The sequence below is a fragment of the Mustela lutreola genome, chromosome 14 (genome assembly GCF_030435805.1).
Source record: "Mustela lutreola isolate mMusLut2 chromosome 14, mMusLut2.pri, whole genome shotgun sequence".
NCBI lineage: Eukaryota > Metazoa > Chordata > Mammalia > Carnivora > Mustelidae > Mustela > Mustela lutreola.
This window is the reverse complement of record NC_081303.1, coordinates 20,717,755-20,947,466: the sequence shown is the minus strand read 5'-3', so window position 1 is coordinate 20,947,466 and position 229,712 is coordinate 20,717,755. Positions and strand designations below refer to the sequence as shown.

At 41.3% G+C, this 229,712-nt stretch overlaps 2 protein-coding genes, 1 long non-coding RNA gene, 1 other non-coding gene and 1 pseudogene across 4 annotated transcripts; 3 read left to right on the top strand and 2 right to left on the bottom strand.

The window, feature by feature from the left end:
* The first annotated feature begins 10,228 nt into the window (after positions 1 to 10,228).
* Positions 10,229 to 10,725, top strand: LOC131814445 (large ribosomal subunit protein eL37-like). Its single transcript, XM_059145385.1, has one exon. It carries the CDS (start codon positions 10,229 to 10,231, stop codon positions 10,538 to 10,540), a length of 312 nt encoding a protein of 103 aa, XP_059001368.1. The 3' UTR covers positions 10,541 to 10,725.
* Positions 10,726 to 15,656: 4,931 nt separating this feature from the next.
* LOC131815395 (U6 spliceosomal RNA) lies at positions 15,657 to 15,764 on the bottom strand. Its single transcript, XR_009347709.1, has one exon. It is a non-coding gene; the product is annotated as a U6 spliceosomal RNA (small nuclear RNA).
* A 40,116-nt stretch (positions 15,765 to 55,880) lies between these two features.
* Positions 55,881 to 215,862, top strand: NIBAN1 (niban apoptosis regulator 1). Its single transcript, XM_059147127.1, has 14 exons — positions 55,881 to 56,161; positions 120,710 to 120,840; positions 123,628 to 123,759; positions 129,239 to 129,353; positions 135,783 to 135,950; positions 185,259 to 185,374; positions 191,343 to 191,447; positions 191,868 to 192,030; positions 196,839 to 197,026; positions 201,141 to 201,302; positions 202,878 to 202,988; positions 205,161 to 205,268; positions 209,397 to 209,508; positions 211,137 to 215,862. The coding sequence occupies exons 1-14, from the start codon at positions 56,107 to 56,109 to the stop codon at positions 212,276 to 212,278; spliced, it is 2,808 nt and encodes a 935-aa protein (XP_059003110.1). The 5' UTR covers positions 55,881 to 56,106; the 3' UTR covers positions 212,279 to 215,862.
* On the top strand, positions 65,586 to 68,088 carry LOC131815339 (uncharacterized). Its single transcript, XR_009347664.1, has 2 exons — positions 65,586 to 67,116; positions 67,341 to 68,088. It is a non-coding gene; the product is annotated as an uncharacterized LOC131815339 (long non-coding RNA).
* LOC131815394 (U6 spliceosomal RNA) lies at positions 134,890 to 134,963 on the bottom strand (annotated as a pseudogene).
* Positions 215,863 to 229,712: the final 13,850 nt, after the last annotated feature.

The following is a 229,712-nucleotide window of genomic DNA, read 5'->3' as shown; positions in this document are numbered from 1 at the left end:
AGCCATTCGATCAAGAGAGTAAAATCTGATACAATCACTTTGTACCCATATACAACCATTCTGTTTTTCACTTTCAGTACAATATTCAATTATATGAGCTATTCAGCACTTTATTATAAAATAACTTTGTGTGAGATGATTTTGCCCAACTGTAGCTAATCTAAGTGTTCTGAGCCCGTTTAAGGTAGGCTATGATGACAGTAGGTTTAGGTGTATTAACTGAATTTTGACCTATGATGTTTTCAACCTCCACCAGTTTAGCAGGATGTAGCCTTGTCGTAAGTCAAGGGAGAACTACAATCAAAGCATGCTTCTTCTTCTCCCTTCCTATAATGGTCCGCTTTCTAAAGATAGTGCGGTTGCAGAACCATCACTTCTTTACTCATGACAACTGCCTGTGTCTTCATAATTCGGAACCTTTTGCTCCAGTTATGCCTGTGAAGATAATGGTGTATGGTTACATTAAGAAATTCAATCGAGGGGCGCCTGGGTGGCTCAGTGGTTTGGGCTGCTGCCTTCGGCTCGGGTCATGATCTCAGGGTCCTGGGATCGAGCCCCGCATCGGGCTTTCTGCTCCGCAGGAAGCCTGTTTCCCTCTTTCTCTCTCTCTCTCTCTCTGCCTGCCTCTCTGCCTACTTGTGATCTCTGTCTGTCAAATAAATAAATAAAATCTTTAAAAAAAAAAAAAAAAAGAAATTCAATCGAGGGGCGCCTGGGTGGCTCAGTGGGTTGGGCCGCTGCCTTCGGCTCAGGTCATGATCTCAGGGTCCTGGGATCGAGTCCCGCATCGGGCTCTCTGCTCAGCGGGGAGCCTGCTTCCTCCTCTCTCTCTCTGCCTGCCTCTCTGCCTACTTGTGATCTCTGTCTGTCAAATAAATAAATAAAATCTTTAAAAAAAAAAAAAAAAGAAATTCAATCGATGTTGCGAAAAGTGATCATTTGTTGAAAGCATGGGAACTTTATGGATAAAAGTTAAATATAGTACTTTTAAAAGATTCACAGGAGAATTAGTGGGAAATGGAAAACTTAAGGGATATGTGGATTAAATGTGATTAAAAAGCTAGACCTCAGGCTAGCATCCTTAATATGAAAGACACGACTGTCAAATTAATGGAACTCATATTATCTATTTTATCTTACTCAAAAACTTGGCATTGAAAGTGCTATACGCCACCCGTGACTATATTAATCGGGAAAGAATTTGTTATGGTATCATAATAAAGTTTCCAAAATCTCCATGCGTTAACACAACAGACATTTATTGCTTGTTCATGCTTCATATGGATCAAACGCCCTCTGTTCCAGTCACTCCATGAACCAGATTGACAGAGGGTCCACTGTTCTGTAACTATCTCACCTAGATAATAGCAGCTGATTCCCTGTGGAAGAGGAAGAGATGAAAGAATCCCAATGAACTTTTCATAGCCTTATATTGGAGAAAAAAAAACACACAACACATTACTGCAAAAAAAAATTTAGACACACACACACATTACTGGTAGAATTTCACTGACCTAAACTAGTTACATAGCCTCTGCCATCTGCATAGAGACTGAGTCCTTGAACCAAGTCAGAAGTAGGGATATTGGTGAACAATACTAATGTCACCCATCCCGGCCCCACCAGTGAGCTCCTATATATTTTGAAAAAACTCCCAAGAAGTTTTATTCCATAACTGGAAGTTATGCTTCCAAAAGTAAACTCTCTGTGCTTGTTAAGAATTGACTATCATGGGGCACCTGGGTGGCTCAGTGGGTTAAAGCCTCTGCCTTCCGCTCAAGTCAGGGTTCTGGAGTCCTGGGATCGAGCCCCGCATGGGGTTCTCTGCTCAGCGGGGAGCCTGCTTCCCCCTCTCTCTGTCTCTGCCTGCCTCTCTGCCTGCTTGTGATCTCTGTCTGTCAAATAAATAAATAAAATCTTAAAAAAAAAAAAAAAGAATTGACTACCATGTAAATAGAATGGACTTGCCATTTTCTTCCCCTTTGTTTTAGTTGTATATTAAATCAATGTCAGTCTGTCTAGTGATTGACATATCCAAACTACATTCCTTTTGCTAACTTTTTTACCTGACCTAAGGGATATTACCCTAAAAACATTTCCTACTAATACTCTGCACCCATGTTACATTACTAATTGAAGGTAATAATCATATCTTCAGTAGGAAAATGCTAACACTACATAATACAAGTATCATACTATAGGTAGATGACTCCATGAACTCTAGGTTAAAAAGATTCTTTTTGAGGTGGCCGGCTGGCTCAGTCAGAAGATCATGCGACTCTTGATCTTGGGGTTGTCAGTTTCAGCCCTGTGTTGGGGGTGGAGTTTACCTTAAAAAAAAAAAGATTATTTTCCCTCAAAACTTGAGAAGTGTGCCCTATTAATCACATGGTGAACTGAGTATAGAAATCATTTCTGATCACAAAATTCATAGCTTTACTGGCTTTCTGCTATGGTAATGATACAAAATTAGATTAGTTTAGCTCAAACAACGTTTATTGAGCATCAACTATGTGCCAACACTTTGCCAAGTTCTTGGAATAAAGATGCAAATGTAAGTAGGACATAAGTTCCTTGAGAACAGAAATCCTGTCCACCAGTGTATACCTAGAGATTAGTGTGATGCTAGGCCCATATACTAGATGCTCAATAAATAGGTGTTAAAAGAATGAAAGACGAATCTTTGATCTCAGTGTGTAATGAAATAGAGCAGTGCATATGAGCTGGGTTTGCCTCAGTTTTATCACTGACAAGCAGAAATTTCTATTAAGATTGCTGTTAGTCCTTGCAGAATCTTTCTCTATTTAGGCAGTGTGTTTGAAATGGGAATATATGCCGGCCTATTCTATATATACCATATGGATTTCTTTTCAGTTGTGCTCCAAATATCTAATTGTTAACCTGCTTTTCTAAAATGAAGATTTAAGGCCACCAATAGCTTGTTACCAATAAACTATGTATGTCTCACAGTTTCTATAGCACATTTATATTAATTATTTCACGGAATCCTCAGTTCAGCCCTCCAAGGTATAATTCCTACTTTATAGACAAGGAAAATGTGACTTCTGTGGTTAACTAGCTTTTGCAGACATTGAGCTCATAAGTGGCAGAGCTGAGACTCAAACCTAGGTCATCTGAATTCAAGCCGAGGGATACCTTACCTTCGTACCACAGGTGCCTTCCCGCTCAATGCTGCATACTAAACTTCAGCATTTTCTTTCTTTCTAATGGGTAAGCAGCATATAAGAGAAACATCTCCAGAGCTTCCTCTCAACACTAGTATTATTCCAGTCCTCAGTGTGGTCTATTTTTAAGAAGCTAGGGATGATGTTAAATATAAGTGTGTAAACTTGATCCATTGACAGAAAACCAGCAGGTCTTGGTTTTGTTTTCTTAGAAAATTTGCTTTACAGGGGCACCTGGGTGGCTCAGTGGGTTAAAGCCTCTGCCTTCGGCTCAGGTCAGGATCCCAGGGTCCTGGGATCAAGCCCCACATCAGGCTCTCTGCTCAGCAGGGAGCCTGCTTCCCCCTCTCTCTCTCTCTCTGCCTGCCTCTCTGCCTACTTGTGATCTCTGTCTGTCAAATAAATAAATGAAAACCTTTAGGAAAAGTTTGCTTTATGAAAACAAAACAAAATTAAAAGTTGGGTTAGAAAACAGGAATAGCTTGGGATTTAATCACCATCTATATATTTACTATTGTCAAAATATATCTCCTAAAAAAAATTCTTTATTTGCCATCCTTTAGATGTGTTGTGCTTTCTTTGAAGGGGTCAACTTAAGTAGGGACATTGTAGAAAGGCCTAAAGAGACCTATAATTCAAGGTGACTTCAGGAAGCCAGCAACTTAAGATTTACAACCTCTTCAGCTGAAAAAATATAGCTGTAGCCACAGGCTTTAGTGAAGTTTTATTTGTATTTCAGCATAGTGCATGTCTTCTTGTGACATTTCCCTTGGTGTTTTAGTTCATTCCTCTTTATATTCCCAAGACAACCCAAATAATTGGTGCTACTCTTAACGATTCAACTTGAAGAAGTTAAATAGATTAAATGAGATGGGCAAGTTAGACTTTTGGGGAGAACTACACAATACTGCTACTTTCCTCCTTTGGAGACTTGGAATGGTATTTTATGTGTCCCAGATGTGGCCACATTCTGCCTAACATCTGGTAGTGCATTTTATTAAAATAATGAACTAGCATATGTTTGAAAAGTCAAAAGAAAGAATAAAAGTTTTCATTCTGATGCAACACAAATAGCCAACTGTTTCTTTGTAGTTAATAATGGGACATATAAATGGGAAATATTACTGTGATATCCAACTTCAAGTATAAGTTAAAGTATGATTTAAAAATTACTGGCTTAAGCTTTCTAACATGAAAAATGTTTATTCCATTCAAGTGAACTTTGAAAGTATTTTCCTTTCAAAATGTTTACTGGAAGGGAAGAGAGTTGTTTCTTGGCGTTGATATAGGAACACCAAGAATCATCCTGGAAGCTAACAAGGAATAGATAATTAAGATCAAAACTCAGAACTAAAATGGAAATTTCTCGGGAGAAGAAAGCTGGACGATCCTTATGGGAAAGTACAGCTGAAGAGTGCAAAATACTCAAGTCAAATGACAACTGCTCAAACTGCCTTTTTGGACATTTTAATTTTTTCCGCTTAAAACAAGCATGGTGCTAGAATGGTTTTTGTGCGGTGAGAGAGCGGAGGGTAAAGACATCTCTTATCTAATACATTTCTGGGAAATGTTTTTAGTAAAGAATCTAAAAGAACTGCCAACTCCCACCCATACAAAGAAAATTTTGTTTTATTTTAGACTACATTAAGATCTGGAAACCCCTGCAGTATCCATCCATCTGCTGGGTCATTTGCATTTTACACTCTACAGAAGCAAGCCATTAAAATATACATCAAATAAGACACTAAAGTAGGTTATAATTCAGGTAAATCCAAAAACCATTCTGGTCAACCTAGAATAATGAGGTTTTGTGTGTTACACCCAGGAAGAGACATTTTTTAAGGATTTTAGTCTGTACAAAATTTATATCATTTTTAAAATAAACATTTCACAGCCCATCCTTATGAGATCAGAATTAACTATTGTCCCTTAAGGATTATGAAATCTGTCACATATGAAGTATGGGATAAAGATGACTGCAAAAGAACCTTCTTGTCATAGTATCCTGTTAAGGATATAGGGTGACCTAACACACTGTTATATCCCTCTCCAACACTCACAGCTATGATCTAATTAGTTCTTGTCTTAAGGCAGTACTGATGCTCTTCGTGTATTTTCAATTCATTGACTTCTTGACATTTACACATCCTTAGTCTCCGACTTCACTCTTGGACTTTATTACATTAGCTGTCCTGGTTTGACCCTTTCCTAAAATTTAAAAAGACGACTGTGGGCCTGACTTCAACACAGCTGTCCCTTCTTCCACATGATCCAATTCTTAGCTATTTGCCAACCTATTCATTTCCTGACTTGCTCTTCAATTAGGCTTGGCCATATCCTTACCCCAGCCTTGAACATGGGGCTTGACACACAGTGAATACAAACGGCATTACAAGAACATGGCAAACATAACCTGTAGACACCATGCCATTTATGGTACGGGAAAAGAGCCATCTTTATCAACAAATACAGAAAATACAGAGCTCTGTAGTGAAAAAGAACAGAGAAACAATGAGGAGAGACATTTGGAGAGACAATGAGGAGGACATTTGGAGAGAGCCCAAATGTCCACTGATTGCTGTCTGTGGTACAGAATACTCCAGGAACAATCCTGGATCAGGAAAACCCATGTTAGGAATGTCATGTGGTATCTTGCAGCTGCCCCCCACCCCACCAAAAGAATAATGACCAACAAGAAAGTTTGTTATTGGTGGATCTTCAGTTTGAACGTTGATTTTGAAGAGTCTTGTCAAAACATACTAATATTTCATACCAAGAGTAAAAGTTTAACATGCTATATATTATTCCCAATATTCCAAGTGGACTTGAAAGTTGATTACTTCTCAAGCCAGATTTAGCATTTTCTCCCCCATTCACTTGCCTAGATTTGTTGTATGGAAATATGTCCCCCTAACCCACCCAAGAGAATGAAAGTAGCATGACGGCACAATGTTAGTATTCATCTTTCAGTGCCAGTCATTATTCATTTTAAGTGGGCCCCTATACTTGAAACATTATAATCTATGGGTATGCATAGGCTTTGCTCCTAAGATACATCTGGAATGTCTTCAGGTAATGAGAATAACTACAGTTTTTAAAAAGCAGTCACTAAATATACTTGTTTTGCGTATTTTACAAAGAGTGTTTAATAATTACAACAATACTTAGAAAGCGAAACTTTGAATAGGCATAATTTTCTACCTACTACGTTCACACAATTATAATACAAGTTGTTGGTCTGTGTTTATGAACACATATATTACATATATTAATGATGTGCATGAAAATGACACAACCCCCTAAGAGGGCAACTTGGTAGTTCTCAAAATTTTGAGGGGGTGTATCTTTCAGCCTAAGAGATCCAGTTCCAGGAATGTATCTTACAGAAGTACTCACACGAGTGTGCAAAGAAATATATACATGGGGACGCCTGGGTGGCTCAGTGGGTTAAGCCGCTGCCTTCAGCTCAGGTCATGATCTCAGGGTCCTGGGATCGAGCCCCGCATCGGGCTCTCTGCTCAGCAGGGAGCCTGCTTCCCTCTCTCTCTCTCTCTCTCTGCCTGCCTCTCCATCTACTTGTGATTTCTCTCTGTAAAATAAATAAATAAAATCTTTAAAAAAAAAAAAAAAAGAAATATATACATGGATGTTAATTTTTACATTGCTTACATTTGTAAAAATCTGACTATAATTTTGTTTTTGGTTAAATAAATTTTATTTATTTATTGGTTAAATAAAATTTAGTATTCAACACCGTATCTTATAACTGTTAAAAAGAATGAGATAAAGCTACTGCTTAACATCACTCATCAGGGAAATAAAAATCAAAACCATGATGAGATACCACCTCACACCTGTCAGAATGGCTAAAATTAACAACACTGGAAACAACAGATGTTGGCAAGATTTCAGGGAAGGGGAAGCCTCTTACATTGTTGGTGGGAATGCATATTGGTGCAGCCACTCTGGAAAACAGCATGGAGGTTCCTCAAAAAGTTAAAAATAGGGGGTGTCTGGGTGGCTCAGTGGGTTAAAGCCTCTGCTTTCGGCTCGGGTCATGATCCTAGGGTCCTAGAATCGAGTCCCGCATGGGGCTCTCTGCTTCGGCGGGGAGCCTGCTTCCTCCTCTCTCTGCCTGCCTTTCTGCCTACTTGTGATCTCTATCTGTCAAATAAATAAATAAAATATTTTTTAAAAAAATAGAACTACCCTATGATCCAGCAATTGCACTACTGGGTATTAACCCAAAGGACACAAAAATACAGATTCAAAAGGACGCATGCACCCTGATGTTTATAGGAGCATTACCAACAACAGCCAAACTATGGAGAGAGCCCAAATGTACACTGACTGATGAATGGACAAAGAAGATGTGGTATACATACACACACACACACACACGCACACACGCATATACAACGGAATATTACTCAGCCATCAAAAAAGAATGAAATCTTGACATTTGCAATGACATAGATGAAGCTAGAGTGTATTATGCTAAGTGAAATAAGTCAGAGAAAGACAAATACCATGATTTCCCTCTTACGTGGATTTTAAGAAACAAAACAGATGAACACAGGAGAAGGGAAAAGAAAGGGGAGAGAGGCCAAGTATAAGAGACTCTTGGGGCGCCTGGGTGGCTCAGTGGATTAAGCTGCTGCCTTCAGCTCAGGTCATGATCTCAGTGTCCTGGGATCGAGCCCCACATCGGGCTCTCTGCTCAGCACGGAGCCTGCTTCCCCCTCTGTCTCTGCCTGCCTCTCTGCCTACTTGTGATCTCTCTCTCTCTGTCAAATAAAATAAATAAAATCTTAAAAAAAAAAAAAAAAAGTATAAGAGACTCTTAACAATAGGGGCGCCTGGGTGGCTCAATGGGTTAAGCCTCTGCCTTCGGCCCAGGTCATGATCTCAGGGTCCTGGGATGGAGGCCCGCATTGGGCTCTCTGCTCAGGGGGGACCCTGCTTCCCTCTATCTCTGCCTGCCTCTCTGCATAATTGTGATCTCTCTCTCTGTCAAATAAATAAATAAAAATAAAATCTTAATATTATTAAAAAAGAGAGACTCTTAATAATAGAGAACAATGGGGCGCCTGGGTGGCTCAGTGGGTTAAAGCCTCTGCCTTAGGCTCAGGTCATGATCCCGGGGTCCTGGGATCGAGCCCCACATCAGCTCTCTGCTCAGCGGGGAGCCTGCTTCCTCCTCTCTTTCTCTGCCTGCCTCTCCACTTACTTGTGATCTCTCTGTCAAGTAAATAAATAAAATCTTAAAAAAAAAAATAGAGAACAAACTGAGGGTTGATGGAGGAAGGGTGGGAAATGAGCTAAATGGGTGCTGGGTATCAAGGAGGGCACTTGTGATGAGCACTGGGTGTTATATGTAAATGATGAATCACTAAATTCTATACCTGAAACAAATTTTACCATATATGATAAATAACCAGAATTTAAATAAAATCTTGGAGGAAAAAAAGCTACAAGTACTGATATAGAAAGATATCAAAAATATATTATCAAGTGAAAAGTCAAGTCTCTCAGCAATGTATGTAATGTGTACCAAATATCCTATCCTATTTTTGTAATACAAACATATTCAAATGAATATACACCAAAATATTAAGAGGAATTATATTTAAGGAAAAGAGATCTTTTGAGGACTTTCAGTTTCTGAATTATTTTTTTTTAAGATTTTATTTATTTATTTGACAGAGAGAGACCACAAGTAGGCAGAGAGGCAGGCAGAGAGAGAAAGGAGGAAGCAGGCTCCCTGCTGAGCAGAGAGCCCGATGCTGGACTCAATCCCAGGACCTTGAGATCATGACCTGAGCCAAGGCAGCGGCTTAACCCACTGAGCCACCCAGGCGCCCTGAATTATTTTTTAATTTCTGTATCATCTGCATGTTTCACACTGGAATAAAACATTAAGCTTTAAATAAATAAATAAATAAATAAATAATGTTTGAATAAAACATTAAACTTTATCATAAAAGTAAAGATACAATTACATGTAAAAAGTAAACATCTAGGAGCACCTGGGTGGCTTAGTCGTCAAGCATCTGCCTTTGGCTCAGGTCATGGTCCCAGGGTCCTGGAATCAAGCCCAGCGTCTAGCTCCCTGCTCAGTGGGAAGCCTGCCTCTCGCTCTTCCATTCCGCCTGCTTGTGTTCCCTCTCTCACTGTCTCTCTCTCTCTGTCAAATAAAATCTTAAAAAAAAAAAAAGAAAAAGTAAATCTCTAATAAAAATGAGTGAAATTTCTGCACATATCCACCTATTATTAGAGGAAGGGTGGAGGTGAAAAAAAAGCTGTTCTAGATCAGGCAATATCAGCCAAAGCAAACAGAAAAACTAGAATTTGGAAATTCTTTGGTTCTAGAGCTCCAGTTGTGTAGTGACCTTGAAAATCAGGAAATTAATGTCTTATTACTAAACTTCAATTTCCATTCCCCTAAACATTCCTGACCCTACTTAGTAAGAATTTAGGCTAAGCAGGGTCCAAGCAATGATTACACAACCCTCAAATAGTAACCCTTTAAAAGAGTTCTAGGACCTATATAATTATCTTGGAATTCTATTCTTCTACTAATTTATATCCCACAGTCTCTAGGAGAAATATCAGATGTTGTTTGCTAATTAAACTTCTAGTACTCCCTCCAGAAATTCCTGCTGATTTAGCTTGTGATTACTGGAAACAAATACAAATTGTAGGTTGAGAATCACATATTTGAATTTTCCATCTTATATGCATCTACTCCAGGGAATTCTAAGTTTCTAGACTTTTTGAGATCACCATATGGTGAAAAGCTTGGGCAGTATGTTAGGCCAGGTTCAAGAGACTTGACCTCTCTCCAGATTGGATCAGATGACCCAAGGGGTCAAAGCAAGAACACTAGTCATTGCATTTGGGGTAGAATGGGGGTGGGGTTGTGCAGAGATAAACTCAGGAACTGGCTGAAAAAAATAGGTTGTTTGTCCAAAGTGTCCAGATGCCCAGAGCAAATACACAGGCAAGAAGGAACTCCTTGTGGAAACAAGAAGACAAACGGGATGTCATCGTTTGGAAAGCATCGCCGTAAGACGCACACGTTGTGCCGCTGCTGGGGTTCGAAGGCCTACCACCTTCAGAGGTCCACCTGTGGCAAAGGTGGCTATCCTGCCAACCGCAAGGGAAAGTGTAACTGGAATGCCAAGGCTAAAAGAAGAAACACCACTGAGACTGGTCGAATGAGGAGGCACCTAAAAATTGTAGACCGCAGATTCAGGCATGGGTTCCATGAAGGAACAACACCGAAGCCCAAGAGGGCTGCTGTTGCAGAGTCCAGTTCATCTGAAGGATTTCAACTACTAGTCACACAATAAATGTTCTGGTTTTAAAAAAAACAAATAGCATACCAAATTTGTGAAAATCTCCCAACACAGATGCGAGCAACAGCCAATGTCAGTGAGAGCTGAGCATGTGATAATTGACTTTTTCTTGGTTCCAATTTCTTGGATCCTCTGACCCTCTCCAGGTCAGTCTCTGTTGTGGCTTCACATCATGACTTCAAGCTCTAAGTTTTGGAATGTCCCAGGTTTAGTCTTAGTACTTTTTTCCCCTTTTAATTTATATCCTCTGTCTGGGTGATTCTCTTCAGTACTGTGGCTGTAAGTATATGTTAACTACTCTCAATTTTCTCCAAACTTACGGATTTCTCTAAGTTTCCTGGAATTTAAGGACGTCTCTAAACTTATATCCAATTCCCTTTTCAGCCCCTCTTCTTAGATGTCTAATAAGTATCTCAAATATAAAATGTCTAAGCTAGATCTCCTTTTTGAAATGTAAACAGAGAACAACATGTGATTTCTTTTTAAAGATTTTGTTTATTTGACAGAGATCACAAGTAGGCAGAGAGAGGGGGAAGAAGGCTCCCTGCTGAGAAGAGAGCCTGATGCGGGGCTTGATCCCAAGACCCTGAGATCATGACCTGAGCTGAAGGCAGAGGCTTAACCCACTGAGCCACCCAGGGGCCCCCAACACATGATTTTTAACTGTCCTTTTATTTGTAGCTATAATATCTAAATCACTTTATAGACCCAAGGGAGTTAAAAGAAATTACTCCTTATGATTACTCAAACCACATAAATAACTCAAAATGTAATATTAATGTTTTAAGTATATTTGCATACATATTCATTTATACATTACCTTCGCAAGAGTCTATAACTCCTGACCACACTCAGTAATTCAAAGACAGAAAACATAGACCCTCTCCTTAAAGAACCTGGCATCTAGTAGGGGACACAGACACATACCAGATGTGATGAGGTAAATAAAAGAAAGGCAACAGGAATGATTCTTCCTTGAGGCCCATTTTTAATTACACACTATGGGACAGCACCTCTCAAAGGACTCCAGTCTTGGCAATATTAGCTTTATCCTGAAAACGATGAAAAAGTTGTAGGTAAATTTACAACTGTGCTAACAGTTGTAAGTTGTAAGTAAAAGAAAAAGTTGTAGGACAGTAAGTAAAAGTTGTTGCACAGTACCTTACACATACAGAGTAAAGTAAGTAAACACAACTACATTGTGCTACATTATGAGATTGTTGGCTATTGGATTATAGCCAACAGTCTCATAATCTCTGTATGTGTCAGTTACTGTGCTAAGTATTTTAGAAGCATTATCTCATTTAATCTTTACGCCAACTTTAGGAAGAAGTTACCATAATTACTACCATTTTATGGATTAGAAAACAGAGGTGAGGTTTAATGCATTTTGGTACTTAACTAAGTCACCTGAAGTCATAGGGTGGGCAAATCCATATCCTTAACCACTATTCTAAAATCCCTTCTCACAATTGATGACCCTCCTTTAACTAGTAATAATGGTGCTAGGTCTTTAAAAAACATTTGTACTAAAATAAAAAATAAATATGCAAATAATCCAAATAGTGAATAACCATTATATTTTACTAATAATAACCCCCAATTATTAAATATAATTGGATAAAAAGGTCTATAGCATAAGAAGTCATGAAATGTTGGGCTCAGTTTTTCAAAGCTCATAAAGATACAGGATTAATCATTTCAAGTTTCCTGTTGATTGCCTTTGGAGATAAATTATTAGTCCTAAAGTACATTCTGTGTTTTGGGCTTCTCTTATTACTCTAACACAGATAAGCTAAGATGGAAAAATCATCAGACTTGCAAAAGCTAAGAGAATAGAAGCCAAAGCCTATAGGAATATGGTCTTCTAAATTTATTATCTGTTATGCATTGATTTATCACATATGGTGGGAATTTAAACCAGATGTATACTTACTGGAAGAGGCCATACCGAGACAGACAGGGGAGAGGAATGTGACCTCAGCTTGAAAGTAGAGAATCAAAACTTGGTGGTGGTTCAGAAGTTTCCTTTTATGCTAGTTATATAACAGAATAAAAGCTCTTCAGTCATCTTTCCAAATTAACTGAGACGTCATTTTTTAATCTGGAAGTTGTTGAAACTTCTGGCTTTTGAAATGCAATTATTTTCATATTGAAAAAGATCATGGATTTTCTGAGTAACTGCTGCTTAATCTAAAGCAAAACATTTTTGGAAAATACAGCTCTAGTATGTAAATGTTAAAATGCACACACTCCTGTTTGCTTCGTTCTCATCTGGAATTTAGACACCAAATTTTAATAGCTAAGATTCAGTTATACATCTTTCTCTGCCATCTGCTTTTTTTTAACTGAAACTTTTAAAAAATGCATTCTTTCAAGTCACATTTAAGGGTGTACATCTAAGGGAAGAAAAACTAGCCTAACACGAATAATCTACCTATAGTTACGTAATCTTTTCATTTTTTAAAACTTTAAAATCATTATTGAGGAAAGCGTTTCTCATAATAAATGCTTTAGTTTGGGAACAGACTGAACAACAACAACAAAAAAAACACAATATGTAACAACCTGCAGTCATTCCTCTACTTTTTGAGGGGAAATGGAAAATCATTTATTGAGCAAAGATATATTTCTCAAAACCCATGTGATTTCCTTTTCATTTTATTTTTACAATATATTTATGTGATAAGACACCTTTAAAAAAATAATTAGCCAATTTTAGACAGTTCCTATCACAGGAGGACAGCCCAAGACAACTGATTATTCTATGGAGACATGCACATGGGTACACATTCGTGTGCATCGACTACCAGAGCTAATTTGCTCAAAGCTAGGGCGATCATGGACAGTCTCAAAAAAACACAGAAAAAGGTCCCTTTCTCTTTAAGGAGTTTCCAGTAGGAAACTAAACACATACCTAAAAGAAACTACCTGAATATCCTATTGTATGTCTTTAACTGCCAAAGCAATTGGTTAATTTGTTTAACTTCCCTCAAACAAGTATTGAGCAGTCATTGTGTTCTGAACACTTCCAGGCTACAGGGAAGAAAACAAAAACCATGTAAATGATATGTCTTGCTTGCCCAGCTTAAGGTAAATTACATGATAACATTTCTTTCTTATGGAGGTAAATTTACATTCAGTGAAATGCATAGATATTAAGTGTACAGTTGTATGAGTTTTAACAAAAGTATATATTCATGTAACTACCACCCCAGCTGAGACATAAGACACTTTCATCTCCCCTAGAAAGTTCTTTCATGTCTTCAGTGAGTCTCACTTCTCAGAGAGGCAATTGTGTTCTGATTTCTATTATTATGCTCTTAAAGTCACATAAATGGATTTATGTATGTATTCTTTGGTGTTTGATTCTTTTACACTGTGGATTGTTTAGAGATTCATTTGTATTGTTGTATGAGTACTTTATGACAAATATTCTTTTATATACATGCACAACTTTTTTTAAAAATCCGTAATCCTGTTGATGGATATTTATATTTGTTTCCAGTTCTTGACTACTAAAAATAAAGCTGCTGTTAGCACTCTTGGTCCAGTTTTTGCGAATGTAGTTTTTCATTCTCTTGGATAAATACCTAGGATTAGAACTGCTGGGTCATTAAGTGGATATAGAATTTTATAAGAAGCTCCCAAACAGTTGTCCAAAGAGATTATATCATTTTATACTCCATCAACAGTGTATGAGAGTTCCACTTGTATAACATGCTCACCAACAATTGATGTTGTTGGTCTTTTTGTTTTAGCCATTTTAGCGGGTGTGAAGTGGAATTTCAGTGTGGTTTTAATTCATATTCCCCTGATAACTAGTGATGTTGAGTATCTTTTCATGTGCTTATTGGCTACTTTTTGTGAAATGTCTTTTTGCTAATTTCAATTTTTTTTATCCTTTTATTTTTGATTTGTAGGTGTCTTTCATGTATTATTATATAAGTTATTTACCAAACATACGTATTAAGAATTTTTTCTCAGTGTATGGCTTATGTTTTTTAATAGATTTTATTTTTTTTTTTTTTAGAGATGTTTTAGGTTAACAGCAAAATTAAGCAGATGGTATAAAGAATTCTCATCTACCTCCTGCCGCTACGTATGTATAGCCTCTCCTACTGTCAACACCCTACCCCAGAGTGGTACATTTGCTACAGTCAACTGACACATCATTATTACCCAAAGTCCATAGTTTATATTAGGGTTCATGCTTGGTGTTGTACAATGAGTTTGGACAAGTATATAATATAATGATATGTCTCCACCATTGCAGTATCATATCATACAGAGTTCTTTCAATGCCCTAAATTCCTCAGTGTTCTACTTACTCATATATACCCATCCTCCGACAACCCATTGATCTTTCTATAGCCCTGTAGTTTTGTCTTTTCCAGAATGTCATATACCTGGAATCGTGTGTAGTCTTTTCACATTAGCTTCTTTCACTTAATAATATGCACTTAATGTTCTTCCATATCTTTTCATGGCTTGATGGTTCCATGGTCTGGACCTGCCATGGCTTATTTATCCATTAACCTACTGTAGGACTTCTTGGTTGTTTCCAGATTTTGGCAATTGTGAATAAAACTGCTTTAAACAACTGTGTGCATGTTTTTGTGTAGCCATAACTTTTCAGCTCATTTGGGTAAATACCAAAGAGTGCAATTCCCAGGCCATGTGGTCAGAGAATATTAAGTTTTGTAAGAAACTGCCAAATTGTCTTCCAAAGTATCTGTACCATTTTGCATACCCATTAGCAATGGATTGAAAATTCCTATTGCTTCATATCCTTGCCAGTATTTGGTGGTGTTAGCATTTTGGATTTTGGCCATTCTAGTAGGTGTGTAGTGGTATCTCATGGTTATTTTAATTTGCAATAATATAATGACATGTGATATCACTCAACTTTTAACATGTTTATTTGCCTTCTGTATCTTCTTGGGTGATATGTCTATTCATTTTTTGATCATTTTTTAGAGTGTCCTAATGTAAGAATTTTATATTAATATACATTGTAAATAGATTAACACTATCAAGGTAATTAACATATCTAATACCTCATACAGTTAAGATTTTTCTGTGTGGTGAAAATACTTAAGGTCAACTCTTAAATATGGGCTGCTTCACAAACTTGCACGTCATCCTTGCACAAAGGCCATGCTAATCTCTGTATCATTCCAATTCTTGTATATGTATGTACTGCAGAAGTGAGTACTTGAGGGGCACCTGTGTGGCTCACCTCAGGTCTTGGTCCTGGAGTCCTGGGATCAAGTCTCGAATCAGGCTCCGTGCTCAGAGGGGAGTCTGCTTCTCTCTCTGACCTTCTCCCTTCTCAGGTTCTCTCCCTCTCTCTCTCTCATTCTCTCTCTCTCAAATAAATAAAATCTTTAAAAAAAAAAAAGAAGTGAGTACTTGAGGGGTTTTTTTTCCCCATACATTTTTATAGTTGTTCCAATGCCATTTGTTTAAAAAAATTCCCTATCTCGGGGCGCCTGGGTGGCTCAGTGGGTTAAGCCGCTGCCTTCGGCTCGGGTCATGATCTCAGGGTCCTGGGATCGAGTCCCGCATCGGGCTCTCTGCTCGGCGGGGAGCCTGCTTCCTCCTCTCTCTCTCTGCCTGCCTCTCTGCCTACTTGTGATCTCCCTCTGTCAAATAAATAAATAAAATCTTTAAAAAAAAAAAAAAAAAAAATTCCCTATCTCATTGAATTGACTCCACACCTTGGTAATATTCAGTTGACTATATAGATAGATAGATCTATCTATCTTTGATTTCACTGTTCTGTTCTGTACACACACAGACACACACATACACATTTTATTACCATGTTGTTTATTCCAGGCTGGATTCATTATTACATTTTTATAATAATTTATATACATTATTAAATAAAATTTAAATTTTTTAAATTCCATTTTAAGAAATTAAAATTAAAACGTTTCATGGTTTCCTGAAAATATTGGGGGCCCTAGGCACTGTGCCTGAGGCTAATTGGATCTTATAGGGGTAAAGCTAGGTTCTGTGCATGTAGCTCCGTCAGAAACTGGGTGCAGAGGCCTATGAAACTTTCCTCAGGAAAACAGGTGAGGCTTGTGGGCCCTAAGCCTTATGGCAAATATCTAGGGGCCTATGATAGTTAACTTACAATGTTATGTTTTCATTGTATTATCCCTATGACTAAAGTCTTTTTAAATATTATGATAATGACTTAGTTGGTCCATGGGAAATTAAGGAAAATATCTTTTTAGTCAGAGTTCTCAGTTGTAAGCAACAAAATCTGCCTTTGGTTGACTGAGTAGAAAAAGAATTTTATTAAAGGGCATGAAGTAGTTCACACAATGGTTGGGGTTTTTGGAACATTAGGCTCAAGGTTAAGCCTCAGGAAGAATGCCCCAAATGAGGAAAATGTTGCCACCACCAGCCCCTAGAAGTTAGTTTGCCTCATGCAGTTCTGTGTGAGGAGAGCAGTTGCAATATTATCATGACAGTCCTTAGTGTCAATTATTATTTTTGCCAAGAATCAATCTTGTAGCCCCTGTTCGGCTAGTGCAGAGAGACCGAATGTTTCGTTAATAATTATATAAAAACACTTTGCCTCATTTAAGACCCAAAATATCTAAAAAACAAAGTCAAGAAAAAAAGGAATTCTCTGTTTCTTAGGAATGTCTCGAGGAAACAAAAACACTACATAGTATATATCCTCAGGGAGCTCACAGATTTCTGAAGGAGGTAAGAGTACGCATAAAACCATTTTCCTGTATAAGCGAAATGGTAGGGGAGCAGAGAGGAGGAGACAATTTTAGATAAGGAGCGTTTGAGCCTTGAAGAATAAGCAGGATTTCGGTAAGCCGGAAAAGGAACATTCCACAAGAGAGGAAACCAAGTGGGCAGATAAGGAGAGATAAATTGCAGGATGTATCTGAGGTTTTAAAATTTACAACTTTAACAAACTGAATACTGATTTTAATACAAGTAATTATATTCCTCTGCAAACCAGTTTTCCCTGGACAGTAATAATTATCAACTGACAGCTGGGTTGACTAGGTGGCTCAGTCAGTTGGGTGTCTGACTCCTGGTTTCTGCTCGGGTCTTGATCTCAGGGTTGTGGGATCTAGCTGACCCAAGCTCTGTGCTCAGCGGGGAGTCTGCTTGAGATTCCATCTTTCCCACTCCTTGGGCCCTGCCCTCTGCGGTCACTGGTGCTCTCTGAGATAAATAAATAAATCTTGTAAAAAATCATCAACTGACAGAGCTGTGAACAGGGTAAAGGTACAGTTTGGTTTTAGGAATCAAGAGATCCTTTTAAGGTATTTGAAGGGGGCAGAAGGCAGAAATCAAGGCTAAAGGGAGTATATGTGGTGAGGAAATTGAAGGGACTTTAAACGGAAGAAATAGTCTATAATTAGAAGAAATATTTAAGTGAAACGGTGTCTTTAATTTGGAAAAGACTTTTGCGTATCTGGAGAGACAATGAAAAGAGATTGTAGCTAATAGAAGAATAAATGAGGTGGGGAGGATAGGGGAAAGCAGAGACATTGGAAAGAGGAACACTTATTTATATAAGGGATGAAGAAAATGTAAAGATGTTCTAGAAGTGGAAAGGAAGAAAAGCCAGAGATTATTTACCAATAATTTTGGTTTCTATAGAGCAAGAAGTTGAAGGTTAAATAATCTTCGGATAGTGAGGAGTTTCTAGAAAGTAAGCTTTTTTTTTTTTTTTTTTTTTTTAAGACTTATTTAGTTAGGGGCACCTGGGTGGCTCAGTGGGTTGAAGCCTCTGCCTTCGGCTCAGGTCATGATCTCAGGGTTCTGGGATCGAGCCCCACATGGTGCTCTCTGCTCAGCAGGGAGCCTGCTTCCCTTCCTCTCTGCCTGCCTCTCTGCCTACATGTGATCTCTGTCTCTCTCTCTGTCAAATAAATAAATAAAATCTTAAAAAAAAAAAAAAAAAGACTTATTTAGTTAGTCCACACACAAAGCAGGGAGGGGCAGCGGGAAAGAGAGAATCTTGAGCAAACTCCCTGCCAATCGTGGAGCCTAACCACCAGAGTCAGAATCAATTGTCAGGTGCTCAACTGACTGAGCCATCCAAGAGTCCCTAGAAGGTAAGATTTTGCATGGCCTAGTCCCTGTGTCCTAAATGCTTTTCCTCATCACATGGCCTATCCCTCATCCTCTTCAAGTCACCTTCTCACTGGGCCCAACCCTCACACCATATCCAAACTCTTCACCTGCTTCTTAAAGTCCAGAACTCCCCTACCCTCTCCTTTTTCTTTTTTTCCATAGCTCTTATCACCTTCAAACATACTGTAGGATTTACTTGGTGCTTTTGTTTTCTGTTACCTACCCCCTCCCACTAGAATGTAAGGCCACAGGACAGGGATTTTTTTGTCTCTTTTATTTACTAAGAATGATGGCTGATGCTCAATAAGTATTTGTTGAATGAATACTTTAAAAAGTTGATGTTGGGAGCACCTTGGTGGCTCAGTGGGTTAAAGCCTCTACCTTCAGCTCAGGTCATGATCCCAGGGTCCTGGGATCGAGCCCCACATTGGGCTCTCTGCTCAGCAGGGAGTCTGCTTCCCCCTCTCTCTCTGCCTGCCTCTCTGCCTACTTGTGATCTCTATCTGTCAAATAAATAAATAAAATCTTTTTTTAAAAAAATTAAATAAATAAAAAGTTGATGTTGAATTGAGAGAAAAAAAATTTAGTTTTTGGAAGAGTTATAGTTGAAAACAGGATTGATAGTTGATTTAAACCACATTATTGTGCTACTTTTTCAAAATATTGACGTTTTTGTAACAAAAGTTAGTAAACATCTGCCCAGGCAACCTTGGCGTGTCTCCCAGGCCCTCAGTTGGCAATTAAAGGGTAAATACAGGGTGCAGCTAGGCGCTTCTCTCAGACCCTGCTCTACCAGTTCAAGGTCAGTGCCTCGCTATACCAGTTAAAATTTTTTGAATATGTAGACAGTGTTAAGAAATCAGCAAGAGGTGACCTAAAGGATTCCTGGGCAGGCCAGGTTGAGAGGAAAAGTGTAAATTTTTTTTTTTTTAAAGATTTAATTTATTTATTTGACAGAGAGAGATCACAAGCAGACGGAGAGGCAGGCAGAGAGGGAGATAGAGGGAAGCAGGCTCCCCGCTGAGGAGAGAGCCCAATGCGGGACTCGATCCCAGAACCCCTAGATCATGACCTGAGCTGAAGGCAGCGGCTTAATCCACTGAGCCACCCAGGCGCCCCAGGAAAAGTGTAAATTTAAAGAAAGCTATGTCAACAAAATTCCATGACTTCCTCCAGCAATTATCAGGCCAGAGACCACACAAAAAGTGACAGTAGAGATGATCCAGAAAAACCAGATGTGATCATGAGAGAACACAGGCTAGAGATTTAAGGTACTGGGAGGGTGTATCTCTAGGATGGTTGACAGTGGAATCCAGGTTAAGGGTAAAATGTCATTAGGAGACTAATGGGTTTGACAATGTGGGAGGACTCCAATGACAAGAGAACCCAGAATGGTGGGTCACCCTACTCCCCAACTCATTTGAACTTTAGGGCTGAAAGACCAGAGACAGTGTCGACTTCAATAATATTTTCCTAGTGTAATATAGATCTGAGGACCTTGTCAATCTTTAATTGAGACAGTACATCTTTATCATAGTTATCTTGACATACGTTCATAGAATCTAGTATAATCATATATGACTCCTTACCTGCCCTCAAGATGCTTGTCATCTTAGAGGGAGAGGCAAGACTAATATTCTTCAAACAACACATGCCACTTATGAGACTGGTTATAATAGATTATATGATTTGATTTTAAACTCTACAAAACCAATACAAAAGCAGTGGGTAAAAGGCAGCATCTAGTAATCATCCATTGTTCTCTAGGACTCCATCACTAGGCTATATTATGGTTCTAGCTTCCCTAGAGAATTCTGTACTCCAGTGAAGGTGTCACCTTGAGACAGTGTTGTGGAGTATTCAAATCCCTTTCCAATGTAATGCAGGGTGTCATTGCTGTGATTAGCACCTGTACAACCTCGGGACCACACCACTCCCATTCCACACACTTCCTTGTTAGAAAGAGAAGCTCGGATAATACTTATCCCCTTGCCAAGTAACTCTGTCTGTACCCTTCCTATCACTTTTTCAAGAGGTTTTGATTTGCTGTTTGTTTTAATGTTATTAGCCATCTGTAAAATGCTGCTTTGGTTTCCACTCGTAAATCACACAGTAATCTGTGTTGATTTTAATTTAATTTGGGTCTACTTTTCAGTCTAGACATACATTTGCCTTGCCTTAACAGGTGATACCATCTTTACTGAGGAATATGCTCTTTTTAAAGCGAACTGTGGGTGAGAATCTCTGCAGTCAGAGCACTGCTTGTATTCGAGAGGTGGGTGTAAGACAGGAATGATATATTTCTTCCTTAGCTTATTATAATTAGAGATATTTGTAAGAAAATAGAATCACTGTTGCCTCAGTGTTGCTCAGCTCTGGCTGATCAGTTCTCATTCACTGGCACCATCCTTTGTGATATAATAGTTAGTTGCTGTGGAGATGATTATCATGTCATGGAGAAAAGAGACAGGCATTTAAATGAAGAATGAGCAGCAGGAGGAAAAGAACATGCCAAAAGCCAAGCATTTCATCTGGCTTAATTTTCCTCTTGCCTTTTTAATGTGTATGTTTTATCATAAAGTTGGATGTATCAACCTAAATAATACGGTTTCAGGGTTAGTGAGGACTAAGAACAAAAGGAAAATTTAAAAGGAAAGGCAAGAGATAATGCTGATATGCTTTACAGAGGCAAGACTAGGTTCAAGTTAAAGAAAATACAATGATAAACATATATTTTGGGTCCATACCTCCATAGTTTAAGAAAAATAATTAAGCTGTTTGGACAGTTCTGTTGCAACCTAACTTTTTTGATGTGTTGCTGAGGTAACTTAGCCATCATTCCACAAGCAGGAAGCGGAATGCTGAGAATGAGAGTGGGCTTTGCAGCAAACAGCTGGATTGAATATCACTTACAAGGCATTAATTTTAGGCAGGTCACTTGATCTTCTTTGAACTTCAATTTCATCAAGTATTAAAAATGGAACAAGTTTTTAGTATTGTTTTCTGCGCTATTAATTGGTATGGACTCATAAAATTCATACCAGCTGTTTACAACCAATGTCTGGTCTGATTGGTCATAGCATATGTATTCTGGTAGGTCAGTGTCCATTCTATGCTAGTTATTAAATATTCTGAATGTCATCTATGTTAGGACAGAAGAGGTTATGCTGCAATAACAAATTGTGAAATCTCAGTGGTTTAACACAATGACGTATTTTTTGCTTTCATAGATTCCAGTGGGATCTGGCAGTTGTCCTCCCTGTTGGGACTAATGGCTCCAAATCCAAGATCATTAGAACAGAAGACGGGTGGAGTTAAAAACAGGGATGCCGAAACCCGAAGGTGTATGTTATTTCTATTCGATCCATTGACCAGAACTAGTCACATGACTCCAACCTCTCTGCAGGGGAGGCTAGGAGATGTAGAGGAGGTTATGGAGTCATTGGTGAGCACTAAGTGTGCTGACACATCACCCCTTGTTTGGGGAGGATTAGATGGGAATAATATATATTATTATATATATATTATATTATTATATTACAGTTTCCAACTGTACCTGATGAGCTAGGTCAGACCACAAAAGCTGGTGCCGGTTTAAGACTTGATGTGAATAACGACTTGGTCGAGATTATTTTCACTTTCACCTGAAACCAGAAAAGAAACAGATGCAGGAATGCACATGAAATTGACCAGGGATATAGGGTAGTGCATGCTGAATGCATCCCAGTGTTTCCACCTGCTTTGCTCTCCGCGGAAGCACGTTTCTGGTTCTACAGCCTCAGCAGCCCATGTAGGGAAAGAATTTGCCAGGTCAAAGGAGCCCAGACCAGAGGTTTGCCGCATTGCCACTACTTTAGGCTGGGATGGATAGTGATAGTGCAGAGCAAGAAGGAGAGAAATCAGCATACAAAGGACTACCTATTAGCATAAAAGAATGTCTTGCCCATCATAGTTATCTATTGTATGATTTATTCCTTACTGCATCTTTGAGACTGCATTAATAAGAATATCCTGAGTTCGGACTTCCCGTCTGTGGTAGAATTATACTAAGTGCTAGAGGGGATGCTAAAGAAAAAGAAAACTGGGCCTCTTTTCCTAAGGAATTTATAATGTAATTTAAGACACTAAGTCACTATGAGTAAACAAGTAATTCCTTATAGAATGACAAAATTATATTTATGAAAGAAGAACAGTTTAAAAATAAGACATCATAGAATAAGATTTTGATTATGAGCTACAAGTGACAAAAAGTGAAAGAAAAGAGAGAACAATTGCTAGGAAAGTTAGTAGAAGTCAAGTAGCATTAATTCTCCAGAGACAGTTAAAGAATATTTCAGTGTTGCACCTTTGGCTCAGGTACCAGAGCCAAAAAGGGCAAAGAATTTCAGATCACATTTAACAATAGGACTGGTTTGGGAGGCTGAAAAAATTTCAACCCAGTTGCTCTGGACAAATTGATACGAGGAGTAGCCTGGATGCTGTGGGAATGGAATGCACATGAGATTTACCCTGGGGCTTCCAAGACATGCCTGGGGAAGGCTGGGGAGACAGAGCAGAGGTCTTGCTGTTACCCAGCAAGGGACTAATTAGAAAGAAAAGCCTGGCATTAATATATTCATACCAATAGGTTGTAGAACTATTTGAATTATACTATCATTACAACCATCTGTAGATAATTTCAATCTTAATCATATATTATAAGAATTTTCCCTTATTCTGAAATAATATTTAAAACATAATTTGTAATGGACAGAAAAGAATAACTCTCAAGTGTTAGAGACTGTGTGTTTAAAAACATCCATTCTTTCATTAAATTTTCATAATATCTATGTGTAGTAGGTACTGTAGTCTCTACAGATGAAAAATCTGAGTCTAAGAGATAGTCAAGACACACAGCAAGTATCTGATTGAGTTGGGATTAAACCTTAGTTTGCCTGGTTTGAAAGCCTATCCTCTAGTATAACATACTGCCTTGCCTACTGTGTGCTGTCATGCCAATATGTCACCAATTATTAAACTGATCTGTTGTTCAATATTTATGTTGTTTCACAGGGTTTTTTTTAGTATCAAAATCTCTGGTAAACATCTTTACACATAAATTTTGCATAAGTAGGCTTTATGTACATGCTTACACATGAATCTTTTCAACAGTATATACTTCTGTAGGATGAACTCCTTAAAAAGAAAATACTGGTCATGGAAGAGTGTAAACATTTTAAAGTTTGATAACATTATTCAATTTTCCCAATGAATAATTATAGTAAACTACATGTTCACCTATCATGTATAGAAGTGACCGTTTCCTTGAGACCTTCCACCGTGGAAACCATAACGTTAACATGTTTTTTGTCGCTTTAACAGCAAACCTCAAAAGCTCAGATTCTAGATGTGTGATCTTCCCACAGCCACTGGTGTTGGTCATTTGGTATTAGTCCCTCATACAATTACTGCATTAATTAATAATTCATTGAATATTTGGCATTAGTTTGTCTCGAATCACAAAAACAAATTTATATTAAAAATTTCATGTTAAGTCCCTGAAATTTAATTCAGGTCAGCAGCACTGCTCAACTAAAGACAGTTACTTGATAGGTCAGAAGACTAGATTAATCCATATCTGAAATTCCTTCTATAAAGGAAAGGGGGGGGGGAATGCACTTTCCTTTCACTACTTTGTACACATGAAGTCTTTAGGGACTCTTATTTTTGTGATCCTGGGTCTGTGTATGGGCAGGAGTGTTATTGCATAGTATGAATGAGATTTAAGAAAATGAAGGGGTGATGAAAAGTGAAATTTTTCTTAATAATTGTTAAGAAAAGTGTTTTGTTTGTTTTTTGTTTGTTTGTTTCTTGGGTTGTTTGTTTTTGTTTTTGTTTTTTAAGATTTTATTTATTTGGGGACGCCTGGGTGGCTCAGTTGGTTGAGCAGCTGCCTTCGGCTCAGGTCATGATCCCAGCATCCTGGGATCGAGCCCCACATTGGGCTCCTTGCTCCGCAGGGAGCCTGCTTCTCCGTCTGCCTCTACCTGCCACTCTGTCTGCCTGTGCTCGCTCTCACTCTCTCTCTCTCTGACAAATAAATAAATAAAATCTTAAAAAAAAAAAGATTTTATTTATTTGAGAGAGAACAAGCAAGTACGAGCAGGGTGAAGGGCAAAGGAAGAAGCAGACTACCCCCTGAGCAAGGAGCTCAGTGCAGGACTCAATCCCAGGACCCTGGGGTCACGACCTGAGCTGAAGGCATGTGTTCAACCCACTGAGCCACCCAGGTGGCCCTAAGAAGAGTTTTTAAAAATATTTTGTGTATTTCTTTATGTTTTGGGAGAAATAAAAAAACTGCCAGGATTTAGTAAGTAATGGTCTAGAAAATATGTATAACTAGTCAATGTAAACATAAATAAGGTTATTATTTTAAAATAATTTAAATATTTCCTGGAGTATTAAAATTACTTAGAACTTAAAATTACTTAAAACTTGTGGCACCTTTTTTGGCGGTATCTGTTAATTAGATCTGTTCACCTGACTGAGCCACAGGATCAACAAGGAAGCTGCCTTAATTCCTAATTACAGATAAAAATCCCCAGACTGCAAACGTGTATATGAAAGTGAAGAGCAATAGTGTGTGACAAAAATCTCGTTGTATTAAGAGCATAAGCTTTTGCATCTGAAACATCACTTAGTTTTTAATCACATTCTGTCACTTCTTGGTTATTTAATTTGGGGACAAGGGACAGTTGCTTAACCTCCTTCAGCCTCATTTCCTGAACTATAAAATTGAGATGACTATACTCACCCACAGCCAGGTTGTGGAATTACAGGAGAATATGTATTAGAAATAACTAGACAGGGGCGCCTGGGTGGCTCAGTGGGTTAAAGCCTCTGCCTTCGGCTGGGGTCATGATCCCGGGATCCTGGGATGGAGCCCCACATCGGGCTCTCTGCTCAGCGGGGAGCCTGCTTCTCTGTCTCTCTCTGCCTGCCTCTCTGCCTACTTGTGATCTCTGTCAAATAAATAAATAAAATCTTAAAAAAGAAAAGAAAAGAAATAACTAGACATACTAGACGGCTAATATGTTTTAACTGTTTCATTATTCAGCATGTTTTTGGTAGATTGACTAGTGACCCGGATCTGTAATTATCTAGCTATTCTGGAATCATCATCATTTAAGTTTCTAGTGATTTGCTTAGTTGTAACAACGTGTCCTTCTCCCTGAGAGTATGATTTATTTTAGTGGGGGTGGGGCAAAGGGAGAGGGAGAGAGAATCTTAGCCAGGCTCCATCCCTGTGCAGTGCCACAGTGCGGTGTTTGACCCCACGGCCCTGAGATCATGAACTGAGTCAAGATTAAGAGTTGGATGCTTAGCCACCTGAGTCACCCAGGCATTGCTCTCACTGAGGGTACTATTAGGTGTGAAGTAGACGCAGCAGTTTTTTAATTTTCCGCAAAAAATAATCCAAGCCAGGCTCCAGAAGATGGGGAAGGAAGGAAGGAGGGAAGGAGAGAGAATGGAAACTAAGTGCAGTAGAATAAAAAATAACTAAGTGACTCTTGGAGAATTTTGAGAAAATGGATTGTTTCAAGGTTGATATTTATTGGAAAATGAGAAATAGTGAATTTTGTGAATTTTGAAGGTATGGTTCACGGCTAAAATCTTTAATATATTTCATTTTACAGTCTCATAATCTGTTAACTAACTAAGTGATTTTTATTTTTATATATTTATGCAGCAAATAAATGGCTATTTAAGTGCTTTTTGTGCGAAGTAATGCACTTTTTAATTGCCACTTGTAAGTGTCCTTAGTTTAGTGAAATCTCTCCCCTGTCTGTTGATGGTTTTGCTTCTCTGATAAAGCAGAGAACATTTATTTGCTTATTGGTATCCAAGGGTATTATAATGACCCTTTATAAGCATGATGATAAGAGCTTCAATAATGATATGCAAATAGATATATATGAATTATAGCAAGGTGAAAAAAATTCTCTTTGTAAATGGCACTGGAATGTATCTGTCTTACTTTAGGACATACTTTAACAGTTTGGGGTGGAAGGTGAAAATCTCAGCAGGGTCAGCGTGAGACAAGAGAACAAAAGAAGTGGCATATTCCTCAGTACAAGAAAGGAACAAAGTTCAGAAGGAGAGGAAGGAGAGAGAATAATAAACAACATAGAGAGGTAAAGAATTTTTTTTTTTAAAGGATCTCTGATACTCTGCTTTAAGGTATTTACCTTTCTGTCATGTAAAATCCCTCTGTCTCCCAGAACTTTCAGTGAAAGTGACTGTTCACACTAATTACCTATGGAAATTTTGTGCATTTTTAAATTTTTTTTTAAGGAAGTTAGAGGAAAGCAATGGGTTTTGCAACAGGATCCATATGTATGGAACAGAAATGGCCCATGTGGGACAGTGGAGTCTTCCATTACCTGAATTAATTCAGCAGAAGCAAAAATTTGAAGTAAAAGAAAAGAAAAATTTTGTACTGAACACCTGTTAAAATCAGCAAGACAGATTTTATTCAGTACTAGTGCACTTGGGCAGAGACTACAGTATATCCTGAAGTTGAACTCTGCCAAAACAAAAGGTGGAAGGCTTATTTTAAAATGCTGGTGTGTGCAAAAGGAGAAGTACCAATAGATGTTCGTGGGAGAGGTTTAGTCCATAAGAGTTAGGCTGTGCTTGATAAGTGGTGCTTAAGCTGCTATTCTCCCGCAGGGCCTAGGAGACAGGGGTCCTATTTTTCTTGGTGACTACAGTTCAAAGGGATGGCTGGCCCCCAGTCCTTGAGAAAGGGATTCTTTTTTTTTTTTTTTAAAGATTTTATTTATTTATTTGTCATAGAGAGAGAAGCAAGAGCAAGCACAGGCAGACAGAGAGTGGCAGGCAGAGGCAGAGGGAGAAGCAGGTTCCCTGCCAAGTAAGGAGCCCGATGTGGGACTCGATCCCAGGACGCTGGGATCATGACCTGAGCTGAAGGCAGCCGCTTAACCAACTGAGCCACCCAAGTGTCCCGAGAAAGGGATTCTAAGTTGCAGAAAACACATCTCAAAAAGATAGAGGAATTACGATTCCAACTGTTCTGAAGTAAATCAGGGGCCTAAGAATTAAAAAGACAGTAAACAACAAGTGTTGGAGAGGATGCAGAGAAAGGGGAACCTTCTTACACTGTTGGGAATGCAAATTGGTGCAGCCACTTTGGAAAACAGTGTGGAGACTCCTTAAGAAATTAAAAATAGAGCTTCCCTATGACCCTGCAATTGCACTACTGGGTATTTACCCCAAAGATACAGATGTAGGGAAAGAAGGGCCACCTGTACCCCAATGTTCATAGCAGCAACGGTGACAGTCGCCAAACTGTGGAAAGAACCAAGATGCCCTTCAACAGACGAATGGATAAAGAAGATATGGTTTTCTTTATCCATGGAGTACGATGGAGTACAATGCCTCCATCAGAAAGGATGAATACCCAACTTTTGTAGCAACATGGACGGGACTGGAAGAGATTATGCTGAGTGAAATCAGTCAAGTGGAAAGAGTCAATTATCATATGGTTTCACTTACTTGTGGACCATAAGGAAAAACACAGAGGACATGGGGAGATGGAAAGGAGAAGTGAGTTGGGGGAAATTGGACGACGACACGAACCATGAGAGACTGAGACTCTGAGAAACAAACTGAGGGTTTGGAGGGGAGGGGGTTGGGAGGTTGGGGGAGCCTAGTGGTGGGTATTATGGAGGGCACGTATTGCATGGAGCACTGGGTGTGATACATAAACAATGAATTCTGGAACACTGAAAAGAAATAAAAAAAAATAAATAAAATTTAAAAAAAAAAAATCAGAGGCCTAAGAAAAGGAGGGTCAGGGCCCTATAATCAGATTTCAGCTGGGAATAAACAGCCTGGCTGCTTTCTCAGGCAAGAATTTAAGGGGCGGGGTTGTTGATCCTAGAGACATAGCCTTGAGCTCTTAGAAGTTATGGCAGTGTTTCTTCAAGTCTTCTCATGTAGCAGATAGATGAAACTGTTATATGGAAAGTTGCAGTTCTTACAAGCCAAGACTGAAACCCAGTTGAAAAGGAATCTGACTGAAAGTTTGGGTAAATTTTGTCAAAGCCAGGTGACCACATGAGTATGATCTCCCCAGAAATTTTCAGGAATCTTGAGGAAGATACTGAACTTTCTACTAGGGCAATGAATATTTGAGCTGATCCCTTCTGTATTTTAATGAGTAGGATGCCAGCTGACATCTTCTTTACTGATGAAGTATTCCTAGTTTTGCCGAAGCTTCATAGGGAATATATTTCTACATATCTAAAGTTATTAGGAGAGGGACCCCTGGGTGGCTCCATCCGTTAAACATCTGACTCTTGATTTCAGCTCAGGTCATGATCTCAAGATTGTGAGGTGAAGCCCCACTTTGGGCTCCATGCCTTTCCCTCCCCCCAAAAAGAGTTATTAGAAGAAATAACCACTTAAATCAGTATGAGTATATAAATTATATTTGTCTTTATCTTCTGTAATATTTTAGGGATTTATCCACTTCTAAATTTTCAAAAAATTTTTTAAAGATTTTATTTATTTATTCGACAGAGAGAAAGACAGAGATCACAAGTAGGCAGAGAGGCAGGCAGAGAAAGAGAGGAGGAAGCAGGCTCCCCGCGGAGCAGAGAGCCTGATGCAGGTCTTGATCCCAAGACCCTGAGATCATGACCTGAGCTGAAGGCAGAGGCTTAACCCACTGAGCCACCCAGTTGCCCCTAAATTTTCAAATTGTTGATATAAAGTTCAAAATATTATCTTATTAATTTAATTTTTTATTATTTATAAATATACAGATGGCCTTTATTTCACAAACTTTATACCTCTCAAAACTGTTTTTTATACAGCTTTCACTGTATATTCCTATTTAAATGAAAACCAGTTGGCAAATTCACAAACTATATCCTTTATTTCTTCTACTTTGAGAAAATGTAAATGTAGGAAAGTGTTAGTTACAAGTCTGGGTCCGTGAATCTATATTGCCTGAACTTGGATTTTCCCATTAGGCTGGGTGGATATTACACCAAAGGGAGTTTTTTGAATCATTGGCTGCCTTGCTCTGGTAGAAGCTTAGTTTTTGCTGGTTCTTATGTGCTCTTTTCCCCAGTTCTTCACTAAATCAATAAGCCAGTTCCTGAAAGTCACAGCTTATATTAACGAAGTCTGTTATCATTAGGAAGGATGTGAAAATGTAGAATGCAAGCAAGAATTTAAGGAAACAGATTTAAAAAGAAGAAGGAGGAGGAGGAGGAGGAGAAGAAGAGGAAGAAAGACATTTCTACACAAGACCTACATAGTTCTAATAGTTTGGGGAGCTGAATACACAATTTCTTTTAGGGGAGAACCAGGTCTATTTGACAAAATACTCTTTCTTTTTCAACATCTTGTTTGAGATATCTTTAGTTCACTTTCCTGCCAGAACAAAACCAATATATATCTCTATCAGATCTCCTTTCCTTTTAAGAACACCAGTCAGATTGGGTTAGGATGTATCCTAATCACCTCAGTTTAACCTAAGGACCTGTTTAAAGGCTTTTTATCACCAGGGCCACCTGGGTGGTTCACTCAATTAAGTAACCAAGTCCTGGTTTGGGCTCAGGTCATGATCTTGCTGTTGTGGGGTTGAGCTCCACCCTCTTATCCCACTCCTCTTCACCTACCCACCCAGCCACCCCCTCACCCTCAAATCCCCACCCCCCACCCCTGAGTCCTGCCATGGGCTCTACACTCAGAGTGGAGTCTGCTTCAGATTCTTTCTCCCTCTGCCCCTCCCCCACTTATGTGTGTGCTCTCCCCCCCTCAAATAAATAAATAAATAAAATCTTTAATAACAACAGAAGGTAGTTGTGCTACCACACCACAATCTAAGTTTAGAACATTTTTATCACCCCATTCCCCCAAAGTAACTCTTGCTGAAGGATAATGTGCTCTTGCTGAGAGCACGTGCTGGAGCTTGCCAGAAGGACCCAAATCAACTGGTAGACCAGAGCTGAAACCTGAATGGAGAAACCATGATCCATTAGCCAGGAATTCTATAGAGCAGATGAAAATCCCCTTCCTCCTCTGGCACTTTGTACTATGACTTTGTTATCCCTCAATAAGCCTTGCTTTGCTGCCCGTCACCCCGTCTGGTCTACCTCTTCATTCTTTAGAGCCCGGTGACAAATTATTTAATATTTTTCCTTGTCCTTGTTTATGTTTATTTTACTGTAATTTTTCCCAACTTCTTCTTTTTTAAAGTATTTATTTATTTTAGAGAGCAGAGGAGCAGAAGGAGGAGCAGAGGGAGAAGGAGAGAGGCAGAATCTTAAGCAGAGCCTGCTTAAGAGAGCCTGAAGAAGGGAATATTGTGTTGGGTTCATCCATGAATCTGGATACACTCTACTGTCTCTTTCCCAGATGAAGATTTGCTTGGCACCATCCAACTCTCAGATATTCATCTGCTCTATAGAATTCCTGGCTAATGGATCATGGTTTCTCCATTCAGGTTTCAGCTCTGGTCTACCAGTTGATTTGGGTCCTTCTGGCAAGCTCCAGCACGTGAGCCTTAATAACAGTCCTAGAATACCCCCAAGTACTACTCTTCCTGCTCCTATTTCCTGATTATAAAAAGGCACACTATATAAAAGAGAATGAAGTGCTGATAATATGTTACAACGTGGATGAAACTTGAAGACATGTTAAATGAAATAAGCCAGATGCAGAAGAACAAGTATTGTTCAGAAAGTAGACAGAAAGTAGATTAGAAGTTACCTGGGGTTTGGTTTAGGGGCAATAGGGGAGCTATCGTTTAATGGTTGCAGGGTTTCTGTTTGGAGTAATGAAAAAGTTTTGGAACTATATAGTGGTGATGGTTGCCCACGTGGTGACGATAATGCCATCAGATTGTAACTTACTAGTGGTTCAAATGGTAAATTTCATGTCCCGTGCATAATTTATCACAACAAAACAGCACAATGATATGTCCTTGACCCTTTTCAGGGTCTTGCAGGGCTCCTCACTTTTCGTCTGCCTCTTAAACCAAAGCTCAGCAGCTTTGGTCCTTGGCTTTCTTCATTGATTGCCCTGCCTTCTTCCTCTGGGGAATCTCATCCTTTTTGCTAATGATGACTAACCCTGTAGTTTAGCCTAAATTCTCTCCAAAGCAGCAGACCCCAGTTATTAAGTGATTACTGGAATCTCATCATCACCCAAGTGAACTCGTCCTCTTTCCCCCGACAGGCAGTTTTTCCTTTTGTACATCGTTAGCCTTCTACTGTCTACCAGCCATGTGCCCACCCTGACACTCCCTTTACCCACGTGCAGCCCCTCCCAAAGCCCTGTCTCTCTCACCTCACTCCATGCAATGCTCTACCACATACTCCATAGCCAAGCCAACCTAAATTTGACTTTGTGCCTTTGGAAACCTTCTGCTTGGAGTATTTTAGGATGAATTTCCTTGCTTTGGTCTCCATTCTCTTTACTCTCAAATTCTCTGCCCCCTCCGTTGGAAATTCAGCTTCTGGGTCCCACTGTTGGTTACCTTCTGTTTGTAATCAATCCTTTCTCTCTACCAAAATCATTTCCTGGCTTTCCTTGGTGCTCTTGGAAATTGTTGCAAGTGGAATCATTTTATAAAACATGTTGCAATTCATTGTAGTTATTTACTTGTCTGATGGTGTCCCCAGCAGACTCTAATCTTGGGAGGGAGGGGCTGTGTCCAAGCCCTGTGTGCCGCCAGGTCTGAGATAGGTGCTGCTTAAAGAGCCACAATATGTAAACTGTCAGAGAACTAGACGTGTTTTCCACATTTGAGGTTCACATGCTTTCAGCAAGGTCAATTCATGTTGTGTTTTATTCTCTCTTTGTTGTAGATCTGGGTCTGTGGCTGTCACCCACTCAGGGCACTGGGATTGCACTCCCCTCTAGCTCTTTGTGCCCATGCTACATTCCATCTTGTTTGATCAAATTTCATAAGTCTTTGTGGGTTGTTGTGGATTTTTTTTTTTTTAAGATTTTTTTTTTTTAAGTAATCTCTTCACCCAACAGGGGCTTGAACTCACAATCCCAAGATCAAGACTTCCATGTTCTACCAGCTGAGCCAGCCAGGCACCCTTAAATTTCATAGGTGTTAAACTTATTGGGACACATCTGAAAGGTTTTGCAATACAATCTGCCTGTAAGTTAAAGGCTGGAAAAAAAAAATCCTAGGGGGTGCAAGAAATTAGTGCTTCAGTGCTTAAAGTTGCATCATTTTCTCTTTGTCTCATTTAATGATTATTTAGTGTATTCTCAAAACAATAAATCACATGTAGTTTTTAAAATTAAAATGACCCACTCTCCCTGCTCAGCGGGAAGCCTGCTTCTCCCTCTCCCACTCCCCCTACTTATGTTCCCTCTCTCACTGTCTTTCTCTCTGTCAATAAATAAATAAATAAATAGTCTTAAAAATTTTTTTTACAGTCTTAAAATTTTTAAATTAAAATGACCCACAATTGGGACGCCTGGGTGGCTCAGTTGGTTGGACGACTGCCTTCGGCTCAGGTCATGATCCTGGAGTCCCGGGATCGAGTCCCGCATCGGACTCCCAGCTCCATGGGGAGTCTGCTTCTCTCTCTGACCTTCTCCTCGTTCATGCTCTCTCTCACTGTTTCTCTCTCAAGTAAATAAATAAAATCTTTAAAAAAAAAAATAAAAAAAAAAATAAAATGACCCACAATTAATTTTATTTTTTAAAATGGTGGAACCATAATTAGAGATTGCAGAATTCCAAAGCAGATTTGGAATTTGTGTTTCTGAATAAATGCTATCAAAAGGGAGAGAGGCAGACTCCTAATTACTTCAGTCTTTTTTTTTAAGTAAAGAAATCTTTTTTTTTATAAAAATATTTATTTATTTTTTAAGTGATCTCTATGCCCAATGTGGAACTTGTATTCACAATCCTGAGATCAAAAGTCGCAGGTCCCACCGACTGAGCCAGCCAGGTGCCTCTACTTCAGTCTTTTCAATATTAGTTTATTTTTAATCTGTTGCAAATGATATAGCTGTTGTATCAGTCATGATTCTCCCAAGAAACAGAATTATATATATGATCATATATATATATATATAAAATATAGGAGATATATATAAAATATAGGAGATCTCTCTCTCTATATATATCTCCATATATATACATATATATGTAGGATCTTAATAAAATATACAAATATATTATTTGTTTGGCTTAAACAAGACATTTATTTTCTTACAGTTCTAGAGGCTGGAAGTTCTCCCTCCTTGACTTGTAGATGACCACCCTCTTGCTGCCTATTCACATGGTCTTTTATTCTCTGTGTGCACATCCCTCGTGTCCAGAAATGTATATTTCTATAAGGTTTGTGTGACCAGGGTGGCTTCATTTAGAAGCACTGAGACTGGAGGGACGCCTGCGTGGCTCATTTGGTTAAGTGTCTGCTTTTGGCTCAGGTCATAATACTGGGGTTCTGGGATCGAATCCTGCATCGGGCTCCTTGCTCAAATGAGGAGCCTACTTCTCCCTCTGCCTCCCACACCCCTGCTCGTATTTGCTCACATGCACTCTGTCTCTGACAAATAAATCTTTATTTATTTGACACACAGACATCACAAGTAGGCAGAGAGGCAGACAGAGAGAGGAGGAAGCAGGCTCCCTGATAAGCAGAGAGCATGCTGTGGGGCTCGATCCCAGGACCCTGAGATCATGACCTGAGTCAAAGGTAGAGGCTTAACTCACTGAGCCACCCTGGCACCCAAATAAAGAAAATCTTAAAAAACAAAAAACAGGGGCACCTGGGTGGCTCAGTGGGTTAAAGCCTCTGCTTTCGGCTCAGGACATGATCCCAGGGTCCTGGGATCGAGCCCCACATCAGGCTCTCTGCTCAGCGGGGAGCCTGCTTCCCCCTCTCCCTCTGCCTGCCTCTCTGCCTACTTGTGATCTCTGTCTGTCAAATAAATAAATAAAATCTTTAAAAAAAAACAAAAACAAAAACAAAAAACAAAAAACAAAAAACAGAATAGAAGTACTGAGACTGGTGAGACAATAGGAGTGAGCAGACAAGAAATACATGGAGCAAAGTAGTCAAGGTGTAGAGGACCAAGGTGCCCAAATATTTACGATAGATAGTTGGGACAACTGCCTATTGTTTATTGTTGTCCGAGAAGTGTGTTCTGGGACCCAGTTTCAATGTGGGGAAGGGTTTTTCCACACATCTTGGACAACAGCAGGGCATACTATAATTCATCTGAATTCTGACACAGTCTACCCAGAGACAGCATCAGATTTCCACAGGCTAAGAACTCAGTCAGTCCCACAAGACTGCCCCACCTCCAAGGCCCCTTTTCTGGAGCTGGTCGAAAATCCAGATTGGTACCTGTACTCATGATCAATTGGCTTTGAATCCGAGGTTCCCACAACCCTTTCCTTGTGTTTGATTAATCTGGAAGAGATGCATAGGGCAGGCATGGGGAAAGGGCAAGGCGCCCCCAGACCCTCAGCTAGCCCATCACTCTCCCAGCATCTCTCCAGGTCCCTTCTTTGAACTCTCTCCATTGGGCTTTTAATGGAGGCTTTGTTTCATAGGCATGTTCAGTTAAATCATTGGCGGCCGCTGGAGGTTGAACTCAATCTCCAGCTCCTCCCCCTTCCTAAAGGCTGGGGGTGAGGGTTGGGGGTGGAGCTGAAAGTTCCAACCTTCTATCACAGGGTTGGCTCCCCCAGCAACCATCCCCCATCCTTTGGTTACCTAAGGCTTTGCAAAGTCAGTCATTAACGTAACAAAAGGCACCTTTATTCTCACCACTTAGGAAATCGATGGGTTTTAGGAGCTCTCTGCTGGAAATGAAGTCCAAACATGTATTTCCCGGTATAAATCACAGTATCACAGCCCCCATGTTAATATTTTTACCCCCACAGCTTAGAATATATAGTACAACTTCTGATCAAAAAAGGTATTCTAAATGCTTTTAGATGAGCATTATGAATATCCCTTCACTCAAATGATTAAAATATATATTATATAAACCTCCTTTTTATGTACAAATAAATATGAAGAGATTTATTTTAAGGAATTGCCTCATGCTATTTTGGGGGCAGTGGGTCTGAAACTCATGGGGCAGGTCAGCAGGCTGGAAACTCAAGAATGGTTTCTGTGTTATAATCTTGAAGTAGAATTCCTGCCTCTCTGGAAGTCTTGAATTTTTTCTGTTAAGACTTTCAACTGATTGAATGAGACCCATCCACATAATAGAGAGTAGTTTCCTTTACTTAAAGTCAGCTGATTGGGGATGTTAATCACATCTACAAAATCTTCACAGCAACTTCTACACTAGTGTTTGACCAAAAAACAGGACACTATAGTTTAACCAAATTGACACATAAAATTTAACCATTACAGCTACCCTACTCGATATATTCATTAGCATAGGATGACAAAAAGCAATAGTATATTCCTTCATTATGTCTCTATCTTCTCCCACAACATAGTAAATCAAGAAAATCAAGTAAACTGGATTTAACAAGGTAAATCCTAGTGGAATTCTTGACTACTATGTTGTATGTCCTTGTTGGTGCAGCTACAGTGGGAACTATATAATGTTTTTATTTAGAAAGATATTAGAAATATAGAGAGAGGCATTGCTGTGTTAGTTATTTTTACCACACCCTACAATTTGGCTTCCAAGTGAGGCTACTTGGTTCAGGGAGATAGTTAATTGGGAACTTAGGCAGAGTTCAGGCTGTTGAGCTATAGACACAATGTTTTAGGATTTGCTAATTCCCAGAGTAGAACAGTTTGTGCGCCTCTTTTAGAAGATAACACCTTCGCATGTAATTGTTGAGAGGATTAAATCATGTTTTAAAGTGCCCAGTACACTGCCTTATCTATAGTAGGCATTCAGAAAGTGTTTTTGTCACCGGTCCTATAGGAGTTCTCAGAACTGCCCATGAGCGACAACTCCTAGAGCCCGTGAACTGGATAAGAGAACCCTCTTTCTTGGTCTCTGAACTTTCCATGAACCCCCAGTATTTTGTTCTCTCTCTTTTGGCTATGCAAGACTGCAGAAGCAGAAAGAGAATTACTTTCCTGCCATTTTCTCTCATTTGTGCGCATGTGCATTCATCACACAGAAACAGAACACAAAGAGGTAGATTTAGGGTTCTACTGATAGACTCATATTTAACTGTAGAAAGGATAATGATGTCTGCAAGTATCCAGTAAGTAGTATTTTATAACTTAGGAAAAATCAACATACTAAAATGGGAAGAGAACAATAAGTGTTGAAAAAAATGTCTTAATGACAAAAAACTGCTTTGGGCATATATTATCCACTCATCATGATATAAGGGGTTTGAAACCAACAACCAAGAAAGAATTCTTGAGAAGTCTTTGGTGCAAAAAAGTGATTTTTCTAAAGCGTGGGGACAGAAAAAAAAGAAAAAGAAAAAAAGCATGGGGACAGGACACACGGTCAGAAAGAGCTGCCATGTGGTCATGAGAAGTGGCCCATTCTACACTTCCAAGTGGGGCGGGGTTGGGGGTGGTTAGGGATAGCAAAGTCTTTAAGAGATTTTGAAAGCAAGGTATCCAGGACCTTGAGAGGGCTAGCTATTATAAGAAAAGGTCATTTATTGCTGTCTAATTAAACCTTAGTCATGAGATCCTTCAGATTGTATATGGGTGGACCATATGCTTGGGGCAGGGGGAGTGATTGCCAATATGTATCGTGGGGGGGGGGCGTTAGAGATAAAGGAAATTTCTAAAGGAATTTTTTGGTTGTTGTTAAAGTAGACTTACAGAGGGCGCTTGGATGTCTCAGTCGTTAAGCGGCTGCCTTCTACTCAGGTCCTGATACCAGGGTCCTGGGATCCAGCCCTGCTTCCAGCTCCCTGCTCAGGGGAAAGTCTGCTTCTCTCTCTTCTGTTCCCCCTGCTGTGTTCCCTTTCTCACTGTCTTTCTCTCTGTTAAATAAATAAAATAAAATCTTAAAAAAATGATAAAATGGGGGCACCTGGGTGGCTCAGTAGGTTAAAGCCTCTGCTTTCCGCTCAGGTCATGATCCCAGGGTCCTGGGATCGAGCCCCACATTGGGCTCTCTGTTCAGCAGGGAGCCAGCTTCCTCCTCTCTCTGCCTGCCTCTCTGCCTGCTCATGATCTCTGTCTGTCAAATCAATCAATCAATCAATCAATCTTTAAACAGCATCACATTTCATCATCTAGCCAGTTGTGAGATTACACCCAGCAAGTTAGAGCAGAAGCAAACCTCCAGAGATAGCAATGAGACTAAGATCAAAAACAAGAATCAACGGGGCACCTGGGTGGCTCAGTGGATTAAAGCCTCTGCCTTCAGCTCATGTCAGGATCTCAGGGTCCTGGGATCGAGCCCCGCATTGGGCTCTCTGCTCCGTGGGGAGCCTGCTTCCCTTCTTCTCTCTCTACCTGCCTCTCTGTCTACTTGTGATCTCTGTCAAATAAATAAAATCTTTAAAAAATAATAATAATAAAGTGGACTTACATGATTGGGGGGTTGGGGTGGGGTGGGATTGTCTTTTGCCCTAAAGCCAAGTAACAATATTGAGGCAGCTGAGTCCCTAGAGGGGACTGCCTGTCACTGCCTGTTTCAAGGACCTGTCAATGGACTGTAGGTAGTAAGGAAATTTAATAATTTTTCATCTGCCTTTGTTTCCTGCATCACATTATGTCCCATCTGATAGACCACTTTAGATGCCTTAAGTATAACTTAGAATAACCAAAATAAAACTTAGGAGAAGAGCTTTCACTTTAAAATTTCTGCTACTTTGAAAAAAAAAATAAATAAAATTTTTGCCTCTTTTGATAATCACACAAATTTTAGGTATAGTGCTAGCTACCATTTACTGTGGACTTACTTTTGATTTCCAGCATTGTGCTAAGTAGTGCAAGCATTATGTCCTATAGTCCTCAGAATGGCATTATGATCCCCATCTTGGGACATGGGAAAATCAAGGTACAGAGAAGTTAAGTAAGCTTGCCTAACATCACTGTGGGATGAGCCTTTGAACCCGGAAACCTGACTCCAGAACCCTTTTTAACTACCATCTGATAGGGAATTTTTTTAAACTGTCCTAAAATGCTGAGCCATGATTGTGAGTATGTATGTAGTCACATTTTATTTTGTTAAAAAACAGACAATACTCTGGGCTCCTGGGCAACTCAGTGGGTTAAGCCTCTGCCTTCAGCTCAGGACATGATCTCAGGGTCCTGGGATTGAGCCCCACATGGGGGGGGTGGTCTTTGCTCAGCAGGGAGCCTGCTTCCCCCCTACTCTACCTTCTGCTCTGCCTACCTGATCTCTCTTTGTGTCAAATAAATATATAAAATCTTAAAAAAAAAAAGGCACTATTCTCATATGGTTAAAAATTTTGAAGGTACTAAAGGGTATACAGTGAAAAAGCTCTCCAACCAATAAACTTTCATGCACTTACTATTTTTCCCTCTTTTTGTACAAATGGTAGGCTATTCTGTGACCCATTCCATATCTTCTTTTCCTTCTTAAAAATGTATCCTAGAGATCTTTCTGTGTTTTTACATGAAATGCTTCCTCCTTTTCTTTTATTTATTTATTTTTTAAGATTTTATTTTTAAGCTATCTCTACACCCAGCATGGGGCTCAAACCCACAACCTCAAGATCAAGTGTCCCATGGACTGAGCCAGCCAGGTGCTCCCTCAATCTCTTTTAATGGCTGTCTAGTATTCTATTGTATGGATGTCCCACAGTTTATTTAATCTGTCCACTACTATTGGACATTTCATTTTTTCCCAAACATTTGTTTTTACAATAATAATTTTTGTATTTCTCGAATTTTAAGTGTCTAACAACAGAGATTTAGTTTTTCTAATCTGCAATGTTCAAAATTTTAAAAAAAGTATATATAATACATGTATTTGCTTTAAAATCCCATATGTATAAAAGAGTAAGTTGTTAAAGATCCTTTTCTTTTCCTGTTTGTCCCCAACTTTACTGTCATTGACAAACTGTGTTATTAGTTTCCTGTATATTCTTACAGAAATTTTTATGCATACACAAACAAGTGTGTATATATAGTTATCTATACATTTTTATATAAATGGTGGCATACTATACATACTGAATCTTATGTTTTTTTTTTAACTTAACACTAAATCATGAAGATCCTTCCATATCAGAATTTAAAGGAATTCTCCTTTTTTTTTAAATTGATTAATTGATTGATTTTAAGTAAACTCTCTGGCAAATGTAAGGCTCACACTCTGAGATGAAGAGTCACGGGCTCTACCAACTGAACCAACCAGCCACCCAGATTTTAAAGGAAATTTTAATTCTTTTCTTTGTTTTTACAGCTACAGTAGTGTTCAATTTTATCATTGCTCCAAAATTTATTTAACTGGACCCTTGATGGACCTTTATCTGGTCTTTGAACCTTTTGTTTTTATAAATAATGCTACAAAGAATAACCTTGTACAAATGTTGTTTTACTAGTATACAAATAGTTCAATAGGATACATTCTTAAAGTAGAATTGCTACTTCAAGGTAACATTTGTAAGGTTGATAGATATTGTCAAGTTACTCTTCAGTTGAATCAGTTTGCACTCTGGCCAGCAATTTACCAAGAGGGCGTGTTTCCCAGGCGTGTTTCCCACACTTTCCCCAACAGAAGATGATCCAAGAAATAGCGCAGTTTCAATGTGAAATTCTCCTCTTATAGGTAAATTGAGCATCTTTTTATAAATTTAAGAGCCATTTGTTTATAAACATACACTATTCATATCCTGTATCATTTCTTATTTTGGTGATGGTGTTTTATTTTTTATTTTTTTTTAAAGATTTTATTTATTTATTTGACAGAGAGAGATCACAAGTAGGCAGAGAGGCAGGCATAGAGAGAGAGAGAGGAGGAAGCAGGCTCCCTGCTGAGCAGAGAGCCCGATGTGGGACTTGATCCCAGGACCCTGAGATCATGACCTGAGCCGCAGGCAGCGGCTTAACCCACTGAGCCACCCAGGCGCCCCGGTGATGGTGTTTTAAAAAGGCTTAGTGGGGTGCCTGGGTGGTTCAGTGGGTTAAAGCCCCTGCCTTCGGCTCAGGTCATGATCCCAGGACCCTGGGATCGAGCCCCACATAGGCTCTCTGCTCAGCAGGGAGCCTGCTTCCTCCTCTCTCTCTGCTTGCCTCTCTGCCTACTTGTGATCTCTGTCTGTCAAATAAATAAATAAATAAAATTAAAAAAACTTAGTGGAACTCTATGTTAGGAAAATTAGCCTTTCATCCCAGGTTCAAATTGCAAATTTCCCCAACTTTTCATTTTTCCCTTGACTTGTAATTTTTTTTAATGGAGAATTTTTAATATTTATGGATCTATCAGTCTTTTCTTTTATGGCCTCTAGGATTTTTTTTTCAATATTGCATTATATTGATAATTAAATCAACATCTTTAAAATGAATCAGAAATCCAAGAAACTTTACAGTTTAACAATAAAAAAAAAAAAAAACCAAACACCCAATGGACACAGAGCCATAATCTTATACAACTTGCATGGAATATGGGGCATCTGGGCGGCTCAGTCAGTTAAGTGTCTGCCTTCAGGTCAGGTCATGATCCCAGGGGCCTGGGAGGGAGCCCCACATGGGCCCATTATAGACCGCATCTGCCCACATGCATCCCCCCTTCCCCCATTCATGGTCTTCCTGCTACGAGGGGAGCCTGCACCTCCCTCTGCCCCTCCTTCTCCCCTGGTCCAGCACTCCTGTGATCTCTCTCTCTCTCTTCAAATAAATAAGTAAATCAATCTTAAAAATGAAAACAAAAAACACAAAGTATATGGGGCATGTACATGTTGTGAATCCTTTTTTTTTTTTTTCATATGAACATTGCAGAGGGGCCTGGGTGGCTCAGTTGTTAAGCACCTTCCTTCTGCTCAGGTCAGATCCCAGGGTCCTTGGATGCACCCCCGCATCCAGCTCCCTGCTAGGCGGGAAGCACGTTTCTCCCTCTCCCCCTGCTTGTGTTCCCTCTCTTGCTGTGTCTCTCTGTATCAAATAAATAAGTTATATCAAATATCAAATAAATAAATAAGATCTTTAACAAACAAGCAAACAAAAAACACATAACATGTCTTAAGGTATTATGATTTATTCAATAACTATCCCATCTACATGAGGTCTCTAGATTTGGTGTCATGCTTGGGAAGGAATTGCACAGTATTGCCAGTACATTTTAAATTATATTTTGATTTATCTATTTTTGTGTAAAGTTTGAGCTTCATTTTTCCATCTCAATGAAATACTATGCCCGTTAAAATGCTTTTGGCTCTAAGTGACAACAACCAGGAGAACAGCTCAAGTCATCGATACATTTATTAACTCACATAAAGGAAATCCAGGATAGGATCCTTCCAGAGTTCGTTAATTCAGGGGTTCAACAGTGATTGCAAGGACCTCAGCTGCTTCTACTTTTTCCATTTGTTAACTCTATTCTTCTATTCAAACTAAAAACTGAAGACTGTGTCCCTTTTACATTGTACTCCAAACAAGCTTAGTTCTACAAGAATTCCACTTAATTGGACAATGACATGTTTGTGCCACTAAGATGATCCGGTTTGGAGAATATTTTCACGCTGCAAATCAATTAAAGTAGGAATTAACATCTTTCTGAAGTCTAATGGAGGCTGTATGGTTATACCCAGGAGTAGGATTTGGGAAAATTGGATACATACTGATGGAAATGGCCAAAGATTACCACAGCGCCTCACCAAATTCCGCAGAACATCTGCATCTGAACCAGGTACCTGTCTTTCCCTTGCGTTCTAATGAAAGAGGCATCCCTGCTCTATCCAAGGCCCCAGACCAGTCCTTCCTCATGGCTATTCCCGTTCCTTTTAACACCACATTTTTTTCCTTCACTGTGTTGTTTCCATTAGCAGTCCCCTGACCTTCCAACGCCCTTCAACCACAATTCTCTCTCTCTTCCTCACTCCATGGAAAGACATCTGAAAGTCTTGCTTTAAGACCTGCTACTTTTTTGTCCTTACCTCTCCTTCTAACCTCAGTACTCCAGGTAGGCTTTCATTCCCCCATTCTCCCAGTCCAGTATCAATAAGAAACAGTTCTGGGTGCCTGGGTGGCTCAGTTGGTTAAGTGACTGCCTTTGGCTCAGTTCATGATGATCCCAGAGTCCTGGGATCGAGTCCCACATTGGGTTTCCAGATCCATAGGGAGTCTGCTTCTCCCTCTGACCTTCTCCCCTCTCACTCTCTCTCTCTTTCTCAAATGAATAAATAAAATGTTAAAAAAAAAAAAAGAAAGAAAGAAACAGTTCTTATTAAGGTGGTCTGCAAAGATGTCCATGGAGCCGTACGCTTTTGATTTGCCCCACTTGCCTGGTAGCTTTTTCTCAGCCCCTTTTCTAGCTCCTCCTCTCCTGCAGACCTCCCACTGTGCTCCAGGCTCTAACCTTAGTTCTCTTTTCTCTACCACCAGTCTCCCCTAGCACCATGGCTTTAATTTTCACCCATGTCCTCATGACTTCTAAATCCATACCTCCTCTCCTGACTTCTATCCTGAGGCTTAGCCTTGTTCATCCAACTCCCTTTTAGCATTTCCACTTCAGTGTTTAATAGAAATGTCAAACTGGGGTGCCTGTCTGACTCAATCAGTAGAGAATGAGACTCTTGGTCTTGGGGTGAGTTTAAGCCCCACACTGAGTGTGGAGCCAACTTTAAGAGAAAAAAAAAGTCAGATGTCTGAGTGGCTCAGTCAGTTAAGCATCTGCCTTTGGCTCAGGTCATGATCCCAGGGTCTTGGGATCGAGTCCTACATCGGGCTCCCTGCTCAGAGGGAAGCCTGCTTCTCCTTTTGCCCGCCTGCTGATTCCCCTGCTTGTTCTCTCTCTCTGACAAATAAATAAATGAAACCCTTTTTTAAAAAAAGTGTCAAACTTGGGGCACCTGGGTGGCTCAGTGGGTTAAAGCCTCTGCATTCGGCTCGGGTCGTGATCTCAGGGTCCTGGGATCGAGCCCCGCATCGGGCTCTCTGCTCAGCAGGGAGCCTGCTTTCTCCTCTCTCTCTCTGCCTGCCTCTCTGCCTACTTGTAATCTCTATCAAATAAATAAATAAAATCTTTAAAAAAAAAGCGTCAAACTTAAGTCTAAAGCAGAACTACTCATTTCCCCTATTTTCTCCATTTCCCCATCACTGTAAATGGTGTGTTCATTTCCTCACTGCCCACATGCATTTATCAGTAAGTCTTGCAGGTACATACAAAACATGCTTGAGGACAGCTATTGCTCCCCTGCCCACTGCTACACCCTAATCCAAGTGACCACCATCATGCCTGGATGACCGGGACAGCCTTCCAAGGTGCTCAAGTCTCCTCTCATTCCCACCCTGGTCCCTTCTCCACAGAACAGCTGGAATGATTTGTCTACCATGAAAATTAGGTTAGATGTCTCCTTTCCTTGAAACCTTTTATATGCTGTCTCATCACCCTCTGTAATAAAACCCAACTCCTTTTCCTCCATACCTAACCTCATCTCTGTCCATTTTGTCCAACCATTTCTTCCAGTTGAAACACTATGGCTATCCCCCCCCCCCCCATCAAGCACACCAAGCTTGTTCCCGTCTCAGGACCTTTGCACTTGCACTTGGAATACTCTTCCTTTATACATTTGCATGGATGTGTCCTCATGACTCAAGGCTCAGCTCACAGAAGAGTTCTTAGAGAGCCTCGTGCTGAGTCCTCTACTAAATCAGTTGTGTCTCTTCCCACCCTCTGTCATTTCTCCATCACAATATTCTGTATTAGCATTTTCACTAGCATTATTTATCAGACTTGAAATTATCTTATTTATTCATTCATTTGACATGTTAATCATCTCTCCCCACTGGAATATAACTTTTTTTTTTTTTTTTTTTGAGAGAGGGAGAGAGAGTGGGGGCAGGGGGAGAGGGACTAAGCGAGAGAGAGAGAGAGAAAGAGAGAGAGAGGGAAAGAGAATCCTAAGCAGGCTCCATGCCCAGCACAGAGCCCAGTGTGGGGTTCCATCTCACAATCATGAGATCATGACCTGAACCACAATCAAGAGTCAGACATTTAACAGACTGAGCCACCCAGGTGCTCCAGAATATAAGCTCTTTTGAAGTCAGACTTTGGATGACGTATGCTCTGCTATACGTCCATTATCTGAAACAATGCCAAACATTTACCTAGTACTGGGTGCTCCATAAGTGTTTGTTAACTGATTTACTACCCCTATCTCTGTTTTGGGCAGTCATTTTTACCTCTTCTGATCTCAGTTCCTTCAATATTAAAATAAGGAAACTTAAAAAGGACACCTGAAATTCTTTCTGGCTCAGTCCTCAAATGACTGTCTTAAAACTTGCAACAATTACAGGAAGAATCTTACTACACCAAAAATTTGTATCTATTGTAAAACATTTATTCATTCACTCGACAAGCCTTTATTGAGTGCTGACCATAAGCCTGGCACCACTGTTCACACTGAAGGCCAAGTCAGAGCCATCAAAATTATAGTGCATCAGTTTCAACAAACAAACAAAACAGAGAAAACCCCAAAACTTGATGCTACCCTTGTCTTCCAGCTGGTTTTTACTTGTATTTCCCTTTCCCAGTATTTCTGAGTTCATCTACACTGAGCTCCCTCAAAGTTATTATCACTCTTCCAGTAGTTAATTTCCAAGAATTTTAGGATTAAGGGATATAATTTATGTAGCTATAACTTTAATAGCACCATGTAAAACAAAGCTATTTAAGGCAACAGAATTTCTGCCAATCTGATTTAGTTCTAATCCAAACTCTGCCATGCTTCCTAATTTAATTACAGCACTCCTTGAACTAAAATTTTGCGTTTTATGAATTACTTAAAAAAAAAAGAATAGAATGAGAGTAATAAAGGACTATATTCATATATATTCAGGTCAAGTTGTGCAGAAAGACTGTTAATTCTCATGTCAAAATTTGAGCAGCTAATTTAAAATCTGAATTGGAATTAGTGTATATGTAGGACCAATAATTAATCAAATGTCTAGAATGAGAATAAATCACTTTCTTTTTTTTTTTTTTTTTTTTTTTAAAGATTTTATTTATTTATTTATTTGACAGAGAGAAATCACAATAGGCAGAGAGGCAGGCAGAGAGAGAGGAGGAGGAAGCAGGCTCCCTGCTGAGCAGAGAGCCTGATGCGGGACTCGATCCCAGGATTCTGAGATCATGACCTGAGCCGAAGGCAGCGGCCCAACCACTGAGCCACCCAGGCGCCCGAGAATAAATCACTTTCAAAACTGACTGCTGAGAATAAAAAATGACTAAGAAAAGTAAATTGTTATATATTGTGCTGCCAATTGTTGGCATACACTACAAATCACTCATAGAAAGTAATGTCTACATATATATGCTTTAATCAATTATATAAAGGGATACAGTATAGCTACAGAACATTTTAATCTGGCATATAAACACTATATTTAAGATCTTACGCTGTCAAAATGGTTTTGGTTGGGGAGGAAAACAGAAATCCAATTCAAACTTGTTTAACAAACAGAAATGGGGAGGATTTATTATTTCATGGAACTGGGCAAGTCCGGACTCAATTAATGCAATGTCATCTGAGAATTATTTTCTCTCAATCACAGGTTCTCCTTCCGTGGACAAATGTCTGCCAGCAGCTCAGGATTAATTTCCTACCAGTTTATCAACCCTAGGGGAAATAAACTGTCTTTTTCAGTCCTTACAATAGAGCAATCCTGGGCAAGGAGCCTGATTGGCCAGTTTGGAAACAGACTAACCAATGTATTTTATTTTATTTTATTTTTTTAAAGATTTTATTTATTTATTTGACAGAGAGAGATCACAAGTAGACAGAGAGGCAGGCAGGCAGAGAGAGAGAGGAGGAAGCAGGCTCCCCGCTGAGCAAAGAGCCCGATGTGGGACTCGATTCCAGGACCCTGAGATCATGACCTGAGCCGCAGGCAGCGGCTTAACCCACTGAGCCACCCAGGCGCCCCAAGACTAACCAATGTATTTTAAAGACCCTCCCACTCCTAGATGACTCTTTTCTCCTTCAAAACTGTTAGTCCGGAAGTGAGCTGATGTTAACTAACTTTTTCTTTCTTTCTTTTTAATGACAGGGTTATAGGATATGAGTCCTTTCATTTTTTTTTTTTTAAAGATTTTATTTATTTATTTGACAGAGATCACAAGTAGGCAGAGAGGCAGGTGGGGGGTGGGGGGAGCAGGCTCCCCGCTGAGCATAGATCCGGATGGGGTGCTCAGTCCCAGAACCCTGGGATCATGACCTGAGCTGAAGGCAGAGGCTTTAACCCACTGAGCCACCCATGTGTCCCAAGATGTTAACTAAATTTTAAAAGAATGTAATCTGATTAAATGAATTCACCTTAAGGTATTCAATACAGAAGTTTTATCATCTGTTACCTAAATAACTAATAATTGGTTCACTGTCAAAATAAGAAGGAATTTAAGGCAGTATGGATGAAGGCAGTTTTAATCAGATATAATAAATCATCATGTATTTTTCTCCATACATAAGTCATATATATCTAGACGTCTCTGCCCTACTACCCCATACTATTTGTGAGTGCAAATACTTGGAGATATATCAAGGGGATGCTTTGGGAGTGGTCTGCCCTTGGTTCAGATAATAAGGGGTGCATTGTCTGTAGAAAACAGAAAAGCAATAAAACTAAGTCAGATCGCATTTTTTAAATTATCACGTACAGAAATTCCAAAGAAAGTCAGTAATGTATAACATCCCTTGCCACCTTTATGGATCCGTCCCACTGTTCCTGCACCCTTGTGGGGCTCCATGCCAATTCTTCCTTCCATTTGCCCATTTGAGCATACTAGAACAGAAGTCAGAGCCCTGGAATATTACTTTTCGCAACTATGATTCCTGCCTAGAAGAATTCATGTGTTGATTTTCTTGCACTATAGAGAAAAGAGTGAACTGTGACTCTGAGAGGAAATAACCACATGACTGTGCTTTACAAAATGGATTATAACTAATGTCAAAATGTGTTATTATAAGCAGTAAGTTAAGTATACGCTTGTATGGTAAAATAATAGAATTATCCCCCCAAAATAAATTCAAGAGAAAAATTCTGTTTTGGAAGAGCAATTCTTTGTCAGGTGAGCAGAAGAACCTTGTAAGAGATAATAATTCCAAATGACTGTTAAACTAATTGAAGTGCAAGCTAAGAATTTGATTTGGACTGGAGCCTGTCATTTTCCTCATTGCCAAGTAGCCCCAACCCTACACGGAGTATCACAGCTGGTCCAGCAGGTGGCACTCTACCCTTTGTGCACTTGTACTAAACTAACACCCTGCCCAAGTACAAGGTAGTTTAGAGACTTGCCCTCAGAACCAGTAGCATCTGCTTATCTACAGCAATAATAGGTTATTGCTTTGGTCTGTTTTTTGTCAGATTTGAAGACTGATACCAACACATCTAAGTGCTCCTTTGGTTCTAGACTTTGTCATCCTTAGTTCTAAGCCTGTATTAGTTTCTGTTAAAATACTTGTACTTCTACTCTGTGCCCAAGATACTGTGCAGTGCTAGAGATCTATAAAAAAATTGTGATGATTCATATTGGAAAAGCACATTGACTCACACCTAAATGGTCAATGAATCTACAACAAAGGAAGAAAAAAATATACAATGGGGAAAACAGTCTTTTCAATAAAAGGTATTTGGAAATCTGGACAGATATATGCAAAAGAAGGACACTGGACCACTTTCTTGCACCATACCCCAAAATAAACTCCAGGTGGATTAAAGACCTAAATGTGAGACCTGAAACCATGTACACCTAAGGAAAACAAAGGCAGTAAATCTTAGATATGGGCCTTAGCAACACATTTATGGCTATGTCTCTTCAGACAAGGGAAGCAAAAGCAAAAATGAACTATTGAACTACACCAAAATAAACAAAATAAAAAGCTTTTTGGATAGCAAAGGAAGCCAATAAGGAAGGAATCAACACAAAAACCAACCTATGAATGGGAGAAGATATTTACAAATGATTTATTTGGTAAGGGATTAAGGTCTAAAATATAGTTTTAAGAAATGAATATACAACAACATTTAAAAAAAAAAATCAAGTTAGGGACGCCTGGGGGTTCAGTCACTTAAGCCGCTGCCTTTGACTCAGGTCATGATCCCAGGGTCCTGGGATGGAGCCCTACTTCTGGCTCCCCACTCAGCAGGGATGTTGCTTGTCCCTCTGCCCCTCCCCCAACTCATTCTCACTCTCTCTGTCTCTGTCTTTCTCTCTCTCTCAAAGAGATAAATCTTTTTCAAAAAAAGACAAGAAATAGTGTTTGTGAGGATGTAGAGAAAAGGGAACTCTCATGCACCATTGGTGGGAATGTAAATTGGTGCGTCCAGTGTGGGAAACAGCATGGCAGTTCCTCAAAAAATTAAAAATAGAAATACCATATAATCCAGTAATCCCTCTACTGGGTATTTACTCAAAGGAAATGAAAACCCTAACTCCAAAAGATTTATGCAGCCCAGTGTTTATTGCAACATTATTTACAATAGCAAAATTATGGAAGCAACCCAAGTACCCATTGATAGATGAATGGATAGATGATAGATAAATGGATAAAAGAGATATGGTCTGTATATTCAATGGAATATTACTCAGCCATAAAAAGAACAAGATCTTGCCATTTGTGACAGCATGAATTATTATACTAGGTGAAATAAGTCACACAGAGAAAGACAAATACCATTTTATTTCACTTATATGGGGAATCCAAAAACCAAAAGCAAGCAAACAAACAAAATCAAATTCGTAAGTAGAAGAAATTGGTGGTTGCCATAAAGGAGGTGGGTGGGGGGATAGAGAAATAGGTAAAGGAAATTAAGAGGTAGAAACTTCCAGTTCTTAAATAAATAAATGATAAGAGATGATAAGTATCGCATAGGGAATATATTCAATTGTATTGTAATAATGTGTAGTGACAATGGTGATTCCACTTACAGTGAACATTGAGTAATGAATAGAATTGTCAAATCAATATGTCATACACCTGAAGTTAATATAACATTGTATGCTAATTGTATTTCAATTTAAAAAAAGGAAGAGCATGTTGAAGAAAAGCAATGTTTCTCAATTAAAAAAAAAACCTGGGGGCACCTGGGTGGCTCAGTCATTAAGTGTCTGCCTTCGGCTCAGGTAATGATCCTAGGGTCCTGGGATCGAGCCCTGCCATCAGGCGTCCTGCTTGGCGGGAAGCCTGCTTCTCCCTCTCCCACTCTCTCTGCTTATATTCCCTCTCTTGCTGTCTCTCTTCTTTTTTCAAATAAATAAATAAAATCTTTTAAAAATAAGTATCTGTCTTTTCTATCTTTTCTTTCTTTCTTTTCTTTTTAAAAAAGATTTTATTTATTTATTTGACAGAGAAAGCAAGAGAGCACAAGCAGGCAGAGCAGCAGAGGGAGAGGGAGAAGCAGGCGCCCCACTGAGCAGGGAGCCTGATGAGGGGCTCGATCCCAGGACTCTGGGATCACGACCTGAGCCAAAGGCAGATGTTTAACAACTGAGCCACCCAGGTGCCCCATATCTGTCTTTTCTAATAAGAATTTCACACAGAAGCTCCTGAAACTTTCCCTCAAGAATCAATGACGAGCAGAAGTTGAATTTCATTTTGTATATATTCTCTCTAGAAAATATTTTATCCAGCTGAGTTTTCTGTAGTTTGTACTATGAAGCAGCTTTTTATGTCTTTCAAAATACAGTCAAAATGTAATAGATACACTTCTTCCTTTTTCAAAATTGGTCTTGGTACCCTGCCTCCTGGAAGGTGATTTCCCGATCATGTAATAAAGGTACTATAATAAGAAGAAAAATAAAATGAACTAATGTTGATAGTTAAAAAAGTTAATAAAACATCTTTTTATTTATTACTTCTTGTCATGTTAGCTTCATTTAGAGAATGCTAAATATGTGCTATGCATATTAATATGTATTAAGTGCATTGCAAAAATGATCACATTAAATTTTCACAGACACTCATTTTAAAGATAAGGAATATAAAGTACAAAATTTAAGTTGTTTTTCAAAGTCATGAAACAAGTTGATAATCAGAATGACAACTGGAGCTTCTAAAACGTATACTCCCGAGGAAAATAGGACATATCAGATTATTGTAACAATTTTGCTAGTAAGTGAAGGAGCTTATTAAAAATAATTCATAAAAATAACTTTCAATAGTTAAGCTACAACAGTCTATAAGAGATATTGGTGATAAGATTAGACATTCATCAGAAACTATACAAAGAGAAAAGAGAAGGGAGTGTTAAGGGAGGAGTAGAAGATGCCAGAGAAAAATGTAATTGATTTTACAATTTGTATATGGTTAGCAAATATTCAAAGAAAATTACTGAATAAAGAACACAAGGAAATACATTTTAATAAACAAAATGTGTTTAATTTGCAATGTGAGTTAGAGTAAATGGGTCAATTTCTTTAAAATATACAAAACTCTTCCAAATCAATAAGAATAAGAAATTGATAGGAAACCAGAAAAATATAAGAACAACTTATTCACAAGGGAGCATGTATAGCCAAAAAGCCCATGGAAAAATAATGAATCTTTCTCTTTAAGGATTTCAAAAGTAAACCACAGAAAGTGATACTTATTTTGACTTTTAAATTGCCAAATATTAAAATGAATAATGAAATTAATGATGATAGTTTTTAAAAAGATACGTCCAATGTGACTGAGAAGGAGGAAAACAGGCATACATTGCTGGTAGGTAGGTGATTTAGGTTACATTTATATAATGAACTACCATTGACCTAGATTTAGATATTTATTTAAATGGAATTATTCCAAATGAAAAATTACAATATGGGGTTATAGAATATATAAAGAGCATCACCTCATTTCTGTAACTAAGTAACAATAAGTAAGATTTTATATAATTATAAATTATAATTGCACATGTATTTATATGTAAATTTATAGGAATCTGTATCAAACTGGTGACTGGGGTTACTGAAAAGATATTTACACGGGGGCATCTGGATACCCCAGTTGGTTAAGTGTTGGACTCTTGATTTCAGCACAGATCGTGATCTCAGAGTTGGAAGATTAAGCCCCATGTGGAGCTTGGCAATGAGCCTGCAGCCTGTTAAGGATTCTCTCTCCCTCTGCCCCATCCCTTCCCCTTGCTCACATGCACTCTCTCCTTTTCTCTAACTCTAAATAATAAATAAATAAGAATACAGACATTAACATTGGGATCTGGATGATTCTCTCCCCTTTTTTTCCTTTTTGTTTGTCCATGGTTTCTGATTTTTTTAAATAGTAAAACCTGGATTATTTATGTAAATAAACAAAAGCAAGATTTAACATAAAAGTAGTAGCATCTGTGGTTAAAAGGATGAACTCTGGAGTTAGATAAACCCAGGTGACGGGTGACCTTAGTTAAATTGCTTAAGCTTTTTCACCTTGATTTTTCTTGTCTTTAAAATGGTGATAAGAACAGTACCTACTTCAGTCAGTTTTTTGTGAAGATTTCATTGGATAACTGGTAACCTATCATGTGTACTTATCACACAAGAAAGTAATTACAGGGGCGCCTGGGTGGCTCAGTGGGTTAAAGCCTCTGCCTTTGGCTCAGGTCATGATCTCAGGGTCCTGGGATCGAGCCCCACATCGGGCTCTCTGCTTGGCGGGGAGCCTGCTTCCCTCTCTCTCTCTGCCTACTTGTGATCTCTGTCTGTCAAATAAATAAATTAAAAAAAAAAAAAAGAAAGTAATTACAGACGGGCCCCTGGGTGGCTCAGTGGGTTAAGCCGCTGCCTTCAGCTCCGGTTATGATCTCAGGGTCCTGGGATCAAGGCCCACATCAGGCTCTCTGCTCAGCAGGGAGCCTGCTTTCTCCACTCTCTCTGCCTGCCTCTCTGCCTGCTTGTGATCTCTCTCTGTAAAAAAAAAAAAAAAAAAATCTTTAAAAAAGAAAGTAATTACAAAGCTCCCAATCCTGTATTACACAGCAGTACAAGGTACTGGGGGGTGTGCAAAGAAGTTTGAAACTGTTCCTACTCTGCAGGCAGTTAAATGCCTAAATACACAGATGTCACTCACTCAAATGAAAACATGCCCAAAAAGGGGTTCATAGTTCAATGACAGGTAAGAGAATCCCCAAAACACATGCACAGTTTATAGGTACTGGTACTAAATGTCTATTAATCTGGGGCGCCTGGGTGGCTCAGTGGGTTAAAGCCTCTGCCTTCGGCTCAGGTCATTATCCCAGGATCCTGGGATTGAGCCCCGAGTCGGGCTCTCTGCTCAGCAGGGAGCCTGCTTCCTCCTTCTTCTCTCTCTGCCTGCCTCTCAGCCTACTTGTGATCTCTGTCTGTCAAATAAATAAATAAAATCTTTAAAAAAAAATAAAATAAATGTCTATTAATCTAATTTGCTCCTTCAAAAAAAGTAATCTAAATGGGTGAATTTATGTAAGTGAATTATATCTCAATAAAGATATTTAATAAGATAATCATTTTAGTATGTGCTATTTACCTGAAAGAAGTGGTTTTTTTGTTTTGTTTTGTTTTAGATTTTATTTATTTATTCACAAGACAGAGAGAGAGGGGATGCAGAGGGAGTGGGGGAAGCAGGCTCCCCACAGAGCAGGGAGCCCTCTGCAGGACTTGATCCCTCCTGGGATCAGGACCTGAGCCAAAGGCAGGCACTTAATAGACTGAGCCCTCCAGGTGCCCCCTGCTTTTTTTTTTTTTTTTTTTTTTTTTTAAGAGCTAGAGTGTGAAAGGACACTGTGGGTGAAGGAGCAGAGGGAAAAGGCAAGGGAGAGAGAGAATTTATTTTTTTTAAAGATTTTACTTATTTACTTGACAGACAGAGATCACAAGTAGGCAGAGAAGCAGGTAGTGAGAGAGGAGGAAGCAGGCTCCCTGCTGAGCAGAAAGCCCGATGTGGGGTTTGATCCCAGGACCCTGGTATCATGACCTGAGCCGAAGGCAGAGGCTTTAACCCGCTGAGCCAGCAGGCACCCCGGAGAGAATCTTAAGCAAGGTCCACACTCAGCACTGAGCACCACACTAGGCTCGATCTCACAACCCTGAGATTATGACCTGAACCGAAATCATGAGCTGGACACTTAACTTACTGAGCTACCCAAGTGCCCCAAGATACACTTAATTCTAAGAACTAACTAGAATATTGAGAAAAGAGTTGAACATGGAAGACTTTAAATCATGGAGTCGTTACCTGGAAATTTTCTTTATTCATTGAGATTCACCGCTTCCATTAAGTCCATACCCCATAGTGCATCTTTCATCCGTTCACTTATTCAATGGTTATTTATTGAGCACCCATCTGCCAGATGCTGTACTAGGCATCTGAGATATGTCAGAGAATAGAATGAACAAAAATCCCTGCTCTTAAAGGAAAAAAAAAGTAAGAAAGAAAATGAATAACTAAAAAAAAAAACCAACCAAACAAGAAACAACATCAACAAAGGAAATCCCCAACCTTATGGAGTTTCCATTTTAGTGGGGACAGAAAAGAAACACACCAGATAACCCTAAGTGATATGAATAGAAATAGTGAAGGGCGGGCGCCTGGGTGTCTCAGTGGGTTAAAGCCTCTGCCTTCAGCTCAGGTCGTGATCCCAGGGTCCTGGGATCGAGCCCGACGTCGGGCTCTCTGCTCTGCGGGAGCCTGCTTCTTCCTCTCTCTCTGCCTGCCTCTCTGCCTACTTGTGATCTCTGTCTTTCAAATAAATAAATAAAATCTTAAAAAAAAAAAAGAAATAGTGAAGGGTAAGGGATAGGACAGAGATGAGGGCTGGTGATGTATAAACAGAAGGTCCAAAAAAAAAAAAAAAGTCTCTTTTGAGGTATTAGCATTTAAGAGGAGATTGGAATGAAATGAGAGACTTAGAGAGCACCATGTGAGTAAGTGAGGGAAGGGCATCCTAGGGGAAGCAAGGCACATGCAAAGGTGTGTCCTAGAGGAGCAAAAAGGCCAGTGGGAAGTGGGGGTCGATGGGGACAGAGAGGAAGTAGGGCCTAGTGTCAATGACAGACCAGGGCTTTTTCTCTGAAGAAGGAGGACCGGTTAGGAGGCTATCGCAATTACTCAGGTGAGACTCGATGAGGGTAGCCGAGGAAGGGGTGAGAGATGGGTGGATACTGGATATATTTTGAAAGCAGAATGGAGAGGATTCATGATGGACTAGAACACAGGGTGAGCGAGACTGGGTGTGAGGAGGGGGAAATCTTGGTGTTAAAAATGCTAGTCAATGAACTTTTGAGGGCAACACCTTCCAAGTGTTCTCCACGCCTGGTTTTGGTGTGTACAGGCCGTCTGACCTTGGAGGTTAAGTCAATAGGACTCGCTAAAAATCTGATTGCTAAGAATAGGAAGAAATGCATGGTGACCCTTCTGCCCCAGTCGAGTGTTACTCGGGAGAGGCTGCCAAGTTAAATACTGGTTGTGGGAAAAAGAATCGATGCCCTTTCTAATGAATTATTTCCAGTTTGTCAAGGGGAAGAAATGGACCAAAAGACAAAAGAACAGGTTTTGATGGGGGGTGGGGGGTGGGGGGTGTCTGAAGTTTCAGGACTGGGAACGTATTGCCCGTCCCAGCTTAGGTTTTCCCTGTTTTTCTATTTCTCTCTTTTTCTCCCCCTTCATTTCCCACCCCCTCCTTGGCCCTGCTTCGCAGCTGCGGGAAGGAACAGTTCCCGGTTCGATCTCACACTTCGGCAGCACCCGAATTACGCTGCCAGCTCCAGTCCTGGAGTTTCTAACTGGGGTGCCGTGTGCGCGCGCCTGTGCACACGTGCATGTGTGTAGAGGGGCGTGGACGGCTGGGGGAGCCGCAATTTTGTATTTCTAACAAAATACAAAGTTCTTCGGTGATGCTTGGGAACTGCTGTTTCTTAAAGCAACGGGGTCTTGAATTCCACCCCGAGGCTCGTCTGTGGAGAAGGTTCCAGCCCGCAGAGGTTCACAGTCACTAGGGAAATGGCCCGCTTCCTCGAAGGGGTTTCTCGGCGGCCCCTGACGGTGAGAAGCAGCAGCAAAAGCCGGCGAGGAGGAGGAAAGAGCGGGAAGTCTTCCCAGATGGACGTCCCCTCGGAGCTGCCCAGCGAAGCGAGGGCGGGAGGACAGCCCCCGGGCCAGCCCACAGACGCTCCGAGGGCGCGGACTTGGCGGAGGCGCCCCAGAAGGCGGCGCCTGTCGGAGGAAGTTTGCCCTTTAATTGCAGAGCCGGGTCCGCCGTCGCAGGCACCTCCAGGAGCGAGCGCCGAGCGCCGACGAGAGCTGTCAGCGCGGCCCGGCGTGCACCGCCCGCACCGCGGCCATGGGCGGCTCGGCCTCCAGCCTGCTGGACGAGGGCAAGTGCAGCTACATCCGAGGTACGTGCGCGGGGGGCTTCCCGGGAGCACCGCGCCGGCCGGGGGCCTGCACAGCTGCGCGCACCCGGCCCCAGAGGGCGCGTGGAGAGCGGGTGCCCGCCGCGCCCCCCACCCACCAGCTGCGGCGCGCTACCTGCGGGCGCGGGGACCTCCGGGGCCAGGGCGCGTCGCGCGGCCGGCTGCCTCCCGGCGCCGCCGGGGCCGCACACCCGAGCTCGGGCGAGGCCGCTCTTGGGACCCGGACGGGGACCGGAGCGGGGGTGGGTAGTCAGCCCGCCCGCGATGCTCTGGGAAGGGCGGCGGTGCGGATGCGGGAGGCAGGTGGAGGCCGCGGGGTGGGGGGCGCGACCTCATTTCCACCTCTCAGCCCGCCCTGGGGTCTGTTCAGGCCCGGATCCAGAAAACACCTCGCTCTCCCTTCAGTTCTGAGCTCTTCCTGAGCTTGCCTCAAAAGACGGGAGCGGGGATATCCCTCGTTTGTGGAGACTTCCCGGGGGATTCCCGGCCTTTAACGCAGAATTTCCCTCCTGGTAACGTTGGCCTGGTTTTGCAAAACGAGGTATCGGCCACAGCTTCACTTGAACTTTCAGATCACTTGTGGGATGATTTCATCAGAAGCAGAAAGGACCGTGTCATCCCGCTCCCAGGATGTAGGGTTCCTTTCCCTCTCCGGAGGGGGCTGGGGGAAGGGAAAGAGGAACACGGGCGGGTTTTGTAATATTTGCTAAAGTTACCGATGGAGGGAAACTCGTTTGGGGAGATCTTCAGAGATACAGGGACTCACTACAGAGTGTGAGGCAGAAACAAACAAACAAAAAACCCCAAACTGAATTGAAACTGCAGAAAATCATGACGCTATCTCTTGGGTGTCTTCCTCCCAGGCAACCTTGCCCACAACCACTACCTAACGTTTGGTTATCTTGTCAACTTAGTCATTTTCTGGCTTTAGAAAATACCTTCTAAACCAGGTATCGAACTCTAAGTTTTACCCTAATCCTGTAAAGAAATGGTTAAGTTCTTCCTGATTAGGTTCTTTTCTTTCTGGGCCCTGAACCTTTCCTAAAAGGAAAGCATTTCCTTAGTGTCCTTATTCCATATTTGTTTTCAGTCACCACAGTATTCACCACCATTTTAAAAGGATATCAAATCAGGGCACTTGAGAGCAATGTAATTGACTTTCCAGATTCTTCCTCCTGCTCTGGTACTTGTGGAGACAGAGGATCATCAACAACTCATTCTGTCAGGGGATACAACTTGGTCAAGTATTCCTTTGCTGTCTTTAGTTAAACTGGGTGGGAGATGGATGACTTATTTATATCAGTGAAACAGCTAAACGAAGACTGTCTCCAGTCTTACAAATTTGGCTATGTGCTTGTTTTCACCAGCATGGAAGAGCCTGAACTGTAGGGGAACCCAGTGAGAAAGAGTTTGCATTTAGTTATTTGCAAAATATGTTTATGCCATTTCCTTTATAGGACTTTATTTCACTGCAAAGCTTAAAAACACCTAAAGTTGAATCATGGCCCTCCGTAGCCATCAGTGAAGTCCAGCAATGTAAGGGATTAACGTTCTTGAAGACTCCATGGTCATGATAGTTGTTGCTGTTGATACAAGCACTGCCTTCATGTGAAAAGAAAATGTGTTACCTTTTATTTTACTGTGAACTTAAATTATTGCACATCCAAAAGTATGTAAAGGCTTGTGCACAGGAAGGACCTGGAATAAATATGTTCTGAATGAATAAAACTATAGCAGATAGGGGCATCTGGGTGGCTCAGTGGGTTAAAGCCTCTGCCTTCCACTCGGGGCATGATCCCAGGATCCTGGGATAGAGCTCTGCATCGGGCTCTCTGCTTGGCAGGGAGCCTGCTTCCTCCTCTCTCTCTCTCTCTCTGCCTGCCTCTCTGCCTTCTTGTGATCTCTGCCGGTCAAATAAAATCTAAACAAACAAACAACAGCAACAAAAAACTATAGCAGATTGTGTAACAGTCATTACATCCACAAGTCCTGCTCAATTTTATCTCATAATTCTTTGGGAGGACACTTTCAAGGCATGTACAGGCAGAGGGAAGAGAAGAGTTAACGTTAGAATACCTCCAGAGAAAATGAGACGTTGCCTCATTTGAGAATACTCGTCTTGCCAAAAGAAAAAAGAGCATTGGAAAAATGCATGGCGTTGTGAATTGTTAGTGGATGAGCACATGAAGGTCATGGGGCTGTGATTTCCTGATGGTTTTGAAGCCCCAGATCCCTGGAAAAAAAAAAAAAAAAAATGCACACACAACAATAAAAAAACCACATAACCCTATCTTTTCCACTTTGCTCATCATTTAGCCCATGCATATTCTCAAGTTTTTATCTAATTGTATGCAGAGCAGTTGAAAATATGACAGTAAAGTTTAAATACAATTTTATGACCTGTTTTTCATAAAATAGCTGCCAGTGAAATACAGAGTTGAAAGCTCCTAGAGCTGGTTCAATAGCTCTCCTTCAAGCTTGGTAAAGTTTACTAACTTATGGAGAATAACTAGCCAGTATATTTGGAGTGAGTTTTGTTAACTTAATCTTTTATGTGTTATAAGCACCTGTACTTCTGATATGCTAATGAGTCTGAATCAGCATTTACTTTTAGACAAATCATTTAACAGCTGCCATCCAGTTTGTGTGCATTGAAACTTTGTGTTGATAGTGATGTTCATCACATGGATGTTTCGAAAATACATTATTTCTTAGGATTTAGTAAATTTCTAGTTAAAGGGATATCAGAAGTATTAAGGTGTTACTTCATTTCTAAAGATATTTTGAAAATCATTACCACACTATTTTTTTTAGAAGATTTAATTTTTTATTTGACAGACATATTTCACAAGTAGGCAGAGGGGCAAGAAGAGAGAGAGGGGGAAGCAGGCTCCCCCCTGAGCAGAGAGCCAGATGTGGAGCTCGATCCCAGGACCCTGAGACCATGACCCAAGCTAAAGGCAGAGGCTTTAACCCACTGAGCCACCCAGGAGCCCCTACTACCATACATTTCTTACCACAGAACAAATTTTTAGTATTGCTTCTAGAAACTTTCAGTAACGTCATTTGATAAAGATGTTTCAATTAAGAAATAATACTAAGACCTCCTTGTAATCCTCTGGACAGTGTCATCTGTTTTAGCCTTCAGTGATTCCTTTAGCACTGACCGAAGAGGGTCTTCTTTTAATGAGAAGGAAAGCTCATATAATCCAAGCATTGGTGACCAATTTGGTGCCCTTTTCTCTCCTCTTTCCGAGTTTTCTTTTACTTTTTAAACTTTGATATGCAAAAAAGTGACCTGTAGCTTCAGAGCACCCAGTGCCTTCTTGTTTGAGCAAGAACTGTCTTTCCTTTTTAGACTTGCCATTGGATTGATCATGAATCAAAAGAAAAATGAACCTGAAAACTGCCCCCACGTAGGTGTGCGGACAGTCGGAAGAGTACAGGGAAATCAGTGCTGTCACTGAGAACTGTGGCACATGCACGTCTGGGTGGGGGCTGGTGCACGCTTCTTTTCCTAGACTTGCTACTGCAGTCAGGCACACTTTTCTGTTGAGGGTGCGGTGACTTCCAGTGAAATGCTCATCAGAGATCTGTTGCTTATAAAGTAGGAAATGAGTAACAGCTTAGAAACAACATGTATTTCTCTTAGGGAGATTTTCTCATATTTATACTAAAAGGGTTAACTTTATATGAGATTACTGCTGTATATGTATATGAGATTACTGCTGATAGCAGTATCTGGAGTGATGTCTCCACAGACAAGGTGAACAGAAGTCAGGGAGAACTGGACATGTTTGCTGTCTGCTTAACCTCAGTGTGTGCTATTCCATACATTTGTTTATCTTTAAGTCACAATTTGTTGATAGGAGTTGGGGATAAGAACTGGGCTGATTTGTAAGGATAATTATGACAATGTAATCTGAGAGTCCAATTTACCTGGCTAGAAAGGGCAGTATATCATAATGGGAAGTTAGGATATGGATTGCAGTATACACAGTTGGATGTCAACGCAACATATTTTCCCCTTTCCTCTTTCCAACAGAACCCCAATTTTGTTGGGGTATTGAACTTCCTCTATGTAAAGCCCTGTGTTTCAGGGAAGCTCACCCCACTTAGGGCTTTTGTGGGGTGGGTCTTGACTGGTCCATGCCTACCATGGTGGTATGTTCTCCTTGCCAGTGACTATACAAGCAATGAGGTTGTGATGCAGTCTGGACAGTGAGGCTTGAAGGAAAGTATGCTAGCTGCTTCTAAGAAAGTCCTCTTCCCTTTTAAGAAGGAGACAAAGGGTAGAGATATAGTCTTCTTCCCTTTCTTCTCTTGGACTTTGTCACATCTGAATGTGATGCCTGGAACTGAATAGGAAGGGAGCCAGCTCAAAGACATGGGCCACATGGGAGCACGGCCAGGCCTACAGAGTCTCAGAGAAGAGAAGCAGGAGCCCAAGCACATCTCGCTGACCACCTGCTTGTCCTGAGTATTTTTTTTTCTTTTTTTAAAAGATTTTATTTATTTATTTGACACAGAGAGAGAGAGGTCACAAGTAGGCAGAGAGGCAGGCAGAGAGAGAGGAAGGGAAGCAGGGTCCCTGCTGAGCAGAGAGCCCGATGCGGGGCTCGATCCCAGGACCCTGAGATCATGACCCGAGCCGAAGGCTGAGGCTTAACCCACTGAGCCACCGAGGTACCCCTGTCCTGAGTATTTCTCGTGTAGTATGCTAACCCCTCTTTGCATTGGGGCGGTAGAGAGTGCAGGTTACCCCCAATGTCATTTTTCCCTGATTTTGTTGAAAAAAATAATAATTTTTTTTTCTTTAGGGAGAAAGTGCACACAAGTGGGTGGGGGTTGGGGCAGAACAGAGAGGGGAGGGACAGAGAGAGAATCTTAGACGCTGGGCTCAATCTCATGACCTTGAGATCAAGACCTGAATTAAGGTCTAAGACCTAAATTAAGAGTTGGATGCTTCACCGACTGAGCCACTCTGGCGTCCCAGAGGTATCCTTTTAAGAAGAAGCTCGTGCAGAGTGAAGTAAGTGCACAGAAGGAGCCTCGGTTCCTAAGGACTTCATGTAGTAGATCCTCTGTTCCATGTCTGAGCTACTTCCTCCTGGGCCTCAATAAGAGAGGAATAAAGTCCTGTCTTATTTAAGCCAGCATTATCTGTGCTATTATTATTCACAGACAAATCTTATTCCAATACAGTTGTCTTTTTTTTTTTTTTTTAAGATTTTATTTATTTATTTGACAGACAGAGATCACAAGTAGATAGAGAGGCAGGCAGAGAGAGAGGAAGGGAAGCAGGGTCTCCGCTGAGCAGAGAGCCCGATGTGGGGCTTGATCCCAGGACTCTGGGATCATGACCCGAGCCAAAGGCAGAGGCTTTAACCCACTGAGCCACCCAGACGCCCCCTCAATACAGTTGTCTTCTGTTCTTGGGCCCCAAAGTGTCATAAGCAGCACACTAAGAGCTGCTTTATTGAGTCCCCTTTAAGAAAAATTAACCAAAAGAAAGTAGGAGGTGGGTAAAGATCATACTATTCGTATCTGTCTTATTAGTATCCATCTTAGTTCTTAATTTGTAGTAATGAGTGGATTCTCCTGGGAAGTGAGGAAATGCTGCTCCCCAGGAGGGAGTAGCAGGGATGGGAGAAAGAGGGAGACGATCTAGAGTAAATGACACACAGTCGTATACTGAGCCCTTATTCTTTTTTTTAAAGACTTTATTCATTTGAGAGGCGGAGACCCAGAGAGAGAAAGAGCAAGTGAGCAAGTGAGAGGACACGAACAGCAGAGAGAGAGGGAGAAGCAGGCTCCCAGCTGAGCAGAGAGCCGGATGCAGGGCTCCATCCCAGGACCCCGGGATCATGACCTGAGCCGAAGGCAGAGGCTTAACCCACTGAGCCACCCAGGAGCCCCTACTGATCACATTATATTTTGACTAAAAGTAATGCCATTAAGCATGCCAAGCCACTGATGAAGCTAGCAGGAGTTTCTGATTAGGAAAACTATTGCAGATTGGTAATTTGTAGTGGCAACAAGAACTTCGTAGTACCTTCCGTCTTTGCAAACGGAAGCCAAGACTTTGGGAATTCAGTGTGAATTGAGAGTTTCTTAGAATCCTCAAAAATAAACACGCATAAATTGAGACAAATTAACATTTTCCCCTACGCTTGTGGAAGAAACCGTGACTTTCCCTCTTGGGTCCCAGTTCATGCCTTGATGAACCTCATAAAGTCAGACACTGAATCGAGATCTGGTCTTGATGAAACACTTCTTTTTTCAAAGGACGTTGGCCATGAGAGGACCACATCATCAATGCTGCTTTAGTAATAGTTATTACTAATATGACAATAGTGATTCTTTTTATTGTTTTGTTTTTGCTGGACTACTGAACAGATTGTAGTTTTACCCTATTGTCATCTTTGAGAGGGTCTGAACTGGGTTCCCAGGTAGAAAGTATAACAGCAGGAACTCCATTTGTCATAATTTCTAATCCAATTAAAATAAATGTACTGCAAACATTTTACAAAATATTCAGTGTGAATTTTGGCAGTGAATTTTAATCTCCTAATCAGAAATTTTAATTTATTGGGTCAGTAAAGCTAAGTAACGTTGTTCTAAGAGAAAAGGTACATACAGCAATTTGCACTGGGAAATGGGAAATGAAGTCAGAATTAAAGACGAAAGAATAAAAAATGCAATTCAGATGCTACACTCTGTTTGAAACACTTGAGGAAAAACACAGGACATGAGGGCTAAAATTCAATGGTTTCAAACTAAAACACACACACAAACGAAACCCCAAATGCAATACAGATTTTCTCCTTTGAAACTGGAAAATTCATTTAAAAAAGAGACTAGTAAATTGCTGCCAGTAAGAAAATGCAAGCCAGCTTATAAAAGTGTTGCTGCTTCTCTTCTTATTTTTTTGTTTGGTGTACATGTTTTTTCTCACTTCAAGGAGAAAAGATTTAGAGATATGAAAGCAATTAATTCAGTTTTGCAAATTGCAGGCTCTGGGACCCAAAGAAATGATATATTTCCATGCTTGACGTTGTTTGCATATTGATACCTATAGGATTAGAATATATTAGTAGTTTTAACTAGGAGCTCCTAAGTGATTTGTGTGTGTGTGCGCGCGCGTGCGCAAAATTGTGGTATTATTTTTTTTTTTTTAATTTTTTTATTTTTTTAAGATTTTATTTATTTATGGGCGCCTGGGTGGCTCAGTGGGTTAAGCCGCTGCCTTCGGCTCAGGTCATGATCTCAGGGTCCTGGGATCGAGTCCCGCATCAGGCTCTCTGCTCAGCGGGGAGCCTGCTTCCTCCTCTCTCTCTCTGCCTGCCTCTCTGCCTACTTGTGATCTCCCTCTGTCAAATAAATAAATAAACCAACCCACTGAGCCACCCAGGCGCCCCAAAATTGTGGTATTATTAAAGCTCAGGGACAGAACCCATGGGCAGAAAGAGCTGCTGCCCCTAAGTGATTTTTTTTTTTAAAAGCCTGTAGTCTGAAGGTTTTGAAGGAAGAGTAAATGTCTCTATGCCAAACCATGTGGGTTTTCTTTCTTCTTTTAAAACTATTTTTATTTTAACATATAACACAGGTTCAGAAAACCACACAAAACAAATGGATAGCTTAGTGAATCACTGTAAGGCAAATATCCTTATGGCCATCACCCAGGTCAAGAAATGGAAAGTACTTCACTACCCATTCCAGAAACCTCCAGCTACTCCATCCCAATCCTAAACCGCTTTGTTTCTCCCACAATAACCACTATTTTCAGTTCTCTGTCCTGCCTTGAAAATTACCACCAAAAGATACTGACTCTTAAAACAATGGTGTTTGCTCACAGTTTTGCAATCTGCCCTGGGGTCAGCTGGGTGGTTCTACATCTTTTATTTCACAGGTGGTCATTCCTGTGGCTGCATTCTGCTGGTGGACTGGCTGGTGGCCAGATTCAAATGGAAAGGTTTTTTGTCTCTCCAGATGGCCTTTCTACTTGGTCTCTCCTATAAAATACTGGGCTTTTTAAACAAAAGTGCCACAGCTTCTAGAAGACTCTGAAGGCTTAGGCCTGGAAGGCCATGGGATCGCTGTGCTACCTTTTACTGGTTAAAGCAAGTCTTGAGCCCAGCCCAGATTCAGGAGGAGGGGCCAGCAGAAAGTCATGAATACCACAAGTTGTGCTTTGTTTGGAAAGCGTTACCACCATAACAGACTATACCAGCACTAATCTAGATGTTAGAGTAATGACTCCTTATATTTCCTTATGGTTTATCACCCATAAAACATTTTTAAACACTATAGTCCCGGCCACTTAAAAAATATCTCTTTTAAGTGCACCTGGATGGCTCAGTTGTTTGAGTGACTGACTGCCTTTGGCTTAGAATGTGATCCTGGGGTCCTGGGATTGAGTCCCTCATCAGGTTCCCTGCTCTGTGGGGGCCTGCTTCTCCCTCCCCCTCTGCATGCCACTCCCCTGGCTTGTGTGCTCTCTCTCTCTCAAATAAGTAAGTTAAATTTTTAAAAAACCTCTCTTTTAAGTTTCCTTTAATTTACAGGTTTCCCTTATATCTTTTTTTCCCAAATTATCTGTTGAAGGATCTGGGCTATTTGAATTTGTTCATGGTGCAGTTCGACACATTTCTTCTATATTTTGTACACATTGACAGGGTTATAGTGAAACTTGATCAGACTCGGGATTAATACTTCTGTCAAGACTATAGGCTGTGATCTTCATTTGGAGGTACATAACTTCTGATTGTCTCTTTTTATGATAGCAGCCGTTGATGCTCATTGCCGAGAGCCATGAATTCACTGGGGGTTGAAAAAGTAGTGATATCTTAATTATGTCATTTTGCTTTCATCTATTAGCTGGAATAATAGTTTATATATATATATGTAATGTCATATATATGTGTATATATAAATTTATATAATTTTAAAATATATACATATATATGACATTATATATATATATATATATATATATATATATATACACTTCTCTTGGTTCTCAAAGCACAAGGTGATAGAATTAAATATCCCCAAATTCTTATTTGCTGTATTCCCCCAATACATACAATAGACTTGGACAACAACACAAATACTACCGCCATCAATTATGATTGTAGAACACTATTGAACAAGGTGTTTTAAAAATCAGTAACACAATTTTTGTATATGTTATCCAAATTTTCCAATTTTATTTTATGATTTTACAATGTCAGAGTATACAACTATTATATTACATTCTTTTCTCTTGTTTTACAAGTAAGTATTATTTATTTATTTTTTAAAAATAAATAAGTATTATTTAATATGTCTGTCCTTATTTATATTGATATCTCTCTGGTTCTTGAGGCTCATTATCTAGTAAATGCCTTAAGAAGAGCTCATGGGAACATAAAGAAGTATGAAGATAGACTGATTTAGTGGATCAGTGGTATCACCAAAGGTCAGCTTATTTTTATCTGTGGTCCATGCATTAGCTCTTCTTATAGTTAAAAGCAGCAAAAAGTATCACATTCTTAAGTAAATCAATGTCCCAGAGGCTAGAAAGAGGACTATCTATTCTTTGAAACTCTTTATAAGAACAATCCTTTCCCAAATCCTTTCTAGGAGACTTTCCTCATATTCCACTAATCAGAAATAGGGTGACACATTCCTTCCTAAGCAATTACTGGCAAGTATATGGAATTACCATGATTTGGTTAGATTAATCCAGATTCATCCCTGAACTGGGCTAGGACCAAATTTCCCTGAAGCGCATAGCTTTAGGGAGGATCTTGGATAACTAAATAAAATCAGGTTCAGTTATCAAGGAAGAAGCCTGAATGGCTATTAGATAAATAACCAATATTATAGGTTTTGATAAATATCATGAAAGGAATTAAAATGGTACTTGGAAAACTGATGGCAGTGATAGGGCAAGGAGATGAGATATACTTAAGATATGAAGAACCAGGGGAAGGATATTTGAGTACAGAGTTCAGCATATAGAAGGGGAAGCAAGAAAAGGAAATAATGAAGGTACTGAAGAACAGGTAGTATAGATAGAGAGTAGTGAGCAAGAGGGAGAAGAGTTTGACAGAAGGGATGTCTTTGTAGCACTTATCACTAACAGAATACGATATGTTTAATTCATTAATTTTGTATTGCTTGCCTGCCATCCCCACAATGTAGGCTCCATGAAAGCAGAGTCTTTGTTTTGATTCACTGTTATTTTCAGCAAACAGATTGGCATCTAGCATGTGGTTTATTATCAATAAGTATTCGATTAGCAAATGAATGAAAGGAGGAAAAAATTAAAAACTGCAATGAATATCCTTAAAACTAAAAATTGAGTTTGTAAAACAAGTTTAGGAGGCAATGAAGAAACGATGCTAGTAGATAAGAAATAGCTCTGGGAAATTAAAAGTCTGATGATCAATATTTTTAAAAATCCAATTGTTGCTTTGGAAAATAAAGTTGAGGAAATCTTGCAGAAAATAGAACAAAAAGATCAAATGGTGGAAGATAGAAGAGACAATATTAAAAACGATTAAAGGGCCAATCCAAAAACTTTAATGTGTGACTCACAGAAGTCTCACAAAATACAGAACAAAGAAAATGAAGAAAATTACCCAGGAAATAATACATGACCATATTCTAGAACAGAAGATCATGTTTCTCTGGATTTATAGAGCCAAATGATTCCTGGACCTCATCCAGAGCTGGAAATAGTTCATGTTTCCATCATTCAAAATAAGAAAACCTTATAATATGTAGGACATTGTATTGAGTCTTCAGTACTAGTGAGCAGAAATTAGCCCTGCAATATGGCTTTGGACTTGCTCTAATAATAGATATAAAAACAAACCTTAAAAGAATTTAAAACAAAACAAAATAAAATAAAATGAAAACTTAACAAAAAAGGAACAGAGGTCGAGGTTTTTTCCAGTTGGAGTTTTTTTTTTTTTTTTTTTTTAAGATTTTATTTATTTATTTATTTGACAGAGAGAAATCACAAGTAGATGGAGAGGCAGGCAGAGAGAGAGAGAGAGAGGGAAGCAGGCTCCCCGCTGAGCAGCGAGCCCGATGCGGGACTCGATCCCAGGACCCTGAGATCATGACCTGAGCCGAAGGCAGTGGCTTAACCCACTGAGCCACCCAGGCGCCCTCCAGTTGGAGTTTTTTGATGAGAACTCCAAATGAAGTATTCTGCTATGTTGACCTCTGGATTGGTATCATCTCAGTTTGGGAACTTTTAAGTCAACTAAGAAATGGATGGATCACTAAGGAGTCATTTATTCATCTCAGTGACTCTGTTTTTTTTAAAAAGATATTTATTTGAGAGAGAGCACAAGTACAATGAGGGACAGAGAGAAGCAGACTTCCCACTGAGCAGGGAGCCCACACAGGGCTCTATCCCAGGACCTCAGGATCATGACCTGGGCCCAGGGCAGTCACTTAACTTACTGATCCACCCAGACATCCCTCAGTGTCTGTTCAAATGCAATGTGAGTTCTCATGTTTTCTCTAAGGGTTGGTCTATATTTCTAATAAAGAATTTAGCATAGTTGTTTTATTGGGTAAAAAACCCCCACATTCAACAATGTACAGTGCACGATACCCAACATCTAATCAAAAATTACTAGGTGTGGGGCACCTGGGTGGCTCAGTCAGTTGGGCATCTGTCTTCGGCTCAGGTTATGATCCCAGGATCCTGGGATTGGTACTTTGTTGGGCTGTCTGCTCAGCAGGGATCCTGCTTCTCCCTCTCCCTCTGCCTGCTGCTCCTCTTGCTTATGCTCTGTCAAATAAATAAATGAAATCTAAAAAAAAAAAAAAAAAAAAAAAAAAAAAAATTACCAGGCAAATGAAAGCAGGGAAATATCCATAACTCTAGTGAAAAGAAATTATCAATAGAAACAGACAGGAATTTCAGACAGGATGAAATTAGCAGATAAGGATGTTAAGACAGTTTTTATAAATGTGTTCCATATGTTGAAGTAGAAGAAAACGTGAACATGATGAGAAAGGAAATAGAAGATATGAAAAATGATACTTGTCTCCAGTCTTTATGAAGGAGAAATATGACTACTGTGTTTTAGAAGTCTGTTGGAACAGCTGTTGGAAAATGTATCTGTAATATCTGCTACCAACAATCCCTGTCAACCTGGGAAAGGAGAGTAGATCTGCACAAGGAGTTGCTACTGTGGGATTGGGCTGGGCTGGGTCCAGGACAGAGGAGCAGGATCAACTCAGAAATGAAGGGAAATTGTGGATGTTCTTTCAAAAAGGACACTGTTCGTAGTGGGCATGTGCCATTACTTCTGGGACTCACACAAGGCAAGTGACAATTCTTATAATTAGTTCAGAAGAATTCAGAATGGCTTTTTCCCCAGTTTGGATTAATAGTGTTTGTTTAAAAAATTATTTCCTATGTAAGTCATGCTTGAATGAGTTAGGTAGATATTCCTTAAGAATTGCCTGAGCAAAACAGACACAGGCATGGGGTTGGAATAGAGATAAATTTTATTAGCAATAATAGCAAATGTGTAATATCTGGAGTATAAATATTTAAAATGGTTTCATTGGAAAGGATTTAATCAGTAACATTAATTGAAATGTACTGTTTAAACTTAAAGTAAATAAGAATTTTAAAGCACGACTAAGACCTGTGCCTTTGAATTGGGATATCAGTTTTTTTTTTTTTTTAAAGATTTTATTTATTTATTCGACAGAGAGAGATCACAAGTAGGCAGAGAGGAAGGCAGAGAGAGAGGAGGAAGCAGGCTCCCCGCTGAGCAGAGAGCCCGATGCGGGACTCGATCCCAGGACCCTGAGATCATGACCTGAGCCGAAGGCAGCGGCTTAACCCACTGAGCCACCCAGGCGCCCGGGATATCAGTTTTTAACTAAAAATGAAAACTCCTGGTTAATAATAGTAAAAATAACAGTAAATACTAACTTTTCTTAAGTGTCTACTAAGTGCCAGGCAAGTGAGTGTCTCAGAAAAAAAGGTAATGGGATGTCAAATGTTCTTCCAGAAATTCCAGGTCTTGTCCACGAAGCTTTTTCTTTAATGGAAAGAAATACCAACTCAATAGGCTTAACAGTGGCCTGTCGACTTTAAATGGGGTAAACCAGTAGTTTACTTCTTGGTAGAGACTGAAACATTTACTAAACCCTTAATTCCATACATCAAGTCTAAATGATTTGACTGTTTTTCAAAGTGAATATTTCCAGTGAATAAGATTATAAATAGTATAGTCCAGAAATTAAAATTCATTTAAATGTTAGCAAAACAGGGGAGCCTGAGTGGCTCAGTTGGTTAAGCATCTGCCTTCGGCTCAGGTGGTGGTCTCTGGGTCCTGGGATGGGCTGGGTTGTGGGGGGGGAGGAGTCCCTGCTCAGCGGGGAGTCTGCGTCTCCCTCTGCATCCCCTCTCTCAAATAAATAAAATGTAAAAAAAAAAAATGTTAGCAAAACATAATATGGAATTACAAATAGGTGGAAGTGGGAATAATAGGTCACTTAGAATTAACTTTATTATTTTTTTAAAAGATTTTATTTATTTATTTGACAGATAGAGGATCACAAGTAGGCAGAGAGGCAGGTGGAGAGAGAGGAGGAAGCAGGCTCCCCACTGAGCAGAGAGCCCCATGTGGGGCCCGATCCCAGGACCCTGAAATCATGACCTGAGCCGAAGGCAGAGGCCCAACCCACCAGGTGCCCCATAATTAACTTTAAATAAATGGTACCATAAGCAACTTCTTCATTATAAAAGAGAATATTAATATTTGGGAAACAAGGCTCAAAAGACTCATAAATGAAACTTTCACATTTAAAAAACAGACACGAGACACTCCTGAGGCCTTGTGGAATGGGATGCTGGATTCTCTGTAAATTGTCGCTCTGTCTGCCGGCTGCCTTCAGTTTCCCATGTGTAAAATGAGGACAGCGGTAACGCCCAGTGAGATGAAAGGAGAGGTTGGCAGTGAAGGCGAGAGAATTCTTGGATTTCCCAATCCTACTATTAAGCTTCTCAGTTTGCCTGTACTGTCAGTTAGGGTCCCGGGCCTTCCCAGAGTAAATAATTGGCTTTTAGACGCTGCCAAATAATACCTATCTCACACGTTTGTTCTGAGGACTAATTAATGTTTAAAGTGTTTAAACACAAAATGCCTCTACAGAAGCAATGGCATTATAATGTGTTGGGACACTCTAGTATTGTAATTAGTACTAATTAGATTCTTTTCAACAGCTTGTTCAATTTACAAATTACTGCATCTAAGGTATTCTGTATTCATTATGGAAGAGTCAGACACAATGGTTTCAATAGGAGCCTTTGAACAACTGCTCTCAAAATTCCACACATACCCCTCCCCGTAAGGCAGGCGAGGACTAGAACAAGACACCTTTCTAGGAACCGTGACCGCAGAGCAGTCCCCATGGTATTTGGGAACCAGCAGACACGACCGGCGAGAGCTGAATCTGGGCCACCCTTCCTTAGAGTTCAGTGACACCATATTGGTAGCTTGAAATTAACCCTGCTAGGTGGGTCTTTTTTTTTTTCTTCTTTTATTATGATTTTATTTATTTGACAGAGAGAGGCAGCAAGAGAGGGAACCTAAGAAGGGAGGAGCTAGAGAGGGAGACACAGGCTTCCCCATGCGCAGGGACCCCCGACGCAGGGCTCGATTCCAGGATACTGGGATCATGATCTGAGCCAACGGCAGATGCTTAATGACTGAGCCACCCAGGGACCCCCCACCCCTTTTTTTTAAGACCCATTTTATCAGCGTGTCCCTGCCAGTGTCCTCTCCTCAGTATTTGGAGTCTGGCTGGAATCATATGCAATTGCCAGGGCCTGAAGCCAGATTTCGGTTATACATTAGTCAGAAGGGGCTTCACTGCCGAAACCAATACTCCCCGAATCTCAGTGGCTTGATGTAGTAACGATTTATATTTCAGTCATTACACAATCCAGTGTGATTTCGTGTGGGGAAGAGAAGGAGGGGGTGGGTCGTTCAGGGAGCCATACTTTTTCCATGTAGTGCTTTGTGCCACAGACCCCTTTAGTAGTCTGGTGAAATCTATGGCTCGCGTCTCAGAATAACTTTAGTGAAAATAACATTAAGTGAAATAACTTTAGTGAAATAACTTTAACTTAACTTTAATGAACATTAAATAAATCTAATAAACAACTTTAGTGAAATAACTTTAAGTGAAAAAAAAAAAACCAAACAGGATTATAAAAGAAACTGATTTTATTAAAATGCAGATATCAAAATATATTAAAAACCTCTAATATAATAACATGAGTCTCTTTATTAATGCATTCAATGACAAGGTGTCATGGTGGGTCTAATAAAACTGCTGTCACTCTGAGGAACTGCTGTCCTAACATGTGCAGCCAATGCAATGTGCTGTGAAAACACCCGTGATCTCTAGTGATGATGAAGTCACAAGCTACCAGAGGGGCGAGGGGTGGGGGATGGGTTAAATAGGCCATGGGGACTGAGGAGGGCACTTGTGATGAGCACGGCGTGATGTATGGATGTGTTTAATTATTATATCGTACACCTGAAGCTAACCTGTACGTTAACTCACTGGAAGTGAAGATTCTTTTTTTTAAAGATTTTTATTTATTTATTTATTTGAGAGAGAGACCATGAGCGAGGAGAAGGTCAGAGGGAGAAGCAGAATCCCCATGGAGCTGGGAGCCCGATGTGGGACTCCATCCTAGGACTCCGGGATCATGACCTGGGCCAAAGGCAGTCGTCCAACTAACTGAGCCACTCAGGCATCCCTGGAATTGAAGATTTTTTAAGAAAGAAAAAATAACAGAAGTAAAGCAGAAAAAGAAGGTCATCAGTGTTGGTAAATTCTAATGGTCTATTGCCTCATTCATAATTGAAGGAAATGCTGAATTTGACTTGAAAGTTAATAAAAATAAATATGTTATTTTCCCCCATTCAACTTTTAGACCTCCTTGAATTCCATCTTAAGATCCCATAAGAATCCATAGACCTCAGATTAGGAACACCTGATCTAGTGGTTCCGTTTTTCCTGGCACTACAAAGACCTTACTTAACTGGACACCCTGCTTATGTCTGCAGATAAGAGAAGAGTGACAGTAGGGAATTAGGTGTAAACATTTTAACAACCTTTTAACAGAGAGGATGGAGTACATCCTCTCTGTACATCCTCTCTGTCCAACTTTCCAACTTCCACATGACACGGCTTCCGTCTGTAATCTCTCCATTTGGCGATTTCTATCAGAAATCATATCCCTTTTTTGATCACCTCTCCTCTGATATCAACTCAGTGTGTTGACCCTTCTAATGTAATGCATAGTTTTTGTAACCTTAAATCTATTTTCCCTTCAATGGTAACCTGTATCTTTATTTTTACGTGAGAAATGTGCAAACCCTCTAAACTTGATTGTTGAGCACTTGAAATGTGGCTAGTCCAACGAAGGTATGACACAAGCGTAGAACATACATTGGCTTTTGAAGACTTAATACAAAGAAAAGAATGTAAAATATCTCTTTAATATCGTTTAATAGCAATTACGTAGCAAAGTGGTAATATTGAAATCTTATTGGGTTAATAAAATGTGTCAAATACACATAAAATAAATTAAAATAAACTTAATCTGTTTTAAAAATCTTAATGTGCCACTAGTTAAGTTGGAATTACATTAGGCTCATGTGTGTGGCTCACATGATGTTTCTTTTAGACTCTTGCTCTTAAATAAAAATTCATAAAGATTTACAGAACTGCGAGGGACCTTCGGATGGTTCTCTAATCCAATTCCTTTGTGGTAATCTGAGAAACTGAGTGAGTTGCTTCTATCTGCAACAGCTAGAAATAGGATGGGAACTCAGATCTCCGTATTCCTGGTACAGAGCCCTCTTCATAATCTATGGTGTTTCAAGCAAATCAAACCAAACCAAACATCTCTAAGCTTTAAGTTTTCAGTCTAAACCAGAATATACTTTAATTTGTAAAAATCCTAAAAATGACAAGTCTTTTTCAATTAGATATATTATTCAGCCTTAGCTTTAACACTTAAGTAAAACTTCCCCTTGCCACGGAGGAATTGCAGACTCAGGTGGACAGGGAGACTGGCCAGTACTTGATCCCCTCAAGATCCTGGAATAAAGAAGCTCCATGGTCATTCTTGTCCCTGGTCTCCACATTTCTCTCTGTTGAATGTTTAAGCTCATGAAGAAATTCTTATCGCCTCTGTATTTTGTCTTAAAAGGATGGAAATGTGTGGAACCCTCGTACACTTAACATGACCACCCCTTTCTTCCAGCCGGGAGACGGCTTAATGGATAGCAATTAAAAGAAATAAACAATGGGGCTCACTTTTTCTTCCATTTTTTTCTTCTTGGCTGCTACTGTGGGCTCTATAGCCAACTTTAAGAAGATATCTGGAATACTTACTGAACTTTTTCTTCCAGAATATTCCTTTCCACAAGCTTTTCTCTCTTCCATTCAGTCTCCATCTGTAGTGCACCAATTTTCATAGGATTGCATTTGAGCCATTGTGTATTTAAATAATATTTAAGGGAGCACCTGGGTGGCTCAGTCGGTTAAGTGCCTGCCTTCAGCTAAGGTCATGATCCCAGGGTCCTGGGATCAAGTCCCGTGTTGGGCTGCCTGCTCAGTCGGAGTCGGTTTCTCCCTCTGCCTGCTGTGCCCCCTGCTTGTGCTCGTGCACTCTCTCTGCCAAATGAATAAATAAAATCTTTTAAAAATAATAATATTTAATGTGTCAAATACACATAAAATAAATTAAAATAAACTTAAGGTAAGAGTTTAGAATTTTTATTTTTAATTTATTTATTTTTATTAACATATAATGTATTATTTGTTTCAGGGGTACAGGTGGTTCATCAGTCTTACACAATTGAGTTTAGATTTTTAAAAAATAACTCTTGCCTTAAATGATGTATTACCAATACATCAATTTTTCCCTCAGGAATTTTAAATAATACAAATGCTTTTTGGTTCATATAATGTGCTGAAAGTGAAATAATACATTACTTTACTCAGTACTCTGTAAAAAAGATGATATGTTACCTATGCTCTGGGATGTTCCATTGTTATCTGAACTTGCCTTCCCTACATTTTCTATGGTCTTTAGAATTCTAAGTTCCAAGAAAGACAATAAGGACTGCATCCTGGCCCATGGTAACTTTAGTGACCCTCTTACCTGGCGGTATCATATTTTGACACTTCTTCTCAATATTGTTACTTGGCACTTTCATGAGAAACTCTCAAGGTAATACCATAACTGCTTTGCTTGTTTTGGATCATAACAGCTGTTGACATCAGTGGTCGTCAGAGAGGGAGCGCAAACCCTCACTTTTCTCCATATGGTTTTTATGAAACCATATGATGATGTCTTGAGATGAGTTGATAACCTAACTCAGCAGTTCTCCAGAGATTTATGTTATTTTATTTTATTTTTTAAAGATTTTATCTATTTATTTGACAGACAGAGATCACAAGTAGGCAGAGAGGCAGGCAGAGAGAGGAGGAAGGGAAGCAGGCTCCCCGTGGAGCAGACAGCCCATGCGGGGCTCCATCTCAAGATTCTGGGATCATGACTTGAGCTGACTGCAGAGGCTTTAACCCACTGAGCCACCCAGGCGCACCCAGAGATTTTTTTTTTTAACTTTGCATTGTTAATTAAAAGGAGAAATATATACATAGGATGTATTTTGCAAAAGAGCAGAGGACTAAGATTTGTAATAAAAACTTTCAAAAATGATACTTATATATAATATGCATCTGTCCCATTTTCAGAAAAGCAGACAAAATGAGATGAACTTACAGTGCAGATAAATCTTCCTAAAACATTCATCATGAAATGTGAACTGAGCTGTTTTCTTGACTCAGTAGAACATTGGCTCTGCAGGCAGACTACTGAAGTTGATATACTGGTCCCATCACTTGTTGACTGTGCAACCTTCGACCAGTTATCTGAATTTTGGTGTCTTCCACTGTAAGATGGAGATAATGCTACTACCCAAGTTTGTAAGAGTTCACTGGGCTAGTTCTTTTAAAGTACTTAATACCATGATAGGAATATGACTTCTCAACAGCTGTTAGGTGTTTTATCATTTACAAGCGTATACCTTATTCATTTTATTTTACTTTATTTTTTAATGACTTTATTTATTTATTTAAGAGAGAAAGAGTAAGTGAGAGAGAGAGCACATGAGTAGGGGCAGAGGGAGAGAGAGAAGCAGACTCCTCTGCTGAGATGTGGGGCTAGATCCCAGCACCATCATGACCTGAGCCGAATACAGATGTTTAATCAATGTAGCCACCCAGATGCCTCGTTACCTTAATCATTTTAAAACCAAAGTAAAATATTTTAAGTAAACTTTAAATCAAATAGAATTGCTTCCCACAAGATTGCCAGTCAAGCAGTTGGAACCAGAACTGAACTTCTGTACAGTTTTTTTTTTTTTAAGATTTTATTTATTTATTTGAGAGAGAGACAGTGAGAGAGAGCATGAGCGAGGAGAAGGTCAGAGAGAGAAGCAGACTCCCCATGGAGCTGGGAGCCCCATGCGGGACCCGATCCCAGGACTCCGGGATCATGACCTGAGCCGAAGGCAGTTGTCCAACCAACTGAGCCACCCAGGCGTCCCCAGTTTTTTTTTTTTTTTTTTTAATATTTACAGAATCGAGCCGATAGCCTGCTGCAGTAGAAAGCCTGGGCTTTAGGTGCAAGGACAGAAGAACCTATTTGAGTCCTGATGGTAACACTTACCATGTGACTTTGGGCTTGTCTTTTGGCCTCAGCTTTCTTGTTAGTGAAACAAGCAATTTAATTGATTAAGTCTCTTTGTAGAATTTTATATAGGATGAAATTCCAAACTTCATGGAATACATCTCCCTCTCAGACTGAGGCATTCATCGTGTGTCTTTCCTTCTAGTCATCAAGTAGGATGTGCCCTGTTGCATGAAGTGAGACAAACAAAGCAGACAAGACTGCTCTTGGGGGACTTCATCGTGGAGGTGGTAGTGGGGAGAAATACAGTAAAGAGAGGATGGCAGGTGATAATCAGTATTACCAAGAAACAGAAGGGCACGGATGAGGAAAGAGAGGGATGAGGGCTTCACCTTCCAACCAGAGGGCAGGGAAGCCCTCCCCTTTGAACGAAATGGAGTCCCCGGGGGAAGTACATCCCAGACAGAGGAAACAGCAAATTCAAAGCCTCTGTATTTGGAAAGGAGCTCCTCTTGTCTTAGGAAGAGCAGAAAGCCAGTGTGATTAGAGAGGAGAGAGCAATGGATCTTCCGGAAAGAGGGAAGGCAGGGAGGTAAGTGGGGTCACGTCACGGAGGGATTGATAGACCACCGTGAGGACCTGGGCTTCTACTCTGAACGAGAAGAGACATCTTGGAGAGTTTTGAACAGAGGAGTGACATAATCTAGTTTCTGTGACCGCTGTGTAGAGGATGGATTGCAAGAGGAACAGGAGAGGGAGCAGGAATCCGTTAGGAAGCTAGAGCTCTATAATTCGGGTCAGGGATGGCTTGGGCTATGGGGTAGCTGGACATAGTGGGAAGGGGTTGGGTTACAAATACATTTTGAAGGCAGAGCTCACAGGACTTGCTGTGGGATATAGGAGGGGAAAAGTGGCTTGAAGGACGACTCCAAGATTTCTGACCAGGGACACAGAAAGAATGGAATTGCCACTATTGAGACAGGGAAGATCAGAGGAACAAGGGTGAGGGGGTCATGCTAAATTTGAGATCCAAGTGGAGATATCAAATAAGCAGATGGATGAATAATTACAATCAAAACTGCTACTTGTTAAAAGAGGCCAGACATTTAAGAACTTCATATACACTACCTCATCTAAATCCACACAGTAATTCCTGAGCTGGGTACGATTATCATGCTCATTTTGCAGATGGCAAGACTGAGGCTCTGGGAGATTAAGTCTGTGCTTAGGCCAAATGTCTAACATTTAGTGACTGGAGATCTCCCCGAAGCAAGAGTCCTGCGGTTCCAGTGTCACCATAGAGCCGCAGGAGGAGAGGAGGAGGAGGAAGAGGCTGGGTTTCAGAATGACCCAACTGAGTTCCTGCCCCCAAAGGGAGTCTGCTTCGGGCTTTCCATCAGTTGCCTCCATCTCTTTTTGTCTTCATTCCCATGGACACCTTGAAGGTAGTTAAACTCACGTCAGAAGTATCATTTATTTTTTAAGAGCAGAAAGATGCTGGTGACATATATTTACAATGTATTTTACTTCTGAGGATGACAAATAATTTTTAGTGCCAAATACTATCATTTCAGGAGAGCAGTAAGAGGTGACATCTGATGAAGTTATTGTTTTCAGAGGAAATGAACGTGGATGCTGATCCTATGGCCATGATTGTCCTCTTTTATAGCTGAATGAGACATTTGGTCATGAATTCTCATTTCTAGAATATCCTAATCGGAAACCAGCTTCTTATTTGTGATGCTACCACACCAGGGAAATTTTTTGCATCTGTATATCATGATAGCCTTTAGATGAACAAGCAGAAGTATAATCATGATGTTCTCATTTGCATAAGCATCTCCCTGACAGGTCATCAGATATCTTTATTGTTCTTGGGTACATTTCATGGGCTGCTGAAGGCATGCATAATCATCTCTAGCAATTCATCTTCTTACCTAGTTTAATGGCCCCTGTTACATTGCAGGAGAATGATGGAGTGAAAAGGCAGTGTGTCCAGGGCCTGCCTGCTTAAGAATGTGGAGTAAATTACAGTGGGGAATAAATTACATTAGCTCTTTCTCATTATTCAGTTACCTTTTGCAAATTTCATCTCACACGCTAAGCAATCCTGGATGGCTTGCAAAAAACAATTGTGCACCCTGTCACCAACACGCTCAGATTCCTTATTCAGTGTCAACATAAAACCATGAATTCTATATTAACAAAGACACCTCTGCACTAGTGAATCGGGCTAATACAGTCATGTGAGTTGGGGTGAGTGGCGTCCTTATCTTTATAACCCTTGATTTTTTAAAACTAACCATATAAATAGTTATAGCTGTATATAGCTATATATATAATAGTATATGACTATTGGGAGATAAATTAAATTAAAAAATCATTATCTTGATTGAGTTGTTTTAAAGAAACAGTCCATTGAATTATCTCTCTTTTGCTTCTTCCTTGGTCTCCCTTCGACAATGCTGAGGGCAGTATGGATGGTGATGACAGCTCTCGGCTCAGTGGTGCAAGCGCCTGATTTACGGCTGGTCTGCAGCAGAGGGACCCAGACCCAATTCTACATAATTTTCTGTATTGTCACCCTCAATTTCCAGATTAAGATCCAAGACTTAAATGCTAGCCTGTGATTGATTTTACACAGGAGTATATACAATTCATGCTCCTTAACATCATCCAAGTTTAGTTTTGATAGTTACTCCGAAGGAAGGCATTATCACAAGATTAATCACTGCTTTTTCTTGAGAGGGAAGTGCAGTGTGCTGGGGCCTTGGGTCGTATTTTGTGTGCAGATCTATACACAGCTCCTCCGCATTGTACCACAAACAGCTCTTTTATCACTAAATATTCTTCTAAAGCGTAAGTTTTATTGACTTTGGAGGCCACTCGGTTCCATATATCCTATAATTTACTTGGCCATTCTTTTATTGGACTTGTGGGTCATTTTCAAATTTTTGTTACTATAAATAATATTTCAGTGAGCATTCTAATGCATAAATATTTATGTGCAGCTCTGATTATTTTCTTGGAAGTTCTTCTTAGGTGTCAAAGAGTGTGAACAACTTGAACAATGATAACTTTAAAGTGAAAGGCATCATGTAGGCGCAGTGTATCAGCCAGACCGAATTTCTGAACCTCCTGAGACTCAGTAACTCATCTGAGCTCTTAAGAACAGAAATTTTATCTTACATCTTTTCCTACCACCTTTGTATTCCATATTTGTCCTCAATACTTGTTTGTGGAATGAATGAATGAATGAATGAATGACTAAATATTTGCTTTGGACTGGAATTAATTGAATCTAGACCTCTTTCAGACAGGAATATGTTTGAATTAGCCCATTCTAAGCCCATTCCCATACCTAGGAATCTCTTGAAAAAAAAAAAAAATCCACAAACAATTATAATAATGATTATTGCACCTGACAATTTTTATTCCTAAGGATCTTTTCTTCTTTCTACATATTCTTGGTATTCTGATTGTGCTTATCCAGGAGTAGGTTGAATAACGAAATAATCTGAAAGTAATTTTTCCATTCCCATTATTTTTCTACTTCACCACTATTTGGGGGCACTACTGTGTATGTCTCATAGTTTCAGGAGATTATGATAAAGGAGTAAATATCATCTGCCTATCCTTTGGAAGGGAATTTAAAGGTCATCAAAAGTCATTGTATGCTTGAATATTCTTTTTTTTTTTTTTAAGAGATTTTATGTATTTATTTGGCAGACAGAGATCACAAGTAGGCAGAGAGGCAGGCAGAGAGAGAGGGGGTAGAAGCAGGCTCCCTGCTGAGCAGAGAGCCCGATGTGGGGCTCGATCCCAGTACCCTGAGCCACCCCGGCGCCCCTATGCTTGAATATTCTTAAAGAATCTGGTGAGCAGTTTTCAATACCTCTAGTAGCAGGAAACTCATTCTCCTAAAGCCAATCTATCCATATTTGGACTGTTATTTTGTTAGTGAGCTGTGCCAGGACTGAATTCTTCCTAGTGTCTCTGCCTGCCTCTTGGCTCACACTTAGCTCCTGGACCAGGCCCTCTGCCCAACCCCCCTTCTGACCCATCTCCCACCAACCTTCCCTGGTCTCTGGCCCTGGGTCAGCATCCAGCCTCCTGTGTGTGTAAAAAGGGAGTTTAATCGATAAAAATCTAGGTTCAAACACGGGTCTCTCCGGTCAAGGCCTCTTTTATTTTTGTGTGTGTGTGTTTTTTTTTAATGGCAAAATATACACAAAGTAATGTTTATCTTTTTAGCCATTCATGAATATACAATGCAATGCCATTAAATGCATTCACAATGTTGTATAACTATCACCACCATCTATACCCAGAACTCTTCATCATCTCCAACAAAAACTCTGTACCCATTAGGAATAACCTCCTTTTTCCTTTCTGTCTAGGAAGTTACCTATTCTAAGTTCCTCTTATAAATGGAATCATATAATACTTGTCCTTCGTATCTAAAGCCAGACATTTTTACTACAGTACTTTACCTTCATAGCATCATGTTCCATCATAACTGCCTTTTGTCTATTTAAACTTCTTAAACCCACTCAGTTCCAAAACCTGTCACACGTTTACAAATATCTCAAAGGCTTTCACTGCATGTCAGTTGCCTCAACAGAAATCAAGTCAGGAGGAACAATGCATTTCTTTGTCTTGAACTCTAAACTCCTCTGTGGACAATTGCTCCTTCCTGGTTGTGCCAGATTTCCTTCTATGAATATATGAAGAGTGGGGAAGATGTGTCCCCCTTCTCGATCCCCAATAGCAATCATTCTGATTTTGATCCACTTTTTAAATGAAATGCCTCTAGGCAGGCCTGGCTGCTCAGTCAGTGGAGTGGGGGACTCTTGATCTCAGGGTTGTGAGCTCGAGTCCCATGTTGGACATAGAGATGACTTGAGAATAAAATCTTAAAAAAAAAAAAGTCTCTATTGTTTCTCTAATAGATCTAATGGCTGCTTTTGGTTTGATTCTATTTATGATTTTTTGATTTTGGAATTTCAAGCTATCCTGTTAATATCAATATGTAATCTTCTCGATACAATAGCAAAGCTCAAAGGCCTGTATATTGCAAAATCTGCATCCATTCCTCCTCTTTTTTTTTTTTTTTGAAAGTCAGATCGACATGTGTTCATCTAATTCTTCTAGTACCACTATTGGTCAGTTTAGCACTCTAATCTGTGAGTTTTCTCAGTGCCCTGGATTGTAGTTTTTTTTTTTTTTTTTTTTACAGCATCCCACTGCTCACTTTAAATCTCTTTCCTGATCTTGGCTTTTCATTTTCTCTTACCATATTAGGTCTTCTATTTCAAGTTCCAAATCATTCTTCTTGGAAAAGAAGACAAGGACAACAATCACAGCGGAGTGCTTCTTCTTTCTCTTTGTTATTTCAGCAACATCATGTCAGTGGTGCCAAACTTCGGACTTACCTCTTTCTGGTATTGTTCCTAACAAATTATAGGTCCCGATCTATCTGTCACTATTTTTAGAGCACATTTCTTACCCTTGTTCTTGGGGTGCTCTTTTATTTTTTATTTGAGCCCTATTGGAATCAGAGGCTATGATAGAACTATATAGGAACCCACATCATTTCTCCCTTGCTGAAATCCCAGTCTAGGGTTATGCAGATAGAATTATAGACTGTGTAGACAGAGAGGTGTCACTCACCCTCTTCAGAGTCTCTTGCCCCAGAGTCATGGCTCTGTTTCTGTTCACCTCCCCCTTTTCAAAAAGTAATGCCTGGGAGGCTCAGTTGGTGATCCCAGGGTCCTGGGATCAAGTCCCGAGTTGGGCTCCTTACTCAGAGGGGAGCCTGTTTCTCCCTCTGCCTGCCACTCCCCCTGCTTGCACTCTCTCTCTTACAAATAAATAAATAAAATCTTAAAAAAAAAAAATCAAGTAAGCTCTGTGCTCAGTGTGGGATTTAAATGCATGACCATGAGATCAAGAGTCACATACTGGGGGCACCTGGGTGGCTCAGTGGGTTTGGCTCAAGTCATGATCTTGGGGTCCTGGGATTGAGCCCAGCATCAGGCTCTCTGCTCAATGGGGAGCCTGCTTTCCCATCTCTCTCTGCCTGCCTCTCTGCCTACTTATGATCTCTGTCTGTCAGATAAGTAAATAAAATCTTAAAAAAAAAAAAAGAGTCACATACTGTATCAACTGAGCCAACCAGTTGCCCCTCTGCTGCCCCTTTTGAAGTCTGCCTTCCTGAAGTCAGGTTTTGTCATCATTTCAACCACCTCCTATCTGGCTATCAGAAAAGCCAGGATAGAAGTCCTTTATCTCTTGCTGTTGGAATGGAGCTGGATATTAAAAGACAGCTAAAGCGGTAAATCATAAAAAGACACATGCATCTTGAATATTCAATTTTAATTTAAAATATATTAACTATATATTTATATATTATGATATATATTTATCTATTGATTCACCAATTTTTTGGTATAGGGCAAAGATTTTTTTTTTAAAGATTTTATTTATTTATTTGACAGAGAGAGAGAGAGAGAGCGAGCGAGCACACAAGCAGGGGAAGAGGCAGAGGGAGGAGAGAAGCAGGCTCCCCGCAGAGCAAGGGAAGCCTGATATGGGACTTGATCCCCGGACTCTAGGGTCATGACCTGAGCTGAAAGCAGTGGCTTAACCAGCTGAGCCACCCAGGCACCTTTTTTTTTTTATTTGAAGATTTAATTTATGTCTCAACAGTGGGCTTAAAATATTAAGTAAACCATGTTGGAAATAGATGTGGTTTGTTGTTCTATTTCTAGAGCATGGGCAGAGTAGATTTAGCATGATTCTTAAGAGTCCTGGGGTTTGGGGGATAATAAGTGGACATTGGCTTCAGTTCACAGTCACCGGTGGCACTGGGCCCTAACAGGAGAGTCCGTCTCTCCTTTGAAGCTTCAAAGCCAGGCATTGACTTCTCTGTAGCTCTGAAAGTCTGAGATGGCATCTTCTTTCAACATAAGGTTGTTCCATCTATATTGAAAATCTGTTGTTTAGTTTAACCACCTTCCAGAATTATCTAAGCTAGGTCTTCTGGATAGCTTGCAGTAGCTTCTATATCAGCATCTGCGGCTTCCCCTTGCACTTCTGTGTTTCGGAGATGGCTTCTTTCCTTAAGCCTCATGAACCAACTTCTGCTAGCTTCAGACTTTTCTTCTGCAGCTTCCCCAGCTCTCTGTCATCGTAGAATTGAACAGATTTAGGTCCTGGCTCTGAGTTGGGCTTTGGCTTAAAAGAATGTTATCGCTGTTTGATCTTCTGTCTTTACTATTAAAACTTTCTTCAGTTGTTTTGCTTTCTTCTAATTTGTGTGCTCACTGTAGTAGCATTTTCAATTTTCTTCAGAAACTTACCCTTTGCTTTCACAACTTGGCTAACTGTTGGGTGCAAGAAGCTTAGCTTTCAGCTTATCTTAGCTTTTTGACAAAGCCTATTTCTACCTTTTGATTTAAAGTGAGAGACATATGACACTTTCTTTCACTTGAACACTTAGAGGTCACTGTGAGTTATTAATTGGCCTATTTCAATATTGTTGTGTCTCAGAGAATAGGGAGGCCTGAGAAGAAGAGAAAGGAAGGACTGGCCATCTGTGGGATAGTCAGACCACATACACTTATCAGTCAAGTTGGCCATCTTACATGGCCATGGTTCATGGTGCTGCAAAAACAATTACAATAATAATATCAAAGATCCCTGGTCATAGATCACCATGACAAAATAATAGTAATAATGAAAAAGTTTGAAATGTTGGGAGAATAACCAAAATGTGACACAGAGACATGGACTGAGCACATGCTGTTGGAAAAATGGTGCCAATAGACTTGCTTGATGCAAGATTGTCACAGACCTTCTATTTGAAAAAACACAGTGTATCTATGAAGCCTAAGAGCCAAGTATGGTCAAAGAAGGCATGCCCATATTTCACTTTACTAGCTGATATCTTCCTTATTTAGAATTAGATCTAAGTAGCAGGTCCCTGGTTATTTCCTCCTTCTATAAAGAAAGAAAGTCACTATCCAGGCCAGACAGTAACTTGTCAGACTTTCTGTTTTTAGTTAAGAGCTTCCAATCAAATGTTTGGGTGGTTCAAGTTTCCCATCACAACTATTTCGTGCCTCTTGCCAGCATTGTAAGCTAAATTAGGAACATATCATCCATTTCTTCCATTTGGCTCCATAGTTTATTGATAGCAGTTTCATCAACAAAGCAATATCTTGCCCTCTCATCTAATCCTCATTTGAATATCTCTTCATCACCTTTACCACCTGGATTTTCACACAGATGATAAGTGATAGCTCTTTACCTCCCTTTCTTACAGATATCTCTTTGGAATACTTCCACCTCCCAGTAATTAGTATGAGATTGCATGCACCATTTTATTCTCAAATTCGCATGCATTGTAAGTACTTCCCATACAGCTATGAGACACTTGAGAATATCGTTTTGGGAAATTTTCCTAATTGTTTCCTTATAGGAGTCTCATGGCTCCTCCTGAAATATTCTTTTTCCCACGACATGACTAAAGACCTTTCTGGTAACTGATTTCATGTTTTCACATGAGCGTTGCCTTTTTTCCCCTTCCATATTCAATTTAAAGACTATCTGGTGGTCTCAAAGACTTTCTTCCCTGTCCTTCTGAGACGTACGCCAGCCCTACCCAAAGGCCATCTCTGTGGCACATAAAGGCATCCAACAGAACATGACATCCCATTTACTAGTCATCTTTTAAGGGTAGGCTGTTCGCTTCCCCGGTATTCTCACTTTCCCAAAGTCCTAACCATGAAGGGGAAGAGGTATAAGAACCATGTTTGTTATCATGTGATCTCCCTGATATGAGGAAGTGGAGATGCAACGTGGGGGGCTTGGGGAGTAGGAAAAGAATAAATGAAACAAAATAGGATCAGGAGGGAGACAAACCATTAGAGACTCTTACTCTCACAAAACAAACTGAGGCTTGGGGGGGGGATAGGAAGAGGATGGTGTGCTTATGGACATTGGGGAGGGTCTGTGCTATGGTGAGTGCTGTGAAGTGTGTCAACCTGGCATTCACAGACCTGTACCCCTGGGGCTAATAATACATTGTATGTTAAAAAAAAAGAACCATGTTTGTGTCCCTGGTATTTTAGTCTCCAGCCTGTGACTTCTTAGGTGCAAATGATGCTCCTTTTGTCTTCTAGCAGTGTGACTCATTCCTGAGAAGATCCAAGGACTGAATCCAAGGACTGGGAATTAGTATGTTCTGTAGACTATCATATTCCAACTAGTCACCAGAAAGATGGACAGCAAGCATGACTGACTATATCTTATGTGCACAGAACCCTAAATACCCAAAACAAGAGTGGTAACCATCACCCACCCTTTTCCTCCCAAGACAGGAGCAGCTTTCTTTATTCTAGTGCTTGGGTATCTTCTGAATATAACTCTTTGATGCTCCGTGTATGTAAAGACAGCAACTGGCAGTGTGCAGAGAAGTTACTGTGTAGTGGTTTCTGTACAAAGCGTCAGGGATAAATGTAGGTCATAATCTTTCCATATTCCTTTTTGGAAGATCATCCTACCCACTCCACCTCAATTTTTGTAGTAAGCTTCAAGTCCTGAGCTTTCTTTTTTCCCCTTGGGTCATATTCTTCCACAGTGAACTCTACTCTTATATATCACTCATAGTGTCTATAGCATAATGTTCTAAAAAAGTTAGCACTTGATAAAGATCTTTTAACTTAATTAATTCATGTAAGATCTTGAGAACTATATGAGCAAAGATTTTTTGAATAGTAATTTGCAGTTGCTGAGTTATTGGTTGTGACTTGCTACACTACATTTCCTTAGCAAATTGCAAATATACACCCAGTAAGATATGCGGTTGAGTTCTAAACAGGACGGTTGGTTTTTTCTGTGTCCTTCAGCATTAACATTTGCTGGCTTCATTAATAAACCCCAAATCCAACTTCTGTGTTGCTATTAAGAAAATAAAAATTTCTCCCTAAGAAATGGCAATGCGTTGGTATATTAAAGTTGCAGTGATCAGGAACCTATATTAATTTCAAAGAACCACCAGTCTGAAAATTGAATTTAAGTCTGAACCAAAACAATAAAGTTTAGATATAATCTCCTCTATTCCTTTACTCTTTCAGGACAAGCCCCGTTGTTTTTCTATGTGTTGGCCAATGCAGACTTCCCACAGAACACATTCTAACTTTGTAACTGAAAATATTAGGCTTGCTAGCTGCAGAAAGATTCCTCACTGACATCTAAATCAAAATGACTTGGGGTCAGGGAATTGGAATTGGCAGAATTTTGTGTCTGTATACATTTTCTGGAATCCCAGACTTTCAGCATATTATTAAAGGGGCTTATGACCCAAAAAGCAGAGCCATTTTTTTTTTCTAGACGGATTGCAAGAAAAAGTCTTACTTTCTATCCAAAATAAGCAAACCACATAGCTCACATTCTCATTGATGTTCTTGTCACAGCATGTTTCTTTTTCCTGAGGATTTTTCTGAAGCATCATTGATTTTGAAGTCACATGGAGGTGCCTTTCCCATATTTGATGTGACACATCACGGGGCTGGCTGTATTGTTGGTACACGGAGTTACAGGGTTTGAGTGTGAAAGACTGCTCCCACTAGTCATGACCATGGTTCTAAATGTGGTCAGTCAGGCATGTCAGTAACAGCATCCAGGAGAAATGTGATTCTTTTAAAAATGGCAGCTGTTAGCATATTTTTATTGCACATATGTCTAATACTGAAGTTAACCCATTAAATATATTTATAAAAATTTCCCCAAACAGGTGGTGAAATTCAAGGCTTCAGTCTGTTTCATTTGCGTTCCTCCTGCTGTGCTACAGATTTGCTCCAAAGATACGTGTTTTTGTATTTTACAACCTGCAGAAAAATGCATCTCGTGTTTTCAACTGAAAACAGCTAAATGGACTAAAGAAAGCATTACTTAAATGCACACAGGAAGTGGAAAGATACAGTAATTACTATGTTCTCTTTCTGATAGTTTATTATTATATTTTGTGGCCTACACAGCTTTCGTTATGAACTCTATTGGCTCCTGAGATGTTGTTCTACAGGTCACTAATTTTCGTGTATTTGAGTCAATGGTAACTCAGGAACTTCAGGAAACTGTACTACTTAATTTGTTTTTTTTTAAACTGCGGGCTCTATTATGTGCTAGGCATTGTCTTTTTTTTTTTTTTTTTAAGATTTTATTTATTCATTTGAAAGGGAGAGAGAGGGGCGCCTGGGTGGCTCAGTGGGTTGAGCCTCTGCCTTCAGCTCAGGTCATGATCTCAGGGTCCTGGGATCAAGCGCCCTGTCGAGCTCTCTGCTCAGCAGGGAGCCTGCTCCCCCCGCCCCCCCTGTCTGCCTCTCTGCCTGCTTGTGATCTCTCTCTCTGTCAAATACATGGGTAAAATCTTAAAAAGAAAAAGAAAAAGAAAAAGGGCGAGAGACAGGCAGAAAGAGCACAAGCAGGGGGAGAGGCAGAGGGTGAGAGAGAAGCAGACTCCCTGCTGAGCTGGGAGCCCAACAAGGGGCTCGATCCCAGAACCTGGAGATCATGGCCTGAGCCAAAGCCAAGATGCTTAGCTATCCGAGCCACCCAGGCGCCCCTCGGCGTTCTTCATACAGTTTCTGTCATTGGGCTGTGAGTTGTGGGAAGATGAGTCAAGGTCAGTTCTCTGCCTTAACATCACCTATCTTTGAGCTGTCTTCATATCCTCCCTTATGGTTGAAAATTTCCTTCTTTTCCTGAGAACTGCGAACATCCTTCTTATGGGAGACTCACTTGCGGTCTGCACTTCCCTGTGAGAGGAACTAACCCCGTCAACCCAGCCACAACCTCAAACACTTCAGTTACAGCCTTGCCCATCATCACTGACACTTTTTGCACATCTTTCCAGGTCCTACAGACACAATTCACAGTGGGACTAACATCTTCATGCAACTCATTTTTTCAACAGTGTTGGGGAGACCAGACCTGAATTCAGTGTGAGGAGGTCAGAGAGCTGTAAAGGGCAAAGAATTTGCTACAGAGCAGAGCAAACCTGATCTCCTTCACCTCCCAGTGGCTGGCCTGTTGCTCAGGCCCAGTTGTAGCCGCATCTCAGGATGCTGCCGGAACACGGCCACAGACAGCAGGCTGGGCTCTCCTCTAGCATGAGACATTGGGAAGCCTTTCTAATTGGTTTTTAGGAACCAGAATAAAGGAACTGGTAGTGTAAGATAGATCTGCTAGGCCCTCCCTTCCCATCTGAGTTCAGGAGGTCCGTGAACTCTCCCTCAGACTCTTTAAATAAAAGTGTTGACATTTTAGGTGTTTACCTTTCCTAATTTAGAACAAGACTTATTGGAGTTGAGAAGGAAAAGTCTGCCAAAGGGTTTCAACTGGCTTGCCTCAGTTGACTTGCCTCAGTTTCTTGTTTCTTTCTTCTTCTATTTGCCAACCCCAGTCATTTGCGTATTGTTCTAAGTGATGTCCAGAGGCAATATAATGTCTATGAAGTTTTCCCACAACATGAACCAGAAAATGATTGGGACTTAAGAAATGGTAGCTGAAGTGGGCCCTATTCTGCTGTATCCATGTTTGCAGCGTATTTTTCCTTTTTTACTGGCTAGATGTAGGAAGACAACTCAGCAACCCATCTCAAGCACAATGAGTGGCATGTTCATGTTCATGTTTTTTCTGTATCTTTCCCATCCAGAAAGCGCCTTCTCACATTTTTACAAATACTACCCATTTTGTCTATTACCTGAATATGGAAAGTCCCTAACTAAGCAGTTTACTCACAGAACTAATGAGAACAAGATTTGTTTTTTTTTTAAAGATTTTATTTATTTATTTGTCAGAGAGAGGGAGAGCGAGAAAGCGAGCACAGGCAGACAGAGGCAGAGGGAGAGGCAGGCTCCCTGCTGAGCAAGGAGCCCGATGCGGGACTTGATCCCAGAACGCTGGGATCATGACCTGAGCCGAAGGCAGCTGCTTAACCAACTGAGCCACCCAGGCATCCCGAGAACAAGATATTTTTTAATTATTCAAAAGTTAGTTTAAATTCCTTCCCAAATGCTTTCTTTAATAAGCAAGTTAATATGAGTCTTATTGTTTGTTGTTAGAAGGTTCCTAGACAATGGTAGTTCTCTCCCTAGCTCCCAAATAATAAATTGGGAATTTACGCTAATTAAGATCCTATATACTTACCAATGCTTTCATCAGAAAACTATTTAAATACAATAAGTTATAAATTTCTTTCCTGTATTTTTAAACCACTTGCTGCTGCATGGTGTGGGTGGAGTTAGTGATATTACATGATTTGAAGAATTTTAAAAGTTCTAAGTCACTGCCAGGCCTACAAAAGTCATTTGGGGGCAACGTTTTCACTGTAATGTTTCCTTGTCTTCATTCATTTCTTCTCTCTCTTCCGCCTTTCGATATCACTATTGTGTACATAACTCTCAGGTCTTCACATTAATGTAAATAATTTCCATCTGAGCACCGTATGCTTAATTGGATATTTTCTCCTGAAGATCTTCTCAGAGACACTCCCAGAACCAGACACCGGCCACTGAAAATTTAAATTTACTCAGCATTTTCCAAGTGCTATGCTAGAATCTGGAGATACAAAGATGAATAGGATATATCCCTACCCATCGGAGGTTTAGAGTCTGGTGTGGGAAAGTTCTAAGTACGCCATAATAACAGCGGCCAGCACTTATGTCTTGACCTTGGTTGATTTGGTGCTAAGCCCTTGACATAATTTAACCCCAACCTGTCCTGTAGGTGTGTAGATGTGCAAGCAAAGTACAGAAAAATTAAGCAGCTTGCTCAAAGTCCTTTGGATATCAAGGGGCAAAAGTAAGGGACTTAAATCCAGGAAGTTATTCTTTTTTTTTTTTTTTTAAAGATTTTATTTATTTATTTGACAGAGATCACAAGCAGGCAGAGCGGCAGGCAGAGAGAGAGAGAGAGGAGGAAGCAGGCTCCCTGCCGAGGAGAGAGCCCGATGTGGGACTCGATCCCAGGACCCTGAGATCATGACCTGAGCCGAAGGCAGAGGCCCAACCCTCTGAGCCACCCAGGCACCCCAGGAAGTCATTCTTAAATAATTTGTGAAATATGCATTTAAAAATGTACCTGGGGGTGCTGGGTGGCTCACTTGGTTCACTGTCCAGCTCTTGATTTCTGCTGGGGTCGTGATCTCAGATCCTGAGATCTAGCCCTGCCTCTGGTTTGCTGGGTGTGGAGTCTACTTGGGATTCTCTCCTTCCCCATTTGTCCATCCCATCCCCCGTCAATGCGCGTGCAGGTACGGTCTCACACTGGTTCTCTCTCTCTCTCAAAAAAAGGAGGGGGGCCTGGAGGGGTTTTATGAGTTACAAGAAGGAAACTCAATCCTACCTAAAAAGGTCAGAGAAGGCTTCCTAGAGGAAGTAACATTAGAATTGAGACCAGCAGAAGGAGAAAGAAAGGGAGGAAGGCATTTTAGGTGATGGAGCCCCAGTGAGGAGTGGGCTCTGATGGGGCAACTGTCGCAGAGCGGATAAGACAAAGGGAGAAGGCTTGAGTTTATCACTTTCTGCTTTTTTGTTTATGTGGTTCTCTCTGCCTGAGATTTTTTTTACCTTCATCTCTGCCATCAGTTATTTCCCTTGGAGGTGTAACTCCCCTCTGCACTCTGGGAGTCTTGTCACGGCTTTATGTGGTGCCCAGTGCACCCCTCCTTAAACTGGACATGTCATATCTCACCTCTGCCTCAGCACCACATTATGTTCTTTATAATTCCGTGGCTTCTCGGGCGTTGCATTTAATGGCAACTCAATACACATTTACGGAATATCGAATGAATGTTAATCAGGGCAAGAGAAGTAAAATTATTGGAAGAGTTGAGCAAAAATAATCCATAATCCTTGCCAGATGGAATAGTAGTCAATTTTTTTTTTTTTTAGATTATGGGTATTAAGGAGGGCACGGATTGCATGGAGCACTGGGTGTTATACGCAAACAATGGATCACGGAACACTACATCAAAAACTAATGAAGTACTGTGTGGTGACTAACATAACATAGTAAACAAACATAGTAAAGAAAAATTTATTTATTTATTTATTTATTTGAGAGAGAGAGAGAGCGCAGGGAGTGCCGGAGGAGTGTGGGAACAAGGAAGGGGCGAAAGGGACAAGCAGAGTCCCTTGCCGAGTGTGGAGTTTGATACAGGCTCCATGAGATTGTGACCGGAGCCAAAGTCAGACCCTTAACTCCCTGAGCCACCCAGGAGTCCCGGGGATGGTAGTCAATTTACTTCAGGAGTCAATAAGCCAGTAGATGTTTGACAATTTAATCTACTCTTAAAAAATTGATTTGGTTGCTGCAGCTAACTTTTAAAGATACATTTTATCTGGACACCTGTGTGGCTCAGTTGTTTAACATCTGCCTTTGGTAAGGTCATGATCCCAGGGTCCTGGGATCGAGTCCCACATCGGGCTCCTTGCTCAGGGGGGAACCTGTTTCTCCCTCTGCCTGCTGCTCCCTCTGCTTGTGCTCTCTGTCTCTCTCTCTCTGACAAATACATAGTTAAAATCTTAAAAAAAAAAAAAAAAAAAGGATACAGTTTATCCACTGGTCATGGGATGGTGGTCTTGATTACTGGGGTAATCACTGAGGTGAACCCTACAATTCTCCATTTATAATTTCATTTCTGTTTGACATCTGGAGCCTCTCAGCACTCCTGTCATTTCTTATTAGTGAGAAGAATGCTTTAACTTAAGAACTCTGCCAGAATCATTACATTTTTTAAAGAGAAAGCTTAACAGGATTTAAAAATACATTTATAGTGGCTTTGTGCTGTCAAAACAACCACTTGAAAGCTGAAAAATATGTTCAACATACTTTTATATTTATATCCCAGCTTGAATTTGTGTTTTGGGTCAAAAAGAAAGATTTCATTGGATTTCATTAAAAAGAAAGAAAACAGAGAGAGAGAGAGAGATGGAAGGAAAGAGGGAAGGAAGAAGACAAGAAAGAAAGGAAGGAACAGATACTCGTAGTTGTTTTGATATTGTACAGATGTAACTGGAGAATTTTGGAATCATGCTGGTGTGCTTATTCTCCATTACCTGTCATAGATGACCTCCCCACTATATAGTAAATTCTAACTCCAAAACGTGTCTGATAGTCCCCTTCTCTTGTCCTCGTCTATGTCGATGTCGGACTTCAAGGCTTTATGAATTTTTCCAGGATCCTTACAGCCAGTCATAACTGATCTCCCTAACCTTTGTTTTTGTGTGGATCCCAAACCATCTTTGTATAAATCTGAGCATGTCACTTCCCTATTAGAAGGTCACCAAAGGCTTCCTGTTAACCTGATGTCTGACCCCTGCCCACCTGTCTAGCCTCACTTCATGACCTTCTTTTCAATTACCTTGAACTTTTAGCTTTTGCCTGGGCAAAGAGTTATGTGCCTGTCAAGTTCCAGTTCAAGACTTACCTCTCTGTTAAGCTTCCCCAATTCCCTCAGGCTGGCTCGGGTCCTGCGTGCCCCTCCACAGTGTGCCATGGGCTTCCCATATATTATACTATGTAGTTCTCACAAAGCTGTTTAAAGTGGGTAGTCGGGGCGCCTGGGTGGCTCAGTGGGTTAAGCCGCTGCCTTCGGCTCGGGTCATGATCTCGGGGTCCTGGGATCGAGTCCCACATCGGGCTCTCTGCTCAGCAGGGAGCCTGCTTCCTCCTCTCTCTCTCTCTGCCTGCCTCTCTGCCTACTTGTGATCTCTCTCTGTCAAATAAATAAATAAAATCTTTAAAATAAATAAATAAAGTGGGTAGTCTTTGTCCCCTTTGCACAGGTAAGAAATGTGAGGCTCAAAGAGCTTAAGTAATTTGCCTGAGGTCACACAGTAAGACACTAAGTGGCAAGCTGGGATTTGAACCCGGTTCTTTCTGTTTCAAAAGCCTGAGCTCTTTCTACTGTACCACCCCTTCTTCCCCCCTTTTTAAAAATATTTTATTTATTTATTTATTTGACAGAGAGAGAGAGAGCACAAGCAGGGGGAATGGCAGGCAGAGAGGGAGAAGCAGACTCTGCTGAGCAGGGAGCCCAGTGTGGAATCATGACCTGAGCCAAAGGCAGATGCTTAACTAACTGAGCCACCCAGACGTCCTACGCTGGTGTTGACTTTCATTATGGCCTTTGTCACATGTATTTCTGCTGCACTGACCGGGGACACCAGCCCACCTTTCCTCTTTGTATCTTCAGGGATTAGTGCAGTATCTGACTTAAAATAGGCAGCTATTTACTAAGGTAATGAATGAACCAAACAACATACAGTATACAAGCTCCAACAGTCTGGGAGGGACTAAGGTCCCTTGATCTTTTCTGGGTGGTGGCATAGAGAAGCCAAAGAAGAGGAGACGCTTCCTGAAGTAGAAGGGTTGTTATAGGACAACCGTGAGGTTATCCCAAACCTCCAGAAGGAGCTTTAAATTCTGTCGCCAAAACAAGTCAGAAATGAAGACCTAGAGAGTTTTATTAGATTTTTGAATGTTTGTAGTGCCTAACATTTATCGCCTCCATAGATGAACTTAGAACAAATCCTTACAAAAATGTGCCTGTGCAAATATCAAAGGAGGAACAGGAAGAGGATGGAGGAACCATGCAGTACGGCTTCCTACGAGACCCTGAGTTTCTTTACTTGAAAGTATTTTTATGTTAACAGTTTATGTTAACAGAAACTATTTTTATATTAAGAGTGGGCTTTTGTGAGCATGGCTCAGTAGACTGAAGAATGTCCCTAATCCCGACACATGTATGCAGATGTGATTAAGTTAAGGTTCTTGAGAGGTGATTAAATGCAATCGCATGTGTTCTTAGAAAAGTGAGGCAGAGGGAGGCTCGCGCGTGTGCACATGCAAGCACACATTATACACATGCACATATATATATATACACACACACACACACACTCATGAGAAGTGTGGTCCTTCCAGAGAGAGGGTGGGCCTGCTGACACCTTCATTTCATCCCAGTGACAATAGCCGTAGACTTCTGGCCCCCATGACTGAGAGAGAACACTTGCTGTTATTTTGTGTTGGTGGTAATTTGTTACAAACACCACAGGAAACTGGTACATATTGGGAGGCAGTGAGGTACGTATTGGGAGGCATATCTGGGAATGTGGTAAATATGAGACCCCACAAACGGAGTGCTCCTTGGGGTGGCTCTTCGTGCCACTTGCCCTGGAAAGCATTTTACTTGCATGTTACAGGGGATCAAAAATAGTGTCTGCCTCTGGAACTATACTCCCAAATCGGGGAGCACTCCAGTAGCTTTCCTCTCCGGTGAGTGATCCTATGATCCCAGGATCCGTTACGGTTCAGGCAGGGTGCACAGCATTCCTTCTGGGTGCAAATGGCTGTCCCTCCGGTGACCCGGGAGCACAGCTGTATTTGGATGAGGCCTGTTATAAATGGGCAAACTCATGTTATTTAATTAGCTTAGTGTAAGTGTAAACCTTTAAATAGTCTCAACTTTCCCCTGTTCTTGTGTCTACCACAAGAGTAGGTTTGATGAGATAATAGCTACGAATCCTTCCAACTCTGAAAACCCGTCTTTCTAGTCTGTATTTGCTTTCAACCATGACCTGTAGGCCTTTCTTTCTAAAAAGCTGTGTAGCTTTTTCTACCTCTAGACACAAGCTGAGCTCTTTCTCAGCTATGTTAGCCCTGGAGAAGGAGGAACCTGGATTCCAGGTTCTGGTCAAAGCTGGAAAACAAAACAAAATAAAACCAACTTAGTTCTTGACTAATCTGGTGTCCCTGGATTCAGACTTTGGAATTTACCCACCGAGGCTTTCTTTGGTCCCAGGTACCTACATTTCACCTACCATCTGTGAACAGAACTTGATCAGTCCAGTCTGAATTCTTGCAAACTTCTATACTCTTTTTCATATTTTTTCTTTTAGTATGTTCTCAGCACGTTGCTGACTTTAGGCATCATCTCAATCAGGCAGGCACAGATGGCTTACCCTTCCATGAACCAGTGAGCTCCCATGCACATTCTGAGGCCCTTTAGAGCTCTCATCTTTCCTCTCTTCCTGACATACCATAAGGGTCCCCATTTCTCATGTCCCCATTTCTCATGATATCAGGGAGGAGGCTGTTCTCTGCATCATTATGAACTGGGCTGGCTGCCCTTCACCAGAATACTTGGAACACAGTTTTTTTTGTTTTTGTTTTGTGAACACATTTTTTTTAAAAGATTTTATTTATTTATTTTGGAGAGAAAGAGAATGAGGGAGAGAGAGCATGAGAGGGGGAGGTCAGAGGGAGAAGCAGACTCCCTAGGGAACAGGGAGCCTGATATGGGACTAGTTCCTAGGACTCCAGGATCATGACCTGAGCTGAAGGCAGTTGCTTAACCAGCTGAGCTACCCGGGTACCCTGTGAACACATTTTAAGCACCAGATATTTCACAGGGTTGGTGTTCCAACTATAATTTAGAATAAGATTCAATTCTTATTAAAACAAGAATAAATAAAAATGAGAAACACAAAATAAATTAAAAAAAGAAATTATTATAATCAAGAAGGTAAGATGATTGCATAAGTAATAAAATCAAGAGAATGCTGCTGAAAAATTATGCAAAGAGCCCTGGCTACAGAAGCCAATAGATCTTGGTTCTGATGCTTAATAGGACATTCACCATGAATGTGTATTTACGAGCATTGGTTTTCCCATGAGCCTGGTGGGTCTGTGGAGACTCTACTTAGTGAAGTTCTTGTATGGATTACATAATTTAAATGTATGTGAAAGTATCCAGTAATATCTCTGGTATAGATTAGGAGATCAGTAAGAGACTGTTAAGTTGAAATAATACAAGAGAAGTGGATTTATAGGAAGGAGAGGTCATAGGGGATTGAGTGGATCTATGGGACTTTGCGGAAGACAGGGCATAAAAGTTAGGTCAGATGGGTGGCTCCTTCGGGGCACAGAACCTTTCAAATTACTTTTTTATCCTTAGAATTCCACACATAGACTGTGTTTAATATACATTGAATGAATGGACTTTGAAGGCTGGGTAGGATTCTGAAAGATTGCAATGGACTTGGAGAAAGGGTATTCCAGGTAGAGGGACATGGGAAGGCGCTGCTTATCCTGGCAGAACAGTAGTCTAGTGAGGAAGTAGTAGAAGTAAGAATAAAATGTAAGCTGGGAATATAACATGGGTATTGAAAGGGTTTGGGACAGTTTGTATTTAATTCAGTCTAGTTACTTTTTTTTTTAGGTAGGCTCCACCCCCAATGTGGGGTTCAAACTCATGACCCTGAGATCAAGAGTCGCATGCCCTACCAACTGAGCCAGTCAGGTGCCCCCAGTCTACTTTTCAAAAGTCCTCTGTTTCCAGTCAAATTTTAGAGAAGGGACTTTTTGGGTCATGCTTTCTGGGTTATTGAGAGTTTACCATTACGATTACCATCTGATGTGTTACTACTTATTTTTGGAGGGGTTTGGGCAACCCTTGGTGTAGATAAAGAGATGCTTTTTCTATATGCTAAAGAAAACAGATATAAAGAGACTGGAGGCATAGAGAGGGAGGTAAGTTTTTCTTCAATTATGCCCAAGCTTCGTCTTTCTTAAATCCTATACTAAACATTAATAGCTTTCAAGATTTTTGAAAAAAATATCATGAAATTCAAGTCAAAGAAGCTACCTTTTCAAAAGGGGAGAATTCATGATTTTTGAATGAAATTGGTGAGTGCTCCCTGGCCACCAGTAAAGTAGCCAAATGTATTTGAACCCATGATTTTCCATATGCTGGATTCTTTGAAGGAATAAAGCAAAAGCAGTTTCCATATTTCATTTTATTATTATATTTTAAATATTAGTATCCCTGAGAGAGGTAATACTAAGAGGCAGGAACAACTGGGGAATGTATTGGGCTACCTAGAGAGGAGGATGCTGAAGACGGACTTGACTGTGGTATTTCATTGATCTGCTTGTGACCTCAATTATAAGTGCGCCACTATTTTATGTACCATTAAGAAGAAAAAAAGTTCTGCCCATTATGTTAACAGTCATCCTGCACTAAACCTGAATCGGCTGTACTGGCTTATCATCGCTTTGGCATTTCTTTTTTTTTTTTTTTTTTTTTTTAAGATTTTATTTATTTATTTGACAGTGCTCACAAGCAGGCAGAGAAGCAGGCAGAGAGAGAGAGATGGAAGCAGGCTCCCCGCTGAGCAGAGAGCCCAATGCGGGGCTTGATCCCAGGACCCTGAGATCATGACCTCAGCTGAAGGCAGAGGCTTTAACCCACTGAGCCACTCAGGCGCCCCCGCTTTGGCATTTCTTGCATCTCTTTGGAGGTATTTGGCCCTATGGCCTGCTTTCACTTTTATTGTGTGGCATGAGGCAGACCATCCTTTTCTTGTTTTTCTTTTCTTTTTTTTTAAGATCTATTTAATTATTTGACAGAGAGAGATCACAAGCAGGCAGATAGGCAGGCAGAGAGAGAGGAGGATGCAGGCTCCCCACTGAGCAGAGAGCCCGATGTGGGGCTCGATCTTGACCTCTTGGGATCTTGGGATCATGATCTTGGGATCATGACCTGAGCTGAAGGCAGAGGCTTAACCCACTGAGCCACCCAGGCACCCCTAGACCACCCTTTTCATGGATCTCTGCACAAAATGCAACTCAACCACTTCTAGCTCTTGTTTAGATCCCATAAGACAATTAACTGTTGCTTTGCCATTCAAGGATTGTGGTTGTTTTTCCCAAGATAAATATTTATTCTGCTAATGTTGAATGTGTCCTACAACATCATTCCCCTGCCTTTCTATTTGCGCAGTAATTTTTCATTCTGATATCAAATCAGTATAATCTTCTAAAGACATGTAAAAATGACAATGACGTCCAATGATTGTCCATAGCTGGACAATACTCAGTTAAAGTGACTGCTAACTGAACAATGCTCAGTTAAAGTGACTGCAACGTGGACAGCTGTCACCAAGTTTTCACCAAGTTTGTGTGCGTGTAACCAGGTCATAATAGCAACATCCACAGGCAGACAGTTCTGGCTCCGCTGATTATAATACATACTCCCGAGGTAGAGTTGTTAAAATGTGAAGAAAATGTGCATTTTCAGAGCAGTGGAGCACGTTTATTTTAAAACATGGCCAGAGACCCTCCTACTTCTTGCTGAAATATTGCTTCTATCGCTAAGACTAAATTAGTCGAGCCACATCCCCTTGTGGTTCTGGTTTCTTGATGTGCACTAACATGTGTCCTGAAACCATCATGCACATTTGGTGACCACAATCATCTGACCAAACAGCTCTGCCAGAGGGGAGGTTGAAGCACCGGGCGTCCAGACTCTTCAACTTTGTTTCCCAGGTTGGCGGTTGTGCGTATCTAGATAGGCAGAAGCATTGCACATCTCTAGGCCTTGGTTCCATTCCACCATACTACGTACCAGTTAGGAGTTTCCTCAGAGGATGATTTTGTGCTTTTCTCATCGGATGGACTTCTTGCTGGTTCTTATTTGGTAAAGCTTATCTTTTCATAGTCATACAGGAAAACCTATGTGGAAATCACACAACTTATCCTCCGTGAGTCGGTGTCACTCTTATCACTGTGAGTGTGCTCAAGTCAGGCATCCTGGTTCTGCAGAGCGGGCCCCACAGATAGAGAGGAGGGAGACCTGCCGAGAGAAATCAAACCGTCAGTTCTTTTATCCTCCAGGCGGAAGGTTGAGAGATACATCGCTATTTTGGCAGCCTTTGCTCTGAGTTGAATGAAGGTCAAACTTCCCTCTCAGCAGTGCCTAGCGTTCCATCTTGGAAGACTCTGATTTCATAGCCGATTAGATAGATTTGAGTGTTACCCTACCTCTTTTTCTCTAGTCACTTACTGGTAAAATAAAATGTAAAAAACAAGCAAACAAATAAACACCGTGCAGGCTGTTGTCCAAGAGGATAAAGAAAGACGCGGCAGACTGGCTAGATAGTGCTGAAAGGTCTGCAGGAGGCTATGGGGTAAGGGAGATAGAACAGTGGTTTTGGTCACGGGAGCATGAAGAGGACAATGTCAGCAGGGTGTTCGGTGTACTCATCCTGGCGATGTCCTTCGGGCTTCTCTTGGGGCGGAAAGGTTCTTGATCTTGTTTTTTTTTTTTTAAGGATTTTATTTATTTATTTGACAGGCAGAGATCACGAGCAGGCAGAGAGGCAGGCAGAGAGGAAGGGAAGTAGGCTCCCTGCTGAGCAGAGAGCCCGATGCGGGGCTTGATCCCAGGACCCTGAGATCCTGACATGAGCCGAAGGCAGAGGCTTAACCCACTGAGCCACCCAGGTGCCCAGAAATGTGATGATGTTTAAAGCATCAAACACAATGTTCAGTGCAAGTTAGACAAATCTTCCTATTAGCATTTCTTGATAATCTAATCTAGAAGATATACTCTTTAACACTTTTGACTAAGCATTAATGGAGCTGACATAATTGACCAGCATTTGTTTTATTATTATATTCAGCAAACAAAACAAAACAAAGCAGAATAAAACCCAAATTTAATTTTAAGTGTACAATCTATTTGGTGGGGAAAAATTTCAGAGGGAAATTCTTACACAAGTGAGTTTACTCCTTCAAAACTAAACGAGTGCCTTAAAACAGATTTCTTCTTTTCTTGACGTTAGAAGCATTCTTCTATGAAGTTGCTTTTCACAGAAAATAAGTGGCATAGACTTCTTTTCCAAACTTTTAGAAACCAGGCTTACTAAATCGCACTTAGTCAAAGGACAACACTATTTAGAAACATTTTAAATGTTAAATATTTAAAGGAGAATAAAATTAATTGTTTGTTAAATAACATGAATTGTTCTTATTTTAATTGTGTTTTGGGAGTGATAAAAATATATCATGATCATGTGGTGATTATACAATATAAACTTTTGTCAAAACTCATTGAATTGTACTCTTAAAGTTAGTGAATTTTATTATCTGTAGATTATGCTACAATAATGCTGACCAAAAAAGTAAAGTAGTCTGGGATTTAGAAAAGGACTCAGTAGAATTCCAAGGAAGGGAGTTTCTGTGGACAACCCATGATACCAAGGTCATAGATGGGAACGGAAAACCAGAAGCCAAATGTAATGAATTTTTAAGACAAATGATTTTTATTTATTTTATTATTTATTTTTAAGTATTTCTTTTTTTTAAATTTTTTTTTTAAGATTTTATTTATTTATCAGAGAGAGAGAGAGGGGGAGAGAGAGAGCACAGGCAGACAGAATGGCAGGCAGAGGCAGAGGGAGAAGCAGGCTCCCTGCTGAGCAAGGAGCCCGACGTGGGACTCGATCCCAGGACACTGGGATCATGACCTGAGCCGAAGGCAGCTGCTTAACCAACTGAGCCACCCAGGCGTCCCAATTATTATTATTTTTAAATATTTTATTTATTTATTTGACGGACAGAGATCACAAGTAGGCAAAGAAGCAGGCATAGAGAGAGGAGGAAGCAGGCTCCCCGCTGAGCAGAGAGCCCGATGCAGAGCTCAGTCCCAGGACCCTGGGATCATGACCTGAGTGGAAGGCAGAGGCTTTAACCCACTGAGCCACCCAGGTGCCCCAAGACAAATGATTTTATTTAATTGTACTTTACATGCCTATTTTTTTTAAAAGATTTTATTTATTTATTTGACAGAAAGACAGATCACAAGCAGGCAGAGAGAGAGAGAGGGAAGCAGGCTCCCCGCTGAGCAGAGAGCCCAATGCGGGGCTCGATCCCAGGACCCCGGGATCATGACCTGAGCTGAAGGCAGGGGCTTTATTTAACCCACTGAGCCACCCAGGCGCCCCCAACATGCCTATTTTTCTTAAAGATTTATTTGTTTATTTGAGAGAGAGAGAGAGGGAGAGAGAGAGAGAAAGAGCACAAGCACCAGGGGCAGAGGGAGAGAGACTCTCAAGCGGACTCTGCACTGAGCGCAGAGCCCAGAGCGAGACTCAGTCACGTGACCCAGAATCAGGCGCTGAGCTGAAACCAAGAGTCAGACTTTTCACCAACTGTGCCTCCTGGGCACCCCATCCTACTTTACATAACTGTTATACTCCCTAGTGTGTTTGAGATATTTCCTTTTTTTTTTTTTTTTTTTTTTAATTTTATTTATTTGAGAGAGAGAGGAGGAAGCAGAGAGCCCTATGCGGGACTCGATCCCAGGACCCTGAGATCATGACCTGAGCCGCAGGCAGCAGCTTAACCCACTGAGCCACCCAGGCGCCCTGTGAGATATTTCCATAGTGACAGTCGCTTGTTTGTGTGGAGATGGAGTGGGACAGCAGGGAGGGGGCAGGGGGTGAGGGGGCAGGGGGTCAGTGCGCCTCATAGGAGAATGACGGTAGTGAAGAAGGTAACCAGAGCGGATGGAGAGTGGGGGAATTATTCCTTCTGCTTTGACCTGCATGAATTCATTTCCTATGATTATGGGCACTTAATAAACATTTACTATATTTGACAAAATCATGTATTAGAATCATAATTATAGAAGCAAAAAATGAGAAAAGAAACAGTCAAGCCCAAATGGGTATTTTTATATAATTACTGGCTCTTTAAAATTGGGGCTACATGCATAAAATAACCCAAGCACAGAATTATAATTGAGCTAAATCAATTGCTTATTTCAGCTGACTGAATGTTCTTGAAAATGATGGCAGAATTGATGCTTTTGCAGGGATTACTATTAATTATTACTATTCTTAAAATATTGGCTTGATTATGCCATGGTCTGTCAGTTAACAGGGGCACTTTTTTGCCTTGAGTTTAAATACTAGTTTAATAATACGGAATGGTTTTATTTGTGTAATTGTGTGCTCTCTACCCAGGGTTTTCAGACCTTTACTAAGCAGGTTATTATTTTGTCTGTACTGTTTCTCTGGAGAAAGTTTCGCTTTTCCTCACTCAAAAATAAAATATGCCTACAAAGCATGGCCCTTCATAAAAACAGAAGGGAAAAAATTCATCCATGGGTCCATTACTCAATGATAAAAACTGTTATTGTATTAATATAGTTCCTTCCAGTCTTTTTTTCTCTGTCCAGTTGGTTTTGTTTCTTTTACTTCTTTGTGATCTCCCTCTCTATGAAAGTCTATGTTCACTTTTTTCTTGGTGTTGCTTACTTTTCTGATGTGCATTTTTACATGTTAGTTTCCTTTCACAAATACATTTTAATGTTTGCATTCAATTGAAATATACAATACTTTATTTCCCTGATCTTAGATCAGGAATTATGTTACTTTTTTATGGATGCAAATTTTATTTGCATCAACTTTTATATAGCTTTAAAGCAGCAGATAAACTACCACATTTTATAATAATTACTGTATCTAAGGTTAAACTACTGGATTTTAAATAATCCCAGATGGTTATATAATCAAAAGAGAGATGTTCTTATTTCACATTTAAAATGTTTCACTGAGATTTTTTATTTTTATTTTTATTTTTTTAAAGATTTTATTTATTTACTTGAGAGAGAGACAGTGAGAGAGAGCATGAATGAGAAGGTCAGAGAGAGAAGCAGACTCCCCATGGAGCTGGGAGTCCGATGCGGGACTCGATCCCGGGACTCCAGGATCATGATCTGAGCCGAAGGCAGACGTCCAACCAACTGAGCCACCCAGGCGTCCCTCACTGAGATTTTTTAAAAAAGATTTTATTTATTGGGGCGCCTGGATGGCTCAGTGGGTTAAAGCCTCTGCCTTCGGCTCAGGTCATGCTTCCTCCTCTCTCTCTCTGCCTGCCTCTCTGCCTACTTGTGATCTCTGTCTGTCAAATAAATAAATAAAATCTTTAAAAAAAAAAAAAGATTTTATTTATTTATTTGTCAGAGAGAGAGAGCACAAGCAGGGGGAGCAGCAGGCAGAGGCAGAAGCAGGCTCCCTGCTGAGCAAGGAGCTGATGTGGGGCTTAATCCCAGGACCTCCAGATAATGACCAGAGTGAAGGCAGACTCTTAACCAACTCAGCCACCCAAGTGTCCCTTTCTTGAGATTTTTTAATGATTTAGTGATTTCCATATATTTTGATGGGAAATTTAAAAGATCTTATATACAACTTCTTTTTGGTCTCTCTTGAATATCTTCTTACCGTCTCTTTAAATAGCCACAAAAGACTAATTGGTTGAGTTAATGCATCTTTGTGATAATCTAGTCATGGACTCTGAGTCTCTCTCTTAAGATAAAGCCCTTGATTTTCCATTTTTACACATCTGTGGGTTTCCTACTCCTCCATTCTCTCTTGTCGACGGCTCAAAACCACTTCCTCTTTCAAGCTTGCCTTATTTCCTGTCCATTCATTTCCCTGGTTTTGGTCGGCAGGTCTTATTTATTTAAAACCATAACAACTGAGATATACATATATACACATATATATTATATATATACAAACATATACACACATATAAAGATATATACACACAAATCTTGTATGTATATATCTTACATGCATATATACCTATATGTATATATCTTCTGTGTATACATACACATATATGTGTATATATATCATGTATATACACACATAAAAACACACACCCATAATATAAATAAGATCCATATATGGTATATATAAAATATTTGTGATACATATAAGAAATAGGTATATATTTTTCTTTTTCTTTCTAGTCCTTTGTAACCGAGTGTGACAAAACTTTTCATCTTTCCCTCCTAAGGGAATTTCCTTCAATCTGGAGATTATTTTTGAGTATGTGTGGTTTAAAAATTGTGTTTTGGTTATTGTTTAGCGCTTGCTCTGCTTATTTGTTTATCTAGAGATTATGAAAGAGCCTGTGACTCACAGAAGGTAATGTGTATTCACATGTATTTTATACTCATTACCTAGGATGTTTACAGCACTTCCCCCTCCCCCAGGAAGTGAATATGAAGCTGCTTTGTCTGCCTCACCTGCTGCCATTACCCAAATATAGATACGTCCAAAGCTCCACAGATACCCTTCACAGAAAACAGGAAAACAGATGACAAATATCTCACTTCTTTTCTCTTTAATGTTCTTTCTTTTAAAATTATTTACAGCATAAATTTGGAACTGTTTTGTTTTTCTAATACATAGCAAATTTCTGAGATTCAGACTGTTTAAATTTGATTCTTTTCCCTTTCATGCAGACTTGCATTAAATCAACCAAGTAATTTTGTGACACGTAAGCATGGTCTTAATCTAAATGTTTGCCTTACAACCTTCTTTGTAAATGTGTAGTTTTGATGATTTGTTCTCAGTGGAACAGTGCAGTTCAGGTCAGATTTGGAGAAAAAGAAGGAAGTTCTCCTGCTGTATATCCCAGGCTGCTGTGGGCAGGTCAGCCTGATTCATCAACGGATCAGGACAGCCCAGTGTGTACCAGATATCTAGACACTTAAGATTACTTATTTTTATTTTATTTTATTTTTGCAGTTTGTCTCAAACTTAATCAGTATATGTACTGATATGCTAGCCATATTCTTTAGGATGAGTCTTTCTGACAAATTATTATTTATTTAAAGCTTTTCTTGTTCCCTAAATGAAGGGAAAATAAACCCACAGTGTGAAAGAAACAGTTTTAGAATGGAGTTTTTAAAAAGAATTATAAAGGTACTAACAGGTTTATTTATTTATTTTTTAAAGATTTTATTTATTTATTTGACGGAGAGAGAGCACAGCAGGGGCAACAGCAGAGGGAGAGGGAGAAGCAGGCTCCCCTCTGAGCAGGGAGCCCAATGCCATAGGGCTCGATCCCAGGACTCTGGGATCATGACCAGAGCTGAAGGCAGATGCCTAACTGACTGAACCACCCAGGCGTCCCCCAACAGATTTAAGTGTTGGTATAAATGTTCCATTTGTTTGGCAAACTAATTTTTCATTTGGTTTTCCCCCTTAGTCCCATGGTGGGTCGAAGTTGAGAAGATGGGTGGGGAAAATGCTATACTATTCAGTATAGAACTAACATTACTAATATTATTAATATCAATCCAACAAATATTTGTCAAAGCATAGCACGTACCTATTACTGGCTTCCTAGGCTCTCAGGAGTCAAGACTGAGAAATGCACTTTCGGTGAGCTGTGGGTTATTTGCAGGAGACAGTAGCAAATATATGACAGTGGAGGAGAGGTTCGGATGACAGACATGCATGCGGGAGTCATCAGGGCATATACTCTGTGCGGTGGGATTGTGTTTAAGGGGGTAAGTGGCTGATTAAGAAGTAAATAGGAGGTGATGAGTCTGGAAACAGTGGGTTTGGGCTACTGTTCAAGAGGTTTGATGAAGGGAAAATCAGAGGGCAGTTGCCTGAGAGGTAGATGTGTTTGTTTTGTTTTGTTTTCCTGCAGAACTTGAGTACCTGTTTGGGCTTGGGGGTGAAAAGGAAGTGAAAAGAAAGATAATGACAATCTAAGAAAAGAGATATAATTGATGGGGTAAGCGTTTGGAGGAAGAAGATTGGGATGTCTTCTTTTTGAGAGAGGCAGGGAAGAGGAAAGTATAGTGGATGAGGAGATGGACTTTATAGTGGATAGGAGAGAATTGAGACTTTGTTTTCTGGGAAGGGGAAGTCTTCTGGGAGTAAAGAGGGAGTGGGGAAGGGAGCCTGAGGACATTGATGAAGGTAGAACAGCTGCTGGGGAAAGCAGACAAGGCAGTCATCCAGGATGAGAAAAGTCTTGCTGAAGAGTGATGGATCCAGCCCAGGCTGGATGGAGCTCATTTGTTTGCAGTGGAGCCAAACACACAGCTTTGCTATGTCTTCTGCACGGCTGGGACACCTGCGGGAATGCTATTCAATACCAAACTGTCCCAATCACAAGAATCAACTGGAAGAACATGTAGAGAATACAGGATTTCCAGCCTGTCTTGGGTCCATTCTGATTCAGTGGGTCTGATGTAGGGAATACAATAAGTAGAATTTTCTATTTTTCTAGATCTCTTAATTTTCAAAAAGAATACATGGTAGCGGTTACACAATTTGTTTTAAAAGGAATACTTTTTTTCAAAAAGATTTATTTGAGAGAGAGAGCACGAGGAGGGGGAGCAGCAGGCAGATGGAGGAGAGGGAAGCCCCCTGCTGAGCAGAGGGCCAATAAGGGGCCCAATCTCAGGACCCCAAGATCACAACCTGAGGCAAAAACAGATGCTTTACTGACTGAGCCACCCAGATGCCCCTAAAAGGAAGACTTTTGATAAAACGTACAGGAACTCAAGGTGAACCACACTGATTTAATGAGTCCTTAATGAAATACAAATCTTGATTTTTTTTAAATTTAATAATGGACTAATTATAGTTGGGGGCAAAAATGGCAACCAAAATCAATTTATCTATCCATATATTTTCTGGATCTGTTGATTAGGAACCTAAAACCTTTTTCTAAGCTGAAATAACCCACTTGATTTAATTCCCACATAGTTTTAAAATGTACCTTCATATTGAGACTTAATAGACTCTAGAACGTCACCGGTGTGTGAAGTGTGAATGAGGAGTTTTAAACGTTGTTGCAGAAGATATGATTGAGTACATGGAAAATCCAAGATAATTTAAAGACAAATTCATTTACAGATTTTTTTTTTTTTAAAGTTTCAGGACATAAGGCAAACACATAAAAGTTAAAAGCTAGTAATAACCTATCAGAAAATGGACAGGAAAAAAGAGTCCATTCAGAAGAGCAAGACAAAACCGTATGAAATTGGGATTTAGGAATAAATCTAACAAATGTGTGCAAAAATCTTCATGAGTAAAAGTGACAAAATGCTATCAAAGAGCATTAACGAAGACTTGGATGAATGAAGAGATAGGCCATGCTAACGAATGAGAACAGAGCTGCTGTCTACAGTCGTTCAAGATGTTCATAGCCTAAGTGTCCTAACTAAGCAGGGGCGAACGGAGGCTAAAATCCAGCCTGTGTCGCATTTTCCACTCATGCGAAGCTGGCTGCCTCTGGGCTGAGGAAAAGGTAGCTTTTCCTAGTTTGCACATTAGTGCCGTATGGGCTAGCAGCAATTTTTTTTTTTTTTTTCCTAGCAGCAATTTTGATGGAAGGATTACATCAGGGCACCTGGGTGGCTCAGTGGATTAAAGCCGCTGCCTTTGGCTCAGGTCATGATCTCAGAGTCCTGGGATCAAGCCCCGAATTGGGCTCTCTGCTCAGCAGGTAGCCTGCTTCCTCTTCTCTCTCTGCCTGCCTCTCTGCCTGCTTGTGATCTCTCTCTGTCAAGTAAATAAATAAAATCTTAAAAAAAAAAAAAAAAAGGATTACCTCATAAGGCGATCAGTTTCTTACCAATCACAAATTCACTGTTTTTCCAATCAAAATCCTGACGCTGTTTTCCTATGGGACTTGACGTAGTTCACCCTGGGTTTATATGGGAGAGCACTGGCTAGAGAATGTCTAAGACAATTTGAAGAAGAACCAAGTGGGAAGAGTTTACTCTCCTGAAATCAGAAGTTCTTGTAACACTATAATCATTAAGAGAGTATGGTACTAAGAGCACAAGGATAGACAATAGACCAATGGAATAGTAGAGATCTTAAAAGCAACTCATTCAAATATGGAAACTTGGAATATATCAGAAATGAGCACATGTTGGGAGAAATGTGGACTATGCAATAAATGGCATTGAAATAATTAGTTATCTGTATGATAAGGTATGGATTCCTAAATCATAGTCTACACAGTCATTAATTCTAGTTTGTAAAAAGCCTTATGCTAAAGTTCTTTTATTTTTAATTTTATCTTTTTTAGAGAGAGAAAGGGGGAGCAGGTGGGGAGGGGCAGAGAGTGAGGAGAGAATGAATCTTAAGCAGGTTCTACACTCAGTGTAGAGCCTGACGCGGGGCTTGATCTCATGACCCTGAGATCAAGACTTGTGCTAAAATCAAGAGTCACAAGTTTAACCAACGGAGCCATCCAGGTACTCTCAAAGTCCTTTTATAAGAAAATGTGGGAGAACATCCTTATAAAGAAAATAGCAAGGAAGGATTTCCTAAACCAGACATTAAAAACACAAACCAGAAAGAACAGGATATTATATCTGATTCCGTTAAACTTTAAAATGGTTGTTCAACACTATAAACCAATGGAAAAGATGAGCCACAGATAGGGAAAAAACAAGGGAATGTTTGTATCTGAGGATTCATACCTAAAATTGACAAATAATGCCTGCATGTCAGTAAGAAGAAGATATAGGGGAGAGGATATGAATTCACAAAATAAGAAACCTAAGTGGGCAATAAATATACGGAAAAATGCTCAGCTCACTAGTAATCTGATAGTAGGCATCTTTTTTCACCTGCATCAAAATACACAAAAATGTGTAAGTAGGACAATCCCTAGAGTTTCTAAGGTTATGGGAGGTAGGAAACTCTCATACTCCGCTGGTGGGATGTGAGGGACATGGCTCCTTGGGAGAGAAATTTGGCAATATCAAGTGCAGATGACGATGTTGACACTTTGCCCCAGTGTTCTAGACGCACACTCTGGAGAAACTCTCACATCTCTGCACCATATATGTCCACATCAGCCTTGGTTATAAGATCAAAAAGAGAGGAAACAAGTGAGAGGCCCTTAAACAAGGAGATAAATAAACTGTAGTATGTATTAGAAGTATAGATACCAGTTAAAATGAATAAACTAGAAATAAATATCATTCCTATATATATATCATATATATGATATATATATATCATATATATGATATCTGAGATCTATCTATCTGCCATAAACAAGCTGCAGAATGACTGGTAGAATTAAGTTAGAAAATGTGTATAACAATGCTACTAGTTATGTCTGGGTACATATATATGTTGGAAGAATGCAAGATGACTTACAGGAATAAACCACTTGGAGTATAGTGGTGCCTAATAGTTTGGTGGGATAGGGTAGAAGGGGGCTACAAAAGTAGCTATAGTGTTTTGTTTAAGAAAATTTTGAGCAAATATGGCGTAATGTTAAGACATTTTTAGCCAGACAGCCGGAATATATGTTATGAGTTTGATGTTTGAAATAGTTCATAATTAAAGAAAGCACAGACATAGACAAAACCCTTGTTATTAGTGCTATATCATCCACTACCTCTCATCTCTTGACTCATATAAAGTAGGCTACAGAGAAGAGAGCAGAAAAACTTTGTTGAAGACATTTCAGATATCATGTGGATGATGGGCCTGGTCCTTAGCAGTGCTTTTTAATCTTGATTTGGTACAAAACACATTCTTAATCAGTAAATAAGAAAATCTTCTTAATTAGTGAATTTCCCAGGGAGCCTTATGATATTAGCCAGCAAAGACTGTAGCTTTATTTAAGACAGTGATGCCACTTAATTGGAACACCTGAGTAAGATTAAGGGTTACTCAGATAAGGTCAGCTTGTTTCCCCAGCGCCCAGAGCTTTGCAGGGTCTCTGCCTCCTTGCTGGCAACTTAGGCCAGTTGGGATGAAGCCGAGCCAAATGCTTTTACTGTCTTTCATAAATCACTTAATGGAATGTTTTAAATACAGATTCCATGAATTTCAGAATGTGTTTTGAAAGACATTGAAGCACTAGACATTTGCATTGCTTTTATTTTGTTACTGACCCATTTGCTTAATATGTATAGATTAAATGAAATAAACTGATTATTATGTTGAGACTCAATAATAATGTATTTTGGGTTTTTTGGGGGAAAGATTTTATTTTTTTATTTCACAGAAAGATCACAAATAGGCGGAGAGGCAGCAGAGAGAGAGAGAGAGAGGGAAACAGGCTCCCTGCTGAGCAGAGAGCCCGATGTGGGTCTCAATCCCAAGACCCTGAGATCATGACCTAGGCCAAAGGCAGAGGCTTAACCCACTGAGCTACCCAGGGGTCCCAAGATTCAATAATGTATTTTGATTGGTTATATCTGTATTTTTGTGGTTCTCCAGAGAAACAGAACCAACAGGAGAAAGAGAGAGAGAGATTTCTTTGAAATAAGGAATTGGACAAATAAATAAAGTAGAACAAAATAAAAACAAAATAAGGAATCAGCTCATGCAGTTATGGAGGCTGATGAGTCCCAAGATCTGAGGTCAGTAAGCCAGAGACCTAGAAGAGCTGATGGCATAGTTCCACTCTGAGAGTCAGTAGGCTTAGAGACCCAGGACGAGCCAATGTTTCAGTTCAAGTTGAACGACCAGAAAGACAAAGGTCCCAGCTCAAGGAAGTCAGGAAGAAGGAAATTCCTTCTTACTCACCCTTTTGATCGGATGAGGCCCACCCACACTGGGGAGGTCATTATTTAATTTACTTATTCAAGTACTAACCTTATCCAGAAACCGCTTCACAGACACATTCAGATTATCTGGCACCCCATAGCCCAGTAAAGTTGACAGGTAAAATCGACCATAACAACATCTTTCTACTCCAGTTTAAGTTAGTTTAAGATCGTTTCACAAGACTTCTTGACAATATGGTTTTTATTACCAAAGAGTACTTACATTTCTCCATTAATAAAAAAGAAGTGCTTGAATTCTCCACATAAATTAATGTAGTATTAGTAGAGAGACAAACTCTGTTAAAAACATTGACACTGATTTTTAAAATTTTTTTCATAGATGTTCTATTACTAACTAATTTTATGACCATGGGCCGGTTAATTTCTTGGTCTGAACAGAGGAGGACCTTGACATTTATTATTATGATCCCATTCAGCTCTAGAGGTCTGTAACTTTGATCTTTTCATCAATATATGGAAGTTGCAGTGCGATTGGCATTGGCATGTCCGTGCTACCATCCAAATGAACTCAAGTTGCTTTCTTAGGGTTATTGTGGAAGGCAGTCCTAGTTATTTACAGCTCTCCTTTATATTTAATTTCCGTGGTGCATATAATGACTAGTTTAAACGAATTTCACCTTGTGAGGCTTGGACTCTAAGCAAAGCCAAACTTATGAGGTTTCAGCACGTTTGTTAAGTACTGTGTGAACTTAACTTTATAGAAGAGCAATTTCCACAGGAAAAAATGACGGTTCCATAGAGCTTGATACTTTCTAAACACTGGGCACTACTAGAAGGTTTGGTGGTTTTTTTTTCTGTCTCTTTTTTTAGAGTATCACATAGAATAGCTTTGAATAATTTTTCACTAATGTATATTACTCAAGAATATCTTAATTTATGGGGACCTAAGTGGCTCAGTGGGTTATGCATCTGCCTTTGGCTCAGGTCATGATCCCAGGGTCCTGGGTTCAAGCCCCACATTGGGCTTCCTGCTCAGTAGAGGTCTGCTTCTTTTCTGCCCTTCCCCCGATCATACTCTCACTCTTTCTCTTTCTCAAAAATAAATAAACAAGTAAAATCTTTTTAAAAAGGGATATTTTAATTTAGTGATTAACTGTTCCACTGACTGGCAACCATTAGATTGTCAAAAAAACAAAATCAGCTGTATTTTAGAGCTGTATGAGCTGTATTTTAGACTGTGCTAGATTCAGATTTATTATTGGAGATATTTGGGTTGTTAACAGAAAACTATATTCCAAGGACACGGTGCTTGACCGAATGAAACAGGAATTAGAACCCTTTTGGCAGTTCTTAAATTCTTGTGAGGATAAGTTAGAGCATGCTAAAATAATTTTCACTAATGAGTACTTTATCTGCCTTGTAAATAGTTTCAAAAAGTTAGCTGGCCTACAGAAATGTTGACTAGTTTATGAAGTTCTTCCTGGACCCTCCCAAGCCTAGCATTATCATCTTTCATTTTCCTAGCCAAGTCACTCCTACTTGTTTGTTACCCATATCCCCAGACTAACAAAACAATGCATATCTGGGCTCCAAACACAGATCTATAAAAATGCACTTTTTTTTTTACACTAATAGCATGTATTCTTGAGAGAGAAGTAGAAACTGTAACAGAAAGCATTTCAAACAGATATACTTCTGTGTGGGGAAAAGAAAAATGGAATGAAGAAAACAGAAGGAGGGCGCCTGGGTGGCTCAGTGGGTTAAAGCCTCTGCCTTCGGCTCAGGTCATGATCGGGCTCTCTGCTCTGCAGGGAGCCTGCTTGCCCCTCTCTCTCTCTGCTTGCCTCTCTGCCTACTTGTGATCTCTGTCTGTCAAATAAATAAATTAATTAAATCTTTAAAAGAAAGAAAGAAAACAGAAGGAATATCATTAGGAAAATAAAAGAGAAACCTGAAAGAGACACCAGAACCTATTGTGTTGGAAGGGAAAGAACTTAATAAAATTCCTAGGTTTGTTGCCTGGTTTATTTTAAGTCTAGCTGATTACGTTTAATGTGCTTATTGTGTTCATTTACATGGTTGCAATCTGAAAGCAAAGAATATTTTCAGGGTTCTGGAATAATCTGAGTCTCCGATAAAACATGTGCAGAAAAATTTTAATAACTATAATTAGACTCAAAAGCAGCAAAGGAAATCTCATTATTTCTTTCTGAACTTTAGTTATATATTTTCTTCAAAACCAAAAAAGTTTGTCTAATGGGCAACCAGGAGTCCTTCTGAATTCATAGTTCTTGTGATGCTTTCTGAGAAAGTAGCGGTGTCAGATTGGTTTAATTTTCTCTTTCACATGTTTTCCTCTCATTTTAATGAAGAAAAAGACAGCCAATCTGTAGCTTCCTTTGGGGACATTAGACAGCTTAGAGTAGTGGCAAAATAAACAAGATTTATTCTCATCAGATGTGTCAGGGGAAAATTGGAGGCATGCTGTGAGGTAATGGCAAAATAATCTTGAAAACTTCAAGCACTTTTTCCAAATAAAATGGAAGAAATTTAAAGTTAGCTCCTGCCTAATTATGGCTAAAGAAAAATGTGTACTTAAAAATATGGGCATATACCATCACCCTCCCAAAATGGGCATATATATATATCTTCCAAAAATACTATTGTAGTTTCTTCCTCTAAAAAAAGAGGGCAGACTTAAGGTCTTAGAGTTCTAGAAAGCTGATCTCTGGAATAGCTGACCACGAGGGTTTTTAATTTTTCCATAGAATAAAGTAATGGGAATTCCAAGGTATAATATGGTAGTGTTTTTTCCCTTTCTTAGTGTCTCCTCTGTTTCTCTTCTATTAATCTGTGAATGTATTTTCCACTAAATACCTAGTGCAGACGAGCACCTTAATTTATTTCAGTGCCTCAGTCATTCGTAGAAAACATTGCTTTTGTTTCTGCTGTTAACCTTAAAACCACCCTTTATTCTACCAGCAAAAGATGGGTATATTCAGGAGTAGCAGAGAATTACAGTTGGGGACAAGCAAGCTACAGTAAAACCAAAGCAAATCCACATGGAACAAAGGAGAGGAATGCTCTTTTACAGAGGAAAGGGGGAAAAGTCCATTGGAGTAAACTGGGCATTCAAAGTATGGTGGTTCTTCTTTGGCTGAATTGTGACTTCCTATCATTGGCTGGGCTATTGTTGGGAAAGGATAGGCTATCTTCTTCTTGCTGGGGTAGTAAAGTTGTAGCCACCAGCAAGGTCCATCTCTTCCTGTGGGATTTACAATTGATGGAGAATGGTAGGGCGTGGGAGCTCCCCTTGTGGAACTTCCTGACTCCATTTCGGTTAGGTTTTCATTTATGATTTTTCACACTGTTCACCCACTGGAGTTGGGGTCTGGCCCCTTACGCAGCATCTGTAAGTACATGGGGATTCACTGAATGTCTTTAACAGGCCAAACTTTGTGGCCTTGGTAAAGATAGGGGCCTGCTTCTAGAACATAGATTGCAAAAAAACGGAAGGTCTTTAACAGCCCAAGGACAAGTTATATTGCAAGCCCAACTCAAGAGTTTTGGATCTCTGTGAGTGTGAGTTTTGGAAATGAGAAAACCGTTCTTTGTTTATTCCCAAGCCTGTCTGTCTTCTATCCAGATGTTTTCGGAATCTATAGAGGGTCCTGGGATGACTTTGAAATATTTAATATAAGTTCTTGGGAGTGTTTGTTATATTTCTTTTCTGTGGACTAATGTCTGAAGTAAATCACAGAGAATGTAAGTGGTTTATATGTCTCTTGTTCTTAGCACAAAGGAGAGTTTCTGCCAGGTAAGCTTTGGGGAGTTGATGGGATTAAGGCTCCCCTTGAAGAATTTTTGACTTTTCCTATAGAATCTGTTCAAAAACTTATCACTCAAGAACCAATAATAAATGTGCTTAAACACACACACACACACATACCATTTAGTTCAATTATGGAGAATCCAATTTATCCCCATTCTCTAAGGCATTTACTAGAAGAGAGAGAGTCCTTGGGCATTATTCTGTGTAATTAGATTTTTGCACCTTTGTATTGTGAATTGGGATTTCTGAATTCCCCACCCTAAGGTGCGAAGTGATCATGCTCAGAAGCCCGAGACTGAAGCTGATGTTATAATTCATCAGGACTTTTAAACTTTTTATAATTCGAGAAACTCGGGGAAAATAAACAATAGTGGATATTATACTCTATTTTATAAATATTAAATATTTTATTTTTTAGAGCTACTCCTCTTGTTCCCCCAAATTAATCTTCACCAGAAACCTCAACAGTTCTTAAGAAAATGTGTCAAAAGCTTAGTTAATCCTCATCTCAGATGTGGATTTGGCTGTTTTTGGGAAATAGCCACTTTGTTAAAATAAATCCATTTTTAAAAAAAAATTTGTATTTGGGGCGCCTGGGTGGCTCAGTTAGTCAAGCATCTACCTTCTTCTCAGTTCACGATCGTGAAGCCCTGGGATCCAGTCCTGCGTTGAGCTCTAGGCTCAGCAGGGAGTCTGCTTCTCCTTCTCCCTCTGCCTCACAATACCACTTGTTCTGTCTCTCTCTCACAAATAAATAAATGAAACCTTAAAAAAATTTTTTTTGGTATTTTTCTTCTTCATACTACCAATAAAAATGCAACTTTTGGAAATAGTGATTTGGGGAGGTAATATCATAGGAAAAAACCAACAATGAAATGTTAAATAAATGAAACTGGATATAAAATATGATATTCTCAAGTATTAAAAAATATAAAAAAGATTAGATGGAAATATAGCAAAATATGTTCAGATTTTTTATATCTTTCTATACTTACGAGTTGTTTTTCTATAAGTATTTGAAGCAGGGAGGAATCTATGTATTTCAGGGAAGACTTTAGAATGTATTATATTGACACTGCAAATGATGGGAAAGCTAGAAATAAACCACTATAGATTGTATCTTTCAAGAAAGAAAACTCATAATACAGACTCGATTGGAGTTGAATTACTACAGAACTAAAAGGCTAACAAAGAAACTTCTAGGACAAAAAATATACAAATCCTTTAGATTGTTCAGACTTTATGTAAGTTTTACCTCATGTAAGACTTCATATACTTTCCATGATTACACACTGGACAAGAAAAACAAATAAATAAACTAAGGAAGGTTTTTTTTTTGTAAATAATTCCCCACATATAATTACATGGACAAGTTCATATAAAAACTCAAAAAGAACTAATCAATAGGTCTGTTTTTTTTTTTTTTTAAACAAATGAGTCAGGCTTTGAGAGTGTATATTTTTAATAATAAGTAGTTGAGGGGCGTCTGGGTGGCTCAGTTAAGTGTCTGACTCTTGGTTTTGGCCAGGTCATGATCTCATGGGTTGTTGGGTTGTGAGATCAAGCCCAGTGGTCAGGCTCTGCACTCAGCAGGGAGTCTGCTTGAAAATTCTCTCCCTCTGCCCCTCCCGCACTCTCTCACACTCTCTCTCTCTTTCTAAAAAAAAAAATTAAAAAATAAGTAAGTCTCAAAAAAAAAAATTTGAGCTGAGAACTGTGCTTTTCTCCTTTCTGGGGACATCAGTACGGGTTTCAAGATTATGATGCATTGTACTTTGCTTTGCTCTTAAATATTTACTCAGCGATTCTTTCATTAATTCAACAAATATTTGCTGGGTACATAAATACAGTATACCCTTGGAGGAAAGATAAGGTATATATAAACAGCTGTAGCAAACTGGAGCACAGTTTTGGAAGAACACAAAAGAAGGTGAGATTGTTTCCACCTGGGGAGAACCAACTTCTTTTTGGGTTGGAGTCACCATCTGAGCTTGAAGGTTCTGAAAGTGGCTGGCGGGGCATTTAAGGGGAGAAACAAGGGGTGAAGGCATGAGCATGTACAGGGGACAAGGAAAATTAGTTTGAGTAGGAAAGGTAGGAAATCAGAACCACTGGGGCCAGACCACAGGGTCTTTGGCCCTCGGCTAAGTGGTTACTACTCTGGGCAACGCGGACTGTTGAAGGATTTTATGAAGGTAGTGACGTGATCTTATAGCAACCTGTCAAATGAAACTTGTCAGGTCAGGACCCAGACAAGTGTATGTACCTCTATTGCCATGAGGTTTTCAAAAGAGTTCCTTGGGAACAGTAAGGGCAAGACTTGACTCTGAAGGACAATTTCCCACTCTGACATCTGGGCCTTAGTAACTTGTGCCCCTTTCTCGTGAGTGGGGCCATGGACTCAGCCTTTCATGTTCTGCTCCATCAGCCCTGGACTTACTCTGGGCAATCCCCAGGACTTGCCTCTGCCATCCTGACCAAGCTTTGGCTTATTTCCCATGATCCCCTAGGATCTGTGTATCAGTACTGACATTCCCTACATCCCGCTCTGGTTTTGACTTTCTTTGTTCCTCTTTTAGAGCTGAGAGCTAGTACTTTTTGTTGTTTGTTTGTTTATGTTCCATTCCCCCAGCCCCCCACTGTGATGCTGAGGGCAGATTAAGAGACCTCTACAGTGTGGAAGTGTGCTGGTTGGGATGGGGCCAAGGGGATGGGATAAGAAGTATTATGGGAATAGAAGGGACAAGATCTGACGATTGCTGATGACTGAATATGGGCACGATGGAGAAGGAATCCAAGGACAGTGCTGAGTTTTTGAGTCTGCACAAATTTGAATGGCTTTAAAGGGACCGGAAGATGCTTTTTTGACTTTTACAAAATCAAACGAACCTAAGTGTTGTAGACAGAGCTGTTGAAGAATCTTCTTTCAGCTCTGGTACTGATTAGCCCGAAGGGTGTCACGTGCAGCTTGGTCAACTTAGTTGTACCAACGCATCGCCCTGCACAGGCTGCAGTTATTGGGTAGGATTGGAGGAAATATGCCTTGTGCCGAAAATGCTGCTGTAGGGATGCATGGAGGAAGCCCTCCATTGGTTCTCGTCTTTCCATTATTGATTAGCTTCTTTTTGGTAAAAAAACAGTTGGGGGTTTTACAATTTAGGAAAAAGAATGTGACACTAAATCACAGCAGGAGTTGTGAGGGGGAAAGGATGAAGGCAGTTCGATACTCAAGAATCCTCAAGACTGTGGAAAACAAGCTGCTTTTGACCGAGGCTATTTTATGTGGTGTCTGTGGACTGATCCATTTACTGGGATGTTTCCATAGTGGAATATTAAATAATAGTAATTATTATTAGTAATAGCAATAGTAATAATAGCCAAAACATTATTAGTATTATTACTTCATTGTACTTTATTGTAATATTACAAAATATTATTAGTATTATTAGTAATAGTAATAGAAACAATAGTCAAAATTCATTGAGCAACTAGTGTTAGGCACTAATTGAGACACTTTTTTTTTTTTAACCTACAGAATAATAATCCTCACAAAACCTGTGAAATGGGCAATTTACCCATTTTACAGGTGAGAGAATTGAGGCTTGGGGAGAGAGACGCTCAATGTAACACAAGAACTCATGCTTTTCACTCTGGTTCATTAATACCAGTGTTCTACTTAGTTGGTTTTCATTCAGGCATGCACTGAGAGTCCCTTCTGGTGCTGACAAGTGTTCCTGAAACAGCTATGAAAATGTAGGTTATGTTTGTTTCAAACCTGCAGTGAGTGGGAGGGCTGTTCTGTATGCAGCTGGGCAGGATGGCCCCGGCTGGAGTTACACAAGACAACCTGCTTTTGTCTTTGCCCTGATTCCTTAGTTCAGCTTAAGGACCTTCCGCTGGAGGTTGGCTTGGGTGCTCCTCACCTTCATCATCAATGATATAATTACTAATTACCATGATCATTGAACACTTTCTATGTGCCAGCTACCATACTGAGCAGTTTACTGCATTATTTTGTGAATAACTATGGTGACACTTTGAGAATGCTCCTCTTGTCTTCATTTTATACGTGGGGAGTTAACTTGCACAAGGTCAGCAGCAGAGATGGCACTCACACCCACGTCTGTCTGGCTCCAGAGTCCATCCTTCTAACCACAGTTGCCCCAGGACCAGACTTTTCTCTAAATATCAAGATCTTCTTCAGTGTTCCTCTATTTGGGTTTAGATAGGCTTAATCTAAAATCTAGATACATTTTGAGAATCTTTTCGGGTTCTTATGAACTTATGCTATAGTGAGCTGTTTCATTCAGATTTTGAACCAGTCATTAGGTTAATTACCAAAGGAAGCTGTAATCTCTTTTTTTAATAAATGCTGCCTGGTGGAAGGTGTGTTGGTGCTCAAATCACAGAAGCATTTTTCTCATATGGTGGGAGGGAGTGGTGGCATCATAACACCTCAGTAGAAACAGGGCATCCTTGACTAAGCCTTTGTGATGTGGCAGAAAATCCAGTTTCAAAGCGTAGAGCTTATCATAAAATGGCATCCACCTTCTTTCATTTAAATCCAACCGCTTGCAAGAATGCAAAAATTAGTATCATAAATTTGCAGGCTGCTCTTCTGTTAGACAAAATAGTGGTCACTTGGTCCCAAAGGGCAAATTTTGTTAATTGTTTATGTGTTTCGTTGAGGTGAGACTCATTGTTATTGTGGGAATTTTTAAAGATATCCTACTCCTATGTAAGAAAATTATAGACAAGGAAAGAGAATTTTATTTCTTATGCACTATGTAAAAGCTAATAAAATATTAACCAATTAGATAATTATAAAGCCTGAGTATATTAAAGTGTTATGCAAATACTAATTAATAGTCATACCATGGACTCACAGAGCAAGCAAAAGCATACCTGATTCAAATTATAGGAGCTTTATTTGCATTTCTACAGAACCTATTATTAATGGGTCTCAAAGCACCTTTCAAGTCATAGTTATTAAAGCCTATAAATATAACCAAAAATGTCATTTTATGGAGGAAATAAGCAAGAATTCCCCCTTACTTCATACATAGTATGAGATCTAAATGCCTGAGCTAAAGTAGGATTCTCCATATGAAAAGGTTACTCATATACTATGGGTGTTTGGACCTATGATTCCATAGGTATAGAAATTGACAGCTATGAATTCAAGGTTCTCATACCGAATGTCTCAATCTATGGAGTTAGAACTCTTCACTTATTCTTGAAATTCTACATGCATAATAGCTCTAAACAAATCTTCCTGGTATGGTATATTTTAATATTTCTCTGTGACTATATCAAATTTGAAAACAAAAATTATGCCACACATGAAAGTATTTTAAAATATTTTGGAGGGGACGCCTGGGTGGCTCAGTTGGTTGAGCAGCTGCCTTCGGCTCAGGTCATGATCCCAGCGTCCTGGGATCGAGTCTCACATCGGGCTCCTTGCTCGGCAGGGAGCCTGCTTCTCCCTCTGCCTCTGCCTGCCATTCTGTCTGCCTGTGCTCGCTCGCTCTCTCTGATAAATAAATAAAAAAATCTTTAAAATATTTTGGAATGGCATATCAGGTTTAATTTTTTTTTCTCAAGATAATATCTTATTCCAAGGACTAACAGCTTATAAGCACCGTCAGTGGGGCCTATGTTTATCTCTCGACTTTGTAGCAAGTCTTTCAAAGGTTGTGAGGATTTCTAATCTGTCTCAGATATTCCTTTGCCCTTCCTCCACAATTTCTTTTTCCCCTTTCCCTCTTTTGCAATTTCCCTACTCTCTACAACTAAGCCCGGGTTGGAAAAGCTCAAGAATATTCCTAGTGCCTGACTCTCCCTCTTCCTCTGTCTCAAGTCTTCCAACAACCCCCTCTCCCTCTGTGATTGACCCTAATCTTTATTTTCTTCTGGTGTGGAGAGATCATGCTGCAATTGCTGGTCACTATTGTAAGGCAGCTCTACTCATGGTTATACTTCAATGTCACAGAGTTTCCAAGTAAAGTATGGAATAGTGAGCACCTGCCTTTATAGTTAGGATCACTGGAGCCCAGAGAGAATGAGGGACTTGACTGAGGTCATCCAGCTGGTTTCTGTCTCCCTGGAACTGGGACCACAGCTCAGGTCTCTACACTGTTAAACCAAAGCTTTTTCCCTCTACTTCATAGTAATTATATAAGGCTTTGAGTCACACAAAAAATTTACCCAGAAACGTAGGGGCAGAACTAGAAGAAAGAGTTTGTTGATTTTATCCAGGGTTGTGGATCAGCAAGATGAATTAAAGCTTCAGGGACCTGAAGAAAAACAAAATGGTGTGTGTGTGGAGTTGGAATGGTGGACCCTGGTATGACTGTGTAGGAGTTGGATGACTGGAGGTAGGGGAGATGAAGAACAAGTTGAGGTGGAGAACCGGGTGAGGTAGAACGGTAGCTGTAGAAGGATGGTTATGTTTATGGCCTTGGCAATGCATTGTTGATGTAAGATGGAGACAGTTTCTATCGGTTGCTGGATGGATGGTCCTTAGGGAAAGCGGAGTCTCTCAGGATGACGTCAGGGAGAGGGAGAGATAAAGCACGTGTGGCATGTTACAAAGTTCTCCGGGAATGTGAACTCATAACAAATCCCTGGGAAACAGTGTCTTAGAGGGGCAGATATGTGCCTATTCTGTAAGAGAGGCTGTATTTCTAATTTCTCATTTTCCTATTTTTCTAGGGAAAACTGAGGCTACTATCAAAAACTTCAGTCCCTTCTATAGTCGCCAGTACTCTGTGGCTTTCTGCAATCATGTACGCAGTGAAGTAGAACAGCAAAGAGATTTAACCTCACAGTTTTTGAAGACCAAGGTAACTCATGGACGTTTGGTTGACAATGTCTCCCACTGAACAATGGTTTATAACTCATAACGTTTCTGAAATAAGCAGTAATTTAAATGGCAGTTTAAAAAAAAAATCTCTTCTCAAATCATTTCATGGTCAAAAAACTGAAAACAAACAAACAAACAAACAACTCTGTCTGCCTAGAAGTTAGAGTGTATGGTTTCTTGTTGATGGTATAATCCATATTAGAAAATTAGTGTGATACAATTTTATTGTTTTTCCCACACTGATACTTTAATATAAGGAAATCTGACTTGCTTTAGTGAAGTTCAGTTTAAAAAAAAGTCATAATTTTAGTGCCTTAAATTATGGGCATTTTTGTTTTGGTCATTGATCAAATATGATTTTTTTTCAAATCTCCTGATTTATTCTTTCTCCTTTGCTCCATGATAATAATTACCCACAACCTCAACACATATTCATTGATACCTACTATGTGTCAGGCCCTATTCCAAGAATTGGGGATCAAGATAAATTCTCTGCTTTCCTGTATATATTTAAAAAAAAAAGGGGGGGCAGACAGTAACAAATAAAGAAACATACCAGGTGGTATCAGGTCATAATAAATACTCATAGAAAAATGAAGCAAGACTCTTATTTTAGAAAAAATGATCAGAGAAGGCCTCTGTGAAGATGAAATTTGAGCAGGAACTGGAGTGAAATAAGAGTAGGCTGTGTGAGTATCTCCAGAATATGGAACAGTAAGTGCAAAGGCCCTGTAGCAGTCATAAGCACATCAAGAAAACTATGTCCTGTGAACAGCATGAGCAAGGGAGAAAGGGTGATAAATCATTATGGAGTGAAAGGGAAGGACCAGACCGTGGAGGAGAGGTAGATCATGATAAGGGTCTTTATTTGTAAATGTGAAGAGAAGTTATTGGAGGATATCAAATACAGAGCAACTTGCAATTTTCAGCGATCTCTCTGGGCTGTCTATAGTGAACAGACCATGATGAGGGATAAGAGGGGAGGTTGTAGACTGGTGAGGAGGACACTGTAGCACTGCAAGAGAAGGTCGGTGAAGGCAAGTTGGATTAGGGTGGTGGTGGTAGCAGTTGTGAGGAAAGGTCCAAGTCAAGGTGGACTTCAGAAAGAGCTGATGGAACTTGCTGATGGATTGGACAGGACATTATAGAAGAAGAGAGAAAATCAGGGATGACATCCTGGTTTTTAGCCTGAGCAAGTAAGTACAGGAGTTGCCTTTACTCGAAGGAAGAGTGAGAGGCGGCTGGGAACCCGGAGTGCCCTTTTGGCCACGTAAGTTTGAGATGCATATTTGACATACACCGGTGGAAATATGGAATAGATAATTAGCCGACACTTGGAGACCAAGAAAAGGAAAAGGAAAAGGATCCAGCAAGATGGATTGGTAGGAAATAGCCTTGCAGGAGGAGAAAAATCAGGAAAGAGGAATGTGCCAAAAGCAAGTAACAAAGGACTTTGAAGAAGGAGGGAGAGATAAATGGGTCAGACACTGCTCAGGTGTTAAGGTGACCAATAGGTTTAGCAGCACGGATGTGTAGGGATAACTGAGTGTCATTCCCAAAAAACAGGGAGTCTCACAGCGTAGGGAGCTTGTTAAAAATGCAAAGTTTGGCCCATACCCCCAGAGATTCTGATATAGTAAATTTAGGGTAAGGCCACATTTTTAACAAGTCTATCAGTTGATTTGAGTGGCTCAGGTTTAAAAAAAAATACTGCACATAAAACTATAAAATCAACCTATATATGGGTTCAGTCTCAGTTAAAGGGAAGATTGAGATCCTCTCTTACCTGTTAATGAGTCCAGATAGGAAACTGCCTCTTTATCTGTCAGGACAGAATAAATTCAGAAGGCAGTCTAGTTCATCCCTTAGCCAATTCTTAAAAAGATTAGCATATCTGTCTTCTCCATAAGGTTTATGCAAATTTTACTTGAAGGTGGAGAGATAGGTTTCTAAAAGCCCTTTGATTTTTAAATAAAGGGAAAAGAGATGTAAATTCAGTGACTTGTGAAAGACAGGAAGCCCATTCCTGTGTTTTGAGATAATACAGGGATTTTACTATGAGAAACGATGGGAGTTATTCCTCACGCAGTTAGCCCAAAGGGAGGCCTAACTAAGAAACTGGCAGGGACTTCCCTATAGCACATATGTCACCAGGGTTAACAAGGAATCATTAAAGTTTTACTTAAGGAGAAAGGTAGAACTGGAGTCGGCTGGCTACCCTGCTCGTTCTTCAACCAGAGGGCAAACTTGGTGTCCTCGAAGAGCACGTAGGTGGGGCAAGTGTTTGCAGACTGTGTCCCCAGGGCTTTGGATCTGAAAAGACCACTGACCCTCGAGGCTATACCTGAAGGTATGGTTGATAAGGGAGCAGCCTATTAATTCTCCTGTTTTCAGGCATATTCAAGGTGTTGGGGGTATATAGCCACAACTGGCACTTAACTACCTCTTCCACCGTTTATCATTAAGTGACCTGTATACAAGGGCACAGCCTTATTACTACAATCCCTTCTACCTTCTGCTTCTCTTCTTGCAGCACAATGGAGGGGAATGGAAATCACAGACCTATCAATAAGACAAATACTTGCCTTTGGTCAGAGGGAGCAGGGAGCAGAAGTAGGGAGGGAGGTGGGGGAAGCAACAATGTCCCCAGGATCTCAGGACAAGATAGTTTCCTAAAACATTCCTTGAACTCCCGTGGATAGAGCTGGTGACAGCATGCTGTGTTATCTTTTGTTGTTATGATTAATGGTATTTGCCTTCTTTAAAGCCGCCATTGGAGCCGGGAACTGTTCTATATGAAGCAGAGCTATCCCAGTTTGCTGAAGACATAAAGAAATGGAAGGAGCGGTACATTGTGGTTAAAAATGATTTTGCTGTAGAGAGCTATGAGAACAAAGAGGTAAGACGTTTCCTTGTTTGTGCTGGGCCTTACAACATTCTTCAACATTGGCTGGGTTGATGGACATGCCTTCTTCTTCGAGACTGACTCCTTCAATAAGCACTCACTCATGCAGCTACTTACTTTCGCTAACATGTTTACTGAATGCCTATGATATGCCAAGTGTTCGAGAAGGTTCTGAGCCTCTAACAGCAGGTGAAACAGATGCTTGTGATGAAGTTCTAGAACCTAGGCGAGGTTCGATGGGCTGAGGTCCGGAGCCGATGACCAAGAAAGAATTCTTGAGACATCTTTGGTGCAAAAAGATGTTTTATTTAGAGCATGGAGACAGGACCCGTGGGCAGACGGAGATCCTGCGCTGTTATCCTGAGGAGTGGCTGATTATATACACAGGAGTTGGGTAGGTGAGGACAAAGAGGGTGATGTTAGTCTCTAAGGAATTTTGGAAGCAAGGTCTCCAGGACCTTGAGGGGCTAGCTATTGTTGGGAGAAAGGTTATTTATTACTAGTAGTAAAAATCTTCTTGTGAGACCCTTTAGATGGATATCAATGGGCCATATGCTTGGGAATGATTCTCAACACTATCTTGGAAATCTATAGATAAAGTTTCACATTTCTCCTATCAAGTGTCCTTGTTAGTGAGATTTGGGTTTAGAAGAAATTTAACTATATTTAGGGCTTGAGGAACTGAGTTATTTGCCTCTGGAAATTGTGCTATTGATAAGGTAACTTCTTTGTTTGTAGATCTCTAGGACATTTGTAAACCAAGGGAGACTCCTGTCTTGCAGGATTGTGATCTCTGCAAGTTAACTATTTGTTTCTCACTTATGGCAGTCCGGTGTGCCTGAGGAATGTCACACACAGTACTGAGGGGAGCGGGTGGAGAGGGGGTGCAAGGTGCCCACTTTTGCTTTGTCTTCAGCCAGCCTCCTGCTCCCTCATCACCTGTAGTCCAATGGGCAAGGCAGACTTGGAACGAGTACTTGCAAGTGAGTGTGCAAACAGGTTACACTAAGTGACCAGTGCAGGAGCCTTTCCTAGGATCATTCAGAGTCAAGGTCTTTTGTCACTGCCCTGATATGTCTCCCTCTCTGCTCAGTGTCTCCATGTCTTCCTACTGGTAAGCCTCCTAATGTGACAAGCAGCTGAGGAGTTAATAAGACTATGGCTGCATCTGTATGGGTTCCCAGAAAGTCGGGTATTTTAAGACTTTATTCCACTTATACTTAACGGACTTTTTTTTTTTTTTTTCATTTAACTTCTTCCTGGTTATCATATGATTTTTCTGTAAAATCATTAGATGACTATCTAATGTAAGATGTCTGCAAGCTATGGAGAAAATGAGGTCGTGTATAACGTGCCTAGTGCCTGGGAGGACTTCTGTTTTTGTTGGTTCCCATTTCTCTCCCCACGTGGGAGAGAGGTTCTAGAGGAGAGAACACTGGGCCGTGAATTGGGAAAATGAAAGTTTAGGTTGGGCCTCAGTTACGTCAGAGAGTCAGGCTGAATGATCCCACTGGTTCCTTCCGGATCTTGCGCTGTGCCCATTTTTGGTCTACATAGATCCTCATGCTCCCTTTGGAGTGAATAGTTACTGTTTATCAGTTAAAGGTGGTACCAGGTTTAAAACTCTGCTTTCTTGTCTCCAAGTTTGAGAGAAGTCAGGGTGACCTCCATGGATACTTTCAATAATACCTCAGATGCTAAAGCCTCAGGAAGAAACAAGATTGGCAAGTCATTGTATTTCCTTTCCATTTCTGATGGGAAATAGAAGCAAAATACAGTTTGAACTTATTCCACAGGCTACTAGGCAATGTTCAAGTGCTCTCCTGGGTAGTCTTACTCTTTTCAACATAAATTAAGCGAATATCTTCTCTGCTTCTCCATATTAGGACTTTATTCAGCACTTGATTTGCTCTCAGAAGCAAATGATCAATGCACTACATACAATAATGATAATAGTAAATCACCTCAGGGGTGCTTGGGTGGCTCAGTTGGTTAAGTGTCTGACTTCTGCTCAGATCACGGTCCTAGGGTCCTGGGATCAAGTCGCGCGTTGGGCTCCTTTTCCCATGTGTGCTCCCTCTCTCTCAAATGAGTAAATAAAATCTTAAAAAAATAAAAGAAATCACCTCATATTTTATGTGGCACATTACAGTGTTCTTTCCGGGAAGCTTGAGAAGAGGCAGTAGAGCATAATGGTTAATATAATGTGCTTTGAACCACACCTTTGCCAGTTACTGGATAGGTGTCCTTGCGTAAGTTATAAATCTCCCTGAGCCTCCGTTTTTTCATCTGTAAAATGGTGACCGTGTTGTTGTAAGGATTAAATAAACGAACATATTGAAGCACTTAGCGTATGGTCAACCACTGGCAGAGCCCAGTGTGGAGCCGTTATGGCATGAATGCTACTAACTAATTGAGAGGAAACACTCATGGAGGTTGCTCTTGGACTTGTTAAGGCTTTTAGCACATTTGGGGCTACCTGAACTTTTAATTTTGAATCAGATTTGAGGACTTTTTCCTTCTTCTCTTCATTTTTTTCTAGTTCGCTCCTTCAACTTGCAATTTATGGACTATCTTGCTTTCTTTGTTTGCTCATCATTTTTAAGTAAACATGTTCAGGGGCACCCCAATGGCTCAGTCGTTAAGCCTCTGCCTTCGGCTAGGCTCGTGATCCCAGTGTCCTGGGATCGAGCCCCACATTGGGCTCCCTACTTAGCGGGGAGCCTGCTTCTCTGTCTCTCATTTCCTCTGCTTGTGTTTCCTCTCTTGCTATGTCTTTCTCTGTCCAAAACAAAATAAAACAAAAACTTGTTCAGGTTGTTAAGATATGGTCACTGAATTTGGTAAAAGCTATATATATTTTTTAAAAACTTGGAAATTTTACAGGAGCATCTGGTGGGGCAAGTCAGGGGCACTTCAGTCTGTTAAAAACTTGGAAATTTTGTTTATTTATTCATTTATTTATTTTTTAAAGATTTTATTTACTTATTTGACAGAGATCACAGGTAGGCAGAGAGGCAGGCAGAGAGAGAGGAAGGGAAACAGGCTCCCTGCTGAGCAGAGAGCCCAATATGGGGCTTGATCCCAGGACCCTGGGATCAGGACCTGAGCTGAAGGCAGAGGCTTTAACCCACTGAGCCACCCAGGTGTCGCCAAAACTTGGAAATTTAGAAAAATGCTCATGCAGTTTGCCATAATTCCCTGCAGTTTTAATAATATCCTGTTTTTTAATTTATAGAAAGGCATTTTTTTATTATACCTAAGAGTTACAATTAACTATCCATAAATTGTCTATTATTTCATTGGGAGTCCAGTTTTGGCAGGTAATTAAGCAGGAAAAAAATGAAACGTTCTCATTCAGGATTCATGCCCTGCTTCCTGTACACTTATGGACGGACCTGGATGTGAACCCAAGATTTTCATCAGCTCACTACCGGGCCTTGACATGTTCTTTGAGCTTGAATTTTCTCATTTATATGATGGAGGAAGAAACTAATTCTTTTAATGTTTTATTTTTTTATAAACATATAATGTATTATCAGCCCCAGGGGTACAGGTGTGTGAATCGCCAGGTTTATACTCACCATAGCACATACCCTCCCCAATGCCCATAACCCCACTACCCTCCCCCCCCAGCCACCCTCAGTTTGTTTTGTGACATTAAGAGTCTCTTAAGGTTTGTCTTCATCCCGATCCCATCTTGTTTCATTTATTCTTTTCCTACCCCCAAACCCCCCATGTTGCATCTCCACTTCCTCATATCAGGGAGATCATATGACAATTGTCTTTCTGCGATTGACTTATTTCGCTAAGCATGATACCCTCCAGTTCCATCCACGTTGTCGCAAATGGCAGGATTTCATTTCTTTTGATGGCTGCTTAGTATTCCATTGTGTATATATACCACATCTCCTTTATCCATTCATCTGTTGATGGACATCTAGGTTCTTTCCATAGTTTAGCTATTATGGACATTGCTGCTATAAACATTCGGGTGCACGTGCCCCTTCGGATCACTACGTTTGTATCTTTAGGGTAAATACCCAGTAGTGCAATTGCTAGGATATAGGGTAGCTCTATTTTCAACTTTTTGAGGAAACTCCATGCTGTTTTCCAGAGTGGCTGCACCAGCTTGCATCCCCACCAACAGTGTAGGAGGGTTCCTCTTTCTCCACATCCTCGCCAGCATCTGTCATTTCCTGACTTGTTAATTTTAGCCATTCTGACTGGTGTGAGGTGGTATCTCATTGTGGTTTTGATTTGTATTTCCCTGATGCTGAGTGATGGGGAGCACTTTTTCATGTGTCTGTTGGCCATCTGGATGTCTTCTTTCCAGAAATGTCTGTTCATGTCCTCTGCCCATTTCTTGATTGGACTATTTGTTCTTTGGGTGTTGAGTTTGCTAAGCTGGAAGAAACTAATTCTTAGTGCTGTTTTGAGTATTGAATAACATAATGTTTATAAAAGTCCAGATTGGGGCCTGTTAGAACAAATAATGCAATTCAGTCTTAAGGCCTGTCTGAGCTGGACTGTTCCTAGGCATTCTCAAAGTCACAACTTTAGATTCTTCTCCGTTGTGTCCTGGGTCCCTGATGTGCTTATGCAGTTGAGTAGTGCTTCTTACAAATGGGAAATGACCCGGGCACCTGGGCACCTCGGTTGGTTGAGCAGCTGCCTTCGGCTCAGGTCATGTTCCCAGGGTTCCCCCACCAGGCTCCCTGCTCCACGGGGAGTCTGCTTCTCCCTTTCCCTCTGCTCTGCCTTCCTCCATACTCTCTCTCTTAAATAAGTAAATAAGATCTTTAAAAAAAATTTTTTAAAGAGAAGAATTTGTTTTGGTTGGGACTCCTCACTTACTATCTTATTGATGGTAAGCGACCAAGGTTCCCCTCTCTGCCCCTCTTCTACATTTCCCCGTTTGTTCTAATGTCATGAACATTTCCATCCCGGATCATTTTACTGCAAAACAGTCTCACGTGGTGTCATGTCTTATCATGGCAAAACTTTTCTGTTTTGGGTGAAAATCCATGGCAACCATCACTGCAATTATATGTCCCCCCATGTCATTCGTCATCGGTCCCCAAGCCTTTTGTGCAGTAAGTGTCTGTGTGTGTCATCACCCTTGTGGTTATGCGAATGATTCAAGTGCTAGCATCTGAAATGGTAGATGTGGTGCAGGATTTCTGGAAGTTACTGAGATGATGTTTTCCCCACTAGAGAAACATACCTAGACTGAATTTCTTGAGATTAAGGACTCTGATTTACCATGTTGGGACCATTACTAAAGTACCTTGCAAGTCACAGGTACACAAAACATATTTTTTAAATATGTGGCTCTTCTTCAGAGACATAGTGTAGGAATTGTTATCTCTGAGTGTGTGTGCCTGTGTCTCCTTCTAATATTCCTGGTATTTTCCAAAAATCCAAATTGGGGAGAAAAGAAAATCACCTATTTATGCCTTTTTCTCCCCAGGCCTATCAGAAAGGAGCGACTCCTAAAAGCCGAATTCTTCCAGCTGGGGGCAAGGTGTTAACCTCAGAAGATGAATATAATTTGTTATCTGATCGGTTCTTCCCCGACCCTATTGGTGAGTCACTGAGTATTCTTTCTCGAGGCAAAATTCCTCCACTGGCTTTGTTTCGCTGGAGGAGTGGTTCTCAGTGGGGGAAGGGATTTCACTCTGTGGGGATGTTTGGCAGAGTCTGGAGACAATTTTGGTTGTTACACCTTGGGAGGCTGGTGCTATAAGCATTTAGCGGGTAGAGGGCAGCAGGCTCTCCTGCATCGGACAGCCCCTGGACATGAAGTATCTGTCAGAAGATGTTCACTGTCGAATAGTTGCTGGAGTTGAGAAACTCTGGGCTAGCCACTCGTTCTTTGTAGAAATATGGAAGATGCAAGTTCTCTAATTTGGGTAAATGTTTTACCACTTCTGCTATTGTAAATCACATTCAGTAATACACAAGTCAGGTACAAGTCAGGTTCTAGCCCATGGAAAATGTACCATTCAGTTGTCAGGCATCCTGACTTTAATCACATCACACGGGGCAGCAGAAACAAATAGGTAGGACCCTATTTCTGTGTGAAGTACGTAATCCCACCTTTAAGCAAGCAGGTCCAGACCTGTCAGGGAAGATTATTTTTATAATTTTAGGATGATATGCAATAAAGTATCCTGAACTGACAAAATGCTTTAAACAAGCATTACAGTCGCTCATAACTCTTGTATAAAAATAGCATTGCATTAATCTGGAAGTAATAACTGCTGTCATGGAAAGAGTATTGAACTATAAATTTAGAAGCTGGATTTTTATCTAGTTCTGCAACACTTATCAGTGTTTTCCCCAGCCGTTGCTCAGCTTCTCTGCTTTCTGATTCTCCCATTCTAGGCCCTTGAACTTAAAAACGTAGAAAGGTCTTTCCAGATCTAACATCCTCGGATTCTCATTTATTCCACTTTTTGCATGTAGAGAAAGGGATGAATAATATAGAGACCAAATAGCGCGTTTCATAGAGATTCATGAACTGTGGATAATAACTCCATCTGGCTTTGTGTAAATCATACCACACGGTAATTACTTGGTTTCTTGAAGAGCGCCCTGGTTCTTATTAATGGGCATAATCATATCATTAGAATTTATGGAGAAAAATATAATCATTCTATCAATTGCTATTTTGGTGTAGAATGCTTAGCATAGTGTTTTTAATAGGACTATTATAGGATTAGTACATGGGCCATAAACCTAGATTAACAAACTATTACTATGTAATTCAGGCTAAAACAATACTTTATGTGCACTATACATATTATTATATTTTCTTTCAACATCTACTTGTATGTCATCTTGGCTCTGGAGCTGCTGCTAGAAATGGGAATGCCAACTTGATGACTCTTGGGAGTTTCTCCAGTAGAACTTTTCAATGCAATCCATCAGAATGGACAATACATTTATTGATTTATTGGTGAAATCATATCAGAAGGAATGACTAGGAATAAACAACACAAAGCCTGTGTGACTAAAGCCATTTGACCCAAGGCTTCAGATTGGGGTATTTCAAGGATTTTTTTTTTTTTTAATTGTATGGCGTGGTCATCTGAATTTTAAAAATAGAATATTCTACAGTAGATCATTTGTAGTATCTTTGGTACTCAATTCAGAAAAAATGCAGATTGATGGCATCTGGAAAATTGTTGTAAAATGTTAAACGAGAGATAATAGAGGCTAAGAAGAGTGAATTTTATGGGGCGTGAAGCTTTTAAAGGGTCAGTGCTGCTTTTGAGTTGTTTGTACAAAACTGTGACATCTTAGGAAGGGCGAGGGGAATTGTACCATAAAATCATGTTGATCAGGAAGATTCACTGTGTGATACTAATTCAAAAGGAAAACATAAAGACACAATAAAGATAGAAGGCATTGGGCGCCTGGGTGGCTCAGTGGGTTAAGCCGCTGCCTTCGGCTCAGGTCATGATCTCAGGGTCCTGGGATCGAGTCCCGCATCGGGCTCTCTGCTTGGCAGGGAGCCTGCTTCCCTCTCTCTCTCTCTCTCTCTCTGCCTGCCTCTCCATCTACTTGTGATTTCTCTCTGTCAAATAAATAAATAAATCTTTAAAAAAAAAAAAAAAAAAGATAGAAGGCATTAACTCACTTGAGAAAAAGCACTAAGCAGTATTCTACTAAGATGATGTAGCAATAATGCCTTCATATTTTGCTGAAGTGATTCACTACGTGACACTTCATTAGTTAGCGTTTTGTTTGCTGCAAACAACAAAAGACTCAAATACGTAAGGCTTTATTTCTTGCTAAAGATATTTTGGATATTACACGTCCAGGGCTGGTATGGCAGTTCTGTAAATGTCAGGGACTCTTTCTGCCTTGTCTCTCTGCATGTCTAGGCTATGGCCCTTACTGATACACTCTAAGGGGCCTTTTGGAGCGTCAGGGATGGTTTTCTCGTTCCAGAAAGCAGGCAGGAGAAAAGAGAAGGAGGTGCAGGATCTCTTTAAGGATCCTTCCAGAAGTTTCATGGCCACTTCATTTTCTGTCCCATTGACCCAAACTTAGTGGCTGGGGCCCACCGAGTTGCAGTGGAAGCTGGAAATGTAGTCCTTATCTTTTTTTCTTTTTAAAGATTTTATTTATTTGACAGACAGAGATCATAAGTAGGCAGAGAGGCAGGCAGAGAGAGAGGGAAGCAGGCTCCCTGCCAAGCAGAGAGCCCGATGTGGGACTCGATCCCAGGACCCTGAGATCATGACCTGAGCCGAAGGCAGCGGCTTAATCCACTGAGCCACCCAGGCGCCCCTGTAGTGTTTATCTTACACGGTCACTTACTCAACTGGAAATGAGGGATTTTATAACCAAGAAAGAAGGGGACAAGACATAATGCTATAGTTTTGGAATGTTGATGAGGTCCGGAGCCAATGGCCAAGAAAGAATTCTCCAGACGCCTTTGGTGTAACAAGGCGATTTTATGAAAGCCTGCGGGGGGGGGCCCCATGGGCAGAAAGAGCTGCTGCATTGGAGTCTTGAGGAATGGCTGATGATATATTTGGGAGTTGGGGGACTTAAGGACAAGGGGAGGTGTCTGAAAGGACTTTCTTATGCTAAAGAAGACAGCAGGATATGGGAGGCTTGTTTTTCCTTCTAGTAGTAAGGCATTAACGGTAAGACAGTTGGGAGCTTTCTGAAGGAATGTTATGCGCTGCTTGTCTCAGACCCTTGTCTGAGGAGTTCTTTAGGACTACAGGTCATAAAGAAATTTAATTTTATTCACTTTCCCTTCTGCCTCAGTTTCCCCCATCACTCATGGAAGAGAGGGTGATGTTAGGGTGAGTTATGGGTCTCTGGAAGTTCGGCTATTGATAAGAATGCTTTTTCATGTAAATCACTAAGATCTTGGCAACTGATGGAGACCATGTCCTGCAGGACTGTGATCTCTGTCAGTAAACCCTCTGTTTTTCCCTTCCCTTGCCAGGACTGCTTGAGGAATGTCACACACATCCCATCCCGGAGCTGGGGGCGGTGGGGAGGGGGCAGTTTGCTTGTTCCTCAGCTTGCCTTCTGCTTCCTCATCAGACAATGTGTTACAACTACAAGTTTGTGTTACCGGATTTAATTGTTGATTCATTCGTTTGTTCATTCATACAGTGATTCTTTTTTTTTTAAGTTTTAATTTATTATTTTTTTGACAGAGATCACAAGTAGGCAGAGATGCAGGCAGAGAGATAGAGATAGAGAGAGAGAGAGAGAGAGGAGGAAACAGGCTCCCTGCTGAGCAGAGAGCCTGATGTGGGACTCGATCCCAGGACCTGGGATCATGACCTGAGCCCAAGACAGAGCCTTTAACCCACTGAGGCACCGAGGCGCCCACAGTGATTCATTCTTATATTATGTACCAAGTAGTTTGTGAGGTACTGATGCGCCCAAGTTTGTGGTTCTAGCGAATTCTACTTTGCTCCCTTCAGATTTCAGGACATTGAACCAGAGTCCCCATATATGCCTCAGGAAATCTACTTTTTATTTACCCAATCTTGATTTATTGATTTGCCAGGAGCAAGACTCTGTTCTGGAGTCTCCCATGTGGCTCTGATTCATTGTTAGGTTTGCCTGGTGCTTTCAGTGGCCTCTCAGAGGGCCCTTTGGTCCTTCCTTTCCCTGAGGTTGGTGCCCATTTTATAAGGTAGAGAGTGTGAGCTAGTAAGCTGGGGGTTGTTTAGCCAAGAGTAATATCACATAACCGGAATGCATGGAAGGGAATAAAATTTAGGTAGGGATCTGAATAGTAGCATGGTTTAATATGAGTTTCTTAGAATTGATTTTTTTTTTTTTTAAAGATTTTTATTTATTTATTTGATAGAGAGAGATCACAAGTAGGCAGAGAAGCAGGCAGAGAGAGGGAGAAGCAGGCTCCCCGCTGAGCAGAGAGCCCGATGCGGGGCTCGATTCCAGGACCCTGAGATCATGACCCGAGCCGAAGGCAGAGGCTTAAACCACTGAGCCACCCAGGTGCCCCTCTTAGAATTGATTTTGAGTAAGTGGTAAAAATCCATCGTTTAAAGCTTCTGAGATTTTCTAGGACAACATAGCATGTTTAATCAACAAACTGTGGTTGAATATCTCCTCGGTTCCACGGCTTTGCTAAGGGTTAAGCATCCAAAGGTACATAAGGTGTGGTGTCCATCCTCTTAGAGTTCCAGGGCACTGGTACTGCTTCCCGGGGAGGGGAACTGTGTGAGAACAAGTGGGGGAGCTCCTGTCACTCAGGACCCTCCACCCTGCGTGTCAGTACCAGACATGAAAACAAATCTGTGCAATATTTAGGAAGAACAAGGTAGGGAGCACTCAACCCTGTCTCTAGGGGTGCGGGGAGGTGCCACCAGAGGCAGCCAGAGGAGCTGCTTTTGAACTGACTTAAAAAAAATTTTTTTTAGGGGCGCCTGGGTGGCTCAGTGGGTTGGTTAAGCCGCTGCCTTCAGCTCAGGTTATGATCTCCAGGGTCCTGGGATCGAGTCCCGCATCGGGCTCTCTGCTCAGCAGGGAGCCTGCTTCCTCCTCTCTCTCTCTCTCTCTGCCTGCCTTTCTGCCTACTTGTGATCTCTCTCTGTCAAATAAATAAATAAAATCTTTAAAAAATTTTCTTTTAATTATTATTTTTTTTAAATTTAATTTTGAGCTGACTTTTGAAGGATGAATGAGAATCTTCTAGGAGAAGGCATAGTGGAAAGGGTAGAGGGAAAGGAAATAGGACCTGCAGAAGCAACATTCCATATCACGGAGTGGAGGACCATGCCCAAGGAGAGCAGAGACTCATCAAAATGGAGTGAAACCAGGACAGAGCAGGGCCAACACCAGCACTTCACAGGGGGATGGAGAGAAGGGGCCGAGGGAGCCAATAGAGCAGACCAGTTTGAAACAAATTTTTTTTTTAAAGATTTTATTTATTTGACAGAGAGAGAGAGATCACAAATAGGCAGAGAGAGGGGGAATCAGGTACCCCGCTGAGCAGAGAGCCTGATGCGGGACTCGATCCCAGGACCCTGGGATCATGACCTGAGTCGAAGGCAGAGGCTTAACTCACTGAGCCACTCAGGCGCCCCTTTTCAGGACACCAGGGAAGAGGTGATCCTTGCGCAGGGGCTGTGCTAATCTTCTCTGTATCGTTCCAATTGTAGTGTATGTGCTGCCGCAGCAAGCGCTGGGAGACAGGTGATCCTGTGAGTCAAGGGGAGAGAATGTTTTTGAAAGAAGGGACAGATAGCAGCAACAGATACTTCAGATCAGGTTAAAAGTCTTAGATCATGAGGGAACATAAAAAGGCTTACGTAATGAAGAAGAAGCCACAGGTTGGCAGTTAGGACAACGTCAGTGACCTCAGCCATGGGGTTTTGGGACTGGTGGGGCAGGAACCAGACTGAGGCAGGAAGAAGCAAGTGTTGGGTTGGCAGCGAGGGCGAGGAGCCAGGGAGCGCAGGGCAGAGGGCAGCTGGCGGAAGGGGAGCCTGTGGGGACTGGAAGGTGAGTGACTGTGTAGGCCGGTGAGCCTGAAGAGGGCCAGCGGGGACACCCAGACTCTGTTTGAGGAAGTTGAGAAAGACGATGTCTGGTGGCCTTGGCTGTCCCTGTCAGGGAGGGGATGAGGCCACTGTCTAGAATGAGACAGTTACCTGTGGAGGGAGTGAGAAGAGCCTGAACAGCCATCTCCCGCCATCTTGGGAAGACATCTCATATCACCTTTCTGTCCCACGGCCTGCCCCAAAGAGCTTCCTTCAGGACCCGAAATAAGTATTTTAAATAAAAGACACACGTTTTAGAATGTCTTTGTGTTGGGGCGCCTGGGTGGCTCAGATGGTTAAGCATCTGCCTTTGGCTCAGGTCATGATCCCAGGGCCCTGTTCAGCAAGGTGTTCTGCTTCTGCCTACAGCTCCACCTACATGTGCACTCTCCTCTCTCTCTCTGTTAAATAAATAAATAAAAATTTAAAAAACATGTCTTTGTGTTTTCCACATTGCCTTAGCCTCCAGTGAGAAGGACAACGCCCAGCCCTTCGTGGTCTTGCCCAAGGAATTCCCGGTGTACCTGTGGCAGCCATTCCTCAGACACGGCTACTTCTGCTTCCACGAGGCCGCGGACCAGAAGAAGTTCAGCGCTGTCCTCAGTGACTGCATCAGACATCTGAATCATGGTAAGATACGGTGCCCTCACATCCCCCACGGGGTGCTTTGGCCCAGGGGCCTGGTCATTCACCTCAAGGACAGTTCCTAGAGAGTGCTGCCCCCCGGAAGGAGGGGAAGTCGCGTGAAGCAGGAGTCTGTACCTGGGAGCCCGGTCACTGTGCTGGTTGCTTACTTAGGTCTGGGAAGCCTCCATGAAACAGAATGTGGGGCATTACCCCATGGCACACGTGAGCCACACTCATGCATATAATTTTGAGTATAATTCATCCACTTCCTTTTTCTTCATGTTTCTTACTGAAATGACAGCAAGACAGCTGTCCCTGGGGAATTTAGTCCTTACAGCATGTCTTGTTTTTTGCTCCTCACTTTTATTTCTAAATAACTTGTGCAAAACTTTATGGTACCTGCAATCACGGGGAGAACTTCTTGAATACTGATTTTTGGGGGCTCCCCCTCGGGTATCTAATTCACTGGCTTTCTGGTGGAGCCCCGGTTTTGCTTTTCTAGTAAGCTGCCCAAGTGATGCAGAGCTTGCTGGTCCCGGGCCACACCTGGAGTGATGTTGCTTCACTTGGCCTCTAGGTACAGACTTAAGTACCATCACATCTATAACGGAAAAGACTTTTCATTGCAATATGGAATTTTATTTTATTTTTTAAAAGATTTTATTTATTTGAGAGAGAGAGTGAGAGAGAGAGATCATGAGAGGGGAGAAGTTCAGAAGGAGAAGCAGACTCCTGGCAGAGCTAGGAGCCTGATGTGGGACTCGATCTCGGGACTTCAGGATCGTGACCTGAGTTGAAGGCAGTGGCTTAACCAACTGAGCCCCCCAGGCGCCCCAATATGGGATGTTTTGATGCATTGTTGGGAATGCCGGTTTTTCTGGAATCCACAAAGTTTCCAGTTACAGATGATTAAGCTCTTTGTTCTTTGGCAGCTGGGAAAGGCAGTCATTAGATATCACTGAAGGCTTACTCCTTGCCAGCCTTGGTGGGTGTTAGAACAGAGGAATGAACCAGGCAAAATCCCTGTCTCTGGGTTTGTATTCAAATAGGCATGAGGGACAATACAAGGTAACTTGATAGTTCTCAAACGTAAACTGTCTCGGGGTAACTCAAAGCGACTATGTGGTGAAGAATGGAGTTCAGGGGCACCTAGGTGGCCCAGTGGGTTAAAGCCTCTGCCTTCGGCTCAGGTCATGACCTCAGGGTCCTGAGATCGAGTCCTGTATCAGGCTCTCTGCTCAGCGGGGAGCCTGCTTCCCTTCCTCTCTCTCTGCCACTTGTGATCTCTGTCAAATAAATAAAAATCTAAAAAAAAAAAAGAATGGAGTTCAGTACTTTAGATTTGTCAGAGGAGACCTCTTGGATCAGGTGACGTGTGAGATGAGTCACCTTCCCCACCAGTGCCTTTTTTTCCCCCATAAGGCTAATGTCATTGTATCTTTAAAGTTCTGAGGTTTCCCTGAGGTTGTCAGTCCCAAAGAGCAGAATGATGTGTGTTGGTCCGTTCTTGATTTTAGCCTGTGTATTGATAGGAATCGAATCGGAAAATATACCGTCACTCTATTTTGCTGTCGCAGCTCTGAGTAACGTGGGTCATACTATTGGCTCATAACTCGTCAGAGACTTTTAAAAACGATACCCTTATTAATATCTTGCCTTGTGGTTTGGATGTTCCAGAGAAAAGAATTGTCCAGCATTGTCTGTTCCGTCTAGCTCACTTTTCAATACACTTACACTTCTGTGTGCAGGGCCTGGGTCTAGTATGAACATGCTGTTGGCACTAAACACAAGAACCATGAAGTTTCCGTAAGCGGAGAATGTTCTCTGCCTAGCCAGATGGGACTTGCTTCATTCCCCCTTCCATGTACATAATAGGAAATTCCCTGAGTAATTTCTGGATGTTACGTAGCCTGCATTCAGATTCCATTTATGGAAGATTTCAGTCCATTCAAAATCTTACTCTGCTCCCCAGTGTTATCAAAAGCACCAAGATAATGAGGTCTGGTCATTTTGCCTTTATTTTCCGTCACATTCCTCTGTCCAGAAGCCACTTTTCCTCACCGTGGCTTTATGCCGACTTGATGGGATATGGCATAACTTCCAGTAGCTCTAGGCAGAGCCAGAGACCATCAAAACATTGTAAGGAACAGTCCTTGACTGCCTTAGTCCTTCCCTTCCTGCCTGTCTTCCTGAGTGTGTGTGTGTGTGTGTGTGTGTGTGTGTTTTTAAGATTTTGTTTATTTATTTGAAGACAGAGATCACAAGTAGGCAGAAAGGCAGGCAGAGAGAGAGGAAGGGAAGTAGGCTCCCCACTGAGCAGAGAGCCTGATGCGGGGCTTGATCCCAGAACCCTGGGATCATGACCTGAGCTGAAGGCAGAGGCTTTAACCCACTGAGCCACTCACGTGCCCCTCTTTCTGTGTTTTTGACTGCACAATACACTACCCCCACATCTGCCCCCAACTCCTAGTCGTCACTGTCTCACTTCTGTTTCTACCTCTACTCGGTATTCATTGTATGATCTTGAGTAAACCCATAAGCGAGCCATGATTATTTTTTTCCATAATTACCAGAAGAGTCTAGAACCTGATGTGAAATTACGGTCAGTCCACTGTTGCGGGCTTATATAAGCCACATTACACGTCTGTTGAGAACCAGCATATTCCAGCAGCTGATGCCAGGTCGCTGCGGATCGTGTCTGCTTGCAAGGCCTTGGGGCTCTTCTTGTCTATTCAGGTTTATTTAGATGTAATTGTATCAGTTGAAGCTGTGTCACATGCTAATTTGATGTATGTATATATAGAATACAGTGGTCACCACAATAAGTTTAGTTACTATCCATCACCTGGCAGAATTACGGTATTTTTTTTCTCGTGATGAGAACCTTCAAGATTGATTCTCTTAGTGACTTGCAAATATGCAATACAGTATTGTTAACTATAGTGACCATGTTGTACATGACGTCCCAGAATTTATTTTATGACTGGAAGCTTATACCTTTGACCACCTTCATCCTACATCCCCGCTCCCCACCTCCTGCTTCTGGCAGTCACCAATCTGATCCCTGTTTCTGTGACTTGGAGGTTTTTAGGTTTTTGGGGTTTTTTTTGTTTTGTTTTGTTTTCAAATTCCAAATGTAAGTGAGATCATACAGTATTCGTCTTTCTCTGGCATATTTTACTTAACATGAGGGCTCCCAAGGAATCTTTGAGGGAAGATCATTTCCTTGCCTTTGTGGTAAGTTCCACCAAGGATGTCTGTCACTGGAGGTTCCTAGGAGACCTCTCTTTGTGCTCAAATCTCGCCATAACCCAGCCCACTTGCCCAGAACTTCTGGGTTCAAATTGGTACAGGTACAGGTAGGCTGGTCCGTTCATTCTGAATCTAGAACCACTTCTATGCCTCCTTACTGGGGGCCTGTGTTTCCTATTTAACCCCAACAAAGGCCCTGATTGCACTCTGGTCTTGGATTATAAGACTATGTCCTAGGGCAGGTTAAGGCAAGTAGAGGGCTCTCTGCTCCTTCTTTCTTCAAGAGAGGTTGCTGGTTCTGGGCACCTCAAAGATGACTTACACTCCTAGGGTCCATAAAGGTGTGTGTGTGTGTGTGTGTGTGTGTGTGTGTGTGTGTGTTGGCTTTGTTTTATTTTTGGCACCTCTTCTTTGGGCAGGCATAAAAAAATTCCACAATTATTCTTTAGCAGAACATCTTACTCCAAAACACTGGACTGAATGTCAAGCCCATTACACGGTATGTGCCGGCAGCAACTGCTGTCCTCTGTTCTTTTGGAATCACACAGCAATCCCTTGTCCCCAGTGAGGGAAGGCCAGGGTTCTAAATGTCCAGTGCTGTAAAATGGGAGTTATATAATGCCAAGGTATTTCAAGATAGTCCTGTTGTCCAAAATTCATTCTTGTTCTTTAGAATTTTAGTTTGCAAAATCTGGTCATTGTAGTTACAGGGATAGGATAGTTAAAACTCTTAACAAATACAGAGAGTTGTACATAGGGAACATGGAATAGTGATCGTTATCGACAGGAGTCTGTCTTTTCAGCTCAGGGTAATCGTTCCTTGGCATAGGAATTTGCAGGATGGGGAGCAAGGGTTTCTGGAAGGAAAAGTAGGATATGTGGGGGCCAGGAAGAGAGTCAGAGCTTTAGACCATTAGGGAAACTGAAAGAATTTTGTGTGGCAGGTGCTCAGAGAGGAGAGAGGGGCCAAGTGGGGATGGAGAGACGGGCAGGATCCAGGCTCTACAGGGCTTTGCAATGGATATTAAGGGATTTGCACTTTATTCTAACAGCGACAGGAAACTATTAAAAGGTTTTAAGCAGATAAGTGACTCAGTCCTGTATTTGTTTTAGAAAGGTCACACTGGCTGCTCGGTGGGCAGGGATGGGAGAGTCTCTTGCTGGGATGTCAGGAGGCCACTTGGGAAGCATGGCAGGCACCATGCGGTGGGGGCCTGCACCAGAGAGTGGATAATGGAGATGGTGAGAGGTGGCTGGATAAGAGATGTCCAGGAAGTGGAATGAACAGAACTCCAGGTTAGGTAGTGTGGAGAGTGAGGTAGCCGGAGGATTCCCGGCTGTTGCCATTGCCTGAGCTGGGAGCCTTGCGTGTTGAGGAGCAGGTGCCAAGACAACGGGGTCAGTGTCGTAGACGTTGAGTTGGAGAAGTCCATGAACATCCAAGGGAGGAAGTCTCATAGACAGACGCATCCCAGGGCTGGAGACGGGAGGACCCTCTGGAGGGGAGACCCAAGGGGGGAGTGAGCAGCCTGGAGGCCGTCATTAAGCTGTGGCTGGCTTAGTAGGAAGGCTGTCATTTGCAAGCCCTTCAAAGGCAAATTGTCTTTTTTTCTATGGATCCCCATTCCCAGCAGCTGTCCAAGGGCCTGGGGCCAGGTAAAGGCTCTGTAAATCTCTCCATCCTCCATCCTTCGGTAGTTACAAATACACTCATGTGTGAAAAAGCACAGAACACGTATGTTGGTGCAGCTTAAAGATGTGTGTATATAAAACCTGTAAACATTTAAGGAAAATGGGTTGGTGCTTTTATGTTAGGTAAGTGCTGACTTGCTCACTCACTACAGGGATCTGTGATTTTACTACTGAACCTTCAGGCAATGTGCTCCTCGGGGATATAAAACCTTTGTGAAATTCAGTGACTGTTAGGCTCTCTGACTCACCCTGTACAGGTACCTCTTTAATTGCCAGTGTCTCTTCTGTATTTTATTTCAAGTTTGCTGTTACCAACCCGCTCCAGGACTCATATAAAAAACATTCCCAGAGGCTTTTTTTTTTTTTTTTAATATTTTATTTATTTATTTGACAGAGAGAAATCATAAGTAGATGGAGAGGCAGGCAGAGGGAGAGGGAAGCAGGCTCTCTGCTGAGCAGAGAGCCCGACGCGGGACTCGATCCCAGGACTCTGAGATCATGACCGGAGCTGAAGGCAGCAGCTTAACCCACTGAGCCATCCAGGCGCCCCCCAGAGGCTTTTAGTTGATGTTATTTCTTCCAATTACTGCCACCTCCTTCTGCATGTAACAGATAAATCATCTGTAAGCATAATTTTTTATTAAAATCCTTCAGTGGCGATTGCTGTTGTCACAAGGATGAAACATCTCATTCCAAGGAGATTGGCTGTGCCTGATTTGCTGTGTTCTCCAGCACCAGCCTCCTTTCTCCCAATCTTGCAGTCTTACACCTCCTGCCTTCTTTGGAGAGGAGTGTCACGGGACGCCTCTGGCTTGCATACATCTCCGACAGCCAGTCCTCCCTTCCACCTACTCACATTCTCTCTTGCTCCTTTAAGAACCAGCTTCAATCGGACCCCTGCCGAGAAGACCCCCGAGAAGACCCTGGGGTTAACTTCCCGAGCACCAGTTATCTGTCCTGCTGATTGGAAACTCTCCACAGTCTGCTTTACATTCTTCATTTTCATGTCTAACCCGTCCTATTTCTCTTCCTTTATTTCAAGTGCCTCAGGGGAAATCGTACATTACCCTTTGTGTCCCCCTGTAGTGCTCAGACAAGTATCTTGTGTTTCATAAAATGGCTCAAGGACCTTCGTGAATTCACAACTTACTGCTAAAGGAAAGCTGATTTCAGAATTGGAAGTGCAGTTTGAGAGACGATGATTGTTTAAGTGTGGCCTGGCCTACTTCATAAACACACTGGCATGAATGAGTAAGGAGACAGTACAGAGCCTAAAGGGTTTGAAGAACAAAAGTGTCAGTTGCCAGAAGACGGCCACCGCTGGATGCACGTGATTCTGGGAAGAATGTGGAGCGCCGCCACGTTGTGTTGGACGGTCCTGTGCTAGCCTGAAGGACAGCCAGGACCGCCACTGAGTAAACGCTGTATCCCCATCATCACGAACACTAGGAAGAGGGGACAGTAGAATATCTGGGAGGCATGAGGACACCTGGGTCAAAAACACAGAATAAAAGGAGAGCCCAGAGGATGCTGGAGAGAAAAAGAAAATTATGTAAAAGCGCTCTGCAGACCTCCGTTTTGAGCTGGGCTGCTCAGTCACTTACGACAGTGATGGCATCCAAGGGCGCCCATGATGGAGTGAGTCAGGCTGAATGTGAAGCTGTCACAGTGATTACATTTTAGAATCGGCTGCTGTCAGGGCTGCCTGCTTGGAGCTCTTCTCCCAGAAATCCCATGTCAAATCAAACGCCTTCACTAGATTTGGTTTTGACACTTACACATTTTAGGTGTTCAATAAATGCTGCCAAATTAAACTGAATTTTAAAACTGAAAAGGATCTTCTGATTCAAGCAGCCACAACAAGCCTTCTTTGGTGTGTGTTTCTTTGAATGTGATGTGTTATGTTCTCTGGTGCTCACCGGTAGATCTCAGACCTGTTTTTACTACCTTTTACTTGGAGCCGTATCCCCTCTGCCCATCATCACCTGTGAAACACATTCATGCCTTGAGGGACTCAGTGTTCTGATGTGAGGATCAATCCAGTTTAACTGGAAATATACAATGTGTTTTATGTTATTATAACTGAAACACAGACTTATGAATTTGTGGCACGTGCTTATATTTATAGACACACCGGTCTATGAGTCAGAAAATTCTAACTATGCTTGGGCTCTTTTGGATGCTTTATTACAAAAGAATGTTCCACTAGACATACATAAATAAAAGTACAGTTTTTTTTTTATTTTTTTTATTTTTTTTAAAGATTTTATTTATTTATTTGACAGAGAAATCACAAGTAGATGGAGAGGCAGACAGAGAGAGAGAGAGGGAAGCAGGCTCCCTGCGGAGCAGAGAGCCCGATGCGGGACTCGATCCCAGGACCCTGAGATCATGACCTGAGCCGAAGGCAGCGGCTTAACCCACTGAGCCACCCAGGCGCCCAAAAGTACAGTTTTTATAAACATCTCTTGGCATGCTTTTACTTCTAAAAGGCATTCTGCAATGTAACTTTGTTGCAATGCACGGAAACCTCCATGCACGGTAAAGAAAAATGCTTGCCAAATTTTTGTTTAATCAGTGACGAGATACCAGTTTCCAGTTTTTATAGGACTGTCCCAGACAAAATTCTTTACAAAATTCTGTCTTCTTGGAGACTACGTTCTCCTTGATTTTTAGTGTGTGCTCTTTGCCTCACACAGTTAATGCTCTACAAGTTGTAAATGTTTCTCTCTGTCCCTTTGTGAATATGCCATTTTCTCTTAAGGATTTATCTCTTCCCCCTTTCTGATCTTTGCTTACTGTTCATAAAAAGTTAACTTTGGAAGGGACTATTGGTGGACTATTCCAACCTCTCAGGGTTCATTCATGATAAAGGCTCAAATAGTAACTTGCATGCCCAAGGTCATAGCTGGTTAGCAGTAGAGGACTAGTTGTCTTGATACCTAGTCCTTGTAATTTGTTGTCTGTCAGCATTGCTTTTTAGAAGACTCATCTCTTGGTCACTGAAAACATAATACTATTAAATCAGACGACCTTTGTGATACATTTGCATGACCCAAAGTGAAGCAAACTCAGTGCTGTTCACTGAAGGTCATCTGAGACCTGGATTATGTCTGGTTTCTTGATAAGCTCCACTATCTTGAATTTAGCTTGGCATTTTGCCCACCTGCTAAAACTGACTATATCTTTTAGTCTAGCTACGTTCTGAAGTTAATATATTTGGTAATGTAACTTGTTTACTGGTTAAATTTTGTGTATGGTAAAATGAAAGCTGCATATGGTTTATATACAGTTGAAATAAAAACCGATTTGTAAAGGAAAATTATGCTGTTTGTGAGGACTTGCAATGGAATAGTCTAAAAATAATAGATCTAAAATTAGCCAGACAGAGAAAGACAAATACCACATGGCATCACTTACATGTGAAATCAGGGTGGGGGGGAGGTCAAACTCACAGAAACAGAGCAGAAGAGTAGTTGCTAGGACTGGGGACCAGGGAAATAGGGAGAGGTTGGTAAAAGTGTACAGACTTTCAGCTGTTGGATGAAGAAGGTCTGAAGATCTAATGTAAAACATGGTGACTATTGTTGACAGCACTGTATTGTATCATTGAAATTTACTAAAACAAGTAGAATTTTAAGTGTTCTAATCTACCCCTGCCTACCAAAGAAAAATACATGAAGTGAGAGATGTGTTAATTAACTAGATGGGCGAATCTTTTCATTGTATATGTAGTCATTACTTATATATGATTTCATTATAAATATATGATCACCAAGATGTACGTTTTACATGTCTTATAATTTTTTTTTAAAGATTTGATTTATTTATTTGACAGACAGAGATCACAAGTAGGCAGAGAGGCAGGTAGAGAGGTGAGAGGGAAGCCAGCTTCCCACTGAGCAGAGAGCCCGACGCAGGGCTCGATCCCAGGACCCTGGGATCATGACCTGAGCTGAAGGCAGAGGCTTTAACCCACTGAGCCACCCAGGCACCCCTGTTTTATAACTTTTTATGTGAGTTATACCTGAATAAAGCTGAAGTGAAGAGCCAAAGTAATAGATCTAAACAGGTTTTATTCATATTATATATACTTACTCAAGTATAAATTAAATAATTAAATTTAATTTTAATGATAATTTTAATAATTAATATAATGATTAATTAAATAAAATTAGTAAATGATTAAATTACTCAATACTCAAAACAGTCTAAGAGTTGATACTGAAAGAACGGGTCTACGTCAGAGACTAGAATCAATAGTTTTCTCTCAGTCATTCAGCCTTTATCACCACAGAGTACTTACAAATGTAGTCTTCCATTCACTTGTTGCCTAAAGCTATGAGGCCATGAAACTACTGTTGGATCCTTCTTTTGGGCCTGTTTAGCACATGTTATCACTTCAGTGAAACCACTGATCCCTGCCCCCACCCCCTTCCTACTTCCAGTGAACCAAGTAGTTATTTAGGGATAGAGGTCTAAAAGTTACGTTCTTGTGGTAGTTAATGGTGACAACTTGGCACAATAATAAAAAAGATTAAACAAGCAGAGAGTTGAAATCAATTCAAGCCAAGTTTTTGTCTGTGTTGTTTTGATTGGGTAAATTCCAAAATTACTGGAAAGTTTTTGATGTTATTATGACCGACTTTGACGACAGCTTAACAAACTTTCATGGTTTTTGTTTGTGTGTTTCTTTTTTTAGTTGTGGATAGACTATGGTATGAAATGATACAATAAGTGAGATGGCTGCTTTAATATGTGATTGTGTAGTCAGTGTTATGAAAGAACTCTATTGGACACATATTCCTAGGTTTCTTTTAAAAAAAATCACCATTCAGGAGGGCTTGGGAATAAGTCTCACCTCTTATCCTGGAATGGGCAGCCTCTGTCCTCCCTCCCACACTGTGAACAAATCTAGAATGTGTAAGATGTAAGAGAACCACGCCGGGGGCTGCCTGTTGTTCATTCCATTCGTTGTTTCGGGTTTTTAAAGATTAAAGACCGAGTAGCTATAAAAGAATGCTTATGAAGTCTGTAGAAGTTTTAAGAATGTTACTATCACCAAGTGATTTCTTATGTGTCCCTCCCTCATCCTACTGCTTTCCTCTCCCTTTGAGAGAACACCACCCAGATTTTGTACTTTACTTTCCTTCATAGCTTTATCACGAGTGTTTGATCACTCTGCATCCTGTGGAACTGTAATCCTATTACACGCCTTCTTTCATGACCTCCCTTTTCAATCTTTTACTCGAATGATTCACCACTTTTATTGCTTGTGGCTGTATTTCATTGAAATTCATTGTATTGCAAAGTATATATTCCATTATATTAATAGACCCTGATTTCCAATATCCATTTTACTATTGATAGGCATTTGAGTTGTTTCCATTATTTTTTCCAGACAGTGCTGCTGTGAACACTTTCTGTTTGTTGCTGGTTTAAAGAAATGTAACTCTGATTTGGTTTGCTAATATCTCAGGGAATATTCACATCCATGTTGAGTTCATTTGGCTTGTAATTTTGCAATGACATTTTTAGGTTTTGCCATCAAGGTTGTTCTCATCTCATAAAATGAATTACGATGGAGTGTCCGCCCCCTCCTCTTTTTCCTTTACTATAATGTGGAATAGTTTATGTAACACTGGAACTATTTGTATTTTGGATATTTGATGGAGTTTGTCTATGAACACATATTACTCGTTTTGAGGGTGAGTTTTAAATTACTGACTTAGATTTTTATTTGTTTATTTAAAAAAATATTTTATTTATTTATTTGACACAGAGAGAGAGAGATCACAAGTAGGCAGAGAGGCAGGCAGAGAGAAAGGGGAAGCAGGCTCTCCACTGAGTAGAGAGCCCGATGTGGGGCTTGATCCCAGGACCCTGAGATCATGACCTGAGCTGAAGGCAAGAGGCTTAACCCTCTGAACCACCCAGGAGCCCCAAATTACTGACTTAGATTTTTAAACTGTTACAGGATTATTTAGTTTTTATCCATTTCATTTATGTTCTAAAATTTTGTGGCATACAGTTATACATAATATTCTCTTATTAAGAATATATTCATGAGGGGCACCCGGGTTGCTCAGTGGGTTAAGCCTCTACCTTTGGCTCAGGTCATGATCTCAGGGTCCTGGGATCGAGGGCCCGCATCGGGCTCTCTGCTCAGCGGGGAGTCTGCTTCCCCCTCTCTCTCTGCCTGCCTCTCTGCCTGCCTCTCTGTGTACTTGTGATCTCTCTCTCTCTGTCAAATGAACAAATAAAATCTTAAAAAAAAAAAAAAGAATATATTCATGATTCCCCCTATATTCTCTGTGGGGTATGTATTTGTTCCTTTTTTGTTTCTAATACTCTTATTCTGTATCTCCTCTCTTTTTTTTTCCTTGGTCAGTTTCACTGGAAGTTTGTCCATGTTGTCAACTTTTTCAAAAAACCAAACTTGGATTTGGCAGACTATTGTGTATTTGTTTTCTATTATGTGAATTTCTGATGTTATCTTTTTAATTGCCTTAATTCTGTTTCCTCAGGCCTTATTTTGCTGGTTTGTTTTTTCTTCTCCCTCATCTATTTAGTGGATACTTAGCTTATTGTGATTTTTAAAAAATCTTTGCAAATTCTTTGACACTTTTTCCTTCAAAAAAATGATACCCAATTTTCCTTCTTTTAAATATGGTCCAGATTTGGTGACTCACTTCGTACAAATAGAGGGTGGCAGAAGTAATATGTTGAGTTTCAAGAATAGGACACAAAAAGAATAGTTTCTGCCTGGCTTTTTCTCTTTTGGATCACTCACTTGGGAGGAGCTAGACACCATCTAGTGGGAACACACAGCAGCCCTTTGTGGGGACCATGAGGAGAGAAACTGAGGTTTCTTGCCAACAGCCAACACCAACATGCCAACCCCAACATACCAACCACATGGATGCTTCTGTTGTAGTCAAGCCTTCAGATGATTGTAGTTTTGGCAAATGATATGACTGCAACCCTCATGAAACACGTCAAGCCAGAAGCACCCAGCCATAGGGCTTTCGAGTTCCTGACCCACAAAAAACTATGAGAAAGGATAAATATGTACCATGGTTGTAAGTCATTGGCTTTTGGAAATAATTTGTTACCATAGCAATAGAAAAAGTATATTACTCACTAATCATCATCCTTTCTTCTCATCTAATATAAGCATAACTGCTTTATTTTTTAAATGATTTTATTTATTTGTCAGGGAGAGAGAGAGAGAGCACAAGCAGGGGGAGCGGCACGCAAGGGAGAAGCAGGCTCCCTGCCGAGTAAGGAACCTGATGTGAGACTCGATCCCAGGACCCCAAGATCATGACCTGAGCCGAAGGCAGTCGCTTAACCAACTGAGCCACCCAGATGCCCCAGACATTAATGCTTTAAATTTCCCTCTACAGATTGTTTTAGCTTAATCCCACAAATTTGGATGGATAGTATTTTTCATTATTATTTTTGCAGTAATTTTCATTATCAGACTTAAATATTTTCTAATTTCCAGTCTTTTTTTAAACTTATAAGTTATTTAGAACTGTGTTTCTAGCTTAACTGCATTGTAGACAAAAAAAACTTGTTCTGTAGGATATCGTTTAAAATGTGTTGCACCTTGCTTTATGGCCCTGTATGGGGTCTTCCTGGGGAGAGGACTGGCAGCCTAAAAGCTCCTTGGGTACTTGTATATGTATGTGTCTATTAAGTGTGTCTTTGTGTCATTCCAGTCTGTTTTGTGTCTACTGATTGATTGTTTCTTACTATGCTAAATTTATCCCTTACCAAAGAGGGATCTGTTAAAAATCTGCCACTATGATGGTAGACTTTTTTCATTTCTATTAATTGTTGAATTATATTTTGTTAGTATTTTATAACATATCCATGTTACTAGATGGATACTTATTTAAAATTGTTTTATCTTCCCGTGAATTGAATCGTTTATCATTATGGAATGACCCGTTTTATCTCTATGAACGCTATTTGCCTTCAAGTCTATTTTGTGTGATTTTAATGGAGCAACACTAATTTTCTTTTTTGAGGGCTTGTACAGACTATCCATTTAATAAAAACATCTGACAATCTTTTAAATGGAGGATTTAGTTTGCTGACATGTCCTTTTTTATTTTTAAAAAAGTAGGCATTTTTGTTTTAAGCCTCTCATATTTTGTGTTTTCTGTATATTCCACCTTTTTTTTTTCTGTTTTGTTTTCTCTACATTCTTGCCTTCTTCCAGATTGATTATTACCACTGTGCACTAGAAATGTGTATATCCTGTTTCTGTCTTGTTTGCCTGTATAACTTCTCAAGAATTAATCAACATCCTTCACTTTCTTTTTTTTTTTTTAAGATTTTATTTATTTGACAGAGAGAGAGATCACAGTAGGCAGAGAGAGAGGAAAACAGGCTCCCTGCTGAGCAGAGAGCCCGATGCGGGGCTCGATCCCATGACCCTGGGATCATGACCTGAGCCAAAGGCAGAGACTTTAACCCACTGAACCACCCAGGCGCCCCAACATCCTTCACTTTGTGTCAAATAAAGATAACTTAGAACACTAACTCCTATAACATTTCTCCACCACCACTACGTATCAGCTCTCATTGACTTGAATTTTAATGGTATCTTTTTCTGTTAACCCTCTGAGGTACTCTTATGGCTGTTTTATACAGTTTTAATGTTTACCGCATCTTTACACCTTCTTTGCATCTCAGACCTTCCATCTGGGAGCCTTTTCTTTCTTCCTGAGCTGTATCCTGTAGAATTTCCAGTTTTTGTTTATCAGAAAATGTCTTTATCTCATCCTTGTTCACAAAAAATAATTCACCACATATGAAATTCTGAGGTGACGGTCATTTTCTACCACCACATTGACTATTTTATTCCACTATATTTTAGCTTTCCTCACCAAAGATGAGGGATTTCTTGTTCTTTTGAAAGGTATTTGATGTATTTCTCACTTAAAAGAAAAACCCACATATTTTCTTTGTCTCTGGTATTGTCCAGTTTCACAAAAATGTGTCAAAGCTGTGGAGTTCCTATTTATTTAGAATTCTTGAGACTTGTTGGTTTTCCTGAATCTGTAGGTTATTATTTAATCAATTTTAGAAAATTCTCACCATTATCTCTTTTTTTCCCTCATTCTGTGTCCTCTCCTTTGGTAAATCTGATTAGATACATATTATATATTCTTATTCTATCTTCTTCATCCCTTAACCTTTTATATTTTTCTTTTCTTTTCTTTCCTGCTTCTTCCTGAACAGTTTCTATTGATCTCTCATCTCAGCTGTATTTAATCTCTGGTAAAACTCACTGAATTTTACTTTTAATTGTCAATTTTGTTCATTTCTGGTGATTATTTCTGTTCTTTTTTTTTTTTTTTAAGATTTTATTTATTTATTTGACAGAGATCACAAGTAGGCAGAGAGGCAGAGGAGGAGGAAGCAGGCTCCCTGCTGAGCAGAGAGTCTGATGCGAGGTGTAATCCCAGAACACTGGGATCATGACCTGAGCCAAAGGCAGGGCTTTAACCCACTGAGCCACCCAGGCGCCCCATATTTCTGTTGCTTTTCTAATTTGAATAGTCCTTTGAAATCATCTCTTACTCTTTATTTGCATTGTCAATTCCTTCTTCTATTTTAAAAACATGTTAAACTGACTATATTTTATATTCTGTGTAGCGGATTCCAATATCTGAGATCTTTATGGGTTGTATTCGGCTATTTCTTATTTCTGCTTGTCCTCGTTCATGGTACCTTATTAACTGGTGTACTTTGTGATTTTTCATATAAGCTCATATTTCGTTGAGGCCCGTTGAAGGTGAACTCCTGCAGAGAGGATTTGTGTTTCTTCTTACCAGATGCTAGAGGGCACTGCCAGATATCTGCGCCACTTGGTTCATGTGCATTTAGGCCATAAATGTGGGAACATGCTTGTGCATATGATTTCTCAAGAGACGTGTTTATCTCCTTTACTCAGTGCCAAGATTTGAGATGAGCAATGTTCTTCTGTAATGGTCTGAAGCCATTTATATATGGGTGGTTTCTACACTTTAACTTAGCACCTTATATGCATTGGGACTTTGATTCTGGTACTCAGCCTCCTGGGAGACTATGTAAAGGGTAGTGGGAGGTCACCAGCTTAGGGTGGTAAAGGCATTGGGTCTGTGATGCCTTCACTTTTCTAAAGTGAAAGCTAGCTTCATGGCTTGGCTTATGTTTTGGGGTTTTGTATTAGTTTGCTAGGGCTGCTGTAACAAATTACCACTGACTGGGTGCCTTAAGCACCATAAATTTTTTGTCTCACATTTCTAGAAGCAGGAAGGTGTTGACAGGGTTGGCTCCTGCTACAGGCTGTGAGAGAAGTGTCTGTTCCAGGCGTCTCCCCTTGCCTTACAGAAACATCACTCCTATCTCTGCCTTCATCTTCACATAGCATTGTTCCTCTGGGCATGCCTATGTCCAAATTTCCCCCTTAATAAGGACGCCAGTCACATTGGGTTAGGAGCTCAAGCTAACCAAGGTCAAGGTCAAGCTTCCAGAATGACCTCATCTTAACTAGCTACATCCACAAGGACCTTATTTCCATTTTCCCGCCAGCTTATCAAGACATTTAAAAATGTTATTCACAGTGTAAGGGACACCTGGGTAGCTCAGTCAGTTAAGCATCTGCCTTCGGCTCAGGTCATGTTCCCAGGGTCCTGGGATCAAGTCCCACATTGGGCTCCTGGCTCAGCGTGGAGCCTGCTTCTCCCTCTGCCTACTCCCCTGCTTATGCTCTCTCTTTCTCCCTGGCAAATAAATAAATAAATAAAAATCTTTTAAAAATTAAAAATATTTTTCACAGTGTAATTTATACAGCGTATTTTTTTTTTCCTCATGGAGAAGACTGGTTAAAGTATAGAGCCTACCATAGTGCTGGACACCCACAGATAAAATTTAGGTGGTGTTGATAAGGTGTCCCTAATAGTTTTACCAAGGCTGCTTCCGTCTTTTAAACACATGTCCATTTTGCAACCCTGTTGCATTGCCTTTGAGGTCTGGCCGCTGCACATAGGCCACCTTGCCCTCAGGGAAAAGACTCAGAAGCTAAAGCTGATCTTCAGGAAATTTTCAAGTTCCAGGGCCACGTTCGGAACCAGTGTTTCCGTCAACTCTGTATCGAATGCACTCTGCAACTATAGCCCATACCAGCCATAATGGTAGTAATAAAGAAATCTCAGTCACCAAGGTTAAATTCTACACTGTGTGATGCGTAAGACGATAGAGAAATGCAGACTACATTTTAGAAAGTGTTTCATTAAATACCATTCAAACCTTTCCTATATATATTATTAAAGGATTCAGCCTCAGCTCTCTGAAAACTTTGTTTAACCAGATGCTCTTATTCATTTAAGGTTATCCATAGACAAAAATTTTAACAATATTTTTCAATGTTTTATTTATTTGAGAGAGAGAGAGTGGGAGCAGAGAGAGGAACAGAGGGAAAGGGAGTGGGAGAAGCAGACTTCTGTGCTGAGTGCAAAGCCAGACGCAGGGCTCAATGCCAGGCCCAACGTGGAGCTTGGCAGAAGGCTCATTGAGACACCAGGCTCCACGTGGGGGTTGATCTCACAACCCTGAGATCATGACCTGCACCAAAACCAAGAGTGGGATGTTCAACTGACTGAACCATCCAGGTGCCCCAGCAATATTTTTCAAAGTGTGATCTGTCAGCCACTTGCTCTGAATGAGGTGGGGTGAGGAGGTGTTAAAACATCAGATTCCCTGGCTTTACCACAGACTAACTAAATTACAATTTCTGAGAAAGGAAAACCAGAAATCTATATTTTAGAGCAGCATCCCTTCAAAGTTTGAGGATGGTGGCTGCCTGGGATCTTCCTCTCAAATGTAAGTTTTTCTTTAAGCAACTTAATCTTTATTTTTTTCTTAAGTTACATTCTTGGTAGAGAGTTAGGATTTTTATAATACAAAATTGTTGTTTGAAGTGGTATTCAATAGAACTGTTTAAAAGTAGTGCATGGCCACAATGTCCTTAGCAGTCTTATGATAAAATCAAACCATTTATAATATTGTAGCTAGGATACCACAACTTCCTTCTTGAAAATGATCTTAAATCTAATAGCAAGTACAAGTGAGAAATAGTTTATTTACTTACTGAGTTTTGCATTTCTAGTGTGAGCCTTTTATCTTTCTTATTACGTTATCTAATTGTACGTAAGAGCTCACTCTGGCAAGCTGCACCTTGAGTATAAGTGTGGAGATGATCTCCTCTAATAAGATGAAATATCTCTCCCCTTATGCCTGTGTCCTCACCTTCTGACTACTGTAGGGGAGGAAAAAATTTCCTCAACCCTCTTAGGGTCCCTGCTCCGTCTGAAAATTGGACTGACAAAGACAGATTAACAGGATAAAAGTATACAAGTATGTCTAAAACACATGGCAGAATCTATAATGGGATGAAGACTTAAAGAAACAATTTCACCTGAGTGTTTTTAATGCTAGGTTTTTGTTTTTTTTTTTTAATATTTTATTTCTTTATTTGACAGAGAGAGAGATCACAACTAGGCAGAGAGTTAGGCAGAGAGAGAGGAAGCAGGCTCTCTGCTGGAGCAGAGAGCCCGATGCGGGGCTTGATCCCAGGACCCCGAGATCATGATCTGAGCTGAAGGCAGAGGCTTAACCCACTGAGCCATCCAGGCGCCCCTAATGCTAGGTTTGATAAAGAATGGCAACCTGTGGAAAGACCTGATAGACCTAGAACTACGAGCTAAAGGTAGTAAAGTGAGGGAAGCTCAGCAAGGCCTGTTTTCAGATTCTTCTTGGTGTCCCTCTGGCTTGGAGGTAAGGATGCTCCTTTCCTCCAGGTCGAGCGAGGGCACCTCTCACATGAGGAGGTTAGAGTGGGAGAAGGTCAGGGAGATCTTCCAGTTTCTGTCATTTTCTCAAACTACTTCAGCTTAAAGATTCAATATGCCACGGTGTCATATTTAGGGGTAGTGTGTTCTGAATCCCATTATTATCTTCTACCTCTAAATGAGAGATGGCTCTAAAATCCCAGAGACAAACACTACCTCTAAAAGCCATTTAGTCCTTTCCCTCAGCTATCTTGGAGGCTGTGCTTGATGAGGGTAGGAACCCTGTGTTGTCAAAACTTGAGTTACCTAGGGGCACCTGGGTGGCTCAGTGGGTTAAGCCTCTGCCTTCGGCTCAGGTCATGGGATCGAGCCCCACATCGGGCTCTCTGCTCACTGTGGAGCCTGCTTCCCCATTCCCCACTTGCTGCTCTGCCTACTTGTGATCTCTCTCTGTCAAATAAATAAATAAAATATTTAAAACAACAACAAACTTGAGTTACCTAACTGCTGCCTTGAAGCACTGTATAGATCAGTAAGAATAGTTAACAGTCAGCGAGGGCTCCCTGGGTGCCCCCATGAGTGTAGGAGCAAAAGGACGTGTGCTATTCAGTTTACAGGGATTAACTCAGTGATTCTTCAACTTCCCATGGGTGTCAGAATCCCCTGGAAAGCCCATTAAAACACAGATTACTGGGCTCCATCGCCAAAGTTTCTGAATCAGTAAGTCTGAGCTCGGTTCTAAGAATTTGTATTTTTACCATGTTCTCTGGTGATGCTGATGCTGATATTCCTGGTCTGGTGACCAAACATGCAAAAGCACAGTATTAACTCATTTAATCCTCATAGCAATCCAGACACTACTATTATTATCATCTTCATTTTATAGATGAGGATTCTGGCTGGGAAGACAGCTGGTGATTAATAAAAAACTTTAAACCCAGGCAGTGTGACTCCATCTAACTCACTGTATCATGCAGCTTCTCAGTTGGCAAGCACTTATTTAGCACCAATTGTTCATTCATTATTTGACTAGCTGCTATAAGGAAAATCTAATCCAATTCCTTATTCAAGTCCGCAGGAGCTCAGATGAGTCGCTTCTTACTGAACTTGACACCAGCATGTTTCACTTTGTAATATCTCTCTGAGAGGGAAATGAGCTGCTGCACATTTATTGAAATTAAGGTGGCAAATGAGATGCAGAAGTTAAATCTTTTCTCTGTTTTTCAACATGAAGTTGTGCCTTAACCCAGATGGGTTTTTCTGTGGTAAATTGTGTACTGTGAAAATGCTCTCCAAAGTCAATTTTCTTGGCTTGTACAAAAATACAGCTGAGAATAATTTTGTGGGGTATGTTGCAGGGGTGGGATTGAAAATTCATGGTACTTGTGTATTACCATCTCCTTATGTTTTAAGTACTTAGCCTTTTACTTTTCTTTTTTTTTTTTTCCCCCTATCAGCATTTTGTTATGCTTGTTGGATTCCTATATTGGCTAGTGCCTGGAGGGAAGTCCTGACTTGACCTGATTTTTTTTTAGCGTTTTTTTTGTGGAGACCACAAATAATGCTTTCAGTGACCACCATCCGGCTGTTAGGGGGACATTCCTATTTTAAGGGGCTCCAAAAGGGAGGTAAAAGAGAAGGAAGTTGGGAAGGAGGAATGACATCATAACACCCAGTTTCAGACCAGGCTACTCCCTCTTGAGTTCCCTTTCCTGTGGGGGATCGGGGCATGGCCTACGCAAATACCAACTAAGAAAAGAACTGAGACTTCTCTTCATTTGTACTTGCCTGTTCCTTCCCCAGCTTTCCAGAGAAATTAGAGGACTGCCCAGACTTCCCAATTGCCTAGATTTTTTTTTTTTTTCCTAGTTTGGTCCATGTATAATGGGGATAAATGACACTTTAAGGAATGACATGAGCAAAACTTGAAACAAAAGAACCTTTGTTAAGTGTCTACCATATCCAGAACATTGTCCTAGATACTGGGCAGGGAGTGGGGGGCAGGGAGCAAACAGAAACCAAACAACCACTGCCTGTAAACAAGACTTGGGTTGCAAAGCTAGCCCATTCCATCAATAGTAGGAAGTTTGGGGAATTGTTTTCTCCTAATTTTCAAGGACAGACGGAATAACAACTGGAAAGTAGACAAAAACATCATTTTACTTCATACCATCTCACTTCAAATCGACACCTGCCCAACCTGAGGTGTCTCTCTTCCAGAGATCATGGCTAATCTTGTAACACATCTAACCACAGTCCTTTCCTTTGTCAGTCCCTTGTGAGGAGGATAACAGTTAAAGGTCTCCCCTCTTCTCTCCTTCACTACTCTTTAAGACATCAGATAAGATATATTTTCAAGTTTTGGGAACCAAGAGCCTTTCAGTAAAGCTGTAGACTCCTTTAGGCAACGCCAGTGAGTCATTCTTGCCAAGACAATAGGTAGTTTGCATCTGTCTAGCGTTTCTTGTCAGAGGAAGCTTGACATGCACAGAATGAGCTGTACTTCCTGGCACTGTGTGCCTAGGCATGAACCACAGAATTTTGCAACAAGACCCTTCATTAAGGGCATTCAGTACTGCAGTTGGGGCACTTTTCCTATGTGTAGTGTGTGTGCTGTGCTGTGTGTGATGGGGGCTACACCCCAGCTTCCTGCCTGGCCTCACTACATCAGTATAGGCACTGTGTTTTATAACTTTTGTGCAGAAGCAGGTCATCATAGCTCGTGTTTGTCTTTAAAACGAACAAGTTTACCCATTTGTGTGCTGATGGATAAACAATAATAGAATGGAAAAGAAATACTGAATTCTGGTTGGCTGAAACAAAAGCAAAACTTACATTATTTCTTCCCTAGATACCTTGAAAGCCAAATGTTCTTAAGATTGCCAGAAAGTTCTAAATATTACTAATTTATTAATTTTGAGGTTGGTTGATTGATATGTATGGTTCAGTTGGGTTGTGATGAAATATAGGAAAATTCCCAGCATAGATGAGTGAGTGGCTATTGGACTGGGAAGGTGGTCTGAACTTTTTCCATCTCTGGTTTCTCTTCTGACTTCTAGTTCCATTTGGTGTTTTTTGTTTTTTGTTTTTTTTTTAATTTTTAAAATGATTTTTTACTTTAAGTAATCTCTACACCCAACATGGGGCTCAAACTCATAATCCCTGAGATCAAGAATCACATGCTTCACTGACTGAGTCATGCAAGCACCCGCATATTTGGTGGTTTTCAATGAATGCAGTACTGCTCTGCTCATACCATTATCCTTTCAGCAGGTCAAGAATCTAAGTCTCCAATGATCTCATTAAGATGTTCGTGGGAAGGTGAATTCCATAACTGAAGAGAAGGGAATGGAAATTGAAGTGTTATAATCGAGAGCTAACAATCGGGGCTAAATAGACTGTTACACATTATATTCTTCAAGTTATATTTCTTGTCTTCTTAGTTTTTCTCCAAAGAACATTTCCTATAATTACAGCACTACTTTTACTGCCCTTTGCTTCTTTCTGCCTTAGAAATAAATCCTGTGCCAGTAGCTCGCTTGGGGCTCCTTAGTTCAATTTTCTGAAGGCATTGACTTATATGTCATTTCCCCTGGAAAGCGTTCCTTAATTTGTCAGGGCTAGATGAAAGCGTCTCTGATTTCCTTCTTTCTATCTGTGCATTCATCTGTCCTTTCTTTCTCTCTATTCCTACTTCCAACATAGTACCAACCATATTATATCATCATTGACTGTTTACTTGTCTGTCTCCTAAAACTGGAATTTCCTAGAGGCCAGGCCAGTGCACATCTCTTATTGTTTCTAGCAACAGGCCTGGGGTATAGTAAAGATACATACATTTTCGTATTTTTGAACTGAGTGAAAGAACATAAGGCCGGAGTCATTGTTTGAAGAAGGGTCTTCTTCTAGAAGTTAACAAAAAGTTAACAATAGTTAACAAAGTTAGGGTTTGGGAAGAGGGTTCAGTTTCCTTGTATTAACAGCAAAGGCATTTTCCTTGCAAGACTCAGCTTTCCTGAGTATTTCCTAAATAGTATTTCCAAAATACCCAGGCAGTTTATTGCTTATTTTCCATTTCTCCAAAGGTGCATCAACTTTGCAACTTTTTCTCTTGCTCCTCATCCTTTGCTGTCATTCCTGTTTAGTCTTTCTTCTGGATAGAAAACTGTACTTTGGGCTTATTATTCAATTAATTTGTGAATATCAATTTTACTAGTCGATTCCTGACCAAGGCCAGCCAGGCAAAATGATAATTGTGCCATTATTGAAATGAATTGTTTTGTCAGCTATGCCTCATTAAACATCCCTTTTTTTGTTTAAAAATCTTCCTTGGGAAGCCTGGGTGGTTCAGTCTGTTAAGCATCTGCCTTCAGCTCAGGTCATGATCCGGGGGCCCTGGGATGGAGTCCCACATCAGGCTCCTTGCTCAGCAGGAGCTTGTTTCTCCCTCTGCCTGCCGCTCTGCCTGCTTGTGCTCTCTCTCTGACAAATAAAAAAGTAAACAAAATCTTAAAAAAAAAAAAACAAAAAAACCACTTTCTTATCTCTTATACATCTATTTTCATTTTACACACAATTTTTTTAAAAGACTTTATTTATTTATTTGTCAGAGAGAGAGAAAGAGAGAGAGCAAGAGAGAAAGCACACAAGCAGGCACAGAGACAGGCAGAGTCAGAGAGAGAAGCAGGCTTCCCGCAAAGCAAGGAGCCCAATGCAGGACTCAATCCCAGAACCCTGGGATCATGACCGGAGCTGAAGGCACTGGCTAAACCAACTGAGCCACCCAGACATTCCTATTTTACACACAATTCTTTAGAGTCATATTTGTAAATATAACTTTAACGTTGCTTTTGAATAAGTAACCTAATTTAAAAAACCCAACATTTCTTCACCTCTGTGAAGGAAAGACTTTTCCTCTCACATTACAGTGGCTTCCAAGGCCCTATAATCTCCACATAGTTTTACCAGAATAATGCCAGGGTAGGTATCTTCCTTGAATCCTACCCTATTCAAATGTGCAAGTCATACTTGTTCATGGACTAAAATTTTGCATGCAGAAAGTATTTATTATTAGATAGCTCATAGAGAAAGAAAATGAAAATGAAATATTTTGTATATTATAGCTTGGCAGAGATATGATTGTAAATTGTAATGGTAAAATACTGGCTAACATTGCTAACATTTATTGAGCACTTACCATGTGCTATGTGCTAAGGCCGACAATAGTCATATGGATTAGTGCCATCCTGAAGAAATGGAGGCTTGGACAGGTAAAGGGACCTGCCTAGGAGGTGGACAGTTAATCAAATGTAGACTCAGATTTCAAATCTTAATGTTTGACCCCAAAAACCATGCTCCTAAATGATGTGTGTTTAAGAGCTTGACACCTAAAGTATTACATTCGGTTTTTCCTGACACATTTCAAGAGGGATTTTAGAAAGTGGTAATATGTGTCACCAGTATTTGAGGGAATACGTTGCTAGGTAAGGTAGTGGGTGTTTGATATAAGTCTGCTCGTTTTATCCCAATGACAATATTTTTTTTTTAAGATTTTATTTATTTGTCAGGGAGAAATAGAGAGAGAGCACAAGCAGGCAGAGTGGCAGGCAGAGGCAGAGAGAGAAGCAGGCTCCCCGCTGAACAAGGAGCCCAATGTGGGACTCGATCCCAGGACCCTGGGATCATGACCTGAGTCGAAGGCAGCAGCTTAACCAACTGAGCTACCCAGGCATCCCCCCAATGACAATATTAAGCAGAATTGATTTTTAGCCCCATTTTGCAGATGAAGAAACTGAGACTCATGGAAATTAAGAGATGTATTTAAGGTCACAAAACTATGAGAGAGCTAAGCTCGATTCATACAGAGATCTGAGTTCTTGCTGCAGCAATAGTGAAGTGTGTTAAGGAAACTGTTGAATAGTATGAGGTCAGGAAACCAGATTGTATTCTGAGAGAACTGGGTATGTTCTATCTATCACAATGATCTATGATATTCTTTCACATAGAAGAAGGATCGGGCATATTTTATTTTGCTCCAAAAGTCAAAAGTGTTCCTTGTAAATGTAGGCGATCCCAATTCTAAAACCCCAATTGCCATTGCTTGCTTCTAGGAGCCTTATTTAATTAAAAGTAGAAATTGAATCTATAATTCAAAATCACTAACAACTAAATGTGAGCTCAGTTAAAGACCTCGAGTGACATCTATCACATGTAACATGTATTTTTGTTCTATGAGAAGGAACAACGCTGCTCGAGTGACAGATAAAGCCTCAAGTCTGCTCCTTATCTGCCAAAATGAAAACAAGAATCATCTTATCTTTCTTGTCTTCCTCTGTCTAAGTAGGAAGTCAGTAGTTCTGAAGGATGATAAAGTCGACTGACAGGGTAGGAGAGGGGAATTGCTTCAGTGTTCAAGCCTTCATAAGGCAGAGGACATTGGACAAGTCCACTAATAACACCAACTGCAGTATTGTGATGAAGCGAGTCAACGCTGAACATGAAGTTCTTGGAACTCCTTACAGGAAGCATATACTGTTAAGTTAATAGAAGATGGTGAGAGGTTGAGCAGCAAATGGGAAGTGATGTGAGCAGGATGAGGAGACCCAGTGCGGGCCGCCTGAGGGTTGGCCATCACTTCCCATCACAATACAGTGGTTGATGTGAGCCAGGAAGCAGGAGTATTTAAGGATAAACAGGCAGCACCAAGGGAAGGCCTGCAGGTGGTTCTTCAATGTGTACTTTGGCATGGTCTGATATTGACTTGGTGCAAGGAAAGACCATGAGAACCTTGTCATTATTTCTTCTCTTTGAACGGCACCTGTGGGAGAAAGAGTAGAAAATTTGCTTTTCTTTCACCTAAAAGAACATTAGAACACTTGGTTTCTGATGGTACCATAAGACTACATAGTGCTAGGTAACGAGATGCTGGGGAGGGTGGCTTTGTGGGACACACTAATTCTACTCGAGGATGTACAACCAGGTTGAGGATGAGGAACTGTCCTTGCCCAATTGCCTGCCGGGCCTGCCTTCCTTCCTTCAGCCTTTCTTCTCTCCCTCCTTCCCTTGTGCCAACGGATACCCACTGAGCACCTTTCGTATATAGAACACATGCTAAGTGCTGGAAACCCAGTGATGTACAAAGTAGATATGATCCCTGCCTTCCTAGAGGTTAAAAACTAGTAATAATAAAGAAAAACAATGTAGTTACAAATTGAGATGTGTATGTAAAACATGCACTAAAACATTATAACAGAAGGACTTGCTTTAGATTGGTTCAAGAGAAGGATTCTATGAAGGAGTAACATAGCAAGTTAACCCTGAAGAATGTAAGGTTTAGGACAAGAGTTGGCAAGTTATGGGCTATATACCTGGCTCTCCCTCTTCTCTCTCATGCTAAATCTGGCCAAATCTGGCTACCTGGTTTTATGTGGAACATTGGCCACACCATTTACCTGCCAACTATAGGGCTGTTCTTGAGATGGAATGGCAGAGTTGAGTAGTTTCAACAGAGACAACTTAGGCCTGCAAAGTCTAAAATATTCACAAATTTGGCTTTGACAGAAAAAGCTTGCTGGCCACTAGTCTAGAAAATCCTTGAAAATAAGAGTTATAGTATTTAGTTTGACTGATGCATTTTTCAGGCAATGTGGGCCATAGACTCTGCAAGAGTGAGACAGATTATTTGGACATTATAGCCTATGTCTCTTCATGAAGTAGACTTTATAAGCCGACAAGAAGCTTTCTCCAAAACTTGACATTACATGTTTCAAATGGATTTTCTGTTTGCAGAGGGTGCTATGACATGGTGGTCATAAGCTTACATTTAGAATCAGACTATTTTGGATTCAAATCCTGACTTCTCCACTTCTGAGCTCTGTTATTTGCCCTCATTATTCTTTAGTTCCCCCAAATAGTTCTGTGAAAACTCCATGAAATAATGCGACAGGACTTAGTACACTGACTGTCATATAGTAAGTACTTAATACGTGTCATGTTATTTTTAATAAACAAATATATCCTCATAGATAAACATCAATTTTTTATTTGACAGAGAGAGATCACAAGTAGGCAGAGAGGCAGGCAGAGAGAGAGAGAGGAGGAAGCAGGCTCCCTGCTGAGCACAGAGCCTGATGCGGGACTCGATCCCAGAATCCCGAGATCATGACCCAAGCCGAAGGCAGCGGCTTAACCCCCTGAGCCACCCAGGCCCCTAAACATCAATTTTTATAATGTTATCCCATAAACAGTCTTCATGGCTTTTCTTTATTTCATTTTCTTTCCTAATAAAACATTTTTTCATGATGTCTGAAGATATTTAAGGGTGGTCAGATGCTTAAGTCACAATTTTATAATGTTTTGAAATTTTTAGCATGTTTAAGATTTTTTAAAAAATGTTTTCCTCTGGAAATTTGAGGAATTTGCCTACTTTGTCTCCCCCATCTCCTTCCCCATATGCTTTACTTAGGGACTGTGTGCTTAATTCCCTCGCTGATTCCCTTATCTCTAAATGCCCCTCAAGTTGCGGCTTCCTCCCCTGGCTCCGTCTGCCTACAACCCTGCCTGTGTTAACTCTGCAGCGCACATTCCAACCCCACCCAACACTGCAGTTCTTGGGTTTGTTTTTAGCTATTCCCGAAAGGGCCTATTTCCCAACCTTTTCTTATTTTCCCTCTCTCTCGGTTGTCTAGAGTCCTTATACTGACCTGGCCATTGCTCCCTCCACCTCCCCTTAGCTCATTCCGCCCTGAAGTTCTGGCTTTTGTTCCAATTTCCTATGGCTCTGATGGCAGGAGCGCCCGCATACTGGTTGGTTATCACCTGGAAAGCCGTGAGGCAAAGAGGTAGCAAAGGGGGAAGCCGACTGCCTTGCACACTCGCACTCAGCTGCCCCCACTACTATTCCAGACCTTAGTTCCCTGCTGAACAGAGGCGTTCTCACCCTGCTGTTCGTGAAACTGGCCCCTCGACCTTCCCTAAAATGCCTGTTGGGTGGCCAGCAGCCACCCAACAGGTACCTGGTGATGAGATTGCAAAGCGTGGCAGTGGTGCAGAACAAGTGAGCAGACTTCCGCGGGGCAGGGATGGCTTCGCAGCGCCGCGGAAAATCAGCATCGGCTTGATGGCCTCGTCGAGGAAGAAATCAGAATGGATAAACTAGAAATCAGGTAGTGAGATGCACTGTGCTTCTGCTTTCTGATCCTTTTCGGTTTGTTTTGGTGGGCTACATGGTTACTGGGGAAATACAAACGCAGGCTTGTGTTCTCTGAATCCAGTGGCATAGGAAGCAGAGGCATCAAATCAGAGAATCTAAGAGACCATGTGCTCCATTGCCATCACTGATAGATAAGGGTACAGGGAGAATTTACCCAAGATCACATGGAGGCAGAGTGGCACTGATAAACGCGGGAGGGCTGAGGGTGAATTTGCTGGCGGCAGATGGTTTTAACGAGCCAAATCGCTTTTTGAGACAAATTTTGTTTCCCTGTTTTTTATTTAAAAATTTTCACATCTCTCTATCGTCTATACATCGTATATACATGATATAATATATAATATGATATTGATGATATAGATATATACATAATTGTATAAAATGCATAAATACAATCATATCATAAATGCTAGACTTTTTTTTGTTCACTATCTCCTCTCATTCTTCCATAAACAATATTAAGAACTCTGCATGTATCTTTCTGTGTGTTTCTCCATGTATATCCATTCATATATTATAAGGTGGTTTTCTGTCACTGATTTTTTACGAAGTAGTACTATATGAAGGGCGCCTGAGTGGCTCAGTAGGTTAGGTGTCTGCCTTTAGCTCAGGTCATGATCCTCGAGTCCTGGGATCGAGTCCTAGGATTGCATCCTACATCAGGCTCCCTGATGAGCAGGGAGTCTGCTTCTCCCTCTGACCCTCTCCCCTCTCATGCTCTCTCTCTCTCTCAAGTAAATAAAATCTTAAAAAAAATTATTAAAAAAAAACAGTACTATATGATATATACTTTTCTTTCTTTTTTAAAGACTTCTATTTATTTGACAGACAGAGATCACAAGTAGGCAGAGAGGCAGGCAGAGAGAGAGGGGGAAGCAGGCTCCCCGCTGAGCAGAGAGCCGATGCAGGGTTGATCCCAGGACCCCGGGATCATGAACTGAGCCGAAGGCAGAGGCTTTAACCCACTGAGGCACCCAGGTGCCCCTGATATATACTTTTCTATATTTTGTTTTTGTTTTTTTATTCACTCAATAAAGCCTTATAGAAATCTATCCAAGTCAGTCAACAGCAGTAATTCATTTATTAGTGTCTCTATAATATTCCATGGGTCACAGCCCACATTATTCAACCAATTCTCTTGTTGATGGGCTTAACTTCATTTCCACCTTTACCGCTCTGATCCATGATGAAATAAGTATCTTCGTGCATATTATCATCGTGTTCTTATTTCTATGAGGCGATGTTTAGGAAGTGGAATTGCTAGGTTTAACATTTAGCAAGTATGGTTTTAATTTTGTCAATGTTGCCAGATTAATTTTCAGATGGAGGGTAAAATGTCACATCTCCGCAGCGTAGGAGAGAACTCTTTTCCTGTATCTCTATAACCAAGAGGACTTTTTGTTCTTTTTCTGCTTTGACAAGCTGATAGGGGAGAGTGTGTCTCCTTGTTACTGAGTGCCCTTTCCTTGACTTCCAGTGAGGCTGAAAATCTCTGCTATCTACAGGCCACTGAGATTTACTTTTATGTGACTTGTCCCCCAGTGCTTTTTGTCTCTTTTCATGTATATCTGTTCATTCATTCTTTTGTTCTCTCCCGCCTTTAGTTGGTTATTATTATTTTTTTTTTTTGTAAGAGCTCTGTGAAAATTTAGATGTTAACTCTTTTCTAGTTCTCCACTTAAAAATATTTTTCTCGGGACGCCTGGGTGGCTCAGTTGGTTGAGCAGCTGCCTTCGGCTCGGGTCGTGATCCCAGCGTCCTGGGATCGAGTCCCACATCGGGCTCCTTGCTCCGTGGGGAGCCTGCTTCTCCCTCTGACTCTGCCTTCCACTCTGTCTGCCTGTGCTCGCTCTCACTCGCTCTCTCTCTGACAAATAAATAAATAAAATCTTTAAAAAAATAAAAAAAAAAATATTTTTCTCAAAATCATGGTTGTTATTACTGACTTGCCACATTGTCATTAACCATTAATTATGATGCATTTTGCCATGCAAGGATGTCTCATTTTCGTATAGTCAAATACATCCATCTTTTCTTTATGATTTTTGGATTTCCTGTCCTTGTTAAGATTTCCCCTGCCTCTAGGTTATATATGTAATTTCACTGATTTTTCTTGAAGTTTTTATGTTGCTTTATTTTTAGCATTTCAGTAAGTCATGTGTATATATGGATGTCGGTATTCTAAAATTTTCTCTTTAAATGAGAGTTGTGTGAGTACCATTCATTAAATCTAACTTTGGTCACTTAATCTGTGAATTAAGCCTCTATCCTTGCCCTATAAAATGCATACATATCTTGAGTTTATCTAGGTGTTCTCTCTTCTGTTTACCTGTTTATTCCCATGTTAATGCACTTTTGATTCTATTATAGTCAATTTTTGTTGGATGTCCTTATATCTGGTAAGAGAAGCTTCTACTCACATTTCATTCATTTTATACTTCTCTTGCCCGCGTTTAGGCACGTACTCATATTTGTGTTCACATTCATTGTAGCTAATTATCCTCTAATGTCTGTGAGGACTCTAACTGCAATCACATAGATTTATAAACTATTTTACAAAGTATTATTAACCTATTGCCTGTCTATTCAATAGAGGATTTTTAAAATACCATTTTAAAGACCAGATTCACACTGATGGGGATAGACTAAATGTTGTAATGTGTGCTTTTCCCATCAGAATCAAATAAAGGGTGCAGTTAGGACCCAGAGTGAAGGAGAGGAGGAAAGTCACCAGCAGCCGTAGAGAACCTAGCCATAGAGAACCTGCTGGGCTCTGTCCTCAGTCCCTGGCTCATAGAATCTCACATAATACAACAGCATCTTGGTCACAGTTAGAAAGCGCCTCAGCTTCTTGGACTACAGAGCCCACCACCTTACACTGTCTTTGGGAAGCCTTTGCAACCACATACTGTTACATCTGCACCTGATATAAATTAAAAACTCTGGGGCACCTGGGTGGCTCACTGGGTTAAACCCTCTGCCTTCGGCTTGGGTCATGATCTCGGGATCATGGGATCATGGGATCATGGGATCGAGCCCCTAATCGGGCTTTCTGCTCCGCGGGGAGCCTGCTTCCTCCTCTCTCTCTGCTTGCCTTTCTGCCTACTTGTGATCTCTGTCTGTCAAATAAATAAATAAAATCTAGAAAAACAAACCAAACCTCTTTCTGCAGGTTACCTTGAAGATTTCATAGTTTGGGTGTTTAAAAACAGGTGATGCTCTTCGATGAGGACAGGTCACAAGTGCTCTGTATGGCTTGCTTCTGTGCTACGGATCATGTTCTTCCCTTTGGCTTGAATACCTGCCACGTCCCACAATTCAGCATCCAGGGAAACATCACTGTCCCAAACCGGAGACGCCTTCCTCTTCTGAATCCCCATGACCCTTTGCTTTTTCTAATAACATTTAATATACTCTTCATTGTATTGTGGATAATTTTGCATTCTTGTTACCAGTATTTACCAAATTGAGCATCTGCCATGTGGTGGTTGGGGGTGCTGGTGAGCAGATGGTGTCTTTATCATTATTTGCCACACAAAACTTGGTGCCTGTAAACCAAATCTTGCTCCCTTGTATTCAGAGAATTCCTCACGGTGACTCACACATAGAATATGTCCACCCAGTGTTTGGTGAGTGAGTGAATATGGTAAGGAGTAGAACTTGGGAGCAAAAATTCTGGTTAAAATATAATTTTATCAATTTTACATCAATCGTCACTTTTTTTCCTAGCTTTAAATTTTAAAAAATGGGCCATATTTGTTGCTTTTTCAAGACCAAATGCCCTTAGTCCAATTTTTCTAAGTTTGCCAGAATTGGTTTTCAATCAATCAGTCAATAAACAAACAAACAAATAAATCTCTTTAGCTCCCCTACTGTATTTTAGTTCCCATAGTAAGATTGGAGATAAAATGGGGATCAAAAATAAGCCCACATCAATAGAACTACCATTTGAAAAAATGAAAGTTGGATCAGTTTTCTCCAGATAGCATGTAGGTACGTTTTTTTAATCTAAAATTATGAGATCTAACTTATAAAACAGGTAAAGAAGTCAGGAGCCTAAAATAGATTATATATACATATGTGTATGTACATGTATATTTAAAGATTTTATTTGTTTATTTGAGAGAGAGAGAGAGAGCACGGGTAGGGGGAGGTACAGAGGGAGAGGGAGAAGCCGACTCCCCATTGAACAAGGAGCCCAACGAGACGTTGGTGGGGCTTAATCCTAGGACCCAGGGATCATGACCTGAGCGGAAGGCAGACACCTAACCGACTGAGCCACCCAGACGCCCCGACACTTATATTTAAACTAAGAAGTGAGTGAGCAAAACTGAATAGTTTAGATTTGTGGAATCTATAATTAGAAAAAATTTGGGAATAAATCAGAAATAGTTAGTATTCCTTTTTTTTTTTTTTTTTTTTTTTGAGAGAGAGACTGTGCAGGCACATGCAAGCAGAGGTGGAGGAGGGGAAGCAGAGAGGGGAAACTCAAGCAGGCTTCATGCCCAGCACGGAGCCAGACATGAGGCTCGATCTCACAACTCTGAGATCATGACCTGTGCCAAAATCAGGAGTCAGACTCTTAACTGACTGAGCCACCCAGGCACACCAATAATTAGTATTCCTAATCCTTGATACTGAAGAAAAACAAACTCTTTCAAGATTGAATATTGCCAGTATAACTCAGTTTTCTTCTATATTTGTAATAAACATTTATTTTAGACTTTTGATTTTGTCTTGCCTGACATACTTATCAATCAACTAGAAACATGGTAAATGAATATTTATGCATTAATTTAATTAGAAACCGTGTGGATTTACACTGATCAGATCTATATTCATTTATTAGGCAAATATTTACTGAGTATATACTATGTGCTAAGCACTGTTTTAGGCATTTGGGATATAGCAATGAATAAAATAAAGATGTCCGTTCCTGTGACACTTATATTCTAGTGAAGGACCAATGGTGGAGACAGAAAATAAATCTTAAATGTAATAAATAAGCAAATTATATAATATGATAAAAGGAAATAAGTACTATGGAAAAATAGTTCAGTAGGTTGAGGAGCCCAAGTGTGCTGGAGGTAGAGGGGTGAGGGCAGCCTGTGGTATAAAATAAGGTCATATTAAATATGCCGAGAATTGGGGTGCCTGGGGGGCTCAGTAGGTTAAGGTCTCTGCCTTTGGCTCAGGTCATGACCCCGAGGTCCTGGGATGGAGCCCCGCAACGGGCTCTCTGCTTAGCAGGGAGTCTGCTTCTTCCTCTCGCTCTGCCTGCCTCTCTGTCTACTTGTGATCTCTGTCAAATAGATAAATAAAATCTTTAAAAAAAAATATGCTGAGGGTGCCTGGGTGGCTCAGTGGGTTAAGCCGCTGCCTTCGGCTCAGGTCATGATCTCAGGGTCCTGGGATCGAGTCCCGCGTCGGGCTCTCTGCTCGGCGGGGAGCCTGCTTCCCTCTCTCTCTCTCTCTCTCTCTGCCTGCCTCTCCATCTGCTTGTGATATCTCTCTGTCAAATAAATAAATAAAATCTTAAAAAAATATATATGCTGAGAATTAAGGAGAGAGGGAACTATGCCCATCCTTAATCTTAAGAAATGTTGACTTGTAGAATACTATGAGAGGAGATGCAAAAATGTAAGCATGGGGTTGAAAAATAAAAACTGTAAAGAATGTTAGAGACACTTGTATGACTCAGCCTGAAAGGAAAGGTCTGGGAAGACACAGTAATGACTTTCAAATGGTATTTCTAACTCTACTGAAGACGTTCCTCATAGGAATGTACTCAACTGTAACATGAGAAATCTAGGTTACCCGTGAGGAAGAACTGCCGAATAATGAGAACTCTTGTGTACTAAAGGGAGACACATGGAAACATTGAGCGAATAGCTGTTGAATGACTTGCATCTGATCAATTGCTTAAAAGCATTTATTTATTTATTTTAAAGAGAGAAGGGCAGAGGGAGAGGGAGAGAGAATCCTAAGCAGACCCCACACTGAGTGCGTTGCCTGAGGCGGGGCTCAACCCCAGGACCATGAGGTTGAGACCTGAGCTGAAATCAAGAGTCAGATGCTTAACCAACTGCACCATCCAGGTCCCCCGGATTAGTTTTAATTTGTAAACCCAAGTGGAATGTACTGCTTAGTAAATACTGGCTTTTACTATTATTAATAATGATCATAGACCTGGAATAATTTACATGCCCTTTCAGTTATGTAATATATAAATTCTTGTCCCATTAGTAGAGAAATGAACTAGACGTTAAAAGCTTATTCTAGTTTTATGATTCCATTATGCCTTTTTTAATAGTAAAAATACCATGAAGCCTGTGAACCCGCAGGAGACATTTACTTAGAACTAACACATCATCCTAGGGACACACACATGCTCCCTCTCTCTGTCTCCCTCCTCTCTCTCATATATTCAGAAAATTTGACATTTCCAATCCAGGAATTGAAGTTGTTTTTTGTTTTTTTCCCTCTCTTTCTCTGTTTTCCCATGAGGGAATTATATCGTTGGGCCACTTCTTCCAAATAGTTTCATGGAATGAGTAATTCAAGTTTATAGCAACTACTAAGATTATCTACAATGGGAATGGGAGGGACACCTAAAGCCATCAAGCATTTAAACTGCTCTTTCTTTTTGGCGAAGGGTAAGAGAAGGGTGACCAATTTGTTGCTATAAATACAGCAGATTGTTGTAAGGCTGTATCCTGTTTGGAAATGATCTCATCTAACATGTCTGTTGGTGGTTAGCTGTTTTCCACCACACGGAACAGGACTAGCAAGACATGGCACTGTTGTTAGAGAACCCTCAAGGTTAAGGCCACAAGGATTCCTCAGTGCCCTGAAGGCAGTGTTTATGAATGAGATATAATTGTCAAGGGTTTTAAATTCTAACCTTAATCTATATAGGCACTCATTATAAGTCATCTTATTTCTTATTTTTGTGCATTACTCTAATTCTGGAATTGTTCTAGTAGATGACCTATGCTATGTGTATGATAATGAATTTGAGACAGAGTCGGATTTTTTTTCCTTTTTTATTGATTTAGAATAGGAATTGATCTGAATTAGATTACCTTTGTAACAATGCCTCTTAATAAGTCTGAGGTGTGCAGTGGCGTGCTCTCTTTTATTACCTCCTCCATCTTCCTCACTCCAATAAACAAGAGAACTCTGAAACCACGTGCAAATCGTAGACCTGCGTGGTCTCATACGGTGGCCATCAGCCATATCTGGCCGCTGAGCACCTGAAATGCACTCCTCTGAAATGAAATATGCTGTTGAGTGTGAAATACACACATTCCAAAAAATTATAAAAAGGAGTGTAATATATCTCATTAATAATTTTTATATTGCCTCTGAATTTTGGATATATGGGTTGATATAAACTATACTATTAAAATTAATCTTAACCATTTGACTTTTGTGATCTGGCTACTGTAAAACTCACAGTTGTGGATGTGGCTTTCGTATTTCTACGGAACAGCCCTGCTTCTTTGCCCCTCCACTTCCCCTTTCTTTACTCTGGAGGAGACTGCAAAGCCGGTATTGATTACTCTTTGCAGACTAGGGACAGATGTGTGTGTGTTTGTGTGTGTGTGTGTGTGTGTACATTTGTGCACACAGTGAGTGTGTGCCAGCCAGAGAATGTTCAGTGGGAAGGTGAGAAACAAAGGACAGGAAGAGAAGCGAGCAGTTCCGTTGGTCTGAGATGCCGGCGCTCTCACTTAGAGTAAGGAAGGAGGACTGGCTGAGCAGAACTTAGCTCCCCACAAGGCAACTTTGCTCTTTTTTAAAAAAAAACTAGAGTGAATCATTGCAACATCAGACTCCTCTGAATTCAAATGCAAATCCACGAAAAGCTTCTGTAACATCTGTACAGAAGCTAATAAGAAGTTTTAAGAATTAGCATTACAGTTGCTTTTCTTAGTTAACAAAGATAATCAAGAACTGACCTATATTCCAACTGATAGTTCTGATTTGGGCAAAGGCCATAATGTGTTTTGTTCCTCAGCATTTCATAAAAGAGAAGTTTCTGGTTGAGATAGAATCTTTTAAGGGCCTTACAATTTGGACTCAAAAATGCAAACTACCATGGTGGTTTTTCTGGAAAACTGAAAGATTGTGTAAACCACAATGGTTTTGTTAAATTTTAAATTATGAGATATCAGGCAGATTGTACTTTTTCAAGGAAAAATATGGGGGGGAGATATGTTACAGACCATGCTCATATGACTGTCAAATTCAATGATTCAGTGCTTTATATAAGACAAACCAATTTCGCTGTAGTCTTGCAATATATAAAAAATGGCAAATTTGAATAATTTTACTATTTATTAGCTTAATTAAATGGCCCAGGTGCTAAGTCCCATGGAAACAACCATGAACTGAACTGTGTAATTCAGGTTAGTGGAGGGGGAAGAGGAGAATGCGAAGAGATTCAGGTCAGCCCTGTCCACCGGGAATGTAATGAAAGGCGCATATGTAATTTTTTTTATTGAAGTATGATTGACAGACAGTGCTGCATTAGTTTCAGGTGTACAACACAGTGATGGGAGAAATCTATACATTTGCTCCATTCCCCACAAATGTCGTTACCATCTGTCACGATGCAACACCATTATGTATCATTGACGGTGTTCCATATGCTGTACCATTCATCCCTGTGTAGTATTCACTCTGTAACTGGAAGCCTGTATCTCCCACACTCCGTCACCCTTTCTGCCCCTCCCCCCACCCTCTCCCCTCAGGCAACCATCAGTTTGTTGTCTCTACTTATGAATCTGTTTCTGCATTTTGTTTGTGTGCTTATTCACTTGTTTTGGTTTTTAGATTCAACATATGAATGAAATCATATGGTATTCGTCTTTCTCTCTCTGACTTATTTCACTTAGCAAAATCCCCTCTAGGTCCATCCATGTGTTGCAAATGACAAGGGCTCATCCTTTTTATGGCTGAGTAATACTCCATTGTAGATACACCACATCTTCTTTGTCCATTCGTCTATCAGTGGACACTTATGTTGCTTTCATATCTTGGCTATGGTAAGTAATGCCTCAGCAAACATAGGGGTGTGGGGCACCTAGGTGATACAGTTGCTTAAATGTTTGATTCCTGGTTTGGCTCACTTGGGTGGTGAGGTCATGCCCTCAGTCATGCTCTGCGTTTGGCCTGGAGTCTGCTTGAGATTCTCTCTCCCTTCTCCCTCTGCCTTCCCCCCTGCCACCAAAATAAATAAATCTTGAAAAAAAATAGGGATGCACATATCTTTTTGCATTAGTGTTTGTTTCCTTAAGTAAACACCCTGTACACAACATATGTAACTTAATACATCTAGTAGTCACATTAATTATTTTCTGCAGCCTGGAGAAAGTTGAATATTTGAGAGAGAGAGAGAAGTTTAGTGGGAAGAAAAGGATAAGGTGGTCCTGCAGCTGGACCTTTATGTCCCCAGGATATATAGGACCTTTATATCTCCTTTATATATATATATATATATATATATATATATATATATATATATATCCTGGACCTTTATATCCCCAGGTTAGAACTCTGTCATGGAGAGCACTACGCAAATGTTGGTAAACTAATTATATTTGCAGTTTATCACAAAATCACACATTTCACAGCTGAAAAAGAACTAACAGCCTCTCATTTCAAATGTGATAAATTAGGCCCAGAGAAGCAAAGGAACTCATCTCAAATCCCATAGCCAAAGAGACACCCAGTCTGGATTCCCACCAGATTGTTGTCTCTACTATTCATGTTGCCTCTATAGTGTTGAGCCATTATTTCTGTGTCAATGGTCTGTTCAAAAGAACATTTGGTGCTAGGCACTGGGCTGTGGCTTTGGGATACAGTGATGAATATGACAGTCCTTATCCTTGAAGACATTGTATGTGAGTGGACACAAGTTCATCCAGTTTTGTCACAGACGAACCTTCAGATTCTGATGCATGTCATCCTGTGACGTCCCATGACCTTGCTCCGTTTTCATGACAAGCAGGGGACAGTAATAATACTTTAAGGGACATTTGTGAAGCCTGAAAGGGTTGTCCCTTCATTCATGAAGGGGAGACACTTGAAGGAGGCAGTGGAGATGTATTCTGAGTAAACCACACTAAGCAAAACCTTTAAGGAGAGGGAAAGAAGAAGAATGAACTAACTCTTCAGTTAATTTACTTTACAGACCTCTCAGTATGGACCTGAGTGTCTGGACCACAGCATGTGCCATGATTTGGTGGTTGCCAGGGCTCACGAGAGTTCTCTGAGGATCTAAGAGGCCAACTGCCACAGAGCATTTGGACTTTGGAAAGAGAAATATTGCTCATGGTCATAAGAGGACTGGTATTAAAAAAATAAAAAGACATTAGATCAGCACAGATCTTCCCGAGGATAACAGTATAACACTTCATAAAGTTTGAGCCACAAATACAAAAGTCCCCCATGGCTCACTTTTTATTTCTTATGCATTCCCTTTCAATCCTGTGGGTGAATATTCACATTGCTTAATCAGGATATACGTGTAATTTTATAATTTTGTTTTTGCAATTAAAATGATCTTTAAACTACTTTTCCGTGATGTATATGAGTCATCATAGTTGTTATTTTAGTGACTGTGTAATATTCCATTCAGTAATCCTATCATGTTTTGCTTAAATTTGTTATTAGTCAAGTTATTAAACAAGATGCTCCTTGGAACGTTACTGAAAATAATTGTGAAGGCTTGGAGTTTTCACAATAAAATCTCCTGTTTACTTATAAAGCCACTCCAAAGGATCCCTTAATGAGACAATGTATGTTCATGCAGTTCTAGGCTTTTGACCACCCCAACAGCAAGATGTTTTCCAAGTATCTTTGGTTTAAAGCAATTATGAAAAACTGGTACACACTGTGGGCTCAGTTAACCTAGAAATTAAAAAGAGCTCTGTTGGCAGCACTGCCCCTTCTTGTAATAGGTCAGGAGTGTAGACATTATTTCCATTGGTACCTGCCTGCTAAAGTTCCCAGTTTTAAAGAAATGATCTGGTCCCTAAGAACCTGAGGACCAAGTTGTATACTGCCCCTCCAGACTGTGGCTGCCATCCCTACTTTTTAGGGAGACAATGGAACATGGGTCAATTTAATCTTATGGGCCTTTGGGGAAAGGTTACAAATACGGAAACAGACATTTTATCCGAGACAAAAGTAGCTACTACATCTGCTGTCGTTAGATGTTTTAAATAAGGTTAGGTCCTTTTTGAAGTTTGAGTCTGTATGAAATTTATTTCCTGCTTGTTACTTTTGCTCTCCTTTGATGACCCAATAAAATGAGCTGGGTATTTATATGACCTTGGGTAATGACTTCAACTTCTTTGATTTTGAATTTTTCCATTTTCTGCCCAGGAGTGATTACTTCTGGCTTACCTGTCTCATGAGGTTGCCATGAGACCCAAATGAGATGTAAACTGTAAAAACTTCTGACAAGCGCAGCATGGATGCTATTATTAATCACTGGTAATGGTGATGAGCGGAAAATCCCCAGATAGCATCAGCAGACGGTGCTGCACTTGGTGGGTGTGTCAGATGAGACTACAGTAAAGTGCAGCCAGTTAACCCCAGTGATTTCTTCTCCAGCGTCAATCTGGCCAGGCCCTTCCACTGTCTGCCTTACTTGTAGACAGCGTGCCCCCATGCGTGTGGGTAAGACTAGGCAAGGTCTTTTGAGCTCACAAGACAAAGGTCTTCCATAGACTCAGTCCGGAAGAAATCTCCCTTATACTTTTGTGTGCTGCAGTAACAAATTATAACAAGACCCATGGGTAAAAAATCATTTCTGGCAATAAGAGAGAGTGTCATCAAAAATGAAGGACAAGTCTGTGGCGAGAGAAGCATCTTCCCTACTTATTTAAAAACTCAGGCTTGCTTTAAATTGTGTCCAGCTTGTGTGGTCAAATTTTGCCTGCAGGGAGTAAGCCACACAGCTCCCCACAACGACAGCGGGAGGCACGTGACCCAGTTTCTGTGGTCTGAGCTGAAAGATGATCTGAGTGTGTGCAGTGCCGCAACAGCCTATAAACACTACAGAGTGAACTCTTCCTAAAATTCACATTTTAAAGAGGAAATTAGATCGTTTTTCATTTGTTTTGCTTAGGTTTTTGAGGTGTAATTATTTTTTTCCCTGCTGAGGTCGTTTCAGCACTATCTGCAGAAATGGTTATTAGGATATTAGGAGACAGTTCTGCACTCACGGTCTTAGAATAAGAAGCTCCCGGGACGCCTGGGTGGCTCAGTCAGTTAAGCCTCTGCCTTCGGCTCAGGTCATGATCCCGGGGTCCTGGGATCGAGCCCTGCATTGGGCTCCCTGGTCAGGGGTGAGCCTGCTTCTTCCTCTGCCTGCCACTCCCCCTGCTTGTGCATCCTCACCCCCACCCCCTTACTGACAAATAAATAAATCTTAAAAAAAAAAAAAAAAAATATATATATATATATATATATATATATATATATATATATATATATGGACTTACAGAGTTGTCCTAAGCAGAGAGGAAATATTGATTGTGTTGTTCTCCTGGCCTCACTCTGCCCAGATATCTAAGACACACAGAGTGACTGATGAGCTCTTTCGGCCCGTGGAAATGTTCGATGAACACAGCTTTGGGACAGCAGAGTATGTTAATGGTATTCAGAAAGAAGCAAATAGTCTCTCTTCCCTTATCAGGATTTTGATGACGCATTCTTTACTTTTTGGAAGAGATAGGAGTGGAGGCCGTCTTTATTTTTTTAAGGCTTTGAAAAAAACTTAAAGGAAATGGGAAGAAAAGAAGGTTACCACACAGGAGATATAGTCCAAATATCCACTGAGAACCAAAAAAGAGAAAAAGAGATTCAACCAGGGTCGCAACCAAGGATTTCTGTCTGGACAATGATGATTGCTTCGGAAGCAAGCAGGGGTTGCTCCCAGTGGATAGGAATCTAGTTTGAAATGATGTCCATATGAGCCTGCCCAAAGTATTTCTTTACCCACATACCCTTTGGTAGAGCTTCAACATGGTGCTATTTTTATGCACCACTTTAAGTACAGGGGTTCATTTGTGTTTTGTGGGTGAACAGTCAGTTGGCAGAAGGGACATTTCCTAACCCAATAAGGGGGAAACAATTTCACCAAGACTCTAGGCATTCAAGAGTTATGGTCTTCTACTGTATCTCTTTCTTCTACACAATTTGTTTTTTCTCAAAATCTAGCCTGTAAACCTCCTTGCAACAGAATTACCTGAACAGCTTTTTAAATGCAGATTCCTGGGCCCAGTCACTGATGTACTGGGATCTCTGGGGCAAGATCAAGAATTAAATTTTTAGCAAACAGATTGGTGATTCTGGTGTTGGAGAACCGCTCCCCTTATGTTGGGTAGAGGAATTGTTCTCAAGGTGTGCCCCTGGACCTAGAGCATCAGCATTGCCTGGGAGCTTACTAGAAATGCAAATTCTTGGATCTCACCCTATACCTTACTGAATCTGAAAATTCTGGAGTGGGGGAGCTCAGCAATCTGTTTTAGTAAACCCTCCAGGTGATTCTGATGCTCACCAAAGTCTGAGAAGCATTGGAGTATGTAGGTCAGGTTCCTTCTCTACTTTTTTACAAGAGTAAGAAAAGTATTCATTAAGAAAAAGACTTATTGGGCGCCTGGGTGGCTCAGTGGGTTAAGCCTCTGCCTTCGGCTCAGGTCATGATCTCAGGGTCCTGGGATCGAGTCCTGCATTGGGCTCTCTGCTTGGCGGGGAGCCTGCTTCCTCCCTCTCTCTCTGCCTACTTGTGATCTCCCTCTCTCTGTCAAAGAAAGAAAGAAAGAGAAAAAAAGAAAGAAAGAAAGAAAAAGACTCATTAAAAGAGAATCTGATGAATTATAGACCTGAACCCCTGAAACAAATAATACATTATATGTTAATTTTTTAAAAAGATTTTTAAAAAGAGAAAGAATCTGATTCATTTGCAATGCTTGGGTTTTCTCTGTAACCAAGAAATCTTGGTTGGGATTGAACTTTAAAAGGAGATTTAATCTAGGGGCACCTGGGTGGCACTGTTGGTTGAGTCCTGCTCTTGGATTCGGCTCATGTCGTGATCTCAAGGTCGTGAGATCAAGCCCCACCTCAAGCTTCACTCGCTTAATGTGGAGTCTGCTTAAGACTCTCTCCCCCTCTCTCACTGCCCCTACTCCCCAAACATGGGTTTGGGCACACACTCTCTCTCTATTTTTTTTTAAAGGAAACTGAATCTTGCCCCCCCATCCCTCCCTCCTCCTTCCTCGGTCTCCCTTGCTCTCTCCCTCTCCTCCTTCGCCCACCCGCGCTCTCTCTCTCTCTCTCTCTCTCTTCCTTCCTCATGGGCCAGACACTGGGCTGGGGATTGAGGACGCAGTAGTGAACACAAACTACGTTCCCTGTCCTCTTGGAATTTACACTCGAAGGGAAGGGCATATACCAAATGATTACACTAAGAACTCTGAAATTTTTATTCTTTTTTTTTTTTAAAGATTTTATTTATTTATTTCACAGAGAGAGATCACAAGTAAGACTACGTGGAAGAAATTGAGATTGGTTGATAATGCAAATAAACAGCCTCAACGATGGGTGATGACTGAAGGGCTGACATCCTAGAGGAAAATCTCTAGGGTCCCATCCTGAACACATTTTCAATTATTTTAAAAAGGCAAGATAGGGGCGCCTGGGTGGCTCAGTGGGTTAAAGCCTCTGCCTTCAGCTCAGGTCATGATCCCAGGGTCCTGGGATCAAGCCCCGCATCAGGCTCTCTGTTTAGCAGGGAGCCTGCTTCCCCCTCTCTCTCTGCCTGCTTCTTTGCCTACTTGTGATCGTTCTCTCTCTCTGCCAAATAAATAAATAAAATCTTTAAAAAAATAAAAAGGCAAGATAGATAACCAGGTGGTTTCCCTTAACTGTGAGCCCAGAGCAAGTCAGTGATGTGATACGGTTGTACACGAAGCATGTAAAACCTTAATAATTGCCTTGCTAAAATCTAGATATAGGATGTCTTTGACAGCCTTATAATCTGCCAATCTAGTATGTCAATGTAAAGGAAATGGGTTAGCCTGTCCTCACTGGTTCTAGTAATCACCACTTCCTTTTGTCTGTTGACAAATAGTCTTTTAATATTTATTGACAAGTCAAGAATGCATGAGATGTACTACTCGTACTCAAATGAGGGATGCAGCTCTTTTCTAAGTGGTTAAAAATTTCTATCAAAACAATATCTTCGGGGCGTCTGGGTGGCTCAGTGGGTTAAGGCTTTGCCTTCGGCTCAGGTCATGATCTCAGGGTCCTGGGATCGAGGCCCACGTCAGACTTTCTGTTCGGCAGGGAGCCTGCTTCCCCCTCTCTCTCTGCCTGCCTCTCTGCCTACTTGTGATCTCTTTCTCTCTGTCAAATAAATAAATAAAATCTATTAAAACAACAACAACAACAATATCTTCACTAGAACACCTTTCTTCCATCCATTCGAGAAGTCCTTCATATCCTCCAAGCGAGTCTCATATCTTCATATTTTCACCTAGACCAATACCGTTGTAATTCATTCTCAGATCCGTGGATCTCCATGGACAGCACATTCTTTTCTTGGCTTATTCTTCCTCTCTTCTTGGTAGGCCTGTATCCACGAACACAGGATTTAGTCAGTAGATGGATGTATTTTTTTAAATACATTTTCTTTTCTTTTTTAAATTTTCTTAAAAGATTTGATTTCTTTATTTGTCAGAGATGCGGAACACAAGCAGAGGGAACAGCAGACAGAGGGAGAAGCAGGCTTCCTGCTGGGAGCAAGGAGCCCAGTGCAGGGCTCCATCTTAGGACCCTGGGTTCATGACCTGAGCTTAAGGCAGATGCTTAATTGAGCTACCCAGGCGTCCCAGTAGCTGTATATTTTAGTCTAGAAGTTTACAAAATACAATTCAGGGACTTCTAAGTAATCCTGAGGTTAATGCTCATAGAGTTGTCATTTATAATATGACAAATATTTGCTTGTTTGGTAATGAATATATTTTAAAAGTAATGTAATAAAAACTTTTATTACCATTTCATGAGCACAGATGCCATTCATTTGCAATTCCAGTGAGGGGCTTTCTTTTGTTTTGCTTTAAATAACTTCACATTCTGTCTGATCCTGTTTACTCACGTTTTAAATGAGTGGTTTGGACTAGATGATTCTTTTTTTTTTTTTTTAATTTAGGTGTTTTTTGTTTTTTTTAAATAGAAAGAGCATGAGTTGGGGGAAAGACAGAGAGAGGGAGAAGTAGACTCCCCACCGAGCAGGGAGCCCAATGCGGGGCTCGGCCCCAGGATCATGACCTGAACTGAAGGCAGATGCTTAACCGATTGAGCCACCCAGGTGCCTGTATATGATTCTAAACTTTGAGAAGGAAAGGAAACCTTAAAAAATAACTTAAAAATTAAACCACAATACACACACACGTGCAAACATACACACATGTTCCTGTGCATACATGTCAGACTGGCTGGACGATTAATTGCATCATCCAGGTGCCCTACCTCTCTTATTTTTATAAAAACACGTGAATCTACAATTCCCTCAAAATAAAAAGTTTAAAAAATTAAACCGTGGAGTGTTATTACAGGACTTTGGAAATTCGTAGACCTGACTTGACCACTTATTAGCTGAAACGAATTGTTTTGTCTCTCTGTAGTCAGTTTCTTTGTCAGCCTTGAAGTGGGAATATTAATTCTTCCCTAAGGGGATTGCTGGAAGGATTATATGAGATGGTGTGTGTAAACATCTTCCGTGGTTCATACTTACATTGACAGGATTCAATAAACGTTGGTTGCTTTTGTGTTTCTTCTCTTTGCCATAGAGAAGAAACTAGGACAAGCAGCCTTGCTGCGCTCTCCCAGAAAGGACGACTTATGACCTGAAGCTGAAGACAATTTAGAAGTATACATTAGCGAGATGAACCCCATAGCAGTGTAGTGAGTAATGCTATTACATAACTTTTACAAATCACCAGGCGGATCAGCTAACATGACTTGGCGCAGTGAACCGATAAAATAAAATAACAGCGCTGCTTCCAAACCCAGCCTGAGTCCAGGAGTCCCAACCCAGCAGCCAGAGTCAAAACCCAGAATGACTGCACAGGCCTTAGAGCTTTGGCGTTTCGGTTGACTCAGACGTGCTGGAGATCTGTGCCAGTGGAAAAAAACAAAAGCTGGCCCCCTGGATAACTGTTCCCCCGAGGGGCCTAGAGAAGCTTTCTTTTCCTTGCAGAATCCATAATCATGTCTCCCAAATATGAGTTTTCCATGTGGCTGCTCAGATGAGAAATAGGGAGAGACTAAGGTCCTGAGGATGTGACTGTGGAATGAATAGCCAAGATGCGTCTCCCACGTGTCTTCTAAAATGTTTAGAATTTACCAGGGATCTGTCCTTGCCCCCGATCTCATGAATATTTTTATCAGTGAGTTGGGTAGAAGTGACAGAAGGCAAGCCCACCAACATTTTTAATGACACAGAGGGGAAAGGGAGTTTGGAAACAGAATTATTTTTTTTTGTAATTTTTAAAAAATTTTATTTATTTTTTTGACAGAGATCGACACAGCGAGAGAGGGAACAGAAGCAGGCGGAGTGGGAGAGGGAGAAGCAGGCTTCCTGCTGAGCAGGGAGCCCGATGCGGGGCTTGATCCCAGGACCCTGGAATCATGACCTGAGCCGAAGGCAGACACTTAATGACTGAGCCACCCAGGTGCCCCCAGAATTATAATTTTAAAATGATTTTGGCCGGCTCTGGGGCACTGAGTTGATCATAGTAACTTGTCATTTATTAGGGGTTACGTTAAAACCTGTACCTCAACATCAAAAGCAGAAGTACAGGTTAGGAAAGGATTAAATTGACAAAAGTTTTATATGAAAAATAGTGGGATTTTATTTGCCTATAAGAAAGGTATGAGTCAATGGTGTGAGGCGTTTGTGTTAAAAAAAAAGAAGAAGAAGAAGTTAAAGACCAGAAAAGGGAACATAATCTTTTACTTTACATAATTTGCGCAAGCCAAATTTAGGATGATATTGATTAAATGGAATTGGTTACTAAGAGAAGGAAGAAAAAAAGAGAGCTAAATTTAAAAGATCCCCAAAACTATATTGTTTAAAGAATGGTTGAGGGAAAATATGGATATTCAGCTATTTTTTTTTTTAGAGTTAGCATATAGAAGAGAAGTAAACTTGTCTATTTTGCTCTGAAAAGCAGAAATGAGATTAATGAGAGTTCACGGAAACAGATTTTGGCTCAATAAAAGGAAAAATTTTCAAATAATCAGAGGAGTTCCATGACTATTTCATAAATTGTGAGCTCTCTGTGTCACTGGAAACCGTCGAGCTAAGGCCAGATGAGCGTCTGGGATTCCGAAGGCTTCCAGCAGGGAACGAGAACTGTGGCTCGGTGACCTTCAAGACCACTTCCAGCTCTTACGGTCTATGGTTTAAGTCAGCGTGAATGCCAAGGCCACTCCTGGCATGCCAGGGCTACTTTTTTCAACTCTTGGCTCCGATTCTGACCAGCTGTGTGACCTTCAACGAAGAAATTAACCTTTATTTTCTTTCAGTTTCCTTGTCCGCCAAACGAGGGATCTGGATTTAATGATGTCTCAGTTCGCTCCAGCACATCTGTCTCCTTCAACATTCTCAGAATGATAACCTGTTGGGAAAGTACATGGAGCTGATAACCTGCCATTTTTCTAAGTTGACCTACAAGGAGAAGGCTTAACAACCAAAAGCCGTGGTGGGTTGGGGACCCCTGGACTAAACTCTCAGCTGTTGTTGGCAGGAGAGTGGGTGACTGTGATCCTGGAATTCTGTTCTCATGAGATCGATGGCAGGAAGTTGATCAAATAACTGATAATCCGGTTTTTCTCAAACACCTGTACATTCTGGCTGGGTTCAGTAACGCCTCAGCAAACTAGTTAGAAGAAATGAAGATCGTATTACCATCGCAATGCAGTTCTATCTTTCACAAAGCAAACCTTTGTTCTCTATTTCCTTAATGATCTGGCAGTTGCTGTCGAGTTTGGCTTACCATCATAAAATCCATAAAATGGATTTTATATGCCAGGTACTGTTCTAAAAGTTTTGTAGAAGTTAATTAATCAGTTTATAACCTGAAAATCTAATGATGAATCAGTAGAGTAGATCCTTCTTTTTTTTAATCCCTGTGGAAAAGGAATAGTTAAAATCCAGTTTAAATCCATCCTAATGGTAGAGAGTCAAGAATTCAGCTCCCTCCTCATTCCTTCAGGCTTTCTTGCTGATGTTCAATTACCGTAATTTCCTGTGTGGTTCATCTGATTACTAACCCTTCTCTTCTCTGCCTAGATTAAGGTGTCTCATCCACCACTACTACATTCCAGCTCTTCTCTTTCCTCTTGGACTTCTCTCTGACTGCCACATCATTATCTCCAAATACCATTTCTTCTGTAATTATTTTTTTCTAAAGATTTTTGCAAACACACATAGGGCGACTACCATAGTTTGCTTTGATATAGTTACAGAAGGTATGAGTAGGGTTTCAAATAACTCCTCCAGTTGCTGAGGTTTGTAGGGGAAGAAATAAGTAAACTTATGCTTTTTGTAAGGACAAGAAGAATTTAAAACCTTATTCCCAGGCTTGCGGGTCTGGCAGTCCTCACTCCGTCAAGTACCACATTTTCTTCCATCTCTTTGTTTCCTGGGGTTGGAAATGAAAACAGCTGTTAAAAATAAAAGCCCATGAGTCAATCTTGAATCTCAATGTATAATTACAGTTTCCATCCTGTTGGTAAAGTCCCTCCCAGTGTACTGAGCCCCGTATCACAGTCCCTTGTCAATTTTATACCAAGACTTTAATTTGTGCTTTCCAAACCTCTAAGATTAAACAGTAAATCATTTGCCAAGCCAGAAAAAAATAACAAGGAAGAAAATACTTCAATTTAAAAACTTGATCTCAGACAATTTAAAGACTTGATCTCTTTTTCTGATTTAGATCTTGAGCGGATCTCTATGTCGATATTAGAAATGTCAGTTACTGTTCCACATTTTTGAAGGTAGAGATTTGGGGCTTTATGGTATCCTCACTGTGAAGAATGTTGCTTGAACTCCATAGAGACTATGCCTCGAAATGTATTTTCACTGTACCAGGTTCCTGAGGCCTATGACCTTGAAAACCAGTCTTAAGAGTCTACAGCCCATCGATTATCACCTTCTGGAGAAGATTGAGCCTTCTCTGTTTCTGCCTTGTCCCTGCTTAACAACCACTCCTTGACTGAGTAGTCCCATTGTCTAAAGCTCTGAAGGTCCCCAGCAAATCAGCAGCCTTCAACTGGCTAATCTAATTCGCTCTATAAATACAGATCATTAGGCTATTATTAGCAAGGGAATTTCAGGTCCTATAGGAGGAGAAGCAGGAGACAAGAGATTTGGTGCTTTCAGTCACTTCATTTAGCCTTACTTCCCCTTTCTAAGATTTGATTTCTTTATTGTTAGATTAGATTATGTCTTTGATTCATTTCCCTGAAAAGATTATTATAATTCTGTCATCATTATATCCTCCAAGAGCTATCTGTGTGTATTGAAAAATTGTCTTGGTCAGTTTGGGCTGCTGTAACAAAAATACCACAGTCTTGAAAGTTTAAGATCAAAGCACTGGCAGGTCCAGGGTCTGGTGGGAGGATAGAATTGGGGGGGAGGAGCTCTCTTCTTATAAGGGCACTAATCTCCTCACGATAAGGGCAGTAATCCCATCATACCTTCCGGGCCTGATTACCTCCCAAAGGCTCTATCTCCAAATACTATCATACTGGGGATTAGGGTTTCAACATATGAATTCTGGGGGACACAGTATTCAGTCCACAGCAGAAATGAGGATATTGTTATGCACAGTGTGATTTGTGGAATTCTGGGAAGGCTGTTGAGCTCCTGCTTCCACAACCACACTTAAAATCCTGCTATTAAATATTTCCTCCCAGATAAAACACCTTTTAAAATCTAGTATGTTTGTCTATCGACAGATGAATGGATAAAGGAGATATAAAATACACACACACACACTGGAGTATTACTCAGCCATCAAGAAAAAGAAATCTTACCATTTGCAAAGACATGGATGGCACTAGAGGGTATTGTGCTAAGGGAAATAAGTCAATCAGAGAAAGAATTGTATGATTTCATTCATATGTGGAAATTAAGAAACAAAACAGAGGGTCATAGGGAAGGGAGGGGAAAAAGGAAATCAGAAAGGGAGACACACCATATGAGACTCTTAACTGTAGGAAACAAACTGAGGATTGGTGGAGGCGAGGTGGGGGGGGACGAGGAAACTGGGTGATGGGCGTTAAGGAGGGCACGTGACATGATAAGCACTGGGTGTTGTATAAGACTGATGACTCCTTGAACTCTACCTCTGAAACTAATAATACTCTATGCATTCACTAATGGAACTTAAATAAAATAAAATAGGATAAGAAAAAAAAATAAAATCTAATCTATTTAGAAGGGCAAACCTGGAAAACTAGTTCCACATTTTTGAAGGTAAAGATTTGGGGGCTTTGCGTAGATTTTGAGGTAGTGTAGCACGGTGCTTATACAGGGTAGTGTCGTCAGACTGGAATCAGACTGCTTGAGTTCACACACTTACGAGCTGTATGACCTGAGGCAATTAATCTTTCTGGGCTTCTGCACCATCTATATAATCAAGATGATAATAACACTCAACGCAGAGGTTTTTGTGAGGTTGTAGTGAAATGTGTAACATGTTTAGAAGAACAGTATCTCGTTACATGGTTGTTAGCCATTGTCATTCTTTGTTTGCATCAAGCAGCATATTATTGGATGTCCTTTTGACAGAAAGTTGCTATCAAGTCGCAAAGAAATCAGAGTGTCATTCAGGGAATGGGGAGGGATTCCACGGGACACACAAAGCCTTGTGCAGGAACGGTCTGCCATAGTGAGGTGCTACATTTGGAAGCAGGAAGCCAGTAGGTGCTTCCATGCCCACGGGAAGCATTTACAAGAAAGATAAAGGGTGATTCATCTGCTTCTCATCCTAGCCAGTCTGCCTAGCAATGGATAGACTGAATCGCTGCTATGGGGAGCAAGAAGTGTGATTCAAATCAGCACATGAAATTTGAATTCAACACCTGCTTGATTTTTGTGTGTCTCATAATTTTCTCCCTCGTAGTATTCAGGTAATGTTAGATCCCTTGAAGAACCATGGTAAAATGTATAAGTAGTCTTCTCTGCTAAACACCCTTGCCTTTTTCTCTTAGATTACATGAAGCAGACGACGTTCGAAGCCCAAGCGTTTCTGGAAGCTGTCCAGTTCTTCCGTCAGGAGAAGGGACACTATGGCTCATGGGAAATGATCACTGGGGATGAAGTCCAGGTAACATGGCTCAGAATTTTGGATCCTCTTCCCTGTCTGTTGTGGGAGATCAGAGTCATTAAAAAAAAAAAAAAAAAATCAAACAAAAAAGTTGCAAGAACGGAAGATTTGGTTCCAAAGGCCATTTCTCGAATCATCTAGAAACATTTGATACACAAACTATTAGGGACCCTCTCCAAACACCTCCATACTGGGCAGTAAACAGGGCAGCTTGAAACCCTGCAAAGGCAGTGGGGAGAGCTGCTTCTACTTCTTCTGACACAAAGCATGATTCTTTGAATTAGCCTCATGCTTCTAGACCATAAGCAAACATAAGCAGTGTGGCAAAGTGCATAGTGTGCGGTGGAGCCTTAGGTCAGTGGACTTGAGCTAAATCTTGCCAAGTTATTGGACCTCTATTTGTCTCGGGTTAGTCCTCTGAAAAAGAGAGTAATGATAATGTTTACCTTGCAGGGTTCTGAGCATTAAGTGAGATGTTGCTGGAAAACTCTGGCACATGCTTGTCTTTACTTATTGAATGATCTGTGAATGAAGTCAGGGAAACACATTTTAAAAGCATTAGACAGTTTCCTATGCATTTTATTTACCTCTTCTAGTTTTCTATCCCCTGTGGTCTGATATAATTTCCCATGACCTTGATTAAATGCTAGTCATGGGTTGAGTACCTCCATTGGCTTGGTACCAGGGACATTGCCACAAATCTCCAAGGAAACTGTGTCCATGAGAACACCAATCACATGGTTGATTCAGCCAGGAGGAGGAGGCTGGATATGGCATTATTTAATTAGAGGCACACAGGGTCCAACAATGCTATTCTTTAATTTCCCCTCATCTCCCCAAGTGCCTCTTTTGGGGGCCAGTGGAATTTGTTATTAGGAGACACTATTTGGAAGAGACCAGATGGGGCCTTGCCTTCATCTGGTCGTTAAACTTCTAAAGCCAAAAACATTTGCTTGTGATGATGGGGCTGTTCTTCATTGTTTAACCATATGACTCAGAAGCTTCTTTTTTTTCCCCTCCCCTTTGGAGGATTCTAAACTCATTTATTTCTCAGCCTGAGACTTTTTCCAGCACTTTAGCCAATTCTTGGTTTCTGATATTTGGGGGAAGCACATCCATTTATCAACCTGAAAGGATTAAGCACCAACTGTACTTATGCCAAAAAGAAAAATGAAAGCAAAAGGAGAGGTTGAAGACTTTGATGCTGATTAGCCTACCATGTAAACCAACATATTTAAGATATACACCAATATTAAAATGCCTTTGTGTAATGCATTTTAATGCTCAAATCCTAATTGTTTGTCTTACTGATCTCATGAGGTTACCCATATCTCCATTCTGTAAATGAGAAAGCCAAGGGAGGCATATAGCAGTCAAGTGATTCGTCCAGGTTTAGTCACTGAACAACTATTGAACTGCTATATGCCAGGCACCATGCTGGGTGCCAGTGACCCAGAGATGGGCAGGACAGGACGGTCGGTCCCTGACCCATGCAGTTGATAGCTTCATGGTCACATGCTAAGTGGACAAATGGCGAAGGAAATGATGGCTTCCAATTTCTGGTCCAGTGAAAGATCAACACCAACTATGGGAGTCTACCAAGTTCAACATTTTCTTAACTCCTCAAGTTTACCTATGCTCCTTGCTTGATCTTTCCTTTCATTTGAAATCTCATGACAGCTCACATGCCTTCGTGATGCCATTGAAAGCAGGTACTTAATGAATCCTTTCTTCACATGGAGTATCATGTTTCTTTTGTTGACCTTCTGCCTTTTGTTTTGGGTTGATAGGTGCGAAGCCCTAGAAGGTGCGAGAGAACTAAATGACTCATCCCTTGCCATCGTGGCGAGGCTAGGCATACCTAGAAACATCCAGAGTACGAGGCAGCATTAGAACTGTGTGTGGCTCTGCACATATATGGACATCATAAAGCATTAGTACCAAGCAGTGATAGGAAGGTGCTAATTTTGCAGTATAAAAAAAGTACCGTAAGTGGGGAAGCAGAGCAATACAAAACAAAACAAAAACAGAGAAGAGATCAGTAAAAGCTGGAGTTACCAAGTGACCCAGTGAGAAGTTTTACTCCCCCAGGAATCTGAGTATCTATGGGGAAATCAGACTCCTAAAGTGTGAGCACTGAAGGGCATTTCAAGGACTGTCTGTCCAACACCCTCCAAGTGAAAGAAGGAACATTCAGAGAGGTTGGCTGAGGTCACAGACCCAGTCTGGGATGGAAACACATCTTGGGCCATGTCTGGCTCTGCCTGGAGAAGTGGGTGAAAGGAAATGGAAGGACATCGGCTCTAAAGCCCCCATCTGGGGCCCATCGGGGGAGGCTTCCGTGTTACCTCACGCGTGGAGCTGAAGGAGCGTCTGTCCTAACACTCACCAGAAAAAGAGAGAGGGGCCAAAAGCAGCTACCAAGTAGTTGCAGGAAATGGCACGACATAACTGAGTTTGAGAATATGACCTTTTGTTTAAACCACTGGATTTATTTGCACTTTTTTCATATCAGCTGAGCATTTGATCATCATTTTGTCTTAACCCCCTCTGCCTCGGGGCCTGGTACTCACAAGATGTTCAGCAATGTTAATTATTATCTTCATTGTAATGACTCGTGTAGCAAGTCTGGGGGGCCCTCATGGCGGTGATTATTTGTCAGGCAAGTGTCCAAGCAGAGCAAATATCTTAGGATACCTGCAGGTGATTAAGGTGAAACTATCTATATCCTAGTGGGGCACCTGGGTGGCTCAGTGGGTTAAAGCCTCTGCCTTCAGCTCAGGTCATGATCCTAGGATCTTGGGATCGAGCCCCACAGTGGGCTCTCTGCTCAGTGGGGAGCCTGCTTCTCCCCACCCCCACCTGCCTCTCTGCCTACTTGTGATCTGTCTGTCAAATAAATAAAATCTTTCAAAAAAAAAATCTATATACTAGTAAGAACTTGGATATAGTTCTTACAGTATATAAAAATGCATCAGATGAGGTCGTGAAAGAAAGCAGTTTGCAAAATGTTAAGTACTTTAAGTTACTTGGTGTTTATTACTTATTACAGTAACATATTTATGTAATAAATATGTATTTACTATTTTATACGTCTTATTATAAATTTAAATTTGCCTTTAAATTTATCAGGTGAGCTGAGAAAGTAGCCCATAATTCCCACAGAACAGGTTGTTTCAAGACAAAAAAACTATCCACATTTTAAGCCTTCTCCATACATTTCAGAGTTGTCTTTTATCTAGTAACCTTGAATGTGACCCCTTTAAATGATTCTTTCACCGATGGCCACTCAGTAATATAAAAGGCACAAGGTCGGCAGCCTGGTCAGACCTGGGGCCAATCTCAGGAAGAGACAGTCTCTCAGGACTTAACACCTTCCCCATAGTGTCAGCTTCTGGAAGGTAACCCACGGTATGGCCTTCAGGGAGTGAACCTGGGTTTGTTAATTTTGACCTAATGGCATGTTTGGTTTCTTATATGTGCGATGGAATTTTAAAATCTACACATCCCAGCAATTTAATTTACACACACATACACACACCGTTTCTTTTATAAGCAAAAGTGGTATTTTTAGGGCCTTTGTGGTGAAACTCGATAGATCTTGTTCTGAGCGAGAAGGTTGAGGACCCCTTCATGAGTATGGTTCATTTATTTGACTGGCTACTTTCCCTAGAAGAGCCCCAGGGCTTTGGACCCTGCATATGAAGAGCCGACCCAGGTAGGGAATCTCAGAGAGGACCCTGGGCAGGGGAGGGGGTGGCACAAGTTTGGGGGCGGTGGGGTGAAGGTGGAGGAAGGGGTTACTCAGCGTTTGGACGGCACAACTGGGGTCTCAGCAGTTCGAGGCTCTGCCTGCCCCACACCCTTGCAATCCACTCCTCTTCCCCTTCTTTCTTTTCCCCAGACGTATTTCCGTTTCAGGTCCCTAAATTATAAAATAGAACTTGGGGCGCCTGGATGGCTCAGTGGGTTAAGCCTCTGCCTTCAGCTCAGGTCATGATCTCAGGGTCCTGGGATCAAGCCCCACATTGAGCTCTGCTCAGCAGGGGGCCTGCTTCCCTCTCTCTCTCTGCCTGCTTCTCTGCCTACTTGTGCTCTCTGTCTGTCAAATAAATAAAGAAAATCTTAATAAATAAATAAATAAATAAAATAGAACTCAATTTTTTGGAACATTATATGGGAAAGACTAAAAGAAAACTATGACTTACCCAAATGGAATATTTCTTTTTCCTTTGACCTTCATAACATTTTCTTCTTTCCCAACCCCTTATTGCTTATGCTCAGACTCAAACTAATACCTGCAAAAGGATGAGTTAAGCAATTATTATGACCCCGAATTTAACACTTTCAACGAAGATAACACTTCCCATTGACTTTAAGTCCCGCCTCCATCTCCTTGTTTTCCTAGCTCGTGCTCCCGATGCTACCCTTCCGTCAGTCTTGGGCAGATGTGTTCCAACTAAGGACTTACTCCCCTGAGCAGGACGCGGGCAGGATCCATGTTATTAATGACCTACTTGAATCTAATTGTTGGACCTGCTAATCTCCATGGAGCTTGCACATATCACATTCCTCTCAGATTCCTCAAAAATTCTGGTTCACCTCTTGACTGCTCCCAGAGGATGGTTAAGGTAGAAAAACATTCCCACCAGTGAACTACCAGGACTTGGGGAAATCCTATCCCCATTATAATCTTCGTCACACCACAAAGTTCTACATCGCAGGTGACCGGACCCCACTCCCCACACTGACCTGAGCAGCCTTCTCTCCCAGTGACCCCCAGGCACAGGGGGATTGGACGACTCACCCACCTCCACCCTGGGAGTGTTCCTGGACCGTTCAGCTAAAATGTTCCACCCTGCTCTAACAGAGCCCTTGGTGAAAGGCAAGATCTAGTGAGCTCATGACCATTTTCACTAGCACGAGGCTGACCAGTGACCTCAGGACGAGATCTTCTGTAATTCCCAAAGCCTAATTTGAATTTGTATGAGGAGAAGGTCAATTATTGTGCACAAATATTATTTTAAATTCCTAGAACGGGTGTCAAATGATTTTCCATTCCCCAATTACTCTTTTTCTTTTGTAAATCTTGTCTTGCAGGCTGATATTGAAAAATATGCTGTGAACCCCAAAAGATTCATAGTAAAACTGAATCTGAAATGCAAATCTCCAGTTCGCGGGGAGGTGGTTGGTTAAAGAAGGAGAAGTTTGGGTTACATGGAACATTGTAATATGTGGACATAGAGAACATGGTCAGATTTAAAACACACACACACACACACACACACACACACACACACACACACACACACATTTTCACAGAGCCAACCAAAATTTTAAGAGTGACTTGGGAGCAGACTTTTTTTTTAAATGTTCTGAAGACTTTGGATCCCCTCGCCCATGTTCTGCTCACCCCACAAATGTCCAATTGTTCCAAGTGTTTGTTGCTCCATTTTTTCCTCTAAATTTTAAGGATGATGGAGGTGGGGTTCAGGGGAGAGCAGGGACAAAGAGCTTGAAGACACACAGATCCCAAGGGAGCTTGAGGAGGCGTGACGGTCTCAGAGGACACATCAACACCTCAAGCCACCAAAAGGAAGTCATGAGGTTGCTAAGGACGCCGTTATCCATAATTAAAATTTTGCCTTTTATCTCAAGTGCACTGGATTGTTCTAGTTTCTGAAACAGTGTAAATATGAGGAATTTATCCTTCTGATGGTGAACCGTCAGTAGACATTACTGTTGTTCGCAGATATTCAAGAACGTTTACCCTCCAAGATTGTCTTTAGTTGAGATTTCTGTAGCCTCAGAACCAGAATGAAACTATCAGCTGACGGATTTGATGCAGCCCGGGACAATCTTAGGTTGCCAGGATCAGCACGGCCGATCATGACCGCGTCAGCTGGCCCGATGCTCAGATTGACCCGTCACCACCCAACTCACTCTGGGGCTGTCTTCCTCTCCCCAGATCCTGAGTAACCTGGTGATGGAGGACCTCCTGCCAACCCTCCAGATGGACCTCCTGCCGAAAATGAAGGGGAAGAAGAATGACCGAAAGAGGGCCTGGCTCGGCGTAAGCCATGACCTTGCTATGTGACTGTGCTCCTCAAAATGAACATCCCTTTCCCTCCTTTTTTTTTTTAGGGCAGTTTCTTAGTTTCTTTCTTTCTTTCTCTCTCCCTTCCTTCATTCCTTCCCTCTCTTCCCTTCCCTCCTTCCTTCCTCCTCCCCCTCCCCCTCCTCCTCCTTCTTTTCTTTTTTTTTTTTTTTAAAGAATTCCTTCCCTGGGTGGAGAACTGCCCACCTTGAGTCTGCCCAGTCTCACTCACATGAGGACTAACCCAAACAGGCTCAAATGTGGGAAGAAAAATGAGTGTGCCTGCAGTCGTGTTTACGTTAAGAGAATCTGCGCTTAGCCCTCCCTGCTCTACTTGACTCTGGCAGGCGCTCGCACACGACAGAGCCCTGATTTCTGTGCTCTTCTCTGTTGCAGCTCCTTGAGGAAGCCTACAACCTGGTTCGACACCAAGTTTCAGAAGGACTAAGTGCCTTGAAGGAGGAGTGCCGTGCTCTGACGAAGGGCCTGGAGGGGACCATCCGTTCAGACATGGATCAGATCGTGAACTCGAAGAACTTTTTAATTGGAAAGATCAAAGGTCAGTGGAGATAATCCAGGCCCTTACAGCTGAATGAGCTGCATACGCCGTCATATTTCATGATTCAGAGGAAAACTGAACTGGCAGAATCGGGAAGAGCCGATACCGGGTGTAATGGTCGTATGCTAGTGAGGGCTGGACCTTCCCCAGCAGGAAGGAGAGTTTGCTTCTTGCCTGTGGTGGTGCCTGCAAATTCTGATGCCCTACACACCGCCCCTATTGTGGTGCTTCTCACACTAATTGTATTGGCTTCTGCGCGCGCCTCTTCTCCACCATAAGTTGTCTAAGAACAGGACCATGCAGTCCCTGTTTCACTCAGGCATACCCAGGGCCTAGTACCATTCCTGGTATATGCAGATTCTCAGCAAATACTTGAATGGATGAATAAATGGATTTTCTCTTCACAAGAAGAAAACTGGCTTAGCGTGGATAAACGAATCGGGCCCACCGCCAATTTCTGTCAATAGCATTTCATCGGGACACAGGCGTGCCCATTCATTTATGCATCACCTGTGGCTGCGTTCAGGCTACAGGGCAGAGTTGAGTAATCGGAACCGAGACCTCCTGGACTGCAAGGTCGCACATGTTCTCTCTCTGGCCATTGGCAGAAAAGCGGTTGACTGTGCCCTCACAAGAGGCCTGAGAGGGCTGCTAAGGAATGGTACAGGATAACATGTTATCGGCTGAAATGTTACTGTTAATTCCTACATCCCAACAAGCACCGCACCCCGAAAGTCATTTCCAAGATGCATGCAGACTCCTCTGGGATGGTTTAGCAACAGTATTCTTACATTGTCATTTTTCAGATTCTTTTTTAAAAAAGATCTTTATTTAGTTATTTGACAGAGAGATCACAAGTAGGCAGAGAAGCAGGCGGGGAGGAGGGAAACAGGCTCCCCGCTGAGCAGAGAGCCCGATGCAGGACTTGATCCCAGGACCCTAAGATCATGACCTGAGCCGAAGGCAGAGGCTTAACCCACTGAGCCACCCAGGCGCCCTCATTTTTCAGATTCTTCACTCACTTGTTTATCTGCTCGCTCACTCATTTAAAAAAATAGGTACTGGGTGCTTTCTGAGCAAGGTGCTGGGTGGGGCTTTAGCAATGAGCAGGGGACCCAGTTCCTGTACTCAAGAAACAGCACCTGACAGGGGCTGTCTGCTTGGTGGATTACGCTCTGCTGTTCCGGCCCCGTTCACACCACAGCCCAGCTCGCCTCTGAGCCCTCCTAGTGGGGCTCTCCTGCGAGAGAGTAGAGAGCAGGCTTGACGACGGCAAGGGGGAGCGTGTCTGTTCCCGTGCGGGTCTGTCCACGCCGTACCCTCCAGGGCACAGACAGATTAGCCTCAGCGCTACGTGTCACTACTCTCCATGTGTCTCATTCCACTGTTAGCACAACTGATGGAGAATTGACTATATTCAAGTGCTCGTATGACCTAAAACCTCCAGCACCCAGCTCCCCAGTCACGCCCGAATTCAACCATTTTCTCTCTCTCTCTCTTTTTCCTGGTCTCTGTGGCTCCAGTATATTCCACATAAAATGGAAAAACACTCTGCCCTAGACTAGTCTTTGTCTCCTAAAAGGAACTTTGAAAGGAAGTCACGATCAAATCTTTTTCAAAGGGAATATCAGAAGCACATTTTAACTGAGGCTCTGGTTCTCCACCTTTTAAAACAATCAAGTACAGTTGAGCCTTGCACAACACAGGTGTGAACCGCACAGGTCCACTTATGGGGGGGCGGGGTTTGGATAAATACAATCCAGTACTATAAACATATTTTCTGTTCCTTATGATTTTCTTAGTAACATTTTATTTTCTCTAGCTTATTTTTTTTTAAGATTTTATTTATTTGACAGGGGCAGGGCAGTCACAAGCAGGCAGAGCTGCAGGCAGAGGCAGAGGGAGAAGCAGGCTCCCTGCTGAGCGGAGAACCTGATGGATGTGGGGCTCGATTCCAGGACGCTGGGATCATGACCTGAGCTGAAGGCAAATGCTTAACCGACTGAGCCACCCAGGAGACCCTTCTCTAGCTTATTTTATTGTAAGAGTACAGGATATAACACACACAACGTACAAAATATGTGTTCGTCAACTGTTTATGTTATAGGTAAGGCTTCTGGTCGACAGTAGACTATTAGGAGTTCAGTTTTGGAGGAGTCAAAAGTTATACACAGATTTTCAACAACGGGGGTGGTCAGCACCCCTAACCTCTGCATCGTTCAAGGATCAACTGTATATTTCGGACTGCGTCAGTAAAGGGCTTTGGGTTTTGACAGAGCTTTGGGAATACTAAGCAGTGATCTTCCTGTTTCCTCCCAAATGACTCTTGACGGTCAAGCAACCAATCTTTAGTCCTGCCCGACAAGTATTTCTTCATTCAGTAAGCATTTATTCTGCTCCTGCTGAATACAGGGGCTATGAGGAGTCAAAGAAGACAACATGATCTCCCAACAAGAGGATATGAGGCATGTTACAGATTCTCGAGCAGGGGGAAAAGATGGGAAAGGTGCCACTGAAGAAGCAGGAACTGAGGACACTGGAGTTCTCAGCCAGGAACTAGGTCAGCTTCAAAAAACACTGCGGGCTCCTGCAACAATAACGCTGTTCTCCTGCCGGTCAATGGGGAAAAGGATGATGCCGGCAGGTGGGACGAGGGCTCACAGTGAGTGAGGCCTCCCGAGGGCCGCCGACAGCTCCAAGCCCCTGAACACAGTCAGCCCACATCATCGTCACCCCAACCCCCAGGAGTCATTCGTCCCATGATCCCCACCTCCCTGATAAGAACACCGAGGCAGAGACTAAGTAACTTGGCCCAGATTCCAAGCTTGAGTCAGGTTCCAAACCCCTCTAATCCCAACACTTTCCGTCTTTCTTGTCCCTCTGCTCCGCGGCTCTGCCGCAGCGGCCCTAACTTGGGGATGGTTTGTTTGTGAGTCCATATCTATCACAACTGTGTTTCTACACACCTGGAGGTTAGCAGATCATGTCCCGGGGGGGGTGTCAAACGTATGCCCTCCAGAAGGAAGCAGCGACAGGCAGCCCACCCACCACTCAGAGAGCCGGGTGGTGGTTCCCAGGGCATGCGACTGTCTGCGTGAGTGAGGTGTGTACTGGGGCTTGAACAGGTGAGGGAGATGTTCACAAGCAGAGGAGGAGGAAGGAAGGCCCAGCTGAAAGGCACGCACAGGGAGGAGGCCGCAACCCGCTCTGGCGCGCAGGCATCCGCGGGGAGCAGGCAGAGGAGAGCAGGGTCGCCCTGGCCCCTGCCTGTGACCATTTCCTCCCCGCTCAGTAGGCGAATCTCACCAGCCGCCACTAAATCTTTACTGCATATGACCCGTGTTCATGACTAGTCTGAAATTTCTATTAGGCGCTTTTCAAACAGTTCTTCTCTCCAAGTTCATTGATAAATAAGTCCTTTATTCTCCTGACACACATTTTTGCATTGTGTTATCAAGCCAGTCGTTTCTAGAAGTCACAGATCATTTCATATTTAAATCATACAATCAAAAGGGTTTTTTCCCCCCTAGCAGTTCTATGACCTCTTTAATATTTTATATGCCAAATATTGGTGAGTTACTCGTAATATGAATAGTCATCTCAGATTCTCCTAGGAAGGGGCAGTCTGATCCTCCATACCTGTGAAATACTTCTGCAAACCGAGAGAAGAATGGGCCCCATTCATCTCCCTATAAGCACGGTATTTGCCAATAAAGGATTAAGAAATACACTAGAAGTGTAGTCCTTGATCTATAAATTAAGGTATGACTTTGGACAAGCCCTGGGATATCTCCAGGTCTCTGATTTTCCATGTATAAAATGGAAGGATTGAACACCCAGATACACTTGTCCTTCTGTTCTCAGCGCCGTGATACTGTGACAAGGGCCAGGTGACTCACCAGTGCCACAAAGCTAACCTGAGAGAGACAGTGAGAGAGGGAACACAAGCAGGGGGAGTAGGAGAGGGAAAAGCAGACTCTGGCTGACTCACGACTGAGCTCCCCAGGTCCCCCAGTGTTCTTCCTCTTTTAAATCAAAGAGTAGGATTTGCCTCTGGGAAGTGTGGTTACACTTTTTCATCCCTCTTTATGATTTTTCTGTGCTCTCTATATTTTTGTCATCATGCATGTTTTCTGTGATTAATGGGAAAAAATAGCCTTAAAAAAAAAAAAAAAAACTTGGGGTGGGAGTGGGAGGGGGGTGGTGTTTGTTTTCAATGGAATCTGTTTCTGTACGCCCAAGAAAAAACTGTGTTCAAGGTTTTAAAAAGTCTCTTGAGAAGGGGAAAGGGGAATTGAATTATATGAGCTGATTAACTCTTAGAGAAATTAATTAAAACTTAATAAGTTGTTATGTACAAATATTGAATCATTACGTTGTACAGCTGAAACTGATATAATGTTATACCTCAATTTAAAAACTTAGTAAACCGTGTTTTTTAGAAGACAAATTATGCACACAGAATGATAATGATGAGAGTTAAGAGGTGGATTGCCAGCATTTTCTGTTTTCTGTTAGGCATTGTGTGATCACAGGGACCAGTCAGAAAAGTGCACTTCATCCCTGGGTAGAGGAAAGCTTGGGGAGGGGAGGGATAGTTTGTTCCAATTCTGCAAACATCAGATGGTTTTCCATTCTGGTGAGTGCTGGCACAGGACTCTCTGTGCTGGTCTGTCTTGCTCGTTTGAGTTTGCCTGGGCTGTGAAGTGGCTCTCTGGGGCACTGCCCACCCCTGGTCTGGCTCCAGGGACTTTGAACCCAATTTTGCCCATAATAAGTGATGGTTTTCTGCCTATTTGCTATCTCAGCCATGGTGGCCCAGCCCGCAGAAAGCAGCTGTGCAGAGAACGTGCAACCGTTCTTGGCGTCCATTCTGGAGGAGCTCATGGGGCCAGTGAGTTCAGGATTCAGTGAGGTGCGCTCACTCTTTGAAAAGGAAGTGGATGAACTTAGCCAGAACTTTCAGACCACCAAAGACAGCGCCCAGCTTAAGGAGGTAAGATATGGAGCCAAGGAACTGAGTATGAATGGTCTGCCTGGGGCTGCCCTTTCCTTGGGCCATTTCTGTATTTGTGCACTCTTGACTTTCTTCTTCCCTTCTACCCACCCCGCCTTCTATCCATTCATCTATTTCTTCCATTCAGCCAGCCACCACATTCATCTATCCATTCACCTGATTTCCTTTATTAATGGTTTTCAAGTTGCAAAAATAATAATATGCTGGTGCAAGTGAAACTACATATTTTATTTATATATAATATATTACATATGTAATATATTATTATAATTATATATGTTATATATAATAGATATTACAAATATATGTAATATTTTGTGATATATACATGATATATATTATACATATAGGTAATATCTATTTATATATATATATATATATATATATATATATACACACACACACACACACACACACACAGAGAATATGGGCAAATTGATCACCCATGATGTGGAAAGATGTTAATGTTCAAAGACAATGGCCAAGAAAGAATTCTTGAGGATGTCTTTGGTGCCAAAAAGTGGTTTTATTAAAGCACAGGGGCAAGACCCGTGGGCAGCACAGGGTCATGAGGAGTGCCTCATTGTATACTTTCACGTTGGGAGGGCGTTAGGGATGCATAAGTCTCTGAGGAATTTTGGAAGCAACGTTTCCAGGACCTTGAGGGGCGAGCTATTATCAGGAAAGGGTCATTTATTACCGTCTTATAAAAATCTGAGTCATGAGACCCTTCAGATGTGTATCGGTGGGTCTCATGCTTGGGGGATGATTTGCCAACTTGTGTCTCGGGGGGGTAGAGATAAAGGAAGTTTCCAAAGGCAAATTTATGTGTTGAAGTAGACTCATAGGATCCTGGGCGTTGGGCGTAGCTCGGCTTTGGCCCTTAGCAAAGAATTAACATGGAGCCCCTAGAATAACGTCATTCTGCATGTTCCAAAGACTTTCGTTGGGCTGTAGGGAGTAAGGAAATTTAATAATTTTTCTCTTGCTTTTATTTCCCACATCAACCCATGTCCACCCCAACTTCCAGGCTACCTCCACTCCAGACCCCCTGAATTAACAAATACAAATTAACTTAGAATATGTTTTCACATGCTTGTTTCTTGTTCATACAAATATAGAAGTATAATCCTCATCGATATAAATTTTGCTTGTTGATTTGTTTCCAAAAATACAGACTCGTGATGAAAACAATGTTTCTCAAAGTGTGGTCCCCGGACCTGTAGGGTCCTTCCCCAGCTATTCAAAGTGCAAATTCTCAGACCCCCACCAACAATCTCCTGAGTCAGAAGCTCGGGGGGCTCCGGCCCGTCATTCTGTTTCACAGGCCTCCCCAGGAGGTGAGGCATCCTCAAGTTCAGGAAACACTCACATCACGAGGCAGCTTGGTTTGCACTGGACACATCACTGTCAGTCCCTGGATCAAACCAGATACCTCTCTCTTCTTTTTTTTTCCCTTTCTTATTTATTTATGCATGCATAAATATGTGACTAACATAAACAAGATACATTTCATAAATACTTTGAACTTTTTCTCTGCGACCCTTTTTAAAAACTTGCTTTTACCTTCTCTCCCTCCCCCACCACCCACCTTCCTTCAAGTAACCAGTGTTAATCTTAGCCTATACTATTCTGTACTTTTCCCCCTGCTTTTTTTTAAAGATTTTGTTTATTTTTATTTTTGTGTAAGTTTTTTTTTTTCTTTAAAGATCTTATTTATTTATTTGTCAGAGATTGAGAAATAGCAAGTGAGTACAAGCTGAGCGGGGAGCCTGATGTGGGACTCCATCCCGGGGCTCTGGGATCATGACCTGAGCTGAAAGCAGCCGCTTAACTGACTGAGCTACCCAGGCATCTCTAGATTTTGTTTATTTATTTGACAGAGAGAGAGACAGCAAGAGAGGGAACACAAGCAGGGGGACTGGGAGAGGGCAAGCAGGCTCCCACTGAGCAGGGAGCCTCACTCAGGGCTCGATTGTAGGACCCTGGTATAATGACTTGAGCTGAAGGTAGTCGCTTAATGACTGAGCTACCCAGCCTTCCCCCTGCTTATTTAGCTATAAAACATACACATTTATTGGCTGGTTTTTTTTTTTTTATTATTTTTTCAGATTGTTTGCTTTTAAAAAAAAAATGGGATCGTATTACAAATCCTACTCTTTATCAGTGTTCTCATTCAAAAAAATACCTTGTGAAACTCTCAAGTTAGCTGCTTTAGCTTTAAATCATTCTTTGTAACGGCTACATAATATTTCATGTCTGAATGCACCATGATTTATTCAACTATCCAAATGTTGCTGGTATCATGGAGAAAACTGTAATAAATAACCTTCCTACATAGAGTATACTCTGAAGCTTTCATTCCTGTGCGATATTTTCCCAAGACAGGTTTGCTAGGTTGAAAGGTGGGACTATTTCTCCTGTTAACAGATGTTTCCATTTGCATTAAAAAAAAAAAAAAAGGATTTAAATTTTACATTTCCATCCACCATGTATGACAGAGGACTTTCTTCCCAAATGCCTATCAGCAGTAGGCATTACCACTCCTTTAAACTTTGTACTGTCTGATAGGAGCAAAGCAGCAACCCATTTTTCCTCTCTTGTCTGCTTAATTGTTATTTCCTTTTTTTTTTTTAAGATTTTATTTATTTATTTGACAGACAAAGACCACAAGTAGGCAGAGAGGCAGGCAGAGAGAGAGGAAGGGAAGCAGGTTCCCTGCTGAGCAGAAAGCCCCATGTGGAGCTCAATCCCAGGACCCTGGGATCATGACCTGAGCCAAAGGCAGAGGCTTAACCCACTGAGCCACCCAGGCGCCCCTTAACTGTTATTTCTTAAAAATTGATGCATTTCATGTTGTGTGAGCAGGGGCAAGTTTGATCTTGTGCATTTGATCATTAATTCTACCTTGGTGCGGCTCCCCACAACTCCCTTCTCAGGGAAAGTGATATGTTCTCTTTACAAACACAGTAGGAACAGGCTCTTTAGGAATTCCTACTTAGAGACACCTAGAACTCAAGCCTTGTCTCTTTTCTGTGACTTGAAAATCAGACAGTATGTTCTCTGTGATTCACAGTCACCCTGTGTTACTGCCCAGGTCTCCCTGGGCATCCATTTTCAGCACCTGCCTGTCTTCTTTCTCTGCCCACCCACCTGTTTCTTCTAGATATCCAGATTCAGGATGGCTTTTTAAAAAAATATTTTATTTATTTATTTGACAGAGATCACAAGTAGGCAGAGAGAGAGGAGGAAGCAGGCTCCCCATGGAGCAGAGAGACCGATGTGGGGCTTGATCCCAGGACCCCAGGATCATGACCTGAGCCAAAGGCAGAGGCTTTAACCCACCGAGCCACCCAGGTGTCCCCAGATTCAGGTTTTTAAATTATTTGAAAATCAGCTTGGAAAATAGAAAGCATTCTGTTGGCAAGGACACCCATGATGTGAGAGTAGGTTGGTGAAAGCTGACATCTTTAGCGGAGGAGGTCCGTTGCTGCCTTCTTGCTGGAAGCCCTATGGTTTCATCGCTTGTGTAAACCAGAGGAGCAAGGATCCCAGTTTTTTAACTGGAGGCCTCTCCCAGGCCAGGCCTTTTCCTACCACCCACCATAGAGAACCTACAGCAGAGGAAGTCACCATGAACCCTGACAGAGCCTCAGAGAACTATGAAGATGCTGGCTTCATTCCTGAGTCTTAGGGTCCAGGGGCACCCTGACCTTGTTAATGTAGGCTTTGGAGGTCCCCAGAGCCCAGCAGAAATTCCAGGTGCCAAAAAACCTGCCTACCTAGTTCTCGAAGTCTGCAAATCAGAGCCCAGAGTCCATCAGGAGCTAAGGTTGGAGCCCCCAAATGCTTACCTGGGTCCTCCCGTCATCCAGTGGGTTCTTCTCAGTCTCTGCCCTAGCAATAGACCTGCCCCAGGAACCCCTGAAGGAGGCAAATAAGACAATTGAAATGTCATAAATCTAGTGGCCTGAGAAGTGATTCACTCTACCAACATACGTTCAATCATTTAGTATTTATGTAATACAGAATATGCATGTAATCTTGTTCCTGAGTTTGAAGGTTTTTAATGTTTCCCTTTCCCCAAACGTAGCACCTAGACCGGCTCATGAATCTTCCACTGGATTCCATGAAGATGGAACCTTGTTACAGTAAAGTCAACCTGCTCCAGGAGCGTTTGCAGGATCTCAAGAGCCGCTTCCGATTCCCCCACGTGGACCTGGTGGTCCAGAGGACACAGAACGACATGCAGGAGGTGGGAGCGGCCAGGGCCTCTGCTGGGGGTGAGGACGGAGGCAGCAGAGAAACAAGGGCTGGCCGGCGAGACTGGGGTGCTGGTGTGGCTCTGGCCAATGGGGTCCATTTCTGTCGTCATCATGTTGAGTTGAGGATATCCTTGGTCCTTCCATCTGGCTTCATCTTTCTTCCATGTTGATGAACATCAGAAAGAAAAAAAATATCTCAGGGAATCCAGTAGCAGTAATTGATAATTAATTGATTTGTCAAACCAGCACTTTTAACCTCAGCTGCACATAAGAATTGTCTGGGGAGCTTTTAAGAAATGCTGATGTCTCGGCCCCACTCCCAGGAACTTCCCCCTATCCGCATTCCCACTGCTTCTAATACGCAGCCAGAATGGAGAACTACCGGCTTACGTTAATTCCCTAACCCGGTTAAGAATAAATCAGTCAATCGATCACAGCTTCCTATTTGTATCTCTTGGGTCTACTTGGGCGGTTTTCCTTTTCTCCCGCCACAAGGAACTTTTTCTCCATAAAGAAGCACAAATTCTTTCCGTGTTATAGTGCTTTCTAAATGAAGAAGGGTGTGACCACTGAAGCCAGAAGAGCTCAATTCTATTTCAGGGGTGTCCTGGGGGGAGATCACTCAGGGACCTGGGTCCTGTGCCAGACACCCCCCTCCTCAGGGACAGATGCTCAGATAAGGTCGCTACAGTGTTGAGAGTGCCGGACAAAGCTGTGTGTTCAGGCTTTGGGATCAGAGGCTTTGGGAAGAAAGGAACACTTGTTCCTTAAAAGTTATAGGGCAGATTAAGTGAGACACCTTATTACCTAACCTGCGAGTTGTGAAGGATTAAAGATGGACTGGGGGAGCAAAATCGGGCAATGGTTTAACAGAAGTCCCTTTGGTCATATGAACCCTGGTGAAACTGAATCAGGTATGAGTACAGAGAATGAAATCAGAATCGTTTCTGTTTCCTACCCCGGGGGCACATCAGCCAACGTGTCCACCAAACCCCACCCCGGCCTCCCTTCCAGCCTGGCCTCCCTTCCAGCGTGGCAGAGCGAGGAAGAGAAGTGAGGGGGTAGGCGGAGTGCAGAGAGCTGTGCTGGACTGGTTTGCATCCCCCCCCCCCCCCACCAAAAAGCGGAAGTGCAGGATTAAAGCCACCAAGGAGTAACTGGAGAAGCCCCCCACCTCCCTTGGTCAAGCCTACAGAACCCACCCAGGACAGGGGAGATGACTTACAAACTAGGGGAAGGGGCTGACTGCCAGAGAGGGCGGTATTCTCAATCCCGTGGCCTCCATGGGTTTTGCAGCTCAGAGCATAAGAAGAAGAGAGGAGGAAAAAAAATACATGTATGCATACGTGCATAGGTGTGTGTGCGAGTGTGTGGTTCCCAGACTCTTACTGGTCCCACTGTGGCCCATTTATATCATAACTAGGTAGGGGGCTGAGGACCTGCTGCCCTGGGTGGCCCCAGATTAGTGCCTGGGGAGGGGGTCTGTGATGGTCATTCCCTCCCTGCTCCGGATGGAGACCCCAGCCTCTGACCAGGCACTGTTCTGTGTCGCTTTCGGCTTCCAGCTGATGGAGAACGCGGTGTTCACCTTCCAGCAGCTGCTTTCCCCACACCTCCAGGGAGAGGCCGCCAAAACTGCAGTCGCCATCGAGAAGGTTAAGCTTCGAGTCTTAAAGGTAAAACCGGCGTCTCATTTGTGGGAAGCGTGAAACAAGTGTGACCCCCTGCTTCTTTTGTTCAGTGGAAGATGCCGAATTCTGGCTTTCACTCTCCCTGTTTGGGGCCCCCAGGAGGACTTTCGTGCCTGCTCTGCCATCTAGTGGCAGCCGTAGGGACCACAGGTCCCCGGGATTCTTGGCCATCGCTTCAAGGGACCTGTTCTTGATAGAATGATTGAACTTGATATTTATTAGCTGTCCACTCTAAGCAAAGCGATGTGATAGGTATTACAGAAAATGTAAAAATAGGCAAGGCACAGCTTCCTTCTTCAAAGAGTTTACAATATAGTAAAACCCATATAAATTAGCCAACATTTTTTAGAAAAATCAAAATCTCCTGGCAATGGAAATACTCCAGAGAGAGAGAGAGACCTGCCTTATGAAATTTTTGTTTGTTTGTTTTAAAGATTTTATTTATTTATCTGACAGAGACAATGAGAGAGAGAACACAAGCAGAGGGAGTGGGAGAGGAAGAAGCAGGCTTCCCGCTGAGCCGGGAGACCGATGCGGGGCTTGATCCCAGGACCCTGAGACCATGACCCGAGCTGAAGGCAGATGCCTAAATGACTGAGCTACCCAGGCATCCCTGAAATTGTTTTTGACGTGCTTACTGCTTAAGTATATATATCAAAATGGTTTTAATAATAGCAGTTTGCACATACATGATCTAGTTTTCAAGCTTTTTTGTTTTTAACCTATCCTGTTTTGTTTGATCCTCACAAGGACTTATGAAATGATCAGAATATATATCCATTAAAAGATGAGGAAACTGACTCACTGAGAACTAGTGTGACTTACTTAAGCTCAACAGGCTACTCAGTGGTGAGCCTAGAGCTAAAGCAGTTCTTAAATTCAGTCCACTAATTTCTTAACTACCTATCCCCCTAAACAGTATCTTGGAGTAGAAGATCACACAGAGCCTAGGAGGTGATCCCTGAATTTTAGACCTAATCCTAATACCTCATAGGTAGTAGGAAACAATGACAACCAAATCATTGAAATTAAAAGCAATATTTATGGGATGCCTCAGTTGGTTAAGCGTTTTCCTTCTGCTCAGGTCATGATCCCAGGGTCCTGGATTCGAATCCTACATCAGGTTCCTTGCTCACAGGAAGCCTGCTTCTTCCTCTGCCCACTGCTCTCCCTGCTTGTGCTCTCTCTGGCTCTCTTTCTCTGAAAAATAAATAAATGAAAGCTTTTTTTAAAAAAATAAGAAAAGTAATATTTATTATGGGAACACAAGTAATAATGAACTTGCAATTGGAAAGAAAAGATAGTATCAATGTCAATTTCACTTCCAGGGTCAGGAAGTGACCCATTGTCACTGGATAGTCCATATGTCCCTGGATAGTCCATTTCTTCTCTGGACACTTTGAGTTGCAAGAACATGCTTCCTAATGTGAACCCAAAGCTGTCACCACTGGTGATTCTAGTTCTAGTCCCTCTGTTCATGTCCCTCTCCACGTAGTGCCTTTGGCTGTTTGAAAAGAGCTATAATTTTTGTCCCAAGTTAACTCCAGTCTAAATGCCTTTGTCTCATTAACTATTCCATATTTGGCCTGACCATTCTGCTCACATGCCTATGACTGTGTTCCATTGTATCTGTGACCCTTTTAAAGCGTCATCTAAAACCAAACTCTGGTTTCTAGGTTTGACTGTTTCATGCTAAACTTCCTCAGTTAACATGCCACAATGTTAAAGTAGCTATGAGCCAGACCCTCCCTTTCCTTGTAGAAATCATTACAATCCACTCATCCTGCTTTTTGGATGTAAAGTGAAAGAAGTAGATGATCTTGGCTCCTACGGACCCACCCAGGACAGGGGTGATGACATACAAACTCACCCGCCATTTCTGTCCCCAACTTTTATAATGCAGAAGTTACTGTTTTGATCTTGCCTCAGTTTCCCTATCTATAAAAAGGAGGGTAAGATGGGTCTTTAATAGTCATACCCTCCACCCAAAGTAGGAGAGAATTGCATAATAAGATCTTTGAGACCTTGGAAACACCGTAGGGGCCTCAGAAATAGGGGGAAAAGGGAGACCAGTGAGTGACTGAGTTTTTGTTTAAGCAAAAGTTAACAGATTGCAATGTTGCTATTCAGCATATGTTTCCGTCTCTGTATTGACAGCAATATGATTATGACAGCAGCACCATCCGGAAGAGGATATTTCAAGAGGCACTGGTTCAAATCACACTTCCCACCGTGCAGAAGGCACTGGCATCCACGTGCAAACCAGTAAGAGGATGGATTACTCCAAAGAGCCTGCTTTTTTTGCTGTGAAGTCCGAGCAAGGTCTTTTGCTAGGATGTGCTTGCAAACAGTAGACTAGACCAGGGTGGGGTCGGCAAATTTTTTCTGCACATGGTCAGATAGTAAAGATTTGAGGCTTCGTGGTTCTGCTGTGACTACTCAGCTCTGCTAAGCGCAAGAGCAGACACAGGCAGTACGTTAACAATGGGTGCTTCTGTGTTCCAATAAAACTTTATTTATAAAAGCAAACAGCTGCTGTATTGGCCAACCCCTGGACTAGACAGACTCTCAAAGGTAATGATCTGACTTTGAGCCAAACGAAAGGTTGTCATAGAGCCCCTGAGGACACCAGGTGCTCCTCATCATAGTATGACTATTGGTTACCATGTGTCCTCTTAAACTCGACCACTCCATCCAGGAAAAGACCTTAAGTAACACAACTATAGAGGAATATGTTTTCTTTTAACGTTTGTTTGGTGAAGCCGATGAAATGAAAACCATTTAAAGCTGCTACCAGTGACAGCTGTGATTATGAAAGTGTGACTCGGTCTGCAGAGCGGAACCATGGGTGAGCCACCTGTGGAGGCATTTTCAAGACCTGGGTTCAAGTCCTGGCTCCTGCATGTATTGACTCTGGGGCCTTGGACGAGTCACTTTTCCTCTTTCTTCAGCCAGATTCCATCTTCTTGAAAATGAAAATGATGTATTTCTCAGTAGCTATAAGATTGAGGAGAGTAAATTATTCATATTTGATGAGTGCTGACCACGTGTCAGACACCATGTTAAACACTTTGTGTGGATTATTTCAATAATCTCATGACAACTCTACACGGAAGTACTATTTATATCCTCATTGTACAAATGGGGAAACTTAAGGATTAAGTAAGGGGGCCCAAAGTCACGGAGCTGGTAACCACCAGAGTTAGAACTGAGCTCACACTCGCTGATAACATGGTGTGCACTCAGCAGATGGTATATACTACTACTATTATTATTTCTATATTTCAGAAATGATCTATGAGCCTGGATATTTTTAATGCCTTCTTCCTCTTGGAGCAAATCATAAAGAGCTTATTAGAATTAAAAAGGACTTTTGGGCAGTGTAGAGGGTCTCCAAGAATTGGAACATTAAAATCCTTTGCATAAGTTCTTTTACAGCAGAAATTTCTTTGGTTATTTTTATATTCTAAAAATGCTTTTTTCTTTAGAGTTTTGGCATATCTAGTACCTGGCATTTATTTCTGGGAGTTTGATCAAACCACAGGAATAAAGAATCTGTCTATATGGTGGTCCTTTGGCCATGTGTGGAAGGAAAAGTTTAGCCATCCAAAGGATGACTTAGTCAGCCTCTGGATGTGTCTGCTCACGGACATTCTCCTTAGGGTGTTTTTCAATCCCAAAGGCCTCAGAGCCACCTTCTCCCAGAAGAGGAAAAAGGCAAAGAAAGTCCCCTTTTCTTGTCTGTTCCCTTTTTCCAAGCATCAACAAAGTTGTACCCAATCTGTAATGTGCTCTTGTGATTTTTTTAATCAAGAGAGATTGGTTTCCAAAGAAACTGAGACCCCAAGTTTTCAGTAATGAAGGATATGATTTCAGTGCCAAGAGATTTCTGAAAATCTGGATTTACAGAATGGGTAACTAGGGGACTATCTGCTCCACTGAAGGATTCTTTATTTTACTAACAAATGTTTTCCTTGGTTCTTTAAATCACAGCTTCCTAGATTTGCGGTACTCAGTCCAGTGTGTACGCTGAAATTGCCTGGGGAGCTGTAAAACAAAAGAAAAGAAAAAAAAAATTCAGATTCCCCAAGACCCGCCGTTAGGGATTCCAATTAAATTGCTCCAAGGAATTAAACATATGTCAGGGTTCAATCAGTCAATATAGAGGACCTATGTTATAAAAGCTGGACATGTCACAACAGTATAAACATCCCTAGAAAATTGTTCCTTTCCACACACTTACTTAGCTGTTGAAAAAATTTTTTTAAGATTTATTTATTTATTTTGGAGAGAGAGAGAGAGAGCAAGTTGTAAGCAGAGGGGAGAGGCAGAGAGAGAGAGAAAATCTCAAGTGGACTCCGAGCTGAGTGGGAGCCGGACTCGGGACTCAAGCTCACGACCCTGAGATCAGGACCTGAGCCGAAACCAAGAGTTGGAAGCTTAACCGACTACGTCACCCAGGCACCCCTAACTGTTTGAAATTTTAAAGGTCTACTTGGCAAACATGTATTGACTGTGTATCAGATAAGATCCAGGCCAGCGTCCCTGCCGGCAGGAGTTTGAAGCCTACAGCAGCGGGCGGGGCGGGGGGATGAGCACAGCCGTAGCCAATGGGAAGCTCATGTCTTTTCGATCCTTTGGCTTTGCTCTAGAATAGATCTAAAGGGACCCATTATGGCCTGTTGCGATCTGGGCTGGGGCCCCCAAGTCCTAGCACTGAGTTGTCTACATTTGGTGACTTCTGATCTCCTGTCCCTTCAGCCAAAAGGCCTCAAAGCCCTCTGCTAAGGCCCTGGTCGCTGGGACCCTTTGAGTACCGTTAGCTCTAAGGATTTTTGAGTTAATCACGGGCATGTGATTTGGTACATCTTGATCCCTTCTCTGTCCTCATACTACACTGGAATGTGATTTGGTACAGTCTGATCCCTTCCTTGACCCCAAGCCATCTGGAAACCCTTGGAGAGCAGGAGGGGGTTAAAGCATAGGGCACCCAGCCTGGGTTGCCTTGGAGGGAACAAGTGACTGTCAGGGCCAGCTGGCAGGAAAGAGGAGAATGTTCCTGAAGAGTTCTTTTTTTTTTTTTTTTTTTTTTTTAAGATTTTATTTATTTATTTGACAGAGAGAGTTCACAGTAGACAGATAGGCAGGCAGAGAGAGAGAGAGGGAAGCAGGCTCCCTGCTGAGCAGAGATCCCGATGCGGGACTCGATCCCAGGATACTGAGATCATGACCTGAGCCGAAGGCAGCGGCTTAACCCACTGAGCCACCCAGGCGCCCCTGAAGAGTTCTTGATGGGAGTCTCCATACCCGGAAAGGGTCCCCTTCTAATACAGTTAAACAGACATCTAGTCCAGAACCCAGCAATTTCACTTCTAGGTATACAACAAAGATTTAAAAAAAAAAAAAAAAGTCCTTAAATCCAAAAAAATCATGTTCAGGAATGTTTAAAGCAATTATATTCGTAACATCTCAAAAATGAACAAATTTGAACACCATCAATAGGAAGATAGCTGCACAATTGTAGTTTACCCATATAATGAATGCCTTCTATCAACAAAAGGGAACGAGTTGCTGATACACGTGGCAACATGGATGAATCTCCAAACCAAACACACAAGAATATGTGATTCAATTTACATAAACTTCAAAAAATTAGAAAAACTAGGGACACCAGGGTGGCTCAGTCAGTTAACTGTCTGTCTTTGGCTCCGGTCGTGATCTCAGGGTTGGGAGATGGAGCCCTGTGTCCGGCCCAGTGCTGGGCATGGAGCCTGCTTCAGATTCTCTCCCTCCCCCTCCACCCCTCCCCCTAGCACACGTGTTCTTTCTCAATCAAAAAAAAAAGAAAGAAAGAAAGAAAGAAAAACAAACCTTTTGTGGCAGATATCAGAGTGGTGCTTATCTCTTGTTGGGGGTGTAGACTGGAAAAAGGCACAGGGTGCTGGAAATAATCTCTATCTTGATCTTCTGGGTTGTGGTTCCACGGGTATAGTTTTACACCTAAAACCACTGAGATGTACTTGTAAAATGTGTACATTTTACTGTGTGTGACTTATACCTTGGTAGAGTACTATTGGAGTTTAAAGGGGAAAAAAGGAAGAAGGAGATGTTTGGATTGTGATGGAAAAAAAGGAGGCCTTGAGACCCACGGGCTCGGAGACAGGGCCTTGAGATGATTAAAATCTGGATCGTCTACACCCCCGAAGTACACAGAGCGTGTGCACAGTATGGGGCATCGTGCCTTGGTGGCTGGGAGAGCGAAGGGGATGACCAGTGCCTGAGTGCCCCACACTCCAAGGAAGGGATCTTGAGGGTGACTCGTGCTCCCCGAACCTCCTCTACAAACTGGTGTCCCATGCCTTGCCCTCTGTCTTCCTCTCTCTCGCCCTCCAGGAGCTCCAGAAATACGAGCAGTTCATTTTTGCAGATCACACCAATATGATTCATGTGGAAAATGTCTATGAGGAGATTTTACATCAGAGCCTCCTTGATGAAACTCTGAAAGGTGAGGAAGACTTCCTTGGTCCTGGAGGGAACGGCAAATACAGGGGAGGACCCCTTCAAGGGGACCCAGGGAGGCCTGCTAGGTTTCTCAACAGGTGTGAAAGGGGAATAAGAAACCGCTACTGGTTTCTTGGGAAGACAGAAGGAAGGAGACGAAAAAGAGGGGGACACCAGCCTTGACTGAGAGTCATGGTCGGACACACGCTGTGTTAGCTCATTCAGTATTATTCCTTTGAATTACAAATAAGAACTCTGGGAGACGGAAATTTTAAGCTTCATTTTTCACAGAAAACAGACGTTTGCGGAGTTTAAGGCCGGACTGTCTCGTGAGCAGCTGTCTTCCTCCAGCTGCTCCAGACCGAACAAAGGAAAACAGGTGCTTTTAGCCATAGACTCCCAACCCCTCCCTGGGGCAGGAGGAGGTGACTCCAGGAGCACGGGTTGCCAGCTGCCTCCTCAGCACATTCCTCACGTCCTGTCAGCTGGACAGAAGCAGACACAGGGCGCCCACACAGTTCTCTGTGAACCTTGTTGGGACTCCGCACCCCCTGTCCTGTGGAGTCAGGTCTTGCTTGTGATAGGACCGCGGACAGGACAACTTTGGTAGAAATATGCTGGACAGGGCTGTTCCCCAAAACCGTAGGCCTAAAACGTGTCTGGTCTCCATGGCGAAGGTGTTAGGATCACCAAAAACCCACCACAAAGAAAACAGGCACAGCATGAGGCCCAGTAGCTCATCCAACGAGATGAGAAATGTGAAGACGTCAGCCCAGCGTCTGACAGGAAGGGCTCCCTCAAGCCCACTGCCATTCCATCAGGGCACCTTTCCGCCAGTTAGGAAAAGGCTCCCTTTTCTCCAGACACCTGACTGTCGTCCGTCCAAAAACATTGCTGTGATATACCAATTTTATCAGAGTAGGATGCTCTACTGCTTGTTCCCGGAAATTTCTGCCGAATACACAAATCTATGCTCTCTCTGACGTGAGGGGGCGCCCCCTGGGATATGATACCCTTGGGCACCGCACAGCCTATACAGCTCTTCTGGAGGCCTGTGGTCAAAAATGTCGGCTGTACCATCATTGTTGTCTTGAGTCCTCTCAAGTTCTCTGAGACTGAGCTAGAAGCATGTAGGTCTTCATTCTAGACACTACAGGTCAAGAAGGCTCTCTCTGCATGCTTGGTACTGGGTACCCAGCCCACATTCAAGACGGGGCTACGAGAAGCAGCAGGGAAATGTAGGCCTGCCCCTGCAGCGGGGCGTCTGTGGTTGATACAGACAATACTATTCTAGGTGGCGAGCTCCTTCAAAGCAAATACCCTATTTTACTCATCTTTGGATTCTCAGAGCTTGTCCCATAGCGGTTGCCCAATTTGCACCCATGAATGAGGGAAGGAGTGAATGAATGAAAACACGGCAGAGGTCCAGAGTAGAAAACGAGTTTGTGGGCTTTGGTCATGAAGGAAGGAGACCAGGAAGGTGGGGGGGGGGGTATAAGCTGTAATTTGACATTGAGAAATGTGGGTAGTCAGAAAACGCTGGGAAGGGAGTTTGGCTTTGGGATAACATTGGAAAGTGCAGGGTAGCCGGGGCAGAGGGTCAATGTCATGTTGTTTTCTGGTCTCTCCCAGTGATAAAGGAAGCTGCTCTCCTGAAGAAGCACAACTTATTTGAAGACAACATGGCCTTGCCCAGTGAAAGTGTGTCTAGCTTAACTGATCTAAAAACCCCCTCAGGGTCAAACCAGGCCAGCCCTGCCCGGAGAGCCTCGGCCATTCTGCCAGGAGTTTCACAGAGCGAGACACTGAGTAATGAAGTGTTCCAAGAGTCAGGGGAGAAGAAGCAGCCTGGGGTCCCTAGTCCATTGGCCAAAGGAGAAAGCCTGTCTTTCCCTGTCCCCACCCCTCCCCCAGATGGCACCAGACAGGGGACTCCAAGCACGGATGACCCTGTTGTGGCTCTTGTGACTACAGAGGACACGGCAGGAGCCCTGGGCACACCCTCGTCAGAGCTGGAGTTTGGAGGGCCTCCTAAGGATGGAGAACCCACCCACGAAAAGCCAGAAGCCAGCTCTGTCTTGGGCTCCTTAAAGGAGCTCCGAAATTTGTTGACGGTGACCATTGAAGTGCCAGTGGAATCGGCCACCCTCGAGATGGAGAATGCTTCCCGTGAAGAGACCCGTGCTCCCCCAGAAATGGAAAAATTAGAGGAAACAACCCAGATCGACACAGAGGCCGATCAAGCAGTTGCCTCCAGTCAAGACAGCTGTGAAGGGAGCGAAATCAGTGGCAGGGAGGCCCGTTCTCCCTCTCCGGAGGAGGCGGAGGCTGGCAGGGTGGAGCTGGGGGGGTTGCTGGGGGCTCAGCTGGCCTGTGAAGGGCTCACCGAGGGTGCCAGCAGCGCAGGCCCCCCAGAGCAGCAAGCAGAGGCCGGGGAGCCCACTGAGAGGGAGCTCACAGCAGGGGCTTCCAGACTGGATGCCCAGGAAGGAGAAGGGGTCGAGGCCATGGTGGAGGGTGAGGCCAGGCCCCAAGAAGGCTGCATCTCCAGCGCTCACCCCACCTGCCTCGACAAGAGCCAGGGTTCAGCGGAAGAAGCCCTGGGAGGGACCAGCAGCCTGGCCCAGGCTACCGCTGCCGGTGCGGGTACAGAGAGGGTTAAGCCTGCTGGTGTCCACGAGTGCCAGTGGGTAGTGGAGAGTGCACCAAACTTCGATCTGCTCGGTTCCCAAGAGGCGGGGGAGAGTAACCTAGGGCAGCCCTCCGAAGAGTGAAAGGGACAATTTGGCAAAAGTATTTCTTTGCACAAATTCAGCCAAAGGTTAATAGGTGTGGGTATGCTTAGGGGTTGCACACAAGCTGTTACCAAAAAAAAAAAAAAAAAATTTTAAGTACTTCCTTAACGTGTGTAATGAAACCAGAGGAAGTGCACACGGGCCATGCACACTGAGGCAGACCTTTATGAACTGAACTGCTCTACCGTGATTTACAGCTTTAGCATTTTGGTGGGACGTGTTCAGGGTGAGAGGCAGCTGAGGATGTTGGAGGGAGGCAGTGGTGTTCCAGTAAAGACGAAGAAAACAGTAGGTGCACAGTTTCCAGTACACTGCATGTTTTCCTCTAATGTACTTCGAGGCTTTTAAATTTTGGGTAGGAATGCAAAGGTATATTGGAAATCCGGCTTCACCAACCACTAGCAACCTCGCTGGCTCTGAAGGGCTCAGCGTCCATCCACAGCCAGACTGCGGACAGGGGTCACTGGAAAAGAAGGGCAGTGCCCGAGAGATGATGCCCGAGACAGCCCTGGGCAAGCAGAGCAGCAATGGAGAAAGGTTGCGGTCTGTGGGGCTGTCTGAGCCTGTTACTAATTCTGCTATCAATTTCTTGTTAATTAATCACGTTGATTCTTATTAATTAATCACCTTTTGGGGAAATTCAGATGTGGCAAGGAAATATTCTTGGCGTGTTTAAGCTTGAAAGCATTCCAGACTAGCCTTCGACTGGGCAGACGGGCCTTAGCTAATGGTTGAGTGTAAAAGACTACAGGTTAAACAAGCATTATTCGAGTACCTGCTGTATGCCACGGGCTGTGCTGGGCATAGTGACAACAGCAACACCAACGAAGGAGGAGAAGGAGGAGGAGAAGAAAAGATAAAGTGGTTTGTCTGGCCTAAATTAAACGACCTACAGGAATTTAAAGGAAAAAAAATATGCCAGTTTTCAAACCATGACAAGTTTGTCTATCCGTTGAAATGGTCCTGATTCATTCCCAGAAGGGGAACAAAGTGAATAAATGGGAAAGAAAGAAAGGAAGGAAGGAGGAAAGAAAAAAATGGAAAGCCCAGATGTACATTGTCAAGTTCCAGTCAAGTTTTAAAGATGTCACCAAAAGTGGAAATCATTTGTTTGGTCATTCAGTAAGTTAACTGAGCCCCTATCATGTTCCAGGTGCTACAGATACTGTAGTGAAAAAGACTCTGTTCCTCTCTCCTGGAATTTACATTTCCATGGAAATAGACACAAATACATCTCCTCAATGGATAGTGACCTAGAAATGTTAATGTTAGAGAACTTACTTGCAGAAGATTAAAAAGCTGTGCTCTGTTATCCTTCCAAAAAATACTGTATCATTTCCTAGAAGTTTAGTCCCCAGTGGTACCTCTTGACATTTCCTTCCACAAATTTTATTATCAGATCCCAACATACTGTCCTAAAAGCTTGTTTGGTCATCCTCAGCAAGTTTATATCAACTGTTTAGAGAATTTTTCCCACAGTTTAATTCTTCCAGCAGGAATTAAAATCTCCCTCTGTCCAACTCCCCATGAAGAATTTCTAGGTGAGAGGGGCACCTGGGTGGCTCAGTGGGTTAATCCTCTGCCTTTGGCTTAGATCACAATCTCAGGGTCCTGGGATCGAGCCCCGAATTAGGATCTCTGCTTGGCGGGGAGCCTGCTTCCCCCTCTCTCTCTGCCTGCCTCCCTGCCTACTTGTGATCTCTCTCGGTCAAATAAATAAACAAATAAATCTTTTTTTAAAAAAGGAATTTCTAGGTGATAAAGAATGAATAATAATCAGTATCATTATAGACTCACATTGAATGACATCTATGAAGGGTCTCCTTAGAGAGAAAGAAGGTAGAGACCCCTCCTCCCCGGTCCCTGCAGTGCTCACTCTTACCCTTGTACTGAGCTCCAAATACTGAAATTGTTTCTACTTCCCATCTCTTCTGGAGTTTCTCTCTTCAAGGACAGAAACTGGGGTTTATTAATCATGTGTGCTTCCTGCTAGAGATACACAGCCTTGAGTAATGGCTCCCTGCCTTCTCAAGTCATTTTCATGTCCCTAGTGCCTTGCACAAGAACCAGCTGGTGTCAAGCTGCTCAAGACACGTGAGACCTGTTTACCCCCCTACGCTACTGTGCTGGGGCTATTTGGGGCTTGCTGTCAGGCAGGGAGACATTTTTAATTGGGCTTTCTGCCCTTGGGGAGCCTTCCCTTAGGTCAAGTCCAAAGTCCAAGAGGCAGACAGCCAGATGGTCAGATGCGTTGCCTAGTAAGTCTGGAAGCCAAAGGAGGAGTGCGCAGTCCACCAAGGACTGCCCTTCAGGAGAATGTCAGCAAGCAAGGAGGTCCCAACCTTGCTCCAACCCATGCTGGAGCTTCCCAGGTTCCTTCCCCAGGTTCCTTCCTTTGCTCACCTCAGGGCTTCTCAGACCCCTTAGAAAATTAAGAAATTTTTCCAACCCTGAAAGAAAGCAGATCTGCATTGGGTGGATGACTGTCAGTGCTCTCCATTTACCCATCCTGTGGGCCAGAGGGCACTGGGCACTACATGGTAGGACATACTTGAGAACACAAAGAATTTTTCTCTACATATTTCACAAAAGACAAGTTCACTAGACTAAGTGGGATGATTGTGCCATCTAAAGATAAAACAGGAAAATAAAGTTCATTAAAAATATTTCTTATTCATTTTAACATGCTGAATGGAGTAACTTCACATTCCTATGAGTTTGTCTCATTTTTAATAGACTTGTATATGTTGCTTCAGTGGCTTCCACATTAGAGCAAGGTTATTATAATTTAATTGATCAGCATGCAGATCTCCAGCAGCTGCTCTGGGGAATCTCTCCTCTAGGCAAATCCATTAGAAATGCATAAAGCCTCAGGACATGGTTTTTGGGAAAAATTCCATGACTTCAAACGAGTCATGTTACTATTGACCTTTAACAAAGAGAATATTTGCCTTGAAAAAAAATTATCCGTCATTTTTTTTTTCCTTTGCAGCTTAGAGTGGAGATAGTGGTGCCTTGAATCCCGCAGAGAAAACTCTTTAAAAAAAAAAAAAAAAAGGTATTTTGGACACCACAAGGGTAAGATTCCAATCTGTCCAAAAGCTTTTATAAAGAATCTGCCTGTGAAAAATGCAGGTCCCTGGGCCTGATCTTTTACATTTTATTGCAAAGATTCTCGAGTCTGGTTTTGTAACCCTCCAGACTGAAGTCTGTGATTTCCAAGGGTTTCACGGTTCTGCCAGATGAGTGAATTTCACTCTTTATCAAAAGTGCTAGGTGCTATATGCTCCATAGCAGTTTTAATCTGGGGAAGGGAAGGACATCACTGACTAAAACGATCAGGTTCGCTAGGCAAAAAAGTTGGCTATATGTGTCTTCGTACTTTAGTATAAGTAAGCGGGTTTGGGGACTTGCCTCCTGAAGTCTGGAACTTTAAGGATGAAAATCTGCACTGTGGATGGGTTTTTCTGGTCACTATATAAAGCAAATAGACTTAAAGCACTTTGTAACCACATATTTACTCTGCCAAGTTCCTATATTCCAATAAAATGTTCATCCTTGAAGAGTTGTCCAAATGTCATATTTATTTAGAATGGGGGTGGTTTCATCTTTCAAGCCATCTTTCAAGTCATACTTGAGCTAGGAGGAATGGCCCTCAGATAGAAAGGTGAGTCACTGTTGTTGCATATGGAACTTTCAATTTTCTTTTGTCAGAAGGGAGTCCACAAAGAAGTCACTTAATTGTCAGATGTGATTATGCTTTGAAAATTATGCTTATTTCTCTAAGAATTGGAATACATCTATATTAATGGGCAATTACTCTTGGAGTAATTGGACTACTTTTTAAACAAGTTTATCTTCAATGGGTAACACTAATGATCATAAATAAAACTATTACTCACCAATATCCACAGTTGCTCATTCCTCTGTGAATTCATTCATCCAAAAAATAATGATTGCCTATCTATTATATGCAGGCATGCTAGCGGGCACTGGAGAAGCAGAGGTGAATAAGGTGGATATGATCCCTGACATCAGCAAACTCAAATTCTCATGGTAGACATGGCCAGGGAGAGCCTAGAATGGGTATTTGCTAACTTGTTTGGCATGCAACTTGTCTATAACAAGTTAACTCTTCCTAAGCCAACAGCTCCAGCCAGGAAAGGAAGAAACATTGGAGAAATCAAGCCTAGCAGGGATGGGGACACTGGGTATGGCAAAGACTTTACCACTCCATCTCCTTCCATACCAATCTCCCAACATGCAAGAATCGTTCCCAGAGTGGCTCCTCCAGAACTTCTATTTAGGGCCAAGGATCAGAATGGAATTGGGGGTACCAATTCCCATTGGAGAGTCCATTGATTTGAAATGTCTTCTACGTAGCTTTTTCTTAGGTTATATGTTTATTTATGTGGTTTGGGTGGAACTCATGGACGTCTTGGGAGGAGTCCATTAAATAAAGCTCTTCTGTCAGCCGGGCTTGGAGCCACTCCTGTTTGAACACCTCTCGACCTTTGCCATAGTCTTCCCTTTTTCCAAGAACTTCTGACCCTCCTTTCTCAATCTGGCCAATTCCCACTTTCGCTGTAAGAGTCAGGACAAGTCTGGACAAACCTTCCCTTCCCGATAACACTGCTGAGCTGTCGCTCTCATTTACTTGCCCACTTCTGCTGTTCTCACTTTATTGCAGCTGTCTACCGTCTCTGTGCTGCCCTGTCTTCGATCTTTGTGTCCCTAGAGTTTACATCCTTGTGTACAGAAAACAATAAATATTGAACAAATGAATATCTACCACCAATCCCAGAAGTAGGAGACAAGTGGCAAGGTAGCTCCCATGATTGCCTGACACAGCGTAAGGTCTGTGAAGCTGAAAAGTACTCATCTTCAGCCTACTGAGAGAGTTCTGTCTTCATGATGGAATTTCATGGCATGTTTGTGCACACCTGTCTCTCTGGGAGAGAATATCAAGAGTCAAGTCACCCCCACATCAAGCTAGCTAGTAGGAACCACTCCTAGGTTTCAGAACAGGAATCTCCACTGGATTTTCCTGAGGTCCCTGTGACGTCAACAAGGCAAAAAGTTTATCCTTGAGTTCTACCCAAATCTGCGAGACATGAGCAAATGCCCAAGAAATTCATGGACAGCATCTGCCTTCTGACGATAATTCCTCTTGAGACTGGGCAAGGAGCAGGAAAGACGCTGTGGTCCCTGCTTTTAGGGAACATGGTCCAGTCGGGAAGACAGAGAAGCAAGTTGTGGTTCTGCTGGCAGAGGAGGAAGGGTTCTGGCCGCACAAAGGAAGGGCAAAAGACTTCACTCAAGAAATTTCCCATTTGGTTTTGAACCTATCGAGCCTGCCCTTTATGTTCTGCCTCTTTTACTTCATCTCTGTCATGGGCTAAAATCCAAACTCTAGCTGCCTACAGATGCCCTGAAGAACATTTTTATCAGGATCTCTTTATACCCAGCTCTATACACTTTTCTCAGGAATCCTGTGGCCCCTCTGGATGCTGATCCAGACCTTCGGCAGACCCATTGTGGTTTCATTCATGGAAGCCAACTTCGTGGATTAATTTCCCCCCTCTGGTCTCCATACAAAAGGATACACAAGAGTCGCGGTGAGGTCTCTCTTTCTATTAGCAATTCTAAGTGGAACTGTTGGGGAAGGAAAGTAGGTTTATGTGTTGGGGAATTCCTCCAAGGTACAGAAGTGATTTTGAAGCTAAGGGATGTCTTTTGGTGATAATACTTAACCCCTCCTTCCCTCCCTGCCTCTGCATTGTCTGCAGGTTCTTGAATCATGTGGGGGACTGTGTTTTGGTACATTGGTTTGAGGGAGATCATGTGGGGAAAAAGGAAGATATTTTCATTTCTATGTCAGAGGCTTCAAGCTTTGAACCCTTAAATCATTGATTCATGTCTTAGAATAAATGATGCTTTCCATGCACCATCAGGATTCATTCACGGGGTAATTTTTTCAGAAATATTTATGGGTATCTATTAACCTGCTCTAGACTCGGCTAGGCCCTGGGAACAGAGTGGCAGATCCCTACCCCAGTTGCATTCAGACTGTGGATTATCTTTCCTGCGCTGAAAATGTCTGTTACTGGACTGATAGGACAGTCATTAAAGTTAGGTTTAGGACCAGATACTTACCAACACTGTCTAACACTCCTTCATGAATATGGTAGCTTAAACCATTTGGAAATGTGACTTGTGCCTGGCGGTGACTTCATACCATGAACACATATAGAAGGTCCAGCCTATGTTGACCAGCTAATGAAGCAGATTTAGTCACCATTTAAACTGCAGAAAGGAAGCTCCTCCTCCTCCCTTCTCCTCTCTGTCCTCTCCGTCTGCAGGTCTCCAAACTCATAGCGCACTGAACTTCAAAACACCAAGAAAAGCCATTTAAATCTTTCTGCTGAGCTATTTATTTCCAATATATATGGCTGTACCAACCTTGGAAAGAATTGTTCACAAAAAGTTTGCAATAATGTGGAGAAGGCTTAGTCATGGTTTTTAATTTTTAAAAAATCTCAAGAGGATTAAATACCTATGCATAGGGGAAGCCTGGGTGGCTCAGTGGGTTTAGCCTCTGCCTCCGGCACAGGTCATGATCTCAGGGTCCTGGAATGGAGCCCTGCATTGGGCTCTCTGCCGAGCGGGGAGCCTGCTTCTCCTCCCCCTCTGCCTGCCTCTCCGCCTCCTTGTGATCTCTCTCTGTCAAATAAATAAATAAAATCTTTAAAAAAAAATTTTTTTTTTTTAAGATTTTATTTATTTATTTGACAGAGAGAGATCACAAGGAGGCGGAGAGGCAGGCAGAGAGAGAGAGAGGGAAGCAGGCTCCCTGCTGAGCAGAGAGCCCGATGCGGGACTCGATCCCAGGACCCTGAGACCATGACCTGAGCCGAAGGCAGCGGCTTAACCCACTGAGCCACCCAGGCACCCCTAAAATCTTTTTTTTTTTTTAAATCTTTGCATAGGCAAAAAAGCCTGGAAGAAATTTTGCTGAAATAGAAACAAGAGTGGTTTGGGATAATGAGATTTTAGATGTTTATTATCATCTTTTATATCCTTCACCCTGCCCCCCCCAGGTTCCACATGATGTGTTACTGTCCAAATCGGAAAAATATGAGTGTTTAAAAATATTTTAAGTTTTAATTTAAATTGGGCAAAAGGATCCTCTGTTCTTCCAGAATCACATAAATTAAGGAATACTGTGGGCACATTTACTTCTATCTGTAGGCCCATTAACAACAGTGTATAATTGGGAATGATATGTAAACACAAGGGGAAAAGTCTCTAGAAACTTTTGCCAAGTTAAAATTAGCCCCTAAAGTAAGCATCTGATGAGTACTGTTCTGAAGAGGTCTGCTGCTCCTTTGAAGTTCTGACCTCGACTCCGATCTTCTTCCCCATAACTCCTGTGTTGATACCCTGACATTTGCCGGGCCACCTTGCTGGGACTTTCTTCCCACCACAGAGGGCCAGACACCTGAGCACAGCAAGATATAACGGACTGCCTAGTGGGGAGTTAGGAATATCCAGGTTCTATTTTCAGACATTCAGTACTGAGGAATCCCCCCAAGAGGTCTAACATGAAAGACAAACGAATATACTTAAGCCTATTACTGCTTGCTTGATAGGCTTTAAGAAATTCCAAATATGAAAGAGATCACACTCATTAAAGGCCAACATCATGCGCTGTGAATAATACAGCATACAGTTATTATCTGAAGTCTGAAAAGCCAGAATATCCTTTGATGTGTAAACGTGTCCTTTTTGATTCTCTGAAAAATAGTGGTTTCCAGATCAAAACCATGGATGGAAACCCTCTCAGTGGGTAAAAATGACCTGAAGATAGCGTTGATACACTCTATTAAGGGGATGAGATTAAATACATGAACACAAAACATTTAAACATATCTACATGAAAAAGACAGTCTCATGATTACTTTTTAAAATGTAGTAAGTCTCGGGTGCCTGGGTGGCTCAGTGAGTTAAAGCCTCTGCCTTCTGCTCGGGTCATGGTCTTGGGGTCCTGGGATGGAGGTCCTCGTCGGGCTCTCTGCTCAGCAGGGAGCCTGCTTCCCCCTTTCTCTCTGCCTGCCTCTCTGCCTAGTTGTGATCTCTCCCTCTGTCAAATAAATAAATAAAATCTTTAAAAAAAATAAAATGTAGTAAGCCCATAAAAATGGCAGAGACACTCCATTAAATCTTTTCTCGTGCCTAGTTATGTAATAGTTACCAGGGAAGTAGTAATTTTGTTCTACTTGTTTGAAACCAGTGACCCTTTATAAACTATACACAGATGTCATCCACAATCTATTTGGGGGGTGTCCAGGTGGCTCAGTGGGTTAAGTGCCTGCCTTTTGCCACAGGTCATGATCTCAGGGTCGTGGGATGGAGCCTTGAGCTGGACTTTCTGCTCAGCAAGGAGCCTGCTTCTCCCTCTCCCTCTGCCTCTCTGCCTAGCTTGCCCTCTCTCTCACTATTTCTCTCTCCCCCTCAAACAAATACTTAAAAAAAAAAAAAAAAAAGAGTCTATTTGGGAAAAATATTAGTTCCGAATTAGCAGGCTTACAGTAAAGTCCTTGAGAACAGGGATTACCCACTACATTGTATGCTTACCTCTTACTAACTAAACTACTGCTAAGATGTAAGTGATGAAGTTAATGTGAAATTGTAAAATTCATTTTCTTCTCTGTTATTTACCTGGACCTTTAATTCCCATCCTTAGGCCTTTAGCTTAGATTTGTTTCACAGTACTTTTCTCTCTGTATTTCTATATATAGCATAAGTTTATTTATTTTTTGTAATCCTTACACCCTCCGTGGGGCTTGAACCCATGACCCAGAGATCAAGAGTCCCATGCTTCTCTGAATGAACCAGTCAGGTGCCCCCCCGTTCTGTATTTGACATGCACCAGTATGTTAGACACCAAGTGCTAGTCTTCCTGTCTCAGTCAGTGCTATTTGGAGGCAAGTAACAAAACCCTACTCAAATGAGCTTAGGCAAAAAGAGGAGAGTTTACAAGTCAGACAGGTATCTCCTGGAAACCAAAGAACCCAAAATTCATGGGGGAGATCATGGCTCCCTCTTTCTCCATGTCTGGTCTCCCATTTTTGCTTCTCTCGGCACATCTGCTGCATTCTCATCGATTGGCAGCGTCGCCTTCTCTACGTTTCTGCACACAGCGGGGACTGTCACTATCCCATTGCCCTGAGTTAACTTGTCCCCCGTTTCTAGGAACCAGCAAAGAGACCCTGGTCCAAATCAGCATAACCAGGGGGTGAGGTCACGTAGCACACATCCAGCCCGGTGCTCTCTCAATTTATTTGTACACACAACACTATCCACCCACAGTTTCTGACTTTGGGGGAGGATACTGTGCAGTACATCTGTTCATATCCTCCAGAATTCCTCAAGATGTGAATCTGGGATGTTCTGACTGAATTTACAATTTTTATGTTAGGTGTGGGCAAACCTAGACCCGAGCAGACAAAATAACTTGCTTAAATTACTAAAATATGATTTAGGACTGACATGTTTCTCATCCCTTCAGTCCAACCTGGAAATGTACAATGGTCACCTGGGCCAAAAGTAAAGAATGAAAGTTGACTAGTTCCTTCCCCTTTCCTCAGCTAGTTTTATAAATTAAGGCTTTTTGTCACAAGCAAGGCTATATTGTTTCCCAAGGCTGCCATAACAAGTTGATAACACAGCTGGAGGCTTAAAGCAACAGAAATTTATTTGCTCACAGTTCTGGAAGGCAGAAGTTCAAAATCAAGGTGTCCACAAGGCTACGTTCCCTCTGAAAGCTCTGAGAGGCAACTTCTTCCTTGTCTCTTCCAGCTTCTGGTGGCTCCAGGTGCTTTGGGGGATTGTGCCTGCCTAATTCCTGTCGCTCCTTCCATCTTGCCCTGGCCTTCTCCTCTCTGTCTTCTGTTCTGTTTCTTATAAGGACACTTGTCATTAGTTTTAGGGCCACCCAGATAATTTCACCTTGAGACCCATTATTACATCTGGAAAGTCCATTTATCCAAATAAGATCACACTCCCAGGTTACAGGGATGAAAACATGGACATATCTTTTGGGGCCAGCATTTAGATCCTCAAAAGCCCTTAGATGGAATCATAAGGTATGTGAAAACATCAAAAGGATACAAAAGGGAAGGGAGAAAAAAGTAATGATTTAGGATTTTTCTTTTGATATATAGGATGCAGAATTGAGAAAAAAAAATGTAATAGAATTTTGAAATTATGCAGTATCCTACTTTCTGGGTTATAAAATTTACATTCCTAAGTATTCCCTGATGATACATTCATCCATCTAACCTTTGGGACATGTGATAGGCCACACCTATGGTAGGAGTGTGGCAGTATTTTTTTGTTTGTAAAAAACCTTTCCTGACCAAAAAAAATCGTTTGATAGCATGAGACAATTCACATCATGTGAATTTTGCTCCATTACCATAAAAATCATCCTTTGAAAGGCTTCATCAAGTTTCCCCTGGTACTTCTCAGTCCTTTGGTATTTAAATCTTGCAAGGATCTCTTGTGTTCTAAAGACACGGTGTTAAACTAAAATGGATGGTTGAGTGCAGACCAACGTTTTCAGAGTTCACTTCACTAGTGAATATTTTCATCTTATAAAAACTCTTGCTTTTATCCACACACTTGTGTTTGCCAACTTTTGGAGAATGAATATTCTGACAAAAGAGCTTCTATTGACAAATGAGAAATGTGTCAAACAAGGGAGAGGAACAGGAATTGTTCTGTTTGCTCTGGGGAGGAACAGACTTGAGCTGCGATTAGATAAGAGCATGACAGCTGTACAGTTCCTTACACAGTACGTGGCAATTTTTAAGTCGAATTAAATGGTAAGACTCACATGGCAAGAAGCATTAGATCTATTTTAATAACACTAGAGGAAAACGTCTTAGAAGCTGAAAGTACAGAGAGTTTCTGATCTTTAGACTTGACCATAAATGAAAAAAATCATCGTACAGAGAAGTAAGGCATCCATTGTTGGGAATTTTTCAATCCAAGATCTGTGACTCTGGGTACACCATCAGTGTCCTTGCATTGATTTGGGGTATGAGAGCGTACAGGGTGGAGAGGCTATAGGTTTAAAACTCTGTAAACTTTGATTAGGACAATGTGCTGTAAAGTAGGTCAATTCAAGGCTGGAAAAAAGAGATCCTTCCTCTTATGCAGCTTCTAAAGCAGCACGTCCAACAGAAGAATAATATGAGTCAGAACGTAGTTAGAAACTTTCTAGTAGTCACATTAAAAAAGTGAAAACAGGTGAAATTCGTGTTCATAATATATTTTAACATAATGTATCTAAAATATTATTACTTTGGGGCACCTGGGTGGCTCAGTTGTTAAGCATCTGCCTTCGGCTCCGGTCATGATCCCAGGGTCCTGGGATGCAGCGCCATGTTGTGCTCCCTGCTGGTGGGAAGCCTGCTTCTCCCTATTCTACTCCCTCGGTTTACGTTCGCTCTCTCTCTGTGTCTCTCTCTTTCAAATAAATAAATAAAATATTTTTAAAAAAATAAAATAAGGACACCTGCGTGGCTCAGTGGGTTAGGCCTCTGCCTTCAGCTGGGGTCATGATCTCAGGGTCCTGGGATCGAGCCCCACATCAGGCTCTCTGCTCAGCAGGAGCCTGATTCCCCCTTTCTCTCTGCCTGCCTCTCTGCCTACTTGTGATCCCTCTCCTTCTCTGTCAAATAAAGAAATAAAATATTAAATAAAATAAAATAAAATATTATCACTTAAACATGTAGCCAATGTTAAAAATCATCAGAGAGTCTACATTACTTTTTCATAGTAAGTCTTTGATATCCAATGTATATTTACATTTATGAACTAACCACTTTTTGGAGGCTCAACAGCCCCATGTGGCTAGTGGTTTTCCACATTGAACAGCACAGTTTTACAATATATCATTAATGAAAGCGCAAATGAGATTTCTGAGAATTAAAAAGAAAAAAAGAACCAAGTTCTTTGGAACTTGAAACCAACCAAACCAAAATGGTTTCAAAAATCCAGGTTTCCTGGCAAACTGGAGGAGAGGAAGTGATAAGAAACCACTTTTGTTTAATTGGTATACATTCACACTTCCTTTGGTGACTTCTCTCATACTTTCCATGTTTTGTCGCAAAACCTAGTATTAAGTGAATTAAATAGCTGCAAAGCACTAAGCTGTCTTAGGAAATTTTAACATAGCTGCAAGGCACTAAGCTGTCTTAGGAAATTTTAACAGTTTCCACTTCTCAAAAAAAAAAAAAGAAACAAAGAAAGAAAAAATAATAATACTCTTATGTTAATTCTATTGTATTTCATTCTTTTATTCCAGGAGCAACTGCAGTCAGTGATACCGTAGTCCCCCTGGTCTGTGGTTTCACCATACACAGTTTCAGTCCCCTGTGGTCAACCAGTATCCAGAGCAGATGATCCTCCCTCTGTCTCGGGATTGGAAGGTCAACAACAGCCTAACGTTAGGTCACAATGCCTGGATCATTCCCCTCCTTCAACTCATCCCATAGACATTTTATCCTCTTGCATCACAAAAAGAAGCACAAGTACACTACAGTAAGATACTTTGAGAGAAAGAGGAAGACTATGTTGACATAACTTTTACTACAGTATATTGTTATTGTTATAATTGTTCTGTTTTATTACTGTTGTTACAAATCTCTTACTGTGCCTAATCTAGAAATCAAACTTTAGCACATGTATTAAAAAAAAAAAATCATGCCTGGGTGGCTCAGTTGGTTAGGCATTTGCCTTCAGCTCAGGTCTTGATCCTGAGGTCCTGGGATGGAGCCCTGTGTAGAGCCCTGTGCTTAGCAGGAGAGAGCCTGCTCCTCCCCCTCTCTCTGCCCCCTCCTTGCTTGTGTTCTCTCTCTCTCACATACATACACAGAAATAAATAAGTAAAATCTTAAAAAAAAAAAAATAGAACAGTAAAGAAAAAGCAGTAGAGATAAGGTTTGTCCTATCCAGGTTTTCAGACATCCACTGGAGGTCTTGGGACATATTCCCCATGGATAAGAAGGGACTACTTGGTACAGCTTTCACTGTTTACTAGTTGTGCCTTATCACCATGGGGTTTAAGTACTCTCAAGGGAAGCTACCTTGCAATATTTCCAGTAACACATTATCTCTGTGCATCTTACACAGATGAGAAAGGATGAAGAAGGTCATAAAGATAAACTGGGGTACCTCCTTTCCTATAAAATCACCCCAAAGTGTGGTCAAAATAATGTTTTTATTTTTTTTTAAAGATTTTATTTATTTATTTGACAGAGATCACAAGTAGGCAGAGACACAGGCAGAGAGAGAGGAAGGGAAGCAGACTCCCTCCCGAGCAGAGAGCCTGATGTGGGGCTCGATCCCAGGACCCTGGGATCATGACCCGAGCTGCAGGCAGAGGCTTTAACCCACTGAGCCACCTAGGTGCACCAAAATAATGATTTTTTTTAAACACTTCTTCAAGGAGAGCCAATTATTTATGTATAGCACTTTGGAATTGATAAGCTATAGGCAATAAGCTAAACCAAAAGTAAAATGGGACAGATTTTTTTTCAGTTAACCATTTTAGGAATCCATAGACATTTCAAAAACTCCTATTTGAAGGGGCACCCGGGTGGCTCAGTGGGTTAAGCCTCTGCCTTCAGCTCAGATCATGATCCCAGAGTCCTGGGATATAGCCCAGCATCGGGCTCTCTGCTCAGCAGGAAGCCTGTTTCTCTCTCTCTCTCTGTCTGCCTCTCTGCCTACTTGTGATCACTGTCTTTCAAATAATAATAAAATAAAATCTGAAAAAAATAAATATAAAACTCCTATTTGCATCTTCAGTACAAGTAAGATCATGACTATAAAAAGACCAAAGTAAGGGGCGCCTGGGTGGCTCAGTGGGTTAAGCCGCTGCCTTCAGCTTAGGTCACGATCTCAGGGTCCTGGGATCGAGTCCCGCATCGGGCTCTCTGCTCAGCAGGGAGCCTGCTTCCCTTCCTCTCTCTCTGCCTGCCTCTCTGCCTACTTGTGATCTTGCTCTGTCAAATAAATAAATCAAATCTTTAAAAAAAAAAAAAAAAAAAGACCAAAGTAAGAGCTTGGCATAGATTGCCAAGTATCTACCAATATTTGTTTTTCTCTTCTCCTCTCTAGTTGTAATATCTCCTGAGTTTACACTGAGCACGTGGCTGCCAAGTTAGAAGAAAAAGAAATCTCAGCCCTTCTTGTAGCTAGGTGCAACCAATTGATTAACTCCTTTCCAATAATATGTCAGCATAGGGGATGTATGCACATTCCTGGTCCCATCCTTTATAAAGGAAACCGTTCCTCCTCCTCTCTCTTTTTCCCCTTCAGGCCAGTTGGAAGGTCTGTGTGATGCTGGTGAACCAGCTTCTACCATAGAAAAGCCTATGGGTGGCTCAGTGGGTTAAGCCGCTGCCTTCGGCTCAGGTCATGATCTCAGAGTCCTGGGATCGAGTCCCGCATTGGACTCTCTGCTCAGCGGAGAGCCTGCTTCCCTCTCTCTCTCTCTCTCTCTGCCTGCCTCTCCGTCTACTTGTGATTTCTCTCTGTCAAATTAATAAATAAAATCTTTGGAAAAAAAAAAAAAGAAAAGCCTACCAGGGGCCAAATAACAATCTGTTCCTGGATGACGTCATGGAGTAGAATTGCCCATCCATCCTGAAATTCCCGCCTTCTCTTCTGTTATCTGGAAGAGAAACCACTTTCTATCTTGTATAAATCATTGTATGTGGGATCTCTTTCTTGGAGCACCTTGGCTTATACTTTAACTCATAAAAGGGTTTAGCATCATCCTCACCATGATGTGTGCTATGTTCAAAACATTTGTTGGTTACTTTTAACCATCTTTATATATGAGAGTATCTCCTTAAAAGACACACGGATTGTTTGCTTGTTTTTTTTTTTTTAAACCTAGAATGAAAGGTCCTATGATTACTTTCTTGGGAGGAGTGTTAGTATTAAATGATATAATATGGTATTAATGAAATCTTCATAAACTTAAAAGGTTTGCTAGTGAAAAGTCATGTTAATCTTGAGTTAGCCATCCATGATCATGGAGATTTACTGATATTTCTGCAAACATTTTAGCCAGCTAGTGTGGCCCACCTCCCAGGTGACATAATCCAGTCAACATGTACGTACTTCCAGAATAATTGTGTTTTCAGGTGCTATAAGATAGCAGGAGGAGGGATTCGGAAGTATCCAGACACATGGATCTATTCAGTTTCTCCTTGAAAGTGGCTGCTTCTCTTACCATTGTATAAAGCTGGTTCTCGGTATTCGGGAGACTGATTCAGTTCATCACTTAAGAGAAGGTTTATAAAATGACCCGATACAGTGCTACTGTCTAACTGCATATGTCTTTCATTTGTTGATATAAAGGCAAACCTAATTAAATCTGCCATTGGCATAGAGTTTGATTAATTTTACTTCAGTCCTTTAAAATTATTTAATGGATTTAGTTTTTCTGTAAACATTTACTGAATGTTCACTGCAACAGAACCCACCTTAAGGGAATTTGCAAGTAAGATAAGGAACTTTCAGTCCTTGTGTCTTTTGACTTTTCTGCAACAAGGGCCATTACTGGCTGCTCCTTCCTTCAAAGTCTCTCATCTTTGGTTTGAGTGACTCATCCCTAGTTTCTTTTCAATTTTTCTGGCTCTCCTTTCTTTCTTTTTTTTTTTTTATAAGATTTTTTTTATTTGTTTGACAGAGAGAGACACAGTGAGAGAGGGAACACAAGCAGGGGAAGTGGAAGAGGAAGAAGCAGGCTTCTGGCCAAACAGAGAACCCAACATGGGCTCCATCCCAGGACTCTGGGATCATGACCTGAGCTGAAGGCAGACATTAACGACTGTGGCTTTTCCTTTCTTTGCCACTCTTCCTCCACTTCTTATTTTGGAGGTAGCCAGCGTTCCTTTCTTTCTTTTTTTTTTTTTTTTTTAAAGATTTTATTTATTTATCAGAGAGAGAGAGGGAGAGAGAGCGAACACAGGCAGACAGAATGGCAGACAGAGGCAGAGGGAGAAGCAGGCTCCCTGCCGAGCAAGGAGCCCCATGTGGGACTCGATCCCAGGACTCTGGGATCATGACCTGAGCCCAAGGCAGCTGCTTAACCAACTGAGCCACCCAGGCGTCCCGCCAGTGTTCCTTTCTGAACGTTCTCTTTTCACCTATCATTCTTAGCCTTTCTGGAGTCATGAACCTCTTGGAGAAATACATTCTAGGGGGAGGACTTGTTGCATATAATTATAGGATTATGTGGACATGCTGAAACATAGGTAGACTCTCAAAGTGTCCCTACCCCATGAGGTTGAGAACAACTTTTCCATGGTTTTAATTCCCACCGATGGTGCTTAATGACTCTCTTTTCTATTTAGCCTGGATTTCTCTCTCTCTCTCTCTCTCTGCTTCTCTCTCTCCATCTCCAGACCTACACATCTGGCTGTATATTGTATTCTTCACTGGGATGTCAAACAGGCAACTTCTACTCCCACTCACCATGCCTCAACTGAACTCACCATCTATCCCTCTTCTCCTCAACTGTCCTTCATCCCATGGTTTCCATTTTGGTGAGCAGCACCACATTCCAATAAATTGTTCAAATCATAAAGAAATAAAATCATCAATCCAGATTACTTCTTCTGAAAAAAAAATGTTTGTTGAATGACTAAATTAATGAATGAATGGAAGGATAGATCAAGTATGATGAAAACAACAGAGTAAATCTTGAGAATGATATAATAGAGCTATGTTCAAATAAGCACGCAAGTGCTAAAGGCTGGTTTAATTGAGTAGTCTTCAAACAATTTATTAAGTATTTATTAAGTGTCTGTTAGTACAAGACCCTGTGCTAGGCACTGATTTCATTAGAGATTGGACTTTAACAATATTTTTAGGGAATTTAGGAATGTGGTTTGTCAGAAAAAAATAGTCATAGTATTTTATTTTTTTATTTTTTATTTTTTTTTAAAGATTTTATTTATTTATTTGACAGAGAGAGATCACAAGTAGGCAGACAGGCAGACAGAGAGAGAGAGGAGGAAGCAGGCTCCCCGAAGAGCAGAGAGCCCGATGCGGGACTCGATCCCAGGACCCTGAGACCATGACCCGAGCCGAAGGCAGCGGCTTAACCCACTGAGCCACCCAGGCGCCCAGTCATAGTATTTTAAGTGAGATAAATTTTTACTGAAGTTCAATTAATCTTACTTCATGACCAAGAAATGCTAAATTATTAATAGCTTCTCTAATTCTCTCTAATTAATAATAGTTCTCTAATTAATAATAATTTCTCTTTGTTATGTATTCCAAGATTTCATCATAATTTAGACATAATAGCTATGATAATGGA

Bases quoted from the DNA above. Each gene is read 5' to 3' on its own strand.
- LOC131814445 (XM_059145385.1), top strand. From the start codon at position 10,229: ATGTCATCGTTTGGAAAGCATCGCCGTAAGACGCACACGTTGTGCCGC.
- NIBAN1 (XM_059147127.1), top strand. From the start codon at position 56,107: ATGGGCGGCTCGGCCTCCAGCCTGCTGGACGAGGGCAAGTGCAGCTAC. The intron at 56,162-120,709 runs GTACGTGCGCGG...CTATTTTTCTAG, and splicing joins CAAGTGCAGCTACATCCGAG to GGAAAACTGAGGCTACTATC. The intron at 129,354-135,782 runs GTGAGTCACTGA...ACATTGCCTTAG, and splicing joins GTTCTTCCCCGACCCTATTG to CCTCCAGTGAGAAGGACAAC.